The sequence below is a fragment of the Anser brachyrhynchus genome (genome assembly GCF_964034855.1).
Source record: "Anser brachyrhynchus genome assembly, chromosome: 3".
NCBI lineage: Eukaryota > Metazoa > Chordata > Aves > Anseriformes > Anatidae > Anser > Anser brachyrhynchus.
In genome coordinates this window covers 82,239,679-82,528,036 of record NC_137696.1, presented here as the reverse complement: position 1 = coordinate 82,528,036, position 288,358 = coordinate 82,239,679, and the positions used below count along the sequence as shown (strand labels likewise).

Here is a 288,358-nt window from a genome sequence, read left to right as displayed (position 1 = left end):
AGGCAGTAGATAAACCCTGAGACACATTAGCTGAAGATCTGCACCTCAAATGTTCTCTACCTTGCTGTCATGGCTCCCTTTGCACAAAGGACTGCCCATGAATGTGAGCACTGCCAGTTGACCCACATCTTACAATAAATAAAGGCAAAATCATTTAGTCAGTTGTCAATGTTAAGTCTTCTTGATGGCAGAAAATCCCCAAGTACCGTGTCACAGTCATTCAAACACCACAGGATCCCTTGCTTCCCATTGCAATTCAGTGATATGTCCCTCGTGCCTCATACTCCATTCCTCCCTCCCAAACAGCTGGCACCAAAGAGCACTCGGTTCCCACAGGCGGTTGGAGTCACAGGGATTTAAGAGCACAGCACCATTCCTTTGCATCCCTTCAAATCCCAATCCGTGTGTTTTCCAAATACTACCATGTCCCTTTGCTGGGATGAAAGCCAGATACATGCAAGCAGCTGAGATCTACTGCTGTTTCCCTTTTGTCTGTTATTTGCCAAATCTATTAACTGCAATCCCAACCAGGCAGAACTAAACCTGCCCTGAGACAGTGGTGCTGGTTCCAGTAAGTTGAAGACAGTGAATGATATGTTTATATGGACTGTTTTCTTGATCATGGAGCTTAGTTAAACCTGTTGGAGTTTCCCCATTGATACCTGTCTTCCTCCCTGCCTGCTGCTTTCCCTCATTTTGATGCAACAACACACTTTCTATGCCAGCTCCTGGACCTGAAGAACCACAAGGAAACATGGTACCTGACAACAGCATTCAGACAAAGAATTAACCACATTATTAATGAAGTTTATCTTCTCATTAAAGTTTTTCACAAGTGAAAGAAATGTTTTTTATCCATATTTTAGGAAAATAACCAGCATATATTAAGTACAGTGTGAAAAAGGACCATTTGAATACATATTAAAATAGTGCAAGTTACTTTTGTTTCCCCCTCATTTTGGAGTTATTTGCTTTCTAATTAGTCTTCTATGTAATCCCCAGTATTGTCAAAGTTTGTTTTGTTGGTTTTTTCTATGTATCAGATATAGAAATATGTTAAAACGAGAGTTCAAAGGCAGGTTCACAAAAAGAAAATGTAATCAAACATTGAATGAATCAACAATATGAATACTTTAAAGTTTGACTGAGGGTATTTAAGCAACATATTATAAATACATGTGCCATCACATTCAGATCCAGAATGACCAGGCATGATTTCAGTTAATGACTTCAATTTCTTTTGAACCTTGTTCTCTAAAACATATTAAGTGTTACAACTATGTGGTATTCTGTCTTTTCAGAATACAGTCCATGTATTTCATTTTAAGAAATCACATATTAGTATTCCATCAAGCAACATATATCTAAGTTTTTGCAGGTGTTCCAGAATATTTTATGAATGTAATGCAGAATTTCTAGAGGTTTTCAGTGTTGACCTCTTTGTTGTGTGGTTGAAGTCTGCAAATTTTACTGTATGTTCATTGCACACCCAATACACCATAATAGCCAGTGGCAAAATCTAGCATTTAAGAAAAGCTGTAGCGTTATCAGGTAAACAATCTCTCCTCTGCTCTGCTCCCATGCTATTTCATGGTGGAAACCTAAGAGAAAGTTGGCCTTTACAAGCATGAAACAAACGTGGATAAGGCTTATTTGCTCCACAGTATTTTCTTTTCCCTTCTGTAATTCAATTATGATGTTCATAGGGAAATGCTTTTAAATATTAGTGTTCCACAAGGCAAAGCCAAGGCAGATCTCTTTGTAAGAAAAAGCAAATTATTTCCAAGAACTAAACAAAATAAAGATGTTTGGCCAGTGTGCCCTTTGTCCCACCTGATGCTGGCATTTCTGCAGAGTGAAAACAAGAATTTTATTCTGAGCACCCCTGAGGGCTTCTGGGGTTAAGGTTCTGTTTGTTGTATGGAAAATCATCTGATGACACTTCAGTAAAGGGTTGATTAAAACTCAGCTGGGAAAACATTTATTGTTCACCTTGTCCAGAGACAAGAGTCTTGGTTACAGTCTTGGTTCAGACATTGCTCTGTCAAGGATGGCCAGGAGACATGGCAGTTGATGCCCTGGGAGCCTGACACTGAGAAAAGAGGTCTCAGGTGCTTTATCTTGTGCCAATGCAGTTAGTGCTACTCTGCCATTCAAGGATACCTTTTTCTTTTTCCCTTCTTATTCCTCTTAAAAATAATAAAAATGGGATCAAAGCCCAAGTAAATCCAGGAATAACGAACTCTGCTCATTTAGGCATCTGTCTACAGAGGAGAAAGAACTACAATAGGTACTTCTGATTAAATATCTCATCAAGAGAATAGATGTTGTGGGAGACAAGGGATTTCGAAAGAAGAAGAATTCTCAAACACAAAGAACAAAATCAGATCACTTGTCATGAAGACCTAGGCAGACTGTGAGCCCAACGCTACTTCCAGCCCTGGACTTTTCATCTTCTAGGGAATTAACAAGAAGGGTCCATACCCTTTTGTGTCAAAGCAACTTTGTACTCTTGTTCTGCACATTAGCTCTTATGGTGATACAGATGGAGTTGCCTCAAGATAACATCTGATTTGCATTGTACAGTGGTGTCATGGTTGTACGCGTCACACCATTACATATACCATTATATATGTTCAGTATATTGTTTTATAGAAAAAAAATAAAGCAAAGAGAAGAAAAGAAATCAGAAGATAAACAGATTTACACTATGACCTTTACACTATGACCTTTCCTGTATGTTCTTGTCAACAGGTATCACTAATGCATCAATTTAAATACAAATATTTTTGTTATGTATAATAGTTTTGTTATGGGCATACCACTGAGAAAAAGCCATGTCCGTATCACTGGCTCCAAGATTTGGAACATCCAGGGTTCTTTGTTTTTTTCTCTTCCTGTGCTTTATTAACAGATTTTGACTACGATGTCCTCCTTGTATTAAAAAGGAAGCTGTTGTTGAGTGTAATATGTATAATGACACCACTTTCATTGTAATGCAGAATGCATAGCTTCAAGTGTTTGCAACACTTTAGCCAGTTCCTTTCAAATTGAAAACAGACACAGAGCCATTCTGAATGCAACCTGCTAGGTCCAGCCACCAATCTTGTGGCTGACATCTCTACAAACAGCTCAGCATTCGCCAAAGTTGAGGAAACTTCTAACAGAATCGCTCTTCAATGCCTCAAGTTTTAAAGTAATGTACAAATGGTGGTTTCTTTCATAAATCGCATTAAAGCAAAAGATTGGTTTTCCTAGGGAGAGAAGCATGGTCATTTTTCACAAATCGAAAGCATCTGGTCCAAACAGAGCAGTGCATTTAATATATCACTATTTTATTCATGTGATTTGTAAACAGAAAAATATCCTTGGCAATGTCAGTATTTTTTTCTCCTCTTTTGCCCTTTGAAAAGTGCTTATAAATTAAGCTTGCCTCTGCAACTGTGAGCTCAAACTGAAGGGCAGAGACTCTCTGGGGCAATGTGAGGCACACAGTTTTCACACCCAAACCTCAGAAGGGACAGGATGTACAGACTGAACCCCAGGGGATATATTCTGCATCCTCTCGTTCCTGAGGCACAGAGCCTGTTCAGTGAAAGAACAGCTGAGAGCTTTCTCAAGTTAGCATGTTCCTCTCCCTCCTCAACAGGTGACATGGGACAGACAAATCTCCCACCAGAGGTCTACAAAGCAGCACAGTGCCAAATCCATGCAGTACATGCTAGAAGGGTCACGAAAGTAGCCAGATGCCAGGTGTACACTCTGAGCAGAGTCACCATCTATCTGACTGCTTTCCACTTTCCAGAGAACAGTGCCATGTCTCCAGAGAGGAACTTCGTAATGCACAATACAACCTAATAGATGGGGCAGCCTCAGTGAGGAAGTTTCTAGCACACTGTTGCCAGGATCCATTTTCTGTTCATTGTCATTCAATACATTTATGAGTGTTTAGGAAGAAAATATAAATCATTTGCAGTAAAGTTTTCTAGTGATTCAGACTTGTTGAAGTCCTAAATTAATGATAGAGGTAGGTCAGGTGAATAGAGTAAACTAGGTTGTTTGATAAACTAGTCTCATTTGAACATCAGATGTTACTGATATTTCAAAAAATGATGTAATGCATATCAGAACATTTAAGAAAAAAAAAAAAAAAGACTCACTAAATGCAAATCTCTTGGCTTAGACTGTGTTGACCCGAAAATCCTACTTAATACCCATACTATCATGGAATCACAGAATCATAAAGGTTGGAAAAGACCTCCAAGATCACCTGGTCCAACCATCTCCCTACCACTAATATCACCCACTAAACCATGTTCCTATTATATACCATTGCAAATCTCCCAGTCCAGTGTTTTGGCTGAGAAGAGTAGCAAATTTAAAAGGTGAGGAATATCATAGAACCATAGAATCAACAGCTTGGGTTGGAAGGGACTTTAGAGACCACGTAGTCCCTGCCATGGGCAGGGACACCTCCCACCAGACCAGGTTGCCCAAAGCCCCATCCAGCCTGGCCTTGAACACCTCCAGAGATGGAGCATCCACAGCTTCTCTGGGCAACCTGTGCCAGGGTCTCACCACCCTCCTAGAAAAGAATTTCTTCCTTATATCTAATCTAAATCTTCCCTCTTTTAGCTTAAAACCATTTGTCCTTGTCCTTTCACTATCTGCTCATGTAAAAAGTTACTCTCCATCTTTTTTATAAGCCTCCTTTAAGTACTGAAAGACCACAATGAGGTCTCCCCAGAGCCTTCTTTTCTCCAGGCTAAGCTATTGCCAGTTCTCCTTTATAGGAGAGATGCTCCAGCCCTCTGATCGTCTTTGTGGCCCTCTCTTGGATCCACCTTTACAGTGTCTAACACAATATGAAACAGGGAAGTGAACTGCATCAAAACAACACCGCCGAGAACATTACTGGAATATTGTCCCCATTCTTTCAGCCATTTCAAGAAAGATGTAGGGAAAAATGTGAAAATGATTCAGAAACTTATGATTCATCCAGGATTACAGAATATCCTACTCAGTAGTAAGAAATAAGACAACTGAATGTGTTCAGTTTCTTCAAAGAAGGGTGAGGGCAAATTTTTAGAATAGTAGAAAAGTTTCAGTTGGAAGGGACCTTTAGAGACCATCCAGTTCCAAATCCCCAGCCATGGGCAGGGACACCTCCCACCAGACCAGGTTGCCCAAAGCCCCATCCAGCCTGGCCTTGAACACCTCCAGGGATGGGGCATCCACGGCTTCTCTGGGCAACCTCTGCCAGTGCCTCACCATCCTTACTGTAAAAAAATTCTTCCTTGTACCCAATCTAAATCTACCATCTTTCAGTTTAAAACTGTTACCCCTAGTCCTGTCACTACAGGCCTTGATAAAAAGTCTATCTCCATTTTTCTTATAACCCCTCTTTAATTATTGAAAGGCCACAATGAGGTCTCCCCAGATCCTTCTCTTCTCCAGGCTGAACATTGCCAGCTCTCTCAGCCTTTCTTCACAGGTGAGGTGCTCCAGTCCTTTGATCATTTTCATGGCCCTACTTTGGAAACAGTCTAACAGGTCCACAACTTTCTTTCTTCTTATGATGCCTTACAAAGCTCTACCTATTGAAAAGAAGGAAACTTTGCTGGTAGCAGATGGTTTTCTAGTGCAGCAGAAGCATAACAATCAGAACCTGAAAACTTAATCTTCACAAACGCTGATTAGAAAAAAAAGAAAAAAAAAAAAAAGGACATTTCTATAATAGTGCCACTAATTAACTAATTGAACAACTATAAAAGGATGTGGTAAACTGCTGAACGCCGTGCAGTATTTATCTGTTCATTGCAGAAATTACTAATGAATATCTCCAGATAGCCCCATGCAACTATGAGGTTAGACAATCAGACCACTTCCATAAACACATGAATCTCTTGCCTCCTCTTGTTGCCAAAAGAGTCATTTCTCTTTGTGCCACTGTGCATACCTTTGTCTATTAATCTGGGCATTAACAAATGCTATATAAATGCATTGCTGATGGTTTTGTTGATTATTATTTTTTTATTATTGTTTCAATGTCATTGCACTCTGAAGACCCTTTGAAAATATGAGAATATGCCTTTTTGATATTTTAGGAGAAATTGAAGCCAAGGATTTGTTCATGGGGCTTGTGTCTTTCTGAAAGGAAAAATGAATATACTGGATAGAGAATAATCAAATTCTAGAAGATGAATAGTTATTTACCTGGTCAGGTGGGGAAAGAGCTGTATCTCCCTAAGCATACAGATCTCCCCACTCACAGTAGTTGCGCAGGGAAGGCAATTGCACAGAGAGGAAAAAAAAATGAGGGTGTCTCTGTGTAGCTTATGCATGCTGAAGTCATTTGACAAGTGCCTCAGAGAAGCTTAACTTTGCCAGAGTACTGAGGATGTTGGTTTCCTAAATTACAACATTTGGCTGATACAGGGAATGGTTCCTGATGCAGCCCTTTGATCCATTCAGGTGCCTGAACATAAAAATAAACTTTGAAGCTGTCAGTCTTTTAAAGTTAGCCGTGTAGTAACTGAGAGCTTATCCTCCTTGCCCCTCTCCCCTGCTCCTCTCTCCTCTCCTTGCTAAGAACAAGTTGTAAGAGATCGTTGGAGAGAGCCTATCTTTAAATCAGGCTCTGAACTCTCCATATAACCGTGTGTTTGCTGGATTTTATTTTGGTTTGCATTTTCTTTTCCCTCCATAAAATACTCCAGGGATATCAGGTACCCAATCCTCAATGGGTTGGTTGGTACTTGATGTCACTGGTCTCAGAGCTATTCACTGTGAATAATGTTTGGTCCTTTTTTATTTTAATTGCTGGAATGGCTGTGGATATAAGTTGCTCAACACAAAAGGGTGACAAATAATGATGAAAGACACTAGAGTGCTCTCATGTGTAGCTTGGACCAGAAGGAGAAAAGAGATTATTGCAGCTGAACTGGTCACATGGAATTCGCTGGACCTGCCTGCTCCCACCCCCTCCAGCCCCTCGCGGGGAATAGTGCTCTTACAAGCTAAGAAAGACACAGTTGGCACAAAAAAAAAAAAAAAAAAAAAAAATTGATCCCATTAACAATGACCTTTAGAAATTTCAAGGACATAACGCTGCCTTTGTGAAGTGTAAACAGATGCATTGTCAAATAGTTAAAGAGCAGAATTGCTCCTGGATCTGTCATTTACCTCCTCGTGCACTGGAGCTCCAAACTGTAAAGAGCCAGGAGGAAACAGCGGCAGTGTGATTATACAGTTAAAGAGACAAATACTTATGTTGGTCTTCTCAGCGATTGATATTTCTATTATATTTTTAATTAACATTTTAATCCTTTAAAATCATTTTAATCCTCGGGAAGCATGTTACAGAGTGAAATCGTTGCTATGAAAAGTGTCAAACAGATAATAGCTAAAATTAATGGTTTTGTGATATATCAAGTTTTCAAATTGTTCTTTTATTAAAAGAGCCTGACATTTTTCATTACAGCGAGCAGGGCTTTCTGAATAAAAAGTAAGCGTGTATCCCAGATTATAGAAAATTTAACTATTTGCATGATAAAGTCCTTGTCCTGTTTTTTCTCCCATTTGAAACAGCTGCCAATAGACCAGATAAATATCTTTTGTGGTGACAGTGTGGAGCGCAAACCAAGGTGTCCAGGTCTCCTCCTCCCGCTCCTCAGCGGTTTAGCGAGGGCTCCCTGTAGGCTTCGCAGCCCTTTCCCACGCAGGGGTACTCGGTGCCCTTTGCAAGCACAGGGCTGGGCTGAGGGATCCGCTCTGCGCTCATCTCTGCTGATGGTTGCTGCACACTGATGTCAGTGGCTGTTCCCGCTTCTTCTTGGCTCAGAGTGTCATTGGCATTTCTAATTTAAGCAGTTATAGGCAACCTCTGAAAGGCTGTAGCTCATAATAGGATAAATAACTGCACGTGTAATTGTGGAAACACTTCAGTAAGTGGATACTGGCTGCTACAGACCTCATCTTTAGACCTTTCAAAACACACACGCATAGTTCCTTCTTTCCCAGTCAGGCTCTTCCTATATGACATTCCTCAATTGTACACACAGCAATAATACACACACGAGCTTGTATGCATAAACTGTGCATCCCTGGTTACTGGGAGCCATCAGCACCTGTATACACCGATTATAACCCATAAAAAAATGGGATCAGTGTCTCAAACCTGTTATAGCAAATGCTGAAATAAAACAGCTTATCTAAGAATCACTTCAGTGGCTTAGTTAAAATCGCTTCGGTATGTAGTGTTTAGCATGTCACCTTGTTAAGCCACATTCTGGTTCACAGATAACTAAGGTCCTCCCAGTGTGGAAATTTTACGATGTTTTCCTTGGATGCAGTTTCTCTGCGGTTTTTCTTCTTTCCATTTTTTCTTCTTGAAATGGAAAGCAAAACATTTCCTGGGCTAGTAAAAGAATGTTAAAAACAAGAGAATGAGTGATCTCGTTAAAAACTGTTGATTGCCAGCAGATGTGCTACTGGGTATGCGTTGGACAATACAAGGGCTTTTAAAGAATCTGTCTTTTGTGCAGGGAAGGTCTGCGTAATAAGCTGAGTGTAAGGAAACCACAAGTAATAAGCTACCCAATATTTAATGTCTGGGGTCACCAATTAAGGCAATGTAGGAGACTTTACAATGAAACGTTTCCCCAACCCACAACACCTTTGTTTGGGTGTACAAAGCTCAATTAGGTAGTTGAGATAGTAAGACTGTGGAAATGTATTTTGCCAGAAACTTGCATAAATACTTTAAAGCATTGGACTGATACTTCAGAAGATGTGGTTTGTTGTCTGTCTCTGCTAACAACCTGCTGGGAGCCCCTGGACAAATCTCGCATCAAATCTAGCCCATTTTTGCAGTTAAGAGAGAGTTGCGTCCTAAATTTGTCTTTATGTCCATGCTGCCTGAGCTGCGTTGGCCTCCAGATAGTTTTCTGATGATGTCAGAAATCGGGCAAATCACGGGGTTTGACCTCAGAAGCTACATCTGGTTTGGGGTCCCAGTGGCTGAGATGTCCTCTCCCTGGTGGTGCCGCAGGAGCTTGGTGCATGGAAGCACCACCAAGCCCCGGGGTTAGATGGGGAGATGGGGGGCAGGCAGCAAGTCACTTTCCCTACAGGCTCCATGACTCAAGATTTGGGTACCCCCTACCCTTCCAAGGTCAGCACACTGGCCTTGAGGGTAGGCTATAAGATCTGTTTATTTTCCCAGGCTCTTTCCTGCAGTGGGGTTGGAGCCAGGGGGTGAGAATGGCAGGGAGAAGGTAGCATCCTCCAGGGGGCCGTGCACAACCTGCACCCCAGTGTACGAACTATTCAAGGCACTTCCTGTATTAAATGAGAACCACTGATTAATTGAAATCAGGCCACAAAATAAAAAGTGGGATAAATCTTATATTGCGAGTATATTTTTCACCTAGACAGACCCACCATATTCCAAAATGAGAAAATAGCGATGTGTTGGCTTAAAAATATATATACATATATCTATTTTTTCCTCACAAAAAGTTCACATGAGCTGTAAGTTCTGATCCACGTTAATTAAATTTCACTTTTAGGAAACAGTAGTGCAAATTCCCCTTAATCCACAACATCTGACTTAACAGGGAGGGGAAGGAATTTCTTGATTCTCAGCAAAGATCTTCCTTGCATCTGCTGCAGAGCCTTGCCCTTTATTCCCCTGTACAGTGAAAGAAATTCGAGGGGATTGAACACTGAGAATAAAAAAAAAAAAGAAAAAAAAAAAAAAAAAAAAAAGAAAAAGAAAAGGCCGCCTTCTTTGTGTTGTTATCTCTCCCGATGCGTGCTACATGTTCCAGCGAGGAGTACAGGCGCTGAAACCCGGCACAAAAATCAACCCGGGTTTGACGACGCCGTCAGCAAACAGCGCGGCACAAAAGTCCATTGTGCTATGAGATAACCGGGGAGATGAATGGAGCGGGCTGTCACGGAGGTGATTGTGGGGCCAGCCACCATCGGATCACCGCCTGGGCCTGAATTCCTTTATGGTTCATCAGGGCCTGTGGGTACCACAGAAAGTGTCATGATCCTTTTTTTCACCGGGGCCAGATGGTGTCCTTTCTGAGGCCTTCCTAATGCCCGGTTTTCCACATGTAAAACTCCTGGGAAAATGACCTAACTCACAGCTGCTTAGTGAGGCTTGAGCAGATCTTTAGAAAGACTTCTGTCGGAGACAAGGAGGTTGTACCACTGCGGGAGGAAGGGGGAGGCCGCCGCCAGAAACCCACTGACTGCGTTTGATCGGAAATAAAAACCCACAGGGCGAGGAGCGTGCGGGGACGGCCCGGTGGTGGCGGGCTGGCGAGGTCCCTCGCCTCCCCTGCTGCCCCTTCCCCGCAAGCAGGTGGCTTGGATGGACAGGGGAAGGCGGCGTGGTGGCGGTGGGACAGGATGGGATGAAAAACGTGAGGTGGCTGCGTGTGAGGGGCTGGGGCAGCGGGGCCGCCTGGGGAGGCGGCTGGCAGCCAGCAGGGAGGCCCCGGCACGGGCCCCGTGCTGCAGGTGTGGTGGCTGTGAGGCAAGGAGCCTCGACGGCAGGAAATCAGCGCTGGGCCCGGGACTCTTTCCAAGGCACAGAGCTGGAAACCTGCCGTGGGGGTGCTTATTTTCCCCAATCAAGGCATGAGCAATAATTATCTTGATAACTTTTAGCCGCAGTCATTGACCTTTTAGCCCAAGCCGTACATCACTGCGCTGGGAGGTTTTCATTTGCCTGTCTTTGCCAGGGAAATTTTTTTGTTGTGAGTTTATGAAACCATCTGCAAGCCTCCTTTGCAGCTGAAGCACTTTGTTTCTAGTGGTGCATTTGTTTGCTTTGTCGGTGCGTCCAGAAACATTTGGAGAACTGCTCCGCACAACCTACAAGTTCTCCGACAGTATTTTTCACGAGCCCGTATATAAATAGCCCAGGACGAATGCTAACCATGAACTTCATTTCACTTGTTCTGTGACCGTTTTAATCCCAGTACTAAGTATATTCCCCCTCATGTATTTTACATTTTAAAGTGAATGTGGAAGGCTCCAATAGCATTTTTTTTTCCTGGAAATGGTCATCTGAGGAATTAAATAGAGGAACTAATAGAATTAAGATGTTCAGGGGAAACTGGGGGGGAAGAAGGGAGAAGAGGTTCTCATAAAACAAGTTATGTTTTTTCAATTAAAAACTGAAAGTCAGAACTGAAAAAAATGGAAAAAAATCTTTCTGTTCTGATACCTTAGAAATGAAACTTGGTTTCAAATATTTAATTTCTGCAACAAAAATACGTAAAAGATGCTTACTACAACATTTTCCATTTTTAGACTGATAGAGAACGTGCCTATGAATGTTTTTCTGTTTTTCTTTCTAGCTAAAATCTTTTTTTTTTTTTTTTTCCAAGCAGAGTCCCAAACCTCATTATAATTTGTAAGGCAATAGTAGATCTGAGTGCCAAAGAAATACACCATTTGATCTCAGGTAGGTATTGTTCAAAGGTTTCTCTCTGCACTTGTTAGGAATACAACTTAACTTTCTTACAGAACATACATCCAAGGCACAGAAAGACGATACAAAAGAAAACAAGCAGTTTTCCAATCTCGACATCTCAGCTAAAAGAATAAGAAGTGGAAAAGCATGTGTAATGGTGCTCACGGTTGTTATGAGAAGGGCCATTTTTCAGTGCTGTCTGGGTATGATACTTAAATTAAAACAATCCAGCAGTGTTTGGCCATCATAATCCTGGAGCATCTGCCTTTGACCCAAAAACTACTGACATCCATGAGTTTCATTTCTCTTTGGTAACTTGCAGATTATTGATTTTATCGTTTGCCTGACATTTCACAGTGCATTGCCTCACTTACAGAAATGTTCAGCATTTATGCTGTGATGTGAACTGTCATAAAGTGAGGTAACATTCCATAAAATCCTAAGGGGAAAAACACTTTGATGAGATGCAGTCCAACTTGGAAGGACTGTGGTTTTTATCAAGCCGTTCAAGGCTCACTCACCCTGAAAAAACACGTTTCATAAGGGACAAGATAATTTTAAATAAAGACTACTGTTCTGTTCTAAAAGAAAAAGGGAAAGGATGAAATCTTTTCTTGTAACATGAACGAGAGTCATTATCAGGGAATAATGTAAAAGAGGAGTAAAACACACATATATTTGCTTTGCTCTGTTTTCAGAAGAGCAACGCAGTTCAAGAGAAACAGCTTGTGGCTTATATTTTTGATCTGCTAATTCTCCTTTTTGTTTTAAAATGTTTCACTCAGCCAGAATGCCCCCAGAAATCAGGCAGAGGCATCCGGCACGTACTTAGGATCTGTGTCTTGCAACAGAAGGAGCCCGAGAAAGGGAGCCAGCATTTCTCCTGCTGGGTCAGTCACATGCAGTCAGGCTTTTGCATAGAGCTAGCCTTCTGTCTCCTTCCTTTCATGGACAGAGTAACATTTTGTAGTGACACAAAGAAATTCTTCCCTCTCTTGATCATAAAGACCCACAGCACTAGATCCTCTTTATCAACTGCTCTTTTCTTATAGGGTACGATATATTTTATTTACATATGAATTGATTAGTTCATCCTGCAAACCTGGAAAGCTCGGTAGTTCACAAAAACATAAACCATGTTTCAGGAGTAGTCATTGCTGAAACTTGAAGAAAACAGCTATAGCAGTGCTTTGCTTAGCTCTCCATAATCTATGTCCTATCTATTATGCACACTACAGTTGTGCAGGGCTACAGACAGGATGTAATTAGATTTTGTAGGGGGAAAAAAAAAAAAAACTACAATGAATTTATAACTACAGATGAAATCACAGTATTTGGCCACATTAAGTTTCTTTTTGGAAAGATATCCCCATAAAATGTCTGGCTTTTCATTGCCTGTGAAAGTGGATGTGCAATTTGAGAGAGCCTGCAGACACATCATAGTAAGCTTTCAAAATCTCACTTCTGTACCTACAGGTGTGTGTACTGTACCAAAATGCATTTCCTTCCAGACTCTGCTGTCATTCCCATATGCTTCTATTAGCATGGTGCAGCTTACCAACAACTGCCTGGCTTGCTAATGTAGTAGAAACCACAACAAAGATAAATGACAGGGAAATTTTCTGGCTTCATGAGTTTTCTTCCCATTCCAATCAGAGTCTCACAATTTCTCTTGGCCTGGTAACTGAGAACCACCATATGAAATTACTAGGCACAACTGTAAGACAAACAAAAGTACTTCACATATGGCATTACTTGGGATCCTTGCACCATAACTACTCGCTGGAAGGGGGTGTGGAATACAAGCAGGCTCAAACAGCAGTTACACAAGGCCAAGAAAGTCCAGTAGACACCACGCCTGTGCCAGGAAATTCCTAAATTATAGATAGCTGAAAGCTGAGAGACTCTGCCATGGGAAGGGTCAATCTGTGCTGTCCTCCGTATAATCGTTCCCTGCACAGTTGTTACTAGACCCTGTCAGAGACAGGAGCAGAAAGACCTTTGGTCTGACTCAGTACAGCTGTTCTCTTGTTCTTACGTTCTTATTTTATTCCAGCAACAAAGTCTATTTTTATTCTTCTCCCTAGAAATGTGGCCAGCATGCTGGGAATGGTTTTCCTAGGAATCCAGACTGTTATAACCCCATTTGTGACACAGGGATACTTCTTTCTTTTCTTGTTCTGCACAACAAGGCTTTGTCAGAGGCCTGCTCCATATTCCCCAGCTCAAGACCTGAAAACTCATCACAACCAGCAATATATTTATGGGCCTCAGTGGTTATCCAGCAGGCATCAAAATGACATTATTGTCGGCATAAAGCAAATGTGCAAGGGTGCTCTGTGCAGACTTCACCTCTGCCTGGTATTTTCCTTATTGAAGTAAGGGCCCCTTCTGTGTTCGGAAGGGAAGAGATTGATAAATATAGCCTGATGACACTTTCGCAGGCTGGATTGTTTAATAACATGCAGTATTCAACAGATATGTAAAGAGTAAAAATGACTTTCCCCCCTAGAATGTGTCCATCACCACATACCCTACTCTGAGAGTTTTAAAAATGCACTTACTTAATTCACAAGAAAGGCATATCTTAAAATAAACCCCAGTGTGTAGGATTCCTTTCCTTTCTGCTGGCATGGATATCACTGGGACAGAATTGCTGGAAGAAAATATCAGTCTGAAAATCATGGTTAAAATCTTTCATGAATGCATGAATCTGTTGTAGAAATTGAGAAATAACTAACCTTCACATGCTGACACCCCATTCAGTCCCAGAAAAGAGCCAGGATTAAATTCTGTTTCAGTCCCATTTCCCATCTCATATTTACAACAAAAACCCATGTGTTGGGCAGTCCAGAAGCATACCATAGGGTGCTGCTGGTGTGTGCTGGAGGATAGACTAGCTCGGAAAGCTCACCTAACTTTGCTGTTCCTCATGGCTGCATAGGGGCAAGTAGCCTCTGTGCTGTGGCCGGTTTGCAGTTGGACAGCTCAGGAACTGCTGCTCGGTACAATCAGTGACACATCTCCTGCTTGGGCAGATGAGTGGGAATAAGCAGAGAAGCAGCACAGCAAAAACACAAACAGCTGAAGTGGATGGGTTTTGTGTGAATCTAATCTCCATACGAATGATGGCAGTATGACTCCTGCCTAGGTCCAGGCCTGACCTGACGCTAAGACCAGAGCAGCCCCTGCAGCCCTGGACTCGTGAAGGCACAAAGCACATTTCCTTAGCATCTACACGAGTGCTCCTGAGCCACATGTCTCCAGCTCCTGCTGGCATGCCAGTTTAGCATAGATGCATAGTGGCAGCCCTGCAACCTTCCTTCTACCTCCACATGACATATATAAAAAATACAATGCAAACATTGAGAACCTAGGAAGAGTGGTCCTTAGACTCCACAAAAAGTAACACAGCCACCACAAGACCCCTACCCAAACACGTGCACCCTTCAAATCCCAGATTTACTCCAAATATACTGGAAATTGTCCTGAACTAAATCAAAGTAACATAGAATCATCTGTTCGGAAAACACCTTCAGGATCACCAGGTCCAACCTGGCCTACTGAGTCCCATCACTAAACCATGTCCCTTAGTGACACGTCTACATGTCTCTGCAATGAGCAATGAGGTCTCCCTTCAGCCTCCTCTTCTCCAGACTAAACAGCCCCAGTTCCATCAGCTGTTCCTCATAACTCTTGTTTTCTGGTCCCTTCACCAGCTTCATTGTTCTTCATTGCATGCACTCAATATCCTTGTAGTAAGGGGCCCAAAACTGAACACAATATTTGAGGTGCGGTCTCACCAGTGCTGCATACAAGGGGACAATCACTTCACAACATCACTGGCTCAACACTGTCTGCCTCTGAACTTTGCAGAAGCCTGTAGTCAAAATCATCTTTTTGGATCTTTCTGATAACTTGCTGATCTTTTTGATGACTTGTTCCCATGTCCAAACAACATAATTTAGAGAAGCCTGGATTTCTGCGTGAACACTGCCCTTCTTCTCGATAAATCCAGCCTTCTGTACTACATGAATTTACATATTGCTGATGTAAATTATCAACGTCTACCAAATCAGCAAACTGCACTGACTGTTAACTAGAGACAGCAGCAAATCAAGCCTATAGATGCATCTGATTGTGGATCTCAGTCTATTACAGTAGAGGTTATGCACCCCTGCAAAGACTCCTGGCATGGCATTCTACACAAACGAATACCCCTGTTTGGGTGCTAACCTGTCTTCTTGGTACCTCACCTGGGCAGAAAGCTCCTGCCTGGGTTTATAGGAATAAGCAGTTTGATTTGGAATTTCATAACATACTTACATGTCGCTCACATTCTTCCGTTGAGCTAAATTGATCTTTTTTCTTCTCATTTCCTGGGTAGATTGCGTTTGGTCTATGAGTAAACACAGTGTAGCTGCCCCCTTTTCCCAGGCTTTCTAATGAGAATGTGCTGTCTGATCAGGTGCATGCACTCTGCTGTCATTTGCAGCCTGACCTGCAGGTCAGAGGTGATTTGAGCAGGCTCAGGGATGCATACAAATCACATCCTCTTGTCTGTCTGTTTTGTTGACTGGTTCTCCTCAGGGTCATGGCTATCTTAAGTAGCAGCCTGAAGGATAAAGTGCGCCCTGTCTGAGCTGTAAAACTTTGACTTTGGACCAATTGCATCTGACATACAGCAGCAAGAGGTTTGGTTTAGCCTTTGGATTCAGAACAAATCACTGGCTATCAATAGCTGATAGTGACATGCAGTTTACTGAATGTCCGCTTTTCTCTGGCAGCTGTATATTCTTCAGGAGAAACGGATGTGTTTTTAAGTTTCTAAGGTCATGTTTTAAATATGATGTTGCACACAGTCTATTAGAAAGTAAGTGTGGCAAATAAATAAACAGCTAGAAAAATGTTATCTTGTTTTGTGAGCTTGATTTTGCACTCCCAGGTGGTACACAGTATGGGGGGATAGAATAGGTGCAAAATGACATAAGAGTGACCTGCTCATAAAACAGAACGTTTTTAGGATCAGTGCTCTTACTGAAAACTTTGCAAGAATGATATTGTGGAAGAGCCATGCAGAATTATGCACTCTGTCCTCAAACCTGATGTACTGCCAGGAGTTTCTTGTCTGGCGTGTTTGTGCCAGCACAGCAGGCAATGTCCCAGCCCTGAGTTATGGGCACAGGAGTATTGTGCCCTACATACACCACCCCATAATCATAACATTCAACCCAGCAATGATGAGCAAATATTTCAGACCAGACTTGAAGTAGTTGGGCATTTTGCTGTCAATCAAAGGTTTTGATATTTTTTTTTTGGCAATGTTTATGTGACATCAGGTGCTGAACCTGCCACTAGGAAAGCATTTGCTGGCACAGCAAACACAAGCCTACACCAAACCCAACTGAGGGGGCAGTTTTTAAGGCCACCTAGCAGTCATCAAAGAGTTACAGCTCTCCGCTGGCATCAGCCATGGCCTGATTCAAAGCAGTGACCTGGAAGCAAGAGGCTCCGTGTCACCCCCATGGGTTGCCCGCCCCCCTGACACTTCGCTTATTAAAAGACGACTCCACGGTTGTGTCCTTGTGCTTCCGCGGTGTTGTGCTAAAAATCCACTCTGCCTTATATGTACGTAAGTGGATTTTATCCAAAAGGAACACCTTTTTATTGGTTAAAATCCTTTGGTGGCCTCTGTTTATTGCATCCCTTTTAGGAGTCACACTACTTTTGTCAAAATTTTTTTTCTGTTCCATTTTTTTCTGGTCTGCTGTCATGGCACTGCTTCCAAAATTTTGCCAAGTCTGTGCTGCAGAATTATACTGAGGGGTACTTTGTGTTCTCATCATGTTGTGATTCGGTTAAAAAAAAAAAAAAAAAAAAAAAAAAGAGAGTTCATTAACATTATTATTATTAAAGGAGCAAGTGCCACTATAAAACAAGAATAGCTGAAGTGTTGCCTTCAGGAACTATCATGTTATATTTCTTTCTTCATCCATTGATATGGGTTATCCAGGACCTGCAAAGTTTGCATAGAGTGCATATGCAGGGCTCAGAGGGTTGAAAAGAAATAGGCCTGCCAAGCATTTTCCACCAAAGTGGATTTTTTTTCAGTGAAGATACTGCTTGTTTCATTACTTCTTTCCTTTTTTTTCTTTTTCCACAAAAGATTCTCTTCTGTCATAATACAAAATTTTAATTATTGAATTGAAAAATAAAAATTTTCAATTTTCAACCAGATTTATTTGTGTTTTGGGTAAAAAGAAAGGAGGAAAAGACAACTATTTGCAAATAATAACCTCCTTTTACAGATTAGTTATGAAAAAGTTCTATATAGTAGTCTTAAACTATTGTTAAATTATAAAAAATTGTTTGTATAACAAAACTGGTGAAGTCATGCATGACAGGTCTCATCATACTTGAAGGCCTGTCCCAAGATCTTTCAGGTCTTATTGAAATAAACAAAGTGTTCAACATATTGCGGAATTTCAGCCTTAATGATATCAGATCTATGAATCGTGAAATGATGGTACAAGATGAAGAATTGATGGCAGCATAATAGGATATGTTCCTTCCCCAGCAAAATCCGGTGGAGGATTGTAATAGTTCACCAGGGGAAGTAGGGTTAAAAACCTCTGACCCCTGATATCATATAAACATTGCCAAAAAAAATAAAACCCTTGATTGACAGTGAAATGCGTGACTACCTCAAGTCTGGTCTGAAATCTTTGCTAATAATTACTGGGCCGAGTGTTATGAGAAATGGGCAAGAGGGGTATCAGCCACATGAGCGTACATACACAGAGACCTGAGCATCTCTAATAAGAATTGATGTAGTGTGTCATTTCTAATTTAATCAGCAGCATTACATCTTGATAGTAAAACGAGTATCACAAACATTTTCACAGTAAAGATTAACACACACACACACACCAAATATCCGTTGCCTTAAAGTAACGTTCCAGTTGTGACATGAGATGATAAACAGAGGAAATTGCATATTTAAGCTGACACTCGACCCAGAGCTGATTCCACGCTGCATGGCCATTTCTTTGCATATGGCACTTGGTGCTGAGCTTGGATCTGAGGTATTTTGTGAGTGCAGGCATCGTGGTGCAAGACCAAAAATGAGTACCAGCTTCAATCCAAGTTTTGCCCCCCACTATTTTCCACAGACTATCCTATCCCAAAGCACAGGTCTGGATCCAGACCTGAACTTCTTGTAGCCAGCTCCATTCCACACAGACGTCATTTTTTATCTTTTTTTGTTTATAAGTTTTGGGAGCCATCTCCTTTCTCCTTATGGTCCAGGTGTCGCACATGCATTCAGCACCCCAGCACACATCAGCCAGAGCCTGGCATCTCCTGATAATTGAGAGAAACTCCATCAACACCTGTAAGAGAAGATCTGCCCTAGTACAGATGCATAGGAGTTAGCCAACTTAAGCTCAATTTAGAGTTTCACTATAATGGAGGAAAACAGGCCCCTCTAGAGGCAATTCTAACATCGTAGCTGTCTAAAAGACATAAGATGAATGGTTCTATGAAAAGTTGTTCTTTTTTTTTTTTTTTTCTCTCTCTCTATTGAGAAAGACGGGAGTGGTTAGGAAATCTCTGTTCTAGACTTCTGTAGTGAGGTGAGTCGAATCCCACAGCTACTCTGCCCAGGAAACCCAAGCTGCAGAAGAGGCTGTCAGACATGAACTCTCACAACATCTGTGTCAACATCTTTTTAATCAAAACTTTAAGATTTCTTACCAACTCTGTCTGATCTTTTTTTCTCTATTTGTAACAATGCTCAGTTGTGAGAGCTGAAGGAATTAGCAGTAAATGTACTCATGGGAAAAAACACATTATGACAATGAGGCAAAGGTCTCCAGTGTCTGCAGTCCCACAGTGAATATGCATGTTCAGATGTGCATATTAATTGTCATTTTTATCAGTGGCAAGAGGAAAGGAACAAATGGAGCATGGGCATCTGTTTTCAAATGCTTACCCAAGGTGTTGACTCACGTCCATAGGTCACCTGAAAGTAAAATTAGTCCCTGAGGATCCAGGCCAAATGTTCAGGGAAAATATTCTATCTCAACAGTCTTTGGAGCAACTTTTAGTGACTCTGTTTTTTGACTCCATTTCTCCACATATTTTGTTCACAGATGTGAAATAACCTCATACAAATACTGTTTTCAGAGTCTTCTGTCTAATTATGCATCCTACTACTGCTCCATTTTGTTTTTAACCTCTTTCCTCTCATCCACCAAAACAAGAAACATACTTTATATTGCAAGTTTATCTTCTAGATCCATTGGTACCAATCTCATGGCACAATCAGCAATTTTTAAAGCTGTATTATTGTAGATATTATTTCAAAATATCATCCTGAGTTGCTCAGTAGTGATTAAACAAATATGTTAATAAAATGAAAACACCCAATACAAAACAAATCAAATCAAAGTAACAACAACAACAACAAAATGGAATCATAACATCCACATAAGAAAACTGAATCTCTGATAAATGTTAAATTGCAGTATAAAAGAACCTGATGAAAGACTAACATTTTCCATGATGTTCTATAGGTTGTTTTAAAGAAGGTTTTCACCTGCACCTACAGCTTTTTGGATAATGTCATGGCAAAATCCACATGTAATTCACAAAGTGAGGGGTGTTAATTTTTTTCACACATCTTTCGGTTAAAACCTCTTCTGCAATCAATGAGACCTTTGACTTTCTCAAACAGGTTTAGAAATGCTACTTCATATCAGTTTCCATTGTGGTGTATTTCAGGACTGGTAGTTTAACAACTGATCTGCAGGAGAATTACTTATTTCTTTTTTTATTCCTGTGAGGAGCTCTCCAGTCTGACAGGTCCATGAGAAAGTGAACCCAGCAGAAGAGCAGGTGGTCTGCTGCTCCCATGTTATTGCCATTATGTTGCCTTTGTTAAATTACTCCATAAACCTAAGTTTCCTCATTGCCATTTGTTAAATTTGCCCACCTCCAGTCTGTGAGTACAGATAATCAGTCAAACCTTAATTGGGGTGTATTTAGATCAAAGTATGCAGGCAGCGTTTGCTCCCAGTACCTGGGTTGCAAATGAGAGTCACATGAGTGGCTTGCTCTATTGGACGTGCTTTTTGTTTAACCATGATCATTGCTGGCAGGCGGCTTTTTGTGTGAGTGAAAAGCCCCTTAGAATTCCTCTAATTCTGACAAAGAAACTGTCTTTGGGAGGAGAAATTGAGTATTGCCTTCTTGCATCTGAATAGTCTTTCAGCTCTATATTCACAGCAATATACTTAATATCCGCAGACAAGAAACAGAAGGTTTGGACCAATGTGTACTTTTATTTGATCCATTCCTAGCTTCTAAAAACTCTTGGAAGCATGTCCTTTTACTGGTTAAGGAGATATATGTAAGCTATGTCAGTATAGGCAATGATTTCTCTTACAGCAAAAACACTTTGCAGTAAAAATCACGTAGCACTGTGGGTTGTCTTTTTTATTTAAGAAGGAATAAATCAAAACAAGGCTTGGGAAGGGATGAGTGATACAATGACATTGCACTGCTCCTCTGAAAAGGATACAAAATGTTTATGGAAAGAAAGGTATTTTTTACCTTATTTCTGATCTAATTGCTGGTTTAATCAGTTATTTTCAGATGGGTTAATTTACATTTCATGTCTGTTACGGGAAGTTTCTGCAGACTGCACCTGATGCTTCCAGCTTCTTTGACAGCAATGTTTTATAGCATTAACTGCCTAGGCTCTTATTTATCCCTACCATGGTAGCACCCAAAGCCTCTAGCTGAGTCCTGTTATGCTGACAGCTACAGAGAGTAAAAGATGTGCGTTCCCTGAAGAGCTTGCAGTTTAATCTAGGCAGCAAGTAAGACACACTCTACACTAAATTTTGAACTCACCGGCATGTGCAAAAGAGCTACAACTAGCTTTTAGCACTAATGATGGTTGGGCTTCTGTTGACCAGAGGGGACACATGCAGTAGCTAAATTTTAAAGCATCTCGAGCAGCTCCACTCAGTTCAAAGTGAGAAGGACGTTTGCAAAGCTGATGATAAATCTTCCAGGGCAGAAGGTTAGGTTCTGTGACCAGGCCATTGGCTGGTACAGAGGCAAAGCTGTCGTTAAGGACAGAAAGTTGACCTGCTCTTTGGATTTCTCTACATTTGAATGCTTAGTTAACAAAGCACAGATTTAGTATGTTTAAAGAGTCAATGTGAAGAAAATACTGTAAAGTAGGTCTGTTTTCCACAAAATTCCTCACAGACCTTATTCTAAAGGAACTTTGCAAAGAGTAAAGGCCACTTTTGAAGCAGCATAAAGGCTACTTTTGTCAGTGAAATAACTTGCTGGACTTTTTCCCCCCAGATTTGTATAGAGCACTGGTTCACATCAGGGTCTGAAAAAAAATTAGTTTTGATTGTATATACATACATACAAAAGGGTAAACAGTCTGAATAAAGCCTTTAGTACTGGATTAGTGTCTTAGCTCTTTAACCCAAGCCGCAGGTTTGGGATGTCTTTGTTCAGTTAGGTTTTTGGGGCTGACCAAACCGGGTGTGTTTGAGTTTCATTCCTCACCCTTTTGAGGTCTGTAGAACTGATTCCTTGCATTCAATGCCAGCAGTACTGTAAGTGCCCGATGCTTTATTCTCTAAGCTATTCATCCTTTCAACCTTTGGCTTTTTTTCTTTAATCCATCTACCTTGCCGAGTTTTCAAGTCAAGTAAAATGTTAAACATGTGCTTCAAGCAAGAGCAACACAGAAATAACAGAGTACGTGCCAGGAATTTCTGGCCATCTAGTCTATTTGTTCTTTGTGTCTGTGTGTGTACAAATATATATGTGTGCGTGTGTATGTAGTTGCACCACAAAGGACGAATACCAGGAGACAGAAGTCGTGCAAAGCACATGTTCCAAATGATCTTACATAGAAAGAGGTAAAATAAACACATTTTTGCAACTTTTCTCTAATATCAAAAACAAGTAATTGCTCTATATCATGAATATTTTTATGGAGAATTCAAATGCTTAATGCTGCTTGTCTGAAGCCTTGATGACTTTTTTTTTTTTGGCTGCAGGGGACAAGAGGCTTACACACATGCCACTACTTCAAAGATTTGCCTTCTATTAATTTTTTACTTAAGCTTCAGAGTGTTAAATTGTTCAATTTAAGCCGTGAATACATTTTATAAGATCATCCTAGCCCACCATTTTTCCCAAAATAGAGAAGTTTAGGATATTTGGCAGTTTCACCTCCTCACCAACTCCATGCAAAATATATATGAATAATCGCTTTGAACCTCAGCAGCTTGTGATATAGAGAACCACAAGTTCAAGCCTTAGTCTTTCCTTAACGATGGAAATAGAATGTTCTAAAAATAAGTGCTGAATTTGATGATTTAGATAAAAAAACACTCACATCATAAATAGAAATGTGTTGTAACTTTTCCAATTGGAAATTAAAAATAATGGGCTATTTTCCATTTCCTTGTGGGGCTTTCACTAGCTGAATCAATATAATGAAATGTTCTAGTCAGCAAAATAAATCAAGAGCCTTTTACTGTTTTTATCATGCGAGGTTCCCAGCGGGGTGAGGGAGGAGAACAGAGGAGATCGCACGGCATTATGCAACCACCCTGCATCGCGCACGGGTCCGGCTGCTGCCTCCGAGCCAAGTGCCACCTCTGAGCCACTGAAGCTGGGAGATGGAAACATGCTTTGGTCAACAGTGGGGGCACCTTCTCTAATCGGCTGCCTTCTAATGTGGTCATAATCATAAAGAAAAAAATAATGTGATTCATTGATCTCCTGAGCTCTCCCCATGACTCAAAGTCCCTCTGCTCATGCATTCCTGTGGGTGAGAGCCTGCCTGACCCTCTTGCCCACAAAGGCAGCTGAAAGGATTCCCATCTTACCTCTGGGAGAATGCTATCCGTCCAAAATACACAATTAAGCTTCAGCTACCCCTGATAACCTGCTTCAGGTTGGAGCCACAGTGGGAGATGCCACAGCCACCACCCTACCGTGGGGGGTCCCTGCTCCTCACCACCACCCCAGAACTTGGGGCTGTGTGCCTGCAAATGGTGCTTGGTCTGAGGGCCTGGCCACAAGTCATTGCAAAACAACCCCGGCCCACAATTTTACATCATGTTATGGAATTTTTCGTATTCGTGCTTTCAGAGAGAATTTGCACTATTTTAAATGCCTTTACCATCTGGTAAAAGAAGGCACATGGGCAGCTATTAAAGAGCAGAGTTGCAAACACAGTGTAAAGCCACGTTCTTGCTAGCTCCACAGCAACAGTTCCCATTTCATGGGTGTTTCATGCAGCTTTCAGTGAGATTTTCATCTGAAGCCAAAGGAAGTCCCGAGTCAAAAAAATCATCTTCCATAGCTGTTCCAGTTCTTACCAGTTTTCCCCTGTTCTTGGCTGCCAGCTCCACTCCAGGGCAGTATCAGCCACCCTAGAGGAAAGATCTTTGGGGTGCCAGCCATAAACAGGTCCCTGCAAACATATGGAAGTCTGTGCTCTGCCTGCTGAACTAAAGGATTAGGATGAGGAGGAAGAGGCTGGAGCTGTGCAGACTGCTCTCCTATTTCTTTCTATGAACAGATTCATTTGGTGCTTTCAGGCCTGTCCAGCTGGCAGGGACAGTGGGACAGTAGTGCTCCAGACCTAGAGTGACTGGCAGCGGGTGCAGGGCTTGTGGAGGTCTGTGCCCACTTTGCTAGAGCAGTGCATAACATCATCCTGGTGCCCCACAGCACTGCCAGGGGCTCAGCCAGGCTGCCTGGAGGCTTGCCACCCCTGATGGCTGCCTCAGAGCAGGCCACTTCAAAGCTGTTGTAGTGGAGATGTGTGCTGCCATCAAGAAAGTGCTATTACTCTTGCTAATAAGGGTAGGTGATATATAGAAGGCTATCAATGGGCTTAGACTCTTGGATTCCCAACGACTAATGCTACCCAAGGAAATTAAACAACTCAGATGAAAACACACTGGCACTGAAACTTGATTGCCTGAAACATTAAATTGCTAGAAGGGTCCTTGGCACAGCTGTGACCCAGGACAACCAGCACGCTCCCAAGCAATTCCTGGACACGCGACAGAAGTCAGCTCGGTCCAGAGACCATTCCCATTAGCAGCCTGTGTGTACATGGACTCAAGCTGTTCCATGCCAGTTGGCCTCTGGGCCAGAAAAGAGTCTTGGGCGTCTTCACCCTTACAGATGTAGCCAAAGTGTACTGTAGTTATTAATATGTGTATTCTGTGCCCCAGACATCAGATTTTGGACTCCATGAACAGGTAAGAGTATATCTTCATCACGCTGCGAGGCTCATCATAGAAGACTCGCGGATACTCAGATGCTTCACTAGGCTAGAAATCACTTAAGATGTTAGGAAAACAACTAACATCAAGTCAGCCTAAAGAGCCACCTAACCTGTGCTGAACAGCAGCCAGAAGGGGCTGTCCGGAGAGCAGCGTAAAATCAATGTAAAACACCATTATACTCTTCTGAATATCAACAATCAGCAGTTTACGTATTTCTCAAGATTTACAAATACTGTGTTGTCTACTGCAGTGATAAAAGGACATTTTTGCCCGTATTTATGGGTAAAGGTAGTACTGGTCACTGTCTAACCATTCTGGAAGAGCCGGGTTGTGTTCTGTTCCAGAGGCTTTCCTGGGAGGGCAAAGGGGGCCCTCGGTGCATGTTTGGAGCACTTTCGGAGTGACAGTGCAATGTGCAGTAGGAAGATAGACAGGTAAATGGAGGAGGGATGTTTAGCCTGCAGGCTACTAAAAAATATGTGCTCCCCCTGATAGTTGCTGTTTGCTGGTTTGCACACTAGTTGAAAGGATGAAGGGGGAGCTGGTCACCTCCTACTCCTTTTCCCACTTGACAGCTTGTTCAGCCAAATGTTGTACACAGCAACAGAGGAGGCTTCTAGCAAAGGATGAGGAACACATTTTGCTCTTGATTTTGAATAAATAGACACGCGTTTAATGTGTAAGGTACTGGTCATTTTGTGGTGAGGTGCTCTTTCTGTGCAGGGCTCCTTCAAGACTGTTTTTGGAGATCTGTTTTAGTCCATATTCGGATTTTATGGCAGTGAGACCAGATGTTTCAATGAATTGTTCAAGAGCCACACCGTGAATATCAATCCAATGTCAATTAATGTCATTTTAAATATTGACAGCAAGGAGAAAGACTGAGGGCTGTATGTCAGTGCAGTGAACTAAAGTCTTTTTAAAACCTAAAAATAAATGATGCACAGATAAGTTAGTGTCTTCAAGACCACATGAAGCAAATGCAAGTGGGGAAGCTAATGGCTGTTCCCTGCTCAGAGGACAGTAAAAGGGTTTATCTCTATCTGAATGGGAGCGTCCCAGGACTCTCCTTCCTGTCACCTGTTTGCAGAAATAGTGAGTGAGTTGTGCGGCCCAAAATGTGGCAGTGGGACAGGCTGAACACCGCACTACATCCTGAGGCTGAGGCTCGGTCCCCTCCCTGAAAGCCACCAGGACAGCCTGTCTGTCTCTCAGCCATCCGCAGGAGCCCTCTCTACCCCTTCCCTGTGCCTTTCTCTCCCATTTATTGTTCTTCAGAAGATTTTATCCCTCTGCCATTTTACCCTTGTCTTGAGATGTGCGTGAGTTGTCTGAACACGTCCTCTTCTCTCTTGGTTCATTTTTCCTCTGATGCAAACCAGGCACTGGGAGCACCCCAGTCCATCATCACTGCACGGTGTCAGCAGCTGTACTAAAATCCAAGCAGGTTTTCCCCTAAATTTTATCTTGGCTGTGTGGACAGTCCTATGACTTAGAATCAATGATGAAGTTGCAATTTTTCTTACACATGGGAATGCTTGTCCTCAGCTGCAGTGAGCTTGGCTGTAGCAAGATGTAACAGTGGTGTCAAAAACTCACACGTTCTTGAGCTGTCAGAAGAAAGAAATGTATTTGGTGGGGTGAAAGGGGAAAGAGCAGCTTTGGCAACTTTTGAGGGGTAAAAAAAAAAAAAAAAAAAAAAGTGTAATTAAGATTAGGGACTCAGCTAGCTAAAGAGAAGCAGCAGAAGCAGGCCAGTCATTCTTTGTGCATTTTTACAAGTTGAACTTCCTTCAAAGGATTCCCCCAAAAGAGGGAAGGGCTCTGCAGAGAAAGGCAATGAGAAACTAAGAGGATTCACCTTGTTGCTGCTTGCCAGTGCCTCCTCTCTGCTGTGGGAAGAGGACTCAGCGGCGTGCCAAATAAGGGCACACTCTAACGTCTGTTCTCACTTATTAGCAAGCACAGGTCAGCGTAAGATTGGAGAGTAAAAAAAAACTGCATCCTGCAGCAGACCAGGGGGAAGTACCTTAAAATCTCCCTTGAAACCTCTGTTCTGTAAGACTTGGCCCATTTAGCTCATTGCACCACGCATCACCTCGAGGCTGAGGGCACTGATGAAACCAAGAGTCAGGAAAGTGGTTCTGGTCTTTATCTGATGCTGCTGTAGGAGTGGCTGTCCTTAAACCATCTGTCTTGTAACGCACGCTTTACTCCTGGCTTCCCATCCTTACTTTTGATAGTGCCAGATTCACTGGAGAGGGAAAAGAGGGCAATAGCTGCCACGACAACAGTGCAGAGTGGGAAATGCCAAGACCATGTAATTGCAGCATGATTTGTCTTTTTACCTGGACATCTCTTCTTTCCTCTGTAAAATCTAGCATAGAATTAAGCAAGTATGTTATCTCACCATTCCAACTTTTGTCTCTGCCCTTCTTGAAAGAAAGAAATTTGTATTCCTTATTTACCAGAAATTATGTCTTTCACTACTGGTCTTACATTTCCTGTGCCAACCAGTCCAAGCTGAGCTTTGATGAGCTACTGAATCTCCATGCCTCTGCCTGCTGGGTATGGGGCATTTCAGAAAGAAATAAGTTAACCCAAAAGAGATATTAATTGTAGATCAGTGCTGAGGTACCTTCTTTAGTACTGGCCTTTGAGTTTTCTGCCTTAGTTTTCTCATCAGTAAATAATTTTAATATTTAACTCAGCCCTGCTATATTCAGTTTAATTGGCTGATAGTTTTAGCTTAGGAAGTCAAATGCTATGTGAGTTTTGCTTAACTTTGCTTACCATTAATTTAGCTGCTACTTTAATGAATGGCCCTAAGCTTTTTCTTTGAGCAGTATCTATAGCCACAGCTCTGCCAGTCTTGTGGCTGGAAAGGATGTTCATCCGACAGTCCCTATCAGGGCAGGGAAATCTCACAGCATCACCTTCCAGGACAGTCCCTGGCCATACTCCGGCCAGCACAGGATGCTACCAGTGTCAGCAGCTGGAACCTGTCCCCATGCTGGCTCAGGGAAGAAGTCCCATGTAAAAGGAGACAAATGGGAGCTGCAAAGCAGAGAAAGTTTCTTTTTGTTATATCCCTGGTGCCAGTTAGCGCAGGGACTTCAGCGTAATATTATTATAACATTTTTTACAGTAGGAATTATAATTGAAATTTGTTATGTATGAGGATAACTAAAACTCGATCATTTCACACTCTCCAGTCCATGCCTGAGGACATTTTGGGGTAAATAGATTGCTTGGAAACAGCCAGTGACTACAGCTAAAATTACATTTTACCAACTGAGCTGAATGGCTTTTTAATTACAGCACTGATGTCCGCATGCTGTCACCACCATCTAATACTAAGATGGTATTGATTTGATTTTTAACTTTGATGCACCAAGGGAAAAAAATGCAGAGTTGGATTTTTTCTGAAATCCTTTTTACAAAGTAGTAAACATCCCCAAGTCTAAAATGATGGGTTATTTTTTGTCTCTCCTCTACTCTTTGCTTGTGAATGTGTCCACCTTGAAAATTTTTAGTTGTATACAAACATTTTTTGAAATCAAAATTTATAACTAAGCTACTGGTGATCCTCAGAAACAGGGAAATATATGCCGTACATACAAATGTTGTATAAAATAACTAAAACAGCACTAAAATAGCACATATATCAGAAAGCCACAGACATCTGCATAGTCGCTATCTCCTGTGACAATGCAGCCTTACTATTAATTTCTTTCAAAAGCAACTGGAAATGCTTTTAATTCAAGATCTCAAGTGTTTTATGGGAGGGTTAGAGAGGAATGTCACTATTACAGTGTCACCTATGGGAAAACTGAAATGTGAATCAACTGCTCCTTTCAGACAAGAGGAGTGCTCCAAGTGAGAATGAGACAGTACTAATTTTTAGGGATAGATTTTGTACCTTTACTACAGTGGGTCATTGAGTGAAGTGCTTTTCAGGGTGAAGTACACTGGTTCTTTTCTTCATCTAGGGAAAGATTACAAAACCTTGCAGGGGAAACTACCCCTGTCCTGCAGACTGCTGCACACCCAACTTACTTCAGCATGGCTGAGGAGCCAAAGGAAGCATTTTCATGTCTGTATATGAAGTTTGAATAACATTGATCTAGTCAATACACTGCGGGTGTTTTAGAACTGGGGACTGTAGACTTGATCCCAAACCTATGTAATTGGACAAGCACTGTGGAAAAGGTAATCCATGTACTATTCAGGTGTGATACTGGTCTATACAGGTATTCCATAGTCTTAGAGCTGGGAATACATCTTGGAGCTGACAACAGTAGTATCTGAGCTAACAATGAAAATATAAATGAAAGTATATTAACTGCACCCACTGCATAGCCATAAAGGTAAATGTCTGTTGTAGATTAACAAACAGCTTTTCAATGAACACAGGACAATAACTCATTTCAGGGGCTCTGATCTCTGATGAGTTTATGAATGAAAACACAGATCAGTGAGTGAATTATGGGCATGATTCACTCAGCTGTCTGGTAGACTTTTATGGCCTTTCAGTGCCTTCGGTTGCCAGGAGGATGGGATGCTGGACCAGGAGCCCCTTGTTTGAGTTCTGGCTTGGTCAGAGACTCACAGTGTGTCCTTGGGAAATCCATTCTAGTGTTCCCCATATCTCTCCTTCCCATCTGTAAAACAGGGTGGATAATTCGATGTCATTTCTGTGCAGGTCACCTGCACGACAAATTCAGTGATGAAAAGTTCAGAGTTATTGACTGGACCGTGTACCAGGTGGGTTCGGCTTGGTGCCAGTGTTAATCAGACTGAGGACAAACCCAAGCTCTTATGTACCTTTTTGGGCATGGCCACAAAGTGGAGCAGACACAGCAGGTTCCTGCCTCCCCAGCATGCTCAGCAGCCTTGCAGAGCGCAGCCTCACTCTCCGCAGGTCCATAGTGCTACTCAGGCACCCTGATGCTACATGGGCAGACAGCCCTCAGATGAGATTTTTATTTTCTCCCCAATTCATAGACTACTGTGCTATGTTTCCCCTTTTATCTGTGGAAATACTCACATTTACCCCAGCTAATATGCATCTCTATATATCTGCCATTTCCAGCCCAGAAAGCTCAGTCAAATAATCAAGCAAATATGCAAATAGAGGCAAAAGAATAGGGAAGCATAAGAAAATCCAGAGAAAGAAATGGCTGTGGCAATCCATTGTGACACTCCTACCCCTGTGGACTTCAAGAAGAAGGCTTGACAGAGTCAGGAAAGAAGAATAAAATAAAGAATTTGGATTTTTGTGACAAAAACACTTTCAGGTCTTTTGAGGGGCTCGTAATTCCTAGCTTTTTACCACAACCCACAGGGGCTAAGGACTAAATGAGAAAAGCAATGATTCTTTGTGAAAGCACATGACCACCAGATCTGGACATCTCCAGATACTGCAACGCGTGTGACAATAACATGTTTACTGTGATATTCTAGAAAAACACTGCTCGCACAAGCAGAGTAGGCCTTGGGATGTTTATGTTTTTGCTGGAGCTGAAGTCGAGAATAAGGGAGTGGGTAACCCATTCCCTGACAGCTTTCCTATCCTGCTGCTCTTTCAAGTGGAGTTTTGCCCCAGGCTGACTGATCTTGCAAACCCAGTTCTGCTTGAGATAGCTGATTTTATAATGGATATTAACTAAAATTTCACCCTTTAGAAATTTCAGTAAATTCCATTACCTCAGTTAGGACCATTACCAGTGCTTTGTACATGTCATTTTGTAATGTGTATACATATCACTTACCATTTTTTAAAACAAGCTCTTAGCAGCATGTTTTGAGAACTCTGCCATCTTTTAGAGTGCAGGCAAAATAAGATACATGCAGATATGCAGCCACTGAAGGGTTAATGAGCAATGAGGAATTTGTGTATAGCTCATTAATTGTTATATTGCATCCCTTTATCTAAATTGTTAGTGGCCTGCTTAGTCAATTGAAACATATTACTTTGATATTAAAGCTGCAATCAAAATCTTTATTCTTGTGCATGTTCTACTTGAGAATACAAATCCTTCAGAATAGGGCAGTCAGAATTATCTTGAAAAGTATTACAATTCAATAAACCATATGCTCAAAAATACAGGCATCAGGTTCAGCTAACTATCCTGTGCACTAATGCAGTGGTTCTGACTTCCCCAGCTAAACACAGCAATGTGAAATCATGTACAGAAATCCCACCAGGGTCTGGATTCAAATTCTGGCTTCCTGTTCAAGGAAAAGGAGGATGATAACTCCATGCCAGCCCACCACACAAAACCAGTGTCACTGTGGTTTTGTAGCAGAGCCCTGCACTGGGAAAATAATTATTGTGGATTGGTGTAGGGGTACATGGAGGTTTTTATACCGTTACATAAGGCGCAGAGGTTCCCACCTAATTTATGATGCTCTGTGAGGCACTCTTTCTCTAGGTTTCTTCCCTAGGCCACAGAGCAGCGTAAGCAATTGGAAACTCTCCAGACCTTACCAAGAGGCTTAATAGTTGTAACAAAACACCTTTTTCACCTCAGTGGAGACAGAAGCTTCCAGTGAGGACACATTCCCAAAGTAGTCATTTCGGTTACTCCCTACACTGAAATGGGAAGAGCCCCGCTGAGCGTGGCCTGGGCAGGAGCAGCCCAAAGGAGACCCAGGTTACAAGCAGCATGAGTGGAAGACAAAATTGGGAAGGCAGGAGAGAAGAATGGACATAAGGAACACCACCGGTCAGTAGAATTGGTGCCAGCTACCTACCCTGTCCTGTGTAGGAGCTGGGCTCCTGCACTCAAATGTATGCTCTGGCAGTGAAAATATGGAGTCTGCATGGCCGTCTTTCAGATTGAGGTGCACCTAAAGTTTTTATTTATCTAATTAGATAAATTTATTTATCTAATGTTTTTATTACATTTTACGTGGCGTGGGTTCCTGCAGGGGCTGACCCGACACAGCCACCCCCTTCTCTACTTACCCTGCCAATATGCAGCACTCTGTGATCATTGTGCATGTGTGTACACGTGTGGGCATGCATACGTTTGTGTGGAGTGCTGTGTTACTGGGCACCAGTAGCTATACAAATGGAGAAAATGACAGACCGGTGCAGTAGAAAAACACATATATTAATATTCTATTTGTTTCCATCAGAAGAGAAGGATAACTGGAAGTGAAATAGGATTTTCTGATCAGAGCTGTCTTTCTGTTTTTCAAGCCATTCATCACAAAGTGCACAGAAACATACTCCTATACACATTTGTCTCCTTTAGTTGTTTTATGTTTTGTTTTCTTTTGTTTTTCCTGCTAGTGTCGTGACTCAGCTATTATTAAGAAAGATTATTTGGTAGGTAAAGAAACATTTTAAATTATTTTCCTGGTAAAGTTAATTTGTTTACTGGATATCAGTTTAAAAAAATGTTTTCTAAAATGTCTTTTTTACTGTTAAATTTGATGTTATCAACTTAAATGAATCAATCTCCACTGCAATCAAAACAGTGGAGAAAACAAAAGCTTGAGCACTGTTTTAAAACATATGCAAACTAGCAAGCTCAGTAATGAGGAGATGATGCCAGAAATGCCAGGTTATCATCTCTTTACTATGATTCAGCTTAAGGTCGGTGACATTGATATAACTTTGACTTCAAGAGAGGAAATATTTCATAGTAAACAGAGCAAGAATGAATCCCTTTGGAATAGTAAAGGTACAAATTGCTTTAGTTTTCATTTCCGCAGTGCTAAATTTGTATTTCATGTGTGGGATTGTAATTGATGACTGCTTACTTGTCTGGATGAAGAAGGATGAAAAAATTACATTCTGATTGTCAAGGTTGTTTGTGTTAGTGGCTAAAATAGTAGACATCATGCTGAAATCTTCGTAAACAGCACACAGGCATTTCTTTTCTTCTTAAGCAAAACAAAAAACAAAACAAAAAAAAAAAAAGGAGAAAAGAAGCTTCCAAGACAAAATATCCTTGTATCATCTGGTTGACATCTGGGAGTGTAATGTACAAATTTTCCTGGAAATAAGATTTGTATCAGCTAAGCAAACTTCAGTGCACCAACCAAAGCATTAGATCTTCACTAAAGCTTTGAGGGATTTGAGGAGATTTTAACACCAGGTATCCTAATTCCCTTTCTACTGAGGTTCACAGTTAAAACCAAAAAGGTTTCTTCCAAAGTATTTCTCGGTAAATATTTTAAAATCTATAATTATTATTCCCACATGCCAATTTCTCAGCTTTTCCAAAAACTCCCAATTGCCTCTCGTTATCTGAGATAGTTCCACATCTGAATTTCCCCTGATCCCTTACAGACAAGATTATGTCCCAGTTAACAGTGTAATTCATTAACATTCTCTATGTTGTAGAGAAAGCAACAGTGAAACAAAGCCCTCTCTAGTTGATATTATTTTCACATCTTTTGAGGAAGAGGTGGAGTTCTTGCTTTATTTGTCTTTGCTGAGCTTTTATCTTGGTCACTGTTCTCTCATGAGAATTCCAGTGAATTGGAAAAAAAAATACAATTTTCTTTCCCTATATAGCCTACAAGCATGATCCACCTTCTCAGTTTCAACATTATTTTGGACATATTACTTTTTTCTGTATTGTAACAGAGCAAGGGACTAAGACTCAGGATACTTGGATTTTATCCTGTCATTGTCTCAGAATCAGCTTGGGGAAGTGGCTTGCCTCTGGGGGTGAAAGCCATCAAGCCTGTCTAAGACATTGCTGTTGTCAGAGCCTGATGAGTTAATGAAAAGGAAAACACAACATCAAAGTTGGTGGCAAAGGACTCAGATCAGTGACCCAGAGACTTGTTCCAGTTCTGCATTCTTATTTTGTTTATTAACTTTGATTACTGCTAAACCAGGAAAGGAATTTGTATTATATTATTCAAGAACAATTAAATCAGCTTAGATTTGTTTATGGAAGAGTAGAATCCATCTGAAACCTATGTTTCATTTCAGGAAAGAAAATTCATTTCATTTCATTTAAGAAAAAAATGCCAAGTAATTCCTTTAGGGTCAGTTTCCAGAGCCCATAATAAAACACTTGTGATACTTAATGGGAAAATTATATATAATTGGGAAATATTATGTGTAAGTGGAAAACATTTAGAAGAGAAAAGGATCTAGGAAGGATCAGTAACACACCTCTTTTAACACTGAAATGAACCAAATGCACAGTTTCCTAAATTCACTCTTTTCCCTGCAGCTTGTAACCTGTGATATGTAGAGAAGCTATCGTAAAGCTTCTTTTCTCAGCTGACCACGCTGTTTATTCTAATATGGGCAAACTGAGCATTTAAGTCTGAAAGGAGGGGTGATGAGGAGTGGTCTCTTAGTTACGGGCATCCTGATCCTTGGGCACTTTGAGGGTAAACCCATTTTGTTCGGTAGATCCCTGCCCTTCTGTAGATCGTATAAGGTATCTCACTGTTCCTTCAAATAATATCTCAACCTTGACCCAAGAAAGCACTTTTTCATAGAAGAGACTAAACATATGTTTTAAATTGACCACAAGCTCACTCTTTCATTGGATATATGTTTCTGTAGCTTTTAACCAATTGCTTTTGTTTACTGATTAACGTTAATAAAACTCAGCTAGACTCCGTCTTAAGCCATGTTTATGCTTTGAATTTGTTTACAGGCTACACAATTGTCATGGCTCCTATGCCACATGGATGAAATGTGCAAATAAACCATTAACTGCTTTTTCTGTGTTTCTTCATACACTTTTCCACTCAGTTCATTGCCCTCGCAAGATCCGAGAGCTCAATTTGCTGACTGTGTTTTCCTAAGGCTTCATGGTACCATGTAGGCTATGATGCAGACCACCAGAGGCTCTGCATCACACACATGGGTTCCTGAAGCCCTGCTCAAATTGCAAGTCGTGGATCCAGCCCTTTTTCTTTGGTTAGGGTTTGAATGAAAGCTTTTGCCCTTAAGTTGCAAGCCTGCAGAAAACAGCCGTACAGTTTGGCCAGTGCCAGCAGTAGAAGCTTGAACTCTCCTACCTTGTAAGCAGTAGGTTACAGAGTCAGAGAAAACTAGAGGACCACTTCTTATGTTAACTGGGTGGATCACAATTGTTCAGCAGACTGGACACTAGCAGAATTTCTCCAAGCTTTCCTATGTAGTTTTACCTTTAATAAAGGGATGTATTAAAACTATGACCAAGACTCTGTTCCATCACTGCTTAGCAGGGTGCCATCCTCTCTGGTGCTCAGGCAATTGCATGTCCTTGCTCACAAGGCATATGCTTAAGAAATTGTTAGGAAAATACACAGAAGTAGATCTTGCATCCTTCCTGTGACTTTTGTCCTTTGCCTGTCCCAAAAGGACTCCACTTGCTGTAACTAGGAATGGTCTGAACTGATGAGGTTGAAGCCTTTGCAAAACCATTGTATGCCAATATCTACTTCTGGTCAACCAGCAAGTCTGGCTCCAATTATCAGAGGCTGCTGGCTTGTGGTTTTTGTGGATTTTTTGTTTGTTTGTTTGTTTGTTTGTTGTGTTTTGTTTTGTTTTGTTTTTAAGTTGGTTGGTTGGTTGTTGTTGTTGTTTTTGTTTTGTTTTGTTTTGTTTTGTTTTGTTTTATTAAGAAAATAAGTGCAATCCCTCCTCCCTCCCCACCCCCTACCTTCTAGTGGTATCGTAAAATACACCGCTCCAGACTGTGTGCTGTTATAATGTTGTTTCAGCTGATAAGTGTTAGCAAGAAGCCAATACAATAGAGTATGAAGTCAGTGTGAGAGCTCCATCAGTGTAGGTCTTTATTTAGAACAATAAACACTGTAAGATGATATATGCGATCTTTTCCACCAGGAGTGAAGAGGCAATAGATTGAATGCACCAAAAGCTGTTTCAAACCCCTCTGCTGCTATCCAAGAGTTACTTCTTTGTCTGTTTGTATGGTCCAATGAAACTCCATTTTCACTCCTTTCTTTTTTTTTTCCTCCCCTTTTGTACACTTTACTTGCCATTCTAATTAGCTTTCTATTACTACTTTAAGGGGCAAATAGTGATGCCTCTTCTATAGCTCCTGAGAGCTCTTCTGCAGGCAACCATCTATGGGTTTGCTTACAATGTTTGGAAGGAGGGGCTGGAAAGAGAACGGCTTGCCTGGGATGCGAGGGAATGAGCACAAACCTCCCTTCACTACAGATTATTCCTTCTGGAGGCAAGAAAGTTGCTATTTCTCATCTATAAAACAGTAATAACAATGCCCTCTGAATAAGGGTAGTCAGGGAATAAACACATAAAAGATTATCAGATGCTAAAATAATTTAAAAATTGGGTATTCCTGTAAAGAATCTATGCCCGGTTACTCAACACTAGCTGTGTTCCTGTCATTTTGCAATTGTGCCATGAGCACAGACTACGATTACCCATGGCAGCCAAAAGCACACCTGAAAGAGCAAACAGACAAATTATTTTCATGATTCAGAAGAAAGCAAAACCGTCTGGAGGTGGTGGTGGCCTACACAGAGAGACATTGTCCTGTGTCTAAACAAGTTCCAGCTGGTCTTGGACATTATTTGGTTTCCTTTTGGTCTGAGACATTTAAAATTGAAGTTTATTTCCTAGCTGTCAGCATAGTCCTGCTGGACTGTTCAGAAGAAGGGAGATGTCCTTGTTAGGTGACATTTTGCTCTTCCCTTGCTAGTGCTGGCGCACAGAGCAAGCACCTTTCCCTTCATTCCTTGTTGATGTTCCCAGCTGCAATACAGCACTAATATCAGCTGCTCTGCCTTTGCTTCTGGGGTTTTCTCTCTGTTCCTGAATGACCAATGTGCTATCACAGCCATGCTTGATGGCACCTAGTTGACAGTCTCATATATATCTGTACATGTACAGATACCCGTTCACAATGTGTTTTCCACAGCTACCAGCACATAGCTTTGAGTCCGCTGGTGGATACTGTGCAATTTTTTTCCCTTATGAGTTCGCATTACTCTTTTAGACAGTCTAGCAAGGATGTTTGAACTATTCTTAGAGAGGATCTGAAGCAGGCACCCTATAGTGGATGCCTTTATTGCAATCCCTCCGTTATAAACAACCACTGGACATGATCACCTCTGTCTGGGAGGTCATTCCCAATACTCCTGCAAGCTCACCTCTCTGCCCATCTGCCACCACACACCACTGCCAGAATTTCCCCTCCTTGCAGAAACAAGTGTATGACAAGTGTCCCTGTCTGCTACAGCAGGCTCACACTCATTTACCATCATGTCTTCACTGCCTCCTCCTGACATTACGGGGGAGGGGCTTTGTCTCACCTAATTTTAGCTTTCTCAGGGTTTGACTTCTGGACTTCTGGAGGCAGACAGGCATCTCCTAGTGAAGAACCAACCTGACCTCAGAAAAGAATCCCGACATACCTGATTAATTCCTGGTGGAAGCAGAGAGATAAAAAGTTGTGCAGGGTTTGCTACCACCCTTCTTCTCTCTCAGAAAGGAAGAACGGTGGAAGGAAGTTGCCTCAGGTCTTAGGCTCAATCGATAGCAGAGAAGCACTTAGCCTGGAGGAGTGCCTACCTCCCCACCTAGCTCCCGTTCACCAAAGCACATTGCTTCCCAACCCACGGGGTCCAGCTGTGCCTGAATTACAAAACCACCTTCCTCAGGCCTGTGTGGGTAAAAGGGAAATGCAGTACTTAACAAAATGTTTAGATACTCTTTGCAGTCAGTCTATTTTTAATCCTTCTTTCTCCCGCTCTCTCTGTAGTCCCCCTTCCTCATTTTGGTTTATTTCACTGTCGTGTATCGAGTGTTTTTCTTTCCTATGCTTTGATAGTTTTCTTCAACTTTGAAATTCTTTTCTCCTTTGGACAACATTTTAATTTTATATGAAGTGTTTCATAAAAAATAGAGGTAATGGTCAATAAACAAATTGTCAATCATAGCAAAATAAAAATCCTGCAGGGAGGCAGCTCAAAAAGGCACAATAAGGCTTGGGAAAGCTTTCACAGCTCTTTGGACTCACAGCAGCTTCTTCTGCAGTGTGGGACAAGCAGGGCCCAAAGACAAAGCCAAGATAGTCTGAGGACCCGGGTAAGACAAAGTTTTAGGCAGAGGTGGTATCTTTTATTTAATCATGCACAGAAAGAACACGGTCTTTCAGGCACTACTCTTCTCTCATGAATAAAGGCAGGTTTAATGGCACAAGGACTTCATTTTCCCATTGGAATGCAAAGAGGAACTTCCACCAGGCTGGGATGTATAGAAGTTAAATATCTTTGATGCCTTTTCTGCTTTTCTCCAGCATCCAGAAGCTCACTTATATTCACATATATAATTATATTATATTTCCAAAATTAAGCAACATTCCCTAATCTTACTTCTCCATGGAGTCAAAGAGCCCCTAATCCAAGAGATCCTTATAGGATGAGGGCAAAGGCCATAGGTCTTTTCCAGCGACACTGGGCTGCAATAGTGACCTTCGTCCCAAGCCTGAAAGGAGAGTCAGATGCAAGTTTATTTGCACGTCTGAATCTCTTTAAATCCAGTTGGATGTCATCTGCCAAGGCTGATTGTACCAAAGGGGGCAAGTGTGATTGACAGCACTCTTTTGTCCAGAGGCTTCACGTTTTGGCCCTCTAATTAATACATCTTTTTAACCTCAGTGTATGGGCACACCTTTGCAAAGTGTTTGGCAAGTGTGTGAGCCAAAGAAGATGCTGACCTTATCAGTTAGGATGTGAGCTTGCAGTGTGTCAGCTATACTGAAATTACTTCCACACCAAAACCTCCTAAGGTAACTTACTGAGCTCTCAGTCAAGCTACGCAGCATCCCTTGGAGAAGAAACACTTGGCTGGGAGAGCACATTTATAGTCACTGAGAAAAGAGGCACACTGAAAGTCTGCACTCCAGATTCCAAGAGCTTGTCTCTGTGCCTCTACCTTTCCTAAGCTGGCTGCCCAGCTGCATCCAGCTGCTACAATTACAATTGCTGCATTTCAGCCCAAGTTTTCTGAGATCATTTCATTTTGTGATTAGGAGTGCTGCAGAGTACAGCTCAGTGTGTGAAAGAAGGATAGTGAGGATGAAACAGCAAGAAGCTGCAGAAGCATGCCACCTTTTAAATACCTGCACTTTGCAGAGAGGCAGCTGCTGACACCACAAGGCTTCACGCAGCTGCCCTGCTCTGAGCAGGGCAGTGTCTTTCCCCTACACATGAAAATTTGGTAGTTCTCCCAGTACCAATCTCTCAGTTAAAATTTCTTAGCAGCTGTGGGACTATTTGTCAGACATTAGTGGGGTCTGGGCTCTGTGCATCCATAGATGCTCTCATAGGTGACAAAAGCCACTTGCAGCGTTGCTCCTTGCTCACAGCAGAGGAGCAGGAGCAAGGAATTAAGAGAGCTCTTTGCAACCCACCTTGGAGAGAAGAGCAGTGAGTGGGGAAGCGCAGTACTGGCCCAAACTCCCTGCATGGGTCCATGGTGCTTGAAGGGGAATGTGGGTGGGAAGGACAAGGGGTTCCTGGTCCTGGAGCAGCAAGCACACCTCTATCTAGTGATACAGGTGTTGTATATCTAGAACATATGGGATAAGCGCTGCTGGGCTGCTCATGGTTTCTCAGGAGAATCATTTGTCTCAAATGCTGAAGAGCTAATGCCTTCTCTTGTTTCTCTGCTCTATCCCAGCCATACCTCTTTTCATCAGGAAATGTTTTTATGGCCCCACTCTACTAGAAACACCTGCCCCAAGCAACAAAACAAAACAAAAGAAGATCAAGGGAATACCTTAGGCCTGTTGGAAAAAATCAGTAAAGACTAACCCTTAGAAAGTTTCTCTGATGAAAAAAAAAAAGCATATATATATCCTTCTGTAGCATTGCAAAAGTATAAAAAATAAAAATAAAAAAGCTCTGAAGGGCAAAAAAAAGGCTTTCTACCTCCTTCTGGTACATGAAACTCCTCAGCTAGGCTGGTGAAACAGGTGGGCAGAGAAGGTAACTAGTTGAAAAAGTGGAGCCTGTACTTTAATTGAGGAGAGTCAGTGCATGATTAAGAATACATAGCATTTTGGGCCTTGAACATTATTCAGCTGTTATGTGGACAAAAAGGGACATTTCCCAAGGCCAATATTGGATTTTTGCATGAGCTGCATTCCTGCTGAAACCACACTTACTCTGAAGCTACGTGATCCAGCTATTTTTATTTGACTGTAAGGAATTCAGTGCACTCAACAGGGTGTAACATCTGTGACACATCCACATAAGCACTGTTTATTTTTATGAAACAAGACCAATGCTTACAGTTACTGGCTCTTGCTTTGCATCCCCCAAATGGGAATGCAGAAGGAGAATAATTGCACTGCATTTCCAGTGGTTTGTGGAGCAAAATACACAAGGTGGGCATTCTGTAGCACACTGATGATCTTACAGAATTACACATACATGCACAACTAGCGTCAGAAAACTGAAAGCAAAGCATGCTTTGAAAAAAAAAATCACAGTCTTGTTACACAGAATAAATTGCGGAGTGTAGATGTGCAGCTGGATTCAGACTGCTGTCTGGAAGATGGGGAAGAAAACTGTGATTGAGCAGGGCTTGATCCAGGGCTGCTACTGACTCCTCACTTCCCCATCAACTTTGCTGGCTCAGTTTCCTTAGCTGTGAAAGTCACATGAAATAATGTTTATGTGTAGGTGTGCTGTGCCATTGTCTGTGTCTGTGCAAATGCTAACTTAATGGTGGTGAAGCACAACCCAGCTGAATGTGCTACAGCGTGTGCTGTTTGCAGTGGGTCTGCGTGTTATTGGCACTACAGGTAGAAGAGATGGCTGCATAACCTGGTTACAGGAGTGACTGCAGTGACAAATTTATGGCATGGGCAAGTACAATTTTGTGAAGATACCATGTGGTGGGGTAGGGTGAAAAACAAGCATGATATAGTTTGCTCTGCATTTTTAGCTTTATTTTTCCCTTGTACTTTATCTGATTTCCTAGTAAGTGATAGTCTATTGATCCAAATTCACCTCTGATTAAGTCCAGCATCCTGAGGGATGTTCACCCACACATACACCCAGCAAATAACAGCAATGGAGGTGTTGAAAATAGTATGTATTCCTGAGAGTGTACATGTGAATAGGAACACAAGCAGTGCAATGTGAAATACAGTTTCCTGTAGCTGGGACAATTTGGACCCTAAATAAGATGCCATGTTGTGTTCACATATGTCTTCCAAGGAGAAATTTTTGCCCTTTTGTGCAGAACATTATTTTAATACAGTGCACATAAAGAAGTCCTGCAAGCTTTTCCTTCTCAGTTCAAGGAAGCAACCTGCACAGAGCATTTCAGCTGTGGACAACAAGTCCAGATTGCACATCGCAGGGGAAGGTAGGTGAGTGCACGTGCATGCATGTGTGCGCATGTACACCTCCAGACACGTGCTTTTGGCCATGAAACCAGTGATTGGTAGGTATTGAAGTGCAGAGGTAAAAAGGAATGTGTGTATTCTGTAATCCTTAAAAGAGTCTCTTACTAAAATTTCATCTTGTTTGAGCCCTTTCCCCCTCCTTCCATTATTATGGCTGGATTATACCACTGGGCACAACCCCAGACTAGGGGTGGGACGTGTACGAAGTCTGCCAGCAACTAGCAACTCTGCAGTGTCTGTCTGACACGTTTCTCCACTTGCTATTCTTTCTTTTCCATTACAGGCAAGGGGAGGATTTATTCTTCCCATAGATTAATAGCCACACTTCCAGCGCTTGTTTTCAGAGCAAATAGCTGATATTCAAACCATTCCCTATATATCTCTATGACCAACTGATTGATGAGTAAGCCCATACAGCACTCTGGTCAGACCATGTAAATCCTGTCCAGGTCTTTCTCCTCCTCACAGGCGTATGACCCACCTGCAGCCTGGAGTTCTGTGTACCAGCACAGATTCACTGCAGCGAGACGAAACGCCCGGTCAAACCAGGGGAGATGCCGTTCTCTGCAGCTGCATCCTGCGGCATGAAAACTCCCTGCTCTCAAAAAACTTCTCTCCGGAGCGAGTCGAGCGGCTCTGCCGCAGCTCCGGAGCACTTTGGGGACACGGGGGGCCGGCAGCAGCAGCGCGAGTGGAGAGCCCCACAGATCGGTGACAAGATTAAAGGAGCTGCTCTCCCAGCCCTCCCCCCAACGGGTAGCAAAATCAAAGTTAAAAATGTATCTGCGGAAGGGACTGATGAAAGATTAATAATTAATTTTGGAGCAGCGATACAGCATTTTTGAAATGTAAATTTGATGCGCAAAAGTGGCATATTATGATAAGCAAGAGCAACGAGGGAGAGGGAGTACGGGAGGGCCTGTTGCTCAGAGACAGGCTAGTAAGGAGGACTTGCAGCCGTCTTTATTTTCTCTTTTCCCTCCCACCCTCTCTTTATGCAAACTTATTATCTGAACTTAGGAGGTTTTGAAGAAGTTTAAGGGCTGCACATCTGAGGCGCAGATTCTTCAGAGCACATTTCAATCACAGTTTTGCCTTGAAAGCCAAATCTCCAGTTACGTGTTGCCATCCGGTGTCTTCCCATCCTTCCTTTCCTCTGACTGCCCCTTCCACAGCTGCTCTAGCCATTCAGCTATATTTCTGAGCCTGCCCCTTTGCTTCCAATATTTGGATTTAATTTTCTGCCCCTTTCCACCCTACTTCCCTCCCCAACGTCCCTCCTCCTCTGCTCAGCCGCTTTTGAACTGCCTCCTTTTGTGTTCTTCCCAAGCACGGTGCAGGCTCTTTCTCTCTCCCTTTTCTTCCCCCAGCCCTGTTTACATGAGGGCTTTGAGAGCAGCTTCACCATGCGCTCTCATGAGAGTTGTGCAAATTGCACCAGTGCTTCAGTTGGAAGAGACACTCATCTCTGGAGCCCCATGCTGTGCAAGAGTGCATCAAGGCCAAGTAAGCCCCTTGATGCTGCCTCACGCTGTGATCCTCCTTTGCACAGTGTCATGTGTCAGGACAGTTTTCCCACAATGCATTCTTTAGTTCGGTGTCAGGGGAAAAAAAAAAAAAAAAAAAAGAACAAATAATCTGCTGCCGTCACAGGCAAACCCGTTACCTGCAGGGCAGGCAGTGGGGCAAGTCTTCTCGCACTGAATCTCAATCTCTTGCCAAGGTTGGCCTGGGACAGGTATTTGTGAATTCTCCCCCAAGCAGTCTACCCTCTGTCCCTTCAAACTTTTTGCATTACGTGTGCTGTTATTTTACAAATAGTGGGAATTTGGGAAACTCACTAACAAAAAAGCAAATCTCATGTTTTTATTCTCTTACATGGATTCACGTGGCATTTCTATTTATGCATATTGACAGACCTGCACTCTGCAAGTACAATTAATACCATATAAATCATTCATATCCCTGCCCTGTCGTTTATGGGTATATAACATAAACTCCATATCCTTATCTTAATTAAACTGATAGCACACAACAGATACAGCTCCCGTGTGCACCTGAAAACATCGCCAAACAATGCAGGCTCTCACAAGCAAGAGTTTGTACATGGTTTTTATCGCACAGCTAGGAGGACACCTGTACCAGCAGACCATCAGATGGGCAGGCTTGCAATAAGGACCAAAACAGAGGCCTGCTTGGCTCTGCGGTTCAATGGGAAGGTGCTGGCCATGCCACGTGGTTTGGTGGCAGCGGTGCAGGCCACAGCATGATGCTTTGCAGGGGGGGTGTCTAGGGGGACATGCAGGCCAGCAGCAGGGGTGTTAGTGTGGTGCAGGTCATTTCTCTGATCAAATGTTGATGTTTCCCCCTTCCCTACCCCTGTCTGTTCATCAGGGTGTCAGCCATCAGCCCCAGGGCCTCCCTGGGGAGCAAGCTGGTCTGGGGGAAGGAGGAGGAGCACCCTGTCAGTGCAGCTGGATGGGCAGAGGAAAGCCTTTTTGAAGAGATTATTTCTCTAGCTTTGCCTCAGAAAAGCACCGCTACTCAAGAAGAGCACTTAAGCATTTGCTTATGTTTAAGCACATGCTCAAATCCTGTTGACCTAAACAGAAATGAAGCATATGTGTTTAAATGAGCATATGTTTAAGTGCATTCTTCAGACAGGAGAGATGAGGGCAATTAAGCACGTATCTATATGCAAGCTAACTATCTGTCATTTACATTTAGTTGTCGTAATGCATTTTGGACAGCGAATATTTCTGGCAAGGAATTATTTTACTAATCATTTCACAACACTTGAGAGCTTCAACCAAAAGAGAGAATTCCCTGTTCCTTTGAAATAAGGTTTTCTTCCTAAAAATAAATACATAGATACATAAATAAAACCATGGATTTTGTAATCGCGTTTTTTCTTGAGAAGGTAACAAATAGCTCTTGAATGTAATCTCCAGTCTGTGTCCACTCTGGGTCATTTCACCAAAGAGGGACATCTTGCATAGCCGTGAACGGAGACAAAACTGTCATTTATGTCTTGAAATGCAGAATAAACTTTTCCCATCCATTGTTCTCTTGTATATGTGTAAGTGTTGCCGTTAGCGGGCATGATTTGATTTAGACCTTCCACACACTGCAGCTGGTTTAATGGAATGCCATAATAGTGTCACACGGTTATTCTTGAAAAACAGCTACTAAACGTTGGTGTTACTTATTGTAGCAATATTTATGTGAGAATGCTGCAAATACTTGGGAAAAGGTTTTAAAGGTTGAAAGGCGAGTATAGCCATAAATTATGAGTAATGCTGCAGTTGGGAAGTGACATAAAGTTCAATGGCCTCAGCTTTCTGCACTGTGTGCTCATTGTTTTGTGTACTCATGTGACTGCGCCTCAGCCGGGCCGGGGCTGGGGCTGGTCCTTGCTCCGTGGTATTTCAATGGAGGATTGTGGATTTTTTTTTTTTTAAAGCGATTCTCCAGTGTCTATTGTGTAACTTTCTCGTCTCTGCCACAAAAATCAGCCTGAAAGCCAACCTTAGTACGCTGAGTGACTGAAACACATAATGGTGTTCATATTAATGCTGGCTTACAATACTAGCTCACATTTTGTTGCCTGACAGTTCTGAAGGGAGAAACAGAAGGCAAAAAATGCAGTGCCAGCCAGCAAAGCCGATATATTTGTTTAAGGGGTATTTGTAGGGTCTTCAAACCACTTTCTGGAAGCCTTCCACCCAGCAAAACATAGAGAAGCCCAGCCCCAGCCCTGGCAGGTGGAGTAGGACAAGCATCCCGGGACAGGGAGGGAAGGGATGAGATGGAGCTGGGACAAGGGGCCCGGGGGAAGGCTTGCCGAGCCAGGCTGGCTGCTGCTCTCCCCTGCCATGCCCATCGCTATTTGATCTCCAGCTCAGCAGCAGCCTGCTGGCTTCTCGTAGGCAGTTGCCGATGCAAAGCAATCAGCAAAGCCGGGATAACCTCGCTGCTCGCAACAGCCTGAGGCATCTTTTGCCTGTATCTGGGCTAGCACAAGGGAAGCCTGGAATAGATAAGGTCCTGAATGGCAAGATCTCTCCAAAGGGTCCCCAGACACAGTGAGCCACACTCCTACCAACACCCTCCTCAGGCAGCAGAGGGCTTTGCGGTTTATGTAGATTAGACTCATCCCTTTATAAAGCTCATCTTCAAGTGAAATTGCCATTTTTCCGTGTGTTGTGGCATGCAGATGGGCCACTGATCTCCCCCCAAAACATGTGAACCTGCTCTAGGGGGCAAAGGGAGGGGGCAGTTGGCACCACACCAGTGGCTTTGCTTTGTGCCCAAAGTGTCCCAGTGCTGAATGTGAACACACCTCTGCAGTGTGGAGAATGTCATTAGGGGTGGTTAGGCCCCCATCTGTAAAGCCCTTAAAGACCATACCTGCACTCCTCTGTGCCATACTACATCCCCATGCTACCTGCTGTCCTGTGTCCCCACCACCCTCCCTGCTAGCACCTGTCCCTGGCCAGCTCCAGCCAGAACAGGAGGTGCTCGCCGTTCAGCCAGCAGTTATCTCACTGTAGGACCACACCAGGACTCAAGGCACTGTCATGGGAATACTGCTGGTCCTGCAAGTATAACAAGATTTCGAGAAGTGTCCATATCTTTCAGGTGGCCCCATTCTTCCTCCATTTTTCCTCTGCTGCTGGAGTAAGGCTTGCCAGTCTCTGCACCCTGCAGCCTCAGCAGTCCGCTAGTGAGGCTCCCTCTTACCAGGACCACACTGGTAATGTCTTGTCAGGTCCCTGACAGACAGCCCAGTCACCAAAACCTCAGAAATCGTCCCTGAGCAAGTGGGATTGTCTTCTCCTTCCCCCTTTGGCTGGAGAAGCTCATGTTCAGTGAAAGAGGAGGAAAACCTACCAAAGGCTGGACAACCTTGGGTGCTGGGGATCCCTCCACCACAGTGCAAGCCCCTCACCTTGCCAAGGACAAGGGCAGTTTGGGGATGGAGCGCTTTGCCACAGGGACTTACAGCTTCCATCCGTGCCCTCTCTTTCCATGGTATCAGGAGTTTTATGCAGGCACATGTGGATACAGCTGCGTGCATTTGTGCAGTGCTTACAGCACACACCGCTTCTCCTGCACTTATAAAATATCTGTAACATTGTTTTTTCTCTGATTTAAACAGGTTGGTTAATAAATGAGCCAGACAGTAGCAACTATCCTTTCTGCCAGGGCAGGAGGAATGGGAAGTTGTACAGATAAGCTTTTAGCAAAGTTGCAAAATGTCAGTAGCACATAAAACCTAAAGTTACCATAAGCCTATAAAAACTGTGCTAAGTGAACAAGTAAAATCACAGTAATCCTATAATCACATAAAACCTATAATAAATTGCTGTTGTGCAGTAAAAGCTGATTAAAAATCAATTAAAACAGTTCAAGCTAAGGTGTCACCTTAATGCATCACATGGTGTTTACGCTACCCTGACCTGCAAGGAGTCCCTCATTTTCCTTGCCTCTCCATACACAGGCATGGCAAGGAAAGGAAACAACCTCTGCTTACCTGAGCCAGACCTGCCAGTCAATAACTTATGGTGTCCAGAGACAAATAAAATAACAAATAAACAGAGAAAAACACTCTGCCTGGACCTAGGAAACGTGCAGGGCACACTGTGCAGAGCACAGATGTGACACTGGCCATGTGAGATGGCTGCCAACAACACCACCTGCTTTCGGTGCCCTCTCCTCCATAAAACCGCTAGCCCACACAGCCCAGTCTTCTTCCTGGTGGCAGGGGGGCACCTGAAACCCTGCTAGTAAGCAATTTCCGGGTCCCAAATATGAAGGCAAGGGCCATTATCCATTTCTTCAGCCACCCGTTGCAGTGACAGAGTCAGGGCAAGCTCTGCTCACCGTGCAGTGCCACAAAAGCCCCTTTCCTATCTGCAGATCTGGGGGTCCCTGTCCCAGACCTGTGTGACGATACAAATTAACCTCATTATATCATTTTCTCTCTCCCCACCAAGAAGCAGCAGCCGCAGTATTTTATCGTGTCAGTCCAAGTCTTCCGTAAATCAATCACCTACGTCCTGCTGCCGTCTGCATCTCAGGAAAGGCTCCCCATGTGCCACCCAGTGGGATGCTCCGCTATGTAAAAGCTCCTTCACTGTGTCAACATCTCTCTCTTAAAAAAGAAATGGCTCCCACAAGATTTGCACCCTATGCCCAGTCATGACACTGGGCATCAGTGAGAAGACAAGTTTGTGATGCTCACTCTGTGCACAGACCTGTGGTGGGGCTCTCGGGGCATCCTTGCCTGGTCTCCCCATGCCAAGCACCCTCAGAGACAAGTGCTCTCACAGCCTCAGTGTGTCCCTCAGCTGCATGAGACACAGACTCACCTGGTGTGATCCCCACTGCTCCTGTTAGAAACATGTCATAAAGCAGCAACTGGTTTGTGCTTGGAGGCCCCGTGAGACGTGGTGCCATGTGATGCTGGTGACCAGTAATAAGCTGCTTGTCTTTTCATTTCTGATAGCTTTGTTTGCATGCAGCCCCACCAGGAAAAATAAATTTAAAAATAAAAAATAAATTTAAAAAATAAATAAATAAAGTGGTCTAAATTCACCAAATAAACTTTTCTTTCCAGATCCTTTATTCTGTCCTTCCTGCAGTGAGGAGGATATTCAGACAGAGAAGTGAACATGAAATCCGTTCCAGATAGTAACACAGAGTTTCAGAGTTTTGGGGCAAGAAATATCTTTTCAAAAGATGTTGAACTAAGAATGTCTTGGTAATGATAAATGTGGATTTTGAGAAAGTCTGTTCAGCATTTCTAAAGCAAAATGCAGTTTGCAAATCAACTTTGAAATTGACATTCTGAAAAATCTCTGAGACTTAGTTACTGGTCTGATATCTGGCTCTTCAGGAAACTCTGCTGTACATAAATTATTGACAGCAATGCTCTGTGTTAAATATCATTCTGTTGAGAGAACTAGTTTGGTATGCCTTGTCTGGAGAGGGAGAAACAGGGGAAGAAGGCAAGGCTAGGAAAGGAAATATATTTTAGGAATTATTCTGTTATTAATTATTCTAACTTTTATTTTAATCTTTAGCTTTAAATTGGCTTTAAAATGTTATGTAATCAATTTATTTCTGAGTTTTAAGCCATACAGAAAGTTATCAAAGGTATTGATTTTAAAAGAAATTGCAGGTAATTCAGTTGCATAAGGTTGAGACAGAAAAATCCAAATGTCAAGTACAGTTAAAGAAAGATCAAGAAGATGTAAAGCTGTGGGATTTTGTCTTCAAAGCCATGATCTTTTAGACAGACAATTAAAGGAATGGCTGAAAATAATGGTTTGGGATGGTTTTGGAGGCATCCAAAGAAATACCATTAGTAGCTGGCAAACTGTAAAGCCACTATTAAAAATAACCTTGAACTTGGTATGATTTTCATGGAAGATCTGTCCTAAAAAAAGTACTACAGATCTGGCCAGAAAAACTGAAAAATCCTTCTCGTCTGCTTCACTGGGTGTCTACAGGATAACAGCATGCTCTGCCTCAGTGAAAGTTAAAGAGTGATGTCCATAGGGCAAACAGGCATCGAGTTATCTACAAACTCATTGCTTCCAAACCTTTAGGGAGACAAAATCCTTTTGACTTTATTGAATGTGCATTTCTGCCTAATCTCCCACCAGCCTTTTCTTAGCATTACCGGTGGCTGCAGAATTGACCCTGGGCTCGAGCTGAGCTCTCCCCTTGCAGCAAGTTGTGACTTGTGGAAACAAGATGTAACAGCACTTCAGGTACCTGTGTGAACAAAGTGGACATCAGTGCACTGCACCAGAGCATCCTCAAGCCACATGGCATCCAAAACTAATTATTGCCAATCATAATATGCATTTACAGGGTCAGAAGTTAAATTATTTCTATCTCATCATCATTACATTGTAGTCTTCATAACCAATTAGAGCCTCAGAAAAAAAAGGGGTTGGGTTTTTTTTTTTTTGCCTTAAAAAGTAATACTTAGGCTTTACTTCAGCAAACCATCTGAGTTTATTCTTAGCTTTAATTTCAGACCATTCTGCAAGGAACATTACTACAGCTTAACAGCTATGGTGTAATTAAGAAACACATTGGGGACAAGATTCAGACTGCCAGTTTCACTTAGGAAAACTGTAGGCTTGTTACTCTGAGGGAAAAATTAGGAATATTGAAGGAGAGGTTCCTTCTGCCAAACTTTAATTGTCTAAGCATACTCAGTGCATGGCAAGAAGCAGACAGCTCCAGAGAGGAATCCTTGTCACTTAGAGATTCAACTTGGATGAAATAATCAGGGGATCCAAAATCACACTGCCTTGTCTTTAGTGATGCAGAAATGTATGTATCTGAAGAAATCAAATCTTCAGAATCCCTCTCTTCTCCTTTTCTGGTTTATTTCCTCCTCAACTTGTCCACTGGCTTGAAGAGACATTCTGCTGCAAACCAGATTCTTTCAGTCCTCTCTGCTCCCGCACGACACCTCCTTCAGACTATGGTGCCCTGCTGTCTGTGGGGGGAATGGGAGATGCTCAGTCAGTCTTACACCTGTGTTTCCCAGCAGCTCCAGAGAAAACCTTTCTTCTATAACCTGCATGTCCTTTAATTGTGTGACCTTCTGATCAGCCTCACCAGACAAAGCTGATCTGTATGTATCTCACCTTTCTGGACCAGGTAGGAAAAATGGGTTTGTTTTAGGCAGAAGCAGTCTCTTTGTCCTTGTGAGCTGCATTTGAATGCCCCATCAGCAGAAGTTGACAAGATCCTACCATTAACCTTTCTCAGGTGCAAGAGCTTCTGCTGGCCTTTCCTCAGCTTCCTTCAGTAAAGAAGGGGAAAATACCACAGAATTCATCCACGTTCCACATTAAAAATGGATTTCATTGGATAATCCCCAGTGTCAGAAGTATTAAGCTCTCCATAGGCAGAATTCCCAGGAGTGCATGGTACACCAGTTAAACGCATGAAATATTTCTCCCAATGTTTTTTTGTTCATCCCTGGGCATGAAAGTCAATAGCTGAGATACTTGCTTAACCACTTTTTTTGGATGTTAGAATGAAAACCTAGAAGTTCAGTCCTACTAATTTTTCAAATGCCTGCTGAGCCACATGGCAAAATAATGCCTGTAGTTAGGCCAATTCAAAATATAACATAAATTATATTTTTGTAAAACATGCTTACATTTATCAGTTAGTATATGAATACTAGAGTCTTCCCCCAGAAGTTTCCAAACTTTGAAGCAGGTAAGGAATAATGCAGCTCTCCTTTCTATTGTTTTTTTTCTTCCTAGCCCTGCACCCCAACCACATATGAAACATGAAATTTAACATCTTCTGAGCGTTCTCTGGTTTTTGGCCCATCACAGTTACAGGAACACCTGCTCTGGATGACTTTGTGTTCATCCACCATGGGCAGGGCTCCATATTTCTCACTAGTCATCGCTGGTTGCAAATCAGGGGTAGTCAAAAACATGTGAGGCACCAAGGCAAGTTTGGGGAAGGGTTTATACAACCTATAGGCTTTATATCCATTCTATTACTTCCTAAGATATGGTTCCGTGCTTTTTGATGTCTATTTTACATTTTGGAAGTCTATAACATTCTCTAGAGTTCATTACTGTATTAAAACCACAGTTGCATAAGCCCAGTTATGATTCTCAGGCTCCTTAAATACTGTTGCCCATCTTTCAGGTGTATCCTATTTGCAAAAAGGAGACTGTGGGCACAAACCAGGTGCACCTGAAGTTATACAATCTCCAGGGAGCTAAAGATGCATTTATTTGTGTGGCCCCACCTCCCTGGTTTTCCTTTGCTGCTCAGCAATACCCAGCAAGATACAGCAGGAGCAGGAGCAGGTTCCTTCGCTGTGCCCCTCGCTTTTCACTGGTTCGAGCGCTGCTCACTGCAGGTACCAGGTTATCCCAGCCTGTCATTGCTATGCTTTAAATTGTGCTGATGCCTTTTTCTTCTACTGGCTCCCTGCCAAAAGAGCAAAGCTGCATGCTGTGCTGGGTACTGACACTGTAATAGTCACGTATGCAAGCAAAACACTTTCTCTTTTCTCCCTATTTTGATATCCCATTACTGGTGTGGGGGGGCAAACCGCCTTGCCGAGTTTACGTGGGGATTAGCGACAGCCGTGGATCTCAGCAGCAGGCAGCTTCCAGGCAGTATTCCTGTGCAAGGGATGTCTGCCTTTCCAGGAGCTTCTCTGTCACACATCTGTGGCTGAAATGCCACAGAGAAACAAGGCAGTAGGTTCTGGTCAAAACCCAGTCCCTTCAGTCACAATTATCATACCTTTTTTTTTCTTTTTTTTTTTTTTTAATAAAATTCAAACCAACACATTCAGTCTTCGTCCATTTGCTGCTGTCTCAGCTTCATTTTGCTGTGGTCTTCAGTGAAACTTGGCTTTGCTTCCTGGATCTAGGTGAACCTGGTCTACTCTGAAGCCAGTTATCTCTGTAAGAAAAGATTCAATATAAAATCTCTGCCTTTGGCTTTTCTCAGCACTTGCCCTTTCGCTTACAAAGCTTGTTTATGGTGCAAACGATTTACAGAAGTCTGACAGCAGTTCAACAAGGTGAAAAGCAAAAGGCAGAAGAACTCCACATCTTCGTCATGTCACAAACATGATAGAACAACAAAAACAATTCCATTTTCTGCTTTCTCCTTTCAGCAGTGATAAAGACAGATCTCTGAGGAGGTATTACTGTGAAACTAACACTTAAATATGTGCCTTTGAGGCTTTTTTCCATTGTTTTCCCTTTAAAATGAAGTTTAAAAATGCATTGGGGATTCAGCAATATCTATAATTCTGTCTGTAGATTTCTGCCTCTCTACGATTTGCTCTTTTGTGTCTTTTAGTCCAAATCTATTTCTCCCGCAAGCAGGTGCAGCTCTCTCATCTTCCACGAAGCTGCACCTCTACAGCCAGACGTGCCAGCCCATTCCCAACATTTTGGGAACGCATCCCCTGCACTCACCTCCTTCCTTGTGTACCCACAGCTCGGCACCAGGGCCTCTTCCTCTGGCAGTGATCCTGTTTTCTGTGCAAGGAGGTGACCATAAGGTGAGCCCCAGCACCATACGTCAGCACCAAATCTCCTCGGCTCCCACACGGTTCATGTTGACTGGTACCGCCAGGCGCCTGACACAATGGTGTCCCACCACCATGGGGGGAAGAAAACATCTCAGTATTCCTGAATAAGTTTCCTGCAGGTCTGGTAACACCTGCTTGTCAAACAGAAACAGCTGAAGAGAAAGCAGTGTCAAGCCCAGCCAATACAGTGGGATGTCCGCAGCAGGAGGAACAATTTTTTGGATTACCCTGAATACAAATTTTACCCCAATGCCCTAAAGCTCAGCAGTAATTTTGTCCAGAATATGCTAGTGGAAGAGGAAGAAGGAGGGGAAGTGGAAGGGGTATAACAAAGACTGGGCTTTTGCTAACAGGGGGAAGCAGGTGCAAACCGTTCTTCTGGACCATTTTGACCCAACATGACCTCTTGTAAATCTGTATGCCTAATCCCAGCTGAGGGACACAAATGTGTCTCCAGATAAGACCTGAATATACCTCTGAGAAGATACAGGTCTGTGACCTAGGTTTAAATTAAAAGTATATACAATACAACAGGACTGATTAAAATCACTAAGGTGCACTTTCAGCATTGGTCCACAAAGACCAAACCTTGGACTCCACTCATATTTATTCCTCTACTTCATATCAAAACTATATATCAGTGGGTGCCCATCAAACAAAACCCAAAAACTATGTTTGGTATGACTGGCTGTTAGCTGGCATCCCACTCTGTTTATCACCAGAGTCTACTAAGGACTTCCATATGAACAAAGGAGCAAGCCAAGTTTTTGCAGGAATTGTGGAGCTGCTACAGCAGATTCATAAAAGATTAGCTGACAAAGACAACAGAGTACACCAGAGAGGAATACATTTCCGACCATGTCCTCTTTGCTGAACCTTCTTCTTCCCCAGGAAGGGATAAAGGAGATTTTAAAAGATATCCAAAAAAGAAATTTTAAAGTTGATTTACATTTGCAAAGGCATACACTGTCTTTCTCTTGTGTGGGTTAATGATCTTAAATCGTTCTGAAGCTAGATTAATGTCTATAATCTCTTGGTCCAAATGTTATTGTGAGTTATTGATCACAAGCCAAACAAGGACAGCTCCACACAGGATCTAGTCTGAGGATGGTCTTCTGATTTCAGGAGGTACGGCACACTTAAGTGGGCTTGAGATATTAGAAATTGCCCTAGAAAATGTCCCTTGCCATGCAAATCTTTGAAGTCCTTTGGAGTAAAAGGAAACATTTATAAAATGTGGGCAGGCAGATTAATTGATCAAATTATTCTGCTTCCTGTCTCTACTACGGATTTGCTGGAGGATTTGGGCAAAACCCTTCACCAATACTTAGTGCTCCCCACGCCAAAATGAGGCAAATAGGACTTGTCATCTGCAGAGATCTGTTTTAAGACAGGTAAGTGAGGGTAATTCACATAATGTGCTGAAATCCCAAAGGTACAAGGTTAGAAAAGTATTACTGGCTGCCACTGACTTCTTATTCCTGCTCAAAGAAATAGGAGGGCCACATTTTCAAAGGAACCTCAATTCATTTTTCTCTTTGAACAAACCCGGATGTACAGCATCTCTCATTCACGTGGCTTTCCTCACTTGGATTCTGTGTGGGGTTTTTGGGTTTTTTTTTGTTTGTTTGTTTGTTTTGGTTTGGTTTTTTGTTTCTGTTTTTTCCTTGGTGAAATCAAGAGCCTTGCAAATAGATTTGCATTTCACAGCCGCGGCTCACCCCCTTGCAGCAGCTGCATGCCAGCATGGGGGTGGCAGGGAAGCACAGGCGGGGGGCTGCTGCTCCGCACCCCGCTGCGCCCAGCCAGGAGAAAGGGTTTGCTTTTCTCCCTTTTCCTCCTGCCTGAGGAATCCCGGGGGCGGGCTGGGAAAGGAATCCTGGTCACTGCTGGAACGTGGAGGGGGACGGCGCTCATTCATTCACCACCCTCTTGGCAGAGGTAGCTTTTGCTTGTTACTTAACCCGTTGAGCCACACGCTCTTTCTTTGCCTGGATTTCTTGTTCCCTGGTCCTGGTGTCATCTGGAAGCAATATGACATCAAAGTTATCAAAATTGCAACTGGAACACTCTCTTCTACACCAGGCTCATGCATCCTGATTCCTCCAGCTCGTATCCTTTGTGTCCCTGCAGATTGGTGCTGCATAGCCAGGAAATGCTCCTTATAATTCACATGGATGATGCCCCGTGTAAAACAGGACTCAAAGCATTTAGCATAACTCCCAGTGTAACTCTAGCATCAACCCAGCTGACCTGTCAGTGATATCTAGCAACACTCCTGCCTTAGAGCTCTGCAGCAATCAGTAGGAATTTCTGAATCTGGCTGCTTAAGAAAATAATAAGGCTTGCACGGTCATGCTGGCTTTGCACATATTGGTGCATGTGTGTATGAAAGAGAGACAGACATGTTACCTCCCCTCAACCCCACCTTTCTTCTGAACTCATTAGCAATTTCAGATGAACCCAGTAGAAATTCTCAATGTCCAAAGCCATCCTAATTCCTAAATGTTTCTAACAAAAGAGAGGCAAGTGGTGGAGACAGACCTTACCAGTGCCCTAGCTGGGCAGGCAGCTACGGGGTGCACAGCCACCCCAGAGGGAAGACTGCCCCAGCCCCTGCAGAAACTCTGCTCGTTGCTCAAGCCCTAGCAGACACAGCGGGTCCAGCCAGGAGACACAGTGAAATAGAAAATCAATTTTTGCAAATCTCAGAGCTCACAGAGCAACTAATTAGCTTTGCTTGCATTAAGTACCTTTTCTGAAAACCAGAGATGAAAAAAAAAAAGGTGTAAAACCACTTGCTTTGAGGTTGACTGCATCTTGGTACACCTGTTTCAGGACAAATTGGAGCTTTTCTGATTCTATCTGTATTGTTCCCACATTAATTGATTTTTATTGGCAAGACATCAGATTTCTCCCTATCTTGCTATTTTTCCTTAAATCAAAACTCCATCCAATCATTTTGCTTTAAATAAAATGCAATCACAAGTTAGTAGAATTGATTTGTGGATAAGATTGCTAGACAGGGGGAAAGGTGTGGCAATATTTTCCTATGAATCAATTTCTTAGGCAAAATAAAAAAACAATTAAGCAACTAAATCTCTAAACAAAATTTGAAGTCTGGTGTAATTTCTACAGCAGCTGTAAAGTGGCAAAATAGCAATAAGTGATAAGACCTTATATAGCTGCCAAAGTGAATAAATTGTATAGGTGAATATCTTATAGAATGCTGGAGAACCAAGGAACATGTGCAGAAAGCAGACTTGTGACCTCTCCAGATGTTTTAACACTAACGCCTTGCTCCTCCACTGTTTTTGTCGTGTTTGTTTTTTTTTCCTATTTTGCAACAGAAAATCCAGCAATAACTTTTTAATGTGATATTTATAGATGCTCTCTTCCTGCACCAGTGGTGGCATGGAAAGGTTGCAACATGAAAAGATCTTGGTTAAGGGGATATTTCAGCTGTTATCTGTGCATTGCCCTCTTCTGATAGCTGCTAGTTTAAGCTTCACAGGTTATCTGACTCAGAATCAGTATGTTATCCTTTTCACTACTTATACCAGCACATGATCTTATCTGAGCTGCCATTTATACCATCATCAATATCAGCAATGAACTTGATCCACTGTGCTTACTATGGCTCCTGTGTCTTATGGCTCTGAGACTAACATGTTTCTACCGAAATCTTTGTAGAAGCCTTGGTTTCATTATGGATTTGCTGACATCAAAGTCATAGCCAGGATCTTCAGTGACAAGTATGCATTTGGGGATCTAATAGCTGAGAAGTGATGTACAAGATCTCAGTAAGAGTAATACATTGTGCTATCTATCAGTAATCAGATTATTAACCAAATTACCAGAAAGTATGAATTGACTGAATGCTGTGGAATCACTGCAATGGTTGCCACTGCAGCAAACATGAAATCTGGTCCTATGCCTTTCTGTTCTCTACTATCTTTAAACTTTAATTCAAAACTAATAATTGTATAAATCATGATTTTGTTTAAGAGATGTTTGAACTCCTCCATTCTACTGATAAATTGTTAAATTGGATTTATGCACCAAGAAATGTCAAGGAAAGTACTGATTAATGTGACTTCTAGACCAGAAAGGATTTTGATATATTTTCCTTTGACAATCTCAGTGGAAGAAGCTAAGGTATATGTCAAAATGCATCTTTTGCTTTCTTCCATGCTTACTGATTGTTGATAGCAGTATACGTTGCCCCAGCAGCTGCTCTGACCCATAGGACAGGCACAGCTGCTCCTACTGCCCATAGGGCCCCAGTGCTAGGAAGGGTCAGTCCTAGGGAAGGTATGAGGAAGCCTCTCAGAAGCAGTGGATGTTGCCACTTCTCCTCCTTCCAGGTCCCAGGAAAGGCCAAACTTCCTCCACAGGGCTTTTCCTGTGCCTGAAATTTGGCATTTGACTTCCCACCCAACAGCAAAAACACTCTGACCTGGGACTTTCTGCACTGTCCTCCCCAGGCAAGGAGCAGTGGGGAGGTGGGATGAGCTGTGGCCAGTATCACGTACCCCAAGACTAGCTCAGATAGGGTAGGTGGCATTTATTTGCATCATGACCTGCAACTGAGGTGACTGGATGCCGTTATGACAAAAAGCCTGAGAAATGACTTCCAGCTTCTGCCCTCCTAGGGAGTTTCTATTCACATTTGTTTTCCTCTACACCTCAGCCCGGTCATATCCTAGCCACATTTAGTCTTCATTTGCATATCTGAGGAACTCACAGAGCAGATAATCTTCTTTTTTCTCCCTCACTGGAAGCCTAAATTCTTCCTCCAGGCCTTTGCCTCCAGGCACTTCGTACCAGAAAAGCACTTAGTAGAGTTGGTTAGGTAAGGGTCAGTAATTTGGGGCTGTGAATCAGACGCGCATCATACACTCCAGTTCTTGTTGTATGCATTATACACAGCCACAAGGTAGTTTTCATACACCTCACTAGGAAACCATGCCGTGATTACGATGCTGTTGTGTGTTGGTTGTGATGGGCAGCAGAGAAGTCAGTGGAGCCCAAGACCTGAGAGCAGCACAACCCCAGGAGCAGAGCAGTTTGAGCCCACCAGCAGCTGGATGCTGCAGCAAAAGTGGGTGGGTAGGTAGAAGGAGGCAATACATTGACTCAGCCCACTGACTGGACCACAGCTGCTGATGGCAAGGTCCCATAATATAAACTAATAATAAAGCAAGAGCCAGAAGTCAAATAGCCTAGTAAAACTGAAAGTGTTAAAAGGAAAATCTGAGCCAGATAGATTCTTTACAAAAGGGAAGTGAAGCTTATATAAGGCCAGCAGGAAAAAAAAAAAATGTGGATGGCAGAAATATGGAAGGATGAGATGAGACTTGAAAAATACTCAACAAAATCCGTAAAAAGAAAAAAAAAAAAACTTAACTTGCTTAAGCCGAAAAGAAATGTGAATCTGAAACAGAATCACTACATGGATAACACAGCAGCCCTTGGTGAGGAGGAAAACTAAGTATTGTTATACAAATGTTAGGGAGCTACATTATTCAACCTAATTTTTTCTATACTCAGGCAGCTTTTTTCAATCCCATAAATAAATTCAGACTTCCAAAATTGTTTCCTGTACATGGGAGCTGCAGGAAGATCACCCTGGCATGGCCAGCAGCTAAACACCCACTTGGTGTGTGGTCCACCTGTCCACACCACCACATTCCCATCAGGTCTGGAGGTGTAATCGTGCCCTAAATTATTTCTGACATGTTATTAATTTGTTTGCTACTAAATTCAAATGATAATGCCTGTACTGGCTCTGTGTTGCTTTGCTGATGTTTTTTTTCTTGCATTGTATTTATGGGATGGTCAGTGGAATTGTCCTAATTTAACTGCTCTCTGGTGCAGGGAAAGGCACCAGGCACTGTGCAAGTCAGTGGTAATGCTGTCTTTGATGTTAGTGGCTCAGCATTCCACCTTCATGGGATACTCAGACTTCTGTGTTTCCAGAACTGAATACAGGAAAATAAAACAAAAAGAAATGACAATTTTGTTCTATATAGTATAATAGGATGTCAGTGCATCCAAACTATTTGACATTGTCACTTTAAGAAGGCGAAAGACTAGCTAGCCTTCAAGTCCTATTAAGTTGTTTCAAATTGATCAAGAGCTCTTTTCGTTACACAGCAAAACTCCTTTCTGAAACTTCTGCAGAAAATTTCGCTGTCTTCTTCTGTCACCTTTTAATTATTTGTATATCCCATCTCTCTTTTCTGGTCATCTCTGGTCGTACCCTACAGCCTGATCCTGCACAAATCTAGGCGGACGTAATTTGATGTGCTGGAGTCACTCCACTGACATTCTCAGAGCTAAGGGGAGTAAATTAAGTCCATGTAGAAGCATTGTATGATTAAGACCCAAAATACCCCTAAGCACAATCAATGTCTCTGTGAGTGCTGGGTCCTTTTATTTCAACATGAATAATCCTACAGCTTATTTGTAATTTTGCTTTATCTGTTTTGAATTGTGCTGCTATTATTCAGTTATCATAAATAAGTTACCATTGTCTCCCAATCATCTTGAATTATCACCTTCTCTTTCACCTCCCATTCCTAAGACCTTGGAAAAGGATATCAGGGGGGATGAAGGGGAAGATGATCGTGTGCCTGACCATCTAGTCACAAAAAATTTCCCTAAAGTCCAGTTTGATTTCCATAATACTGAGGCTGCATTGTTTTGAATTTTTAATTATTTATTACAGTCATCAGAGTGTGGCAATGTGGCTGACCTATTGCTTTTTAATTATTTTGGTTGCTTTTGATACTATTAACCATGACATTTTGCTGATCCAGCTACATTCGTCTTTTAGTTTTGGCCCTGAGATCATTCAATGTCTGTGTCCATCTCTGTCAACAGAAAGTCGGCTTCTTCTTAAGACTTCTTCTGTCCAGTGGTATCTGTTGGAAAACACAATTTAGTACTCCCCTCCAAATTGTAGGTAGGAATTTGGGTTAGATCCTTGTCTCTCTCCTGGTGCTGCATAGATTTCTGGCTCCAATAAAGCAGTAATATTCTAGGTCTTTTTTAATCTTGCTTCTATGTAAGATGGAACAAGTAATAATTTCAATAAAGGAACATCAGCAAGACAAGTATCTATTAGCAGTCCCATGCTTAGTACAAAATCCCATTATCTTTCCTCCACTTTGGAGGAGGAGAGTTTCTGAAAGCAGGCAGGTTCCCCCATTCCTCCTGGAGGGCTGGATGCCCACCACTTTTTGCTGTCTGTCAATATTTGAGGCATGGGTTGCACTCATGTTCTGCCTGGATTCAAGACCGTTATTAGCCCTTTCTACAGGCACGTGTTAAATTCAATACCCTTTACAGGGGACTTTATTATTCAAGAAGGAAAAAAAAATTAAAAAATAAAAAATAAGAAAATTAAAAAAGAGCTGGGATGAACTGGGCTGTGCTAGTGTGGTAGGAAACTGTTAAAATTCACAGTTCTTTCCATACCCGCCCACTGAAAACCAAAGCCAGAACATGATGCTTCCCACTGGCCTCACGCTCTGCCCCTGGGACTGCATTGCTGAGACTGAGCTCTCGAGGTGTCTCCTCCTCTGTGGTTCACACAGAACCTCTCTCAAAGTCTTCACCTTCCCCTTTATGCTCCCCAAACATGTCCCCAGAGCTGATGCTTCCTCAGTTAGCCATACAGGATGTAGAAACATTGCATACTGGGTTGTAATGAACTGCAAAGCAGGGGGACCCCTCACCTTCACTGTGTGCCATCTTTCCTTTTCTGTCGTTTCCAGAGAAAAACAAGTCACACAGGTGAAAAGTCCAGACTAGGTTTAAAGCAGGTGTCACTGTGTGTTCATTTAAACTTTATCCTTTCAGTTTGCATGGCCTCACAATCTCAGCAAAGAAATTCTGAAGGAAAAATTTGAAAGAGGGAAAGGAGAAGGCCTTGTGGATCATACAGGGAGCCCCAGAAAACACAGATCTCCACAAGGTCTTTGGGGCAGGACCTATTTAAGGACCTATTTAAGGACTTATTTTAAGGACTTATTTAACCAGAAAGCAATGCTTCTCCTCAAGTAACCATAGATAATCATGCCCTAAAAGTGTGTATTTTTTTCTGCCAGAAAACAGACAAGACCAGCTCAGAAGAAAATGCATACACTGCAAACATCTAAAGGGGAGATGACAAGCAGTGTTAATGCCCCCTCTTGAGACATGTTTCTGAGAAGCAATATCTGGGGCAGAAAGCTGTTCTTGGGGGAAAGAAACATTCCTTGATTGTCTTTTTCTGTTATCAGGCAGGAGCCCTTCTGCCACTGATGTGGCCAAGTTCATCCCTGGTAGAGTAAGGTTAGCACAGTGCAATGGATATATTCACTCTGGACTGTCCTGCTCCACTCTTCTCTAAATTTGCCTGATAGAGTGAATATGAACTAACCCTTTTGTCATGCTCTGCAAACTATTAATTAGTATCTTTTAAAGTCATTTAAAAAGTAATGTTCAAAATGTTTTTTGTTGTTGGTTGGTTGATTTGTTTGTTTGTTTGTTTGTTTTTAATCTGATGGAGCCTTCTGATTTATTTATTTATTTTTTGGGGGGGGGGGAACTGCCATTTAGCCTTATGAAGCACCCACTTTAAAGCTAAACACCTGAACAGTTCTCCAGAACTGCCCCAATTTCTCCCTTTCCCTACTGACACTGCCTTAAACCTGTCTGGACCATGGGTTCATGTCACTTAGAAACACTGGCAGGAGATAAGCAGCTTCTCCGGAAAAAAAAATGCTGCTGAGTTGTTTTAAACATTGACAATATTAATGGCTGTGTTATGTTTAAAAATTGATTCCTTTAAGAAAGTAGATAGAGGATGATGTGAGCAGAGCATTTGGTTGCTGAGGCCTCCCTTTGAGCAAGTGAGGGGGTCACATGCATCTGAGGCTGGTTTGTTGGAGCTCCTTACACTGGAAGTACAACAGAATGTAGACTTTGAATTTTCCAACTCCTGAATATTTTTTCATGTCTTATTACCATTGCATTTCAGAACTCCAAGTGCTTGTTCTCCTCTTTGTGGTAAGTACGAATACTAATCCAGAATACTTCGGAGGGGAAGAAAAAGAAACATTTCAACACAGCTCTATCACCATTGTCGCCACCCTCCAAGTGTCTGACGTTCTGCTGAAGAAAGCACATTGAAATGAACCCTTAAACTTAACAACTGTTGAAGAAAAGCAAGACATTAATGATGTCTGACGTGGCTAGAGCAACAATATCACTATCTGCAGCAAAGAATTAGTGAGGTATTGGATGAATCATTATGAAGTGTGTGTTTTGAGCCATTTCCCATTCTTATCTGGTGATTGCTGATAAAACATCAGCATCCGTGATTACCAGAGAAATCTTTACTTGCAAAACCACCTCCACACTACAGAATACCATTATTATTCAATATGATTTAAAATTTGATGAGTAGTCAAGTGTAGAAAACAGGAATGCATTATATCCCACTTGGCTAAAAAGCACAAAATACCAAATTTTGCCTGATAAATGAAGCATGTTCTTAATCTAACAGGATCAAGACGTAGCCTGCTCCAAATGAAAAACTACTGCGGGTTTTATCACTACATAGTGAACTCCAACCTGTTTCACTGGTTTCACCCCCAGTCCCCAAATAGAATCACATGGACCTTAATACATGGACAGATGTCGGTATGTAGTTCCAAGAACATTTTGTCTTTTATCCTGTTATCTAATATAAACTTGTATTAAATATGTCAATCTTTCATAAAGGCATTGGTTCCTTTTTTTGGCTTGCTTTGTCTTTAATAAAAGCTCCTGCACTAAAGCAGGGAAGTGCCTATGGAAATTATAACCTATAAAATATGATTACCAGACAACCTAGTATTGTACCACACTTATCAGATATCCATAAAAAAAAAAAAAAAAAAAAAAAAAAAAGGAGCAGTGTTAACAAAAACACCAAGGCAGAAAAGCCCAGAAGGAAAGAAATGGCAAGGAACTGTTCTGTTCCTTGCTGTCATTACCAGCTCTAAAACAGTTTGCCCATTCAGGGCTTACAAGAAATGTGTAGCACTTGACCCATATAGTTCTTTCCTCAAATCTGTGTGAGCTTACCTGGCATTTTTCTAAATCAGTTTTAAAGTAGAGGTATTTATAAATCTTATTACATCTACTTCTAGAAGGTTAGGGCAGCACACAAATTTTCAGATTGTTAGTGATGAGTCCCTTTTATTACTGAGATTTCCAAACTATGAAAAGATATGATTGAATACTAAAAGTATGCTAAAGTCTTACCAGATTTGTATGATCATTCTCTTACTTTTGGATTGTACTCTTCTAAAATTGCTTTCTGTGCTAGTTCTTTTCAGATTGTGAACAAACAAATTCCCTCGAAAACAATGAAATGGGAATCTGCATAACAGCCAAATGTTAGTTGTTAATATTAATACAGAGGAAGAAAGACAAAGCTATCGAAGATGCTACTGCTAGGTTCCTTGCAGGTGTATTGGCTCACAGGAATTCATGGAAGATGCAAATTCATAACTGTTCCAGTTCTGCTAAAAATACAAAGATTTTATTAAACACCAGGAAAAAACGCAGTCCCAATAAAGCCCTTGGGAATTTTTCCATTGGCTGCACTGCGCCAGGACTTCAAATGGGTATTTAACCTGGCGAAGAAATGAGTAGAGATGATTGCAGGATTTCCTTCTGTTTGAACGTTCTCATTAGATGAGGCCTCAGTGACCTCTGGGTTGATGGGTTGTTCCAATGTTTAATTGCTTTGACCTTCAGGGAGTTTCTTTTCATGTCCAACATAACCTTAGGTTTTTTTTGTTTAATGTGACAAATTACTTCATAAAACCAGCCCTGGATATTTTCATTAATTCTGGACAAATTGTGTTACACATAAAAGATGTCTTTTTCACAGATGCTGTAGCCATGCCAAATGGTCTCATAATTATTCCTTTTTACCTACTTTGGTATATATTGGTGCATATTTAGAATAATTGCTGAGCTTTATAAGAATATATAAATAATGGTATAATTTTAAGAAGAATTCTAAAAATCGTACCACAGAAATACACAATTTTGACCCCCCTCCTCAATAAAGTGAGCCTTTCAGAGGCCACGTTTTCTGAAAACCTTTCACTTCTTCTGAGGAGGGAACACAGCCCTTCCGCATTGATGCTGCAGTGCTGCCTCAGCAGGAACCACAGCGACAATGCTGAAAAGGTCCTGGCTGGCTCAAAACCAACCCTGCCCTCCCAGGAGCTGCATCTTCCATGTCTCTGAGAGCCTGCAGAGAGGCTCCATCCAGGGTGATGGAAGTGCTGGAGGCATCGGCTTCTTTCCACAAAAGTCAGGTATCAATTTGCCTTGGTGCCCTGCGCCAAAGCATCTCAAGAAAAGCATTCTAGAGTCAAAGGACACAAGCTTGTGGATGGTTTTCCCAGTTTCCCTTTTGAAACAAAGGGCATGAAGCTCCACTGTACCTCACAGGGCACACTCCATGTGCCTCCGCTGCATCACCAGGATGGCACTCTGGCCAAGGGGAGCAGGACTTGCCGTAAACACGACAGCCAAATTTCCCCAGACTAGCCTCATCACTGACACAGAGGGGTCTAATGCTAGTCTGTATGTATGGAAATGAGGTGGTTAGCTGTGTGGTTTACACATGCAGATCCCCATTTGCAAATGTCACCTGTGAAAGACAGAGGCCACTCCAGGAAGTACAAAGCTCGGGATTGTTTAGGCAGAATGGAAAATGACACCCCGGCATTTACAATGGGATTTTTATTATCGATGTCACAGATATGATACTTGCTACTGACATGCTTGAATTAGAAGAGACAAAGTAAACTGTTAGAAAGAAGAGGCCATTGAACTAAATACAAGTGTAACCCGCGTGCTTATGTTGCAGCATTCGATTTCCTCTTAAGTCTCAGGAAGAGGGGGGAGAGACAGCAAAGGGTAGACCTGTGTTTCAGCTGAAATCTCTTATGTCTACACAGGAGGGTAGGGCCTCTCCAAAAAAAAAAAAAAATCAGACAAAGAGCCAGGAGCCAGCAGTTAGGAAAGCCTTCACTGAGGAAGAGGAGCTTTGCAATTTCCACCCCAATGCAGATCTCTGCAATGCTCCAAGTGAGAAAAAGTTAAAACTGAAGGAGTTGGAAGCATCCCTAAGGACTGCGCACCTGATGACATGTCGGGGCCGAAAGCCGTGTTTGCTCTGTCCTAACTGTGCTACTTTTGATAGAGGTTTTGGATCTCCAGACTCACAAGAAACCAAGCAAATGATCATCTCCTGCCCCAGAGCCTGGAGCTGGCTGCAAGAACCCTTGAACTCTTTTTTCTAGGAGAGATTTGGATGGAAGCTGAGCTGAGAAACTGGGCAATCCAGGTGGTACTCACATGTCCATGCATTTTCAAGAGGTCTTGGAAAGATGAAGATACTGATGCTATATGGTGAAAATGGGAGAAGGGGAAAGTTTCTGAATGTGTCAGACAGAGAGGAGAAGTGACATTGGTCACTCTAAGCTTCGTAGTAACTGCATATAATAACAACAGTGTTTGGGGGAGGAACAGGTTTCATGCCAACAGGTTCTTTTAAAGAAATAAAAGTATTTTCAAATCATTTCTAGCATTTATTGCAGAAGACGGCATTTGTATTAACTGCATAATTCCCCAGCAAGTTTGGCTCCTGAGGGCTTTTTGTATCATAGCTCAAATCCATGACAGACAGACACACAGATGGGTTATGCGATGTCTTTGAAAGGCAGGATCTCATCCCTCCTTCAGCAAAGCAAAAAGCAGTGCACAAATGGCAAAGTGCAGCTGAGTTATCCACACTAAAGACTCAGCGTCTCAATGCCACTAGGAGAGAGCCTTTCTAAACACTGTGCCGTCAAGAATAGGAGAGAACAGTGAAATAAGCCACTGTGTGATTCAAGTGTCTCTAACCCATCACAGAAACACTCTCCCTTGGCCCCAGGACTGCATTCTTCAGCTCTGTTTGCTGCACCATAAAACACGAGGTCATTTTTATCACAAGCCTTGTGAATAGAGACTGGAACTTTCTACAAGGTCTTCTTTTCTTATCCCCCACTTCTCCCCCCCTTCAAAAACAACTCCCAGCCAGCCAGTACAAGAGGCTTTGCTGTCTGGGAGCTTCCTGCCCATGACACCTATAGCCTTAGAGGGACCTGGCCCCTCCGGGCCCTCGGAGCAATTTGCCAGCTCACCTGGAGGCAACCTGATCTCAGGCAAGGGTCTGCCACCCTGCCTGGTGTCGTTGGGCGGCAGCAGGGGATTTAGAAATGTTAGAGAAGCAGATTCCACTTTCCTCCAAAGCTAAAGTTTTACATTAAGGAGGAGAAAGGAATAATACACTGCAGGCATTTGTAGTAACTAGACGCTGCCCATGAGAACTTGAGCTCCTCAGGAGGAACAGTGACCAACAGGCATGCAGGCAGCATCCTGAGGAAGCGGTGTCCTGTACTCGCAGTATTTTTAAACTAACAAAACAAAACAAAAAAAAAAAAACAAAAAAAAAAACCACACACAAAAAAAAAACACCACAGCTCCTTTCAAATGAAACTCAGTCCTGAAGGAGCCCAAGTTGCAGTACTCGGATCCAGACATCTCCCAATGGTCAATATGGGAATTCTGGAACTGACATTTTCTATTCTTTTGAGCCTGGATTTGGGATTTTCATCTCCTCTCTAAGATGAAAACGAACTGATCTGTCCCTGATAGCCTACTTCTGTGGTTTTGCCTTCAGCAGGTGACACTCCAGACGCACTGTACATGAGTAGTCCATATCCATGAAACGCTAGCCAGCCTATTAGTGGTGCCCAGTCAAGCAGAGTGGAGATTTCTGTGTGCAAATATTTCTCTCACTTCAGCAGGGAAGAAGTGGGGGTCTTTTGGGTGTGCAGGGGCACTCCGGTTAGTCTTCTCAATTATTAGCAAACCACAAGGTTCATTTCTTAGCATCGATGAAGTTTCCACTGAATTGTTATGAATAAAAACATACTTTAGATCGCAAATTCTTCAAGCTGACTGTATGTTTTTAAACAAATACATTTCTTAGTTATTAAAATGCTGTATTTTTACTAAAATTTAGATTTTGTTGACAGTATCTCATTAGTACACACTACTCTGTAACAAATGGAGACCCTTTAGTAAAGCTAAATGAAGACTTGAGGCCAAATGTGATTCACTCTTCCAGGAACTCCCCAAAATTCAGTCCTGCTGGAGCAAGAAGAAAGCCTTACCTAGAGAGCATGCCCCATATGGGATACATTTTGCAAGTCTTGCATACCATTATGAGGACCTAAATTGAGCCCTCCTGCGGTAGCACAGAATAGGAAAACCCAGCATAGGAAAAAAACACATTTAGATTCACCCAGATTTATATCCTTTGATCAAAAGCTGCCCCTTGTGCTTATAAGAATCTCATGTAAATATCTGCAAAGTTACTGCTTTATCTGCTTTCATATTCCTCTGTAGAACAGCCTTTGCCATCTTACCTACAAGAACGGGTTTCTTAGGCTGCTGAAATCATGGCTCATAGTGCTGAATATCAGTATCTCATTATCCTTGTTCTCGTTAGGGGTGGATCTATGCCTTGTTTCAGAGGCTCTGACTGTATTTTATCCCCTATTTATGCAATATCTATAAAGATGGAGTCCTGCTGCATAACTGGTCTCCCATCTACCATGATAATGAAAAGCATTATTTTTATTACCACCACGTTTTACTTAGCTACGTCTTTCAAAGGACACTGCCAAGGTTGGTCCAAAGTTTAAATTTCACAGAAGCAGACTTTTACAAAACATATGCCCGAATAGAAACGTTGCCATTGATTTTTTTTAATTGCAAGTGAAAACAATTGCATTTGATGAAATAACCATTCCCCTGAACTTTCCGCCCTAAACCTGAAAACCTAAAAGTGGAAGTGACTCAAACACAGGCAAATCTGACTTCATTGATTTCTATTGTCCACGGTGAGAAAACACAACCAGTAAACAAAGCAGAAAGAGTGACAAGTAAATTGGATTTTTAAAAATTCTTTCACTTTTAATAACATTAAGGTGGGATTTGTAACACAGGTAAAGGCATTTGTTTGTTTGCAGCATAGGATCTATAAGGCGACAGTGTCCCTTTAAATCCCTTCCCCTTGTAATTTATTTGCTCTAGGAACGATGGCAATGAAGTTAACAGTGGGAATAATTGCAGCTCCTGAAGAAGTTAAATTTGCCACTTGTTCAGAGCTAAAATTTCATTTCCCACTCAGACAGAACTTTTGCTTCCAGGTAATACCTATGCAAGCCCCTTCCCCAAAAGCAGTGTCCAGATGGGCTCTTTCCTAGCCATTTCTCCCTCTATAGGAGGCAGGACAAGTATCCCAAAGGGGTGTTTGTGCACACCCAGACCCTCTGACCAAGGGGAGAAAGTGAAGATGGTGCAGATGGGATTGGGCATAATGCCCTTCTTTCAGCACAACAGGGTTTGGTGTCCAAAAATGTAAGCCTGGAGACACCATTGGCAGCCCCACAGGAGCCATCAGCATTGAAAATTACAGGTTTTACCTCTTTCCACAAGCCAAAGAAAACCCTGTCTGGCTTTTGGTCCGTCTCCACAGGGCTTTTTTCCTCCAGCACGTGATTTAAACCACAAGGGACGGCAGAGGTTGCACTGGATTTGCAGGTGAAGAGGTGAAGATCATGATGTGGCCCTCAACTTCGTCTTGGAAATCTTTGGAAATCCAAAGCTTCTTTGAAAATCTGCCTGGGTTTTTCCACAAAGGAGCCTGAATCAAAACCGAGCAAGGGCAGAGCATCAGGATCTACCTTACCGCGTTGAGGTACATCAGCAATTTCAGGTGATACAAACTGCCTCTGTGTGACGTGAATTGCTCATTTCAAGAGAGCACTCCTGTATCTAACTGCAAGTCTGAATACTGTACAAATTATTTATATTGTTCGGGGCTTTTGTTATACTTTGCATATTATCACATTAAATGATGTTTCTGTGAAAATGTGAGGCTTTTGAGCACCAGAATTGTTCATGTCATAATGCCTGAATAAAGGAAGTGCAGAAATCTGCAAACAGAGGAAAGCAACTGCCTTTGCTTCCATTCATCAGAACGTCTGGATGAAAATCACCTTTCCTGTTTAATGTTTGCCCTCCATATTTTCAAGTGTAAAAATTCAAGAAAAAAAAAAAAAGTGCTGTGTAGCAGCTGGCCCATTTAAGAAGGTGATACATATTATTCAAATGATTACACGAATGGCTAAAGGTGATGCATTATTCCCTATTTTCATTTGTGTAGCATAACTTCAGCATGGTGATGAACTATGTCAACCAGGAACCTTGGCTGCCTTCTGTTGGAGAAAGCCCCTCAAAGATCTTTGATGTGACAATGAAACTGGGAAATATTACTGACTCACAGCCTTTAAGCAATCAAGAAGTGATCAAAGCAGTGACTCAAGAATTCAAGGGAAAAATTACATGCTCAGGGAAATGAGGAAAGCTTATTACCAACTGATATTCAACAGAACAGGCAACTGAAAGTCTAATTTTGTGAAATATGCTTTTAATTGGTATTCACCGAGTTATTGTATATTACTTATTTAAAAAGCAGCCTTTAATTCCAAAAAAAATGAATGGCTCAAAATTCCGGTCATGAAAGTGTGGGGTGGAAATGCTTTGTCCCATTTCAGCTTTGTCCAACTCCTACATAAAATGCAGGTCAGAGAAAGAGGCAGAGGTCTTCAGATTTCACCTCTGTGGCCTAAAGCCTAGGAGATTTGTCCTCTGCTGAAAAGAAAAGTACTGGTGAGGCAGGACTGTGTGAAACACAAAAGGCAAAGCTCTAACCTCAAGCAGAGGCTTACACCAGGAGAAGCTCCAGTGAACCATCCAAAGCCAGAAAGATTTGGACATGCACACTCTCCAGAGAGACTTCTGCAACACACCCTAATGTGTAGCTACTTTAGCATGCTGTCTTTTGTTGTGGTCAAGTCTAATCACCATATTTCCCAGCTGCCCAGCACAGCTGTGGGGTTGGGACTGACCATGGGTGCTCACCATCACTGTCCCCACTGCCCAGGACCCCAGGAGACCCAGAGCTGGTCACGCAGCCCAAAGACCAGCAGCAAGGAGACATGCTATGGGCCTCGGTGCTGCTGTGGCACTGAGCACTCACAGGACAATGTCATGCTCCAGACAGAAGGTTTTCTTCATGGGCATATTACATCTGGGACAGGAGGGGTGGTTTCCTTTCCCACAATAAACACCAGCATATTTTGCCTGTGTTGCAAACAGCAGTTTGTTTGCCTGGTGAGCCGTTCCCTCAGACTAGCTACATACATTTTTCATTCACATTGATGAGAAGACTACTATCAACTCACTGATTTTCTGGCTGTCCACTGACTGCTTGTCAAGCATCACTATATACAAAATACCTTGAATATGCCAATGATCAGGTAAAAATTGAAGCTACTTGTCTTGATGTTACATTCTATTCCCACTTGACTCCATTTTTAAAAAGATCTCAAATGCTGCAAAATGAGAATTGCACATTTTTAGTGAACACTGAGAGGATGATCTATGCTGACAGGCATTCACTTGCTATCTGCCACAGGTAGCCCAGCATTAAGGTATAAAGCTTCAGGGCACTGAAAGGATTTGATCTAATCTTATATTATAAGAAGCATCCAACATTGTACTTTTTTTTTTCCAGCACAGACACTTATGTACAGCCTAAGGGCCCGATCCTGCTCCTCTTGAAATCAGTTGGAGTTTTTGCCTTTGCTTCAGCAGCAGAGGGAGAGGGAACAAGTTGTGTAAGGGTGTTACATGATGGCAATTCCGTCTTCTTAACAAATCACTCTTAACTGGGAGAAAGCAGGCACAACAGAGCTGGAAACACTACCTGCATAGTCAGAGCAACCTGTCTTCCAGCTCTGCTCTGCAGGCTAACGTTGCCCCTGCTGTTCTTCCTTGCCAAAGGTGTGGAGGTGGAAATGTGTTGGCCAGAGATCTGGACCGAGAGGAGAGGTTCTTTCAGGAGAGACAGAGTTGTATGAACATCAAAACATTTGTTTTTTTTTTTATAAGTCATAAAAACAAATGCATTGACTAGAAGGACATTGAGACAGGATGCAAACACTCTCAATAACTAAATGCATTTTGTAAGCAGTTGATGGGTTGCACTTATTGAAGCAAAGCATGAGTACAAAAGCCAATGATTAAGACTTAGGAATACCTTTCATTTTCTTTCCCATCTTTTTGCCAGTAGAATGCATTTATTGTATTCTATCATCACCATTCATTGCAGCACATCAGACTTTAAGCTGAGAAGATATGTACAGATACTGTGCATTTCTACGGAAACTGAGAAATGTGAGGGTTTAGATAAATGCATGTTTTCTCTGTCCGGTCTTTTCTAATATACACATTGGAGCATCCAGACCACAAAACCCTGGGACTGATCCTGCAATGTTCATATTAGTCATTCTTTATTTTACAGGTAATGCAAAGCCTTAGAAACATGGACTGGCCTCCAGCTGGTTGCAAGAAACAGTCAACTATTTTTCCATCAGCTGGAACTATAGGACTGGTGTCAAAATACAGAATTAAAATGAAAGTATTTACCAATATTAAAGACTGCATCAAATGCTTTTAATATATTTTAAAACAGAAACAGAAATTAGTTACATAAGCTTGAAGAAAACAATCCAAAAAAGTCTGTTTTCATATCACATTATTCATGCCCATCTGTAAGAGTGGAGCCTGATCCTGCTAGGTCTTATTCATGTGGGTAATCCCTTTGACCCTAGTCATAAATACATTATTCTAGCTCAGGATAATCTCCAAGCATCAGTCTGAACTGATGCCTGCACTCTTGAACACAAATGCGCATGTTATATTTCTTGAATCTCAGAGCTGTACTAGTAAGCTGGTTGCATTAATATAGTATAATACCGTATTTCATCTTTAAAAATATATATATATTATATATATATATATCCAGGCAAGCCCTATCCCTTCTGACTCTTAAAAAAAAAAAAAAAAATCCAGGTGTTTCAATTTGGAAAGAAACTTTGGATTTGTTGTAGTTCTCTTTCTGTGCACTTTTTTTCCCAAAGGCAGACATTCATACACATATAATTCCCTCTTCTTGTCACTGGGCTTCTGGGTCAGTGAGCATTCCTCTGCTGTAGTGTTTTTCAGATGAAACTCCAAGAGAAACACTGTCCTCAATGATGGGTCGGATACAGCAGAGGAGGATGGGCAAATATTCTAAGATTGGCCTGGATTCTTGCCAGCCGCAGAAGAAAAGAGCCTTTGTGTTTGGACATCTGAAGGCCAGGCATAAACATGTTAGCCGATACTTAACACCCAAAGCCAGAGCCAAAACCGTTAGACACCCTGAATAATCCTTGCTGGGCCTCCTTTGGGCTTCAAACTGCCCATTACAATGGGGCGGCCTCCTCCAATTACCAAATGTGTTTCTTCTAAAAACATCCTTACAGGAACTCCCAAAATAGCAGCGATTAAAAGCAAACAGCCTGTAATTCATTGACATATGCAAACCTTTTAATGTTTTGCTGGAGACAAGTTGCAACTTTTTGTACCTACAAGACTATTTATGCATTTTTAATAATTACCCTTGTATATTATGTGATACAATTCCTTTAGGCATTTAGTTAAGAGAAGCAACAGAATTCACATTCAAAAGAAACTGTTAGTTTTGCTGCAAGAAGCGCAGCTAATTTATGTAGTGAATTTTTTATACATTTTTTTTTTCCCCTGATTTCTCTTCCCTGCTGTCCTCTTCCCCCTTTCTTCTTCACTACATTAAGAAATTCTGATGTGCCTGCAGCAACATCCACTGGTGGGGAGCGTCTGCGGTGATGCCAGCCCGGGCTTCCCGGCACTGGAAGCCAGTAAAGTGCGCTGCTTCAGCAGGACGCGCTCCCTTATAAGCCCCTGTGGGAATTGCCTTACCCTAGGGTCCTCTCTAATCACATACCTTCTGCCAGCTCGCCAAGTCCCTTGTCGCCTGACAGACAGCAATCCCGACTCTGTCGGTGCTGCACAAGGAACAGTGCGAGGAAAACACTCCTGCAGATCAAGAAGAAAGATGCTTTCGCAACCAACACAGTCTTGCGAGCTCTGACTTGTATCTGAGCTCAAATTCCCAGCTTGCTTGCATTTTGGCTAACACTTTGGCTCTGGATTTGGATGAGCGGATCAAAGGGCCAAGCAGGGAAACTGAGGCAGTGGGATGAGCATGGCGTGCATGCGGATCCCACCGGCAGTGCAGACGCACGCAGCTTGGGGAAGTAAAGCCTGAAACTCACAGAGCAACATAGTGACAGGCAGTGCTTGACCTGCCTCAGGGGATAAGAAATAAAGAGTTAATTTCTTCCTTATGAGACGCCAAAGGACCAGATCCCCAGCTGTGTTGCAGCACTGATGATTTCACCCATTTCACCTGCCAAAAACCTGATCCTCCCTCTCTTTTTATAGGAACTACCAAAGCAAGCCAAGCCAAATATTTTGGTGTTATTGCTGCTTGACAATATATTTGAGGTGTGATTTTAAAGGCAGCCACTGAAGATACTACACTTAACGAAAATGCAAAGGAAAAAAAAAATCTCTTATCATCAGCAGGTCACAGTTCTTGCACAACAGCATTTCCCTTTGGCTTCAGCCGGCAGTTTGTCAAAGCAAGGACTTCATTTTCCCATTTTAAATTAGCAGTAGATAATTAGGAACTGCCTACAATTAAATACTGTTGTTAAAAAATAAATAAGTACTGGCACTTCCCTGTTTAGACAGTAAGGAGAAGGCTGTTCATCAAAAAACACAGGACACATGAGAATGTGAATAGCAAAAAGCTCATAACAAAGAAGGATAAACTCTTCTTTGTGTGCTTACTGGATTTATTTATTTCTCTGTAACTGAGAACCTATACAAATAAATGGGATGAAAAGCCCACATATACCCTGATATCAACTGTAATCTGCCATTCTTAAACCAAACCTACCAGAACGCAAAGGAAAGGGGCAAGATTTGCACAATGGGCACACCAAGCCAGCTGTGCTCTCAGCAGAATTGCTTCTCAGCTCCTACAGCTGCAGCAGGACAAGTCTTGCACTGACAAAACCACTTGTCAGGGTCCAACACTATTTCAGCTCATTCCTTGCTCAGCCCTAGACTTCCCTAGAGATCTTCAGTGTATTCTTTTACAGCTACACCTGTGGAGATACCAAGCACTGCATCTCCTGAGCATCCTGCTGCATGCAGGGTGGCTCCTTGACTGCAGAGCATGCCTGCCACCCTCCTGAGTTAGTTTACATATCTGGAGAAGAAATCCCCAGAGAACAGCTGAGCAGGGAACCCCCAGGCCAGTCTCCAGTGCAAGTGGCAGGACTCAGACTCTGCAGGGCCATCGCTCAGTCTGGTGTTGGACTCACCAAGCCTGTCCCACAGGGGACATTTACCCACACAGGTGTGCCCACAGCCTGCTTGCAGCCCTAGCAGTGTTTCGGTACAGCTGCCAGGTGGCTGGCAAATGTAGAAAATCTCCAAATTCCTCCTTAAGAAGTTTTCTAGTTTCTAGGTATGAAAAGGGAACCAACCATAGAATAACCACCTTTCTAAGTGGCCTTGAATCCTTTATGAGAGCCCTCTCCTGCAGCTGGCTACCTGCTCTCATTTCTCCCAGCTCCAAAAAGGACCAAAGAACGTCCCAGCCAGGTCTGCAGATGCTCTCGCTCAGCCTCACAGGAGATGCTTGGGACACTGGCTCCAAGAGCACACAAAGCCACTAAACTGAAAGAAGAATGATTTCTCCCTGACCTCATCTCAGTCCCTTGGGAAAGCTCGTTTCCTCTGACTTCACAGTGGGGGAATGGAAATACAGCATTGTTTCAGTACATCACACATTCAGTGACCCTGCCTGTAGCAAAACTATTTTGGGGAGAAAAAAGACTTCAGGGTAAGTATGGTTTACTAAAATGATAGCAGCAATTCATGTAATAGTAACAATTCAGAGCAGAAGTGCAGGATCATACGTGTTTCTCTCTCTGGCACTTTGGGGAACATCACCAACAGAGGAAATTGTGGAGTGGTATCACTAACACGGCTTTCAAGCCATGATGCTCAAGACCCAGATGCTCAGGGTACTTTGCAGTGCCGTGTCCCCACGCCAGGTGGTTTCTGTGCCACCAGGAAGAACCCACCTCAGCAAGTAGCGCTGGCATGGTCCCAGCAAGCTGATGGCTCACTTTGGTTAACGGCAGCACAGACTCGCTGATAACACCATCCCACCCACCGAAGTGCCATGCTTCTCCAGAAGCCCTTGGAGCTCGGTCACAAGGTGGCTAAAAGGTTTATTTGGGATAGCAACATTTATTTGGATGGCAACTTCCCTGCAAGGTTCACAAGATGGGAGGAGGTAAATATTCTTCGGTTTCTCTGTGTGACAAAACTATTTAGAAGGGATTGCAGCACAATAAAACCAAAAAAGGGAGGAGTGCGCTCCTTTACTTCCTCAGAAAAACAGAGCCACTTCTTGGCAATGTTGTAAGCTGCTCTATAACCTTAGCATTTCCTCTATTGGCCTCCCCAAAAAAAGCACAAGGATACAGACTGGCAGTATCAATCCTGCTGTAACACCTCACTGCAGTTTACATCTTTTCATTTAACCCTCTCTCTTGAGCCAGATTTAAGGCTCTGGTATGCTTCATGCAAACAGCTCTGTGAGGCAAAGCAATGCTGTTAAGGAGTCAGGCAGGAGAGATATCAAATAAACTTTCCATTTTATTTACAGTTCAGGAGCCCTGCAGAATGACACACACTTATGGTTTGGGATCACTAGCAATTATTGTAAAGGTGAAAGCAGATACTGCAAATTTAACAAGCCTTTTGTATGAACTAATTGCATTAGAATACATTAGTAAGGGTGCACATTGTAGGTTTTATGTTTCATTGGAAAGGTCATCCTAGATTCTGGTTGAATAGTGAAAGAGAGGAAACCATATTAGCAGTGTATCCAGCAAGTGTCTCTAGGATGAATTTTCTTCAGATCATTTGCATTATTTGATTGTAGCTGAATAGTTCTGCCTCTGCTAAGCAAGTAGGGGAAGACCTACAGTGACAATAGGGGAAGTTCAAAGTCTTTGAGCCTTATTAGAAGGCTCATTTTCTGCACTCATTTTCATGAGCTCGTTTCCCAGAACTAGGCTAGCAGCTGTATAATCAGGACAGCAACTTGACGTGCCTCCTGTGAAATACTACCCTCTCAGGGAAAGTCTCTGTTAGCGTTCAGGAGGCGAGAGGGCTGCTGCTTCTTCGGAGGTGTGACACCCCGTTGTGCTGTGACACGAAGCCCCGCTTGGTGCTCTGCCAGTCACTGGCACCAGCAGCCTGAGCTGGGGCACATGGGAGGATATGCATCCCCCCATCCCCTCTCTAAGCCAGCTCAGGTGTCTCCTGGGCCCACCCAGGCTCAAAGTTTTGGCTCACATAAAAAAACCCTGTCCCCAGTCAGGCAGGGCTCCTTTCTGCATAGTTACCTGCCAGCACTGCCCTGTCCTATGGCTGAGGCAATGGGACTGAGCATCAGCAAAAGAAGGGCAGAGACTGTGTCCTTCAAGACATTTGGTAGATTTGTGGATCTGATGGTGTAAAATCTTCTGGTTACCCGTCTGCACATCCTCCAGGGTCTCCAGGAGCAGGACTGGCACCCACTAGTTCATTAGTTCTACTAATACGTGGACTTATACCATCCCCGTAGAAAAGCTCACCATACAAAACAAGGACGCTTGCACTGTGTTAGGCTGAGCAGTGCAAGCAGGGCTGGAAGCAGAGCTAAATGGATGTTCCCAATGACCCTCATCTTCCCCAGACCTGTCTCTGGTGTGTAAGAGGCACAGACAATGTGCAGCACCCTCCAGCAAGGTGCAGAGGCATTTACCCTGTCGCCAGCCACCTTTGCCCTGAAAGGATGTGGCTTCTACCCATCTGCCACCCCAAGACGATGTAAAAGAGAGGAGCATATGGCTCTGAGAAAATAAAAGGTCCCAGTATCTCAGCTTGGTGAAGCTATTGACTTCCTGTCTGACCTCCAGCAAGACACGTGCCCTCCATCTGCCCTGCTCAGGCTGGCTGCGAGACAAGCAAAAGTGACTCCACTGCAGAGATGCTGAGTTTGAGTTTAGCTTGTCAAAGCCACAGCAGCTGGTCACCCCTTTGATGCCGACAAGCTGTGCAAAGGCCCACTGCAGCCAGCTCAGAGTGGTCAGGCCTTCCCCTCCCACAAACTCAAACAGCTCCCCAGGCCCATGGACACAAGTAATGCAAAACCGTCCTGCGACTGCTGCAAGGATGAGCTGGGATCCCCTGGGCAATCAATACCACCACCTCCAGAAAACACTCCCCAAACAATAATTTTACCTACCCTACTTTGCAAACATCCTACTTCAAATCTTAGTATCCCGTAATTTGTATACTGAATTCCACAGAGGGAATTTGATGGAGCGTATGCCTCAGCTCCTGTATGTATGTACTATATGCAAAGGACTTGGCGATCTAACTTAACATCTGATAAGCCCTAATAATAGCCATATTTTAAAGCCCATTTTAAATATTTAAGAATATAATATGAAATAAAAATGAAGTGTGAAACATCCGTATTAATAATATTATCATCAGCCATTATTAACCAAAGAGTTGAGTTTTCTTCATAGTTCCAGTCCCATTAATAGCTTTATCCTGACAAATGCACTGAAGTTCTCTATTTTCTTCTGTTAATACTTTGGCGTACTTCATCATTTCTTTTTAGAGGGAACTAAAATCTGAAAATGCTAGAGATAAGACTCAGTGGCCCAGCAGGTCCCACTGGCAAAAATACTCTGAAGCCTTTCCTAGTCCCTTCTTGGTGCCAAGTAATTGGGCCCAGAAAAACCCCATCATTCACCCACTGGGCTCTGGATCTGGTCCTGCTCTCCTTTGTTTTGCTTTTCTGGTGTTACTCTCTCACCTCAGCCATTTCACATCTTTCATTATCCTGGCAGAAAGCTTCTTACCGTTCTGCCACCTTTCCCATTTCCTTCTCCCCCACCGTACACCCACACCCACAAGTTTTCCTTGTCTCCCAAACCCAACTTTCCCGCTAAATTAATAATCACGAAACTAAGATATATCTGGAACTCAAAAAATATTTTTAAGCACTTTCCTCTAAGGTGACTGGTGCCTGCCACCTCCCTCATCCCTTTCTTTCCTTACTGTATCCCTCTTTGATCGTGGTGTTTCTCTCCAGTAGGAAAGGAAGGGGACAGTGCTCCCTACTGCTATAGGTACAAGATGTCGATGAGGAAGGGGGAATTCATACAAGAGGTGCACAGGCGAAATATTAATTATATCAATGTCTTTACACAGCAACAAAGTAAGTACAAAATTTTTAACAATGTGTTTTGAAAGGTCATGAAAATACATTAAAATGCATCAAATCAATAACAAGAATTTCAAACTACTCTCAGAAAACCCTAAGTAGCTACATACACAGATGATAGCCATTTGAAAGAACTTCATACAAAATCATTTTTCACTTCAGTATCCTCTCATGATCTGATGGAAAGATTTTTCTGCTCTGGTAAGAAAATGATTTGTTTGTAATATCGGTCTGATACTATTAGTTATATCGATTCGTATTAGGCTATAGACTGGTGACGTTTTCAAAGCCTCAGCATCGCACAACTGATGAAAAAGTCTCACTAGAGCAAGGTGCAGAGCAGGGTCCCCCAAGTGGTGTATATTTTGCCAGGTTATGCTTATTCGAGTCATGTAATGATTACTATAGATTAACAGTGAGTGTTTATATCGCTTTAAATAGTCTTGATTGAGTGAAATAACTTTACCAATACATCAAAATCTTAAATGTTTCCTTGAAGTATTCTACAGTTCTATTTCTCATACTATCCAGGTATTTTTAGGAATTAAATTTCCAACACCATTCGGTCAAAATCAAAATCAGAATCTCTTTTTATCCTTTTAAAAAGTCTTAGCTGAATCTTCCCAGTGATATCAATAAGCTTTGGGATAGACCATATGGCTCCCACTTAGATTTTAAATTTCATCAAAATGCTGCATCTGGTTTATTTTAATAAATACAATATTCTTTGCTAACACAAACACATTCACCTGGAACATGCTTGCACAGGACATTTCCAGAGGCAGCACATTCATCGTCTCCCTCATATAAAGCAAAAATGCTGTGGTGGGTTTCCACATGCAAAACCTCCCTCACTTTTCCATGATTTCCTACAGTACCAGTACAGAAAATTTGCTCCTTGGGAAGATCTTCCACCCCTCATGCCCCAAAGCATGCACAGACCCCAGGGGCTGTGTGCACTCTGCAGGCGCTCTGAAAAGGTGAATTGCTTTAACCTCGAAATTCATAAACTGAAAAGGCAGCCCAAAGCATACCTGCTTCTTTGAAGTCTTTAGAGACCTGGTTTGTATTTAAAAATAAAAATTTAAAAATTAAAATCTAGAAGATTAACAAATAGAAGCACTATTTAAAGTGATAGATCATGTAAGGTAATCACTCTTTCTGACTGCAAAATAGGATTTCCACAGTTTTTTTTTTTTCCTTTCCTCTCTATCGGACACTGCAGAGTATTAACCGCCATAGTCCTAAATTTAGCCAAACGCTGTGATTATCAGATGTATTCACTTGCAGAATCTTTTGACATTTCTGTGGTTGTCTAGCAGTATATGGTTCAATCATAAAAGGGCAAATGACAGGCGGGTGTAAGAAATGAATTTTCTTCTTACTGACATATCAGGGGAAGGCCCCCTGCTGTAATATGGAAAATCTTTTATGCAAAAGAGCACAGCAACTTACAGTGTGCAATCACTACTCAGACTTTTGCTTTGTTGGTGGTGTTTTTTCCCCCCCAGTTCAGTGAAGGAATGGGAAAAAAAGATGGCCTTAAAATCAAGTTTAAAAGTTCAAAATTGATTTTGGTGTTAGCACATATTTATAGGTTTAAGCATATAAAGATTAAAATGTAATAAAGCTCCCTCTAAGTATAAACATGCCCTCTTTAACTGTGCTGTTTTTCTGGTAATCCTGAGGCCGTTCACACAAATAGTTTTTCACACACAGCTGAAGCAAAGCAAGAGCCAGGGAGGGACGCGGGCTCCAGCGGGAAGCAGTGAGAGCCGTGCCATGCGGTGTGCGCTGGAAAAACAAAGAGCCGGCTGCGCATCGTAGGTATGCAATTAGTATTTAGACTGCTATTTCCGAGTGCAATCTGGACACAAAACTGGATATAGGAAAATCAACCTTCCTGCAGGGTTTAGGTAAAACTGCCTTGGGAGTAAATAAACTCTCCTTTCCTTTCCGCAAAGGCCACTTTACCCCCTTTGGGCGATAAAAGAAGATCTTAAAGAGAGTGCAAATTTAGTGTTTGCCTTTTTAAGGCCCCTGGTGTAAGGTGGCCTCACTGCAAATAAGCATCAGGCCCAGGGAGACTCAGATTATCCACAGTGTCCTGGAACAAAAACCAGAATGGCGTGAGGGTTTATTATTCTCTAGAAGATACACAAAGCCTGCCCTTTAGCTCACACACGCTGCTCTGCTGTTTAGAGACGGCAAGCTGCAGGAATCGAAGCACCTGGAGGTGGCAACACCAGAGCTGAAGACAGCTGCTCATGGCCCCATGTGCTGAGGCTGGCAGTGGGCACAGCCGGGAAATGCCGGGCCCATTTGCCTAAACACAGAGGAATCCGAGAGGTTGTGAAAAAATGGGATCTCCAACAGGACCTCCAGTCCCTGCCCAAATGGGCAATGTTCCTGGTTGGGGAAGCAATGAGAGCAACGGGAGGCGGGAGGCTGGGCCCAGGCGCTGGCTCCTGGGCTGGCAGATGGGCAAGACCTCACCTCCTTCTCTCTCTTGTCAACCCCCGCCCCAAAACTGTTGGAGAAAAAGATGAGATGGGTTGGGAATTCTCAAGCCAGTGACTCTTCAGATAAAGAAAAAAAAAAAAAGGCCAAAACACTAACATAAGCACCCCATTGCAAACCCTCGCAGACATTGCCAGGCCTCAGGCACACACCCTCCTCATGGGGTGGCCTCTCCAACCAGACCACATCTCTCCTGGCATTTCACAGACTCCTGTCCTGGTCACCATGTGTCCACAAAGCAGGGAAATAGAGCATACAAAAGGAAATAGAGGCTCTACACCCCCAAACTGTGCTTCCCATCAGGCACTGGGATGACATTTCCAGACCAAATGTGGGGTTGTTTTCAGCCAAAATTTTTCATTTTTAATGAAAAACTTATATATATGTACTTATTATATGTATACATAAGCTCATCTATTTACACAACAGATTTTTCCAGGAAAAGCATACTTATTTTGCTTCGAAAAATCTGTTTAGTTAAAAATCCACATTTCTATTGAAAAACAAGTCTCTGTGGACAATCTCTTTGAATTACTCACAGAAAACTGAATAAATCCAAACAGCAAGACATAGTATGAAGAAATATTTAGTTTCTTAGGAAAAAAATATGCCCTTCAACTACTGATGGCTAGAATTTAACAGGACTGGTCCCAGAGAGTGCAAATCAGTTATTGATTTCAATGAATCTATGTCAATTTATCCCAGGTGAAGTTCTGGCCCACTAAGCTCAGGGAAACAAAATGTCACCTCTACTTTCCAAACACTCTTTCTCAAATCACATTCCCCTTGTAATAATGTGCAGCGAGTGTTTAGCTCAACATGCCTCTTATAGTTTCTGTTTGGGAGATGATTTTTCTTTTTAATTTCTCTGTCAGGCACACTTATTGAAGCGCACACACTTCAGACAGATGCAACCTGCAAAAATGTTTGAAAGACAGTGATTTATTTATGAAATTCCTGGTTGAGAGGATGAGGTAAGCCACACGAAAATCTTAAAGCTGCTCACTACTGTATATCATACAGGTAATGTATGTAAAACACATGGAGGGAAAGCATTGAGAATATTTGGCACAGCATCCGTGCACGATAGAAATACAGCAGGAGAAAAGTGTCAGTGGGTGGTGAAAAAAGCTATAAGGACAATCTCTGTTTTGCCTCTAAACACACTTTGCGGTCTCAGGGCCAGAATCAATGTTTATCATATGGACTTTATAGAATCGCAAGATCATCTGGTTTGGAAAAGACCTTCAAGATCACCTAATCTAACCATCCACCTGACCTACCAAGTTCCATCACTAAACTGTGTCCCTTAGTGCCATGTCCACACATCTCTTAAATATGCCCAGGGATGGGGACACCACCACTTTCCTGAGCAGCCAGTTCCAATGCTTGACCACCCTCCCTGTGAAGAAATTCTTTCTAACATCCAATATAAATCTCCCCTGGTGCAACTTGAGACCATTAAACTTATGTCTAGTTTTTAGTCTTGTGTGTTTCATAGTACATAGTCAACACAGCAATCAAAACTGAGGATCCATGGTGGGAGCAGAGTATAAATACACCAAAAGGCCCTGCATTGAAGCATTGTGCCCCTAGCTAATGCTTGTAAATTCCAAACTCATTTGCTTAAAGTAATAGATGTTTTAACTTGCAGGTTACTCCCACCCAAGTGGGCACACTGAAGGACGATGGCCATCAACATTCCCACTTGAATGAACAGGGGACACAGATATTTGGCTGTGCAGGTTCAACGGCCATCTGTGCCACTACCCTCACTCTCTGAGTGGCTGCTGGGTGGGAGGGGCTACCCATAGGCTCTAACAGATGATACTGAATCAGCTAGGGATGTATTTAATAGTGTTTGAAAGGCACATCCAAATAAAAGAGATATTGAGAATATTCATGGGTCTTGCACCTAGCCTTCAGTGGGTGGCAATTTTTGCAGACTTTTCAGCTGAAATGGCACTAGAATGGATTGTAGAGGCAAGATGGTAACATATGAATGAGCTCATTCAGAAAAGAAAGCACAAGTACAAGGACAGGACCATGAGACTGCAGATGCTGGCAAAGCAGGAATCACTGCAGTAAGGTACAACAGTAATCAGGGAAAGACTGGAGCTGCTCTATATCTTTACTGGAAGAGAGGAGAGCTGCATTCAACAGGCTGGAGAGCAGGGCTTCAGCAGTTATTCAAGGTGCAAGGAGAAAGTGAGAGACAAGATATGAATGACCAGCCAGAAAGATGATCCTAGCCCGGGGTATCTGGGAACATTACCAAAGGCAGAGGTCACCATTACCACACAAGAGGAAAAGCTATTTCCACCTAAAAATGAGGTTCTGCTCCAACATCGTAGCACAGAAAGCAACACCAATGCCAAGGGGTACCAGTGCCTGTAAGGGGCCCAGCTCCAGGATAAAGCAGGGTTAGGAATGCATTTAAGGGGAAGTAGAGACAAATGACCAAATAAATTGCATAACACTGGAAGAGATGAGCCCTTGTGTCCACCAGTCCTCCTCCAAACCCTTCTGCCCTCCAAAAGGAAGCATAGTGACCTAGGAGGATGCCAGTAGCCCCCCACCAGTGAAATGGGTTAGAAAAGGAATCCTCACCTGCAGTGTAGGAGTTGTTCCTGAAAGCTTTCCACTTAGGAAATAAAGTTTTGGGGTAGTTAAACCAAACTTGTTTTGTCTTCTCTTTCTTCCTGTGTGGTGGGGATGCTGGGTGGAGAGTAAGGACAGGAGATGCCAGGAGTTGACAATCACTATGTGGATGTACACAGGAAAAGACAGCGTTAGTCGAGATGGGAGATGAGAGGAGTTTTGCAAGCTGTTGGAGAGACCCCCAAGCTGGGGGGACAAAGGGATGGAAAGGAGCTGAGGGAAGGCATGAAGGGTTATCGGGTGTAAGAATAGCATCCCAGTACAGTTTCACTGAGAATAAAGGCTTCAGAGCCATCACTTTGAACCCACATGTCCACCCTCTACTAGTAAAACCATTAGATAGACAAGAATTAAGAGGAGAGAAATCACTCGTCTGCAAACCGCTTGCTGAAGACATGACATTCCTGAAGAAAAACATACACAAGGGTAAGCAGCTTACAAGAGCAAGCTATCTCGCCCGGCTCACCCCCCACGAACACTATTAAATCCGTGAGAATCAGAACAAGAAAATTGTCAGGGAGAGGCTGCGATTAGCCAGGGTCTCAGCTAGAAAAATAGTTTATGAATTGTCATAAAAATTTAAAGCTCAACTTCATGTTAGCTGCTGCAGTGTCTCTGCTCCCACCTACAGTACAGTTCGTTTCCCTCCGTCTTCATCACTGACTGTGCCAGTACAAGGGGGAAATCTTCTGAATGTTTCCCCAAAATTAAATGCTGAAATGGCATATCATTATTTTGATATTCAAATCTATTATTAATAAGCTATACACTACAAAAAGATTCTGAACATGAGTGATACGTCTCGTAATTCTGACCTATTAACAGAAGTACATAAGTCTCCCTGGACCAAAAAAATAGTTGTTAAAAAAAAGATGAATCACTTACTCAAATCAAAATAACATGACAGTTCCATGAAAGATTTCAAAATAAAAGTTAATAAGTTAATGGATTCATTTTATTGCTCCTAAGACACAAACAGACAATGCAGAACAGTCAGTCATCTTCTTATTAAATAATATGAATCAACTGCTCCATCATGTTTGTGTTAAGCAAGTGGTAATAATATGCTTCCTGATGGTAGTAGTGCATGAGGAGTGCCAGCAAGCGCTCAGGGCCCTGCTTCAGGGCAAGGCCAAAGCACGTTCTTAATTGCCTTTGGAGTCAATGAGCCCACGCTTACAGTTTGGTCCATACTTGAGTATTATCCTGAAGAGAGGGGCAGAAGTATTTCCTCAGCAGAGAGCCACCGTTTAAGCCGTCAAAACCTTGCCATTTTACAACTGCTTTCAATCGTCATAGTTTGGGTGGGCCTTATCTCGTCACACAACCTCTCATCCAGCACGACAGACCCCACGTCACCTCTCCTGAGCCCTTCTCCCAGGAGAGGCTGTGCTGCCCTCCAGAGATACCTAACAGCTGGTAGGGGAGCCCAGGCGAGCAGCTTAACCCATCCCCATCACTTCTACGTGGTGAAAATTTAGAAAATGAAAGAAACACCATGCTCAACCTGCAGCGGAGGGAAATGTTCCTGGAAACTTTGATAAAAACGCTGGGTTTTGCGGTGTGAGGAGATTAAAAATAAAATGACATTTCCTTGATATAAAAATAAGTCTTCTGGCTTCTTTCAAGTGCTGTAGCCCAGGAATGTTCTGGAGGAGAGAGCGAAGACTCAGGAGGAAGATTGCCTTTGGGGAGTGGTGGAGCAGCCTTCCCCAGCCCTGTGGAAATCCCATTCAGTTTGGCTGCATTGTGTGGGCTCTGTCATCAAAGCCTTCATGCACACAGGAGTTTTTAAAAAGAACGTGGGGTAACAAAAATCTTCCAGTTGAAAGTGGACTGCCTTGTGCAGGCATGAGGAATTTCCTGACCTGCTCAGAATAGTTATGTGTGTGTTTTTTTAATGTAGAAATCAGGTAATGAAAGGATAGTAAACAAACTACTTGTGGCTACTGCCATTTAAACATGAAAGGGGCATGTGAAAAGGCATTGATTTCAGCCATGCTAGGCTGAAGGGTAAGGACTATTCACACACGTAAAGGTTTGGAGGACTGAGCTGCCTCAACAAAAGCCTGGGACACCTTTTTCAAGAGTACCTAAGTCTGATTTTCAAAAGGACCTTCCCCTCTTAAGTCACCGGGGACGTATCTACCCCTTCCAGCAGGGCAGGTCACACCAGCCTCAGTTAATAGAGGGGCTTTGCCTGTACTGGCAGAGGGAGATGTGAGGGAGAAATGTGCTGGTAGGGCTGTAGCCAAAGCAGGACCTCTGCAAACTGCTGGTGCGGATCCGTCTGCACAAGTGTGGGTATACCATCCCACATTTCTCATTCCCTCAGGCTCTTTCAAAACTGTTACCATAAGCCTACAGCAGGCTTTCAGCAGAGATCTCTGAGGCTTTGAGCAGTTTCTAACTGTATTTATGTGCTTTATCCCTTGAGTAGGATAAACAGGTTAGCAATTAACTCTAGCTTCCTGACCTCTAGCTGGATAACCAGATCTCTAATTATATTTTCAGTGGCAGTGAGTCTCCAGAGTTGTGCAACACTATCAGAAAGTTTCCACTCCCGAGTAGAACCTGCAGCTCTGTGCAAATTGGCAGCCAAGAAGGTATTGGCAAAACGGGAAGCCAATTTTTCCTCGGCCAGGTACTTCTGCCTCCTCAGCACTTCCAGCCATCCTACTCCGCTGCTTGAAAAATACTTACCCTGATAGGTCGTGGCTGGTACTCCAGCTGGTTCACATTGAAAAGCAAAAGGATTCGGAGAAGAATTTTTTTCAAAAATCCGCTTTATTTAATAGGAGACCTGTATCAGGAAATATTCACAGGACTCAAAAAACTGGCTATTAGTGACAAGGCCCATGTCCATCATAGGTTGTTTTCAAATGGTTTCTCAATAGAGCATTGTGCTGGGAGATGGCATGGTTTTATTTCTTGATACAGTTACAGAATTATTGCTCATGAAAAAGAAAAACAACTTGTAGTGTACCACTAGCCATAGGTGCATAACTGACCTTCAGAAAGGTGAGATACTTGGAGGGACAACTCTGAAACTGGCAGAACATATCTCAAAACAGAGTATCTGCATGGCCTAATGCCAGAAGCTAACAGTGACAAAGCAGAGCAATTTGGAAAATCAGCTTGCTGTCATCCTGTATGCATGTAACTCTTGAAATAAAACAGTGATCTAATACAAAGGAAGTATATGGATTTAGTCTGACAGCAATGCCAAACATCCATTCTAAGTAAGTGCCACACGTATCCTCTTTTTAAAAGGGGGGAAATGCGCAGCAAATTAGCTGTGTCCGCATATGCAGAATGAGTGGTCTTTGCACTGATTTTTCTGTGTGGTTTCCCACTATCTGTACAGAAAATGCTTGTCTACATTTGACCCCACTTCTTAACTCATTACCCGTATGGATGATGCTTTTTGAAGACAGATGTAGAACTGTTCAAGATTTGCATCAAAGCAGGAGAAAACTAGACTACTTCCTCCTTTCTTCTTCCTTACAATAGAGATTAGGCTTCTCTGCTTCAAGCAAATTGGTTTGGAGAGCTGCACTGAGCAACCCTGCCATCAGGACAAATGGGTGTTCAAACACTGGTAGATTCCTTCTCAAGAGACCAGAAACTAAAATAAGATGTGTGCACCATGAGATAATATCCTACAAAAACAAAGGTCAATAGAAGAAAATATTGTTCATACTTCACCTGGAAAATTAATTATACAGGTTTTAGAGGACAGTGGCAAAGTAATTTTAGAAGTCTGGTTTTGTTTCCTTCAATGGAAAAGAAATGGTGGCAGAGGTGAATGGTTTAGTCCCTGCTTAGATCTTTGCTTCTTGGTGGCTTCCTTGCTTCTCACACCTTACCACAAATTATGTGCATCAGGGGTCAGTGCATTACACATGCAGACAAGTTCTTATTTTACCTGCTGTAATGCTGTCACTCCACCAAACCATGTATAACTAAAAAATTTGTTGGATTGGTTGCAAAGCAGTAAGTGACAGCCCACAGCACATTTCAAATGGCCCATTATGGGTTCCAGATGTCTTTGTATTTCTGGCTATTTCACTTTCCAGGTTACCTCTTTACCAGATGAAGGCATGCAAAGGAGACTACAAAATGCAGCAACATGTCATGGAGAGAGCAAAAGCAAACATACACCTGAGACTATTAAGGAGGAGGAGGAGACCAAAGAGGAGTAGAAGTAGCAGTGTCATCCCATCTACATTATCATGATATTTCATGCTCCCCACTCATTCCTTGCTGGACCTGTTTCATCTACACCATGTTAAAGCTGGGAGCCAAGACTCCAAAATTCACAGGCAACATTTTCCAAAGCAGTCAATCCTAACAGTATAATTTGTCCACAGATGTTCCTATCAGGAAGAGTATCAATAAGATTATAGAGAAATCTCGTCCAGCTATTATATTTATGAAAAGAAAGGGGAAGTAGAAGAGGGAACAAATGGCTAGCCAAATTTATTATAAAAGACAAGATAAAAGCCAAATTGAACAGGGCAAAGACAGAACTAAAACTGAAAGGAAGATACTCATGACAAAGTTTAACCATGAATGGAAGGTAACCTCTGTCCTGGTTAGAGTCCCCACAAAGGTTACTCATGGCAAGGGCTCTGGAGAAGGGATGCCAAGAGAGCCATAGCTGCTGGAAATACAGATTTTCTGTATTCATACAAAAAGATCCCAGTATGATTTAGGTATGGAAAACAGGTGGACCTGTTCAAAGAGAGGTATGCCTGAAGCAATACATAGGAAAAGAGGAAAAGAGAGAAGAAGGTCAACTGAAATCTTAATTCATCTTATCTTTTAGAGCAGCTGAATAAATTATTTTTCGTTGAACATTCTGGGACGATATCTTAAGGAAGGGTCTTAAGGGTCCAAATAAACTGTGTAGAAGATATCGCTGGGAGTCTGCATTTGATACAGCTTAGCAAGGAATGAAATATGCTGGGTGAGGGCAGACTTAGCAGAAGGACAAAAGCACTTATGAACTTTATGTCCATTCCTGCCTTGAGCATCCAAACAGTGCAATGCCTGCTTGGCTTGAATTGAACAGCTGGAGCCATGCAACTGCACAGCTGGAGCCATGCAATGGCACAGCTGCCATCACATCCATCAAGGAAAAGGAAAACCAGAAAGAGACCATGCAGACAGAGACAGCCCACACAGGGAACGAGAGCACAGGAACAAAATTGCTGTAGAGCATTGATTCAGGGCACAGACCACCCTGAGCACTCTAAATAAAGATTTAAAAGAAAAAAATATATACTATACTGTATAATTTATACCTCAGAGAACAAAAAGATGGGGATGATTCTGTTCTTCAGATGCCTGAAAGGCGCCAGATCAATCAAGAACAAATAAGTAGGCGGGCTATTCTATGCTGAGCTGATGGGTAATGTGCAAAAAGAGCTGTTTCATGATCGAGTCAACCCAGTAAGAGTGTTATCATACTTTCTAACCTGCTTCTAGGCTAAAAAAAAAAAAAAAAAAAAAAAAAAAGACCAGACGTCTCTCCTGCTTCTGAAATTTCTGCCCTGTTTTCTTGCTTGGCAGGGGTTAGGCAGGCACTTATTCTCTACTAGCTTCTGCCACTCCACAACCAACAGCAAATACTTTTTCTGTTGTAAAGCGTAGGCAGGGGTTCCAGTGGTTGCCATTGAATAGCCAGCAGTAATAGCATGTGCTCTCCAAAAAGCCTCATCTTTTCCCTGTCCCTAGAAAGGAAAATAATTGAAAATGGAAGGGTTGGCTTTTTAATGGCAAGTGATACATAAAAGCCAATATTCAGATAGTCTGAAAATTAGTACCTACCTGTTGGGCAGTTTTAGAGACTCTTTCCCCCTTTCCAATATGAGCATTAAATGTTTTCACAATCTCCCCAACAAATCTCCTAGAAAACTAAAAGTGATCTACACCCTGATTAAAGCTAGCAATGAAAAGCAGCACTCATCTATTGACATGATCCAAAGACACCATCACACATAATCGCACTTTTAATGTATAATAAAACAATACTTCACGCATTTATGGAGTGGAATAAAACCAATCTATTACTGGTGCCTTTTAGTTTGGTTTAGTTTTCTCCAGAACTGATGACTTAATAACAGAGCCCTCCTCTCAGAAAGCATACAGGTCTGAATTAGAAGTGTGAAACTGGATTTATGAAATAACCTTGGCAGTAAATAATAGCACACCTCAAACCAGGATTCATCACACACCTGTGTGGTGGGGAATAGACGTCAGCTTCATCACCCATGGAGTATCAATCACTCCCAGGATGCAAATTCAGTGAGATACAGAAAGATTACTTTGCATAACCTATGGAAAGTAGTTGAATCGATGTAATAAAAGCTTCAGCGCAGCATTGTACAGCCTGTGAGTGTCCTTAAGAACAAGCTTTTTTCATCATTTTACGTATGAACAGGAGCATGGCAAGTAGATGGATGTACTAGCTCGTAGCTGTGGACACGGTAAGCTTTATTCAAAGATTTATTCCAAGGTTTCAGTCATAAGTGTTGACTCTTCTGGTCAGAAGGAGAAGCCTGCCCTTCCTTGAAGTCAGCAGCAACAACCCCAGCCCAGCTTCTTCCCGGCAGCCTCTGCCACTCCTGCATGGCACCCAGGGGTGGCTCAGCCAATAGGACACCCAGCCTGGCCGCGTGTGTCCGTGTCCCAGTCTCATGACGATGCTTTGGAAGCGGCCCCCAGGGATGGAGAGCCCTTCGTGGTTGCTCAGCCTGAACGTCCCCTGATTTGACATGGTCCGTGGGGCCAGCAGAACGATAATCGGGCATTGTATTGTGTAAGGCAAACCTTGCAGCCAGAGGTAGACAGACTGCTTTATTTTTCCTCCACTGGATAATACCACACTTCATTCCTATTTACTGTACGTATAGCCCTCTATTTACTCCATTATTTAGTAAAACTGTGTATCACGGTAAAGGCCCCGTATCATGCATATTACAAGTGATTTCTGACACCAGGATGCCTTAGAAAAACAGATGCATATAAAATGCTTAGGGAAAAAAATAAAGATCTCTTTTTCATTCTTATGTGTTTTACAGCCATCAAAGAAGTATAAACACATATACATAAAAACATAAATCTTAAAGCTTATTTTATATGCTTTTTATATATTAAACACAACTGTTTACCTTCAGTTTCTTATTTTATTCCTTTTGAAAACAGATTAATATAAAAAAGTTTTAAAATGAGGCATTTCACTGCTACTTCTTTGCCATTGCACTATTTATTACTGCTTTGAGACTGCAGAAAAGAAAAAGGATGCAAATGGCACTTTATTCCATAAGTCTTTGGGTCAAAGTCAGCTACCTACCATGCTGATCAGATTTCCTTTTTTTAATTTTGGCAAGGGATAGATATAACCCATCCTCATATTAGATTTAGGAATATAATCCTTGTTATCTCAGCACATCTACACCTGTCAGCATACAGCTTTCAATTTTTCTTTTCTTGTCATTTCTTTTTTTTTTTTTTTTTTTTTTTCAGATTCATGCATACAATCCCCACCTTAACTGATGTATAAAACATCAGGGTAAAAGACTGTAAACTTGTTTTGCCTGCATAAGCATTTTAAAGTGAACTGTTTTTTCTTTTATGGGGGTATCCTTTTACTAAAAGAAAAAACGTCGGGAACAGTTAAAATGTTATGCTTAACACTGACTTACTATTTAGCTTTTTATAGCTGCAAATCCCAAACAGCGTGCTGAGGAATTACTGGAGGGGAACAAGCGCCCTTCCAGTGTGCGGGAGAAATCAGAGCCGGGCAGCAGCTCTGCAGAGGGGCGCGAGGCCAGGCAGCCCCCAAGATCTGGGTCCGACAGTCACATCCAGAGCTAATTGAAGTCGCTGCCAGGCGCAGTACAACACACCCCTAGGTCTCAATTCAGCAAAAACTTCCAGGCGTGCTTAATTCAGGGCACATCGGATCACCAGCGTTATGCACCTGCTGGAAATTAGGCACATATCTAAATCTTTACAGGAGCGTCGCTTTCGCTTCTATTACATTTTCATTTGCGCAGGGGGCTGGAGGAGGATGTGCAGGCTGCACTACGAAGCACAATGGGAACGTTCACAAAAATTTTCGTTCCTCCACAATAATTCTTTTTTTTTTTTTCTGTCTTACATAGAATGGTCATTTAATGTTTGTTTCTAGATAATTAATTTTGGAAGTGCTCTTCATCAAAACTGAACAGACCGCCACATGTTCTGCAGGTACTGCAGGAACCCGGGTGGCCTGTGAGTTATGTTGTGTGAGGAAGGAGGTAGAGGGGTTCCAGGTAGGGTGGGGACAATGCAGTTTTGTAAGATTATTTTTAAAGTGTAAATCCACCGACATACCTATTTTTCCTCAGTGCAGCAATGGCTCATCTCTATTTAAGAATTAGTAGATGCAGAACAGTCTGATCAATATTCAGTGTGCAACCAAGACCTGCCTTTCTGCCTTTTCTGTGCCCTCACTAGAAATTATTAAGCATATAAGGCAAGGGAAAAAAAAAAGTCTCTGTTCCCAGGACTTACTCTCATTCTACCCACCTTGGATTGTCATTTTGGAGCTTGATTGAAATGGGACTGAGGAGCAGGAGGGATAAAACAGTCAAACCTTCTCTGTACCCACGGACTGCTTGGGTCATCGGAAGCTTCTCCAGACTGTTCTGGCAGCCTCATGTCTCGGAGGGCCAGAAAGATCAAGGTGAGCTCCTGTGGTCAGGGAACAACTGAATGTTAACTGGTGTCTGTGGCTCTCCTACGCTTGGAAGTTTGGGGGCATCCAGCGAGGACAACTCAACGCTGCATTGCACGGCGCTGTTCTGTCTTCTACTCCAAGAAGAAGTACAAAGGTGATCCTTCTTCCACTTCCAGACAAAAAAAAAAAAAAAAAAAAAAAAGTTATTCACTATTGCTATACACAATTAAAACCTTTTAAAAAACGTTTGGCCATTTAATCAAACTTTTCACAAGTGGTCACTCAACTTCAGCTGCCCAATATTAGTCAGCTGGGGCCAGGCATGTGATCACACAAGCACATTTTAACTTATACACACAAGAGGAGAAACTTGATTATGGCACGGTGTAACTTTTGAGGGCTCAATTATTCAAACTTTGTAAGTCTCATACAGATAAAATTCAGGAGAAAGAAAAGTTTAATATTTATTTTAAAATAAATGTATTATTGGGTGGGAGAACCAGGTGCTTCACTCACAGTTAGCTCTGTTGCACTACTTGCTTCTACTAATGGCACCTAGTGGCAGTAATAGGCTGGTATATTTTAAGCAGTGCTTGCCAGAGGCATATGTGAATACACATGTGGCTTGTGGGTTATTTGCAAGTAAGAACACCAGTGCTGAAAGGTGGCACCCGTGGATCCTACCCTGGATCCTCCAAGGGGGCCACGAGCCCTTTGGCCTCACTCCATCCCCTTTCAGCCTCATGCTGTGCCCTACATCAGGCTCTGACACTTTTCTTGTCCTCATAACCTTACCCAGTTCCTATTCTACTTTCTCCTCTTTTGCCTCACCTGAAATCTGCCTTCATCTTTCCATATTTTTGGTAGTTTTCCCCTCTTCATATTCCCATAGAATATGGAGACAATATCCCATAGAATGAAATATGTAAGACCACAAGAGAGTGATCCTTATGGGCAGTTCCCTTCCGTAGAAACACAGAAATATAAAGTTAGCACAAAGAAACGTTGCAGGGAAATCCTCCCCCAGCCCACTGGCTTGGGATCTCTTTCTCCATCCGTGATCTAGTCTTGAACTGCCGAAGGGACAGGCTGAAGCACATTAATTGCATATTGAGTCTGTAAGGACTGTGTCTGAAAAGACTAAACAAGCAACTGTAAACTAACATTTTCAAAAATATTAGAATTTTGTTTAGGGCACCACCCTGCCCTGCAAAATTCTGAGTTTCCAGAAGAATTCTGAGTTTACCAGAGAATGCAGTGCTAGATCTTCCCTAAGAAATAACTGCAACTTTTAGGACACTCAAATATATAATTTTTCCTTAATTTAATTCACTGAAAGGATTGAACCACCAAATGGAGTGCTTCCATGATAGTTTGCTTTGAGAAAGAGACTAGCAGGGAGAAAAAAAAGAAAAAGAAAAAAAAAAAAAAAAGAAAAGAAAAACTCTTTCATTGCTGAAAGTCTGGCAAAGCTTTAAACAATACTGCCAGTCCCAATCATTAAGAAACTACAAATCAGTCCATGCACAAAAAGCCTCATAGATTAGCTATAAAACCACGATTTTTCAAATAACAGTGAAAGGGGGTGCCTGCTTTTGCTTTTTGAGGTGGTTTAGGTTTCTCTTTGCATCTTTCCTTGCAAACTTTGCAACTTTGCAAACTTCATAAGCTTTTCCTTTGCAATGAAAGATGGGCTGCTTATATATTTTTGCTTGTCTCCTGGATCTTGATCTAGACGAAAACATCAAGCACTGAAACAGTCAAATCAAGACAGATGGCAAAACTATATAAGCAGGAGGAAGCAGGATCCTATGATGAAAAACTTCAAGGAATTTATCTATAGGTGATAGCACCAGCGTGTCTTTCATGCTCCTGGTATCTCTTACAATAAAACTCCAGCCAATGAATCTAGGCTCCGTGGTTAGTTATGTGCACCTTTCCTCTGCTTCTGATAAGATTTCATGGCAAGACGAAGCATGTGATTTAGGAATACCAGAACTCAGGATAGCAAGAAAAAAGCTCTGCTTCTTACCCTGATCTACCTCCTCCATTGAAGCTTGTCTATTTTCGTACCTAAAGCTGCGGTAAGGATCGTGGTGGCAGCTGTGGCCATGGGACACCCGGTGTTATTGCAGCTCAGAAGTGGGGAGCTGGAGATGATCCCCTCCCCATGCCTTCATTCACAGCAAAATTACTCAGGGCAGGAGGGAGCAAGGAGGAGCTGAAGAGCGTTTTCCTATCACCTGCCCATGAATTAATGCTGAATCCGGCTGAGCTTGGATGCTCTTCGGCCAGGCCAGCACCTGAATTGCCCTCGGTGGAAGGGGGACTGCAGACAGACGTCTCCTGTGTGCGCCCATCTCCGTTCCCACTCTCCTGCTCGCAGGGGCTGTCACGCTAATTGTTACAGGCACTTTTGCCTGCTGACTCTCTCTGCAGAACGTGAACCTCTGCGCAAGATAATATGTGCTGACTTGATATCCAGAGGAGCTGCTGAGAGAAAAAAGAAGCACAAAAGGCAATTAGACAGAGGCTTGTTCCTCTACCCCTATATTCCAGCAGCCTCCTGAGGAGTTTCTTGAATACTTAGCTTCCAGACCAACTTCTCAATGGCACACCAGCTTTGGAAACTGCAATGCAGGCATCCTCCTAACAGATCCGAAACTTCCCGGGGCAAACGTCGTGTGGAACTGATAGCACCGCCAGCGAGATACGGGCCGGTGGGCCGATAATAATAAGCCCAGCTTATATGGGCATGGAGATGGAAAGAGAGATGCAAAAAGTACAGGGCAAGAATGCCAAATCTTCTTTTTTAAAAGAGGGGGAAGGTTTCAAAGCAAGTATCAGGCACCTGTTGTTACGTGCTAAAGGGGAAATCTTTCCACTGGATCCACAGGGCAGGTCTGAGATAAGCAGGTGGAATGATAAGTTATCTCTGTTGCGATTCAGGAAATATAGATGCTTCAGATGCTAATGGCGTGTCAGCAGGGAAACAGACACGCTGCGGACTCGGGTTAAGTAATCCTAGGAAGGTTTCATGGATGTATTCATGGATAACATTTGCGGAGAAGGTGACTCCCTACCTCGCTTCTGGCTGCCCAGAGGAGCTGCTTATAGCCAAAAATACGCCTGGGGAAGTCAAGCAGCAAGGTGGTGCCGGGTGGGGAGTGAAGACCAGGTGTGACAGCCCCCAGCCAGCATGGGCACACACAGCCTGGGCAGGATGGCACCGTGCTCACCCACCTGCACCGACCGCAGCACCACAGCTCAACCCGGCCCCATGCAGCACCCTGCTCCAGGAGGCAAATTGGGAAGGACGAGGGGTCACCCGTGCACCCCACTGCTCCGGGCTGGGTGGGCTGCAGCTAGAGCATGCCTGGCAGGCACTTGTCCAATCTATTTTCAAAATCCTCCCACTGCCACTCCAGGCAATCTATTCTTGTGCTTTCTAACTGAAAAGTTAGAAAGCTGTTCTTAATGTCTAATCTAAATCATAAGTCAACTTTAAAAATGACAAGCATGGTTAAAAGTTTCAAGATTTTTCCTAATAATAAATGTGGTTTTCATTTTATTTCTCTGTTGGTTGCTGCACATTTAGGGTACCTTCAAATCGCTTTTTAAAGCATCCCTCTAGAATCATGATGTATAGAAACCATATTTTTTATTTCTCACAAGAGCTGAGATTGTCATTTAATTACATAAATCCAGGAGTAGGAGATTTTAGGAGAAAAAAAAAATTGTGATAAAGTCCTGTGAGAGATGCCAACACTTAATTTAGCTGTAAAAGGCTTTTTTTTCTTTTTCTTTTTTTTTTTTTTTATCTGTATGCCTCACAGACCCATTGCCCAAAAATGTTCTGAAGTGACAGCAATGTCAAGCAGGAAAGACATCTCACCCATAACTAGTACAGAAAAAATATCTCAGGTGTGGGAGAGACGTATTCCTATGTATATGCATACATATTCCTTCATTTACTTCTCATCAAAACCCACTTTAACTATCCCAATCGTCTGAACATTGCCTTTCATTAGACATTTTGCAGGATCCCATTGAAATAAGTTAATGGCAATGGAGGTAGGTACTTTCTTCCTGCCTCACCAAAGATGAACAGGTAGAAAGCTGTAACTTTATTCTGGTGCTGGGACTCCAAAGTAACCATGCTTGCTTCTGCTTCCAGCCTTGCAAAGAGCAGAACATGGGAGAGCCCCTGACGCAAATGCAGAAACACAACAAAACACAAACAGGAGCTCTGATCTTCTAGGCAAACAGAAACGAAGAAAAACCATACTGCCTCAAATTTCTGCATGCATGTGGTTAGCACTGAATTGGCTCTGGAGAGACCGCATTCAAAATTTAGATCCACAAAGCCTGTTGTTTTTCACAGGCAATGACTGGCTTTTTAACTAGGGCGTCACGTTAATTGTGCTTAACTTGAACAGCCACTGCGTAGTCAGAGATACTTACCCCAGGCACTTCGCTCGGGGTAGGAGATGTGGTCCTGACCTTCCTGCCTGCCTGCTGGCTGCAAAACTACCTGGGGAGGGGAGGGGAGGGGAGGGGAGGGGAGGGGAGGGGAGGGGAGGGGAGGGGAGGGGAGGGGAGGGGAGGGGAGGGGAGGGGAGGGGAGGGGAGGGAAGGGAAGGGAAGGGAAGGGAAGGGAAGGGAAGGGAAGGGAAGGGAAGGGAAGGGAAGGGAAGGGAAGGGAAGGGAAGGGAAGGGAAGGGAAGGGAAGGGAAGGGAAGGGAAGGGAAGGGAAGGGAAGGGAAGGGAAGGGAAGGGAAGGGAAGGGAAGGGAAGGGAAGGGAAGGGAAGGGAAGGGAAGGGAAGGGAAGGGAAGGGAAGGGAAGGGAAGGGAAGGGAAGGGAAGGGAAGGGAAGGGAAGGGAAGGGAAGGGAAGGGAAGGGAAGGGAAGGGAAGGGAAGGGAAGGGAAGGGAAGGGAAGGGAAGGGAAGGGAAGGGAAGGGAAGGGAAGGGAAGGGAAGGGAAGGGAAGGGAAGGGAAGGGAAGGGAAGGGAAGGGAAGGGAAGGGAAGACGTTTGATTAAAATCAAAGAGCACTAGCTATGTGGTTTTTTTTTTCTTTTGTAGTCTGGCGAAAGACAATAAGAATGTCCCAGTGCAAGGTCCAGGAGAGCTACCTTTCTAGAAGTGGAACAGCCATTCATATTCATTGTGTTCACAATGTGCTTACAATCCAAAGGCATATAATTTCCAAATGGCCTCAATTTACACCCTCACTGTGTCTACAGGACATATGGTATCCAGCTGAAGACCCCAGCTATGCCTGATGAGCTAGTCTGCTGCTGCAGTCAGCCAAGCACCGTCACCATGATATCTTCTCAGTCTGAAAGCAGTCCCTCTCACTCCGTTTTTCACTCCTTGGACTCCACCACTCTGCTCCACCATAGATCAAAACTCTGCCCACGTCTGCTTTCCTACCATTTCCCAGTCCTATCAAATTGGTGTAACAGCTTTTCTTTAAATCAAGGATCTCTGATGCCATGCCCTTTGTTCTCATTGCTGGAATTCTGGTTGACAACAGGAAATCTTGGCCTACAATCTAACAACATTATAACCAAGAATTTTTAACTGGGAGTATCGGTGTGTACAAGAGGCAGCTCCACCATTCCCACCTAAAATGAACAGGGCACATCCAGATAGGAGGCAAAGAAGTGTGATGTCTTTACTTCTTCACCTTAAAACCAAAACAAGTGGATTTCAAAATTTATTTATTTTCCGGCAGCAGTGGACATGGACCTCTTCCAAAATAATGTATAAAGAGTGGTTGTTGAGCAGATTTTTTTAAATAAATTTATTAGATAAATATGTAAGTTTAGTGTAAAAGATGACTGTAAGAAAAAGGAAGAAATAAAATAACAGAGGAGGAGCACAAGATCACAGAATCACAGAATCACAGAATCGTCTAGGTTGGAAGAGACCTCCAAGATCATCTAGTCCAACCTCTGTCCTAACACTAACAAGACCTCCACTAAACCATATCGCTAAGCTCTACATCTAAACGTCTTTTAAAGACCTCCAGGGATGTCGACTCAACCACCTCCCTAGGCAGTCCATTCCAATGCCTCACAACCCTTTCAGTAAAGAAGTTCTTCCTAACATCCAACCTAAACCTCCCCTGGCACAACTTTAGCCCATTCCCCCTCGTCCTGTCACCAGGCACGTAGGAGAACAGACCAACCCCCACCTCACTACAGCCTCCTTTAAGGTATCTATAGAGAGCGATAAGGTCTCCCCTGAGCCTCCTCCTCTCCAGACTGAACAATCCCAGCTCCCTCAGCCGCTCCTCGTAAGACTTGTTCTCCAGACCCCTCACCAGCTTGGTCGCCCTTCTCTGGACTCTCTCAAGCACCTCCATGTCCTTCTTGTAGCGAGGGGCCCAAAACTGAACACAGCACTTGAGGTACGGCCTCACCAGAGCCGAGTACAGGGGCACAATCACTTCCCTAGACCTGCTGGCCACACTGCTTCTTATGCAGGCCAGGATGCTGTTGGCCTTCTTGGCCACCTGGGCACACTGCTGGCTCATATTCAGCCGACTATCAACCAATACTCCCAGGTCCCTCTCGGCCAGGCAGCTTTCCAGCCACTCATCTCCCAGCCTGTAGCTCTGCTTGGGGTTGTTGCGCCCCAGGTGCAGGACCCGGCACTTGGCCTTGTTGAACTTCATACAGTTGACCTCAGCCCATCGGTCCAGCCTATTCAGATCCTCCTGCAGAGCCTTCCTGCCCTCGAGCAGATCGACACACGCACCTAACTTGGTGTCATCTGCAAACTTACTGAGGGTGCACTCGATCCCCTCCCTGCAAGATGTTGTGCAGGAAACATCTGGGGGCTGGCAGAACCCAGTAAAGCCCTGAGTTACCTCTGAGCAGCCCAGCCTAACCATGATGCACCAGTCCACAGGGTGCAAACCAGCACTGCCAGGACTCTGGAGCAAAGGGCTGGCTCAAGGACCCTCTTGGCTGCATGAAGACCTTCCCGTCCTAGAGGATACCGAGTCACTGTGGAGCCAGGGCAGGGAAAGTAGACCGACACAGGGTGCCCCGGGACTGTCTGTGCCAAATGCAAAAGCTACTGTCAGCTCAGAAGAGCCTTTACTGACACACCAAAGGTAAAAATGGTGCTTTGCCAACCACCCTCACCACACATCCCCAAACGTGCCATATGGCCACAAGTACTACGAATGAGTCTGCCGCTCCTCGGGTTCTGGTGTGAATTGACAATGAGTCTAACATATAAATTACATCGTCTTTTAACTTTTTGTGATGTATAGCATTGGACAGCTTTGTCTGGGACAATCCATCATGGACTGGTCCTGTTGACATTTTGGATTCTCTCTTATGACCTTGTCCTTTCAGCACAGGCATAATTGCGCTTATGATAATTTTATTCCCAGTTAGGCAGCTATTTTGCACACCTTTGAGTTACAGAATAACTAAGAAGCCAGTCCCCTGCACGGCTGCTGAAGCAAGGCACCTTGAACCAATTTATGCTGAGGCGCAGTCAGTCCAGCGGTACAGCAGCAAATGGAAGTGGGCAAACTCGTCTCGCTCAATGCACGTAGGTGGGTTACCTCTGCTTAGTTGTGCTTGCAAATCACTATACCACAGGTGCAATCTCAGCTGGGGGCTCCCTGCTGAGGAAACACCAGCCATATGTTTGCGCAGCAGATGACAGGGGGGTCTGCACAACCAAGCCCTCACCACGTGAAGGGGCTAGCAGGCAAAGGAGAGGGGTCCAGGCTCATTCCCTCGACCTAGTTCACATGCAAAGAGCCTCCCATTCCACTCAGGGAGCATTAGGTTCAGGAATCATCGCTAATTTGCCTGTATATACGTACCATCGTGGTGTTTAGGGATTTTTTTTTTAAGATACGTAGCACTAGCAATTATCTAAGGTGATGGGCACATCTTTTTTCTTGAAGAATTGACTGTTCAGTGTCACTTTAGCAGGAATATACAATTATTATGGTACATGAATTATTTGAGCTGTTCCCTATGAAGACTGATTGCCTTTCACAGGCTGTGTGTGGGAGAGGCATAGCAATCCCTGCTATTCCAGAGTCAGCACCCCCAGACAGCCAAGTGCAGCTGCAGAAGTGCAACTATCAGTTCGTCCGTAGCAGCACGAGCCAAAGCCTCTGCCCATCCTGCTCTCCAAACAAGAGAGTGATTTAGCTTGTTTAAAACCATTGGGTTAAGAAGAATGGGAGAAAGTGTTCAGGCCTCTAAATATTTAAATTTACCCTTAAACTCCAAGCCATATATCGCAACAGTGAGGAGAAGGGGGCATCCCACTACATCCGCGTCTGCAATTTCAGGGAAGAAGCAGTTATGTCACCTGTAGCTGCCTGTTAATACAAAAATATTAGACTCTTAAGTTACTGTAACGAGTAGGCTATGACACTCCCAGTGCAATGACCAGGGAACGAGACAAGTGCAGGTGCGTTTCAGCTGAAGAGCACAGCTTCACAACATCACTCTGCCCTCTTCTATGCATTTTCCAGGCCCTTCAGTTTGGCCACTGAAGGCAATGGGAGGAGATGGTGGAAGGGACATAAATTTGACCAGGGATGAAAGTGACCTGCTACAGGAGCAGCTACTGCCAAGCTTGAAGGAGTGGCAAGCAGGGGAGATGAGGGTTTATTTTCCTCTTGCCACAACATGCTTTTGTACTTTTTCTGGATCTGCTTCCTTTACACGTGTTTTGAAGCTGCTTCTGGGAGGAGGTGGTTGTTTCTGGTGTGTGGATGCGATGCTGGAGATGCTGCTCAAGCCCACAGACTTCTTGCGTGCTGCTAACTCCTGCTGCCCTTGGCGCTCTTGCCCGCTGTCAGCCAGACTTTATTTGCCATCAAATTTAGCATGAAGTGTATCTGCCGTTTACCAGGAAGACTCACTCTCCTGAGAACAGTAGCACGTTTTTAGCCCCGGCCTGGTGAAGGAGGAGGGATTGGGTGCATGGCCTAAAGCTTCGTGCCTGAAGGAGAGAGAGGTGCTTCTGCAGCTCGGGGGCAGCACAGGAACAAGGCCATGTCCCCTTATCTCCTCCACTGCTTCCTCCTCACCTACCCGCTTTCTGGAAGCTGTAACTTAACTTAGCATTGGATGTTATTTGGTATTTGGTATCAAAACAGTCCAGAGAGTGAGCGAGAGACGCTAGCAGACAAGGCAGGGGCATTTTAGACAAATGCTGAAGCTCGTGGAGGAGCGGCAACGCAGCGCCAACGTCAACCGAGTTTCAGTTGAGTTGAAAAAGCAACTACGTAGTACCACGACACGAAGGAGAACGAGGTAACGTTTTACGATGCCACGACTCCCCTTCCTCCCTGTTCCTTCCAGCTGGGGAGGGGGCTGCGGTGCCCCCTGCCTCCACCCGTCACGCAGGTGGGCACGGGGAAACCCACGGGCTCCGACAGCCCACCCTTGGCTCTGCCCGTCCCCTGCCTCCCCCGGCAGCCCCCCGGTAAGGGCTCTCCTCTGTCGGTCACAGGAGCTTTCCTGAAGCCCCCGGTACAACGCCCCGCTGCCGCCGCCCTCTCCCACGCACCCCCCGCGGCTCCCCCCCACTCTCACTTCTCTCTCTCTCTCCCTCCCGTTTGTTTATTTATTTATTTCTCTATTTCTCTCCCTGCCGAAGCGGCAGCCACGCCGGGTTAAAGCCCTGAAACCCGAAGCCCTGAAACCGAGCCGCGTGTCCCCGCCGCTCCCACCCGTGTCCGGCCCCGGCCGCCGTCGGGGGGCCCCGACGGACGCCGGCTGCGCTCCGGCCGCCCAGGCGCGACGGTGACGGCCGAGCCCAGGGAGACCAGGAGCAGGGGACGGGGCCAGGGGTATCCCAGGGATTTCCTCCCCTCCCCGGGGAGCCGCTGAGGCTGCCCTTCGCGAGAGAGGCGAAGAAACGCGGATCCGCCTCGCCCGCGCCGAGGGATGCTCGCCCCGTCCACCCGCGGCAGCTCCTGCGTGGGAGCCTCAACCCGGGTCCGAGCATCCCCTCGGCGCCCCCCCCAAATCCCCCTGATCCCCCCCTGACCCCCCCCGAGCCCCCCCCGAGCCCGAGGCAGGGTCGCCCCCAGCCCCGGGGAGCCCCGGGCTCCGGAGCCCAAACGGCCCCGGCCGCCCCGTTCTGCATTTTAATACCGAAATCTGGAAGTGGAAATTGTTTGATGTATGAGGAGACGTTATCTAATTAGGGCGTAAGAAATTTAATCTTTCCAGCAGGCAGGTCATATAATTAATGTTAATTTAACGCTCAAATTCTCAGTCATTAATTTTTATTCTCTTAAATGTAGTTTGGCAGGGCCCCCTGATCCATGGCAATGGATTTTACTGGATGTAAGAGCACACTTGGTCTTTGGAGTGAATTACTGCAGCCCTTCCTATCCCAATAACAAGATCACATCATGTATGCATTATTAAGCCATGTAATTGAATGGTCCATAGTTTGCATATCAGACTATTAAAATAATGTGTTTTGCTTTTCTTCCAACACGTAATGTTAAAGCCTTTGCGAATATTTGGTGATTCTGATAATTATCACCAAATTACTACAAATGTTCTCTTCATTAACGTGATTTCTTTCAAGCATTTTTAAAAATGTGAATAATGCATTAAGTGGTGGCTTGTAAAGTGTTTTTTTTTTTAAATAAAACTTGTCAACCGCAATTCGAAAATGAGACCGAAAGAAAAAGGGAAAGAAAAAAAAAAAAAGAAAGAAAATTAACAATTGAACGGGAAGAGAACAGTTGTGCTATATGATTGGAAAGGACGACTTTTATTTTTCCCTATTTCAGATAAGTGACTGTACACCTTTAAAGTTTCACTCCATCGGGAGCAAAAGTGCATGCAATCTAAAGAACTGCCGATTGCAGACGATACAGAACAGATGGAGGAACAAAGTTGGAGCTTTTCCTTTTGCAGGGAATAGATGGGGACAGAGGCAGACAGACAGAGAGATTGATTTGAAAAGATACTGACCTCTCTCCTTCAGCTGCAATTTAACTTGTCCTGAAAAAAAAAAAAAAAAAAAAAAGGAAAAAAACAAGTGAAATCTGCGTCCTCCCCTCCTCCCCGCCCTGCCTGCCTCCTTCCCCCCGCCCCAAGTGCGCGCTGTCATTTGAACAAACTGCGGCGCCGATCTCGGAAGGTGAATAATTCCCAATTAACTAAGTAACTAACTTTCTTCTTGCCATCTTGAGTCACTCACTTAACTAAATCTTAAGCCTCCGAGACCCTTCATTATCGCCTTCCCCCCGCCGCACTGTTTTCAAAGTTCAATAGCGAGGCAACAAAAAAAAAAGAAAAAAAAAAAGAAAGGAAAAAACACTGCTGCAAAATAAGAGTCTCTCTCCGAATTTAAGAGCCGTTCATTTGCATCGGGACAAGCCAGCCCCCCTTCTGCAGATTATTTAGGCACCAAAAAAAATAAAAAAGGGGAAAAAAAAAGAAAAAAAAAAAAAAGACCACAAAGGCCCCCCAGCAGCTGGTGTCGGGAGCAGTGCCACGGATGCTCTGCGGGGCGTGAAGCAGGGCCGGGCTGCGGGAGCCGGGGCGCCCCGCAGCGCTGCGGGACGGCTGCGGGACGGCTGCGGGGCGGGCAGGAGCGGGTCCCCGCCGGGCCAGCCCCGGCCGCGCTCTTATTTTGGTTGGGAGCGGGCGGCGCGGCCCCGGCTGGAGCGCGGAGGGAGGCGAACTGTGCTCCTCTGTTCGGTTTCGGGTTGGTCGGGCTTTTTTTTTTCTTTTTTTTTTTTTTTGAATTTTTTTCCTCCCCCCCCTCCTCTCTCTCTCCTCACTATAGCAACCAACGCCAGGCTGGCAAAAATGCACCCTCTGTGGACAATGGCCCGGCCTTCCTGCTCGCCTCGCTCCTCTTCTTCCTCCCCGAGCCAAAGAAACTTTCCAGACCCCCCCCCCCCCAGGCCCCTCCTGCATCTCCCCCGGGGCAGGCTCTGAGAGCAGCCTCACCGGCACCGGGCCGGGCCCGGGGGGAGGCAGCGGGGTGTCCCCAGCCGGGCTGCGGGTGCTTTGGGGGGCTGCCCCCGTTGCACCGGGCTGAGGATGCTCTGGGGCGCTGCTGCGGCCCTGGGTCCTCCCGGGGAGCCCCCAGCCGTGTCCCGTGCTGGGTGGAGAGGAAAAGCCCGGTGGCACCCCCAGGCTGGGCATCCCTTCGGCCTGGAGGCGAGCACGGCGCTGGAGAGCCCGGGGGGGTGTTTGGGGAGGGAGAGGAGCCACCTTCCTCCTGCCGCCAGCCCAGAGCGCCCCAAAGCCGGAGGGGGCCGGAGGGGTCCAGAGGGCCGTGCCCCCGGGCGCTTCGGCTGAGCCCTTCCCGGGGCGCTGCTCGCCTCCACCGGCGGCGATCGCTGCAGGAAGGAAGAAAACAACCGTTAGCTGCATCACACAGGGATGGAGAGCTTGCTCTCTCCTTTATTTTTATTTTGTATATGTTGTCCCGCACAGCTCCCCGTTGCAGGCTTTGGGAAGTGCCCGCTGAAATCCCCTTTGCCTGCCGCAGGGGCTCGGCCGCCTCCCCCTGCTCCCCTCCACCTGCTCCTGGGCCAGCAGAAACGCCCCAAAAGCCCCGTCGTGGGGCGCTCCTTTACCGGCCGGGGAAAGTAAAAGGCAAACTCCAATCGCGCCCGGGTCTGGCTCCGAGGATTCAATAAACAAGCCGCATTAACTCCAGCCAGAATTTATCTCGTGGACTGATGGAATTTGTCTTTCTTTTTTTTTTTTTTCCTCCTGCTTCTTCTGCTTCTTTTCCCCCCCAAGGCCTCATATTCTCCACTCAAAATTTCGCAGCCTTCCTTTGATAAATTACTCAAAGTAATCCCTGCACCAGCCAAGTCTGACTGGTTGACGTTGTGTTAGAAGTCTTCATAGCGGTGTCTGTCTATAAAATATTCACTTGCGGACTACAAAGGGTGGATCATTTTTAATGACAAGATTCAGAACTGGAGGATGAAGGGAAAAGATTAATATCCGTGAATTCAAATAATTTAATTTCAAATGCCGAACTTAGAGCATTATACCCTACCAGTTTAAACAGCGATGCAGATAAAATAGAAGAGTCTCGGGTGAATGAAGTGGCCGGAAGAATAGAGATGCGGGGAATGCTGGAAATGAACCCTCGTGCAAACTTTGCGGGAACTTTTTCTTTTTCTTTTTTTTTCTTTTTCTTTTTTTTTTTTAAATTCCACACCTTTCTATCTTCTGGGATAATCGGTATTCTAGCGGGGCAAAAATACAGATGATATTCCGTATGTGTGCGTGCGGATATATATATATGTATACATACGTATGTGCGGGGAGATTTTCCTCCGTCTCGAGATAGGTGGGGAAATCTATTTGGACGGCGGATTTTAATTTCAATGGGTAATGTGAGCTCGTGCAATCAAAGTTATCAATTTCTGTCCTTTTTGTTTAGATTTCTTAGTTAAATGTGTTTGTTATATCTACCCCGAGGAGAAGCAACTTGAAAGTGTAGCTTTTGAGTCATCTTATAAATACATCCCTGAGGCTGCGGTTCTTGCAGCTTTAAGCAGTTTTCATTAAAGCAGCCAGCTGCCTCTTTGTGTAGATTGGATTTTTTTTTTTTTAAAGCAATCACTTGTGAAGCCCCGGCCTCAGTTTTGTCTCTCCGCAGGCCCTTAAAGTTGAAGTTTCATTCATGCCTTGGGTCTCGCCTCCGAATCAGCCTCCTCGGAGCAGCGCTGGCGAGAGCCACACGAGAAGTGCGGGCTTGAATACTTCACAGGGAAAGGTTAAAAAGGAAGCAGAGATCAAAACAACCCCATCTCACAAAAGGTGCATTAAACGCGCCCCGGCAATGAGCACGGAGCTGCCGAGCCGGCCTTCGCAGGCAGCGCCTGGGAGCCTCGCGTTGGCTGCGCCCGGCCGTTCTCCCGGAGAGGCTCGGGCGGTTTTTTTTTCTCCCCCCCTTTTTTTTTTTTTTCCTCTCCTCGTCGCTTTTGCCCCCGGGGGGGTCGCCGGGGACCCCCGAGAGGTGCTCGCGGCCCCGTGCCGCGGAGCGAGGCTGCCGGAGGAGGAGGAGCGGCGCGGCGGCGAAGGAGATATCAAGGAGGGCTGTCAGTTCAAAGCTTGCGGGGCCGTTTGAAAAACCTTCCTCCCGTCAAAGTACAGCAGCCCGGGTGTTTGAACAGCTGCTTTGAACGGCGAGCGAGGGGCTGAGCCGAACCGCAACACCGCAGCGCCCGCCCGAGACGCCGCGCCGCCTCCGGCCCGCTTTTGTGCGGGAGGAGAAAAGGGGCATACAGCCTCGGGGCACCGCGGGTCCCGCGGGTCAGCCCCGCGCGGCGGGCGGGGGGCGCACGGCTGCCTCCCTCACACCCCCGGCGCCCGGCGGGCCCCGCGGCCGAGCCTGCGGCCGGCACCGGGACGGGACCGGGACCGGCACCGGGACCGGGGACGGGGACGGGGAATGGGGACCGGGACCGGGGGCTCGCTCCCCTCGCTCCGCCTCGCCAGGGGCTCCCCGCGCCGGGCCGAGCAACAGGAGCCGTTAACGGGCGGGCCCCGGGGCGGGGCGGGGCGGGGCGGGGGCGCGGAGCTCCTCACCCCTCACCCCCCCCCGGGCCCGGGCCCGGCCCCGCCGCCGCCCCCGTTCCCCCTCAGAGCCGGGCGGCGGGGGGCGGGCGGGGGGCGGGCGGGGGGCGGGCCCTCTCGGCGCGGCTCGCCCAATGGGCTTGCGCGGCGGCGGCGGTTGCCAGGGGCGCCCGCGTCCGTCAGGCGCCGCGCGTCCAATGGGCGGCGGCGGCGGGGCGGGGCGGCCGCGCGTGCCTTCGCAGTGGGCCCCGCCGCCGCGCGGGCCGGGGGGGCGCGGGCGCCGCGCGGCGCCCGAGGCGCAAAAGTAGCTGTCAAATGCGCGGCGCCTTTCCCCGGCGCGCTCAGTGCGGCGCGGCGAGTCATGGCGACCGCAGCCTCCAACCACTACAGCCTGCTCGCCTCCGGCTCGCCCATGGTGCACGCCGAGCCGCCCGGCGGCATGCAGCCCGGCGGCGGCTACCGCGACGCGGGCGCGCTGGTGCAGGCGGACTACGCGCTGCAGAGCAACGGGCACCCGCTGAGCCACGCTCACCAGTGGATCGCCGCGCTGTCCCACGGCGGCCCCGGCGGGCCCGGCGGCGGGGGAGGCGGCGGCGGCGGCGGCGGCGGCGGCGGAGGCGGCGGCGGCGGCGGCGAGGCGCCGTGGGCGGCGGGCGCGCTGGGCCAGCCCGACATCAAGCCGGCCGTGGTGCAGCCGGGCGGGCGCGGCGACGAGCTGCCGCCGCCGCCGCAGCACCCGCCGCCGGGCCGGGCGCCGCACCTGGTGCACCACGGCGGCGGCGGCGGAGGCGGCGGCGGGCACCACGCGGCGGCCGCGGCGGCGGCGGCGGCGGCGGCGGCGGCGGCGGCGGCGTGGCGAGCGGGCGGCGCGGCGCACCTGCCGCCCGGCATGGCCGCGGCCAACGGCGGGCAGGCGGCGGGGCTGCTGTACTCGCAGCCGCCCGGCTTCACCGTCAACGGCATGCTGGGCGCCGCGCAGCCCGCCCTGCACCACCACGGCCTCCGCGACGCGCACGACGAGCCGCCCGGCCCCCCCGGGCCGCCCCCCGGGCCCCCCGGGCCGCCGCACCACGGCGCCGAGCACGGCGGGCCGCCGCCGCCGCCGCCTCACGGCCCGCACCCGGGAGCGGCCGGGCCGCCGCCGCCGCCGCCCTCCGCCGCGCCCCCCGGGGCGCCGCACCACGAGGCGCACTCGGACGAGGACACGCCGACGTCGGACGACCTGGAGCAGTTCGCCAAGCAGTTCAAGCAGCGGCGGATAAAGCTGGGATTTACCCAAGCGGACGTGGGGCTGGCGCTGGGCACCCTCTACGGCAACGTCTTCTCGCAGACCACCATCTGCCGCTTCGAGGCCCTGCAGCTGAGCTTCAAGAACATGTGCAAGCTGAAGCCTTTGTTGAACAAGTGGTTGGAGGAGGCGGACTCCTCCTCGGGCAGCCCCACCAGCATAGACAAGATCGCGGCGCAGGGCCGCAAGCGGAAAAAGCGCACCTCCATCGAGGTGAGCGTCAAGGGCGCGCTGGAGAGCCACTTCCTCAAGTGCCCCAAGCCCTCGGCCCAGGAGATCACCTCGCTGGCGGACAGCCTACAGCTGGAGAAGGAGGTGGTGAGAGTGTGGTTTTGTAACAGGAGACAGAAAGAGAAGCGCATGACGCCCCCGGGAGGGACGCTGCCGGGCGCCGAGGACGTGTACGGGGCCAGCAGGGACACGCCGCCGCACCACGGGGTGCAGACCCCCGTGCAGTGAACTCGCGGCGGGGGCGCCCGGCCCCGCCTGCTCCTCCTCCTCCTCCTCTCCTCCTCTTCCTCCTCCTCCTCCTCTTCCTCTCCTCCTCCTCTTCATCCTCCCCCCCGACTTTCGGTGATCGTCCTCCTTATCTTATTATTATTTTTTTTTTTTTAATTTTCTCCCGTCTTTCAAAAAAAAAAAAAAGAAAAACCGCGCAAAAAAAAAAATTAAGAAAAAAAAATAACAAAACGAAACAAAACAAAAAAAATAAGCGAGAGAGAAAGAGAGAGAGAGAGAGAGAGAGAGAGAATCAAAGCAGACAAAGCACCTGCACCGGACTGTCCCTTAGACGGCAGCAGGTGCGGGGCGGTATTTTGACCTTCCCGTGCGCTGCAGCGCAGTGAGTATCGCGCCCAGGCCGGCAGGGCAGGGGCGAGCAGGGGGCTCCGCTCCGCGCCGGCCCAAAAATTTGCGCCCTGCCCTGGCCCTGGGGGTGGCGAGGACGGGGATGGGGTGGGGGGGACGCGGGGGTGGGGGAGTGGGGGGCGCTGCCTCCTCGCGGGCCCCCCGGAGCACCCCCCCCCCCCCCGGCCCCAAAAGGAAGGTGGCATCGCGGACCGTCGCTCGGGGTTGGCACATGCTGCTGTGTTTATTTTCTGTGTATCCCCCGTAGGAATGAGTATGTGAAAAGGAAGAGAAAAGCGAAGCTATCCCTTTTGATGTAGGCAGTATTTAACCGTACCGATTTGCACTGCAAGGAAATCGAAGTTTACATAAACAGATTCATTTTGTTTTCTTCCTTTCCCACCTTAGTTTTGAAAATGACTTGCATTTTCCACGGTGAGCGTTAGTCGACCAGTGACCGGTCCACGATATGTTACTGTGTTCTAGCCTTTGCTTTATGTGTATATGTGAACTTTTTGTTATAAACGAGTCTTCTTAAATATGTGTAATGCTTATTTTCTCCTTTTGCTGCAGCAGGAAGAGCGCATATATCTGTATGTATGCCTACGTACGCACGCCTGCCTGTACGTACATGCAGACACATATATGTATAGTATATAATATATATAATATATATATATATATATCTGCGCACCGCCAGCTTCCTCTCTCCAGGGGCTTGGCTCTCCCAAACGCTCGCTCAGAGGCGACTTGGGAGAAGGGAGAAGGGAGGGAGCCGACAAAGTAAACTTCATTTTCAGGCAGTGTTTGCGGGGGTCGAGGCGCAGTGGAGGGGCGGGGGGGGGGGGAGAGCTGCTCGGCCCTCCCAGCTTGTTGCGGCAGGGGCGAGCAGGGCCCATTGTGGAGGAGCTCCGGGAGGTGAAACCACACAGTTCATTTCCAGAGTTTTCCCGGAGAAAGTGGCGCTCCCTGGAGAGGGAAGGGGGGGGGGGGGTCCTTTAGGCCTCTCCCGGTGGCAGCGTGCCGCCAGCCCCCCAAACCTGCCGCCGCGATGGGGGTGCGGTGCCGGGGGGGGGCACACGCAGCGTGCTTGGGTCCCACCCGCGTGGGAACACGGCCCTGTCCCCACGGCCCCTCGCCCGTCTTTTTGCTGCGCTGCCCCTTCTCTATTTTTCTGTTCGTCCCCAGCCCCCCCCCCTCACCTCCACCACCGCCACCTCCTCCGGTCCGGGTTGCGGAGTAATTTATTGGACGAAAAGACGAGTTTAACTCGGGCAGCCTTGTGTCTTTCACTGGGGAATGAAGTGAAGTGGAAAGAAATGCCATTTTCAATTCGTCTTCCCCCCACCCTTCCCACCCACCCACCCCCCCCCCCCCCCGTTAACAGTTTTAAAGTGCATTTCGTGGCATTGCCCTGATGGGAAACGGTTAACTTTCCAAAAAGGAAAAAGGAAAAAAAAAGGAAAAAAAAAAAGAAAAAAGAGAGGGAGAGAGAGAGGGGGAAACCCACGGGGAAAGCAAAACAAAACAAACAAAACAAAAAGCTCTGAAGAGAAGCATAGGAGCGGGAACTCGGAGCAGCGTATGTATGTGTGCGCGTGTGCCTCTGTGTTTATGTACTTATGCACACGCACAGCCATACATATACATTAGAGGAACTTTAAACTATGATAGTTATAAATTCATAAAGGGATCATTTAGTCAGCACGAATGGGTGCTATATAGGCAAAACATTTTTATAAGCTAAAAGTTTACTTAGGTGAGTGTTGGACAATTATGGAGAAAAAACAAGGAAGCGTTCTCTTGCAGAGAATCATATAAATATTGCATTCAGTAGCTAAGGCTTTAGGCTACGTTTCTCATTGTCTTTTAAAGCGCCTGTGACATTTGGTTTTCTTTCTTTCTTTCTTTCTTTCTTTCTTTCTTTCTTTCTTTCTTTCTTTCTTTCTTTCTTTCTTTCTTTCTTTCTTTCTTTCTTTCTTTCTTTCTTTTCTTCTTGGTAAGACAGATGATGATTTCTGAGAGGCACATGCAGTAGCCTTTTTCCTAGTTTTCCAACAACTGTTACAAAGATACGGGCACCGAGCTTTTCTCTTTTCTTTTCTTTCCTTTTTTTTTTTTTTTGGGTGTATTGAGCTGCTTGTTATTTAAAGTGTTGAGGACTAGCGCCTAGTGAAGTGAATCAGATCAGGGCAGATCCAGTGGTAAAGGGAGGAAATGAACTTTCAGACGCTTATTAATATGTGTGTAAGGTCAGAAAACGGAGTCTAGAGGAGGTTTGAGAAAAGCCTCAAACTCCAAATAGGTTTACTAAAAAAAAAAAAAAAAAAAAAAGTTACCACGCAAACCTTACCACTATGTATATATGTTTAATATTTGTCCTTTGAAATGCAGAAATAGTTTCAATGTTTTCTTTGTCTATTTTTCTTTTCCTTTTTTTTTCTTTTTTTCTTTTTTTTAAATGCTACCCAGGGAAATATTTTCATATCATTTTTAAGTGGCCTGCCTCAATGTATATTTATTTCTTTCAAAGCAAACAGGTTCTGGAAACTGTTTTTCTGTAGCTTTAAATGAGTAGGTGAACAAAATCTATATGGGATGTAATTTTTTTTGGTTCAGTCTCTTTAAAAAAATACTTTGTTTTGGTACATTTGGATGTGCTTGTGGGGAAAAATAAAAACGCAGAGATCCTTATATATTTATGTTAAAGTAATATTTTATTATCTACATAAAACAGAAATGCACAATACCTTCATAGTTTGTTCTAATTATTGAAATATCTTTATTTTATTTTTAAAGATAGCACAGATTTGCATAGCTCTTAAAATTTGGAGGGAGAACGCCCCAGTACTTATACACTGAGCTGAGTTCTGTGTAAAGCGCCGCCGTTCCTTTATATCTCATGGAATTTTGGAATAAATTTTATGCCTATACCGAGAGGTTCCGCGTCCCTGACTTCCCGGGCTTTGACGGAGGGCAGCGGGGGCTGTGCTCGCGGCGTGTCCCCGCGGATGGCCGCAGCAGCGGGGCTCCAAGCGTTTGGTTTTTGGGGGCGCGCAGGGGGGCCCTGCCCCTGCCGCCGGCACCGAGACCCGCTCCGCAGCTCGGTCGCAGCCCCGCGCTGTGCCTGGAGGCTCGGCCCAGCAGAGAGCCCGCTCTCCTCTGCTCCTTGCCTTTTGACAGTTTAAGATCGGGCTCCTAAAAAATAATAATGGAAAAAAAAAAATTACAAAAGAGGGGAAGAAAAGAGGGGAAAGGCGGAGCTTCCCTACGGGGGAGCGCTGTCCAAAGCCGGGGAGCGGGGCCGGCGGCCCAGGCTGCGGCGGGCGGGCGGTGCTGTGGCTGTACCTAGGGATAGCTGTGCCGCCGGGCCGTGCCTTGCCGAGCCATGCCGAGCCATACCGAGCCGGGCCGGGCCGGGCCGGGCCGTGCAGGGCCGGCTGCGAGCGGCCGGAGCCGGGCGTTGCGCCGCGGGGGTGCCGGCGTCGGGGCGGGCGCGCCGGGGAGCGGAGCGGGGAGAGTCGGGGTGCGGAGAGTCGCTCGGTGTGTGGAGGACGGTGTCCCGCTGCCCCCTCCCCGGCGGTTTCCGCGATAGTTTCGAGGCTTATTAGATTTAATCATCTTTCCTAACTCCTAGTCAATATCACGCTCGTCCCGAACAGATTCAGCTAAATGATCTTATCAATAGTTTCGAGGAGAAGTGACAGAAAGAAGAAGTGTTTTGCGACCGCAGACGTGCTGACGGGTAAAATGTTTAAGCTGGCTATGGATTTGAAGCCCTCGGTCAATATCCCGCCGGATTGCCTGCGGAACGCGAGCAGCCTCTGCCCTCTGCAGGACACTTCGGGGGGCCCGGAGGGAGCCTTGCGCCTGTGACAGCAGGGCCCTGCTGGCTGCGAGCAGGGGCTGGCCGGGACGGGAAGAGCCTCTCCCGGTGGGATAGCCCCTTGCCGTGAGCCGGGGGCAGGCCCGAGGCCGCGGGGATGGGCGCCGGGGTGGCCGCGGGGCAGCGCCCGCAGGGATGCTCCTGCCCCGGGGAGCGGAGGGCAGCGGCTGGCTCGTGTGTGCTGCCCGGGAGGGGAGGCCGGCCGGGCTGTGCGTGTGTATGCGGGAGACGCTTTTGTCTCCTCTCTTTGTATTTTTTTTTTCCCTTCTTTCTAAGAGAAAGGGGGGGGGTGGAAAAAAATGGAGCGGCCGCGGGGCGCACTTTCTGCAGGTGGATGTCGGGGTGCGCGGCAGCGAGCGGGGCTCGGGCACGGCCGCTCCTCCCAGCAGAGCCTCCCTTCCTTCTGCAGCTCCGCTGCCGACAACAAAAGCGCGGCGCCCTCGGCTCGCTCCCTCCGACGGCGGCCGAAGCCGGGAGGCGGCTGCGTGTCCCCAGGGCCGTGCATCGCGGCTCCGGCTCTGCTGAGCAGAGCGGGGCCGGGGGGGGCTGGACATAGCCAATTACGACCCCCTTCCCCCCCCCCCCCCCCCCCAAAGGCTGCTGTCTCCCCCGGTTAAACTTTGCAGAGCCCCGACGGTGAAAAAGCGGCCCCGGTCGCCCCCCGCCGCCTTTTCCTCGCCCTCGGGTTTTGCTGGAGGATGCTCAGGGGCCGGGTGCCCCCCCCGGCTCTCGGCCTGGGATGGGGCCTGGCTGCTCCCGCAGCCTCCATCCCCAGCCCGTCGCCGTCCCCATCCCTCCTCCGGCCCCCCGTGTGGGGCGCGAAGCCCCCCGAGGTCTGCCCGAGCCACGTCGGTGGGGCTGCTGCGGCTCTTTGTTCTGGTGCTGGCTGAGCGGGGCTGCTCCTCCTGCGGGAGGGAGGAGAGGAAAGGAGAGGAGCAAGACCCCCAGGGGGAGAGGAGGTCGGGAGGGGGGCTTTCACCCGAGGCTTTTGGTCCCCACGCGTGAGAAAGGGCGGCGGGAGCGAAGGGAGGAAAGTTGTCGGAAAGCTGGGCTCTGCCGTGCCCTCCCCGCCGTCGGGGGCTGCTTGTTTAGCCTGTATTTCGGGAGGGGATGGGGGGGTGACTCCGGGGGTGTTGGTGCCTCTCCGGCCTTAATCCGCAAAGGGAATTGGGTTTTTGGGGAGCTGCGGGCGCTCACCCGGTGCCTTGCGGCGAGGTTTTGCCGTCGGGGCTGCGGTGCTCCTCAAAGGGCGGCTGGAAGCCTGCCCCGGCCGTAGGCGCTCGGCTGCACTTCCAAGGGCACGGACCTTTTGGGGGAAACGAGTTAGAGCCTAAAACAAGCGCGCTTCGGCGGAGCGGCTGAAATAAACCCGAGAACTTCCCCAGGGCGCCTTCCCTGCGGGGTGCGGGACAAGCACGGGGCCGCCCGGCCGTGCGCGGCTTCCCACGCTCCCAGCCTTGTCCCCGGCCCCAAAAAGGGCCCTGTCCGGGGGCAGCCCCGCTCCCCCCCCCAGTACAGCCCCGGCCCGCAGCCGGGCCCGGGTCCCCCGCAGCGCCCCACGGCCGGGGCCGGATCCTGCCCCATCTCCCAGCGGGTCGGGGCAGCGTGAACAGGGCCCCGGGCCGGATCGCTCCTCGCCCGGACTTTCTCTTCCTCTTCCTCCTCTTCCTCCTCTTCCTCCTCTTCCTCCGGGCACGAAGATGCGGGCGGAGGGGCCGCTTTTTTTTCCACCCCCCCCTTTTACCCCTGCCCGGCCGTCTGGAGCCGTCCCGGGAGCTGTAAGAGGCTCTCGTCTAAAAGTTCGGGGCTGTTTTCAGCCCGCCCGCCTCATTCATTAATTCCCTTTTCCCTCCTTGATTCATTCATGTCTGCAGTCATTCATTGCCAAGTCCATGGAGGCATCAGCTCCTTGGTCAGTAGGGGAGACGCACAAACAAGGATGGTGCTATTTATTTCCCTCTGCCTGTGGATTTCCAAGACATTCAAGCAGGCACAATCATTAAACTAATTTGTATTTGATTGTTTGGGCGGACGGGGGTGAATTTTATTGCACTAAGCATTCAAGCACGCACGCATCGCTGATTACCAGTATACATTAAATAAAGTTGTTTGTACACATTGTCTTACCACATATAGGCAGTCTTATTATTCTAATTACTCTAATTAGTGCATTGAAATGTTTTCTACTTGATTTGAGGAGACAGTGATTAGTTCTATTACTTCTTTTAACTCTTATTTCATGGAAAACTGTTGATGCATGTTCCAATTACCTTATTTTTCTCTTTAATATCGTGCGGGCCAAAAATATGATGAAATAATAGCGTTGGCGGGCAGAAACTTTCATCTATTTTCCCCATTAAAAGAGCTTCCATTTTTTATAGTTTCCCCAGCAGATATGCGCATATATTTTATTTTTTTATTTATTTTTTTTTCCCAGGCGATGGCAAATAATTATTTCTAGCCAAAGCAGCGCGTTTCTTCTTCACATTTTCTTCTGTTAATGCTCGGACACGTTCTGCTTGGAGCATCCCCTTTTTACTTTCCTTTTTTTATTATTATTATTTTTTTTCTCTCCAAAAAGGGAGTCGTAGGTATATTTCGCGCGAGCCCTCTTTCATAAAATTTAAATTAATGCCGCTATTAATTGATAAGATCAGTTCCTCAAACACGTTCCTTCGGTAGGGAATTGTAATTAAAGCCTTAATCCCGTTTGAGACTTCTCCTTTCCCAAACCCCTTCTGGAGGGGTTTTCGTTGCCGTGCCCGGTGCCGGTCCCGGAGCGGCCGGACCCCGGCGGGGCGGGGAGGTCACCCGGTTATCGGGGCAAGCGTCGGCACTATTGGGCCAATAGAGGTTTTGTGTCGGGTTTTGGTGTGTGTGCGCGCGCGGTTTTGCCTTTTGTGTCGATGTGCGAGGCACTTAAAACGAGACGGGTACAAAGCCGGCGGTGGGGCCGGAATCTCGCCTCCCTCTCACGTTACAGCCGGGGAGAGCGGCTGCCGCTCGGTCATACAGACGCTGCTTTTGTTGTTGCTGCCTCCCCCTCCCCTTCCCGCTGTTTTGTTAAATAAATACGAAGGGGTGGGAAAAAAAATTACGAAAAAAAAAAAAAAGCAAGGGGAAAAAAAAAAAAAGAAAAGTCCCGTAAAATTCTTAGAAGTCCAGGTCTGGAGGGAAATCTATGGAGTTACATAGGTAAATACTCGGCCTAGGCTGCTTATACTTTTAATATTTAACCTGGGATTACCCGGGATCTGAAGACGTGCTCCTAACCTTTGCCAATTGCCTATGCAGAAGAAATCCCGCAAGATGCACAAAGGGGAGAGGCGGCTGCCAATTGCCGCTGCCGAGCGGCTCCGAGCCGCTGCCGCTGCCGGAGCCCCCCCGGCCCTGCGCAGCCCGGCACCGGCACCGGGACCCAAAACGGGACCGGGACCGGTTTTTGGGGTCGGGACCGGGGTCATGCTGGCGCGGCCTCGGGGCCGCCTTTGTCGGGGTCCGGGGCGGGTGGGGGCTCGGCGGGGGCTCCCCCTGCCCCGCAGCTCGCCCCCCCGGACCCCGTTTTCCCCGCATTGCCCGGGGGTCCCGGCGGGGGGGTGCCGGTGTTGCGGGGCGGGGGTGCGTGCGGGGTGAAGTCTCCCGGCTCTTCCCCTTCCTGCAGAGCCCCGCCGCGCATGGGGCGGGCCGGGCAGGAGCCGTGCATTGCCCCGATCGTGTGCAGCCCCCCGCAGCCCCCCGCAGCCCCCCGCAGCCCCCAGCCCCGTCCCGGTCCCGGTCCCGGTCCCCGCGGGGGCAGCGCCCGGAGCCGGGCGTGGAGCTCGGGCTCCCCCCAGCGGCCGCCGGGAGCCCCGGGCCGGGGTCGGGGGTCGGGGGTCGGGGGGTGTGGGCGCCCTGTGCCCCCCCCCGCTGCCTCTCCCCCCCTGCCCGGCTCGGCCCCGGGTGCCCCCCGTGAGGAGCAGGGGGCCGGGGCCCGCCGGAGGGGTGCTGGGGGCGGGTGAGCGACATGTCGCGATAGCAGAGCATCCCGCTGGCTCGGCAAGCAAAAGGAGCTGAGACAAACCAGACCAACGCCAGCAAAGATTTAAGTTTCGGAGGACAGAGGCCGTCACGCCACGGGCAGCGAGCACTGCGGCACCGAGCAGGCGTGGGGAAATGGCCCGTCTTCCTGCTGAGCACCAGCCGAGGACCCGTCGGGAGGAGAGGAGCAAGGCCCCGTGCCCACGGCTGCACCAGAGGAGGTAAGAGGCAGCTGCAGCCCCCGAGAGCTCGGCCCGAGCCGTCCCGGCTGCAGGGAGCCCAGCCCAGGGCAGGCGGAAAGCCGGAGAAGCTGCCTTTGTTCCGGGGACCCTTTGGGAACTGGAAGATAAGCGAGGCTTGGGTTGCTTGTCCATGGGTTTGGGGAACTGGATAACGCCATCCTCTCGTGCACCAGTTTCACTGAGCACCCTCGGCGCCTAACTCCCATCCCAAACCCGGCAGCGATAAATCAGGGCAGAATCGGGGTGCTCACCTCGAGCAGCCCCTCATTAAAATCCCAAATGCCTGTCCTTTAGCCGCAGGCACCCCCACACCACGGGCTGGGACACTTTGAGCTACGTCCCACGGCGAGGGGTCAGATCTCACTTCTCTCCCAGCCAAGCTTCCCGCCTGCCCCAGCCCCATAACACCTGCATGTCTCTGCGGGGTTGTCCTGGGCCAGTACCTGTCAGAAGCCAGAGTCAGAGCACCTGGAGAAAATGTGAAATAATTCTCTTTCGCAGAGGTAGTTTGTCAGCTTACGCTCTGGCTTAGCAAAGCAGGCATCTGCCTACATCCCGCCAGCTACCTGAGCAATCACAGTGAGCTAACGAACTGCAAAATTACAGCGAGATTTAGCAAAGCACTTCTCTGCAGCTTCCGTGCTCGGAGCCCTGACCTGGGGCTGGGACTGCTGCTCCACCGAGTGCCCCTGGTTTGCAGGTGCTCAGCACCAACGTGCGGGTCCCAAACACCCAGCCTGAGCACCCTGCCAGGGACTACCGCATGCAGGGAGAAGTGCTTGCACTTAGGTGTCCCAGATGCTTTCTGTTGGAGACGGGAAGTGTTCAGGTGATGAAGCAGCTCAGTGGAATTGCTTGGAGGCAGTGCAGGCAGCGGCTGGGACAGCAGTGAACGTCGTAAAACATGAGTAACAGTCCCACCCCGGAATCCCAACCTGCCCACCCATACAGAGGAGTATCCCTAGCAGACATGGCCCGTTTTCTCATTTCTGTTAGCAGTTTCAAGACAAAATCTAGCGTTTATTGACTAAAAGGCACGGCCTTTCTGCCTTTGTGAGACATGCTGCTGGTCTGCGAGGGTGAGGCCGCAACAGGTACTGACCACCTGGGAGACTGGAGGATGCAAGGAGGAGCTGGAGTCCCCTTACTCTCCCAAATTTAAACCCACCATCCACGGGAGACCTCTGGGAAAAATAAATAAATAAATAAATGTTTTTATGAGACAGTGTTGTTCTGAAGAGAAAAAAAAATATGCCAAGGAGCGAGGTAGTACACTGGCTTTCTTGCAATGGGCAGAGTGCACATTTTCACTCAGTCTCTTACAGCGTTGAAGGAAAGAAGTGCTTTTATCAATGACATGGCATTCAGCAATTTTAGATGGCAAATCGGGGTAACACGGGAGGGACGGGATGACATTTGCCACAGGTCAGCGTTGTGCTCACGGACAGGACGTTACTGGTGCGCGGCTCCACTCTGGAGCCATGGTCTGATGCTGCCGCTCCAAGGGCCAGTGCTCAGGCTCAGTTCCTGCCAGCCGAAAGACACAAAAAATGCCTAAGGGAAACGAAAAAGGTGGGTTGTCATCCCCACCCCCTGCAACCGACCCCTTGTTACCGGTGACAGGCAGCCCCTGGTCGTTAGCTGTAGATCATTAATCCCGATCTATGGCTTCTTTCTGAAGATGTGCCATCTTGGGCAGTGGAGATGCAGATGTGAGAGCCTCTGCACCTTCTGGAGAGCAGCAGAACACCAGTGGATCAATACCTTAACTTGAAAGCTGCTGTCATTCTCTGAAGAGACTGAATTATTTAAAAGTAAAAAAATAAAAAATAAAATAATAATCAGAGCTGCACTGTAGATCTCTAGGTTGGATCAGTACCCACTCTATCTTGCTCTTTGAAATCCCGTCTTTTAGCTAATTCAAAGATAAGTATTGAGTCTTGCGTAACCCTCCAGCTCTGCGCGGATGTCATTAGTATGCAAGGCAGTCAGCGATCACAGAGGTGGAAAGGGAATTGCGAGTTTAGTCACTTGTCCCGCGGTCAGTCGGCAGGCACTGCACGGCCAGCAGCGCAGCCCAGGGCTTCCACCTCACGCCTCTGCACCCACCCACTGACGTTAGCCCTCACCCACCGCCTGGAAACGAGCGCCTCGTGCTCAGCACGAGGCGGTGGCTGCAGACCTTAAAGAAAAGGTGTACAGAAAAGAAAAGTTGCTCCGAATCACCCTACCAGGTCCACTGTATGGAAAAAAAAAATTACAAATACTGAAAATAGCGTGCCATCGCCCTCAGTGAACCTCCGTTGGGGCAGGTAATTTTGCAGGCAAACACCTTGCAATTCCTACACAGAAGTGATTGCAGAAATGCGATGAAAACGTCCAGACAGATATTGTATGTATACTAAGTTCTCTGAAGTTCATCTCACAACACTATTGTGTCAGATATTTTCAAAGTGCCCAGTGAAGCAGTTTAGCACTGACTCTTTGCTGTAGTCAGAAACAGCGGCTTCCAGCAAGAGATCCCCAAGAGCAGGTGTTGGAAAGCGATAGCAGACACCAGACTAAACCATTTTCAACAGCATCTTGAAGCAAGAATGAGAATTGCTCACATCAATCACACCTTCTTAGATGTAACACCACTTTCTTTTTATTCCTATTCCAGTTTTCATTAGCTCAGAGCTGCCTTTGATAATTTGTAGCGACTGTTAATAAGACTAATTTAGGCAAGGTGCTCTCCATCCTTCTATGCAAGGCCTCCCGTGTCAAAATAACACCTGCCCAAGTTGTTATGTTTACTATCGGATACAAGTATCAGAAACAAGAACCTAAGTGATTTAAACTTAAATCACATCTTTCTATTGCAGTCGGTGTAATTTTTGGACTATTTAATGTCTATCTTTTTTTTTTTTTTTTTGTCTGTAGTGGACTTTGGTTGAAGCCCGTGAACAAAGCTAATTCTAAACACGATTTATCCTTCTTACTAAGGAACCACACAGACCATCAGTGGTCCCAAACAGGACTTGGAGACCTGGAAATGTTTAGGTATGCCGTTTCTTTTTCAGGTGGAGAGCACCTCCTGAGCCTGCTCAGGCACACCTAAACACGGGTGCTTCTCTTTCCTCCCAGCACTTCAACACCGTGGGGTACCCCGCACCATGTTACCTCAATATGACCGAAGAAAGAGGTCTGCAAATCCTTGCTATGGCTCCTGAGATTTTTTTTAAAGAAAAATACCCCCCCCAGTGAAATATAATAATATGTATGAAGGAGAGGGATACATCCTTGTTGCAAAAATGCGGTTGCAATTGTTTTAGCTCCCGCAGAAATCTGGCAGCTCGAAACTGCAAGGCCACTGTGTCAGAGCATTTTGATTTCTACCTCTTCAAGACCACGATGGGAAACGTTACATTAAAATCTGCTTATCATAACAAATGTCTGCGTTGTATGTGACAACACTTGATACTACCAGAGAATAAACATTTGCAGCATGCATGGTATCAGACCTACATTGTTTTAGTTATATTCAATTAAGATTGCCAATTGCATCTTAAGGTAGCAGAGACGCAGTGACACTTTTTGAACATTTTCACAGAACATTAAACATTCCTCAGTCCCTGCGGACTGATAACATGTAAAACTATGTAAGTATTGAGAACATGTAATTGCTTTCGCTTCCCCAAATAATAATGCACTTCTGCCAAACAATGATGTGATAAAGCGTATTACAGCCTCTCAGGCATTAAAACCTGGAAATCCTGAAATATTTTAAAATCTGGATTTACCTTTTTTTTTTTTTTTAAACAGTTTGCATTAACAGAAGTGCCACACAGAAATGAAAAGCCACCTGATATGCCGACTTGTATGTGTGCGAGCTATCAAAACTGCAGAAGCAGCACTGAGAAACTGGCATCTGCCAAAAACGGGACAGACAGACACCAAGTCTGAAACTGTACTTTGCCTGTGTCAGAAGTCAGCTGTGCTTTGTCCACAATGCACAGAACTAGGGTCCAGCTTCGTCCTTTCTCTTCTCAGTAATCAGAAGCTACAGCAGCTGAATGCTGGTGCTCAAAGACAGTTTCGGCACGTCTGAGGCGCTGCTGGCCTGAGGCAAAGTTGTGATACAAAAGCACACAAGTGAAGCTGGACGCTTCTGCAGGTGCTGGAGATTAAAAGGAGCCTTAAGTAAAGTTTCCTTAGAGACACAAGAACACAACTCAAAGCGTAGTATTTGTTTTAGCAGTTTTTGCTGGAGAATTGCCTTGAACAATTAAGTGGGCAAATCCAGCCGAACACCCTTAATATAAACTTTGTCTAGAAGAAAATGGTCACTGATTAGACCAACACCAATTTGGTAAGTAATTCTAGATCAGTAAACAAACTTTCTAGACAAATAATGAGAATAAATAAATAAATAAATAAAAAAGGAGGACAAAATCTACCCTAGCAGTTACCTCCAGTTCAGTACTCAGTTGTTCTGGACAAACCGAGAACCTGTCACCTTCTGCTTCCCATTTGCAAACCTACAGAAGTCTGTGAAAGCTTTGCTGAACTATCATCATCTTTTTGGAGTTCCACAGCACTTAGACACAAGTACATAACTACCTAACTACCCAACTAAAAGTATTAAAAATACTTTATGGTAATACCATTTGTGTTTGAGTAGGAAATTATTCTTGAAAGAAATTCAACTTTTTTTTTTTTCTTGGAGGCCTCTTTTGGTACATTGTAATCTCCGTATTTTGCTTTATATCCCATCTGTCTATATCTGTCTGTTGCCTCTTGCTCTGTACCTAAATCAGAAGCTGTTTCAGGCAGCGAAACGTTTACTGTTTGTTTAAAGGACCGAGATCTATATGCTTTAATAGGGCTACAATAATCTAAAAATTAAAGAATAATACACTTTAAAAAAATCTCACAACTTTGTACCTAAAAACATTCAGGAATAATATTTCAAAACGATCAAGGATCAAAATATGTTCAACCTGTTCTTCTAATGCATCATATTTTGTGATTTCACCATTTTTTTCTTTTAAATGAGTGCACAAAAGGCCAATGAATGTAAACAAAATTTTATTTTTTGTCTTATTTATTCATTATTTTATGTACACTTGGTATGTGGCAACACAGTCAAGGGGATACAAATTAAGTTTGCAAAGCAAGATAAATACTATAGGTTGGATATATATTCACATTTCTGTCACACAACACATTTCTGTCATCTCGGAATTAGCAGACACTGACAACGCAGCGAGGACATTGATTCCAACTTCTTTACACTGGCAGTGACAGAATAAAACTGCACAACACTGTTATGACATTTTAAATGATGCAGCATATCAGAATAAAGCAGGCCTAATTTACTAAATAGGACTAATCAGTGTGTAAATTGTAATTCAATTTTTAAAATAAAAAGAAACCATCTTTGAACAAGTAATATAAGGCATTAGACTTCTCCATAATAAATTCAATCACTTATAAATACAGAGCTAACTTCTCTGTTTTGTGTAGGTGTGCAGGTAAAACCCCTTCGCCACGTGACACCTTATGTCACAAATACATGTCAAGTGGTATGTGCAAAGGTATTCAAACAAGGAGGAGCCAGGGGGCTGAGCCTGAGCTGTGCCTGCATACGCACAGAGACCTTTGGGTTTTACATAGAGAAGGTGCCGTGGTCAAATCTCTACAAAAATTATACATTAATAACATACCTTCAGTTCACTATTGGTCAAGCAGAATACTGAGAGGAGAAAAAACGTCGTTTTGAAATGTAATCAAGTAAAATAAAAAAGCCTCAGAGGAGAATACTAAGAGGAAATATAGAGATCACTCCGGGGTAAACACTGCTAGTACAAACTAACAGGGGCACAAGGCGAAAAATGGGGTGAATGTTGGGTGTGTACGACTTATGGAATGACAGCACAGAGAACAAATTTGGTATCTAACAGTGTACATCCAGACACAGCTCTGGGAATACTCGCTATGCTCAGGACTGCAGCTGTGCAAAATAAGTGGATGTTACCTTCGTGGCTCCACAGCCCCTGAGCTCAACATCGGGAAACAGCCATGAAAAAAGCATCCATGTACTGCTCCCCCCACCTCCTGCTTTTGGTGTTGCGAACCAGTCTTCCACATGCCTTCAATATGTCCTCACTAGCTTTCGTAAACTAAACTTTCCAGTGTCTGCTTCTCAAGAGACCTTAGCTAGGAGCATTACTGAAGCCGAGTAGGACGTGCGTATGTTCTCATAGGCTGACAGAGGCATTAGGGCTTGAACCACCGTTATGAGGGAAAAGCAAACAACCTCGGTTTGGACGCAGTAGTGAGAGGAAGTATGTAAAATTATGGAGTTTTAAAACACAACCAAAAGTGGCTATCCTCATTTATGCTAATTCAAAACAAGACATTTGCACAACCAACATGCTCTAACCTTCTTCTTGTAATACACTCACTGAAGTTTATTGCCTGTTCCCTTCTGCTCATTTTAATACCCAAGTTGGGAGGCCAAAAGGCTTTAAACACTTAAATAGGAGAAAACAAAAGTCTTTTTAGTTTAAGCCAAGACATTTTGTAGGAAGGCATCATATACAGTTCAATCAACAAGCAAGGAAAGCTGTGGCCTTTGGTGGAAGCAAGAGAAGCTAGGGAGCTAACAAGAAGCATCAAGGGATAAGCAGCTTCTATCCAGAGCAAAGGGATCTGAGACTAATTTCCTGACTTTTGTACCTACCCTAGATATTTAAAATTAGATGATACAAATATCCTCCAACTTTAGAAAATGTACTTAGAGGCAATTATCCCTTTTCCTTCTGATTTGTAATTAAAAAAGAAAAAAAGAAGAAAAAACGTAACTTGCTTGTGGTGCTTTGGTGCTTGCAGATACTGTCCAGGACTGTTCCCTCTATTGCTGCTCTTCTACCTATTAAATAAATTAGTCCCTTTAAAAGGTAACACAGTAGCAGCTTGTTGTTTGTCAAACTCCCCTTGTGGCAGCAGAAAATGGAGAAAAATATTAAGTCAAACACCGTGCAAGTATTTTGTTGCTGGTTACTTGAGCGGCAACAAGGAGAGAAATCCTTTTTAAATAAATTCAGGTGCCGTGTTTGGGTATTTAAGTTTGAAGGCCTGGAAATGCCATTCCTTCTCACTCACACAAATAAACGTGGGCAGTAAATGTCCCCAGGCAATTCACACACACCACTTGTGGAGATCAGGCCAGCCTCAACACACCCCAGCTGTACTATAAGCCTGTTGAGAAGACAAATGCAAAAAGCCACAAGATGCTAAAGAGTTGTAGTGGTTTTATGCTCACTAGGAAGAACTAGAATGAGACCATCAAATCAATTTCACTAAGATGGCTCAAGGGACAGCTGGTAATTAGGACTTGTCTGTAAGTGAAAGTTAAATCTGGAAGTGCAAGGTCCCCTTGCAAACACACTAATTCCTGAATTTAAATTCATTTTTGGTAACGATTCCAAAATAACTCCAAGCATAGACTAGCCATTAGTTTCCAAACCACAACCAAACAGCTATTTATTAATTTCCCTCTGTTCAATGCAGAGTAGCGTGTATCGTGCAGAAGTCTTTGGTGCAGCCATGAGGAAAGTAAGTCTAAGTAGACCAATGTTCAGTAGAGGGAACCCATCTCCTGAGAGTGAGCAGAGGACCGGACTGACAGTAAAAACTGTCCTTAGCCAACAGCTCTTGACAATGGTACGATGGTAAATAATCACATAAGGGATGGTAAGTTCATCACATCATACACAGTACCTCCCTGAAACGCTCTGACAGTTCAGTGTTTCATAAACTGTCCTCTTTTTCATCTGCATTCGAATTTTCATGGTTTGACACTACAAATAGTTAATCACCATACTCAGTTTACAACAGAGTAAGCAGGAAAAAAAAATGGCACTCAAGACATGGTGATCCCAATTTAGTATTTCCCAAAGTAGTATAGTTTCTAAACAGAAGCTAGCCTAAGTTTTGCCATTACCCCAAAATAGAGACATTTATCTTAGTCCTTGGTGTAACTTTCAGACTTTAGAGTCAGAATAATACTATAAAAAAGTTGGGTGCTTTTTTGTTCTTTTGTGCTTACCAAAAATTTTTGTTACATTTACACTTTTCCACTAATGTAAACCAAAATATTACATCTCTTAAAAAAAAAAAAAAAGAAAAAAAAGATTTTTGCGCCTACTTGTGACATTACAATTTTTTTTGAGGTACTTGTGTGGCCAGCAGGACTAAGGAAGTGATTGTCCTCCTGTACTCAGCTCTGGTGAGTACTCACGCCTTGAGTAAAGCTTTCAGTCTTGGGCCCCTTACAACAAGAAGGACATCCAGGTGCTGGAGTGTCCAAAGAAGAGCAACAAAGCTGGTAAAGGGTCTAGAGAACAAGTCCTGTGAGGAGCATCTGAGGGAGCTGGGGTTGTTTGTTCTGGAGAAAAGGAGGCTTGGGTGGTGCCTTATCGCTCTCTACAACTACATGAAAGGAGGCTGTAGCAAGGTTGGGACTGGGCTCTTCTCCCAAGCCCCAAGTGATAAGACAAGAGGAAATGGTCTTAAGTTGCACGAGGATTGCACTTAGGTTGGATATTAGGAAAAAAATTCTTCACTGAAAGGGGTGTGAAGTACTGGATTACAGGCTGCCCAGGGAAGTGGTTGAATCACCATCCCTGGAGGTCTTCAAAAAATGCGTAGATGTAGTGCTTAATGACATGGTTTAATGGTGGATTGGGTAGTGCTAGATTAAAGGTTGGACTAGATGACCTCAGAGGTCTTTTCCAATCTAAATGCGTCTATGATTCTGTGATTTCTTCCTTTCCCTCCCTTCCACCACTTCCACCAATCAGTACCCTGACACAAACAGAACAACCAGAGTGCATGTCTCAGATTACGAAGTCACTGAGGGGGCTGAGGAAGGAAGGGACCTCTGGAGGCCATCAGGTCCAACCCCTGCTCAAGCAGGGCCATCTACTTGCCCAGGGCCAGGTAGCTTAAGATCTCTGAAGAGGGAGACTCCACAACTGCTCTGTGCTAGCGCTCAGTCAATAGAGTCAGCAGTAGCTCCTGTTGCTTAGACAGAACCTCTTGTGGGCCTGTTTGTGCCCACTGCCTCTTGTCCTGGCACTGGGCAGCACTGTAAAGAGCCTAGCTCCCTTGACTTATTACCCTCCATCGGGTTTTCCTACCACCCAAGCCTTCTCTTCTCCAGAGCCTCCTTTTTGTTTTTACCTCAATAGTACAGTTTGTATGGCCTCAGAAAGGACAAACTGCAAAAAACCTAAGCAACTAAATCTTGCATGCGCCTGTATGTGCATGTGCCTTTAAAAAAATAATGCAGGTGGGCAGTGGTAGGTGAAGAAAATATTTTTATGTAGTTCATAAAAAAGAAACAAAACTGTAAGAGACATTAGGAACTACTGCACAAGCATGTATATAAAACTGTAATATCAGTGTCTTAATGCTGAATCTTGACTTAGAAATGTAAGTATGTGACATTTTACAGGAAACTAAATTTCTGGGAAAGGTAACTGCTGATCTAGAACAATGAATGCACCTTCTTCATGTCCGTAAATAGGTCTGGCCACCTTTCCATGAATTTTCATACCAACTGTCTCAAAAGTCCCATTTGCTTCTTTTTCTCAACTTTCTTGGTATTTGGTATTTATTATCCAAGGAAAAGTTTTTTTTTTTAATTTATATTATTTGCTTGTTTTTAGAAAAAGGGAATCAAACATGCAAGAGAAAAACTTCATTCTTCACAAAGGATCCTTTCCAACTTAGGATGTCATATGACAGCCATCATTCTTAAATCAAATCAAGCTAGAGCTACACAACTCAAAAATAACAATACTTTATCCATCAGCTAAGAAGATAAATACCACCACTGTCTGCTATTACTGAGGCTGAATCTTCTTAAAAAGAGACATCTTGCCAAGGCCCTTCTTTGAAGATCATGAGGCCCTTCACACACAAGACTCATGACTCGACCCTTCCTGATGTCAGCTATCACAACTTGTCCCATGCGTGGTAGTATTTAATTAAAAGCCCTTCTTGGACTTCATTGTCAAGTAAGAAATCTGAAATCACAGAAATTAACATCTCAGTGAAAGACAAACTTTTATTTTGGAAAAATGTTGACCATGTCTAACAGCATGTACAAATGCATTAAACCAGGAATCTTTCGCTTAGTAATATCAAAAGCTACAATTTACGGAATCATTGCAAGAGAGTAATAATGAACATGTAAATCAATACATAAAGCCACCCCCAAGCTCCATATAATAAAATGCTACATTTTATCTAGTTTTTGTAAATTTAGTAGTCCTGCAGATGCAATATGGGAAACATATCCCATAAGATGCAATAAGTACACACAGTAAGAACCAGGACTGAACACACAATTTTTTCAAATGCACAGTGGGTAACATTGCTGATGACAGGAGAACAGTTAAAGTAGTCATAGGTTTAATTATAGCAATATGAAAGATTATCAAAATAAATGCAATACATTAATTCTCTTTTCCAGTTAATTTCATGCATTCACAGAACCATACATATAGCCAGTTAGGTACATGAAATTTTAAAATAGAGAAAGGGGATGCATTTCAATTTAACAAAAAAAGACACACTACAGGCATTGGCAAGGGACTCAGGGCAGAAGCAGATCCTGGAATTAAAAAATTATATATTTTTTAAGTTGTCAACATCTCTGATTTAATTCTTTCTGGATAGATTTTAGAAGGTTTTGACATTTGGGGATGGATGTCGTTCCAGTCTTGTTTTTTGCTATTCCAAGGCAGGTAGTACAACACTGGATGGAATTAATCTCCGTTTGGTATTCTAAAGAGAAGTATCTAACCCGAGCTAAAAATCACAGCTTCTGCAGTCTCCACAGGGGCTCTCCAGAAAATCATTCATTCTACTTTCCTTAAATATCTATCTTAGGAGAAGATTAATAGCTCTCTAGAGGTGCCCGGATTCCTCCCGTAAACCAAATGTCTCTCAGACAGCAAGCACTCAGCGAGATGAATTCCACTCAGTGTTCCATGATTGCTGGACATCTTACATCTGGAAAAGTTGGCGTGATAGCCATAAGGAAAGAATTGGGCAATAAATAGAATGGGTTTCCCGTTTTTTTGTTTGTTTGTTTTTGGTTTTGTTGTTGTTTTTTTTTGGTCTGAAATTTGGATATCTAAGTACTTGGGTATTAAAAGGTTCAAACTGCTATGTGAACTGTTCTTCTAAAGTCAAGCTCAGTAATGTACTTAATTGAGTGCATAATTTAAACAAAAGCAGCCCATCCATGTCCAGAGAGCTATCAAGTCTAGTCAGACAATTTGGGATTATGAATACAAGTACGTATGCTATTGAATTAAAACCTTTGAGAGTTGGGAAGATGTTTTAACTGCTAAAATTTTCCTATTAACTTTTTAAATGACCAGAAGAATGAATGACATATCTCCCTACGTGACAGCCCATGCCAACTTCATACATATAGTACAGAAATCCCCCTTAAGTAGAAGAACAGGAGAACTTCAGAACAAGACACTTTTTTCCCCCCCCAGGCATTTTAGCAATGTAATTTATTTATTTATTTTTTTAACATGTCACCAAAGCACATCTATTACCATGCTTCAGAAAGATAGATGAGATCAAAGGACAAGATAAGAAAAATAGAATATCCTTAAAAGCAGGATTTAGATAATGTAACAGAGGGATGGTCGACTGTTGGAGAACATGACCCAATTCCAGAATAATTAAATTCCTCTGACCAATTTGGCATCATTCATTTTGGATTAAGTGAAATTAGAACAAGTTTCCCTCTATATGACTGCTTCACATGGAGAGAGTCCACAGTAGTTACCGGACTTTGCATTCGCACTCTACCATACCCTGTAATATCTTTCATGTGTAGACAAACAAAAGGCACTGTGGCAAAGCAACACAGGAAATACCGGGCACCTAATGGCCAGGCTTTTCCTGTTGCACAGATGGAGAGGGACTCAGTTTCTGTGTACAGTAAAACAATGTTTTAAAAACACAACTGCTACAAAACATCTTTGCTATTATGATTACTTCACAAAAGTAACTGATACATGAAAACCTTTGAGATTTATACATAGAATGTATATATACACACACAACGTGTATATACATACATATATGTATAAATGGTATATATGCACATCTAAGTATAAAATAACTAAAAACACAGTGACCTATTCTTGCTTCATTGTGACATATAAGCAAGGTCTAAAACTATGTTATTTTCTTTTCTTAGAAATATCAGAAATGTAAAATCTGGTCTTTCCTCGCTTTGCTGGAAGACTTCTTGCCTGTATAAAGCCATAGCTAAAAGAGCTCTTAACTCACTGATTGAAGGTTAAGGTGTACAACTATAGATGAAAGTATTCCCCAATTATTTCTCAGCTATTTGACTTTATTACATTATCAATAGCTAAGTTTTAAATGGTCCAAATAAAGAACAGACTTCACTTTATCTTTCAAGATAAAATACAACATTTCTGACAAAACCAACTTCAAAAAGAAGGCACAACATAAAGAAAAAAAAAGTATGAAAAAAAATGTCAATTTAATGTCCTTTATACTACCTAAAATGCAATAGAGAACAAAATCCTTTACACATACATGATTACAAGAACACTTAACTTGATTCGCTGATGCTGTAGTAGTGACACTCTACTATTTACCTAGTTTACCAGTATGAAGGCACAACGGATATAATTTCATCCACATCCTATTCTATTTACATTGGAAAACAAGGAAGATCTCTAAGAAAAAAAGGAGATAAACACAGATGCACCCTGAGAAGTAAAATTTCTCAACAAAAACATTTGTTTTAAAATACTGTTCTTTGTAAACTCCTGTTATCTGAACCTGTGTTTTCCTACAATGCTTAATATTCAGTTACAATGAAAAATATTACTTGTAGATAAAAAAACATTAAAAGTTAAGTTCCCAGAAAAATAAATCAACCCAAACCTGATTGAAACAAATGAAGTCTCAACACAGAATCATGCCAAAGCTGACATCTGTCAGTGGGGAAAAAAATATCTGAATTTAAAGATCTCTAACAATGTCCAGTTTAATAAAAAATGGAATGGCATAATATACCTGGAAATCCCATAGTGCCATCTGTGTAGAGGAAAAAAATAAAATCAAAAAGCCAACTGTGTATGCCCATCTTCAGATCTGGAATTCCCAAAAGATTCTGTAAAACTAAAAAAAATCAGAAAAAAAGGTCTTTTTATAAAATCAGATAGATGTTTTGTAGCTGTTTCATGACATGGTTTATAAAGTATTGGCACCAGCACAAAGAGTTCATAGTGTTCATTCAGGAGTCAGAGATTGTCAAATCTATAACATTTCGTAGCAGTCCTCTTTGCCAGGGATGTTCAGTGCAATAACGCATTTCTGCCAGACAAAATATTTTCCCTCTTCTTCCAGTAGGTAATAAGTGCCGTCGTGACAGTAATAGTGGAGCCAATATCAAATGACAGGCTGTACTTCATGGTCCATATTCATCAACAATAGCTAGAAAAGGTAAAACACTAAACTCTCTCTGTACACAGCAACATACTCTAGCCATGGCATTAAAGAAGAAAGAAAACCTTCATCCAAGTAAGTACAAAAAGGAGGAATCTTTATAATTTGTCCATCAACACAGTTTTCCTTCTCCAGCAGCTAAACAGTATTAAAGAGAGTGCAACAGTACTTGGAGCTATCACCTCTTGGAAAAAAAACAAAAAAACAAATACCTTATATTAGTTAAGTCACTAAATCATATTTGCCTTTGTTTCAAAACCACTGTATTTTCATTGCTGTTTTACTGAACAAAGATGCTTGTTCTTATACTTGATAGCAGATTTGATTCCAGCGCAAGAGACAGTTGCTAACACATTATCTCAAGTATTATTGTTTTTTTTTTTTAAATGGTACTTGACATGATAAACAGATGTATCACAAACCAACAGTCTTCACCATGACAGAAATTTGAAAAGAAAATTGCTGTGGAGTTTTCTACACACCATCAGTTATGATACTAAGTACCTGGCTCAAACTTTATATCCAATACCAAGAAGCAGCTGGCAATTTTCTCTCTCGTTTCTGCTATAAGTTCAGGTGGAAGGTTCTTGCTTTTATCTGTTGTGTCGCTTAGGCTGGACTGTAAAACATCACTACATCTATTTCAGATGGAGGAAGGGAGAAAAATGTATCAGATACAGTTCATTGCCAAAAAAAAGGAAGAAGACAAAGTGTCTCTTCAATCCATTCTTACAGAAGAATGTTAAGCAGTTTTTCAAATAAAAAAATTCTAGGCCTGATCATAAGATCTCACACTGCAGAACAAACTAAAATGCTACAGTATGTGTGTATGTATATCTGTAAACATTTATATATACATACACACACATACATATAAATACATAAAAGGAAGCACCCATCTTTTTCTTACTGCTAAATATTCAACATTTTCTTTTGTCCAGATATTAACATAGTCTACTGTCTATAACGCCCTATAAAGGAATATTTAAGATGTTTTTCATTTTCTTGTCATTAAAACCACACATATGGCAAGTATTTAAAAACATGCAGTGCCACAAGTTAACAGAATAAACAATTATTAGGTACAATATCAACTCTAAGAAATGCATAATATACTTAAATGTATTTTACCCATTTGTGCAGATAATTAATACTCTCCACTATTTCATAGGGAATTTATACTCTTCTTAAAAAAGTCAGCACAAATTCACAGGAAATAACTGTCAAACGAATTCCATAGCAGCATATGTAGTGAGTCACTGGGTGAAACTCTTTTTTATGAACACGTTAGGAAAGTTGGCATTCAGTTCTAGGACAACTCTATTATCAATCTGTGAACAGAAGGACACATCGAGTAAAGAAAGATCTTTACAAGACTCCAGCAATTTTCTTAAAGATGCAGGGCTTACCATCCTTGTCCCTGTTTGAAAACAAAAAAGAACAAATAGCAAAGTTAGTATCTTTTTTTTTAAAGCTGCTAATACTTCATCATCAAAAAATTTAAACAAACATTATGCTATACAAGAATTTTTTTCCCAATTAGATTTCAAATGAAAAACTTCTCAGAAAAAACCTTTGCAGATTTTTTTTCCCCCAACTCAGCTGCTTAAGTCCACTACTTTCTCCTTAGGAGAAATATTGCAACTTCAAGAGCAATTCCTAACTACAGAAGCTGACCAAAAGTACCCAAAGCCACAAGATCCAGGATCTAGATGCTAGGCTTTGGCCGCAAGCAAAATTGTATGCTACATTGATGTCCTTGATTCATCATCAACTGCTCATGATTCTTCTGGTGATTCCAATGACTGTCACAGTACACACTGTTATTGGCTATTCCCATTATAAATAAATCAGCAAGGCTTCTAGGACTCTAGATTGAGTATTATACCCAGAAGCATGCAAGAGCAATTCAAGTACTATCAGTCTTTCCTGTACATAGGATAACTGTAACAGAAAACACACTATTTACCCCACTAAAAACACGACCATAGTGACCAACTATTAAGTTTCACGTTGGGTCAGGTCAAGCATCGGATTCAGTCAGAAATAAAAAAATATAGAAAAACACATCCATAAGCATGGATCTACTGCAGTTGATGGAAATCTAGTCAGCATAGTCAATGTAGCACATGATTCAGTTGACTGGAGTATGACTCAGTTGCCTGAAGTGAAATGCCTGGTGCCACCTGGGATTCCTTAGACCATGCAGGACATCCACACAGAGCTGGCAGACAAGCCACAGGACTGACAGGAGATCCACACCTCACTGGAACAGCTGACAGCCAGGCAGGTTACTCTGGGCAAGTAAATCAAGCCCAGATGTCTACGGTGGGCTACATCGCTCATCAAGGTCATCCAACATGACTGTAGACATCTATTGGTAGATAAGTCAATTTACACACAGCTCTGTCTTGAACTGAATTTCACCCCAAAAAGCTATCTAGTCTAGTATCTTGTCTTTGGCAGGGCCAATAATGCTTACAGCAGAACCAACAAAAATAGTGAACGGCTACTTTAAAAATCCGTTGCATCTGGTAGATACTCTCGACTGACAGAAATTATTGATTTAGAGATTTCTGAAGCTACCTTTCATGAATGCTACTACTACTTTTCTGAACTCATGTATATTTATGGCCCCTCTGCTAGTTCTACAGTTTAACCGTATTTGGTGTTCAAAAAGGAAGTCAGCTTTAAACCCACCGTGTATGAATTACAATAATTAAGGGGCAATGAAATAAAGAAGCAGTGAGAGCATTCCCATTTCACTTTTTCTAAGTCTTTCATAAGCTTGATGGAACTGTTTTCCTTTTCCTTCATTATCAGCTTATTAAGTATCATAGCATCATTTTGCAAATCTTCGGTCTCAAATCTTCAGCTTTAGATTATTCTACCCTGTATGCCTGCGCATTATCGGCAAGCTCTGGTACAGCGTTATTCATCCCTTTGCCTGAACTACTCAAACAGATCAGAGATCAGACAACACCTACCATAGTACAGACCCTGGGTGAACACAGTAGTGATTGAACTTCAATGTGCAAAAAGACAAAGCATCCTTAGCCTCTGTTGTCCGTCTCTGAAGCACCTACTCTAAGAGGGAAGACTGCTAAGTTTAAAAACCAAACAAACTTGGTAAAGGTTTTTGAAAGTCCAATCCTATATGGACTGGATCAGCGTTCACTACAAACTCCAAGGAATTCTAGGTTTGCAAGACATAACCACACTTATAGGGATGGAACTCTTTCAAAATATCGTAACATTCCTCATGGCCACTGATTCTCTTCAGTATAGCTGGTTGCAACCAGCTTACACAAAAGATAAACCTACTGTTTTGTAGCTTCTAACCTACGCAAAAGATAGTGCCACGTTTGTAAACCTTCACTCCTCTAGTGAAGAGGCTGATTAATGTGACAAATCACGCACCATAAGAAAGATCTCAACAGTCTTGTATTTGAGCTCATTTAGAACTGCTGCATAAATACCATTTAGTCCTAACAATTTATTATTGGTCGATGTATTGATTTGTTCAAAAGCTTCCTCTATTGGCATTCCAATTTAAGACGGTTTTCCAGGCTAATCTCCTGGAAAGAATGAGTCTGATGGCAGCCTACTTGATCCCCCTTGCAGCAACTGGAGGCAACAACAGTTTTCCTGGAAAGGCCTTCTCCTGAGTGGCCAGATCAAATCTTGATCATCTACCAGTCTCCGTAATTTTCCTGTAAACTTTTTGTAACACACGTGAAATGCATTTTCAGCATTTATCTTTAGCCATCGGTTCCTTAATACCTCATTTCTGCCTTACTGTGATGTTGTTTTACTCCCTAGAATTCATTTTCCTGTTTTCCTTCTCTGAACAGGCCTCATTTCCAGAAAGATGCCTCATTTTTTAAGTGATCTCCTGTACTCCTCTGCATAAACAAGGGGGTGTCTAATTGTGCTTTTCACTTCTTCTATGATAGGTTCTCAGATTAGATGTTTTGGGACATCATTTGATGTTACCTGTAAACAGGCTTTGCTATCATGCCCCCGTACTTTACCTCACCTACACAGAGGTAATCAAAACTTATTATCATAATTTTTAACTCCCTTGTCATTACACCATCTGTCACCACAATGGTCAACTGGTTGATGTAACAATCCCTATTGCCAACACAAATTCTGTGATATGCTTTAGTTACATATTTACTTGACCATAATTTTACAATTTTACCACAGTACCACGGCCCTATCAGAAGGATCTGCTCTAACATTCCAACTGAAACTAAGAGCATTATGCTACTCATCTTTCCACCAAGCCTTAAAATTGATACTGCAATTATCTGAACTTTGACAGCTGTCCTGTGGTTTCATTTAAGACCAAGACTTTTTAATGTATTTGTAACTGAAATAGGTCATCTTAAATTACATGCTTTACTGCACCTCTTCCTTTTTTCCTCCTCAGACTTAAAATTTTGTGTTAGGAAAGACCTTTCCCAAAGCTAAAAAGGCCAATCCGGTTGGTGTTTGTATATTCACACCACAGGATTAGCAAACATCATCCACAGTATTACTCTGATTATACAATGTACAATTAATGATGCATACATTTCTCTAAAGCACATCCAAAAGCATTGCAGAAGTGTGAATAATATGGCACATTTTTTTGTCTTTCAAAAATTGCCAACATACCATGCTAGTTACCTACATAACACTTTCTGGTTTAGTTTGGAGGCTTTTGGACCTTTGCTATTTACTAAAATATTTTCTACATGGACTAATTGCCCATTTCTCAAAGTAAATACATAACCAGTGTATTAAAATCCACTATTGGGTTTTGTTGTTCAGTTTACTTTCAAGAAAAAAGTTTTCTGGTATCCTCTTCATTAAAGGCACTGACTAATGATTTGTTTGCTAGAGCAGTTATATTTATTAGCTGTGAATTATTTAGTTTATCATATATAAGGTCCTCAAATTCTAGAGCTGTTAAGGAGACTTGTGTATAACAGCTATAGAAGTACCACCTTTGGAAACTGTCAGAGTCCCAGTTTCTAGGGCAAAGGGTACTGCTACACAAATTATAATTAAGAAGAATATTTAAGTAAAAAAAAAGTGCCTTGAGTAATTTTATTTAAAAATACACTCATAATAAGTTTTCAATAGGGTACACATGAAAAAAACAACTTCCAACTGTTACTGAAAAAGAACACGTTTCTTGGCTAAAGAAGTATAGATCTTGAAAATAACTATCACTATTCCCCCAAACACTTACTTTTCCTTTTCTCACCTAGACCAGACAGACTAGCCTTTTATTCTTTACTTTTTATTCAATTTATTGCAAACCATTTGAATTCTAAACTTCAACATACTGCACATTTTCATGTTTGAATTGACTAACTATGTGTTGATGCTCTCAAGAGAAAGCTGAAGATTTTGACAGCTGGCAAGGGGGCAGTTGGGTTTTCTGTTGCTCAGGAAGGTGTGGGAGGTGTTGGTATGTAGATAGGAGTACATAAATTCTGCAGTAACAAGGGTGTCTACTTTTTATTACTCTTTTTGTGCAGGACAGACAGTTAAGACTTCTGGGGAGCAAGGTTAGTATGACTTATTCTCCATCCTTGACAGCAGCCAGTAGCCCCACAGCAACATAACTAACTGAGCAGCTAATACAGCATACAATAAAAGCTTTTGGCATTGCCAGTTCTGGTTGTCTCCTGTCTTGTCATGAGATTTCCACTTCAAGATCTATAGCACTGGATGACATACTGCATCACTACAAAGCTGTCAGATGGTCATAGCTGGAACATTCTACTGCTGGGTGGACATCCTCAAGCAAAAAAAAAATAGGGGAATATTTCCTGTATAACCCACTGTGTCAGTCTGTGAAAAAGATATGGGCATCAAAGGAAATGATATTTGTAAGCAGACAGTTCAGTATGTAATGGGTAAAAAACCCTCAGAACTTAAAAACTGAAGAAGCACACCCTCATGTACTTAGTGACACACTTATATCATACTTGCCCTTCCAAGCTGTACTATAAATACTGCAGATATGGATCCAAACCATGATTTTTAACAGAAGTTTACTTTCTCAAGTATGCTTTACACACCATTTAAACCCAGCTACCCATCAAATAACACTTCATACAGGCCAATAATTTTATGCAGCCCTCAGAAACTGGCAAATTGCATCTTCTATGAAGTCCACTGATTCAGGAACAAGGGAATTACCAAGCAATATTGGAAGACTAAGGAAAGGACAGATGGTTAGCAAGCTGCAGGACCTGCCGCCTGAAAACAGCATCCAGTGCACATACAACATTGATTTTGTAATACCACAATGTAAGATATACAGTTCAACAAACTTTCTTTCAGAGCCTTAGATTTTCTTCAGTCCTGAAAATATTGTGGTTGTAAATATTGCGTAACTGAAACAAGAAGTTTTCCCTGCCAAGTTTGCAAGTTCTACCAACTGCAGAGAAATACCAACAAAGTATCGTCTGTGATGGTGACTATACTACTGGGTAAGGCATTTTGATCCTTACTTAGGTAAGTCCCTGTTTTACACAGTGTTATTGAGAAAAAAATAAGCTCCCTCACCACATGCACTGACAACCTAGCAGCAATAGTTCTATGCCCTTCACAATGCAGGTATGAGCCAGCCATTTCTTTACTTGGGAATGACAAAGGATATAAAAGAGTACCTCGCGTTCTTTCACATCATAGAGAAGACCTGCTGTTCAAGGTTAGTCTTGCAAAGTTGAGAACTGACCTCAGGCTTCTAACAGCTTAAGACCTGTTGTCACACTTCTTTAAAAGGACAAAATCATACGAAGCATTTATATAGCTTATAGTAGAAGTCTCATCTGACATCAGCAGCCAAAAGTTAGAGCATGGAGATTTATTTTCTCAGTACTCCTGCACTTTAAGAGGCTAGGTTTTGGGTTCAGACAGAGACTTCTGCATTTGTATTTGAACACCTGGCAATTCTACTTCCAGATGACCCAAGCAAGGTTGTGATTCTACTTGACAACTCCTTTGAACCACAGACTGTAGTGGGTCCCATATTCAAAGACATAAAGATGGTTTCCTTACTGTTGCCAAAATAGCTGGGTCACTCCACACATACTGTATCACCTTGTACTGACTTATTTATAGCAGAAGACAGTCTTTTTCCTCTACTAAGTACTGCTATAAAGGAAGAAAGTTCTGGGAATGGATATTGAGGTTTTTGGTAACGTTGTAGATAATTCAACTGGATGTCCTCTGGAAAGCACCCTTCTTAACCATGCCTGATAAGACTGTGTGTTAACTACAAATCCACTTGACTCAGTAAATACTGTTAAACACTCAGGGAATGGAACAAAATTCCTCTTCCATGTTCACACATTTTTCTGCAAAAACATCAACGAGACATTAAACTGAATTCAAATGTGAATTCAAATGTTAAAGGAGAAGTGTGGCAACAAACCTCCAGTACTGGCAAAGAAGCAGCAGAACTAGCAGACTATCTGCAGGCTTAACACAACTGAGCTATTCATTCCGCAGCCTCTGGTGTAGTGAAAAGGTCAGACTGATTTGTGGGCAGACAACACCATTGTAACAGAAATGCATGTAAGTGGGTGGTCAGGAGAACATACATGTTTTTGAAAGACTGTATTCACTACGCCTTCTGGAAACTTTTTGTGTCTGACTAGGGAAAGGTACCCTTGATAATCTAGCTACAAAGTAGATTCCCTTAAATACAAGCAAAAACACATTGCCACCTGCAAACCTATGCATTAAGCCAGAACAATATACACCAGGTGGAGTTAAGTTTTTATCTGTTCATTCTCCTTTGCCTTCTCCTTGTCTGTTGTTCGGAAGGTGAGTCTCTCATTTAGAGATAAGTAAAATTGCATTTCATGGTAAGAGTGTTTACTATCTATATTGTGGAGACAATATGAAGCCATTTGGTATTTTACTTTTTTTAAATGAGAACCAATGATAGTCTTAAACTTGCTTGAAACATTGAGTAGAGGGCTCTGTTTCTCCACAGCATCACTCTCAACCTAAACATAATACCTCCACATTACAATTATTATTAAAAATATGCAGTGTGGTTACTTTCTTCCCTTTAATATTTTACATCTTTGTTTTTCAACTAACCCTGTGAAAGTAAGTCAGTAAAAGGCTGAATAAATTTTCTTACACCAAGTCAAAGCTACCAGTGCTGTCCTACAGTATTTTAAAAGAAAACCTCACATTCCACCATAGAAAGAATAAATTCAGTATCATGAAAAAAATATAATTCTCAAAGTCCTTACTCAGGAATCCCAAGAATATTTACCTTGGATTTCCCAAAATACTTTTAGCTATAGAATCTGCAGAGAATTAGAAATTTAAGATTCACTGCGTTTTTTGCAGCTCATCACTTCTTTCCCACCCTAGAGAAAAGTCCATTTTAAGTTTTGTTATTAATTACTTTTTTGCTCTTCAATGAGACAAACTCACTCACTGGTAAAAAGTGACAAATACTCTTAACACTGCTCAGTATATCTGTATTATGCAAAAGCAAAAATCTGTTTATTAGTCACAGACTCCCACTATAAATATACTTTGTCACACTTCACAGGAATAAAATAAAACAACAAAAGCAGAAACAAGAAGAAATTGAATCTTCCGAGAGTCAAAAGTCAAAAGATCTCAGTTAAATATACTGGTGATCATGAAATTAAAAGTTGTTGGAAAAAGTCCACAAAATTTTCAGTGTAAGCAATTAATGCTAAACAATCAAATTACACAGTTGGTATAAATCCGTTGTATTTTGTGTCAGAAGCTCACTGCAGTAATACTTCCATCCCTTTATTTTCATATGATAAGCTATATTTTTAAGAAAGATTTATTTTAAAATGTCTTGACAGCAGTTTTATCATATGGACTCCTTTTTAACTGTAAGGCTTTTGAGACACAGTGAAATGTATACCAATATTCCTACATTTTCTTACCTAGTATATCTAGCTGCCGTAAATGAGTACAGTTAGCTGCAAGCTCTTCAATGTCTGTGTCACACACGGACCTGTTGGCCGTAAGAAAGAGCTTTTGTAAGTTCGGGAGTTTACGTGCAAGGTTTGCGAAACAGCCTGTACTGCTCTGTAATGTAGGGCACCAGCCAAGATCAAGTTCTTCCAAAAGCTGGCAGCCTGAAGCCAGTTCTGCTATTCCATTTTCAGTTATGTTTTTACATCTCCACAGATCCAGACTGCGAAGCTTTTTACATTTTGCTCCCATCATGCTTGCTATAAGATCATAGTCTTCAATCTGCAAGGAAAACAAACACTTTGTCATATATACCATCCTTCCAGACATACATAGGTGTTTCAGGATTTGCTTGCTAACACACCTACAGATCTGTCTTAAGCATTTGTCATTTCTAAAGAGCTCAGAAAATTATTCATTGTACAGTGAGGTCTACTTTTACAGACAACAAAAATAAGTTTTCTATCAACCCCCAGACATACATGCTTTTAAATTCACTTGGTATTAAGGAACAGTGAAATGCAATTTGAAGTTCACTTCCTTTGAAAACACACACTTTTTTTCCTTTAAAAGGTGATTAAAATTGTCTTTATGACCATAGGCACTGCAACCATAAGTACACATGCATTAAAGAAGTCTACTTCCATTCTAGGTCGATCATTTGCTGCAGCTCCTTATGAAAAAAAAAATGTCCCATTCTACAGGCAGAAGGAATGAAATCCACTATTGAAAAACAGTAAGACTAGGACTGTTGGAAAAATGTAGTCACGCTGCCTTACTCCTCTGTCCATGAGTCGGAGTATGGAAGGGTGAACCAATTCTGCTTTGTCATTTGCTTCTCAACTACAAGGAAGGTCCACAAAGTTTCCCTGATGGGTTATCAGCTGTGCTTATCACAGAGACAGCAGCAAGTTAAATTCCACTGCATACAATTCTGGCGTGCACATGCGATACAGCTCAGATGACTTCCCTACAGTAATTGCTATATTCTTTCTTAAAAGAAAGGTATGCACCCACCCAAGTCTATAACTCAAATGACTTCTGTTGAAATCATTTCTTGTGTTTGTAACTGTAGTGTCACACACCAGAGTTGACCTGTCAGAAACGATGATTTAGTCTGAATGTAAAAGATAACTTCATTATTGGTTTTGGAAAGAAAAAGTATATGTAAGTGTATATAAAAAATGCCCCAAAGTTTAGAAAGAGGCTGAAGAACAATGGAAAAAAACTACAAGCTAGACTTTAGGCCTACTAAATTGACACAATCTTTAGATATACAACTAAGTCATATTCATCTTGGACCTTTCAAAAGTTTGAAATGTGACATAACATCAGCCCAGCATTTAACCCGTCTTTGTGAAGCATAAACCCAGGCCGAGTTTCAAAGCCAGTGTGCACACACATACACACCCACAGAGAGGTCTAACTACTCACCATGACACAGCTGCCCAGACTGAGGTGCTGAAGCTCTGAGCAGAAGTTCAGGATACTGAGCAGGGCTGTTTGCTGCCGCAGGGGAGCACATCAGAAGGAAATATGGAAAGCGAAACAAAGAGAAGAGGTCAATTAGGCATTAAAGGCTGTCACTGCATTTCCTGAAATACAGCTCAAAACTCCGTTACAGACACCACAAATGCCACTTAATGAGTCCCTAGGTACTCTACCCATTGATTGCCTTAAAGTAATGGTAATCATTACAAACCTTTACGCGAGTCACTTTGGATGTGGTTTTGCATTGCCCTGAAGATACCTATACACCCCTGACCTATCCGTTCATTTCCCACAGGGAAGCTGCTGAAGAAGCGTGGCAAGTTCAAATAACAGGCGAGGCCAGACCAAAACCAGAGAGGGCTGGTGACATGCCAGCAGAACAGCAGAGCCTCTGACATTCGCTGATGGGCCACAGCCTGATGGAACTGCCAATAGAGCTGCGCAGCACCAGGACGGAGCTGGTGACTTTAATGTCAAAGGAGTCTCCGTGCTGACAAGGAGGCTGACAACCATTGAGCACCTGTCACTAGCAGCACGCAGGCTGAAACAGATATAATGTGTACTTCGCAGTCATGTTTCTGCCATTTAACGTGACCATTCTTTTCAGAAAGTAGTGCACATTACTCAGCCTGAAATTATACTGGAATGCCAGATGCATCTTACAAAACATTAAATATGTGGCTATTCTGTTCCATGACAAGAGAAACTTCACAGTTTTTTATTTGTGTTTCTGAGATAGAGAAAAGACTCCTCTGCATTGTCTGTAGCCATATTTTGTTTTTTAGTTTGAAATATACTCCAGTGCAAAAAAGAATACAGCCTGGGATTCAAATCACAAATAACTATGCATCATACTTGAAACATTCACTTGGTTAAGATTTTGTAAGCTTGAGAACTGCAACAAGTTTCACAACACATCAGTGATTAAAGTCTGTGGATACTTTCAGGATATACAACAGTTCTTCACAGGAAAAAAAACAACAACAGTATACAAGGGACAAAATAACTGCTAATAAGCAGAATTCCTACAGGAACACTAGTCAACAATATTTGTACACATGTGTAATATAGCTTATATTTATATTTAAGTCTGCTTGTTTTCAGAAATTTTACAGTAAAACACTTTACTTAGTTCTCCGAGTTGTTATACTGTAATGAAACTCGGCAGGAATGGGACCTTTTGTCACGGCACCATGAAGAACTATCTGATGTCTTGCACTGAAAGGCTGGCAGACACAGAGCAGGGACACGGTTTGGAGTACTCCTGGAGATCGTTTCAGACATCTAATTTCGGCATCTCCAGGGACCAATTAGAAACACCCAACACTTAACTTGTATGGAACCTCAGCTTCCAGCTTGGCCTTCTGAGATTTCATTTCCCAAAGGCAGCTTAAAAGTAGAGGGTATGAATAAGCTTTCCTCACAAATATCTTTGCAGAGGTCTTACAAACCATTGTCTGCCTGCTCGCTCGACTTTCATTTGTTTTTAAAGAAAAAGGTAGACCAGGGAATTAAACATAAAAGTCATTATAAGAGAGAGAACACTTTAAAGCTAGAAAATGTGTAAATATCCAATACACTTTAACTAAAGTACTTATTAAGCAAGTGCTTTATTTGGAGCATTAAACCTGAATAAATGAGTAACTCCAATAGGAGGAGACATATCCTTTACCTCTGCGAAAGCTATCAGCTTTAGAACCGACTCAGATGCCCAAATTGAAAACGAAATCCCCACACCCCTCTCTACAAACCTGAAGTATCAGAGCTAAATAAATCAGTCTGACTGCACACTCAATTCTAGACAGGACTTCTGCAGGAATTCTGGTGACTCCACAGAAAAACTGAATACCTTGATGCATTCCACATTTTTCAGCAACGGTTTCCAGAGCAGAATTTAAACATTGGCCTGAAAGGATAGGAAGCAGCAATACCTTTCCTTAACTGATACAAACAGCTCAGAAGTGAAGAGACACTCTGAGCAGTCTGTAGGATGTAAGATCAGCTCCATAATTCCCCTCCTTCAGAGAAGGGTGAAATAAATAGGAAGACTGATATTCATAGTTGTCTTGATTAGACAACTGACCTGATGTGTTAACTTGAACAGGAATTTGGTGTCTCTCAGAATACTTTTTTAGTCCCTCTAGTATGAGAGGGTTCTTCCGGTACACATCGAGTTCACATCTGCAGATGTCTTTTCACAACCTATAATACCTAAAAGCATTATTTTTTATAGAGTTATTTAAAATAAACAAAGAGACCAGTATTTAAACAAGCACTAGAGATGTGGGCAATAAGAAGGAAGCTTGGTGGAATACCATGGCATACTGCCACACAGCATGCCAAGTCTAGTCGAAGAGTAAACAACTATTTACTCCATGTTACCTATACTGAGTACATTAATTCCTCTTCTGGGATGCACACGTGCCCCCACACAAGAAATCAGACTTTCTTCAGAAGCCACGTCTATTCTTTTGTAACTGAGGTGTTTTTTGCATATGTCAAGAAAAAAAAACCACCTTTCTTTGAGTATGCCTAGCCAAGATGCAATTGAGAATCCAGATGGTAAAGGACATCAAAATAAGGAGAGAATGGCAACTCCCAGAATCCACAAGCACTGCATATAAGACAACTACCACGGTAATAACCTGTGCCCGTTTCAAGCCACCTGTCCATACAATTCATCTCTCCAATTTGCCTTCAATACAAGCTGAGTGATAACACTTATACATACACAAAGGAGAAGTGCAAGGCAATCATCTGACCTGGACGCTGCAAGGCAGGCCAAACCCCAGATGTCAGAGTGCTTTCTGTAAGGAACAAAGAGGCACCTAAACTCTGGATCAGCAAGCTTCAACTGGAGAGAATCCAGTTTCACTTTCTCAGCCAAGCACTGGCAGTCAAATCAAGGAGTCCCCATGTAACACTTAAGCCTCCCAAATATACATGTCTTGGCTACTAGGCTTGAGAATGAAGTTTTCCTGTAGGGAAGGTAAGGCTTGGCTTTGTACCTGCTCCCCTTCTTGCACACTCAAACTGTGGAAAGAAGAGCATGAACATTTGAAAAAGCTAAGGGTTACTTTTTCTTTCTGGAGTAATTTTCATCCTAGCCTCAGCGGTACAAATTTCTTCTACCATACAAGCCAAAGCAGTTACTACTGAATACATGAAAAAATGGCGCAAACAGCGGGAAGAGGGGCTCAAAGCAGACGCAGTATGATGATGACCTATCCTATCATCCATTCCCAGGAATGGAGGTGTTTTCAGATGCTGGAAACATACACAGCTGAGACTGCATGAGTTGCTTTACGAGAGAAGACTGACATCAAGCTGCACAGAAGGATACAATACTGCTGCTAACACAGACTTACAGAACAGATTACAGAAATATTTTAGGGTATGACAGTTGGTTCTAAACCCCAGAAAAATGGAAGCAGACTGCCTGAAGTCTCTAAACTCTTTAAGAACAAACATCTGTCAGAAAGGACATCAACAGAACTCATAATGCCTTGGACAAGAGGAGAGAGGCGATTTCCTTTTGAAATCTTAACTTATTCCATGTGAGAAAGGTGAGAGTTCTGCCCAAACGTGAAGTCTTTCACTTTGTAATACAGGCTAGCCTGGAAGACGTTTGTGTGATACGTATACATCAATTAGATAGCTGACAATGGATTAACTTGCATCCTGGTTGTCTTTGTAAAGACTTCAGACATCACATGTATGTTCCGACCTGCAAGTTGGTTTGAACAAACAACCCATCAATGGAGAAAGTGAATACTGGTGTCAGAGTAATACACTTGGCAAGACTGAATCCTGCGTGAACTTTTTCAGCATTTTTTGCATCCATGATCCTGCCAGAAGTGAAAATTATTTCTTGTGTCAGTATGATAAGGAAAGCATCCAACAGAGAGCTTGAATTTAATATCCTTCCAAACTGAACCCTCCACCCCTTCTGTCCGTGGTAACTTGGCTCAGCTGTGAAAGACGCATGTCAAGTATCAGACCATTTACTCATTGCAATTTCATTGACAAGTAGTCCAAGACAAAAGAAATACATAAGATTTTTAAAAATACAAGTGATGGATATCATAGAATGGCTGTACTGTAACAAAAAGTCTGAAGACAAGTATAATACATTGTGCTTCTGGAAGGTTAAAATAAGAACTACAGAAATCAACCAAGTTTTACTTTTAAGTAAAGTCTGCACCTTTTTATAAACTCTTTGGAAAAAAAGTCTTAGGCTACTTTTAAAAATATTAGGTATTTTTTGTGAAGGGAGTAAAAAAATAGACTGTTTCACCACAGCCTGCTCAAAAGAACTGCATCTGACATAGGTTGGGAACTCTTGCAGTCCCTCAATGCAACAATTTAAAAGCTTAAATCTTTTACAGGAATTTTATTCTCCTGCAATTTTTTCCTTTTTTTTTTTCAATGAAGTGAATGATGACAGAAAGAAACCCCAAGCTCTGATTGAAGACCGCATCCTCCATTCTTTAAATTAAGTTTCCCTTGCTTCCTATATTTTTAATCACTGAATTACTGATTCTCCAGCTAACTACCAGTCCGAGAAAAATTTCAAATTAGGCAAGACATTTTTAACATTAAAAATTCAGCTTGGGGTAGAAAAAAAGACTAATCACACCCCTCCATAATCGCATTGTATGAAAGGACAAAGTTGTATTATTTTTTCCTTATTGTTCCCAAGTGATATCTCATCTCCAGCACTCCCTGCCCCATGCCCCCAACCCTGATGTCTTCACTTACGTTCCAATAGTTATATAACATTAGTTGCAGGCAGATATCAGATAACATGCCTATAGTTGCAAGCTCACCACAACAAGAATATTGCATTTTTCCACAATACCATAGAATTAATATAACAGCATTCCTAAAGACCACAATTTCTTCTCTCATATTTCAGTTACTTATCTCTCCTTTAAAAATGGATCTTGAAGAGTCTTTGCAGTGAGTTGCCTTTGCATATAAGTTTATGAGGTTGTTATATTTAATAACAGGTTCTATCGCAGTATTTTCCTATGTTTCTAGGTAGCATTTTAACATAAATCAGTAGAATATGAGGAAAATACTGTTCAAAACATTTGCTTTTAGGGTAAAATCAGCGTCTTTAGGACTATATTAACCAGTTGTACTGGCTAACATTTAGACAACTTTATTCTGCAAACAGTCACTTTTTTATAGTGAAACAGAAAATCATCAAAAGATTTCTTCAGGTAACTAGTAAAGAATTACGGAACCTCAAATACCCAGTACCCAAGCAACAGCTGTAACGTGCTGTTCGTGTACAGTTGAAATTCACATTTCTCAACACATTTAGCTGAGAAAGTTGATACAGCAATTAGATGTTTACTATAGGACATCAGACAGTATACATGGGATACTAAGCAGTTATATTTTGGAAGGCTATTTATCTGAGAACTCCTGACAACATTATTCTATTTAATAAGAATTAATAACCTGAGTGAAAATCCAAGACAGAAAAACCAACCCTTCCTGAATGAGGAGGGTAAGTGTGTCAAGTGGATGAGGAAGAGGTAACTCTGCAGAGTACTCTTAAGCATTGTGTCTTCCTAATAAAAATCAGAGTCAACGTTTTGTTCCTTGAAATTTTAGGATCTGAGAAAGATGGAAAGGAGAACTGGAGACCTACAGACTAAGGTGAGGCCAATGAAATCTACCATGTCTCTCAGCCCTTCAGTTGCATCCACATTCTCAGAAGTCAATCCTTCAAAATATTCTCAGAACTGCACAAGAAGGTTCCTTTAGTCATGATCTAGGCAGGAGCTTTCCTCGTGTTCCCCAAAGGTTTAAATTTACATATATACACCACCCCAAACCTCAAGAAAAGCAACAAAAATAAGACATATTGCTTTATTACCAACCAAATTTACCTGTTTCATCTACAAGAATAAACACCCAACATTACCTTTTAATGTGAACATCCTCAGTGCCTCTTTCTGAACAGTTACATTTCCATCATTGTCACTGTCCTCAGATTACAAAAGTCAAACTATTCATAGGTGAAGGACAGAAAAACAGGATAAGGAAGATGGCTGTTAGAGTAAAGCATCGGACCTCAAGCAACGGCTAGACAACGCATGGTGCAGCATCTGGAAGGCCTCTCTCCTCCCATGGGACCAGTGCTCTCGCACACAGCTGGCAGGTGGAGCTTTCCTGCCATCAGGGGCTGTCCTCAGAAAGCCAAAGGCTTCACGTTTCGGTGCTTGATGTTTTAAAATTTCAAAGTTCTGAGAATAAAAACCTCAGAGCTAAGGAAACTAAGAAAATCCTTTGTAAGCTCTGCTGGGAATGCAGTCCTATGGTGCACCCTATGCAGAGCCCAAAGGCAGAGAAGGAGAGCGCTCTACCTGGGGGCAGCCCGAAGGCCGGGCTGGCAGCGTGCATCTCCTCCATCCCACTGCTGTGGAAATGAACAGCTCCTGCCGCTGGGATAACGACCTGACACGGACAGGACCGGTAACTCTCCTCCTAAAAGGAACGTCCTGAACTACCCTCCTTCATATGGCAGCTTTCTCTCCCTACTACAAGCTGTCATATACAGCTCTTGCCAAAACATTTCAGAAAATGAACATGATTACTTCTAACTGCAGCAAAAACTAATCAAGACACTTAATGAAATGTTAACTCAGTTTTGGGACTTCCAGAAACATCTTAGTGAATAGCAACTGCTCTGCGTTCCTGCATAAAGTGGAGAGAAATAATCTCCATGGCAGCATATCACTGAGTCCACATTTTAAACTACAGCTACTACTACACGTGACTACAGTATCTTTGGAATAGCAATTGATTTCCGTATGTGAAACTGGATTAAAGGCAATTCTAATAAGACTCCTCACAAGAAAAACAAAAACAAAGATCCCACAAGAGGGAATGAAAGGTTCAGAGAGACAATGTGTGTGTTCATAACCACATGCCAGGCATTGGTTTAACCAGTTAAGAAAATAAAAAGAATAATTAGACAGTTACACAGTGTTAGCTTTGGTTTTCAGGAAGTTTTTACACCTGAAACCTTTTTTTATTTTACACCTTCCCAGAAAGCACTCATTTTCAGACAACTATTATGATTTTGTGTTCTATGGATAAACCTGAGCATCTTCTTTTTGACAGAAATAACAAATCTTGGGATAGTACATGAACATTCAAGAGCACACTAAAGACAACATACTGTTTCTCTAAATAAAACTGGATCTAGAGGCCTAATGAAACTATTCAAGTTGTTCACTTTCTTTTGGTTTCATCTATTTTCACCTTCCTATATGTTGCTTTTCAGTTACTCATGCTACAAGGTGAAAATAGCAAGGAGCCATAGCCAAATCAGAATGAAACGATGGCCAGATTTGTTTTAGGGAACTGAATGGCTTAAGCATAAGCTAACTTGTCTCATTTCATGAGAAAGCAAGTAGAAAAGGTCACCTCCTCCTTTCCAAGGTAGTTCCTCTGGCCTTTGGGAAGAACAAGACACTCATATAGTCCCAAAACAGAGATAGTACACTAAAGTCCCTAGTCATTTAGCTCATAAAAACACTTGAAACTCTTAAGCAACCTTTCCTTGGCAATCCTTTTTTTTTTTCCAGAGAAAAAAGTAGAACTTTATAACTAACTGACCTTCCTGAAGCACAGAAAAGCTTGTATTAAGGTACAGTACTGCAAGAAGACTACCTATGTAGAGTACCCTATACTCTATATATACCACACATACTAGAGAATCTCAAAGTCTTCAGTATGTGTATCTTCATACCACAGGCAAAGTGAGAAAGCACTATTACAGAAATTTTAAAGATGGGAATCGTGAGGCATAAAGAAACTGTGCATCCTGCAACGGGCTGTTACCCCAGTCACGGATCAGGAGACCAAAGCTCATGTATTAAGTCCTCAGCTAGTGCCATCAGCACCAAGTCACCGAACCACAGTATGCTGAATGTTGGAAGGGATTTCTGGTGACCCAGATCAGATAGCCTCTCCAGACAGACTGAAAAAGTTGGCTTCTACACTTGCTGACAGTCCCTTCAAGGCCTTCTCAACTGATGTCTGCAGAAGGAGATAACCACCCAGCCCACCTCTTATCACCACAATCATTGGTGTACTAGTATCTTCTGGACAGAGACACCAACAGACAATTTCCATTTATTCAAAAACATTTTCCTCTACAGTATAAGCTGGCATTAGAACTGAAAGCCTCAAGCATCCATCAGCTATCTCCTTGGAAGACACAGCACAGAGAAGAACATAAGAAGAGTGAGAACTGGAAAACATTTGTTAAAAATCAGCTTAGGGCAGCTGTCCTACCCCTCCGTCTTTTTTTTTTTTTTTTTTTTTTTTAAGACTACACTGTGCTTGAACTACCGGACTGTTTTTGAGATCATGAAGTAACTGGTCAGCGACACAATTTGTCTCCAAAACTTTGGTGGTTTTTAAACAGACGTAATATGAACACCGTATGAGCATCAGTTAAGAGAGGAGAGGGAGTACATGGAAATGAAATTGGAATTAATCTTATTGTTGCGTTCAGATAAAGCCTTTCAAAAGTCAAACCACTTGTCTCCTCGGAAATAAGCATAACATTATTTGCAAGATAGGATTCGGGATGTACAGGGGCATCTTTCTGTTCTCTACAGCTATTTGGCAGTGCCAGGGACACAGTAACACTGCAATTACTGAATTAGGTCAGTGAAAGTAATAGTCTCTGTAGCTGATTCAATTACTGTATTTTGATTGCTTCATTTGGTCAAATTATGCCCTCACTTATGTCTGCAGATGCATCTTACACCTTCATTCTTCCCTCTCACCCTTCACTTTACAGACTCAAATGAATTCAGCCCTATGAGCTTGTCATGGGATCAGCAGGTATCATTAAGGCCCTGCATCGCCTGACCATTTGTCACTGGCTCAACCTCCTTCTGAGAACCTACTTGTTAGCTAAAGGCTTTCTCTATTTTTCACCATTTGTTTGCAACTCTTAATCCTAAAGATTTGTGCCCAAGCCAATGAAGTTTTATCCATGCTGAAAAGCCTCAGACAATACCTCTATAAAGCACAGCATCACCCATAACAGGTTACTTCTGAAAAGTCTGTAGAATGAATTTATGGCAGCATTAACTCTCTCATTGCTCATGACATAAGAAAATAAGGGCTGTTACATCTACTGCTAAGATTCTTACTTATCTTCTTGGTATCTAAAATCCTCCAGTGCTAAGTTTCCAAACAGATGCTCAAGTTCCAAATTTGCTCTTGGTCAGAGATATCAGTAATATAACTTGTAAATAAAACACGTGCTTTAAAATGCGTACAAAACAAAGTTTTGTCCAATATAATTTGATTTTAATTCAGTTCATTTCTTACGTCAATTATAATAAAAAATTTTAAAAGTTTTCTTCACACATTATAAAGAATGCGCAATAAGATTGTATATTACATGTGTAATAGATTAAAATTTACAGTCAGCAATAAGGAGACTCACGTTTTTCTGCTGTAATTGTGGTTTTGGTCTCTTTAAAATACAATTTTGGCAGCATTGTCTATACGGATGGAATACTTCAAGCATTAAATCAAGATAACATTCATACTCAAACCACGAAGACGTGCATTGCCCATTACTATATACAATAATACCATCTTTGTTCATTGTGTTTGTTAAATGTATCAATGCCAACAAGTGCTTAAATTATGCTGTATGTTCTTAATGAATAAACATTAAGGAGTCGTGTATCAGCAAATACCAAAACCACCAGCACAAAAATCTCACAAGTATAATAGCGGTCTTGAGCTAGCAGGACTTGGATTTACAAAGCGTTGGGATTAGTTTCTCAAAGCAAGTTACAAGTTATTTCAAGCAGATACGGAATTGAATTAGAATCACTGAAAACTTCAGCTGTTTTAGTAGGGAGGAGCATGGTGATGTAAGATTTTTTTCTTGTAAGGCCCAAAACAAGTTACTGAAAGTCACTGAACACTCCTTGCAACAGAAAGGGTAGAATACTTCAAGGGTGCTGGAAGCTTCACACTTTAGAAGTTTGAAACTAACTTTGTACACAGAAACTTGCACCCAGTAACTCAGGAAATAACATTGTATATGGCCTTAATCAAGAATCAGCAGGGTTAGGACCAAAGATCATAAACTCTTCAAGACGGTACAGCTGTCTTCCAAAATATTAACACAGTACTTTTCAGGTTAGAGACAGTAAGTAGACCACAATTGCCCATTTTGCTGAAAGCATACAGTTAACATTTGGAGCTTTGATTACAGAGACAATGGGAATATGCTTTTAAAAGACAAAACCTATTCAAAGAAAACAGCTAAGACAACAAGAAACTGTCATAAGAATTGTTCAGGTGATTACATAATATTGTCAATATTGTTTTCCTCAAAATCTGTTTTTCTACTCCTGATACGTAAAAATCAATCATTAATTTTTCTGCAGAGTATCTTCTGAGAACTTATACAAGAGTGTCATAATTATATAAACAGAAAAGTATGACAAATGCCTTAAGTGTCAATGTTCAAAGATATTTTTCCTTTTTCTCATTAAAAAAGGAAAAGGAAATAGAAAGCAAGATGTAGTTTGATTAAGGAGATCCTACACCTGGACAGGAACATGGGAGTTTGTCTATACTTGAAAAAATACCATTTCTTTTATGTTAATGTTCATGATGTACTTTTTATAAAGCATCATGCAGGAACACAAACAGCTTCATGACTACACTGACAAGGATGGAATATTCATTATATTCCATATGTTATTTAATCACACGCCTAAATTCACAACTAGAAGCACAAGTTGTACTATTTATGCAGATGTGCTCTAGCACAGTACTGCATTTTACACCGAGACTGATGACTACAGAGAATGCCCCTTTTTCACTGGCATCACAAATAACATGGAGAGGGATGCTTCATTAAAAATCAATTAAAGCTTTAATTCCTATTTTTTCTTTTCTTTTTCTCTTTATTATTGCCATTTTTGGCACACAAAAATACAATCACTTCCATTAAATAATTCAACTTGTGTGTTGATCAGCTACGACAATAAATTTGTCAGACTAATAACAACCTCAAAAGGTATCCCTCTTCCCATTTCATCTCATTTCACTATGTTTCAATTTCAGTAACTGACTTTTTGTGCATCTTACTGCACAATTAGAGAAAATTTTGATCCCTCATTGGACACCTCATTTCAGTCAACCTTTTACCTACCTTTTTCTCTCTCCATATTAATTCCCTCTTCACATTTTCAAACATATCACCCCAATTCTATATCAAGGAGATTAATTACAAGATTACAATCCCTTCAGATTAACAAGTATCACAAAAGCATCCTATCCAAATTGTCTACCTATCTCTCTAAAAATTTATCTTCCTTGGTTAGCTTTTGTTTATATTTACGTAAAAAAAAAAAAATCAAAGCACTACCCTGAGTAAGTTTCATTACAAATGAGTTTTCTTGTCAGCTACAAGCAGATTCATGTAAATACACACATGAAAGACAAATGAATCTTCACAATTTAAAGTTTTCAAAGTCAGGAAATCTTTACCATCTACATCCAATCCAATTTCAAATTCTTCTCAGCAAAGCAATAGCTGAGAAATGAAAGTTACCAAGCATTTTCAGAATATAGTACAGCTGCTGCACTATTACAAATGTGATTTTTTTTAAAGTTACCTGAGTAAAATCAAGACAATTGTATAATTTTGTTTCTACTGTTGATTGAATAATCTTTACCTTCAATACAATAATCTCAGATCGTTGAAGATGATCTTTTTTCTCTGATAGACGAAAGTACTTTTCAGACTCTCAGATCTGAAAAAGCTGTGTGAATTATCTTTATTACAGAGCTCCCACACAAAGTGATGTAAGGAGATTTATCCGAGACTTACAGAGAGACTAGAGAGCTAGAAACAGAATAGATACACCCAGAGTAGAGCAATTCAGAGTTCTATTCATAAGGCACTTAAAAGTAGGGCTCACCAATTTTTAGCTAGAATTAAACAATAATAATTATGTAAGATTTCAATACATGGAACAAATATTAAAGTAACAAGTTATTGAGGGACATTGGCTTCATAGTAATTGCCTACGTACCCCAAAGCAAATGCCAACAATTCAAGGTAGCTGACCCTCTAACTACCTTGCATTAACCACATCACCACTGCAGACAGCTGTCTAGACCTTGGATGTAAAAGTACATACAGTTTATCAAAAAAAAAAAAAACCAACAAAAAGCAACTAACCTTGTAACCTATGTTAACCTGTTAACCACTTATAAGTGAAGCAAAATAAACTGTAACTTCACATACCCCCCTAGAGATCCTGAAAATGAGGCATGACCTATAGTTCAGCTCCAGTTCTGTTGCACTAAGTTGAATACCCCAACACAACCCACTGTCAAAACCTCAATTTTGTGTAATGAAAACATAAACAGAAGTAATAAACACAAGTTAACTCTTCCGAAAAACCTTTAACCCAGAACCTGCAGAGATGCATTTTTTTTTTTTCCCCTCACGTTGGAGCTCTGCTAAGCAGCAGTTTTTGCAGCAAAAAAAACCCCACAATGAGTATGAGAGCTTCCATGTAGTAGTAAGGTTGTAGTACATGAGTAATGCTGCTAGTGAGAAGTAATGGAATTGGTTTGGATCCCAATTGCTGAATTTAGTAGGTTACAACATTCATTGAATTGAGCAAACTACAACAGTGTTTACAATTAACATGTACAACATTCCATCCTAGACAGGGAACATGCTGCAAATGATTATAATGCTGATTTGGGAAGTTGAGTAATTATGTAAGGAAGTAATTTTTAAACTGTACTTGGAAAGTATTCTAAAGAGTGTGTTCCGTGTCACAAATACTGCTAATATACAAAGACAGTAGGAATCTAGCAAGCAGCTAGCTGTTCTAAAGCAGAGGATGTTGATAATTACTGTAAGTTACATTACAATGTAACATAAGTTACATGACAATTTCCCCAATTATATTGCCAAATACAGTCTGTGTGGAGCACACTTCAAAGAACCAGAAAAACCTTCACATTTATGATTTTACTACCTTGCTTCAGACAGCCAGTGAAAAGTCACTCATGCTGATTTTTTGGTTTGTTAAATCCATTAGTTATTTAAAAAAAATACTTAGGTCTTTGAGTCTATTTTTTTTTTTAATTTACCTTTGAATTCACATACAAAATTCTAGTTCATGTCTTCAGCAATGAAAAAGTAATAATTTTACCAGGACTAAAAAGACTTATCAAAAAGTTAAAAAATACTTGTTCCTACCTCCACTTTTGTTCGGTAAAGAATAAGACGCTTTAGGCTGCCCACTTTGGCTATGTGGTTGAAAGCCTGAGGTGGTATTTTATCACATGATGAGAGATTTAATTCCTGAAGATTTGGACACATTTCAGTAATGACTTCCAAACATGTTTCATTCAGGAAATGGCCACAAGACAACTCAAGACGAACGAGTTCAGAGCCACAGACTTTTAAGAACCTGCAATAAATCACATTAAGTAAAAAAATAAATGTGCTTTGTAATGAAAGTCTTTGAATACTGTCAAAACCTTAAGCACAAAAAAACAGGAAATACTTTCTTCAGCATTAAGAATCGTACAGACCACAGCAATTATGCCACATCAATTACTTAACAGAAAACATGATTAGGTTAAAGTAAATTAATCGTAACCACTCTGAAGAAGTTACTCGTTAATCAAATTTGTACAAACTCAGAAGACCAAATTAATGAACTGAGTTAGAGATCAATATTCAAAAACTGAAGGTGGTCTGACAGTCAAGGCTGTTTCATCAACGTTAACGTATGCATCCTAGACATTATACTTTTTGACCACATACAGAAACAGAAGGCTATATAATGCTATACATGACAGAAGGACACTGATGTCACTATATCAGCCTTAAAGAAGCAATTGTACCTTGAAAACAAGTTGCAAAAGCATCATTTCAAGGGGAGAAAATAAGTTTGTTTAGGGAGGCATTTGTCAGTGACACTAAAGAATAATGAAGGACTTGATATCTCTTTGAAGATCCAAGCTTTCAAACCTTCCCTTTTCCTTATTTTTCACTACTCACTCAAATCATACTTGCCATTTGTCATCACCCTTCCTGATTCCTTTCATCTTGCACATTACCCAGCTCCTGGGCCTTACTTTCATTATGCAAATCCTCTGCAACAAGGAGGGGAAAGTAGGTTCCGGGGGAATCCTCCAGCCCTGGAAGTTTCTGAGAGTCACCTGAGACCTTGACCGACCTGATCTAGTGCTGGGGACAGCAGCGCTTCAGGTGGGAGCTTGGAGAAGGCAACCTTCAGAAGTCCCCAGTACCCATGAGCTTACGCAAACAGAAACAAAGAGAGAGACTGAGGAAAGGCAGAACCCCCAAACCCATGGGGGTTTTCCTAAGTATGTCCTTCAAATCGATTCTTCCACTATTTTTAGTGCAACTCTGCAGTCTCTCTTCAGAATCCATTTTAGCTTGTAAAAATCGGAGTTTATCAAACACCAAGCACCTGTTTGTTGTTTTCATACCAGATACAGCAAATTCACCTGTAAGCTAGACTGGTGGGCTCTTACAGGAATGTCACAGCTAAAGTGACACGACAGTTCATAACAATTAACACCAGAAATCTAAACGTTAGACTGCTATTTTAGACCAGCAACAGAGTTCAACACAGTTGTGGAAAAACACAGGATGGAAATTCCCTGGAACTCAGAGTACAGACATATGGATTCATTGCTGATTGCCAATTAGCCGATTCTTCTCTTTAATGAGTGCTTTAACAACACATTCACACAGCTTCTTTCATCAACAAATTATCAGGTTTGTTTGAATGGTGATATTTTCCATAAAACCTTGTCAATTGCCATTTATTATACCTCTACCTTCTAATTTGCTAACAGATAAATATTTTATGAACTATTTCATCGCAATAATGGATGTTAGGTTAACTGCCATATAATTTGACAGGGCTTGGCCATTATAAATATTGGTACAGATCAACACTTCTGTCCTCCTATCACTATTAAAAGTTAACATTACCAGGTCAGAGAAACACAATATTAACCTCCTACACTTGGAAAAGAGCTCAAAGCTCACCAGCTAGAAGAGTTATCTTCGTAACATTTAATTTCATTACACTTAAAACACACAGACAGAGCAAACAGAGCAATAGCAATGAGCTCACCACTTGTTCTTCACGGCTTTACTGCCTTTTTGGAAAAGGTTCTTCAGGAGATATTAAATAGAAAGAAAGGCAAGGGCAATAAGGGACACGCAGCAGGGTACATGAACAAAATGACAGGCACGAAGTGAAGCAATGAACAGAAATGGGAGGATAAACTTGAGGAAGTCACCAACCAGAACAAGACAGAGCACATTAGTCAGAACTACACAGTTTGTTAGCACTTCATAGGCTGCTTGGGGCAGAGGTTTTTGCTAACTTCTTTCCCTGCAGAACTCCAAAGCCATATGGCAACATGGGCTTTCAGGCTTCCCAACAAAAGTGGCATTGCCTTCATACTTCTCAGACTTAACCGATATTGGACACCTGGCTGTGACTTCGCTCATTTGAAAACAGCCAACCCCAACAAAAGTACCTTCTATCCAAAGCAATACTTCTTCACATACCTCTCCCTTTACTCACTGAAGATTGACTGGATCCTATTTATAACATCTCCTCTTTTCTGCATAGTCATCCATCCCTTTAGTCTTCCTTTTCCTAACAATGCTTTATATATGCAATTTCTACAGTGATTTCCTTTCATTCCCTTCATGTTTGTTATGAAATATGATCAGTTAAACAACCAAGTAGAATCTGAACACGTACTTTAATTTTGCTAGGCACTGGAACAGAATCATAATAAAAACATTAGGACTGATATGACTAGAGAACAAATGGGAAAACACAGGTATAGAAGTACCACAAAAAAACAACAGAAAATACAAGAGTCAGAAGAACAGCATGCGTTGGTGGAAGCCAGAGTAGCAGGCCACTGAGATCCTCGAAGATATGGATGTGCAGTTACTCAGGACACGCAGATTAGGAGACAAAGGACAGAGGCACAGGACAGGAAGACGACATTCTGGACAAACTGCTTGGGACACATCTCTGTTGTCCCGGTGTATGTGAGTATGTATACATGAAAGTAAGACTTTGTTGTTGTTGTGTTTTTTTTTTTAAATGAAGTCACCTTCCCTTCCTCTAAACTATTATAATCATTAAAATGTTGTTTTCAAATCCAACATGTATTAAACTTTGTCATCAGATCTTAGAACACTGCATTCAAGTAGGGAGCTTATTAAGTATCTGATCTTGTGCTTTCCTGAACACAAATTAAGTTACTTCAATAAAAGCATGCAAAATAAACAGTATTTAATCTTTGTTTCAGTTACAGCAACCCTAGGGTTTACTAAGACTGTCAAAATTAAAAAACAGGTTGGAGTTTTAAAATGAGAATCCCTGTCAAGCCGTACAATACTCCTATCTTCCGTGACTATTAGACGCATGTTGCAGAAACTTATCTAACCTTCCTGCTAGTTTGATTCATAGCAAACCATCACCAAGTTAAATGCTGCCAAAGCACACCTGTAATAAACATCAACTAAAGACTTCAAATTTTAATGACAACACAATTGTTAAAGAAATATTTCTGGATGTGCTTGAAATGTCAACATTGCATCAAAAAAATGCAAGTTAAGTTCTATGAATTCATTTTCACAGTATAAAACGTTAGAAGCAAATAAAAATCCTACCACCTTACATTTTTCAAGCAAAACAGCTTAAATAAGCCACATTACAAAAGATATACAGAAACCTGCACACAGAACTCTGTTTTTAAAGCTGCCACCACCATTTAGGTGCATCTATTTTGCATATATATATATATCATTATAATGCATATTATATATATTGCATATATATATATATATGCATATAATGCATATATATATCATTAGGTGCATCATCTAAACGCCTGAGCATCTATTCAGCATCTTCGTATTTACTACCTCCAATTAACTCACTCCACTTCTCCTATACAGGTCTTGTCCTACCATGCTGATATTCCCATTGCATTGACAAGTTCACCACACCTCTAATGCCATGAGAAACAGTGTTGATTATGTAGTGCCTTCTGTGAAATCTTCGTTTATTCCCTGTCACTTTGCATTCCTGACACTTGATACTGCTCAAATATTCATTTGTCTTTTACTTCTCTGTATACTTTTAGTTCACTCTAAATCATAAAGTTCAGTTAATTTATATTATATGTTGATCTGAAAAAATTATGATAGTCATTTTTAGCCCTAAGGAATAGATGTTTTCAATAAGTAAAAATACCTTCAGCTTTGCCTCAGGATGTTCATATGCCTGAAGCATTCTATCTTCTCATGATAACACAATATTTGTTTCAGTCATTTCTTAAATTACTCTTTAAAAAGTTTCTACTTTAATATATTTTTGCAAGAGAAAAAATGATTTTTCTTTTTACAGTTATTTGTGTGTCACTTTAAAAGATGTAAGTACGAATTACCTCTTTTAGGTTTCAGAAAAAAACAAATATAAACATTTTGGAAGATATTTTCCAAAATAAATCTCAAGGAAGAGTATCATTTAAACAAGCATCTGCTAGCAGGAATTATAAGCTAAACAGTATAGTTGTGAGAATTAATCTAACTCCACTGGTTTTCAATTCAACAGTGACCATTTTAACACTAAGTGCAGAGAAAAAAGTGCAAAAATATATAAAACAAAATAAAAAGAGGTTCTGCAAAAGTCAAATGCCTGTTATCTATTGAAGATAAGTTACTCTGGTTTTAGCATTTTCCTGATTTTATATTGTAGCAATTTATAGTGTGTGTGAAGTTATTTATAAATTTAATTTAGAAAATAACTTCCACCCCCCCCCTTCTCCTCAAATGGAGGAATATAGGCTGGCCTTAAAAATAACATAATGGAGCTCTTCAAAACAACTTCTACGTCTCCATTTGAGTGGCTTGACAGCCATTCATGGTTGTTTATACAGCAGCTTATCACAAAATGGATAAACTTGAAGTATTGGAACAAGCAATTTAGGCTAGTTTGAACTCAACCTCAAGTTATGAAACAACTTTTTATCAAGTAAATCCAAAATAAAAGACACAGCTTGTTACTCCACAGGACACCTCGCTGCCTTACTGAAAATTTCCTTTGCAGAAAGAGAGATGAACATCAATACCAGGTTCAATACCAAGTAAGAGCCAAAAAGGATGAAGAGAATCCAGCCAACTGATTCAGAAACATTCATGCAGTAGGCAGCAAGAGAAGATTTTACACTAATAAATGTAGTCATACATGTCCTCTAATATTACACGTAGAGACAAATATATAAATATTTCATTTCTGAAAAGGACAATTACAATCTGAAAATGTGAGCAAGTTTTTTGGAAGACGTAAGCAGTTAACTGATAAAACAAACAACAGTCTCCCCAGACAACTCTCCAAACTCAGGCCACATGAGAAATGTCTAAAAGTCCAAGAGGAAAAACTGTGGTAAGTCATGACTAACATGTCCTGGATCCTGCAATACCCACATAATGGTGATATAATTATTTTAGAACAGCTGACTTCAAGTCAGGGCTGCTATTACATCAGCAGTGAAGTTAAAAAAAAAAACACACGAATTAGTTAAAAGGTATTTTAAACTAACTGGAAGCCAGATATGCCAGAATTGTAAAATTTGTAGTTCTCTGATTTTGGACATTCATTTCTTTTAATACCGCACAAAGTTTTTAACGGCACTGCACATTTAAAAAAGTAATTAAAATGGTCACACTAAGTTTTCAAAAACACATTTAATAGCTACACATCAGAAAGCAAACACTTCATGACATCAAGTTCTCAATTAAGTTTACATATTTATTTTCTGCATAATGTATCTAATATGAAATCCAAATTTAGGAGAATTAGCAGAAACATTTGTATCCCGTTCAATTAATTGATGTTTATCTCCTTTTTTCTACCAACAAGCACAAAAGACCATAGCATAGGGCTCCTGGATTATACTGTAAGCTCTAGAAAAAGGAAATGACAAAGTATTTCTTCAAATCGTTTTACTACCCCAGGGAAGGCACCCAGGCACCAAAGGAAAGACAACATTTGAATACTTTTTAGCCTTTTCATTCAAAAAAGAAAGAAAAGCTAAGAATTTATGGTTTAGATATATTAAACATTTCTGGTTTTTAATCGGTCAAGTTCACCTGCCATTGCTGATTAACTTAGTTGAAGCAGCAATTTCTGTATAAATGAAATGCGTTGATAGATGCTGCTTAACTGATGCAAACAACCAAAAGAGCAAGAAATTATATGTTAAGGAAGCAGAGAACACAGCCATTATACAGAGAAGAATCCCTGCGTATTTGCTGCTTTAATAACCTACAGCATAGTCATATTTCCAACTCAGTGTGAAGATGTACTTGCAAACCCCCTGTTTCCCAACAGGACTAGTGTTTTAAATCATTTTTATGAAAATATTTGCATTTACATTGCACTCCAGTGATTACTTAGGACCCATACCTTGTAAGCATGCACTGTAATCTGTTTATTACTGCAGCCATTCTAATACAGTCCTACTGATGACTCAATCTGTATGTGGAACAACTGCAAAGGTTTTCTTTCTAAGATGGACTTTCTGCAGCTAAGCTGTCATGGAGTCTTTCAGAATTCCAGAAGAAAGCAAAACACTGCTCCCCCTGGAAGATGCCTCTCAGTCACAGGCAGTTTGAAGCATGCAAACTATATGCTGAAACAACTTCTGCTTCCATATCTAGTACCTCTTAATGTTTTAGCTGTTTGGTTTTTTTGTTTGTTTTTGTTTTTCTCTACATAACAACAGTTATAAGCTTTACAGTAAATCAAAGACATTTCTTGTCTTTTAATAAGGTTTCAATCATTTTTCAATCACTTAGTGACAAACCTGTGCAGCAACTCCACAATGAGAGCTTGTCAAAATACTTCGTACATTTAGCACTGACCTGCTAAATCCAGAAACAGAAATGGCTCCCCTGTTTCCAGTCCAAGATAAATTCAGCCACTGGATGAGAGTGCAGCGAGACTGTAGGTATTCCAGAGAGGTGTCATTAATCCTCGCCCAGTAAGGTTGTAAACTGAGATGAATGTACTGCAGAGGATCACAGCAATGTTGATACAGTAGCTTACAAGTCTGTGCTAGTCTACACAGGTCTGGTACTGTAAGGTGACTCAAAATCAACTGGATGAGCTATATTAAAAACAGGAAAAAAAAGTCAGATGGTCATATAGCACTTGAAATGCTAAGGCAAAACTGCAATGGAATAAAAAAAGTGTTCTAACTTCAAACAAAAGGATTCTTTTTATTTTTTATTTTTTACTTAAAAAGTAACTTCTCAAATAAATCATTGATTAGCTATTAAATAGGATTGTACTGCCTTCTCAATTTGACAACATATTAAACAAGAAAGGAAAAAGCAGATCAGCATATGAAAGTGACAGGAAGCTTTCAAATTAGAAGTTTTTTTTACCCATGCTAATTTAAACAGTGATATATATGTAAACACTATGTTTACATCTTTCCCTTCACAATGTCTGCACTTCCATTGATCAGAACACTGAATTGGCATCCTCTTTCTTCTCTGGATTCAGCTTTAAGATGGTAGCATATCTGCAGAGTACATGAAAAATCATACCATGTCCCAGTTTCCCCACAACTTGAATCAATTTAAGATTTATTCCTCTGCTCTAAAAAAAAAAAAAAAGTGTTTTGATTTCTACCTTAAATTTTCTCCCATCCGTGCTGGACTATGCAACTAGATAAAAATTTCAACACATTCAGATCTTCCTTTATGAAGTAATCTCTTTCTTGCTGTAATATTTTGAGAGCATTTCTGTTCTATGCCAGAGTCGAATCTGAAATGCAAAACCCCTTTTTACCTTTATCAAATTGAATCATCTCAGCTTCAGAATAACCACCAGCCCTTCTCACTAGCTCCGCTATATACATTTTTTAATGAGTTATCTCACACTTGGAAAAGAAGAAATATCCTGTCTCCTATCACGCTCTGGTTTTCCTTCTAGAGAAAGATTAACAAATACAGAAACACACACAAATACTCACTTTTGAAAATAACAAAATCCTGCAACAAAAAAAAAAACACCCTCCCGTAGCTTAGATACCTGAGAGAAGAAACCTGAAAAATGAAATCTGAAAAGTAATGTTTACTTTACTGTGGCTGCCTTTAACAGCTGTAAGCACCTGCACTCAAGTTGTGTAATTAGAAGTGAACAAGCACTTTCAAGCAGAGTAGGGAAAAAAACTCTGAAATGAAATCAGTGAATCAACATAAACAAAAAAAATAAACTGAGGAGAGTCCTCAGTGGCCCTTTCAAAATGCCATAATGTTTCATTTTAATTTGTTTAAATAAGACAAAACCACCAAAAATTGTAATAAATTGCCTGACATAAAACCAAAGTGAAGCCTTTTTCCAAGCAGACTGTACTTCTACAGTACCAGTTTATGCAGCTAGCTTCCACCTTCCCTCTTCCCCTCTACTTTTGGAAGAGAAAAAAAATAAGTAAACAATTCAATTTCCTGAAAAGTGAAAAGTGTTACTTCCTACTCAGCTCCAGATTTAGTATTTGGATATCAAACACTCCACAGATCTACATGCTCTTCAGAAATTTAACATAAAATCCAATGCCAAAACATTGTGCTTGCATATACTCAAGTTTGTCTCAAGCTTGATTTCAAGACTTTCCTCTTCCCTTCTCTTCTCCTCCATCTTCCTTGCCCATAAAAACACTCCTGGCTTTTTACCTCTGCCTCAGCTTGATACTGTGAATCAGAGCAGACATTTCAATGTAATAGCAATGAACTGCATATACACATCACAGTTAACAAATTATAATCAAAGTTTGCTCCCAACTGACATTTAGGTTGTCAGCATTTCAATAGGAGACGCATCAAACTAGGAGCTAATGTAGATATGATCCTACGTTGATATTTTGATTTTTCCTTTGCTTGGACTTTTGCTTTGCCTCAGCTTAAAACACAAACACTGTTTTGGCTTTGCAGTAGGATATACCTAAACACATACACATTTGTCTAAGATCACCTATTAGCTTTAAACAATTTTCAATATTCTGAAAGACACTTTCCAACTGTTTTGCAATCTTTCAGATATTCTGCATTCTGTAAGCCAACTAAGTATTTTGTATTTTCTCCCTCAGATTCGTCCAGTATTTATTAGGTTTTCTAAAACAAACAGCTCAGCAATGAAGGCTGCACAGTTAGCTAAATTTATGTCTACAACTAATGTGGTGTAATAAATGTCTCATACAAAGCAACACAAATTGTGTTCAACAGAAAATAAAGTTACTTTGTGATTTCTGAGCAGTAAAGATAATGGTGAATAAAACTATAAATGCCTCACCAGTGTTCCTTAACACTAACTGATGACTATAATGAGTACTTTATAACATAGAGGACATTGCAACCCTACCCTACCCAAGATGAAATATCTAGAATGAAAAAAATGAAATATCACTATGAAAATGAAGTATTTTTTCTTGCTTTTGATTAAACAAATATAACAGGTTCCAAAACTACAGGCTAATAACCATTAATCGCTATTAGTCTGGACTCTGTCAGAAATGCACTATTTAAGTAGGTATATCCTAGCATAAAGTACAACTTGATACCATTGTGAGTATGCGACGTGATGTGCTGTACTGTGTTATGCTGTGGTCACGGTGATTCTAAGAACACCACAAAACTATCTGCTTTGAAAATTGATCTCACAACATTACTTCCTGCAAACAACTGTTTTTACTCTGTACTTATGAAAAATTACTACAACTATTGCTTCACTTTTTTATAAATCGTTCAGTCAAAACAATGATCACTGAAAAACAGAGGGGAAAAAATATAGCTAATTTAACACTGATTGCCTTTGATAGATCAAAAATCAAAATAATAAGAAGTACTTTCTCGCATTTCCAGGAGAAACACTGCACATACCCAGTTTTAGAGATCTGATGAGATCAACAGATGTTGGAGATAATATCTAGAAACTGGAGGCTTCCAAATCACTATTTGCTGAGTTGTGGAGAATTACAATGTACAAATTCAGAGCACTATCTGCACACCAAAAGGATCCTGAGTCTTATCTGATCTGCCTTTTTTTTTTTAATCATCACCACAGTCCTTCATTGCGACACCTTAAACATTTACATACATTTTGAATTATAAATTCAAAAATACAACATCTTTGAAAAACAAAACAAATCTCACCTACTGCATCGAAGTTTGCTTGTAAGCTCAGACAGGATCCCCATCACACGCTTCAATGCACAGGATAAAAATTAACCAGGGCTGCAGCTTCTAGTACTACTTACCAACCAGGAAAATTTTTTTTTTTTTAAAATATGAACTGTAGCAAGCAATAATCACTTCAATCCAATAATATACTTTCTTTGGCTATAGTATGATAATGTAGAACTTGATGTGGTCAGAAGACAGCCCTCTAATACTAGTCAAACCTAACATTTCTGTGCTTTCTATCAATTTCCTCCCTCAATCCTTCTATTTGAGCCCTTCCAATATGAAAATATGTTAGCCTAAACAAACTAATTCAGAAAGACTCAAATTACTTGTAATTTTTTGTTCTGCAACTAGAGCTGCCACAGCTTAGGCTCTAAATAATTAGAACTGCTATTATGACATGCTTAGATAAAGGATGAAGGGTACATGCACAAAAAGGAAAAGAAAGAAGGCAGGAAGTAGATAATAAACATTCTGTGGCTTTTGGTATTCCTCAGCAGAGTTTAAAAAAAACGTAGTCCCTAGTTCCACGATCCCATAGCTTACACCAGCAAATGCATACACACTTAATAGCTTATGTGAATACATGAAGAGAGGACCTTGCAACTCTTTTGCAACATTCCATTTAAGTCTCCCTTTTCTTCATCCTACCCACATAAAACGCTTCAGTGGAATGGGCTTTACAGCACAACAGCACAGGCTCTGATCTTCTCAGCAATGAAAGGCTGTGAAGGTTTTAACCCCCTTCTTGATTCCAAGAACAGAAAAGCATCATACTGACCACCTGCACAAATTATCAAGCCTCCAGGAAGGCTAGGGCTGTAGAGCTGTCTTCTCCATGTGCCGCTGCTCAGAGCCTTGTCTGCTACGGCAACTGGCAGTACATTAGCCACTGACCGAAGGGAACCTTGTGCCACATGGTTATCAGCCATTAAAGCAGCTTTTAAGACCTTGCGTGATTCTCAATCCAAAGAGAGGCATAAAATGTTACCAATTATCTAAAAGCCTACAAATATTTGTTCTGGAAAAATGCAAGAATTGTGTGATAAAAATGCTCCTTTTTATTGCTTCAGTTCTTCTAAGCATCACTTCAGGGATGTATGTCTTACATTTAAGACCAATTTTCCTGGAATGTAAGTGCCAAATCCACATCTAGTGGTAAAACTCACTTCCCCAGTAGACAAAAACAGCTCATAAATCTTTTAGGCAGATTCAGGAAAAACTGGCTTCAAGGAATGATGAAAACATCACTTATACCTTTTGGTATTGAAAATTTATATCAAAAATATATTTTGGACTGCAGCATGCAGGATTTCTCCTGCCTTTCCTCCAGAGGACAGAAGTTCTTGGTACCTGAGTATCTTAGTGAGTCTCACACTGCACAACAGGTATGCTGTGGCAGGTATTTCTCCAATTTCTTGAAGGCTTGGTTCAGGCCTTCAGGTCTCAAGCATGCCTGCAAAGATGACTAAAACTAAGGCCTTACCCATTCCACTTTACAAGCAATGCAAGTTGATCAAAGATAATGAGGAGAAAGACAGACAGGAAGAGGCTCCTAGAAAATCCTTACTCAAATTTAAGATAATTTTGGAGAACAGATGATGAGAGCACAAGTACTCCACAGCTACTAAGGATCTGTCAACACTGCCCATGAGCACGGAAGGAATATTCTTTCAACCAGCTCATCACTTTCTTCTAAGGAATTCTACACCCCAGGAGGTGAGCATTATTCTCTTGTTGGCAGAAGCTAACTGGACTATAACAACGTTTTTAGAGCTCACACTGCAGCAATCAATCCTGAAGAGCAACATAGATTATGCTTTCATAGACTACAGAATTTTCAGAAAGACACTGAAGGCAAAACGAGGACTGGAAGAACTGTCGTCTACTTCAAGATTAGCATAGAAGACCATTCGGCTTACATATTTCGTGAATTATGTTGGGTAGAATGAAGAAGCCTGAAACAGTCAGCTCAAATAAGAAACAGCCATGTATGAATACTAAGGACAGTTGCACATTCATAATCAGCATGAGCCTACGAGAAGAAAATTTTTTCATGTAATGTGTCATAATCAAAATTGGAAGGAGTTGGTGGTTTCCTTACTTCATTACAGAATTCAAACACTTCCAGAAAAATCTGACACTTGTCATTCTTGAAGACAGCATGCAGAGTACTGCTCCCATATCAGATGAGATAAAACACTGTCATACTACAAAGCACAACATTTTTGTTGTTTCAATACCCAAGCATTCCATCTGGATCAAGAAAGCAGAAGACTGGGACTGCTGCTGTCACAAAACCAGTCCAGAAATACTCCTTTGTAGTTTTCTGATAAGTATTCTAGCCATTCAGGTTCTTTAAATCAAAGCAGAATAAAAAAAATGTGCTTGGTATTGATAGACCATATAAATGCATTCATGAAACCTAACATGTTAAAAAATTGATTAAAAAAGGTAGCTGGTACACAAAAAGGAAAGCAGAAAAGCACAATAGGGCACATGGAGGCAGGAGTTCAAAGGAGTAACAGGACTACACATTATAATTACATATACTATAATCTTGATAATCTGTATAATTGTGCAGAACAAAAGTAAGATTAATCTTGGATAGGCCTCTGATAGGCAGCTATATTACAAAGCAGTTTATCCAGTCTTTTCAAACAAGACTGCCCAGATTTGAATCAAGTTTTCCCTACAATTAATGTTGTTTGAATGACAAACAAAGATTTCAAACACATTTACACATTTTAAGATGTTCTAGACTCAACTACGCCCTTGCATATGCAGAAAACTACTTTCTTTACTCCAATACAAGCAGCAACAGTGAAATATATTTACTATATGGATTCTGTGGAGGAAGAAAACACTAGTGCTAAATCACGATGAGGATGGTATCCTCATCTGTTATTCCACTGTAGCAACAACAAATAAGCCCTCAAGAACTGAAAGAAGCTTTTAAAAGAAGATAAACACACAGAAGATAGAGAGAATCATCATATTCTTGTCCTCTTTCCAAGCAGAAGAAAAGTCCTGCAGGTTACTAGAGCACACAGGCACCCAACATGGCCTTCACGTGCTGAGCTAGGGAGCTTAGAAACAAAAGACATAATGAAAACAAAATACTGTTGTGTTAGATCACATATTTCTGAAAATGCCCTGCAATCAGTGACAGTATCTCTCACCACCCTCCTTCGCTTTCACAAGTGAAACTGATTCAAGCCAAAAGCACCGTGAGCAGTGAGCATTTGATATATTACCTCAGAAAACAAAAACTGGCTTCTTTTGCCAGACTGCAGCAGCTTAAAGGGTAGGAACAGGTCCTGAGGTCTGACCAGCAAGTAAAGACTCCTCTCCACTACATGCAAACCCAGTTTATTTCTGAAGAGGTGAAGGTGATCATCTCTCCCTTCCTGCTCTATGATACCAGTCTCCGTGAACGTCTACGCTCCAGTAAGAGTTTCCAGGTCAGCACACAATATTCAGCAATCGTATTTCCAGCAGTTCCAGGTTTTTGTAAGAGATCAGGAAAAGAAACTTTAAACCAATAAAAGGTTTGGAAGCAAAAATAATTTATACATTCTTTTTCCATTTTTCCCTATAACATCATTGTCAAATATAAGGACTAAAAATTACTTGTGTCTGTACTACTGGAAAACTAGTGGAAGATTCTAAATTCAAGAGCTAGAAGTTTAAGGCTAGAATAACTGGCAAAAAAAAAAAAAAGTACATCGGTGGAGGGATTCCTGAGAAGTAAATGTGGTAACAATGCATACACCAGCAAACTGACTTGTTAATATCCACCCACAGAAGTAGACAGACTATCATAACTCAGGCATAACTATACTGTAACCGCAGGAGACTCACAAAAGAATGCAAGGAACTGTAACCGAAAAAAATAACATTCTTGGTCAGTACACTGCATACGGCACTTTTGCACTCAATTATTAAAAAACTGTATTGGAGTATAAACATGCTTTTCTCACCTCATAAGGCAGCTTGTCAAAATACCCATTAGTCGGCCATTCCCTGAGGGTAACAATGCTGAACTGTTTGTTAAGAGTGTCCATTCCACAGCCATACTTCTCTTCATCCTCATCTTCATCAATATCATTCATATCAATCATGGAAGTCTTCAGTGAAAGCACAGGTTTCTCTTTCACGCCGTGTAGTACTACTGCATCTAATTCAGTGTAATAGTCCAGAAGAGAACTGTTCACTTCCACTCGAATTAAGTTTGTGGGGAAGTTTATTTGTTTGATACAAGGTGTGAATTGCCGAGCCTGGGGACCATTCACTTTTGTAGGTGCCTCGGACCAAAGGATTTCCCATCTGTGGGAAAAAAAAATTGGGCACAAGTACGGGATTAAGATAAGTGTAACTAAACCAATTTCTGAACACAGAAGAGTGCTTTTGTCAGAAGTATTCAGAAAGCAAGAAACATGGTTGAAAGGCAAGTGAAAATTGTTACATTTTTCCCTAGCCTTGGTAAATATCCAAAGAATGAATTTACCAGGTCACACTACTTCATAACCGTGGCATATTTTCTCTGTATTGCTAATTAACAAAACAAATGGTACATTCATTGCCATGCACTTGTGTTAGACTACTGTTATACACACGTTCCAACATTTCACAGGTAAGGTTATTGCAACAAATGGACTGAAGATGTCTTGACAATGATCGTATTTTAGTACGCAGGGAACAGTCTTGTCAAGCAACTCAAATACAGTCAGCCAACCTCACAAGGTTTTCACAAAAACACAAAAGGGAAAAAAAAACCACAGCTCTCATTCATTCACATCAAAGAAGTCCAAATTGCAGCATTAACAAATCCTTTTTAAAAAAAATCACCCGTCCTTTATCTAACCAGGTAAGTAAAATACCATTTTTAGAAGCATTTCATTGTCAAATTATCTTATTAGTACAATGTTACGGTTAAATATCAGAGAAAATAGGATCTTCAGATCATCTTTAAAAGGGCCTTTTGAAAAGAATATTAAAATTTCGAAACCGATAAACTAAAATATTTTTATGTTCTTTGTTCCAGTGACAGAAGAAGGTTCAGTGCATGCACAGAGCTTCCAAACATACATCCTCACTTGTACACACAGACCTCAAATCTCTTCCAGTAACTGACAGCGAACCCTGCTGCCAACTGAGTAATCTGGAGAATCAAGTCTTATATTCATTAGGTCTTGAGTGCTCCCAAGCTTGTCAAAAGGCCTGAAAACAGAAACATGCTCTTTATATGTGCATCGGTCCTCATCCAGTGAGTGGATTTTAGAGGTCCTTCAGTCACTGATACCCATCTTTTCCTCCCCTCTTCCTCATCCTCAAGTTCAGCTGATTAGCAAAGAAGGAAGCCTCCAGCAGCCACTGGCCCTTTGACATTACACTTAAAGCAATCTCCGAACCCTCCCTGTGCAAAACCCAGACACTTCCCTATCTCTTCCACCTTTTCATATCAGCCTGGTCCCAGCTTCAAATATGCGTCTCAGACTGTCTTATCCCACAGGTCTCAGAGACGCTGGGTCTGCTTCCTAGTACCTCAGCACCTCTGCTCCCCGTAACAGATGCCACTACTCTGAGCTTGCAAGTGCTGTTCAACACTAACATGTACTGCAGAACACACAGGAAAAACCAAACATGCTTTGCTTTCCAGATCCGAATGCCTAAACTCTGGCCATCATAACAGAAAGTAAAACATATAAAAGGACTTCCATTAAACATAACACAGTATAAATAAGCCTTAGAAGCTTGATATTTGCTCACATTTCAAGGATAGGAAAATTATTCCATATTGGCTGAAACTTCCATTTCACAATGGATGTTTTCAGGTAAGCACAGACAAATTTTCCTATCCTACATCATGCCACTCTCCATGAATACCTTACAGAAGAATAGGAGGCCTGAAGAAGTCTTCTGTCAAAGGAAAAAAAAATACAATGAACTAAAACCAAACATGCAGGATTGGAGAACATATGGAACGTCAGCAAGTACCAACACACTAGAGTGGACACCTCTGCCATAAGGTTAAGAGTTTCTTTTTTTTTTTTCCTGAAACTTACACTACGAATGAAAATTTCATTAGTTTAGGAGATGAATGTCAACTCATGGAAAAATACAACAGATCTAGTCCCACTGTCACACCCTCTTCCATAGGTCGATGCCCTAAGCAAATACCTAATGTTGGCATTGCACATGACCTTTCTTGAACACACCCAGATCACCACCTGATATTTTTCTTAGACACTTTCATATACCCACTCAAACCATCCTGAGGGAAACTCAGGACTGTATTTTCATTAATTAACACACACTGTACCATCAACTTTTAACTGAACATGTCTTAGTTACTGACTTCTCCTTTGGTGCCCTGGAGAAAGGATTAACTAGCAGCAGCACTGGAAAAAAAAATGCATCTGCAGGCCTACATTCATCAAATTGCAAAGCAACAACCTCCTTCAGCAAGTACTGCCTTCAGCTCCCAGCCTTTGTAATAAACTAGAGAACAGTAAATGAAAGACATAGCAGCACTTTTCACAGTCTTGTGAAACTCCATGTTACAAACCAAGTGCTGGTGAACAACAAGGCCAGTGACTATTTTCCACTGTCCTCGTCATACTGCTTTTTTCATCAACAGCCTACAAATCATTCTCTGAAGGAGTCAGCCGCTGGTTTAACTGGAAAGCCTCAAGTCCACAAAGTTGCTTCTGACATTATTCTCTCCCTTGGTGGCACCACACAAAAAAACAGGCCATAGTAATTGCTCTTGGGTTGGTATATTCTTCCCTAGTGTAAGCAATCTCTTAATACATCCGCTGCTGCAACTGGAAGTGGTCTCTTCCGCTAGAATCTATGTATCAATGTACCTTGACACTGAACAGGCTATATGCAACCTAAATGGGAGAAAAGCCTCTATACTTGGAAATGGATGAAAAAAATATTTCCAAGAGGCTTCAGTAAGAACTGCATTTCTGCTGTTCTGGAGTGTTTTTCATTAAAACCATCCGCTTCAAAACCCTTTGGAAGAAAGGCATTTTGACAGCCAAGTTCTGGTCTGAGGATGTGTATCTTATTATCTTCACTAATAAGGCTGCCTGCATTTGTTCCAAACTTAAGATCCTCCAGAATCTATTTAACCCAAGACAAAAAGAAATTGAATCCCAACAAATACTGCTTTTTTATTTTTTGTTGCTGTTTGAAAGCTTTTATGCAGAAAGGCAATAGCTATGATTATGTCTGAGTAGAACTACTTACTTCCCAAGAAAATATATAAGAAAGATCCTTTGGAAAAGTGGCTCCTAGGACAAATAAATCAGATTCTTCTCCTGTGAGACAAGATTAAACTGTCTGCAATCTACTGAGAAGACTTCTTGCATTATAAAATTGAGATTGGGGTAGAAAGTAAAGAAAGCAGTACATGATCCTGAAGCACAAAAAATAAATGTCCTTTCCCAAGAAATTCACAATTGAGTTGGCTACTGACCGTCACTTACCTGTGACGGTCATCTGGACAAGAGAAGGACCTGTTTTCCCTGAAGATGTTAAAACAAGTTATAAGTAAGGATGCAAACGGCTAGAACTTAAGTTGGGTGTTAGACATAGGTGAGATACAGCCCTGAAGGTCCCTTACCACACTCTAATGTGTTGATAGTATTAGCAGTGTTTTGGGTGCATTCCTCCAAGGTTCACAGGGAACAAAAGGTAGAGCAGGAATAAGCATCCAAATGCCACTGTCTACAAGACAGAGACCCGTAAGACCACACTACATTTCCAGTTTTACTCCCTTTATCAGAATGGGAGACTTATTTATTTGTTTAATCAAAGACGTCTGCCAGCAAAGAAATCTGCAACATTCCCATCTGGATTTGGCTTTCAGAGACAGAGCCTATTGCCTATATACAATGAAATTCCTAAAGGAAGGAGAAGAAGCCCTTTACTTCATCCCTCTTCCTTAGCTTTCTCTTCTGGTTGCAGTGGCTTTACAGGCTTCAAGGCCTTCAGAAAGAGGCCTCACATGCAGCTAACACAGCTAAGCCTGAAAATACTGAGCCAGGCTGTTCGTCTACAAAATCAAACTTGGAATTTTGTTCAAAAGAGCATCTAGCAATATTCTAAACAACATGAAAAAAATAAGTTAAAAAGACGTAAATGGCAAGACTACAGAAGGCAGAATGGTGCCACTGGTAGTTCTGGAACTGCTCCCAGCCAGTAAAATAATTATCGTCTCACCTTTGAGAAACAACCTATTTAGGATCTGTAGAAAACAAGCCGGGGGAGGGGAGGTGGTTCAAAACAAGCAAACAACAACAACAAAAAAACACAAAATATCCCAATCTACTAAAGAAGCAATCATTCCATAACAGTAAAGACATACTGTGAAACATCACCCCAAGTACTGCCACACATCCCAGATGAGTTAGGAAACTGTTTTTGGAGCTTTTATAAAAACACATGAATGTGGTGTCACTATAAGGTACACAAGATAAGAGAAACTGTCAAATTAAGTTAAAAAAAGACCGTGACAGAAGAACAGGGACCATTTTTTCTTTTATATTCCAAATTTAAAAATCAAAGTTATTTTTGTAAAAGGAAAAAGTTGAAAAACTTTAGAAAAAAATTACTTCTGACTTGAAAGCTCCCATTTAAACGCACACAAGCTCTTACTGCCTGACAGCAGCTAACAAAGTGTTAGGAGCATCAGAGCGTTTCAAAAGGGTTGATACTGAAGAAGCCGTTAGGGAATTGTCATGAATAAACCTTCTGGGTGGATGAGGAAGAAAAAGAAAAAAAAAAGAAGAAAACACTGCCCTCATCACAGAAGCTAGTTAAATCCTATCCATCAGTCTAATACACTATGAGAAACAAAACATGAGGTCTCCTCCTTGGCTGGGCCCAGCTCACGCCACTATCAGCTGCGGTGCCCCCAGTACAGCTGCGTGGAGCTGCCTCTTCTGCAGGCTGAAGAGGGACCCACCACCTTTGCTACCAAGCCCAGACCAAACATTTGCACGTATTGCAGTACAAAACCTACATGCTCGCATCAGCATAATCATGTAGTGTCATCTAACAAAAAAAGAGGGATTTCTTCACTACAATATTCCCTTAATCTCACTTCAGTAATTTTTGCTTGGATTTTCTGCACTCAGCTAATTCGTTTAAGAAATTTGCACATGGATACTAACATATGGTTGTATATAGTTTTAAGAAATTACCAAAATTAAAAATACTTCTCACCAGCAAAAGTATGAGTAGCACTAATGAAAAGCACAAAAACGTCTCCGTGTGTAAAGATGCATGCTTCTCTGATATTTATGATTTTTAAAAGTTGTTTTATGCAGAGGTGAGTGATATAATGTTTTCTGTTTTTAAAGCAGCACAAGATGACAGAGAATACTCAATTCACTGGAAACTGTGGTTAAACTACCATGAAAAAACTCAAATTAGCTGAGGAGTTTAAGCATTAGTTAGGCAGAATTGCATTCCAACCTGAAAAATAATTTAATGCTTTCTCCCACTCAATGAAGAGCTGATCCCACCTGTAAAAAAGACTTGAAAAAAAGCTGTGATTGACAGAAATATCCAATTCACCACCACCAGAGGAACCCCACTAAAGACCCTTTTCTGAACACATGCATAAGTCATTTTTGGCGCGACTGAAGTACAGAACAAGCAACAGAGCAACCTGCAGGCCAACTATGTGGGCTATAGGCATTTTCCTACAAGGATATATAAAATACCTCTTAAGCAAGAACTGTGGTACACCAAGCCATCACAGAGCCTCTTGCGGGTTAGGAGCTTTTGCACACAGCAAAGTCTTGCATGCGCTGATGTTTTAAATACTGCGCAAAAAACACATCCAGCTGGCATAGTATAATCCACTAACCAGAACGTTTTCACTAAACATAACATTTAAAGAAGTCTCAGACTTCTTCCTCTCACAACAGGCTTGACTCCAGAATTTGGCCTCCTTTTTATTTCAAAGTACAAGCTGGTAAAAAGGACCTCTTCTAATAACCTGCCCTTTCTGCGGTGGTGTTCAGAAAGAAACAGACCAAGAGCCAGCAAATAAAAACCTGTAAATGCTGGTTGGTTTTAGGTAATCAGGTGATTTAAAAGCATCACAACAGTCAGAAAGAGGAACACAAGGCTCTAAAAGCCCTCCGAGTAACTGAGGCATAGCCTCCTAAGGAAAGGAAATGGTGTGGTAGTTCAAGTTCAACACGTCTGTCAAGCACTGAATCACCTGAGATTATCAACAGCATTCCTACTTCCAGGAATTTATTCTTAGTTGACATCTCAGATTTTTTTGGAAGGGAAAACGGGAAATTAAGCAGAAGAGAGGTCAGGTTCTTGTAACTCTTCATATTCCCCCCATAGGTGAGCAAAAGGAAGGAGAGAAAATACTGCATACATCATGTGGAGAAAGGGTTACCTCCCGCTACAGATAAGACACATTTGTATCTTTCAGAAGTAGGAGACAAAGGAAAGGTGCATCTGCAAACAGCCAACTCCTACTGAGGAAAAGTACAAATCCCTCTAGCATTCTCTAGCAGCAAGACCAGAAGTTACTGAAAATGTAGAACGGATAACTGGTTCCAACGCTCGCTGAGACTGCTAGCCTTCTAAACAAAAATAACACTAACCTAGGTAAGCAGAACAGAAAATACTTCTGTCTACAAAGAAAAGCAGGGTCCTACAGAGTTTCCATCTGTTCTTATGAAAAAGGGGAAGTCTGGGCTCTCAGTCTAACCACATTTCAAGAGGATAAAGAACATCCTAAAGTTTTTTTAATGAGTATTTTCTCTTCTTTTAGCTCTCTGAACATTTTTCTTTATTTCTAGTGCACCTTACTAAACAGCTCCTTCATTTAACATTTCTTAAGCTTTTTTTTTTTTTGAAAACTTATTGGTCTTTACTCGAAATTGGGAAAAGTTATTTGTGTTTTATGAACCAACAACTACATAGGCATTTTTTAAGACGGCATGGGCTTATTTTTCAGAATTATATCCTTGCACTGCACTGCAGCATACTATCTTCTTATGTTATGAAGTTACAGAAATAATCTCTACATAAATCTGCACTATATTATCAAACAAGTAAAATTAAAGTTCACAGAACAACTGACCAAAAGTCATTTCACATTAGGTTCTAAGTTCAGAAGTCTTAAAAGCTACCTTCACCCACACAATCCTATAAATAACTTCTGTATTAGCGCCAAACGCATTCCTACTTCCTAACATAGGCCTATCGTTATTAGCTCGACCTATCGCTGCTCCTCGAATCCCGACGTTTACTTTAGAGCTACACAGTATCTATTCATTAGAGAGCTGTAAAACAAACTTACTAAACAGTAGATGTCACAACCACACAAAACAGATTCATTGAGAATTCTTAATACATACAAAACACCTGATTTTCTAATGTTTACAAGAAAACATTAACTGTCTAGTATGCCGAAGTGTGCCTTAGGCATACTTTGATTGCATATACCGATAGCTAATGTTTTTTCCCCAACTCTGTGCTTTCACGGGTTCTCTTTCTGTTTCTATTTCCACACCTCCTCAGGATGAGCTTCCTACCTCGCTTACAGCATTTTTCTTCATCCTTTTACTATTCTCCAGGTCCCCCTCTTTCCTGATCCCTCGCCCCCTAACCAGAATGTGATCAGGAGTTCTTACTATCAGAAAAAACAACAGGACCAAGTGGGCTGCTTTTCGCCTGTGGAGCAAATAAAAAAAAAATAAAAATCAAGTGCTACTCACACTCTTTGATTCAACCAAAAATAAAGATCAGACAAATGGCATCACCTTTTGTCTGACCATTCTCTACTTCTGGTTTTGGCTTCATTTCCAAATGGATAAGTATAGTGCCCAATTCTAATATAGATATATACACACACAACGTAGAGCACGCAGAGAGAAGTTCATGGCTACTTGAGACAGGACGATAGTGCAGCCACAAATCCTCAGTCTTCTGGACAATTTTCCTTTCTTATTGGAGAAAGAACTCAGAACTGCCATTTCACAAATGATTTTGGATATACATAATTACTGCTCATAAGAATTCCAACACAAAAAAAACCCTCTCCTTACTCAAATTAAATCTGATATAAGGATCTGCATTAATTCATGCTACAAGAAGAAAAATCCACATCTCTTCAAAACATGTCACCACATTATTAAATTCACACAGAAATAAAGAAAACGTTAGTGGGTCAAAATGAAATAGAGAAATACTAAGAAGCAAAGTTTGCTAAACAGCATTATTTGTAGTATTTAACATTTTAGAGAACAGAGGAGTGTTCTAAAGTACACAGAAAAGGAAAATTTACCTTACTTCAGCTGGGGGGTTTTGTGAGTAAGGATTTGCAGAGCAAGCCAGTATCCGAACTACAGCTCCAGGATGATACGTTTCCAGAATGTGCACTGCGGTGGGATAAACTTGCTCCTCAAAAGCGAGTTCCACATAGTCCTGGCTGCAGAAGGAGGTGGGCGTCCTCTTGAAGGGCAGTCGAGCACTAGGACAGTGATCCCACCAGGTCCCGTAAGTTCGAAACACAGCCGTCTGAGTAAAGTCACCGGAGCTAGGGTACACGTTTGGTATACCTGCTAAATTCCACATGGTATATGACATGCTGTTTTCACTACCATAATGGGAGCTGAAATCCAACACTTCTTTGGCATACTGAACTATTTCAACATTGATAGGTAAGGCCCGGGTGTTCGATTCAATAGCCCTCCGGCTGTTCATCTCTCCTCTCGTAGCTGTCCTAGCTCGGCGCCGAAGGCACATATAGTAAAACATGCTCAGGACTGTTAACATGGGAAACACTGGTGACATCTAGATACGACTTACGAAGCTGCAAAAGGTCAGGAGTCCTTTATAAGGTGCATTAACTGCTTGTGGTGTTTTGCAAAACTGCTGACGAAACAGAATGAATAAACAGAGTGAGCAGATGAAATATATCTTAAAACACAAACTTTACTCTTTTGAATATCCTCTTAAACAATGTACTGCTACTAAAACATTAATAAACTATCACATTTTATGACAATTATTTATTTGTAGGCTACTAAGCATGGCTTCCCATTTATTGAATTTAAAAGAGAATACTATGAAGAAATGTTAACCAAAACTAACCCTCAAGTAACAGTAAGACTAATAGTTAAAATAAGCATTGTTTTCTGGGACTTATTGAAAACAAAAAACATCTTGTACTGACTCATGAAAATAAGTATAAAATGACATCTAGCCCTTGCAGTAAACAACTGTTGCAGAGTTTGTGATTAACTACAGTTAATTGTAATGATGATAATCTGCAGTATACTTTTAAAACAATTAAAAGGAAAGTTCTAAAGAAAGTACTCGGATACGTGGACAGGCTGCAGCAATACACAGCTCAACAAAACCTACGTCACTTCACTGCTTGTATTCTGCAGCAAGACTGCTCCCAGTAACCAAATTATTTCATTTAAAGCTAGCTCAAGTATTATCTAGACTATAAGGTCGTCTGGAGAGCAAATACACTCTTCAAAGACAGCTTATGTAGGAAGTTGGACAGCTACTCCAGTGAACTGTTTCCTCTAATTTGTTCCCATACTTTGTGAATGGCTTTTAGAGTGAAACAAAAGAGCTTTGGGCATTAATCTAAACCAAAAAAAAAAAAAATCCCACAGTCTTCCCCATACCAGTGCACTAGCCTGAATGGTTTCACAAAAATATTGTCATTACCCTTTGAAGTTGTCCATGACAGCATTAACCAATGATTGAAGGGTCACCAGCCTCCTGAAGGATGCTCACAATTCATTAACAGTATCATCTTCCTTTAAGCCACACAACAAAGTAAGTCTTCAGAAGAGTCCTGGCATCAGAAGCAGAAGTCCCCGTAGAAAGCATTTTAATTCTGGTAAGAGAAAAATATTTTAATTTATGTAACAATTCAGTTATACACAAAATGTACCAGATCTGCACAGCCATCCACCCTGAAAAAAATCAGCACAAAATGTACTAATAATTAAAGACATCAACCTGTTTTACATGGCCTAGATTGAATCACAAGTAAAAGACAAACCAGCAGGTTTAACTACTAGAAAAAGGCAAACTATATATGAGCCTCTTTACTAAAGTTTTCTATTTACAATGGTAAAGAAATATTTATAGCTGAACATTTTTTTCAGGACACAGAAGTGCTGTATCATATTCCCTGCTAATAGAGATCCTCTTACATACGCTTGTCCCATATTTAGCAGCCACTCCATACCTGCGTGATGCAAACAGTCAGATTTACCCACACACAGCAGAACCGGGACCGCGTTCTCTGATTTCTGCTGGCGGTACACGACGCACCCGGGCAGTAACACAGCACTCCAGAATCATCCCCTCCAGTACGCCGACTGTTTCTCTGCTGGCCTCCAGATTAGCTTGTTTGCCAGCTCTACTAGGATAAACAGGGAGCGGCGCCTGTAACCTGTTACAGGCCAGAACAGGGATGACGAAGCATATCTCAGAATAGAATAAACACGTCTCCAACAGCCCTTACTGGAGCTGCCGGTTAGTTTACACTAACCAGCATACACTTACATACCACAGTGCGTATCCTGTGGTAACCACTGAGCCATCAGCAATGACTCTCTAATAGCAGAAGATGCATCAAACAGCAATTAACACGATGCCTCTCATTGCCTGGGAGACAAACCACCTTATTTACCATTCGAAATGGGTACACGTCGGGCCGTACCTTGCAGATCTTTTGAAAGCACAAGTTTAAACTATGATAAATAAATAAGCAAGATGGAGAGGAATCAGAGTGGCATTTGTATGCCTAAACATAAGTCCACTGTGCATATTTCTTGGGTAACTTGCTTGTTTCCCATACTCACAAAACACACATACAAACCGCTCTCGCCGTTTGAACGCTGTCAACACGGCGCATGCAGTAACAGATAAGGCAGGCTGCACTATGCCGTCCTCTTACTCATGACAGCGAGAAAGTTTCCTAATGAAGTGTTCACTTCTCACTTTCTTGCCTCCTCTATTATTAGCTTTTTGTTTAGTTCCTGTCCTTCATTCAGTTTCACATGTTGACATAGCTGTCAGCAACATGAATTGCTCCTGACATTCAGTGCAGGAGGAAATGCGTAAGATGGTATTCGGGATTCATTTTAAGCTCTGCTGGAATGCCAAAACCAAGTAATGTCACATTTCCCCCAAACACCCTGTTGAACCATCTTTTAGAAAAGGCACTGGGAAAATAGCAGCAAATTCCCCAACCTCTTCCTCTAAAAGAACAATTAAAACAATAACAAAAATAATAGGTCCCCTGCCCACGGCAGAGGGGTTGGAATTAGATGATCTTCAAGGTCCCTTCCAACTCAAATAATTCTATAATAATAATAAAAAAGATGTTTTCAGCACAGAGCTGCCATAAGATGTAAGTGAAGATTACAAATACCTTCCTCTTCTGCTTTTCCCCCCTCTTAAATGAGATCTCTTTGTAAAGTGTGCGAGCAGACATTAAACTTCAGCAAGTTTCCTGCCGTCAAGCCCTGGCATCACATGTAGCCCAGTGCAGCCACAAGCCCAAAACTCAAAGCTGCACTGATTCAGACTGTTTGGAGCCCACTCCACGCGACTCAGGGCTTTACAGAGCTCAGCTTCCAGAGCCACTCGGCTGGGCTGCATCATGAGCGGGCGTGAATCGCCGACCTCACATACCACTTGTGCCCTACGTAACTTCACACCTGCACTGAAGACTCGGAACTTGCTCCGAGCCCTGCCCAGTGCTCTCAGAGCCCAGCTTACTAGGAGCAGCACCAAGTGAGCCACACTCTTGTCACCCCAACTCAGAGCAGGGTGACCGCCCGCTGGCTCGAGGCGACTGAGGAGCCAGACGCCAGGTCTGACACAATGAGTAAATGCCAACCACGTGCCAAGTTCCCCATGATCAGGAGCAACACTTAGGTTGGGTCATTCCTCCCCACCAACCTGAATGATTTCCATCAAGTTCTTATCAGACTTACAACCTTGAGACAGACACGGCTTTGTCAATCTTGGCTGTCATCAGCCAACGGGCTCAAGTTGAGAAGTGGGAACAAACAGGGAAGAACATACAGCTGTCATAAAAACATGTCAGTCTGAACAATACAAGTGGAGGAAAATTACTTGTAAAGAGTTAAAAGTTAACATAGGATTTAGTAGCTTATAAAAGCAGGAAAGAAGGATGAATAAGCGTTAGGACTGCAATACAAACAGAAACCCTTTTTTCTGGCATTTTAGAAGAAGCATTAACACTTGTGTGGAGTTAAAAGGCCAATGAAAAACCACTGAAGAGTTTGAAAGACTTACACTAAATATAGATCAGTAGGGCTAGATGATGTAGAGATTTGTTCAGGAACTACCACAGGTCAACGTGACTTCCACTTAAAGGGATCCAACTTTGCAAATGTAAAGATGCAGACTCAGGCCTATGCAAAGCATCAAGATAAACACCTCTGGAGCAATGCAAAGCTTACATGGAAAACTTTTTCTTTCTTTCTTCAAACTGATTGATTATTTTTTAAGAAACCCATTTGGGCCTATGCAGCTATACCTTCCAATCTGTAGCACTCCTGTTGCATATTATTCATTCTTTTGTACAGACATAATTATGACAAACTGAAGCTTAATAAAGGTTTCTTTTAAATGTATCACATTAATAAAGGTTTCTTTTAAACGTACCTTATTATCCTCCTCCAAAGCAGCAGCATACTATTTTATTTTTTTTTTGCTTTCTTTCATATCATATACTTTTTCAAGATACAATTACACAGGCGGGCATGGTGCTACTGCACGATGGACCACCAGCAGCCGGATGAGCAGCTCAGTACCCTGAACCAGCTCAGCTTGGCACGCTGCCGCTTTGGGTGAAGCCAGTACTGGCTCAGAGCTACTTTCTTTCAAAACACATCACAATCCATGTGTTTTATTGGCACTTACAACCTCTCCTATCCAGATCATTACTTAATTGACAACCGTTTCAACGACGTGAGGAAACTTCCTTCTTCTACATGACGAACTCTTCCTCCCGTCTTGCTACACATGCAGAAAGCCTTCTGAGACTGTAATTCACTATTTCCTTTCTTCAAACACTCCTTGATAAAGGAACATGTCTTATGGCTTCTCTACATATTTCATTGGAACAGGCAGTAACTAAACAAAAGTATTCAAGAGCCCTAGATCTCTCTGGACTACTTTACAACTTTTTGCAGGGTGTTTATGTACATAAATCCATTGTCCAGCTTCCAAGTAACCCATCCTGTTCAGCATTATTGTACTTATTTAGTTTGGTTATTTTTGCAAATTCAACTTCCCAGCATTCGGTTTTCTCCCGTAAGTGCAGAAACAGGGCACACGAGCAATACGTAGTTACTCACCAATCAGAATGCTACAAAAACGTGGGAAATACACAGAAAAATAGCGAGGGTTGGAGGGGCTGCTGAGTGAAGGATGAGTGTAAGAGACATAACAAGTAACATATTATACATAAGAATAAAAAAATGAAGATGGCATATTTCATCCCTGAGCCATCCCTACCAATATACATGTTAGAGAAGAGTTCGTACTGTTTCAAGAGAAGCAAATGCTGTATCTAAAAGTCACACATGCAACAGGTTTGAGTTTTAAAGCCAGAGAAGTAGCAGCTCCTCTTTACACCAGCTCTGCAAACCCCATGCTTGGGAGTACCACGTAGAGTTTCCTTTCATGTGACTATAAAAGAAACAGCAACATTGATAAGTTGCAAAAAACAAAATTTATAGATTATGTTATCTCTGAAGAAAGATTAATGCAATTAATAAATGTGTCTCAGGCAAAAGACTGTCAATGGGAAATAGGTTAATTATCCTTACATGTTAATGCACCGAAGGAATACTGGAACCTTACATTAGAGGCCAAAACAGTATTTTTACCACATTAGCATCTCTCGCTGTTAATTTTGTAGACTATGCCAATGTCTACACTCAGCTTGTTGAAGTGAGGAGCTAGTATCAGTTAAAAATGAATAAGCTCTTATGGTGCTTAGGCCCCACTTGCCGTGCTTCTTCGTGGGACATGTTCTGGCTGTGAGACAGAGCCATTTCACAAGGGGGAAACTTCTAAACCTGCACCTTGGGACGCCATGGGATGTTAAGCAATTCAAACTATTTAAAGCCTTGTTTGTCTTGTTGTCATGAGCACCAAAGCCTCCCAAATCCACGCTTTTCAAACGACTTCAGTGGCCGCCTCTGCCTTGCAGCGAGGCCCAGACCTGACGCGGCGGCTTTGCACCCAGGTTCCAGGCAGACCACCGTCAGCTGGGCACCGGCGGGGCGGTCAGGGTGCCCACCGCCTCCTGGAGCTGGCCCACGGCGCCGTGCCCCACCGCGTGCAAGCCGCCAGGCAAGGCTTTACCAACGCAGCTCCTACGCGCGGCGCGAAGCCGCAGCGCTGTGCCACCCCGTTTATGAACGCCTGCCCCTCCGGCCACGCCGCAGCCCTCCTCTTCTTGCAGGAAATAAGAAATAAAAACAACCCCGGACCAGCCCCGCCGCCTCCCTTAGGCGTAACCGGGCACAAGCCCGGCGCCCCGCCCGGGCAGCGCCCCCCCGACAGGCGCTCAGGGAGCACCCCAGGGCGCCCCCCTCCTGCCCCTGCCCCTGCCCCTGCCCCCTCCAGCCGCCCCCCGGAGCCCCGCGGGCACGCAGCAGGAGCCGAGCCCGCCCCCCGCCTGCCCCTCCCGGCCGCAGACGCGAGGCGCCAGCCCGGGGAACCACCGAGCCGCGGCCCCAGCAGCCGCCCCCCGCCCCGCACCGGCCCCGTACCGCTGCGCAGGGCGAAGCCGCCGCCGCCGCCGCCGGAAGCCCCGCACGGCCGCGGAGGGCGGGCCGCCGGGAGGGGAGGGGCGGGGCCGCCGGCTGCGCCTGCCCGCGCCGTTACGGCCGTTAACGGGCGGGGCGCTGAGGGGAGCGGCGGGATTCCCCCTGCTCCTTGTTCCCCCGCCAAGGGTTTGTCGCAGGCGGCCTGCCAGCGCGGTCCCGGCCCGGTGGGGCGCTTCCCGCGGTGCTCTGCGTGCCGTCAGGGCTCGCCCCGGTTTTAATTGATGTTAACGAGCGCGAGCTCCAGCGGGTTGCGGCGCCTCTCGGGTGCCCGGCTGGCGTGGTGCGAAATGAGCGTCACGGTCGGCTTCCGTGCTCGCTCGTTTGATACGCATGCCCAGGCGTTCGTGCTTTCTGACTCAATGCTGTTCCCTTCTCAGGTCCTGTGGTGATTACCCAAACCGCCGTCGGTCCCCCTAGGCTCCTCAGTCCCCAGCGCCGCTCCGCTTTACGTGGTACCGGGGAAAACGCGTGGTAAGGGTGTGCCTCGCCACAAGGAACCTCCTCGGCACCCCTCATTTAATCTTCTACAAACAGCGACTGACAGAAACCTGCAAAACCTTAGAAGCACGTTTTCTTAATTTTCTGCCGGTCCTTAAGCAGTACTACTTTAAGCTACAGGAACATTAACAGTACGACGTCAAACTTACGCAAGTGTCACCTAAAGTCATGTCAGTGTGTGCACTGCCCTGATACGTTTCACGGCAGGAAATATTGTTGCTGACTTTGACCAGGTGTTCAGAAAACTCTAAAAATACAAAAAAAAAAAAAGGATTTAAAATGTTTGCTGTCTAAGGTACTTTATATATAATGCTTTAACACAAGTTCTATAACCGTACAAAAATTTCCACATCTAGAAATCTAGGATAGAAGGCTTCCCTGCTGCTAACTGGCAAACAGGCCTCCGCACAACCCTGCTTTCCACAGACAGACCTGCCAGGGTGACTCGTGTATAGGCCTCTCATACACCCATCTGTACGTGTGTGCACATGCAAATACATAAATACATATGTTGCATGCGTAAGATGCCACTGTACCATATACGCTCATTTTAAAATAACATCATAACCCCAACTTTTAGGGCATTTCTTCTGTGGAAGAGAAGGGCATGCTGTTCAGGTTCTAGGGCACAATTTATCTGATCCATTCGAGACTTCTACTTTGGCACAAAATGTGTCACCAAGGAACAGGAGCCTAAAAGTCTCAATTCCTGGCTATAATGAAAAAGCAGACAACTAGTTCAAATATCTGGTCAAAGGTCTATGTTTGGCCAAATCGTTCATACCCAGTGATTATTTTAAGGCTGCAGTGATACTGAGTTCTCTGTTAGTGCAGAAGATAGAAGAATATGAAAATTTTTTTCTCAGTCCACTCATCCACTCATCCGAGATCCAGCTCACATCCTCACAGCTGAAAGATTCATCTTGTTCATCCTAGGCAGATACATCTTATTTAAATTTAGCTTTCTGAAAGTTACATGTTTGATCTGGTCTGCTAGGCACATTCTGTGATCCATGGGGAGACAGCGATACCTCCAAGTGTTTCAGCCTATTCCGTTCGCTCCTACAATAGATGCCTAGGAGATAGGGAAGATACCACCACCTTTGGGAGCTGCAAGCACTTAGGGCAGACCATCCCAGGCTTTCAGACAGCAAATAGGACGTGCTGTTTGTGAACACACAGTTACGAGGCAAGACCGATTACAGAACCAACTTCACTGATATTCACAAAGGTTGCCGAAGGGCAGGTAATGTTTTGAAACTAAATGGAGGCTGGTGTTTATTAGAGGGAACAAACAATATTGGGTGACAGGGTCCTTTTTGTCTATGTTGCTGTCTCAAATTCTAGCTATCACCCAAGACAAGTGACTAGGTCTTGGGTCACAGTCAGATACTTCAATTAAATTGTCACCGTGAGCCACCATTGTGATGACTGCTAAATATCCAGGGTAAAAATCTCCATAGGACAGGAGGTGGAGATCCCATGAGGTCAGCAGTGTGCGGCAGTTGAACCTGCAAGGTTCTTTTATGTTCTACACCCACAGAAGATGCCCAGATCCACTTTTCTAGGTAAGGTGGTCTTCGCAAATGCACATATAACATCGGGATTTGTAGTGAGAATGAAGAATCTGCTTATTAAACAATGAAGCTTACCTGATTGTGGGCTAAAGAGTCACAATACGGGTCTTCCTGAAAACAGGGTAACACAGGTAACCCTGAAGTTTGCCAAAAAGGAGGCCCGTGTTGCAATTTCTAACATACCAGTTGAGAAAACATTTATAAATCAATTGTGCAAAAAATACCTGACTTATAAATCACCAGTTTCTGCTTTCAGCCGGAAACTGATCTGAATTTTGTTATCCCGTTGCAAAGCTTTGTATTTTAAGTGTTAAACCAAACCCTGAAAATAATGAAATCATTTTAATCAGTGGGTTATTTTTAATAGAACAGACTTAGCCAAGCGTTAACTGCTAAGCTGCACTGAGCGCTTATGCGCTGCACTGTTACCATTGGTGTGAGTTGTTCTCTCTGGCTTCCTCTGCATCCCAGGATATTAACCACCATGGGAAACAACTCGCTGTCTCTTGGACCAGCATTACTGGTTTTTGATTTGTGAAATTACATATATTCTTTGAAATGGAAGAGAAAGTATTCTAAGTCAATGAGACTCTTCACTCAGTAAATTTAAATATGTTTGTAGATGTTGTCATGAGCCAGGCCTAACAAGGCCTTGCTTTCAGTGTCAGCTTAAACTGAAGAGAGAAAGTATTCCCTTCAATTCCTCTGGTGTTTGATTGTTGGTTTGTTGGGTTTTTTTTCAGATGAAATTTTTTATTCCCTGTATTTTACTTTTTCCCATGTCACAATATTTTGCACAGCATCCTCTGCTATGCTCTCTGACAACAGCAAATGGTATAGTTAATCATATTTGGTGCATTTTATCTTCCTTTTTTTTCCTGTATTTTTATTAAATGATGAAGAGAATAAAATGCCACAGTACAAGTGTGTGCTTAATTGTTATACACAATAAACTGCTGCAGTATTTCATCTAACTGTCTCTCTGCTGCTTTGGCACTGGTTCTTGGTAGATCACAGACTGTAGGCAATGTACTCACTGGGGCAAGGGCAATGTCTTGCTATGTCTTCTGTGAAGTATGTGAATGCATATTAGCAAATTATTTAATAAAAACAGTTTTAGCTTTTGAATAGCTAAAGACTACAGTTCTTATGGAAGCACTCTGCGTGGTATGTAATTAAACTTTAAGGAAAAAGCAGAAAGAATGAGAAGGAAATAATTTATCAAAATACAGTATTACTTGGACTTATCATGGTTAAAAATCTTTCTTTATTATCTTTTTGCAGAAGTATACTCATGAGCAGTAATCCTAAAGCTTGGAAACGATGTGTTAACTAAAATCTTCGTGGGGTTTTTAATGAGGATTAGGGAATCTGAGATAATAAAAACTACTGTGTACAAGGAGGTTGTTGTGTGAGAACCTTCAGACAAGTTTTAAATCAGTACCCTTTGTCAGCAGCAGTAGGATCCAGTAAGGATAATATGCTAATTTTTAACCAGCAATAGGCTTCATATAGGGATCTAAAGAGACAGAGATAGATACAATCTTATTAAGCTTTTGTGTTGACACTGCACAGCTTGTTACCGCATTCAACTGAAATTTAAGAGTGGGAATGTAAAACCTGTATAACATTTTAGTAAGATATACAGTAACACTGAAACCTGCATAACAATTGAAAGAATAAGTAGGAAATTCCCTTAGCCCTTGGGCTACCGCCGTTTTTCTGTTCCAGCAGACAAGTAAATGCTCTAGGTGTCTATGCCATAAAAACTTTCCCAGAGGCAATTCTGGCAAAGCACCTACATTCTTCAAACCAGACCCGTTGCTTTAACCTTCTGAATGTCACATTTCTAAAGCAAAGTGCTTCTGCTGCACCACCGGCTGCTTCTAGTCTCGAGGCTTTCCTTACAGCCTGCTAGGAGTGCAGGAGAGTATCACAGGAATGTATGCTCAAGGAACGGGGACAATTGATTCTCTCTTCATTACAACTGGAGAGCTGCAAGGTACATATGAAAAAGGTTGCTGTAATTTCATGATGAAAGGAATGTTCTTATAATTAGTGGGACTCTGTATTTTATCGAGCTTATGATATTGATCGGTAGTGATTGTTAATCAGCTCAAGTCTCCTTTGTCACTCCAGTACTTTTTCTTTGTAAATACATCAGCCATTTCATATTTTCTTGCATAATGGCTGCGTGAGCCTGACTGGCATCAAGGAGCAGATGACTGGTAGTTTTGAAATAGAAGTATGTAATGGCCACACTGTGCGTGTTTTTAGAACAAAAGCCAAGGGAATATATATACAGCTGCAGTGCAGTACTTCAGTGCTTGCAGATCTGAGCCATATTGATTTCAGTAGAGATATGTCATTTAGCCTCACAAAAAGACATTGTTAGCCTCTCATCAAGCATCACATAACTATTTTAAACCCTTTATAATATGTTCATGTGACCAGAGACATTTTTATAGGTCAGTTGTGTTCCATGGCTACAAAGCTGTCTGTGGCTCATCCAACTGCTGCCACATTTCACAATGGCATGATCAGTCAAAGCAGAGTTCAGCAGAGCTGAAGACTTACAGAAGCTAAACAGTAAGCTGATTCCACCCAAGGGTTAGAAACCTGGAAAACTATGAAAAGTACTGTGAAGTTCATATCACTGCTCCAGTCAGATCAATGGGAGCATTGTTACCAATGTCAATGAATGGAGAATTGTTGGTGCTTTGCAACCGATGTCTTAGGCTTCCAACACGAAGGATCAGATGTGCTAAAGTTTTCTTTCAGAAATAATGTGTGCATCCACTACATGCAGAAAAGCTGCTTTCAGCCATATAAACACGCTAACAGTAAAGCTATGTCCTTATCTAGGACCTTTCTCCACTGCTAAAGATGTCACACAAGTATAAAACCAAAAGTAATATATGAAAAGACTGTATAAGAAAATTTACCCGCAAAAAAATTAAGGAGGCTTTACTGCTGGCTCAGTTTTATTAAAAATAACAAATAAAAAATAGAGGGAAAATACACAAAACACATTGCAAAGCTTATTTTGTGATGGAACTATTCAGAATATGTATTAGAATTCAGCATCTTATTTTATCGCCTTGTTCTAAGGCAAAATGATTCCTGAAATTCAGCAAAGGAAAGGCTGGGAGCTCTAGTCTAAACACAGTTTACAAGCCCTGAGAAGTTATGGGAAATCTACCACAACTTGGGCAGTTAATGACCTAATGACCTCGTGGTTAATCTAATGAGTCCTCTTCAGCAAGCAAGGGCACAAAAAAAGGAACATATCTTCTCAAAGAGATAAGGTCTATTCATCAGCAGAAGTTCAGTCCTCCCAGAATGGAGGATAAATGGCTTCAGGTCATCTGGCCCAGTTTGTCACTGAAGTATTTTTCCAGAATAGAGAGCAAACTAGAAGAATGAATTGAGAAAGGGGACTCGCATTGCTAGGGTGGGTGCGTATAACTGGCGAGAAGTCCCTAGTTTTGTTCTTTCTGCTTTTTTTTCCAGCAGATAACGTGCAAGAAAAGAGGCTGACACTTCCCTAAATATATAAGCTTGTAGCAGCCAGTTTCAGGAAAGATTTAATGAGTTTCTGCTTCTAATGAAAAGGTTGTAGCCACCTCCTCTTCCCTTCAACGGCAACGGCTACAAGTCACACTGTGCATGCATGCTTGTAATATGCCTATGCACACACACGCACGCAGTTGCAGGAAATACTTTCAATTTGTTTAATTTGTGAATGCCCCACAAGTTACCACCATGGTGCAAATACAAAATAATACAGCTAGTTGTCTGACCCAAACACTCTATTTAGGAATGAATTTACTATAGCAATAGAAACAACTGGACTGTCATTTGTGCGTTAAGAATGGATACCACTTTGGTATTCAAACAGACAGAACACAGAAGCAAGAATCTGAATTTTTTCTTTCTTATCTACTAATTACATGGGAATTTTCTACCTTAATGAACTGAGGTCTCTATTGCCATCTTACAGCTAGTCGTAAACAAAGTAACTGATGGTTAAAAGTAGTTCTCCAGCCCTTGTGTCTTAGTTTATCTAGCTAGCTGCCTTCTGTTATGTATGTTTAGAGCTTTTTAAATCATCACATTTTCTTGCAGGAATTTGGCTGGTTTCCATAGCTGATGAAGTAGGTTTGTCATCTAGGTGATATTTATAGAGAGAGGGTGAATAAGCAGCAATATCAAGCAACATAATGTTCTATTTGTATATAGGGAAATCGTATAGGACAGAACATCTACATATAAGTTCTTTGTGCAGCATTGCTAGGGAGAAATTCAGGGAAGTGGAAGGAAATGCTAGCTGATCCCAAACAAGAAAAAATAGGCATCATTTTAAATTAATTCCTTTTCCGGCCCCACACATCATTGTCACTTTGGAAAGAGGGTTCATAGCATAATGGGTGGCAGCAGTTCCGAGCTAAAACATTATCAGTGCTGTGAAACTTTAAACACACAGATGTGTTCATAGTTAAGTATGACAGAGTCGCACACTGCTAAGCCAGCATGGTCTGTGATTTTATCAGCTGTGGATTGATTCCTGGTATGTTAATGAAGACCTACGTATAGTTTTCTTGATTAATTTAAGGCTTAGAACTTGTTACTTTAGTACTAAACAAGATTTAGGCTTTTGAGCTGTTGCATCTGATACGTCAATTATTCATCCTGGGAATTAATGTACAATTAGCATGAATTCCTGCTCACATGGAAATAGATGGTTATGTTAATTTGGATGCAGTTGCAGAAAGAGTTCTGAATAATGAAAAGACTGGCATTAATATCTTTGTATTGGATACAGATCAGACTGAGTAAGAAACCATTTTTTTTCATGTAAAACTGTCTTCACAGTTTGTTTTATTTGTTCCTTTCTCCCTTCAGGTTCAGGCTATTCAGCACATCTGCCAATGATTTCCCATAATTAGGACAGTTAAATATTTTTTGACTACAAATATATATAAATGTTTGGCCTACTTCCGTACTGATTTATACACTTCTGACTGAGGGTAAGTCCTTTGAAGTGACTGGAACTACCCCATTATGAAGGCACTTCAGGAAGATCGTAGGTAGGTCAGTTCTTCCTGGAGCTTTTTCCTCCAATATGTCATGCCTGAGATTTGCCAGTGAGTTACTGGTACTGTAATTAATTAGTTCATCCAAAAACAAGGTAACAAGGTGCCGTTGCTAAGAGCACTGGAATGTCTTTTCATGGCAGAGCTGTTTCATTCTTAGCTTTTAAATGCAGTAAATTCACCAGAAGTGCAGGCTTCAGTTCAGCTGGTTTTTTGTCAATTGATTTCTCTGCTTCCTGGCACCAAACGCTTTCCTTGCTGTTTGGAGGACATAGCTAGGGATCATCAGTCCAAGCCTGAAGCTGCAGTGACATCTGCAGTTCCTGTATGAGTTAGGGAGGCTTGCGATGCACAGAAAGCTGCTTATGTCTGTGCAGCCCTCTCACCTCCACGCAGGGAACACCGAGTTACTTAGAATTAACTGCTGAAACGAAACAGTGTTTTGCTGCCTCCTGATAGCTTCCAGCATGCATTCATGAAAGACATTCAGCATTGCTAGTGAGATTTTTCCCTCTCCTCATATAATCAATCCTTCGGACTGTTGTCCTGTCCCTGGCTTTCTGGCGATCACTTATTCTGGGCACATACTTAGTCCTGAAGGTGCCATTGTTATTGACTGAATGTACTAACTGCTTGAGAAAATGTTGATTACTTCACATTCCTGAAAATTAATCCTGAAACCTTCCTGAACTATATTAGTCAACTCCTTTAACTTTTCCTGCACTGGAGAAGGTGGAGGCCAGCAATGTCACCGAAGAGCAGGTGCTCCTCCCTGCCTCATGAGCACCTTGCCTTTCTTCTTCGGTAGCAAAATCACAGAACCAAGAGCACTATTTGTAGCTTTTACAGGGCTGCAGTGCCCTGTCCCACCTCTGCAGCTAACCATTCGTCTGCCTCTTGCACCGTGGTGAATCAGCCCCTGGTAACAGCACCCTCAAGACGTGCAGAGGCAACGGCTTTGGAATGAGGCAGCAGGTCTGAAGGAGGTTGGTGGCCACCAGAATGGTGGGCCGATGGGAGCACTTAAACACGCCGTCTTCTGGGAGACAGAGGAAGGAATTAGGAACGTGAGGGTGATAAAAAGGGAAAGTGGGGGCAACAGAGGGAGGAGAAGCCAGAACTCCCATAAATAAAGAGCTGGCTGGATCCCAGGCCAGAAGGGTAATCTCAAAATGCCTATAAAGAGGATGCTGGTAACAAATGACTTTTTATAGGTGTATTCAGACTACATTAGGAACAGAATGCAAGGGGGCGATTAGATGCAATAAAAGAAGCTAAGCTAGAAAAAAAATGGGGATATTTTCTTCCCTGTATTTGCAATAATTACCTTCTGACAGTCACTTTTGGGTGAAGTAACAGAATCAAATACTAGTGTTGGATTATTTTGTGATCATCAAGGATGTTTGTAGTCCTCTGTCCTAATGTATATCTCACCAGATGTCCTTGTGGTTCCGGGATATCTGTAGAGATTTTTCCTTCCATATACAAGGCAGAACAGCACAGCTGGCTTAGGATATTACTCTGAAGTGCTAGGCCAGCCTGCCTCCACATACTGAATACTGGAATTAGGAATCTTTAATTCAGGTTGGAATGGAAAATCCTGTACTTCTAATGACAATAGCAATAGTTATGATGACGAGAAGTGCTTTTTTTATTACATTAACAGGTAGGGACCTGTAAGTGCTGCTAGCAGAGGTGTGCAGTGCAAGTAAGTGCTGTGGTGATCCATTTTCAGCACGTAGGAAATGTCTCTGTACAGAGTCCTAGCATGTTGTAGTGGCCATGCACACATGTGGCGATCAGATGCTGGAGGTAGTAACACCTGTGTCTGCTGCTGCCAGCTAAGTGACCTAAAGTATCTATCACATATATGTACGCAGATGTTCTCCCATCACAAAGGAGGATTAATAGTGCTACTTCACAGAGCTAATGAGAAAATGGATCAGTTAATGTTTGATTCACAAGAGCCATAAAGCATTATATAGACATTGTTTGTTTTTAATTTGTTGCTCTATCATGCTAGCTAATAAGCAGTATTATTCATATTCATACTATTATTAAAATCACATTATATTTCTGAGATAACCCAAAGCATCTTTCTGGTATGTTTTTTCTTGCTTCTTTTCCGCTTAGTATTTCTCTGCCAGGCTACCTGATGTGCTGAATCTCAGTTCTGCAGTGTGCTTATGTTAGAAGATATAGGATCCAGGTAGGATCTGGTTTTGTTTGTTTCTTTGTCTGTTTCTTCCAGAAACTCATGATTCAAGAGGTTTATTCTCCTCTTACAACATCTAATGATCTCTATTTTTTCCTCAGCTTCAGGATTTCATTGTTGAGAACATTTACTGTTCTGGATGAAAAAATCTTAAAGGACCTGACTCAAAGTTTGTCCTCCCACTGCTATAAAGCTGAAAGAGATCATTCCCAAATAATAAAACCCTACATTCAGATTTCAATAGAGCATGCATGCTTTTTCCATCTGGTCCTTGTACCAACTAACAGAGGTGAAAAGACATCATCAGCAAATGATGTGAAACACATCATTTAGTCACATGTAATTTCTTTTCTGTTTAATACCAGAGGACATAAGATTTTGTAAATATTTCTATGGGGTCTTAGAGCCATCTATATAATAATAGAATCATATTCAGTAATGGCAGATCACCAACACAAAAGCCTGTGCATGTTAAAATGAAATGTAGCAACAAATGTACACTACTAATGCAAATAAACATTCTGTTTTGTGTACTTATTTGCTTCTTCTTCTTGTTTTTACTTTTGTCAGTAAGATTTCTGTTCATCAAAGCTCACATATTCCTCAAACAAGGCAGGCTATAGCCCATCCTGGTACAAGCATAAATGTCCTGGCAATGTAGTTTGAGTTGAGACAGATCCTGTTTAGAGCTCTTCAAACTGCTGTTGTATTTCCTTTAGGGGAAAAAAAAAAAAAAACTCTTTTATTTCCTTCTGTTTTATGCCACTTAGCCTTCCCAATGTGAGCTACTTTCTTATGATAGCAGTTCTTTTGAAGCCTCCATTAAAAGCATCTTTCTACAGTGCTGTGTGAGTCTTTCCAGTCCACCCAGTTAGAGAGTTTCTTTTTACTTGTAACATCCCATCTGGATGCAGAGCCTTCTGAAAAATCAGTTCTCACTCTTTCAAGGGTTAAATTTCTACTAACAAATATGGACTATTTGATATGAAAACCATTATTGTTTGATATGTCAAATAAAACATTTGTCAATCAAAAGTCTTTAAGCACTGGGCTATGTGACATTTACTCTTTTATAAACCGACAAAGTCCCTGGCGGCATGCCTTTCTTCCTCTCATTTAAATAGTGGTAGGAGAACAAATCACACTTCAGGGCAAGTTGATAACTGCCAGTCACGATTTCTGCCTTGTTTACTATAATGAGGAGGGTAATAAATGCATCTGACCATTTCAGCTGGCATTTGCATAGATGAATGATTTGTCCAGTCAGTCGCTCTCCAGTGATTTGGGCCTTTTTGTCAGCACAAAGAGCATTCAGTCTCCCTGGAATTTACAGCAGCCAAGCTCTCATTAGCAAACATCCTTTACCATGAATGATTCAAATAATTACCACTGAAATAATAAACTGTTTCACAAAAACATTTTATTTGATGGCTCCAAACATCAACTTTTCTGAATTGTTGACATTCAAATAAGCCAGAGAGCTTTATTGTTAGGCAACAATGATCCCCTTGTAAAAGGGTGGGCATTGTTTTACCTCCAGTAGACCTTTAAACTTGGCCAGATATCAAATGTGTCCCTCAAACAGCTAGCCAACGTGCTGGGTAATCGGAGGGCACGTACCAGATGGAGCTATAGTAAAACTGTATGTTCAGACTCCCAACTAATTTTCACTACATTTACTTACGATATTGCAAGCATAAAACTCCAGACTAATTAGCAGCAAGATATCTATTTGCATCTACAGGAATTGTATAATTATTAAATGCTTCTGCTTACACTGAACTCTCAGTTCTGAGTTCTCTTCTGTAATGATATTCTATGTGTATAATTAAGTGTTATTTGATATAGTTTTGGAGTTCAATCAAATGAGCAAGCAACAATTATATCCTATTATGATCTCCTCTAGTGCCTGGCAGTAGGAATGATGTCACTGTGTTTCCAAACCCATAGCACGAGGCAAAAGGTATTTCCTGCCATCACTCTGCTTTAGTCTTTCTACCATGCCTAATTAGAAAAGTTTTATTATTTAATTTAGAGCAGGGCTATTTACTCTGAGTGTTCGTAGGCTGCAGGAATGTATTCAGTTTTCATTGCAGCATTGTTTGTATGGGTATGTGTGTGAAATTATTATCTTAATATCAGCCGAACAGGATTCAATTGCACATTTTATGCTGCTTTTAACTGCAAGGAGACAAAACACAACCACAGAAGGGGGAAATATTTCACTTATCCTAGCACATTCTTCACTGCATGATTTCACTTTCATATTGAGGTAGGGTAGGTAACAATAACCTCAAACAGCCTAATACCTAAACAACCTAATACCTAAAACCTTGATGTTTGGAAATAGAATAACTGAGCCCTGATTTTCATTTATAGACCCTTTATACCCCTCTGGCAAGATGAATTCCTTATGCTACCAATGCGAGGTAGAAAGCTCTTAAAATATATGAAAGTCAAGCCAGTAAAATTAAATACATTAAAACACATGACTGTTGTTTACAAGCTATAAAGTATACTCCTTAAAATATGAAGCCTGATAATTGTTCTGAGCCAGGAAGGCAAATATTTAGAACTCAGCTTTTCATACCTAGGTATTTGCAATAGGAGGCACAAATTCTACCTCATTTTTATTCAACCAGAGATAATTGCCCATTACAACACCCAAATTTGGGACTATATATCCTATTTAAGTGCCAAGCTTTGTGAACTGAGTCCAGGCAAACAAAGTTCATTAGATAAATTGCACACTTTTTTTTAGCTTTCCAAGTTTGTCCGCTGGCATTTCTTCCTCACCCAGCTAACACTTTTCAAGTCTGGCCCAGTACAGTGTTATTTTTATTTCCTCCTGCTGTTTCTTTAATGTGTAGTCAGTACCTAGATGAAATAGACTATTTCGCATTTTTATTTTTGCCTTCTCAAGGAAAGAAATTAAGAAATCCATTGTAATTCATTTTTGGCAGATACATTTTGAAAATTTCTAATCCGATTTGGTGTTGACAGAGCTAAGGAACAAACAATTATTTGGATCCATGTACAGATGGCCAGGTGCAAAGAATGTTTTCTACACGGTAGTCCCACATTCTGGCAGACTGAAAGAAGCTAGTTATCTTGCAATGAAGAGCAGTAAAAGCTCAGTTAAAAGAAATACTGCTTTCCAGAGCAGATCATTTTATGTGTCAGCAGGAGGAGAACCTGCACACTAACACTAAATTCAGAGTTTGCTCTCTGTAGTCTTCTGCATTAAGTAGATCATACTGTTGCCACGTAGCCAGCATGCCACAGATGACTGTGCTGTTTCTGCCACTGGCAAGATAGACTTTAGAGCTTACTTCCTTAATGAATTATTGAATCTTGAACTGTATACATCTTAGACATCACCTCAGTTTCGACAAAGATTAAAAATGGCTAGTTTCAATGAGAACAAAACAAATCAGTATATAAACCAGGATTTGGAATGGTATTTGGCTCCAGATACAGATGCATGTTTTTAGATGTCTCCATAGCAGGCAGGTAAGCTCTTGTCTCAGTGAATAGACACCCTGTCAATGCTGTTGGTAGACCATGGAGAATGAACGCAGGTCTCCACTGACTGTAGAGAGCAGATGTCCACAGATTACAAAGGAACCTTACGTACATTGATGACCTGTAGAAATCTCCTAAGACTCAGTTTTGTTATCTAAATATAAACACTTGGTGTTGAGATGTTCTGTGGTATATAAGACGTTATCGCATGTGGCAGATGTGTCCTGGCACCTATGAGCAACTTACATTCCTCTGGTTCAGCAGCTGGAGGCTTAGTGCAAGCAAGATGCCACCGAGTGCCCATGTCACTTAGCTTTGTGAGCTGAGTGCCAAACCTAAATAAAGGTATTTTGGTATGGATCTAGATCCTTCCTCAGGTGTCCAAACCCAGAAATGTTGAAAATCCCAGCTTCACCAAAACCTGGGCACCCTGGGCAGAGCTCGTTTTAGATGTAAGCAGAGTAGGTGTCTGCCTAATGCAGCATGCTGCTGCTGGCTGGAACAGAGCGTGATAAGGACCATGCACATATAGCTCAGCCTCTTGGGCATCTAGCACCTTCCTTGCATCTTCCCACTCATCCTTTTCTCCTGCTGGGACAAGGAGCAGGAAAACAGTAGCATTTTTACTGTGCTGATCAGGACAACAGTGCTGACACTCCCTCTCCTAGCTGTAGTGGCTGTGAAGATGAGGACCCCAACCAAAGAGACAGGATCCCTGGAGGACCCATCATTCAGGAAAGAGGAAACCCCTTGTGTTTTGGAGAGAGAAATTTGCAGAGCCCCACACGGGGACCCACTCAGCAGGGCACCACACCACTGCAGTCTTTCATCCTGCTCCTTTCCTAGCAGCAAATGCAGCCAACAGTTTCAGATCACATTTTGTGTGTGATCAGTTCCTAATCACCAGGATGAAACCTTCAAAATATTTTCCTTTTCCTGTATCTGATTTCCAGAGGCAGAGAGATAAAACTTCTTATTCATATAGCAATTTTGCTTTCTTTTGTTCTGACTGGGTAGGTGCAAAAAGGCAGGTATTTGTGATATTACCTCTACCTTGCAACAGAATGTGAGTTGTGGTCCCAGAACAAGAGCTATTTACAGAAAGACGTTTTATTTTATTCATCCATCTCATTGTGATTGTAAAATACAGCAGTAATCCATTGGTAAAATATTTTTAAAATTCCTTAGGAATGTTTTTCTTTATAATTGGGAGACTTCAAGCATTATTTATGATTGCTCTGCAACAGATAAACGTGGAAACACTATGTAAACCTAGTGAAATGAGTAAATCGGGCCAGTAGTAGTAGTAAAAGTGCCATCTGCAAGTACCAGTATGGTGGATTATAAGAAGTTGCTTTAGATCACCTTCTGCTCCTTACTCTAAATAGTGACAAGAAAAGCCCTATTAACACTCACAGAACAGAAAACTGCAACTTTTTTTTTTTTTTTTTCCTTAGCCAATGCTCTGGCAAGGTTTTTACCAGTAGATTTAAAATTCTAAACTCAAATGTGTTTTGTTTTCAGTTATAGTATCTATAACAAAACAGTTAATTAAAAATAGGCTTGCAAAGTACCCCAAAACCACCATGCCGGAACTGTTGTTTTCAGAGTTTAATTTAGACTCTCACATCACATTGCAGCGAAGCAGCAATGATATGCAGCCTGTAATTTTATCACAAGCAGATTTCAAATCAGGCTCTGTCCCATGTGGAAGTGGTTATTCAGAAGCTGTGAAGTGTTATAGAACAAACTACCCCGAAATTCTTTTGTATGACTTCTTGAAGGGAAGAAATATCAATATATGTTAAGCAATTTTCTATCCTCTTAATTCAGTGGGGCGATTCTTCCTGAAGATCATACAATATAATTACATCTGATTATTATGGCAAAAGTAAACACTTCATGAGGATTACCACATAGGTTAATATCCCTGATTTCTGGCCAACACCCCAGCTAATTTTCAGTGATATCCACAGTAAGTTGTGGATTTATTCTGGCATACGTAGTTTATACTGCAGCAAACACTTGAAGGACTTAAGGTATAAGCTGTTGCAGAGAATGTGAAGAATTTTAAGGTAATGCAACTCGAATTATGCTTAAAGTAATCCATTGTATTACATCTTGTTACATGATGATTGGACTTGATGATCTTACAGGTCTTTTCCAACCTAAATGATTCTGTAATTCTATGACCTTACTTTATGTCTAGCTATTTCTAATGAATGTTCAAATTAGTTTAGCCTCTTCCTGACCACTCTGGTTTTACTCTAGCAATATATTTAGTAACAGTCAGAGTTATGAGTACATGAGGTGACTCTCAGTTTTTTGAGGCCACTGTCTCCACGACCTCTTTGGAAAAGCTTCAGCTGAAGAACAGAGGGGGAAAAAAAAAATGATTTCACAAATGATGTGTTCACAACCAGAGGCAAATGCTGAGTTTGCCATCTTTACATAAGTAAACATCAGGATTTTAAGACCTGGGAAACAATATGATTTTAAAAACTTGCTTTCTCTTCTACCCTGAGTAAGTCACAAATGACCATTTATGAAGTCTTTCTTCAAACCACATGAGACTGAAGTCTGTGTTCTTTCTGTATGCTGATTTACTGTTTAAGATCTTAAAAAAAAAAAAGAAAAAAAGGCAAAAAAAGCTCAACAAGCCCTGAAAAATAAATAAATCCCAGCTATTGAATTCCCTTGTAAGTCATGTCCTCTGAAGAGATCTGTCTGACTCCTCCAGAAGTGAGTCATTTGGCTTGAAACCTTTTTGTCGGTGAGCCAGATACTGGTTCCTGCCTTCTCTTCTTTTATATTCCTCTCACAGAGTAAAAAAGCCTGTAACGATCTCTGGCAATTCCCCAGGTACAGAGGGTCGATCAGCCCCGTGCCACAGGGCAGGTGCCCTCAGGGGCCCCGCCAAGCACGCTGTATCTCCCTGCCTCCTCACAGCCCGCACCTGGGATGGATGCTAAGCCAGGTCAGGAGCTGGCAAGCACCCTCCGGTGCTGCAGCCTCAACATTTCCTACGTTTACACGGCTCTTATGCCTATTCCGTACAGCCTCAGTTACACCAATGTAGCCAAGGGAGGGAGATGGTGGATCATGGGTGGGAGAAAAGGTATTTGAAGTGCAAAGTGTGCACAGCGGTTTAGACCAGAAACGGTGTGCGAGGTTGTCAAAGCAGAACAGCAGGGAGTGGAGGAGCCCTGGTGAGCCACAGATCATCCAGAATTAAGAAGGTGACAAAATCAAAATACTGTTTATTTTCTTTCCAGTCTAGCACTCGATAGTTTCTGATCAACTTCCACAGCTTTTAACCTGACTCTGGAGTCGGAACTGCACTGGAAATCAAGAGATATTAGGCCTGATCCTTAACAGTGCAAAAACAAGCTTTTTCTTGAAGCCTTTTCTTCTCCTCCCTGTGAGCACCTACACTGTAACATCTATAAGCCTGGCCTCATTGTGCAGGAGACAGCAAGGAGTTAAACTGTACTAGATGAAACTGCACAGAAAGGATACAACTCCTACATATCCCAAACTTTCAGATGCCGGGCATATTTTCTCGAATGAAAGGCCTTTTGGTTACTTCTCACTGGAGGGAAAAATGCTTTTCAGGAGAATCAAAATCAACAAAGAGATTACAGATAGCAAATGTAACACAGCACATATTATAAGGGACAAGTACATTAAAGATGGATGGCTAATTAAGGAAATTATTGAGAATGCCTTGAAACAGGATTCCTATACACATTACCAACGAGCCCTCCACTGCATCCTTCAAAAGCATCACATTTAGGAGGAGTGCAGGAAAATCTTGTTATTTCCTACTAAAACTGAACTATCAAAAACTGGCTACATTTTTGTTATTTAGTAAGCTTAGAGCAGTGCTTAGAGTTTCTAGCTGGGATCATGGCAATGTTAATCTAGATGCTTAAAAGCTGTTGTTAAAGACAGCTCCTGACTCTGATCTCAGAGAGGACGGCAGAAGGAGCTGTTCCTTCCATTTTGCAGACATTAAGAGGACACACCTGTGCCAGGGACTGGACCAAGTACCACAGGTCAGCTCAGGCTCTGCAGTGGCTAGGGCCAGCGCTCTCCAGTTCATCCACACTACACCAGTCTCAGTGCTGGGTCTCTTCTGGGCCAAGTGGTGCCTTTGTAGACTTTAGATGTAGTTATGAATCCCTCCTTCAGTCTGATCTGCTGGTATAATAGGAAACGTGTGCTGCGACTTCCCAGAGCAATGTTTTTATCAAACTTGTGGCTCCACGTTGCATGTTGTGGGAGGTGAGAAGTGGGTGAGTTAGTGCTGGGAAGCTGTGCAGGGCAGAGGAAGCCAACCTAATGCTGTCTCCTTCATGCTGTCTTTGAGGAAATGAGCTCAACGTGGAAGGTACCCATGCCTTGTCTTTGAACGAGCTGTCTGCTGGGATCCAAACCCAAGCCAGGAGTGGAAAAGCAACTACGAGGGTGATAACTGGCGGTCCAGAGTGGAAGCTTCTTCTTTGGTCTTCATTCATTTAGTAGTATAGATGTGCATGAGTTGCTGGGGTAAGGCAGAAACTCCAGCTGCATAACCTGAGCCTCAGCACTGTCACTCAACCACTGGATAATCTCTTCCTCGCTGTGAAAAACACACATTTTATGTATATATATATATATGACTGTTTCAATTTCTTGTTTAGTGATTATTGCTCACAGAGGAGTAAACTTTTCCCCCCTTGCTGCTCTCACCACTTTCAACTGCCCATTTCTGTCTTCCAGAGTTTCGGCAGAAAATCCATGCATGGAACATCGAGTCCCATTTGCCATATGCCAGGTGTGATTTAACCACAAAAAAAAAGCAACATGCTAGCCTTTCCCAGACAAAAGAGGCAGGAACAAGGGGCCTTGTGAGGATATTCCAAGTAGATGACTGATTATTCGTCATAAATTCTGAGAAATGCAAACATATGCTCCTGAGGAGTATATGCTGTAGAAAAGAGCAAAATGCTATTATCAGAATCTAATGCACTCTGAGTATCAGCTAACATTTCTGCTTACAGAATAACTTTGGGAATGGAAACTGGTGTGGGTTTATATCTGATTCTAGCTGTTTTGATTCTAAAGAATATAAGGGCAATCTAGCCCAATACCCTGTTTTCAGCAGCATCCAAGGGCAGATGTCTACAGAAAAGTAAGAGAATAGGGAAAGCACATAGTGATATTTCCCCCAAACACTCTCCTAGCAACCACAAATTTGCATCTCAGGGTCTTTCTGAACCAGAGGTGGTGTTTTGTTTTTAACAGCCCTTGGTGGATTTCTCCTCCATGGGTGACTCCAAAGTAGAAGCAAGACACAGTCACAGACACCACGTGTACCTGTCTGAATGCTGGATGGAAGCAATAGTGTGAAAATGTCAAGAAAAAAAGCTAAGCTATTTTTTTCTTTTCTATGTATAATGCACTTTTTTCATGCTGACAGTATCACAGTGCGTACTCACCTGAAATGTTAAGTGTATGTTTTGTTGATCTCCGTAGTCTGGACACCCCAGAGAAGTCAGGCTCTACTGGTCTGAATTGCCAGAGCCTTCATGAGGTCAACGAGCTTCCCCACTTACACCACCAGAAGATTTGGCTCACCACAGCTTCCTCTGCTTGAGAGTCTCTTGATAAACAAGGCTGTAAAGAAATATTGCATGTATTCTTTGGTTGCAGATATAAATGATGGAGGTTTCTGAAGAGAACTTGATCAAAAAAAAGTGTCAAAGGAAAAGAACTACATGCTCAGTGTTGCATTTAAAGAAGTTAAACAGTATCTTGGATAGCCTTGTATGATGTTAGACAGTACAATTTCATTCTGTTTAAAAGTTTGCTATCCAGCTTTATCAGGCTACATGAAATTTCAGTATGGTATTTTAAAATCTATCTAAACCAGCAAAAGCACAGATATGTACAGCACCATGAATATAAATAAAAGCCATTTAAAGTATATCTAAGTGAGCCATCCAGGAACAGTCTGATCATGGGGGAGAAAAACAGATTGTCTGAATTTGTCTATATCCGTGTCCCTCTGTGCAAATATCTGTCTGTGCATACTCATAAATATTTCATCTGTATCTAGTTTGAATTTGGATTCAGCTCCTAACCTAGATAGGCAGGGTTCACAAATTGCCTGCTCAGTGATCTTGCTTTGTTTTGTAAGTAGGTAAGGATGTGACTCTCAAAACCAATATAGGAGCAAAAAAAAAATCAAAGAAAAACAAAAACAAAAACAAAAACAAAAACTGAATGACAATAATTTCAGTTGTGAATAGTCAAACACCCAAGCTTCTTGCTGCAAGGTACATTACGAAAGGTAGTCAATTCACTGCTCAATTTTATATTAGAAGGACTGAAATGAGGGCCTGGTTTCTAAATAGCTATTTCTATTGACCTTTGCAGAAGACCATTCAGGGCACTTGGTTATAAAGCTGCCAAGCACCTCCCATAGCATATTTGTTCTGTGCTTGGGAAGACTTTTCCTAAATCAGGAGTAGTGTTCATAAGGTATTTTTACCCCCAGATAGGTGTGCTACTTTAAATACCTACAAATTAAGAACACCACAGATGTTTTTATATTTTCTTCTCTAAAACAAGTTTTCATCAGTATGAAATAAGAGAGAAAGAACTCTGATCACATATCCTTAGCTCATCTTTTCTGTAAGTGTTCTTTTTTAAGATATTACCTGGTGCAACATGCATGTTCAAGGACCAGGATCCAGGAAACGTAATGCTTTTGCATATGAAAATATTTCTATGGTGAAAACTGCTGTTTTTCTGTGTCTTGTCGATTGACTGTTTTAGGCTAAGAAGAGAGAGAGATTTGAAATTCTTTCTAGAAAGTAGCTTCTCAGGTAGGTATTAGATTCTGAAGGTAAGAATTTGGCGATGGCTGTCTCCTCCAACTTAATTACAGCACACTGATGCAATGTGTGCAAACCAAAGCAAAACCTTGCGCCCCTGCAGAGCTGGCCCGCCTCTGACCAAGGCAGAGCCTGTGAGCTGCCATGCTGCTGCCCGGGCTGGTTGCCTCCACAAGAGAAAAAGGGACCAAGTGGGGATGAGAACGTGGTTTTCCAGCTCACCAGTGACTTATGCCATTGCTTCAGAAGAAATTGGAGCTTCAAGGCTCAACACGGGATGATAATGTTGCAATGATAACAGGCAATTGCTTCTCCTTCTCCCTCTATCCTTGTCTGTGAAGTTAGAATGAGACTGTCTGAACATCAGCGTAACACAAACAATAATCATGCTTACGTGCTTTCCTATTTCCCCAATAATATGATCCACTTGAGAAGTTGGAGCCACTCAGGCTGTGGATTTTGCTTAGTTTCTTAGGAAAGGGAATGTGATGCACAAAGGCTACCTGGAAGAAGGAATATAGATTCCTTCTTGTTGACTTAAAGGGAAATCCTGGTAATTTTGATCCTCATTAAAAAGCTTTTCCTGAAGACTTCAGCAGATGTTTTATTTATGTATCACCTGGAAGCATAACGGTAAGGAAAAATATCAATATCTGAAAAAACACTTAATTTTGTCCTCTTAGAGCTTCACTCAGAAAAGCATTTCAAAAAAAATTAAGCAGCTGTCTATTTTATAGACCAATTTTTTTAATGAACTCTTTTTTTTTTCCTCTTACACTTCAGAAGTCGAAAAACAGACTGTGTGAAATGTACCTCCTGTTACACAGCATTACCAAACCTTGAGTAGATGGAAAGGCAGCATGCATGGGTAGCCTCAGCACAGAGAAAGCCAGGCAAATGCACCTACAACACAAATTTCACATTTGGGTCCCGAATCGGCAAAGTCCCTAAAACATGAGCATAATATTAAGGATACGAATGGTCCCACTGAAGCCAGTGGAATTATGTTCTCTCCAGTTATGCGCCTTATTCCGAGGCACATGTGCACAAACAAAGCTATATAAACCCCCATCGATCTTCCAAATAGCTCCAGCTGACAGATGCTGAATGTGGCCAAGCACGCCCAATGCCGTTCTGGCTTCTGCCGGCATTATTGCCCCCGTCACCCCCGCACGAGGCCAGGGGAGCACTGGCAGCTGCTCTGAGGGGCCAAAGGAGACAATAATGAACAGGATGCAAGCGGGCAGAGGGGCAATGCGGAGCTGTAAGGAGCAAGGGAGGGAGACATGTTGGCTGCAATAAATCCCCTCACTGGAGCCATAAAACTTGGATTTTCCCTTTAATAGGGCTCTCAGTTCCTCTGTAATGTGATCTGGAAAAAAAAATATATAGCATTAGAGATGAAGGAAAAACAGCTTCTTGAAGATCTAAGCTGATTAAAACTAATTTGACTAGACTGTTTCTTCATCAAGACAAAGCTCTCTTAAACCCACGAGAGAATGTTGACTCCAGTATTCTGCTACTTTTCAACATCTATGCTCTCTGCCTGAGCTCACACTTGTACACCAGGAGAGGAGGACTGGAACAAAGATCTATCATGTTAATCTGTGAGGAGATCCTTGCTGTGGGGTTGTAATTCACCGCAGCGTGGAGCATTTATGCAGGTACCTCTAGCATCCCTGTCCCCTTAGGGACGAGTTAGATAGGGCTGCCAGGGCCTCTGCACTCTGACTAAATTTACTCTTAAGATAGTATATATATCTCTTGAACGTATGGAGTAAAGAAACTCTAGCTTTGCCATGTTAGCCTTGTTTTCAAGGAAATTAGGTCTATGTTGTTATGCTCTGTCTTTATGTGTGCATCCACATCCTCTCCCCACCCTGCAGCATCATCTTAAATTCGTAAACCTTTGGCCAATTTCAACCAAATTTGACAGAGGGGTTATAGGCCCAAAGGTACAAGTTCTTACAAGTTCTGTGAAAACAGGCAGCTGCCCAGAGAGGAGAAACCCAGTTAGTATCCACCTGAAATAAAGGCAGGCATGTGTGTTCACCCCTTCCTCGCCACGGGAGAATCCACGTAGCAGAGGGAGGTTCAGGGTGCCCAGCTGCAGCCGAGGCTCACCTGGAGCAAGCCCCTTAGCAGATGGTGGAGAGTCCAGCCAGGAGACACCAACCCGTCCGTGGGAAGCCAGGATGCCTTGTGACACCCGTCACGGAGCGTCGTGCTTCCAAAAAGGAGAGCAAAGCACCAGTCAGGAGGTAATGATACCTGTTAATTGTTTATTTTTATGCTCAGACAGTAGAGTTTTAGCACTCGTTACAGCTGTAATTTTTCTAATGTAGGTCCTGGGATCCAGTGCTGGTTGCAAAGAGCCTGACGGTGTTATTCCGCCTGCCCACCGCACATCCGGGGGGAAGATAAAAGCAAGCACATTCTGCAAATCAGGCTGGTTCAGTTCCAGTGCTGAATGTGGACCTGCCTGAGCGCAAGTGGAGCTGTCAGCTTGTACAGGCTTCACTGTCAAGGGCTGTGTCATCTGTCAGTGTCGGTTCCAGCTCAGTGTACCACATAGAGGCGATGCACTGGTGCCTCCCAATTGATAACACGCTGCCAGAAGCATGTTACTTTCTCATCTGTCTTCTTGTAGCTGTCAAAACTGGAATCCATTAATTAGTTTGTTCTTGTGAATTTTAGTTGTTCTGAAGACATGTAAATTTCCAAGACAAAAAAAAAAACAACAACAACAACAACAGAAAAAAAAAACACCATGAAAGTGCCAGTAGGGGTTCACAAATCCTAAGTGGCAGTTATTATGAGCAGTAAGTGCTGGCTACAAGAGCTCAGTCTAAGTGAGTATAATGATGTGGCTAGTTTCACCACATTGCTTTTAATGAGACTGAGCTGCTTACAGGAGGCGAGATGCAGTGACAGCTAAGGAAAGGGGAGAAAACACAGCACCAACTAGAGGAGTCAGCTGGGTCAAGAGGGCTGTGCTTCTTGTTGTTTGGCTGTGTTTTTTGTTGTTTGTTTGTTTGTTTGTTTCTATTTTACACATTACTTACCAAGAGTGGAAGAAAAGTTCAGCTGAGCTTTATTTCCCTGTATTTTGCATCACATGAAAGAAATACTATGATTTTAAAAGGAGTTTTTGCCAGCTTTGTGGGTTTAAGGTGAGATTCCTCTCACTCTGTGAATGGACTGTGCTATCTTTAAGCAGAACAGTGGTTCCACTGAAATTTCAAATATTAAATAGGTATATTTATTTATATCATATCACATCCACTCCCTCACTTTCTGAGGGTGCCAGCTAGAAGACTTAGGGTAAAAATTTCAGAAGCATCCCAAGTGATCCTTCAAAAGTGAGTAAGAGATTCAAGAGGCTGCACTGAATTGAGAATCAGTGGGACCTTGGTACAAATAAGCTAGTGCAGAAATCCCTGAAATGGCAGATCCTGAGCACTGTCTTGAAAACAATATCAGGAATCAGGTATCAGATGTGATTTTTAACTCCTCTACAGCCCTGCAGCCAGAATGAGGAACAGGCAGCCTGATGTGGATCATGGAATCATAGATTCGTAGAATAATAGAATCATGGAATGGTTCGGGTTGGAAGGGACGTTACAATCCATCCAGTTCCAAGCCCCCAGCCATGGGCAGGGACACCTCTCACCAGACCAGGTTGCCCAAAGCCCCATCCAGCCTTGCCTTGAACACCTCCAGGGATGGGGCATCCACGGCTTCTGTGGGCAACTTGTGCCAGGGCCTCACCACCCTCTGAGTGAAGAATTTATTCCGAGTATCTAACCTAAATCTCCCCTCTTTTAGTTTAAAATTGTTACCCCTTGACCTATCACCACACCCCCTGACAAAGAGTCCCTCCCAGCTTTCCTGTAGCCCCCTTTAGGTACTGGAAGGCTGTTATAAGGTCTCCCCAGAGCCTTCTCTTCTCTAGGCTGAACAATCCCAACTCCCTCAGCCTATGCCCACCGCACAGGTGCTCCAGTCCTCTGATCACACTTGTGGTTTTCCTCTGGACTCAATCCAACAGGTCCATGTCCTTATATCGGGAGCCCCAGAGCTGAACGCAGTGTTCTAGGAGGGGGCAGCCGCATCAGGACTGGTTCAGCTGTCAGGATCCTCAGCACCATCACCAGCCTGTGCTCTTGTGCACTCTCTAAGCTCAGCCTTGGCCCAAGTTCCACAATCACTTTCAAAAATGGGAATTAAGCTCATGCATCACTCATTATTTCTGAAGTTCCCATCCTAAGGAATCCGATACACAATTTTAACTAACTTTAACATGGCTGCCTCACTTCCTACAAAACCTTATACAACGGTATATATTCCCCTGTAGGAAGCCGTGTACTAAAAGCTTTGGTACAGTAATATTCCATCTACTGGAAGGGCAATTTCCTAATGCCCTGGCTAGACATGATTTGTTTCCACATTTTCTTTAAAGAAATGTTAGAATATTTCCCTAGAATTCATTCTCGTAATAGCTGCTTCTGTCTGGAAAATCAAGATATCTCCTCCTTTTTGTCCCGAGTTATGCCAACCAAGGACATATAAATATATTAATCCAATGTAAAAGGTGGAACTATATATTAACAGATAAGACAAACCTGCTTCCAGGAAATCAGATCCTTTCTTTGCTTTTGCACTGGTTACAGAAAAGGAAATGAAGCCAAAATTTGCAATTCAACAAGGTGACTTCAGTGTCAATAATGTACCTTTCATCAACGCTTTATGGCCATTGTGCTTGGATATCTTCATTTGCATGCATTTACCTCATGTGGCAATGCACAGTTTTGTAGGTATGCTTACTTTTTTCCTTTTTTTTTCCTTTTTTTTTTTTTAATGTCCATTGAAAATTTGGCCCAGAATCAGCTGTTTAATCGTTTAAGTTCATTCACTCACACGGGTAATCCATGGAAGAACAAGCATTTTAAATGTTCCTCAGAGAAATAAATAGCTGCTTTATGTGTGTTTTGGGTATTTTAGGCACTCACATAAAGGAAAATAAATACATTTTATGATCACTGGTTATATGCTTGTAATAACCCATTCCTGAAGTCCTGAAATCTCAAAGCCCAGCATCAGTATTTCCATGCTATGTGCTTTACACACTTTGAGCCCTCTCAGCTCAAACCATCTGCTTTCTGGTGTTTCAAAGCCACCCAAATCCTGCCAGAACAACAGTTTACACACACAGTCAGACCCGGGGCTCAAAGAAGGGTGCTAAAGTACAAATATTCACACAAAAGAGCACATGGAGGGAAAGATCAGCCAGCTGTAGCCTCTCCTTGGTCCAGACCTTGGGTTGTGCAGTCAGGCTGTCACTGCTGGTCTTCTCATCACCAGTAGCCCAGGAAGACAAGGGAAGTGCCCACCTGCCTGTTCCCAGCATCTCAGCCCTTTCAGGCTATTTGTAGGCTTGGCATGAGACCCTTAGAGGCAGCAAACACCAGGCAGCAGCCTCCTGGATGCTTCATCTAAATTTTTCTGCACTGCAGCGAAGATGTGAAGCCTCCACATTGTATATGCTTGTAAAAATATGCAACACGATATCCCTGATATCCTTGATACCCCATGATATCCTTGTCTTTAAATTGGAAAGACATGGATTTGATGGATGGACCACTCATTGAGTAAGGAATTGGCTCTCAAAGAGTTGTGGTCAATGGCTCAAAGTCCAAATGGAGATGAAAGTCCAATGGAGTAACGAGTGGTGTTCCTCAGGGGTTGGTATTGGGACTGGTGCTGTTCAACATCTTTGTAGGTGACATGGACAGTGGGATCAAGTGCATTCTTAGCAAGTTTGCTGATGACACCAAGCTGCGCGGTGCAGTTGACACACTGGAGGGAAGGGATGCCATCCGGAGGGACCTGGACAGGCTTGAGAAGTAGGCTTGTGTGAACCTCGTGAGGTTCAACAAGGCCAAGTGCAAGGTCCTGCACCTGGGCCGGGGCAATCCCAAGCACAAATGCAGGCTGGTGGAAAATGGATTGCGAGCAGCCCTGAGGAGAAGAACCTGGGGGTGTTGTTTAGTGAGAAGCTCAACATGAGCTGACAATGTGCGCTTGCAGCCAAGAAAGCCAACTGTATCCTGGGTTACACCAAAAGCAGCGTGGCCAGCAGGATGAGGAAGGTGATTTCCCCCTCTGCTCTGCTCTCGTGAGACCCCACCTGGAGCACTGCATTCAGCTCTGGGGCCCCCAGCACAAAAAAGACATGGATGTATTAGAGCAAGTCCAGAGGAGGGACATGAGGATGATCAGAAGACTGGAGCACCTCTCCTATGAAGACAGGCTGCACAAGGATGATCAGAGGACTGGAGCACCTCTCCTATGAAGACAGACTGAGGGAGCTGTGGTTGTTCAACCTGGAGAACCTGGGGAGACCTCATTGTGGCCTTTCAGTGCCTAAAGGGGGCCTACAGGAAAGATGGGGAGGGACTCTGTGTCAGGGGTTGTAGTGACAGGACAAGAGGTAACAGTTTTAAACTAAAAGAGGGAAGATTTAGATTAGAGGTTAGGAAGAAATTCTTCCCTCAGAGGGTGGTGACACACTGGCACAGTGTCCTGGTTCCAGTTAGGACAGAGTTAATTTTTCCTCATAGTAGCTGGTAGGGTGCTATGTTTTGGATTAGGATGAGAAGAGTGCTGATAACATGCTGATGTTTTAAGTGTTGCAGAGCAGTGTTTACACCAGGCCAAGGACTTTTCGGCTTCTCGCTCTGTCCTGCCAGCGAGCAGGCTGGGGGTGCAGCAGGAGCTGGGAGAGGACAGACCCAGGACAGCTGACCCAAACTGGCCAAAGGGGTATTCCATACCATCTGACGTCATGCTAAACAATGTATAGGGGTGGCTGGCCGGGGTGGGGGGCCGGCTGCTCGGGGATAGGCTGGGCATCAGTCAGCGGGTGGTGAGCAATTGCATTGTGCATCACTTGTTTTCTTACACATTATTATTATTAATACTATTATCATTATCACTATTATTATTATTATTGTTATTATTATATTCCTGTCTTAATAAACTGTCTTTATCTCAACTCACCGGCTTCACTTTCCCGTTTCTCTCCCCCATCCCAGAGAGGGAGGGGGGAGGGTGAGCGAACGGCTGTGTGGTGTTTAGCTGCCAGCCGGGTTAAACCACAACACACAGGTTGCCCAGAGAAGCTGTGGATGCCCCATCCCTGGAGGTGTTCCAAGGCCAGGCTGGATGGGGCCTTGGGCAACCTGGGCTGGTGGGAGGTGTCCCTGCCCATGGCGGGGGGGTTGGAATTAGATGGTCTTTAAGGTCCTTTACAACCCAACCCACTCTATGATTCTATGATCATCTACTGTGTATACTTGACTTATTTTGGCAATCTTATCTCTCAATTAGTATCAAACAGAGCCATTTGAATACATTTGTTGGTGATGATGCACTTGAAATCACAAGTGATTCATGGACAGGCTTTTCCTGATGTTAATAGCACAACAGGACTTTCTGGAGAGGGAAGAGGCACAGGTGCTCATGAGGAGTGGTTGGCTGACCCCTGGTGAGCAGCAGCATCTAGCTGGGCACTCTAATGGGAGCCCCTGGTGCCAGCAGGGACCGAGCCAAGAGGTCGTCTTCACATCCCTCAAGCACAAGGTGGGCATGAGAGCAAGCTGTCCTACCATGCCCCTGCAAGGAGAATCACATTTGGAGTGACTTTGGCTCTCATCTAGACATCAATCTAAATAAGGTCTCTTGAATTTTGTGGGCTGGACAGTCATTATTTACAACATAAGCATCCTTTCATCCCATTAGTGGCCACTCACATCTCCACCTCTGTGAGGAGGGAGGAGGACCAAGTAGCACACCCCCGGCACGGAGAGCAAACCGGGTTTGGTTTTCTGTCCCAAGGTGCCTGGTTTTAGCTCAGGATACTTAGGCAATGCAACCTGACTGACCATGCTGACCTAGTGCTAGGCTACAGGCTGCCACAGCCAAAACAGGGACATGAAAGCTGTGTCCCCATGGACATCCTAGAGCTCCCAATAGGTCTTGTGAACATCCTGGAGTCTTCTTTGTTCAGAGCGAGTGTCAAACTTTACCTCCCTGTGCAATGGCAGATTGTAGAGAAAAACATGCTGGAAAAGTCCTCCTCAGTTGGATTTGTCCCCAGGCCGGTCCACACTGTGGAAATGGTAGCACATACAGCAAGATTAGAGATGATCCCTTCATGGTCAAGTAGTGGTGCATAGGCCAATAACATAACAATGTGTTTTATTGTAGAAGGAGGAAACTAAATAGCTCTAAAACAGCCCACCTTGCTCCCCCCAAGTATACAGGTGAATATGCTCCCAGTTCTAAGTTTATAATAAAGTCCTTCAGAAGATTTGCCTATGAATACATAAAGAAAGCTTCTGCTTTCTTCAGTGGATGGAATTCATACTTTTATTCACACTTTTTTCTTACTGACCTTCTGCCATAGGAGCAATTTGCTTAGTCCACTCCAGGTGATTTTGCATGATTTGCAAATCTAATTTTTATCTCCATGTCTCACATTTGAAAATCTTTTGCCACCATATTAATTTAACATTTTTATCTTTTACCCACCAAGACAGCTCATTGTGACCTTTAAATTCACTTACAAAGGATAACCCATTGGTTAATCTGGACCAATTGGCCTCGGCTACACACTTGGTGACAAACCATTATTTCTACCCCAGTTCTTTAATTGGCCAGAATGCTTTTTTATCAGATATATTAGCTGTCAGAAGTGCCTGCTAGCCTTTGCATACTTCCTGGATACTGTCCAGGTCATTAAAGCAACTTCTTCTGTTCAAGTCGGGAATATTTATCCTGCGCCAAAATCCTAACTTTCTCCCTGCTTTTAATTAATTAAAGCCTGAAGAATGCTGGGTGGGTCACTCTACAGGTGAGTCTTTTCAAATGGAAAAACTGATATGAAATCTTTCATGCTTCTTTTTCCTTTTACTCATTCAGCAGTTTTGCTTCACAAATCACAATTTTATACTCTTTAACTAGACTATTTACTGTTTCATGGGCATGGAGGAAGAACAGTAGCTGAAGGGGCTGTAACTCCAGCATACGATGGAGAGAGCAGCCAGACCTCTCTCTCCATAGTCATTTCCCCCCTCTCTCCAGGAATGCAGCCTCACCAGGACTGCATCCTCTGAGGATCAGGGCCAGCTTTAGAGAAAAATAACCTCCCACAACTGTGGCTAGAGCTCCCATGAACTTCTGCAGATCTGTCGGCAGAGAACGTCCAGGCAGTTAAATCCCACCTCACTTGCTGTGGCGTAACAACTGGTACACATCTTCAGGGTGCTTACACACCACCTGTACTACTGCATGCATGACCCACATCCCTTTCTGTATTTAATATCTGACAGAAATGCTGGTAACATCAACAGTCCTTCATCCCTTGCACTTGCAGAGTAGTAACATCAAGATTTTGACTGCCTTGGTGCATAAATATTCTATTCACCAGCCAAGGCCTGGCTAAATATGTTTTTACAATGAAAAATGTATTTATTATTTTACATCACTGTGTTTATTGCCATTCATACCCTGTATTCTCCATCAGTGACGCAGAACATAATCAAAAGGGATTTCTTGAAAGGGTACGTGGTAAGAGTGTTAATTTATTTATATCTATGTAGTAAAGTATTGTTCATTAAAGACATGTTTGTGTAATATCGCTTGATATCTCCTTTATGCCACTCTTCAGCATAAAATTCCAAAGTCATCCTACAGTAAAAATAGATTGACAGCCTCTGAAATGTATCTTCAATTTACTACAGCTTTGTCAGTATTATGTGAATTTGAAAACAGGCTTATCTCAATGAAAATATACAACGTTGCAAATATTTTTTGCAGCTTTATGTTTTCCAGCTTTAATATTGAGTCTATGAAGTGTAAGACTAATGTGTAAAGGTATGCCAAATTATGTTATTTGAATGGCAAACAATGCAAAATTAAATTAACACTTCTGTACTTGCTAATTTTTGGGGGGCACCCCGTGCCCCCCACCTTCTGCTTATGAAACAGAACCAACGTATTTTTAAAGTAACTCTTTGTTGGATTCCTGTTCCCTGCATGTTCCTTTTCATATATGATCTATTTGCTATCTAGGAGATTTGAAGGATCTTTGAATAGTTTAAGAACATTTCTGGGAAAGCAATGTTCCTGCTTTATTGAGATCAGGGATCAAACTTCATTATTGTCTGGATTCTACCCACACAAAAAAAATAATCTGTTTTTCATACATCCAAACACTACCCTGTATCTCTTCACAATCTGAGCTAATTGAAATGCAAACCAAAAACTCTTAGGAGAAGTCATAGGAGCGGCATGACCTGAATGAGGCAGCAGGGCTCTGCTGAACGTGCTCCCTGTCGAAGCCTCTAGTATCACCTCTCAGCAAGCCCTTAAATCTTCAGTATACGGTATGTTTAAAAGCTGTGTAAATACGGCTTTCACACCTCCATTTATCTTTGTCGTCATGCTGCCAAACGGCGCTGGGAGCCGCGGCAGGGCTGAGCAGGCAGCACGCACACGAGCACATCTGCCAGCAGCCTGATTGAAACGTTCACAAGGTGAGCATCAGCCTCCCCGATGCAAAGCCACTCCTTCAGCTCAAAAATTCAGTTTCAACCCAATTGCTGCTCAAACCAGCAGCTCATAGGCTGCTCAAACTTTTAAGCCTGCTGTATTTTCACAGACTGAGATCTCATGTTTTGCAGGAGGTCAGAAGTCGCATAGATCCCATTTGGGTCGGGGCCCTTTACTTGCATTTGTTCCCAAAGAACAATTTTGCAGCAGTTCCAAAGAAACCATAGCCTAGCCATGTGTTGTTTTTTTTTTTTTTCTTTCCCATATGTTATGGCAATTATAAGTCTCTCAAAATTGCCTTTCATTTTGGCAGCTCCTTGTCTAAAGCTGGTGCAGACATTTTTTCCTGAAGATGTGGATTATGATGTCTGTTATATTTTCTTCTTTTGTTGGTGGATAGACAAACTACTTGTTACACAGTCATGGAATAAGAATGTTGCAAAGGTGGGGAAATCAGACCTTAAAAAATAGGTTGTGCAACAGCTGAGTTGGTATGAAAAACCTCAATTTGAACTCCTTGTAATTATCTGCATTAGGCATTACTTACATAGCTGTTATTTTTTGCCACAAGAATGAGGCCTACAACCAGCAAGAAGATTTTGCAATAAGCCAAGTGTCCAACAACCTGTGGACAACAACCTCCAGTCTCTGGAGGCCTCTTCTGCCATAGGGGTAGGAGGTAATGATGAGTCAGTGGATCTGCAGAAGAAAGGAGATGGTTTCCAGGCTGTGGTAGTCTTTTCAGTCCTCTCTGGTGCCACTAATGTTTCAAAAAGTAAGACTGTATTTGGAGCATTGAGATATTCCCATGGGGAGCACCTTGCAAGCCATGAGAAAATCAGAAAATCTGCTTTTGGACCAGAATTTGGACAACATATAGAAAACACAAAAATATAGAAAATAAAACATACCAAACAAGGAAAATAAATCTGCACATAGTTGATGAAATAGTTGTTCTTCTCACAATTTGGTAGGTACACCAAGTGGGCAAGGGAAAATCAAGTTTGTCTGGGTATTATCTAAGATTTAAATTTGTAACTTAATGTTCCCTCATATATTCTCTTTGGAAGTAAAATATGTACAACATGAACACACTAGCTCAATGGCACCTAAGATCCAAATAGGGAATGAATAAAAAAGATAATGAAGAAGTCACGAAGAGAAATTCCCAATGTACTGTCAACATACTTAATCATTCAGTTTAAGAAAACTAACTCTTATATCAGAGGCCACGTATTAATTGCAGCTTTAACAGACTGATACATAAGAATATTCAGAATAGCTGAAAAAAAATAAAAATAAAAATCTCATAGGGAAGTCATGCATCCTGCCAAGTATGAAGGCACTACTCCAAAGCATCTCTATGAGAGAGCTCCTCAAACAGATGAATTTTTTAACATAGGAAAACATCCATTCTATTAACCTCCTCTCAGAATTAGCTGAGCCGTTTTTAACTGGATTCCTTCAACTCACCCATCCTGAAATAAGCTGCCAAATGAAAAATTTCAGCTCGCATCCTCTGTCAGCTGAACCCCCAGAGGATCAGCCATCCCCAGGAGCAGCCGGCAGTGCTCCTGCAGCCAGGGCTGCTCCGCTCGGGGGCTGGCCTCGGCAGCAGCAGCCCACACACCCCAGGTCAGTGCCAGGGGGAACACTCAAAATGACAATTTTAGCCCCAAATATGGAATTCAGGTTTTGGCTCAGAACTCATTATTCATTATTTCCACTGCAAAAGCTGATCAGAAATTGAATTGAGAAGACTCTCATAGGCAATTATAAACTATCTTCTAAATTATCTGCTTGCAAAGGAGGGGAATAAATCTCCTTCAGTGAAAGAGAGATAAAACCAGGGTTAATTTTTTGCCAGCTGGGTCCACAATCGTTTACTCTTCCTCTTGTCAGCTGAGCTGCCGTGCTATTTGTAATTCCCCTACCTCAGGACATGGATGTGAGGTACGGGCGCTCCAGCACCGTGGTGGATACAGAACTGGCTCTGGTGAAACCAGCACCAGGGGCAGGAGTGACAGCGGTGTCCATCAGTCCACAGTCTCCTCTTGGTTTGTTTGGCTGCTTTTTGAACCCGTTCAGCCTACAAATTCTTTTGGACATCGGACTGCAGCCGATCATCTGCCACTTGGACCTGGGAACAGTCAGTGGGATTTTACTGAGACCTGACATAAGTATCACATAAATCAGGTGCAAAACATTGGCTTTGCCAAGAAAACAGCTTTAAAAGCTAGCATGAGGTTTGGGGGGATGCAACTTGGGGACAATCTTTGTCCATTCCTCTGTTTGTCATTTCTGATCTTTATTAATATTCATTCCAAGCCAGCTCAGGGGGAAATTACTATGCGTTTGCTCTAAATCGGTCAAAACTCCTGAACCAGCCATATGGTGCGAATCCCTGTTTGTCTGGTAGCACGGAGTACATCTTTCGCAGCCCTGATGCACACACAAAACTGTCTGCTTTCACTGATTCATAGCAGTGTTGTAAATATAACTGAACTTGTGAACGAAACAAGGTGTTAATTGATGGTGTACATATTCGCCCTCATAAACGTCTGCTCCTAAACTACATTCCCCGGTTTCTAAGGAAACCCTTATTCCTCAAAACTGCAGGGATCCTTACTCACAATGCAGTTTAAATTCTTAATCATCTAAAGCACTTTTCGCTGCGAGGGGAAAGGTGTAGATACAGCCCATCTGCATGTTCAACAGTTGCCTTGAACTCAGAGGACGGAAAGATTTCTGTCAGCGCTGACTGTAGGAAACCATCAATTCACACATTACGTGCAATGTGATACTGCAGTTTCAACTCCAGCTCCCAACTTCCTTAATTAAGGCTGTGCTAGACGTGCCAGGAGAATGGGTCTGTGTGTCTGATCACGTGCAGGGAGTCAGAAACATTTCCTGTGGCTGCCTCAGTCGACATGCCGGTTTGTTTTATAATGCTACCCATGAAGGAGAGGCCATCGCCAACAACCCTTGTGCCTTGTCTTCAGCTTTGCTCACCTGCCACATCCCATGAGCCAGGCTACAGCAGAGCTACAAACCATGGCCAAGGAGCCAAGGCTGGTGCATCAATGGATGGTAGGTCTTCATAGGCTCGCTGAATGCTTGGGGTTGGAAGGTACCTCATCGAAAAGGCCCAACCTGGACAAATTTTGTAGGATACCTCGGCTGATGAGCATGCGAGCCGTGTGCCTGCTGCCTTGTGCTCCTGCAGCATGGTTACCTGCCCCTCCCTGCTCTCTTCGCATCCTTCCAGCTGCTTGCACATGTACTGATCCCTTCCCGTAGCAGGGGTTTTCTTTCATTACTGAAAAGGCAGACTTGTAGGGCCAAATTCTGGCCTTGTCAATGCCCTTAAGCCCCCACAATGTGAGCAGAGCCCGCAGGCCCTCACAGCACTCTGCGGCTCCATGGCCTGATCCCCTGGGCCCTGTGTTTCCGAGCCTCAGACTCCAGCTGGCATTGCTTCATCATTCACATCCATTGCTACTCCTGCCCAGTGCACTTTTAGATTAAAAAGGCAATAGGTGGCACGCTATTTTTTCTGGGATTATGTTTTTTCCCCCTGAGGGAAAAGAGAATTGCCCAGACTGTATCATAAAATCTGAGTCGCTGCCGAGAGGGCTGCAATGCCGTGTGGATAAAGCTGCCCGATTGCAGGTGGCCAACTTGTTGTTGCTGCTATCGAATAACTCTCCATCAGCCCTGTCTTTCAGCCTCCCCACTCAACAACTGCCTTGGTAGAAATTACTGAACACATTTTCGCTGCCATAAAAATTGGCCAGAGCTATATTTCCAGATTCCAAGAAAGCTTTTGACAGCCAACCATGATACTTTATGTAATAAGTTGTCAGCATACTGTGTATCACCTAACGCTGTCACTTGGCTTAGGTCAAAGCTGTCAAATTGCCAACAAAATATTGTTACTAGGAGCACTAAATCTTCTTTTCAGACTAGTTCTGTTGGGGTCCGTCAGATGTAGTCCTTGGTCTGTTATTGTTTATGCTGTGTATAAATGACCTACCACGTGAATATGCATGAAAAACAGAACTTACATATATGTTCACAACATTGCCAAGAGATGCTGCAGTCGGATTTAAGAAAGATCTGTAAACTGGTAGTGGAGGACTGCTCATGGTCTGCTCATGCTTTTAAAAGCATGCATAAAAAATGTTTCAGATCAAAGTCCGAACTTTGAGCCCCTCCGTTATACTGTCAGGTTACATTTACGTTGTACATTAAATTCACATCTGCATTATAGGTTTGACCCTGATGTTCAGGCTGTAGAAGCCCCAGGTGCACCATCAGACAATGGTGTGGCCCCAGGGTGGGGGCCACGAGATGAGACGTGAGAGAGACGCCTGAGTGCAGGATGTGGGAGCTGCCCCTACCCGGGGTCAAGAAACCAACAGAGCCTGTCTCTGGGGACTTCTCCTCCTTCCCTTCCTTCTTTCTCGGCTGTGGTGTACCTCTTGCTGAGATCACCCTAGATCTGGGAATGGAGGGGAGGAGAAGGGAGACCCCATCAAGAGGAAGAGATCTCAGTGGAGGGGGTGAGACCACAAACCCTGAGCTGTGGTGCCATGCTCACAGTGCAAATCTGGCTTCGGCATACAGAAACAACATTGTCCCCGTTGTATAAAAAGACTTAAAGGAAAAAAGCAAAGCATCGTATTCTCTTTTTGCAAATATCCCTAACCAGCCTTTTGAAAACAGAGCCTTCCTGCAGCACTCCACACAAACAAGTAGGCTCAGAAGCACTGAGGTGTTTTAAGGATGCACACACGTCCATCATAGCCAGTACACCCCACAAGGAGTGCAAAACAGCACGACACTGCCGTGTCATCAGCCTGACAGTTGGTGCAGGGAGGTTACTACTGGCACCCGTGTGATTTCTGCTTGACCCCTGAAACTCTGACTGTCTGCTTCTCGTCTCATGTACACTGGCACTGAAGCTTTACACTGATCAAACTTATTTACTCCTAATTCAAGTAATTCTCCTCTAAACTGGAGCGAGCTGAGTCAGGCTGTTGGATAAAGTCCAGCAGTGAGAAATTCTTACATACGATAATGACATGTCCTACAGGAACAGGAGACAGCAAGCCAGACAGTAATTCAGGCTGGGAGTTTCCAAAGTGACCAATGAGTTGAAGCTCCTTAGGTTCTGGATGCCTGACATAAGGCTCCAAAAAGGCTCTCAGTTTTCATAAAGCTGAGCATTAGCACTGTCTGAAAATAGTATTCAAGACACCAAAGTTCAGACTGATCTGAAAAAAAAAAAATGAAAGAAAGAAAAAGAAAAAGAAAAAGAAAAAGAAAAAGAAAAAGAAAAAGAAAAAGAAAAAGAAAAAGAAAAAGAAAAAGAAAAAGAAAAAGAAAAAAAGAAAAAGAAAAAGAAAAAGAAAAAGAAAAAGAAAAAGAAAAAGAAAAAGAAAAAGAAAAAGAAAAAGAAAAAGAAAAAGAAAAAGAAAAAGAAAAAGAAAAAGAAAAAGAAAAAGAAAAAGAAAAAGAAAAAGAAAAAGAAAAAGAAAAAGAAAAAGAAAAAGAAAAAGAAAAAGAAAAAGAAAAAGAAAAAGAAAAGAAAAAGAAAAAGAAAAAGAAAAAGAAAAAGAAAAAGAAAAAGAAAAAGAAAAAGAAACCTCATATCCCTTTTTGCCCTTTAAAATAAAGCAACTATTAGGACCATTTACAGGGCTGTATGTTTAGGCTTTTATTGCTTTGTTTGATGACTTGATTGAGCTAGCAGCAAAGGCTCTACCAACTCTGCACTATTGATTATGTGGTCAATAACTGGATACAATTATTATGCCAAAATACACTTTTGTATTAACACTGATGTAAATGCGTTTCAAAATATGAAAAAGCAATGGATGCGCTGTGACTCAGAGCAGAGAATCAAAGTCACAGCATGGGATGGCAATAAAGAAAAGAACACAGTAATGAGGAGAAAAGCCTAAGAGAGAAAAAGAGGCAGCACTTGACAGACTCCTTGCAAGTTGGAAAACAAGCAGTTCTGAGAGCCGCATCATTAGCGAAGCCTAGTTTACTATGAAACTGTGCCCTATATTCCCATTCCCCTCCTCCTCTGCCTGCTTGCGACAACCCCAGATCCTCGCCGTGTTCCCTACAGCCTCAGCACCCTCCCATGGCATCACCTGGCCCCTTCGTCCCCTCACTGCCCACCCTGGTGCTGTCACCTCCCCGCCATGTCCCCAGCGTGGCCAGCGAGCAGCCCCAGCTGGGCCAGCTGATGACCAAACACCACATGCAATGGCTGCTGCTGGGCAATCTTCATTGGATTAAGAAATAAATATTAGGAATGGGATGGGTGAAAGCTCAGGTGGTCCAGGGTTAAGTCTTTTTTTTTTCTGGGGAAACTAGAGATTTGAATAAGAACTCCTGTCCTGTACCTCCTTTTCCAAAAAAAAAAAAAAAAAAAAAAAAAAAAGAGCTGCAACAAACAGCTCTGACGAAAGGTCTGAGCTACAGCATCTTTCAAATGCTTGTTTTCCCTTTAAAGAAATTTTCAGGTTAGCCCATTCTGGCACAAATAGGTTGCTTTTGCCTGTGCATAAATCAACTTCAACAACTAAAACCCAGCCTCAGTTTCCTTCAGGCACTGATAATGCAGTGGAAGAAGTAATGCTGCCCTCTGTGAAAACTTCAGTGCTGTGCATCGCTCTGCCCAAGCCCTGGGTAGCAGCAGGGCTCCTTACTTCAGCTGTGACTTACGGAGCCCTGCAGGGTCTGGGGACGGCGGTGGCAGACACCTCGCAATAACCCACCAGCACAGTTCGGAGCAACCCGGGATTTGGGCTGAACTGCTTCATGCCGGAATGAAAAGCCTAGTTTAGGGACCAGAATTAAATTTCAGCTGCCTTCCTTACCCTTTTGCTCAACCTTTGAACCTTTGATTTTGCAACATTAATAATCTAAGAGAATTCCCATGGAATTTTTTTTATTCCTTTAAAACGGCAGAAATAGACCCTTTCTGCCACGTGAGCACCAGGACATCTCAGGGTGTTCAGGAGGTACAATCCTCAGTCAAAATTTCTGCTTAGTTTTGTGTAAAATTTCCTGAGTTATGCGGTTCAGACTTTGACACAGGCAGTGACATGCTTCTTTCTGGCAGCGTAGTGGAAAGCTTTCCACACAATTCCAGTGACCACTGAGAAAGGCATACTACGATTTACATGCTTCTACACCAGACATTCCCGCAGGACCACTAGGCTGTGATCACATCCCGTTACTATTAAACACAGTGAGCATGCAAAAAAGGACTTTTTTTTTAAAAGCCTTATCCTTTTTTTTCAAATCACAGCTCATTTCCACCAGCTCACAGGTAGCACATTTTGCTCTCCTGCACATTCCCTTTCTCAAAAATGTCCAGTTACTAGGATTTACAAGTTTAGTCTCATTTTAAAAAGTGGAGTTTTTCTTTTCTTATTCTTAAAAAATGCCTAAGCCAACTCATTTTCCAAATAAATAGATAAAATAATTGCTTATCAACTTGTGAAAACACTGAAAAAAAGGAGGAGGTAAAGGGTAATGAAATTAGAAGCAGCTGAAAAGGTGGACATGGCCATTCAGCTTTAACTATTGACATCACACGGAGTTTTACTTATGAACGTCTCCAAGACATACATGTATCGCACATTTGGGGTAATGGCAGCCATACGGTGGAAGGTGGAAATGTGATGAAAGTTCTGGAACAATGACATGACTGAACCATGGATGTGTAGCTGACCACCTCACTGACTTCCTGACCATCCATCCACCTCTGCTGGAGCTCCTGAGGTGTTCCAAATCCCTAAACAGATTAAGGAGCACACGCTATTTTCTTCCAAACCAACCTACTAGAGCATTTCTTTTCTCCTTCTCTCTTTTGTACTTCCTGCTCAAGGATCAGGACAGATGCTTTATATCACTGGGAACTCTGGAAACCTCTCCATCGCAAAGATGCAGAGGTTTCCAGAGTTGCAGGGGAGGCTAGAAGCCTAGAAGGAATGTAAGAGAATGGACTGTCAGTGCAGCAGAATTTCATGTGCTGAAAATCTGTTGTAGGCCATTTTAAGCGGCTTTTATGGTTTCTTCTGAATTGTGCAGCCATACTATTTCCTTCTTGGCTAAAATATGGTTTAAGCTTATGGATCCAAGTTGCAGTTTAACAGTTCCTTCAACATCAGAAATATTTATCTGACTTCTATCTCCCAATGTCATAAAAGTTCAAATATAGCTGCAGCAATATTTTAAGGCAGAAAACTGAGTTAAAATTTTGAGGCCAACAGGTCAAATATTCTATCATTAAGAGAGAGAGAGAGAGAAAGTTGAGCATCTATTCCTCAAAAGATATTCAGAAGACCACCAGATCTCATGAAGGAGCTTGCTCTTCAGAAGATGTGTGTTCTAAAAATGCAAAAGAAGAATATTAATCAAAGTAAAGTCAATTCATTTCCTTCCTCCCCTCCCCACTTTTAAAGAAAATAAAATATGGAAATAGGAATTGAAGAGTGTGTCTGTGAGACACTGGAAGATGCTACCCAAGGGTGTTCGCTGTAGAGAGGAGGATAGCTGTATTAAAATGAATAATTTTGTGGGGAAAGGATAGAGAGTTGTTGCTGTAAGAAAAAAATCTTTTTGATTGACGTGAGAAATTGCTGCCACATGAAACAGTTCATCTTCTTTGAAGGGCCCTTTTGTCAGCGAGGTCAGGTCAAAGAGGTTTGAAAGGTCCTCATCAAAGGAAGTTGCCTTCCTAGGCCCGGTGCATTCCCTCGCTGGAGTAGTCCTCGCTTCAGGAACCGCACGGAGGTGTGGGGAGCAGGGGGACGGCGGCTGCATAGCTAAGCAACCGCGGCCGGCTGAGCCGTGAATCAACACTGGCACCTGCTGTGGGCAGGATAAAGGAAAAAAAAAAAAAGAAAAGAAAAGAAAAAGAAAAAAAGAAAATCCTTTCCACCCTTTTCCTGTCCCAGTGCTGTTCCTTGTGCCTCGGGCACCTTGGCTCACCTGGGAGTGGGAAGTCCGGGTTTCCCCTTGGCAAAGGAGCACTGTCCCCAGGAAAGCATGGCACCTCCTTGCGATGGGAAGGAGCCCAAAACACATTGTGACCCCCTCACCCTGCTGTCACAGGCAGACTTCGTAGGTGTCCCCACCACCCCACGTGGTGATGGAGATACTGGGACGGCCGCACCAAGCACCTGGGCATGGCTTTGTGCCCTGCTAGCAGGCGTGCTTCCAGCTGGCCGTGCACAGCTTTGCGCTGGGCTCGGATAAGCCCAGCGAGCGCCGGGGCCAGGGCAGGAGCTCACAGTTTGGAGCACAACTGGCCTTCGTGGCAGTCGCAGCATCCTCCCTTCTCCCATCACGGGGATACCCTACATGCCGCAGGAGCATCCTGCTCCCTGCCTGCTCCATTTCCAGAGCTGCCCGCTCTGGTGGGACCTGGCATTTCCCCTGAGAAACAGGGGACTGGAATTAACATCTTATTGAGATGAAAGAAGCAGCTCACTCCTCTCTCTCGGCTATGTGCGAAGCCCCGCACCGGTAAAGGTCAGTTCATCTTTTGCAGGGTAATTTTCTAGGAAGGCTAGAAAATTTGGGGGCTTCTGTTTGTTCTGCGAAAGAGAGCTGACCTTCTGATATAACCGTGTGACTCGAGGCTCCGCTTCCTCAGGCATAAATTTCTGACACTTAGTGTCTTAAAGCCTCCCTCGGCTGATTGCAGACGGGTTTAACCATCCCTCACTCAGCCACTTCTCGAGCTATGTGAAAAATCACCGCTGCTGATTAGGGCAGGGCTTTCCTTCCTGATTGCATTGCCCTGTTTACTGTCATTGAATTTTTGAATCAGGAGGACGTTTTGTTTGTTTCTCAGATTTTAATTATTGTATGACTTTCCCCTTCTTTATTAAACTGCTTTTCCAGAGGTAATTGCGGAATTTATATATTCATGGAAACCCAGCACACATGTACGATAATAGCACAATTTGGTATTTATGAAGCGCCACTTTTCTATAAAGGTAGGATTTCAGTTAATTATCACCAGGCTGTTTATTAACACTTGGAAATGGAAAGATAATGAATGGGCACATCGCTTATTCATTAAAATTCTGCTGATGAGTTGCCCCATTCATAAATTAGCCTTGCATTTAGCTTCGGCAGAGTACTGTGAATGCTGGCAGGGTGTGAAGGTCAGCTACACTTTAACCCACGGCTTTCTGCAAACAGCAAGCGCGTCACCTCACGCTGCTGCGATCACACTAACTCTTGTCAGCTGAACAGAGCAAGGGATGCAGCTGCAGAGTGCTGATATTCCGCAGGTAACTCTTCCCCTCTGAAGCAGCGCATCTGTCTCTATCAGAAGGTGAGGATCGATGCACCAGGTTGCGACGCTGCTCCTGTGGCTGTCCCCGTGTGCCTGCTGAAATCAATGCCCTTCCCTCCCGCGGCCAAAGCACAAGCCCCTCTCAGGAAAGGTGCTGCCTTGCTGCTGTACCTCCTCCTGTGAGAGGAGAGGGGCAGAAGGGTCCTGGGCTGGGTGGGACGGGCTGGTCAGAGGGCACCTTTTCACAGGCATTTGCTATTTGGTGCAGTCTTGAGAAGATGCTAAATGGGAATGAGATCTAACAGAGACTTTTTCCCGAATTGCTACAGTCATTAAAATTATCAAGAACTTTCTCACACAATAATGCTAGCCACAAGATCCACTCAAAAATGCCTATTTCCTCCTGCCCATCACCAGCTTCCTGCAGCAGCTCAGGCTGGGCGAGGGGCAGCATGGAAGGAAAGATGGGGTGGTCTGAACATGAAGCCAAGGGCAAGACAGATTTTCTGAAAAATGGATCTACAGTGACCTTGGAGGGGACCAATATCCCCCAAGTGTCTGTGCTGCATGAATAAAAGTCGTTCAGAGATTGCTCTAGACTACTGATCTCAGTTTGCTAAGACTACACATTGGCATGTTTTTTCCAGTGGCATGTCTGAAAACAGGAATGCAAGAATCAAATTTAATTTTTTTTAGCTGTCTTTAAAATTGCATAAAGTTTTGCTTCAAGTGTCACTGTTGGAGCTGTACTATTATGCTAACAATCCAGGCTACCTGCTGAATGCAACGGGCTAAAGGCTCCATTTGGGGATTTTGCCTACTGTGAGCAGTTTTTAGCTTCTTTTAAAATAAAATACTGTTCTCAAGTGCCCACCTTGCAAAGTCCCTTTCATATATTTTAAATAAAATATGTTTAGAGAAATTATCTCTGCGTCCATGTATGTTGCTTATAAAGTTAAAGAAAAGTATTTCTGCATTTTTTTCCCTTTAATTTAAAACTAAAATGCAAACCCCACCACACTTTTACCTAGTTTAAAATGTGCTACATTCTTCTAAGTATCTTCATGAGATAACTAACTATGTTTTAAGATATGTGGCAGATAAAATGGCTGGCAAGGACAAATTAAGGTTAGCATTCAACTCTTTCTTTTGAAGTACAACTTCTTTTCTTGCAAAAGTACAGCATCAATTCCTGCAAAGCACTTCTTTTGTTATTGATTTGAGAGATATAATATATAAAGCTGCTGCTTGTACCACTCTACAATAATTAAAAGTACTTCATCATGCAGCTATGAGATTTATTTTAAATGCACAAAATATGTTCCTTATTGTGATTCACAGGAATTTACTGGTCTAATTTCTTTAGAGACCAGCAGGAATATATATTGACTCTGGTTTATTTATAAACCCGCTATTTAAATTACCAAGTTATTTACACCGTTATTGTCTCCATCATTTAGTCACTATTTGCAAAGATTTCACATTGCTCTTAATTTGGCACTCCTGAGTGCTAATAGTACTTATGGAGGAGGGTTATTTAGAACAGATCCACGCATGCCATGCTCATATGAGCGCTCCCTGCGCTGGCACAGATAGCCTTGTTCTCCCAAACACCTCCCTTGCAAGGGGAGATCTTGCAGGACTGGGCCCTGCTGTTAATTACCATCACCATACAGGCAAGTAATAAGGCATTATGGTGAGGATTTGGATTAAAGAATCTCTAGGGTGTATATTTATAACGTTGCATGGTTGTGAGTCGGTCTGTTGAGGAGAGGGAGAAGAGGGAGCACCAGCAGAGGGACGTGGTGGCCCAGAAGACCTCTGAGAGCCCGACTCTTCCAGGGTTGTGTGGGAGAGGGAACGGGCACTCAGCTGGCCCTGTTTTGCCCTAGTCCACCAGCAATGAGTGGAAAATCACAAGACTCTGAAACTGCTGCAAGAGTAGCAGAGGAAAACACTTATTAAAGGAATATTTCATTCCCGAGGCTAAGGACATTACCTATTCCTTATTTTCCTTTCTAACAGCACTTTTTTTTCCGAGCCTCGAGCACGCAGTACACTACTGACTGTCACAGCGCTGCCTCTGCCTTTCGTCTTTTCTTTTCTGCCTCGAAACCCGTGTGTGGAGAGCTGAGAACAACAGCAGCTCCTTGCCACGTGGCCTCCCCACCGCAGCCAGGCCTCCCTCGGAGGGCCTCCCAGAGTGCCTCCAGCCAAGCACGGCATGATGGAGAGACGTGGGGACAGGGGATGGGGACGTGCCCCCAGCAGCCGGCCAGCCCAGCGCAGCAGCAGACCCGGCTGACACGGCGCTGAGAGCCTGACAAAAGGGGCTGCAGCTCGAGTGTTTGCATGGGCCTCCGCTTTCAGCTGGGTGCTGGGCGATTGATTGTGCGCTGGGGTCGTGCTTCAGCTCAGGCTGACCTCTGCACCGAGCGAGTCGGAGATGCCTACAGCTACACAGCTCGCTCTTCTTCAACAACAGAAAATGAACAGATTCAAAGCACCCAAGGGAAAAAAAAATAATCAGAGGGGTTTGCTGACCCTGAGATTTGCTTTCTTCTAGATGCTTCCAGGTGAGGCCGGCTGTCTGGCTGCAGGACAAGCACAGAGGATGCTCTGCCAGCCACATGCCAGCAGCCCATGGGCTGAGGGCACAAGCAAGGTTATCCACATGTCGCCTCAAAAACAGGGCTCGTGTGATGGCCAGCCAAGAGTGCATGGCCAGTATGGGGCCTGCCACCACGTCTTGTGCCGCAATGGAGGTGAAAAATGCAATAACAAAACCCAAGATTGCTGTCCTCACTCCAAGGAGATGATTGCTTCTTTCCGGAGAAGCGGATCACCAAAATGGATGCTGCCTTACATTTCTGTGTGGCCCACCCAACATAAGGAATAAATCCCTTCTGTTAAACAGTGCGGGCAGATTCGGATGACATTTTGGAATAAGTGGAATGGTTTTTCAGTGGGCTTTGGATCATAGCACTGGAGTTTTATATCTATAATAGTTGTAAGGGAACTGAAAAAGTTTCGGAGGTATGGGTATATTCCCAAGCCAAAATATGCTGATCCAGAAATTTTACATCACTCTACTTTCTCTCAAGACATCAAAAATGCCATGAATTATGTATCCAACCTTGAAATGTTGTTAAAAATATAATAGAAATTCACATATTGTGCATATTTAAGCTTTTTCAATGCTCATACTTCACTAGTTTTGAGCCAGATTTCTTCTCCTCCATGACATTTGTCCACACTGAGAACCAAGTCCAAAATGTGCTTAAAGGCAATTGAAAGTTGTTTGGAAATCTCTGATTTACAGCACTGACTTACTTTGTAAGCTGCCAAAAAATCTGAACAGTTTAAAAACACCGGGCACCTCATTTACAGTTTTTCTCAGGAGTCATTCCTTTTATTTCTTGGGAGCCTTAATGTTCTTACAGGTTTTATTTAATTTTCACATAATGTATTTCAAGATCATTTTCATGGAGTGCCCTTAATAGATACTGTTTTAATTCCCAGCATACAGATCTACATAGTTATTTATTGTTAATGTTTCCTCTTGGACTGAAACCAAGAAACTGAAGAACTTGGCTCCAGAACATGGCAGACACATAGAGGGAATGCTCTGACAAGTGAATTTGGGATTTAATTGGCTTGTACCACTAGATGCTGGGTTTTAAATGTATTGACAGCAAAGGACTGAAAGAGAAGGCTTCAGCGGTACAAACATTAATATGCTGATAAAACTGAGTGAAATGGGTAAGAACCTTTTCTTCTTCCCATTGTTATCAAGCATCTGGCCACCCGAAAAACAACAGAGAATCAGTTCTTCAGAAAATCTTCATATGATGTAAAGGAACTACATCAAGTATTTTCAAGTCAAGACAGGTGTTCCATTTTAAATCTTCTCTGCATGCTCACCACCACCTTTGCAGAGGAAAAACAGCTAGTACAGCAAGCATTAGGACTGCATCTGGCAGCGAAACAGAATCTGCAATCCATAACAACTTATCTTTGCTTTAACCCACATGGCCAGTAGATACAGGCATTCATTCACAGGTGGGACAGAGGACAATCTCTCTCCATTTCCTGAACCCCAGCGTTCTTGGAAATATTAAAACAAAACAAAACAAACTAACAAGCTCTGACATTTAAAAAAAAAATCTGTGTTTGAAATACCTGCAGTAGTCAAAGATCCCTGCATTCTTCCACCTTCCTTTTAAAGGAAGAAGGAGAAATGAACATATATATATATATATTCTGATTTTTAAAACTATAAAAAAAAGAGACCTTGTGCCATGTGTCATACTGCAAAAGAGTTCATTGACACAGGTGTTGAAATCCTAACCTTTCCTGCTCCAAACCATATTACTCAAAGGGGAGGATGGAGGAAGCAGGAGAAGGGCTGGAGACTGGGGGAACAGGCTGCCGTATGTAATCAATTTATGCACAGTAGATGAAATTAAAATATACACTTTTCTGACATTAAGTGCTAATTCTTCAGGTCTTAATTGAGGCAGGGGTGGATTTGCTTGATTAAAGACAGTAAAGCCCAAATCAGTGGAGACTTCTGCTTAAAAGGAGCATACATGTTATGGTCTGGAAGGGAACCTGAGGACTGGGAAATTAAATGGACTGCTTATTTCTTGGAGGAGATAAGCTTATTCCTACTTGGATGTATTTAATTATAATCAAACACATTTTCTCGGAAACTCTAAGTTTCGGTAACCTTTCACAGTGAACCAATATCTACCTGCCTGTTCAAAGGCATTGAATTTGTGTTATTGTGCAGCAGAAGGAAACGCCACAAAGCTCTCCCACATTCAGCAGATGAGTTAGTTGCTCTCCCCATTCTAAATAAAATTGATGTGCAACATTTCTGAGAAGAATGTTTCATGTCACTGGGATTAGTATGGGTATACACAGCAGATTTTCTTTATCAGAGATGAGGCAGCTCAGAAAGCAGCTTTTATTTCTGCTACAGAGAATGCTTACCAGCCTGCTATAAAAGAACACATGAATTCACTTACATATGTTGCTAGCAGCATCCTGACTACCTCACAGAGCTGTTCATTATTGTTTTATTGTTTTCTTAGCCCTTCTTCTGGATGGCCATACCAATGATGAAGCCTGTAGCTATTGTGAAACATCGCAGCTGCACAAGGAGTTCAGCTGTGACTACACACAAGGTTAGAGCTGGCTAGAGCTGGAGACCTCTGGTTTGGTGGTGAGCCAGGTGAGTGAGGAGGGCACCAGCATGTGGTGCTTTTTTGTCATGCTGGCATTGCCCAGTACAGCAGACGGATCAATCCTTGAGCAGAGACGCTTTCAATAAATCCTGGTGCTGGCCTGGGAGTCAGTGAGGTGCACAGAACTCCTGTTATGCTGAAACTTTAGGATTATATGAGAGGGGATCACAGTACATTTTTTCATCTGTCTGAAATTTCATATCCATCACCCTACATGTCAATGCAATTAATGAAAATCTGTTTCTGAAAAGACTTACCATTGGCTTTCATGAATATGTAATATTTGCAGAAATCTGGGTCCATAAAATCACTTTCTGGGTCACTACTTACCTGCCCAATGCATCACACTTAAGATCCTGATGCTGCCTGGGGACAAACTTCTTTGTGCACAGTAAATGCGCAAGCACACGGGGAGGTGCAAGGCTCCCAGCCCCTCTCACACCAACAACCCCACATCCCCAGTGGTCAGGGGAAGTGTGCTCCATTGGTGCCTCGCTGAGGCAGTGGGAACTGCTGAGGCAGTGAGCAGCAGCACTGGTCCAGGCTTCAGGCTTTGTAACAAAGACACCTTCCCATGAAACAGAAGTGAATTTATTTCAGGCAGAGTCCTAAATAGCCTTTAGATAATAAAGTCATGTCATGCCAGGGACAGATTTGAACTGTTAACCCACCTAGAAAAAGGCTTTATATCATGTATTTTTTCCCTTAGCAAGTAAGTCACCTACAGCCCAAATGCTGGTCCTTGGATTTAAAAATATTTCACTGCATATTCATAATCTGCTTTTTGTATATTTATGCTTCTAATATTTGTAAATTCTTATTATGCATCCCTCTCCCACTCTTAATCATCACCTACCAAAGATAACTAGTTATCTTTCGCCTTGTAAATGAATTCACTCCATGCCCCTAATTATTTTTGTAGGTCTCGTTTCTCCTGTAAGACAGAATCTTATGATTAAGGAAGTGCCTTAAATGAATTCATTTTTTTTCCTGAATTATATCTGTATCAAAATCCTTCTGAGAGGGTCCAAGACTTTCTTTTTGTTTAATAAGGTGCTGCTCTTTCAAATTCTTGAAAAGGATTTTTTTCTTTTCAAATTCTGTAGAATTTTTTTTCTCAATTTCATAGGTAATTAGCCTTTTGCCATTGCTGATAGTTCTGTTTAGTTACTTCTTGTTTTGTTTAGTTTTTTTTTTCTGCTCTTCAAAATATTTGTATTTTTCATTACCATAAATTCTTTTTCCAAGTTAAATATGTTATAATATTTCCCCGATTAGGGAAATACTTACTTGTGCAGTTTGCGGATTTTTGTTGGGATTCTTTAGGCATCTGTGTCAGATGGAGAAAACCCTCCATCTGGAAGGTGGAATTTGTTCACCTCCTCTTTTGCATCTTGATGAGTTAAAATTTGCACAGGTGACAAAAAGCCCCTTGTACCTGGCTCACCTTCAGGCCCCTCTGATGGCTGGTTTGGGGAAGGGTTGGATGACACAAACAATCCCCAGGTCTCTGGTAACAGAGCACACTCCCTGGAAACATGGCGTTTGACTCACTGTATGTACGACAAATACAACTCACAAGAAATATGACATTCTTCTGTCAGAACAGACTTTGTAACTTAGGACTTTTCAGAAAGCTGGTTGTTGCTTTCTACCCTTTCTGGTAGTCTTTAGGTGAATACATATACTAGAATATAAGAAACAACTGGCTGTAGAGACCTATTAATAACCAGAACTCAAAAGTACTTAATCTATCTCCAACAAGGCATTTCTGGTCATGCTGCATATCACTAAAGAGTACTCTGATTATTTAAAGCACTTAGGTTAAAAAAAAAAAAATCCTTTGTTTTTTTACAGAAGTGAGAAAGCAGTGTGCTGCAGTTAGTTCTGCTAACCTACAAAGCCAATGCACAAAGGCATGGGATGTAATACCTGCGGGGAACTGACACAACTTTTTGGACATGTTTAACGTCCTCTGAAGGTTTTCACTGTGACAATCCTTGGGCTAGGACAGTTGCAGACCCTCATGTGCATGTGTTCTCCTGCACAGCCCATGCACTTGGGTGCTGAACAAGCAATCTGCGACACTTTTGAAGGAAAGCTGGGCTGCCCCTCATCATACAACCAGGCTGGGTTTTTGCTGTCCCACATGGGCAAAATATTGCCTTTCCAAAACCAGGGGCCTCACTTCACTACTTATTGCTGTACATCCCAGTCTTCTTCGAAGAAGCAACACGACATGTTTTGCAATTACTTTATAGATCCACTAGCTACAGTCCCATTTCCATGCATTGCACCCCATTTGTCACTTAAATGGAAGGCCCTAAGGAGACCACAGGCCTGAGGAACAACTGGCATTCAAAAGCAAATGTGCGATCAGATAAAGACCAAAGGAAAAGGGATGCAGGAAATACAAAAATAGACTGCAGTAGGGAAAAGATAGAAAGATAAAAGCTCAGGACAAGTGAGAAACATAGGCAAGGTACTTGATTTCATGTTTGAAATTATAGAGAGTTTTAAAGCTATTCGTTTGTGGTTTATATGGATAATTACTGGCAACTGCATGAGAAATATTTACAGGAATTTGGATGCTCTACTGTTACAGTAATATGAAAAAGCATTGATCCAAACCTGTTATCCTGCTTCAATACTTTTGATCCAAACCTTCTACATCAAATCAGCCAGGAAATTTGAATTGTGATAGGGTCAATTATATCCGTCAGCTCTTGCTTTGGCTTCTGCAGGGGACTTCATTCAAGAATCGTTGCCTACATGAAAGGCAAGACCAGTCCTGTGGTACCTTTTTGATTATTTATTTGTTGAAAATCATCCTTATTCCACTGGGTCTATTGCACCCCTACATTCAAGTCTGTAATACTTTTTTCTTGTAAGCATGTAAGGAAAGATTATGACTCAGTCAAAATATTTACCTTTCCAAACCTTTTTATGGTTGATTTCCTCCTCAGTAGAGCAGTTTCTGGAAAAGGCAAACAGAACCCCATCAACATTTTTAAATAAGTAAAAGCCAAAACATATTAAGCTTTTGGATAAATCATGGTAACACTGTCTATTCTTCGGTGCCAAGGTAACAGCAGAAAATACTGACATCTGAAATGCAAATGTCATGTTCCCTAATGCTTACTAAGGAGCATGTTCTTTTATACGCTTAAAATGCTATTCAAGGAATTTAAGCCACCTGAATACATGCCATGTAGGTTCTTCCAAGAGCAAATTGTTACCCTTGTGTACGTATGTCTGAAGCTAGTCAACAAGTTAACTAAAAGCCAGACTTTTTATTTAAAGTTGTTCATTGCTATTGTCCAGAAAGGAAAGTAACTGGTAAACCACTAAAGCCCATGCAATCACCTCCAAATCAAAGAAGAAAATAGTTAGAAGAAAATAAACCTTTATGCAATGAGCTAAAAGAGAGGCATGTATTAAAAGGTGTTCATCAAGAAATAAAAAACAAACAAACCAAAAAAATGACTCCTTCGTATTTGGATGGTTCCCACTTGGCTGCATGCACGTTTTGCAGCACAGGCTAGTAAGCAGGTCTTATGGAGCCTGCAATCAGAGGTGATGGCAAAATAGTGTAGGCAAGGCAAGGAGGAATTACCAAGGAGTCCATAGCAAGGGATGTTATAGACGAAAGAGGATTTAATTAGCCAGAGTTTTAACTGGATGGAGAAGAGAAGAAGAAATGGGTAATGAAGGAGGTATTAAGCCATATTAGTGACAAAACCTTGATCCTCAGGGTGAGAAAATATAAGAAGGGAGAGATTAGGTGGAGTGTTCAACAGAAAGAAATGAGGAAGAAAACAAGGCAATGATGATTACTGAATTTACTCAAAATACTTGCAAACATGCAATTTCAACCAATCCTGCATTTGCTATGGTTAGATGAGCTGACATACAAATTTCATCCCTGATAGCTATCTGTGACACACCAGAACTAAAGCAAGCATTTTCCGGAGAGCCTGATATTCCCCACACTCAATTTATATGGATTAGATGAAATTTCCTGTTTCTTTTCAGCAATTTTGGCAGACCGCTGTACATTACCAAGGGTTGCCATTATCTTCCTCTGAACACTGCCAAAATGGTTTGTAATTTCATCCCAGTATTACCAAAGAAACCTGTAATCTCTAGCTACATTATTTTAAATAATACAGCTCAGCAATCACATCAACAATCAGAATCCTCACAAATGAGGAAGATTTTACCTGGAAGAAAACAAGAATATTTATTTGTGATCACTTGCTTTTGGCATAAAATAGCCCATACACCTTAAGAGTGTAAACAACGAGTGTGATCACAACTCTCTTCTTGTCTACAGAGGAAATGCATCAGATAAATATATATATATATATTTAAATGGTAATTCTTTTTGGTAATACTGGTGTGACTGGAAGTGCATTCAGCATAGGCATTATGCTGCAAACTATCATTACGCACTCTGCACTGGACTAATGTCAAAATTCCTCCTGATAGATGTGCAGTTAGGTAGATATTTACTAGATTTAATCTAGTTTACTAGCAAAGGTTGGGAATGCAACCAATTTTATCAGCATTTCAAAATAACATTATTGACTGACACTAGTTTTAGCAGAAAACCACACAACCCAGTTATTTTTACGTTTCCGTAAATGTATACTTTTAAACAAAGATTTGTGGTTTTCATTGCAAAATAGTATAGTTATTTGCATGGGGGGGGGGGAGGGGAGTGGGGAGTTGGGGTGTTCTAAATAGGCAAAGAATAAAATGACAAACAATGTAGGAATTAGATAATGGTCTGTCAGTATTAGATACTCAAGTTGAGGAATTCTATAGTGGCCTTATCAGATGAGAACATTTTAACATCAACGGAAAAACAATACTGTGAAACAATAAATAAGGCTGAACTCTTATTTCATAACATGACATAACGAGCTCTGTGAACTAATGAATCCTAAATCAATTTGGGGCCAGTCATATTTTCACTGACACAGAGAATTCCTGCCTTTGGATGTGTGTGTGTGTGTGCCTACCTCATTATAAAGCATGCTCATTATTTCTGCTGGCCACTGTAATGATGGAACCACTTCAGCATTTCAATACAGTCACCAAGAACACTCATTCAGGAAGCTGGAGGGAGGTTTTTTATAGACTCTCGTATTCCTCTTACTAGAATCTTACCCATACAAATACGTATTTCACTTGCCTTTCACCTACCTAATGCTAGAGTGATGGTTCAGTTTCCACAGGTGACTGCAGGGATGAGGAATATTTTTTCCTTTCCTTAGTGTTCAGTTCAGTTTCTGGCAGGCTTTTTCCACTTCACTGAGAATTGTGCTGGACTGGTCATAGCTGGAGATGAAACATTGCTCCATATTGCACCCATGGTCCTAATGCTTTGTTGCACCATGACAGACTGGCAGGGACTCTAGAAGAGTGAGCCCACTTGCCCATGGCATATAAGAGCAATCCACATCTTAGAGCTGATGAAGAACTTGCACATAGCTTCCTCACTGCTGCAGGGACTCCAGGTACTGGCTGTGCCTTTCGCTGTGGCTGCTCTCTTCTTGTGGCATTGTGCAGCTTTCTTGACTCTGGTGTTAAATTGTCTGAAAGGGCTTAGTGACTGGCAGCTCTTGGGGAATGTGAATTGGGTGCTTGATTCACCCTTGTTCTCAGACGTAAATCCATTGTGTGGCTGCTTCGTGGTGGGCACGAGCTTGTTAACCTGTATGGCCTTCTCCAGTCCATGTCTGCAGACATGGGAACACAAGAGAGTTGTCTGCAAACTCAAGACAGTATTGTTGAAAGAATCCCAAGTCTGGGAGTTTGGAAAATCTCAGGCGTTTTCTTCATAAGGTGCTTTGGGATCTGCAGGGATGGAAAACCTTACACAACAATGAGGTATTGTTTAGCAAACTTTCCTCACCAGTCTTCTCTGGGTATGAGAAAAGGTAATGCAGGTCAGTTAATGAGTTGCAAGGAATGCAGTGGTACTTATAACGAGATATACACACTCAGGCTGGATTCCTGTGATTGCTCCCCTCTACCCAAGGCATTTTATAAAATATGGTAATTAACGCAGTGCCTTTAGACAGTCTAAATTTATAGCGATTTATATGTTCGGGGGTGCTGGTAAAAGGCCAATGCTGGCATTTCTTTAACTAATAATTATTGTGTTTTATTGTTGTGGTTCTCTAACACATTAACGAGCAAGGACCTGGCTTTATTAGAATTCAATTGCCCCCCCGTTCCATGCATATTTATTATGTGAGAGAATAGGATTCTCTTCCTCTAGCCTTCACTAATTTAAAAGAAGATATCCTCAATGAAATGTATTCAAATATTTTGACATTTTGCTTCACCTCACTTACAGAGCAGAAATTGTTTCTGACAGTTATTATACAGTGCGGGAATCCTGCTGTTTCACTCTGCTGAAGCGCAGGTTGAAAAGACACAGCGATTGCATTTTGTTCAAAGAGCGATTCTCTGGCCCAGAAATAGCAACTCTGTCAGCTGTGATTCACTGGAAGTTTAGATAATATCCGTTCTGTACCTCTCCACCAAGAACATGGATTTTTTTCTTCTTCTTCTTAAAACAGAAGAAAATGAATCAAAGTGTGGGAAATTTAGTGCCTCCAACTACGGGATATGAAGTGGAGGAGAGTTTTGATCTCAAAATATAAGTGGAGACTGAGAGAAATGGGAGTGAGGGAAGTTAACTGCAAATTTTTTCCTTCTTTCAGACACTTTCAGTCCTATCTTTTACTGTATTCTAAACAGACCAATTTGTAAGACAAAGTTACAGAGGTAAAAAAAAAATATAAATACCTCAACATTTCCAAAGATTTAAAACGACTGAAAAAATTGTAGGCAACACCTGCCGGACCTTTCTTTAATGTCATGCTTTCAGGCACGCTACACGTATGGCGACATCTGTTTTGATATAATAATACCTATATATGGAGCACAACCACAGATTTCTCAGCAACTGCCCCCAAAGTTTCTTCCAACATGAAAACTTCAGAGATTTTTTTCCTGCTTTTTGATTCTTTTTCAGTGCTGTCTCAATTATATATAGGTTCAAAATTAAACCTTGTCTTTAAACCTATATAACCAACTCTAAGTGAAGTTATGGAAGGCTGTGGAAGCATATTTAACTCTTTAGCCCAAATGCCCTTGCTTTTAGATCAAATTTTAAGTTTTGCAATGGTTGTTTATTCAACGGCAAATGGAGGAGCACCTGGAAAATCTAATGCAAGAGGAGGAGGGAAGAATACAAGGAAAAAGCTGCAAAAGGATGGTGTGCTACTTCATTCGCTGTTCATATTATGCAGATCCTATATCAGAGTCAAGGTTTCTCTTTTCAGAATAAGAAAGAAGAAGCAGAATGTGCAGTGAAAAGAAATCACAACAGCAGTATTTAATACAGTTCCTTAAGACTTCAGAAACCGAATTTCTGTCAAAACCAAAGAATATCACAGAAGGGGGTAGCAGGCAATCATAAAGGGTCTATTCTCGTAAAAGGGGACTGTTCAGCTGTAATCTCTATTAACTCTCCTGTCATATCATGGGAGAATCTACCTATTAAATTGATGAGAAAATAATGAATACAGTATCTGGGAAAAACACGTTGTTCAAAGTGATTCCCAACTTTTCCATGAAAAATAAATAAATAAACCTGACACAGACAGATGTTATTAACTGCAGTGAAATAATGAGAATGGCTTGTGTGGAAGGACAGGGGGAAGTGTGGCTGTAACACACCAAACCCAGCCCTGGGTCCATTTCTTCTAGCTGATTCTCATTCAAGCTGTACCTCACTTCCATGTGAGCTATTCGAATTCAAGCGCAGAAGGATGGCAGCATGCGGCCCTTCTCATTCTGGAGATGCAAGTCTGGATTGTCAAAGGCAATAACCAGCACAGCGCACCAGCTCTGATTGGATCCTGGTCTATTAAGGCAAGTGAGTGGAAGCTTTAAATCAGGTTTTGTTTTGTGCCACTTCACTGGGAAGTGGAGTAAATAGGACGTGTGTGAAGAGCTCCCCAGAAGGCTCTGAGAAGAGCGCCCCGGTACAACTGTTTTCTGTTTGCCACTCAGGCAAGAGGCACTCTGTTACAAGATTTCATGGTGATGGGGTGACTATAGCAGGAGCCCTGCCAAAGCAATTGTCTGCTAATGAATGACGCCGTGGTTTCAAGTGCCGGCGTGGCTGGATGTCAGGAGCATCTGTCCTCCAGCTGCCGGGGCTGCATCCAGCCTCTCTCCTGGCACAGAAGGCATGGTGCCCCCATCAGCTACCTCCACAGCCCATGTTAGAGCCCATCAGCTACCTCTCCAGCCCAAAAAAGGGGGCTTGCCCATAGTCCTGCTGAACCCCAGCTCCTGGCCCCCTCCAGCCATCACAGAGCAATCTCCTTGAGCGCTTCCTCCCTCAGAAACATTCCTCTCACGCGCAGCAAATAACAGTGTGCCAGAGCTTGAAATAAACTGGTTGATCTTAATTGAACACACTGCTCCTGGGACCTTTGCTTCCAAGTCATTTTCCTAGAGAACCGTACCTTGTGCGTGGCAAAGTCTCTGAGGAAATGGCTGCTGGCAGAACAGGATGTCTTCTGGAAATATGGTTTGCCTAATTTCAGACTCCAAGAAAACTTGTCTTGCCTTTGATCACCCTATTTATGTGAAATGTCAGGTGGTATTTGTGTAACTATATGTTCCAGCTTGTGCACTGGATGATACAATTTAAATGGGTGACTACATCCTCACACCTGTTCTGCTTTTAAATAAAATAGATTCATGGGAAGTTCCTGTTTATTAATGGGATGAATTGTGGACCCTAACCAAGGGAAGAGAGATTTTAGAAGTAAACATTAAATGCACTCATGTTCTTCTCTCAGACTGCATTTTCAGCAACGAAAGAGCAGAAATCACTACGCCTGCTTCCCACATGTGCTAACATCATCATGACTTTTCAGGTTCTCATGTGACATGCAACCAGATGTGCCAGGACTGTCATTATAACAAAGGCTGATTATCCTCCCTGACATCATTTTCCCACCTATATTCATCCCAATATGTTTATTTTCCACCAAACACAAACTAATATAGTTTTGTTTTTTTTTTTAATATAAATGACAGGCTGTTTTGTCGAAGGCTGTCCATGAACTCTGATGAGACTTGGGACTTGGCATTGCAGGAGGCACAGGTGCAGTAGGTGCTTGGAAAAGACGCTTTGAACATTGATATCCAGAGTAAAATCCTGAGCCACAAAGTCGGTGAAGAAGTATTTCACTCCTTGATTTGCTCAGACAAGATTTCAAGACTCTAAATTGCCATTTGATATTAAGGTTAACTAAAAGGTATTTCAAAGAGTATAGTTATCGAAGAGTATAATTGTCAGATCAGTTTTGAGGACTAATACATATACGAGTCTATTAGCTGGCAGTCTTGCTTCTTGAATTTAGGGTTTGCTTGATCTTTACCAACAAAAGTTTGTTGCAATATGAAGAGAACCGCATGTGGTTGGAAATTCAGGTCACAGTCCTATACGAGCGCTGGGGCTTGGCTTGCAGTCCTCCCCATGCTCTCTGCAGGCATCTGCAACACACAGAAATGCTGTCCTGTTCCCACCTCACATCCTCTTCACTTTACCTAATAAAGTTGTGTTATAGGAGTTTGAGTACTACAACCCTAATAAAGGGTGTTCTGTGGGAAATTCTTATAGAAAGTAGATGTTTTAGCTAAATTCCAAACACTACCTTAATTTTTGTTACCAAGTAGCAAATGAAGAAAACAATGATGAGAAGAAACTCTTATTTAAGCTTTTTTTTTTTTTAATCCAGTATTTTTGATACAAAAAGTGAACACAGGTAAAAATTGAAATATACAGAAAATCTCTCCAGAAGACTCTGGTTGGATTTGTTGAATGAGCACTGACAGTAAATACACTCTGTACATTTAAAATGTAGGGCACAGATATTCTTGTAAATACTGTGCTTAATTTTAAAAACATAAATGTGTTGAAAAATGGTATTTAAGCAGCATTCAAAGGACACTTTTTATGGCAATTTGGACAACACTCATTTGACAGAAATCTACTAAATATGAAAAAAAGAAGAAAAAAAGAAAAAAAAAGAAAGAAATGGACCTTGAAAGAGGGGAGAAAAGTTGTGACACTGTTTCATTTCCCAAAGCCACCTTAGCTGCTTTGGAAACCCAAAAACCTCTCAGACCTCCCCGCATGATCCTATTACCCCAGGGACAGGTCTGATGCAGGAGAAATAAGGAGGACTCTGAGACCTGGCCTGTCACCGCTGGGTTGATGCTGCGTGGAAGGAGAGGATGCACTTGGGGTGCTTCCAGCTCTCCCTCAGGCACTGCCTCTTGCTCCCTGGGTTTCAGCTGGTCCCTTTGGGCTCCCCGTATTGCCCGTGGAGAGCATGAAGCTCCAGGGAGCACGCACATTACCAGTGTGCCCATCTCAGGAGAGATCAATCCCACCATGAAAGGCTTGGCATGACATAAGGGTCATTGGCTGTGAGAGCTTCAAGAAAAGCACAGTACCTACGAACAGTGTCAATCATCAAGCAAACAAGTAATTAACCAACCCTGTGCGCTCCCTGGACTCAGCCCCATTATTGGTTATGGCACCATCTTGTTTTTCGCAGTTCCTTCTCCTTTGTGCACTCCAGACACTTTCTTCCTGTCGTCCCACTGAGCTTGGGACTGACACAAGCAGTAAGCTCAATGGCTTGCAGGTAGGGTTGAATGAGAGGTGGCCACACATCTAGATCTCTTTAGGTCAAGAAAATAGGCAGCTAAGATTTGTTTGATACCAGCACAATGGTGGTATTATAACAAAGACTGATTATTCAGAACAAAAGATCAGTTCTTATAAATGCAAGCTATTAGGCTCCAGAACAAAAGTGGATGGAAGCAGAAGAATAAAAAACAGGGGCATGTTAAGAAATAGACTTTTCCAAGCCCAAATAAGCAGAACCAGCAGACAGCTTCTCCAGCTGATGCTCTCTGTGGTCCCTAGCATTAACTGCAGCAGAGGCAGTGTGCATTGTGGCACTAGCACGTAATGGCCACCAGGACCTCTCTGCTCACCTGAGACATTGCTGCCAAGAGAAAATGTGTGCAGCGACTGAGCTGAGGTCCCTGTGTCTGGTCACTTGACTCAGCATGGCAATGTCATATATAAAAGCTTAGGAGAGTGGAAACAGAGTAACATAGGTGGCGATCATAAGTCATAATATTTGTACATTCTCTTCTGCTGATTTTAAAAAGATCTTCATTTCTAATACCCATTCAGGCTGCAGGAAGGTTTCTAGCCAGTTTCTCCCAACCATCTGTTTCCACAGCTGACCTTCAATGGCAGGAGCACCAGTGGGTTATGCAATTCCTCCTTAAACCTCAAGTTTTGCTGCAGATATTACAGATCTGATTTCTCCATAAATTACATTACTGACGGTCTCACAGTTCCAGGCTTGTGATTGTTCGGGTACAACCTTTTCCATTCATATTAATTGGCACTGGGTTTATTTAAACCTGTTATGATAGGTCTCAGAGATGACTTCTATTTTGTAAACCATTGGGTAGTAAAAGCAACTCAATGTATCAGAGAATTCCACTACCTAATTACAAAATCTGCATATTTTCTCCTATAAGCAGAGCAAAATTCAACCCAGTTCAGTTCTACTCTCTCTTACTTACTTTGTAAGTTAGAACTATGGCTTTTTCTCATTTTAATTGCTCAGAGGGGAATTAAATCCCTCCCAATATCTTCACCAGCTGTTTCCCTAAGAGATCTATCTGGGTATTTATATGGTCCCAATCATCACAGCCTTTCTGCTAATCCCAAAGACTATATTCATAGATTTCTGCTCACAAAATCCCTACGGGACAGGGTAACACCGTTATCTCCACTGTACAAACAACGCACAGACACACAGAGAGATGAAGGGTTCCCAGCTGGCAAAGAAGGGCCAGAACCCCCTGGGATTTAGGCACTGAAAGCATGGCACCCCGGTGGCCTTCCCAACCACAAAACTCTGCAATGTGGGTGCTCAGCTCATGTGAAAAGCAGACTGGAGAAACCCTGTAGCAAAACTGCAGGGACCTCACTGGAGGCACCTGGGGGCTAAGGAAGCTGTCCTTGGCCCACTGGGACAGGCCTCCTCAATTGCTGAGCAAAGACGAGCAGCATTGCAAAGGGTGGGTCATTTTTCCTTGCCTGGAAGAACAGGTGGGATGGATCTTTCTGTGAGACACACAGCAAGCAGAGATGCCTCATGGAGACCAGAAGTCATTGCGTAGATGGACTGCATCAGGGAGGTGAACTTCATCTGGGGTTAATACACCCCTTCACAGATTGGGCCCTGTGATTATCTGGGGTCACACATGAACTCTGGAAATCTGGCAAGGCACCAAACTCAGATCTCCTAATCGATGCCCAGTTTCCTAATGGCTGAACAGTCTGTGTTTCCAATTTCAGGCTCCGGATTAATATAATGTCGGAGCATCAGTTGCAGCTCTTCTTAATGGAATAGCACTTAGGGCAAAATTGATGTCTCTTTAAGAGCAAGTCAGTCCAGAAAGAACATGTTTCTGCCAGATCTTGGGCATGTTCTTGGAAAGCAGTGCATGCACTGGGCATCATAACCGGAGAACAGCCAAAGTCATTGTCACAAATGCTGGCTCAATTAATATTTCTTCTCAGAAGTACTCAAAACCAGAGTTTTGCCTGTGTAAGGGGACAAGGACTTGGACCAAAAATAACAAAAAAAGAAAACCAACTTCCCTTTATATCTCACTTTCAAAAGACATTTTCCCCAGAGTAATAAAACAGGCCTCACCATTTTGCCAAATACACTGTTCTCCCTTTAGATGATGGGGAAGTACCAGCACACGAGGTGAGCTTTCCACCTGAGGTGTGGAGGGGAATTTGTGGAGGTTGGGGAGGGACTCCAGACATCTACAGAATGGTAGCTACCTGAATAAAAGCACGCTGATAGAAAGATAAGTCAGCAGTAAGATTGTAAATGAAAATCTAATGCACACAAAGCAGCTCTTGGATTTCTTCAGTGAAGGGTTCAAATATTTTTTGGTTGTGCCTACATTAGCCAGCAGCGCAGGCCAGGGTGAAAACCTGCAGGCAGTAGAGAGCAATTCTAGTCTGGAGAATCTGATGTTGATCCCATAGATATTTCTTTAGCTTAGACTGTTCCAAGTGTGGCCCCATGGGATGAATGCCCACGTGGCATGTGGCCATGAGTGCCATGTGGCTGGGACACACTCCTGGAGCACATCTTCCAGTTTAGCTTCATTTAAAAGTTCATGGGAGCAGAGGCTTCTCCACAATGCAGCAAAAGCATAGCATGGAGGGAAGGTTTGTTTCAAAGGCATACACCTGATCCAAACTGCAATGCTAAAGCACATACACTATTAATGACCATTTAATGCCTGGCTGTACTCTGTTGTTGCTATTTGTTCTCAACTTGCCTAAAGGCAGAAGCTGTTTGCAGACTAGAGGAGTCTCGTGGTTCATAACTCTGCAATAGTTGCTTTGTCTTAAGAGTTTGGGACAATGCTCTCCTACCGATTAGTGAGCTCAGAAGTCCTTCAGTGCTACATTCCTCAGGTATTTAAAACATCGTCTTTTCAGTCTTGTAGAGCATTAATTCTGTATGGCACATGTCCCTGCACCTGTTTTACCTTTGATCTTGAGGAACCATTCAAAGCAGAGATTGGTATTTAAATGCAATGCCCTTATTAGTTCACTCTTGATCATCTTCCAAATGGAACATGTCACAGTCTTTCAGACCAAATGTTGGGATGCCAGTGGTGTGGATATGGACAAAAGCATACTATGATCTGAAGATGTGAGAAAATACCATGACCTTGATTTGAACACAGGCACCTTAGGTGACAGACCAATGCTAAAGGGCAGCCAGATCTCACATTGTCATTTCAAAGTGTGCATTCCGTGTAACTTTTTAGAAAACAAGATGAAATATAATTCTTTAGCTTCAAAGGGTTCTTTCTGAAAGTTGTAATATTTCAACAAAAGATGACAACGTGCCACCACAGAATAACTTGTGAATGCAAATACTGCTCACCTCATTGTTCCTGGTTTTCTTCAGAAGCCATACATCTTACTTTTCTAAAAAATGTAGGCTGGAGAACTAATAGAATTTAAAAGAACTTCCTTTCAATGTGAAGAGTTGTAAGAGTGTTAGTTCTCCAAGTCTTTAAGGAAATCCAATTATAAACCTCTTTATATTCATGCACCTTACCAAAAGAGGAACTTTTTTCTCCGTTGGTGTCATTTTCTCAGCGGGGAACTCCACTGTGACATTGTCTCAGTGCCTTTTTCATCAGAAGACAACCGCCATCAAATCCCAGGAGACCAGGGTGGGGCCCAGCCGCGCTGCCCCTGCCAGCATCACTTTATAAGAGGGGTTTAATGTTCAGAAGCATTCTCCAAGGCCAGTGGCTTGACATTTTTAAACGTGTATTATACTGATAAATATTAAGTCTAAAGGTAATTGTTCATATACTGGACTGTGAACCTCTGAGTAAAAATCTTTAACTTCCCCTCTATTTACAGCAGTATATAATCACAGTCAATTATTATTATTCTGTCCTAAACAGTCTAAAACAGGGCATCTTTGACAGGCTTTTAATCAAATAATATAGTCACACCGATAATTTGTGATATAATACTTACAGTTTTACAAGGAATCTTGGGATATCTTAAGTTGCAAAAGATCACAACGCTAATAGAAGGAGTATTATTCCTGCTGTATGTTAATTAGTTTTATAAGAAGGACTCTTAAGATTGACAAGTAATCAGAACACTTTCTATTTAATAATGTCCTATCTGCTTTGCCAATTGCATTTGCTGCAATATTTCTGATAAGAGCAATCCCCTACTGAGAGGTGCAAGTGATGTGATCTTAAATACCACTTTTCTTTATTAATAAGGGTTTTGTCATTTAAGTTTCCAGAAAAGATGGTAGAAGCACACGAAGTCCTAGATACCCTTCATGCCACTGAAACGGCGTCCTGGGGCTCCAGCCATGCCAGCTGGCTCCCAGTGCAAAGGCTCCCCCTAACATTAGGGGAAACTGAGCCAGGGGGAACACACAGACAGATGTCATAGATGGCAGGGGACCTGAATCGTTGAATTGGCATGAGAAAGATGAACCTATACTAGCATTTTTAATTCAGATTCAGAGCGCAGTTTCCTCCCCTCTGCCCTCACCCACAGAGCTCTGGCCCACAACACCACTGCGCATGGCTAGTGGGGGTCTGCTTAGCAGGAGGTGCTCTGGATGAACACAGTTCATCTTAGAGTCAAGGAAAAGAGTCATCGAAAGGTTTGGGTTGGAAGGGACCTTACTGATCATCCAGTTCCACCCCACTGCCATGGGCAGGGACACCTCCCACCAGACCAGGTTGCCCAAAGCCCCATCCAGCCTGGCCTTGAGCACCTCCAGGGATGGGGCATCCACAGCTTCTCTGGGCAACCTGTGCCAGTGCCTCACCACCCTCTAAGTAAATAATTTCTTCCTTATATCTAATCTAAACCTACCCTTTTTTAGTTTAAAGCCATTCCCTGTTTCCTATCACTGCACTCCCTGACACAGAGTCCCTCCCCAGCTTTCCTGTAGGCCCCCTTAGGCACTGGAAGGCCTCAATGAGTTCTCCCCGGAGCCTTCTCTTCTCCAGGCTGAACAATCCCAACTCCATCAGCCTGCCTTCATAGGAGAGGTGCTCCAGCCCCTTGATCATCTTCGTGGCCCTCCTGCTCTAACAGGTCCGTGTCCATGTCTTTCTTGTGCTGGGATTCTCCAGTGTATTAGACTTTCATCCACAGTATCAGACCAAAAAAAAAAAAAAAAAGCTTCAAATGTGTGTAGGGTGAGTGAAAGGTTTTGGAATCAACTGTGTCACTTCTCTTATTTTGCTCCCATATATCTGCGTTGGCTGCTGATACAAACACAGCCAAAGAGGATGAACTGGGATGAAGTCTGTGACCACTGATACAGTCATCAGCTCCACAAGCATCATGTTCTCTATAAACCTCAGAAATGTGCAAAATGTTTCCTCTATGGCTGTTTCATAAAAAGCATCTTGACAACCTAGGGCAGTTCCATCAGATGACTTTTGTGCTTTTCATAGGTTCACTGAGTCAATATTCTGCTTCCACGCATTTAGAAAATAAATGCCCATCATGCCACCACTGTACACTTTAGCCACAGATAGTGTGCTGTTACTATTAGAGATTTCCTTTTAAAAAATTAAAGACAATTTCTAAGGGTTCTCTAAAGTCTACAGTCAATAATACTAAAGTTTAAGGCTTTTTATGTCAATATGCCAGTGAGACACTGCATGTGGCTGAGGAAGAAGAAGGGAGAACACCGCACTCAAGTGATGGGAAGAAAGTGGAAGTGTCTAAAGTTCTCTTCTGGAGGAGCTGGAGGCATAGGTGGCTTCCATCCCCTCCAGCTGCCAGCAGCATCAGGGTGGCCGGGAGCAGTGGGAAGCCTTGTGGGCAGCCTCTGGAGCTGGGCTCCCCAGGTCCAACTAGCAAACGCACACTCCATAATGATGTTTTGCATGTTACATTTCCAGAGCGCCAGGCAAACAATAGCTAATTATAATCCATACAAAAGGATTATACTTTTGGCAGCTTGTGGTAAAGCCTGTTAGGTAATTGCTTGGGGGGGTTAGAAATCTAATACTTTGTTGCTAAATCGTCTTATAAAAATCTTTGTGCTTGGACAGGGGAGGTTCGTAGGAAGGACTGAGCCCCGTTTGCCACTTTGCTGCGGATACAGTCTCAGCACAATTGCCTGCAGAGTCAGTCAGCTATCACTGGCCCGTGGCTGGAAAGAGCACTCATGGCCTCCATAGCTGGTGGGAAATAGGAGCCCTCCTCTGTGCAGCTCTGCAGACATGCACAGCTCTTCTCTACAAACACCCTAGGAAGTGCGTAGGGCTGGGAACTGACCAAGAGCACTGATGGCAGCTTTGGATCTAGCCCATAGTCTGTAGGCCTGCATAGTAAAGCACTATTCTTGAAAACAAAGTAAATGCTGCAAAGTTGAGGAAAAGAGGCACAGAGGCCTCCGCTAAAGACCAGGTACTGCTTTTTAAATCTCTTAATTATATACACAGTAATTAGGATGGGAAGAGTGAGTACAGAGGAAGCATCTTCGAACTCACACAACAAACTACTCTCAAGGAGTGAGCAGAGGGAAGCACTCAGCAGTGATACCATGACATTTCTGATAGCCCCCATGAAAAGCACAGCAGCCCTAATGCGTGATGGCAGTGACTGCCTTCTCCAAGGGCAATTCCTTTGGGCCCTGCATTAAGAAGCATCTGCAGCTGCCTGCAGCTCCACAGCCCTGCCACACACGGATGCAGGGGGACCATGGCTGCGGCATGGGTCCTGAGCAGGAGGGTGGGTAGGATAGGAAAGGGGGGAGCAAGGAGCTGCAGGAGCAGCAAACCTGATACCATAGGAAACAGCAGTCCCTGCGTGGCACTGGGTCAACGGGTACTGCAAAAACAGGCAAATCGGGCTAGAGAAATCAATATAAATGCCCACTTTGCTGCAGGAGCCAACTGAAGTGTAGCCAATAAGTTTAATGGATGTTTTCACTTCTGAAGATGAAATGCTTTATTGAAAGCAGTTTTGTGGCAGATACATTTTTGCAATCAATATCTAGCACTGGCAGAAACTGCTTGTACAGAAAATACTGAAAAGCTTTCCGTGCCACCTACTTTACTCAACGAAATAAGACATATCCCCTGCTTTCAAAGTATTTTGTCTGTCCAGTCCTAACCGTTCTGGGCTTCTGTTTCAGCGGGACCCGCTGGCCTGGCACCACGGGCGTGCAAAAGGAGCCCTTGGGGAGGGTGAGCGATGCTCGCAGCGCCGGGCAGAGGCTGCTGTGCTCGGGGGGAAGGGCAGGTGGCTCTCAGACAGAGCAGGGACCCCACCTGCCGAGGAAAGGCAGCAAGAGCCTCGCCAGGATAGCGGGCACCAGCCGAGCACGGACACCTCCGTGCTTTCACGGACCTCGCAGATTTCTCTTCCAAGTGCCATCACAGCCGAGGCAAATCTTTGCTTGTACAGAACGCAGGAGCTCATCTTCTGCCTCAGACCGAAGGACCCTTGGGCTCTCTGTATCATCCCTCAGCACTGACCCGGACTAAAGCCTAGCAAAAGATTAACAAAAGAACTGGCATGACGCCCTGCCCCGACAATTTTCTATTCCATTCACCTCATTTTCCACGTGTCCTACACCTGCCTATTCCAGCTATTACCATGTCCATGTGGAGGAAGGGGTTGTACGGGAAACTGTTTCAGGAGAACAGCTAAGCAAGCTCCTGCAATATAACCTCTCTGCCTTGGTCATCCTAGTGGCCAGCACTGTCTCTGAGGAGTCATCATCACTGTATTGCACTAAATTCAGAACATGTTAAAAAAAAAAAGGATTGGCATGGAGAAAATTTTGTTCAGCCAGCCAGCCAGCCTTCCTGCCCATACCCTTGCACATTTTGAATAATGTCCAAATGTTAGAGATTGATTTCGATTTTTAAAATTACTGTGTGTGGCTTTGGCTTACCATGAAGATGTCTTGTGGAGGAGAGGTCCCATGAATGTGACCTGAGCTTAGAATGACTTCACTGGTTTGGTTCCCCTTATCTTGCATCCGCACAATGAGTACAAAACCTTAAAAGCTGAATACTTCATCTTGCAAATGAACAGTGCACATGCTTCTGCTTTGTTTAAAGTTTGGTACAGTTTTAAATGGTATGCTTTTCCCTGCGAATGCTGTGGCCAAATCTGGCTCGCTGGTGCAAGTCTGGAGTAACCCCACAACCTAGGAGCAGAGTCCTGCCTGCAGCATTTTCAGTGAGTAGCAGTTTTGCTGTGCTATTTTATGTGGTGTATTTGCAGAGTAATCTTAACAGGTCAATGCTAGGGTTAACTAGTTAAAGGGAAATACATCAACACCTCGTCATGCACTTGCTTTCTCGGGAATATGGTTATCTATCAATTAAATGGCAGAGGAAACACCAAACCCAAAAGGTCTTGGTGCTTCTATTTAAAACTACTCAGGTTCTACATCTCTTTCCAAGTGTGTCTCACTCATGCAGTAGCACTAATAATGAGAAAATTGTGACTGCTACCAAGTACCACTCAAATCTCATTTAACAGGAAAAAAAAATCCAGCGGAATAGCAGGTTGGCTATGGTTTGTGAGCACCCACAGGATGCAGGGAGAAGTCCAAGTATATTTTCGCATAACCCATTGATTGGCTGCCCTTGCTCACTCATTGCTTCCCGGCAAAGGGTAGTCAATCAGCTCTTAAATGCTGGAAACACTCAGAACAGCCTGTGCATTTTTGTCCTTTCCTTTGCAAGCCAGGAGCAAAGGGGTGAGTGCCCAGACTGCCCTCCGAGCGCTGTGCCAGCCTGGGGGCGATGCCTCTGCCAGCTCCAATGCTGCTCCTGAAATATCCCCAGGTCCTGCTGCCCCCAGCCAGAGACACCATTCACCTGTTCCTTTTCACCCCCTGTGTCACCACTGAACCTACCTCGTCCCACCCATGGCTCGCTGCTAGCCATCACCCAGGTCAGGCTATGGGAATGTCCCTGGTCCCAAAATGAGGTCAGTGTCATTAGCCTCTGCTCACCGTGCTAGCTAAGGTAGACACCTAACCAAGGCTGGAAGCCCTTGGAGCTACAAACATGCATATGACTGCAACTGTGCAGAGATTGGTCCCAGTTACAAGTCACATTGCATTCTCCTGTCAGCACTGCTAGCACGAGGTGGCCAGCCCAGCTGCCCACGGGATGGTTTCTCTCCACACTCTTATTGGCAAAGCCCTCACTGACTCCATGTGAGAGCTGCTCAGACTCAAGGTCTCCGGTGCATATGTTTTATGCTCTCTTACAAGGAGGCAGGGCTGTTTTTTATGGTCCCATGCCATTTTCCATATGTTTAAAGACAATTTCCATTTGGCAGCCAAGGTAACCTTAATTGTGGTTGTTGGCATTCACTGCATGAGTTCATCAGCTATGAGGACGTCAGGTTAACAGAAGCACTGCAGTGGATTAAAGTTTTCCCTGATACATTAACTTGTAAAATTGCATAACAAAACACGGTGTTTAGCAATGTCAGGACATGATTCTGCCTCATCTACCATTTGTGAGCACACTCTTTTGTTTGTTTGTTTGTTTGTTTGTTTATATTTTCATTAAAAAGTGGTTTAATTGCCCAACCGCCAAGTATTCCTATTATTTTCCTATAAAATTTTATTTGCGTTTTATTATTTTAGAAGATGGAGGCTTCTCTATAGCTGATCCCTTAAACAGCAATACCTGGATCTTTTTCCATGAATTGATGCCCTTTTCCCTTTGATGCTCAGCTTTTCTCTAAGAAAAGCACACCTCTGAAGTACACGTGCCACTGGAACGTCCACTGCTAGTAAGCTCAGCAGTCAGGCGTGAGCATTGGCTATGGGAGGCTCCATGCATAGTTCTGGTCTTCAGCAAGCCATCTTTAAGTGCCCAGTCCTATGCATGAGGTATCTCACTGCAGCAGTATAGTGGCAGGAGCTGAGCCCCTTTCCCTTTTCCAACATTAACATCTGAGCCCCGTAACTTGGTGTCTACATCCAAGGGTAAGAGCACATCGGGAAGTAAGAGCATGGTGTGAACCACAGTGCTACACTGCTACTGGTATCACCCCCCTGCTGCTTGCTCAGAGCACATTATGGGTGCCCTTTTGGGCCAGGCCAGCTTATGACTGCTTTATCTAAACATTAAACAGTCATTATTGCAGGAAGATTGTTTCTCATAGATAAGGACAACTGTAGCAGTCTGATTATCCTGGCAGAACTGGGAAATTCTCCCATGTAGATAAAAACCCAACAAGAAAATGAAAATATAAACTACCCCTAAGCAGAAAATAAAGGTGACCATCTATTTTCATTGCCAAAGTTATGATAAATGTTATGAGACACTGGCTTTTGGAAGTTAATATCAGGCAACTCTAACGGTCATCTTTCCTCTTTGTTTTTCAAAAAGTTATTGTCCTAAAATGGCATTTCTTGCTTTTGGCTTTCTTCCGAATTTTTTCCTCTCATGTGGTCTTGTTCATATTATTAGTTACTTCTCTTTGCCTATTCATTTTGCATTAGTACTATCAGCAGCAGTTCTGCACAGTGAATGATAAAGATCTCAGTGCAATGCACAGTGCTTTCACCCATCTGTAACATCAACAGTAAAAAAAAAAAAAAAAAAGCAGTTTGGACAAGGATGGAGAAGGATGCTGGTTATGGAAAAATACACTGCACCTCTGGAAACTCCTTTATATTTATAGAGCACTTATAGAAAAGCTGTGGTTGAGTCAGTGAGTGAGGAAAAGAAAAAAAATGATGTAAAGGATTTAAGAAGAAATTGTCTGGATGCTTTTTCTTGTTACAATTAAAACAAAACAAAAAAAAAAAGTATGAGGATAAATCACCACTTTAGAAACAGAAAACAGTAAAAATACATGTGACAAAATGTCCTGCTTCAAATTTTCAGGATAACTTTTCCCTATGACCAGGACAGCAGTTCCAAGTGTGTTATCAATCCTATTTCAACAAAAATAGAGGACACCCCCCCCCCCCAAAAAAAAAAAAAAACGCCCCTTAAAAGCCCTCATATGGAAATAGTAAATCAAAAGAGCTTTCCGGAATGCTTTTTGCCAAGAGCCATCACATTAATTCTTAAATCACATCTCTTCATTGAGACTCTTCCCTCAGAAAAAAAAGAAATCTGTGACCAAAAAGCTCCACAAAAGACAAACCTCTAGTGAATGGCTGCACTTTTAATAACTGAGAAGAACAAGGAACAGAGACTGAATTAAATCACGAGCAAAATTTTGAAGTCTACAGCATGAACCCAAGAATGGATTTAAAAGACACCAGTCATGAGGCCTGCACAGAAAACCACAAAAGATTTTAAAACATGAAGTTGAAACAAGTCTAAATTTATCAGACAGGCTCAATATCTACTATAAACTGGTAATAAAATGGGAAGATTATGCACACTATTCTTCCTAGCACAAAAACATGAATTCATAAAAGAAAGGAGAGGAGGTGCAAAAAATAATTTGAAAAAAAAAATGACCTGAAAATAATAATTTTGACCTGCAAAATGTAATTTCAGTTCAAACAGAATTACATGGCATTCCTACTGCTGTGACCAGTCTGGGACTTTCTATAGGGTACTGACACAAGAAGGCCCTCTCATTCTTCTTGGCCTGGATCCTAGTTTTTAATGTGCAAGATGTAGGACTTTTAACAGAAACTGGAAAAGCTAAGGTCGATATTGCTTTTTCTTTTTAACACTTGCATTTCTTTAGAGGGGACTCAGAGATTCATAGAATCATAGAATCGCAGAATGGGTTGGGTTGGAAGGGACCTTAATGATATCTAATTCCAACCCCCCCCGCCATGGGCAGGGACACCTCCCACCAGACCAGGTTGCCCAAAGCCCCATCCAGCCTGGCCTTGGACACCTCCAGGGATGGCGCATCCACAGCTTCTCTGGGCAGCCTGTGCCAGTGCCTCACCACCCTCTGAATAAAAAATTTCTTCTGAATATCTAGTCTAAATTTACCCTTTTTTAGTTTAATCTACCTTCTTTTAGTTTAAGATTTAGGATGCAGGAGGTCTTCTCCATTTCCCTTGAGTGGTCCTGCCGCCAGACAGCCCAGCTCTTAGCACAGAGCACTGTGCACTCCACAGCATTTGGTGGCACCAGCACCTGGGTGACCTGCAAGTCCTCTGGGCAAGGGAGGGCCAGACACGCCCGGGAGCTGGGTTCACACAGCTCCACCAAGGCTTTTTACACTTTATTGCAAGTACTGTCGGGAAAAGTCAGATTGAAGCCCAGATTACAAAGTGAATTTACAGATAACTAGTGCAAAATTCCACTTCATTCAATGAGCTGTGCTGAGCTAAATGCCTACAGAAAGCACATTCCAGCCTCACCCAACAAAACACCCTAATTCTAGCCAGAAACAGGCTTCAAATATTTGCTTTTGGCAAGTGTTTGGAGCAGTGGCCTTGCTGCATGAGAAGTCCCATCAGCAGGCAGAAGAAGCACCACGTGAATATTGTGCCTAACTGCAAGCAAACAAGCACCAATGAAGCCAGAGAATAAAAGAAAAGAAAATATAGTGAAAATTAAAATATGGTGAAACACATCATCTAGCCTTGATCGATGGAACTGGAAGATGTCTCAGCAACAGACTAGAGAGGCTCAGACAGATATAGCAAGTGGTGCTTGTCTACTGATATTTTAAATGTTAGGGATTACAGGGCAGAAATTAAAACAGATGTAGGTCATTTGTAGCCTGAAAAACAACAACAACAACAAAGCATGCTTCATATGAAATGATGTGTTGAATGGTGCAGGTGGAGTCAGATTTACCACCATGAGGAAGGGCATTGCCTGCCCCCTGGGGGGCTCCCTCTGGGAAATAGCAGAAGGGTCCTCAGGTGACAGAAATCAGGGGAGGGGGGGCACCAAGAACATCCTCGCTGCCTCCATCACCTCCTTCTGCAGAACTGACCCTTCACACCGGACAACATCTTGCTGGAAACATACTTAGGGTCAAATCCTGCTCCCAGACTCCCAAGGCAACAACACAATAATACTTCAAGCCTGTTGGAAAATGTTTTCTGTTTGTTTCTCTACAATATCTTCCAGCATCCAGGTGGAGCATGTTGGGGCCACAAGTTTGAGGGAGAACCTGTGTTTGAGGGAGAACCAAGCAGAAAGTACGAAAATGGTCAGGCATCCCAGAAGAAAAAGGCTGAAGCCTGGAAAAGTCCTTCTTTACACTTGTTTTTAATGAGGGAGAGCCACAACCCACCACTCCCTGTCTTTCAGCTAGCTTCCAGGAACTGGAGGTGGGAAAGCAGAGGTGAGGGGAGAAATGAGGGTGCACAGGCTGTGAGGTGGGAGCAGTCTGGTCCCTGCTGGGGTTGTGAGGAAATGTTTCTCCACAAGCAGAGGGTGCCGTGCCTTGGGCACTCCCCACACTTAGCTGAGGAATGTTTTCGTTTCATGTGCGTTGCCCTAGCTCAGTCATTTTATCTTGTGAGGCTTCACAAGTATTTATTTTATTTCTTTTTTAAGTGGCTTGAAATCTGGCAACAAAGGTAAAAGGAAAACAGAACAAATTGTCGCTGCCACCCACGCGTGAGAGGCGCTGGGACTGCTTCCCCTCGGCAGGGCCCAGCTTCATTCATGGTGAGCGAACCGCACAGGCAACGGATTAAAAACAAGCCATCGGATCTTCAGGTGTTTACCGAGCTCTCTCAAATCTCAAGGATCTTCCTGATGGCTGAGGCATGCAAGGAAAAAAATCCTTGCTTGACAGGCAGCTTCAAGAGGGAGGCAGGCTCAGGGACACCTCCCCTGCCACCGCACCCTCCCCAGTATGCGAGGAAGGAGCTAGCTGGTATTTCCCTGACCTCTGCCTTGTCTGCAGCGGGAAGTGCCATCCTCTTGCCAAGCAAGGTGCAAAATGAAGACCCAAGATCCTGGCCCGTGATATACAGGGGGGCACAGAGAAAACAAACAGAGAATACCTAGGCAGGGACTCATTTTCTTCCTCGCACTCTGTTAAAGTGACACAATCTGCATCCAGTTGTCCTAGCTGCTGATGATGGAGATGCCTCAACTCCTCCAAGGATGTTATCCCATAGCATCAGTCTGTCCTCTCCAAAACAAGCTGCATCCATGAGCAATGCTCTGCAGACGCAGCAGGAAAGCCACGCTGGGCCAGGCAGGGCAGTGGCTCTCTCACACTGTGACGGTGGCAAAACCTGGTGCTGAATTATTGGCATCGAACACCAAAGCCATAGCTGTACCCATCAAAGCCAGGCAGAAATTGTCAATGCAGCGCTGCCACCTCTTGGCTTCATCTGTATCACCGAGGCCTTAATCCTGGAAACTGTTTACCCCAAGACCCAGGTGGGCCTGCCTTTGGTATGGGCCCTGGAGGTGATGTTAGGAGGTGATGTTTCCACATGCTCTGTTTCCTAGTAACTTCTAACCCCCTTGGCCAGAGAAGCAAGATTTCACGAGGCTAAAGTATTCCTACAGGTTTTGTAAAAATTAATGGTGGGGCAAGGACAAGTGATGCAAATGTCTGGTGTGCACAGCATGGGCTCCATGGTCAGACTTCGCCTGGTCTTGGATGCCCATGGGTGCGCATGTACCCACTGTCAGTCCCAGCCCCAGCACTATCAATAGCCAGGCATTGAGGTCTCTTAAGCCAACTTCATTATTTTGGGCACACCATTTGTAACTTCTGAACACTTGACATCAAGCCAGACAGTTGCAGGACTGTCAGTGTATGTGCCACCTTTTGGCTACCTCCTTCAGATGTTTTTCAACCCACTAGCCATGCTGTAGAAATGGTTTGTTGGTCTAGCCAGGTGCTTTGCTGCAAGGGCTTCCCAATGAGATGCTGTCCTTGAAAGTTAAGGGGAGCAGATGGCAACCTGCAGGACTGGGCTCAGAAATGTTTTCTGGCCCCTTTGGTCAACAACTTTGCTGCAGCTATGCATGGTGCTAATCTCAAAGACTTTAAATAAGAGGAACCCAGACCTGTCCCAATGTATTGGGCTTACATGGCAAGGTTCTGTTAGCAGGGGGGCTGCAGGGGTGGCCTCTGTGAGCAGAGCCCAGCAGCTGCCCCAGGTCAGAGCAGAGCCAGCTCCAGTTGGCTCCAAAGGGACCTGCTGCTGGCCAGAGCCAAGCCAGGGAGAGATGCTGGTTGGGCCTCTGGGAGAGCAGATTGAAGAAAGAGGAAAAGAAACTGCAGCACAACAGCAGCTGGGAGAGAGGAGTGAGCACCAGCCCTGCAGCCCCCAAGGTCAGTGCAGCAGGAGGGCAGGAGGTGCTCCAGGCACGCAGCAGCAGTTCCCCTGCGGCCTGTGGAGTGGCCCCTGGTGGAGCAGGCTGTCCCCCTGCAGCCCACGGGTCCCACACGGAGCAGATCTCCACGCTGCAGCCCGTGGAGGAGCCCCCGGTGGAGCAGGTGGATGTGGCCTGGAGGAGGCTGCGGCCCATGGAGAGCCCCCGCAGGAGCAGGCCCCGGGCCGGAGCTGCAGCCCGTGGAGAGGAGCCCACGCAGGAGCAGGGGGTCTGGGGGGAGCTGCCGCCCGTGGGGGACCCGTGCTGGAGCAGTTTGCTCCTGGGGGATGGACCCCGTGGTACGGAGCCATGTGGGAGCAGTTCTTGAAGAGCTGCTGCCTGTGGGCAGCCCCCGCAGGCTCAGTTCGGGCAGGACGGCATCCCGTGGGAGGGACCCCACGGGGAGCAGGGGCAGAGAGTGGCCGTGAAGGAGCAGCGGAGATGAAGCGTTAGGGACTGACCACAGGACCCATTCCCTGTTCCCCTGTGCTGCTTGGAGGGAGGAGGTGGAAGAGTGTGGATAGGGGGGAAGGTGTTTTTAGTTTGCTTATGGTTTCTTACTCTTGTAGTCTGCTAGTGATGGGCAATAAATTTCATTAATCTCCCTGTGCTGAGTCTGTTTTACCCATGGCAATAATTGTCGAGTGATCTCTCTGTCCTTATCTCAACCCTTGAGCCCTTTCCATCATATTTTCTCCCCCTTTCCCTTTGAGAAGGGGGAGTGAGAGGGCAGTTGTGGTGGAGTTCAGCTGTGTATCAGGGTGAAACCCTTTCAAAATAAGTAAACCAAGAATATACGATTAGTTTGTCACATGGCAAACCTCTCTCTTCCAGCTGCACAGTGAGACAAACCTGCACAAAGGATGGCTGGCCAGAAAGATGCTCTCCTGGTGTTGTCTCTTTCCTTTTGCCCATGAGTAGAAGCAAGCATACTCTAGGCTATTGGGAGACAAGATCCCTTGTGGTGAAACCTGGGGAGGCCCACAGCCATGTGTAGCTCCATCACCGGATGCCAAGACAGCCTCCACCACTTTCTGAGCCTCAGTAAAAGCAGAACACAAAGCTAGAGCTCTCCCCTCTCCCTATTGACCTATTGACATCACTTGTTTGCTTTCCCTTCCCCCAAGCTCTTAAATGTGAGGCAAGTGGCAACGATAAAAAGCAGAAATGCTCATATAACATTTTCCCATTTGTTTCTACCTGAGAACAGTTTACAGTAAAAATAGTGACAGTTAAGGGGAAAAAAATAAATAAATATAAACAAATATGCACACATACGTATATATTCAGCAAAATAGCAATACAGCAGGTGTACTGGGATTAAAAAAAGAATACACAGCTCTGTCTTTCTAACCTGAGTGCATCCCCACACCCTGGGTGCTCACAAAGGGCATGTACTCCCAGCCTCTGCCTGGGTGCATGACTGCTGCCTCGGCACGCTGCAGAGTGTGCACCCAAGGGGATGTGCCACCATGGGACCCCGGCTCACGCCAGGACCTCCGCCTTGCTCCTTCCATAGCTGCCAAGCCAGGGAAGCGTTGCCTCAGATCAAAATGGAATACATTTCATAGCACATGTACATCTATCCGCCATTCCCACCAGGCACAATTTTCATAGCACTGCCATAAGCTATTGAGGGTCGTTTTACCTTCCTGTAATCACTTCTGACGCTTTTTTTCAACAACATAAAGATCATGAAGATAGCTGGGAGTGGGTGGTATTCCTGTTTTTAAGCTGAACAGAGGAAAAAGATGGTTATTTATTCTAGATTTCTTGTCTCAGGTGGCACTGGTTGTTTTACTGTATTGTTTTCTCTGACAAGTTATTTTGAATAAACAGAGCTGTTCTTTCTGTTGTTTAGGGTGGCACTTGCTACATCCTCGACTTACAGCCTCCTTAGGCTCCTTTGATGTCCCTGGTGGTTGTTTCTCAGCTCCCTCTTCCTTTCGAGATACCTCTGGGTCCTTGTTTCATTATGTTGAGTCACGCATAAGACAGACTGATGTGCTGGTGGTGTGATGATGAGACTGGTACCGAGTCTGCTCTGTCTGTAGTAGTTTATTATTGCTGCCAGTGAAAAAGAAATCTAAACCTGGCAGCTCAGCCTGCTGTGAATCAATATTTTACAGGTAGTGTACTTTGAAGAGATGACACGAAGACAGACTTGAAGGAGGGAGGTGGGGGGGAGGGGAAGAAAGAGAGAAAGAGGAGAATTTACCTTGACATCCGCTGACACACTTTTCCACCAAAAGTGAGGGAAAACAAGCACTGCTGGTGCTGAGGCTCTGTCACACAACAGGACTCTTTGCAGCAACCTTTGCAGCAGCTGCTTGTCCTTGCTGGCCTTCCCTGCTATCGCTCTGCCACAAAGGGGATAAAGCTCAGCAGTGATAAAGTGATAGCACGCAAAGTGAACCGCACTTTTTTATCAATACCGAGTCGGAGAGCAGAGTAGTGCCACCTCAGGGGGACACCTCAGAGCCCCTGCATCAAGGACCAGGAGGGAGGGGACCATCCCTGATGTGCCAGCCCATGTCTTTTTCTCCTACTTTCTTCAGGCTCTTGGCAAAATTTGATTTTATTTTCTCCTCTTTGGGCTCATCTGATGAAGCAATTTTTAGTTCTTTGTCACTGTACAATAGACAAGCTTTCTAAGGTGCCATATGGTAATAAAGCCTTTCATTACACTATGCTGGCCACCCATTTACTTTCTGGTGAAAATCAAGATATCGGTTACAATCTGCTGAGGCCCGAATGGCCCGACTCCAGATTATCTGTGAAATGATCTCTCCCTGCCCGCCTCGTCTTTACATCTGCTTTTAAATAGGACACTTCACCTGCTTAGCTCAAAGGCAGAGCTGGCAGCAGCCCACCACAGCATGCCCTACAGCTCTGCAGCTCCCTGCCCCTCAGAAGAAGTTTGGATCATTTCTAAAAGTGTAAGACAAGGGCTTCTCTCTCCATCCCTTCGCTATTATAACACGCACAGCATATATCCTGGTGGCAGGCATCTGGTGCACGACCAGCTGCGTGCCCCAGTCTGCAGGGTTTGCTGTCGGAGGGCTGCAAAACCCCATGAGGACCCCAGGACCTGTGCCTTATCGAAACCTGGTGAGGTGCAATATCTTAGTGCCCATGAGGACCCCAGGACATGTGCCTTATCGAAACCTGGTGAGGTGCAATATCTTAGTGATGGATGCGTCTTGTAAATGCATATGGGGATGTCAGCCTTGCATTGAAATTAATACAGTGGCTAACATTACAAAACGGCTTGTATTTTGTAGGATTTAGATCGACCTCTGAATGGAAGGGGAAGTGAAGAGGCTTCACCTCGATATTTATCAGCACAGGGCCAATAAATTCCAAAATTTTGACTAGTACACCAACACTTACTATGTTTTATGTTGAAATCTGAATAAAGTAAAGCTTTCAAGAAGAAACTAGGATCATATTTCTCCACCTGTGCAGAGTGATGCCCAAAATGAGAAACATAGCTAAAAGATTTAGTGCAGCAAGAAATCCCTAGTGACAGAAACATAACTTTGTAAAGATTAAGAAGTTTGCCCAGAGTTTTACCAAAAAAAAAAAAAAGACAAAAGGTCAAACCTTAAGTTCACACTTTCCTCCAGGAGTTTAGAAATCCTGCATTCTTACTTTGAGGTAACATCAATTGAAATGAAAACAATAACAGTTAATTAGTTACCAACTAACCTGATTTTTAAAGTTGGTTGTTAGCCTCAGAAAGTCAGTAGGACTAAGTCAGACTGTGTGGAGGAGGTCAGGAGTGGTGGAGACACCATGACGTCTTTCTGGACATGAAGACTGACCTGTAGTTTGCAAGAGATTTCAATAGTGGGTGGCTGTGTGTCCACCTTGCTCACAAGCCAGCTGAAAAGTCTGTGCATTTCAGGGAACCCATCAGACACAGCCATCAGATCTCTAGTTCTAATACCCTCATCATAAAAATGTGTATAGCATAATGCCTAATGGTTCAAAGACACAGTGTGATGATAATTATTAGCAATAGCACATGAACTCTACAAAGTAATTTTGGTCAGGTATAAAAGGATTATTTGATTTGATCATAGAGAGTTACAAACCAAATTACTTCTGATACAAGAGATGTTATTAGTGATCCCCGTGGCCTCCCTGACTCATTTAAAAATTATTTTGCAAATTTGAATAATGGAAAGTGAAACAATATAGATTTCTACCTCCCTTTCCCAAACTGTATAGATGAAAAGACCCTTAATCCACATGTGTGTACCCAGAATAATGACTGATCCAGGCTTACTTTTAAGTCTGCGCTTGCTGATGAGGTTGATAATGAGCTGACATGAATTAAAGTAAATAAAACTCAGGAGACCTATAACCTGGAACCTCTGTGTCTTGGAATTGAGGTCTTGATAATTGCTTAACTTACAGCACCGTATCATTTTAAATGTTGAATTACAAACAATTTGGGAGGATGCTACGCCGTATCCATGACATAATGGATGTGAAGTCCTACATGCACAAACGAACGCATCCCCGCTGGAGGGTGGTCCAACTCGATTCCTTAAATACCAACACGCTGCTTTTTGGAGCTCACACCTCTGGGCCCTCTCTGGCAGCAGCCCCTTCATCCCGCTGCCCAGCCTTGCAAAGAATTGTGCCCTATGCACGGGCAGCACCCGCTCCCTGCTGCCAGCCCGTAAAGCTGCGGGCAGCCCCAGCCCCGCTCGCCCATTGCACAGCCGGGGAGGGGACGCCGAGCAGGGCTTTGGCCCCAGACACCTGATGCTGGAAAACAAACTGAGTTCACCGGCGTGCCAGTGACCCTCAGGAGGAGCAGAGGCAGCTTCCTTTCAGTTCTTCGGGGTCATCATTAATAACAGATGGAATAAATCTAGGGCCGAGGCGGTGCTGCTCACCAGCAGATCCCAGGCAGGCTTAATACCACATGGATGAACACGGTGTGTCGTGAACTGCTGCCCTTGTCCATGGGGTGGGCTTAACCAGCACATTTTCCTTTGTGCTTGAGCTTTTCATTGCTGGGGCTCTGAAATCAAGTTGCCCACCTTGCTTGACACACAAACCATAACCCACCCTGTTTTTTAATCTTTTAATAGAGTGAAAACACCTTGTGCATCTGCAACCTCTGCCTTTTCCTCTGCCCTTTCCTGGGTGTCCCCTTTTACAGGCTTCTGGGTCTCACCTCAGCAAACCTTGTGACCTTCTGACTCCATGTAAGTGACAGCAGCTCTTTTCTGTGCGACAAAACCTTGGGTTTCAGAGCTGAAGCACACCGCTCACAGGTGCTCTTAGCTAACCGTTGATCAGTTGTTTTTCCATTATCATTATTTGTTTACCTAGTGTGAAAACCTAGTATCTCAGTACAATTAGCTGGCGTACATTGGATACTTAATATGTGCTGCTCATAAATCATTGAGGAGAAAGTCTTTCTCTTCAGCCCAGCCTGCTGAAATGACGGCTGCTTTTAGAGGTTACCTTTGGATGTTTGGTACGGTTTTATAATTAAATCTCAATTGTGGGAGTCAAATGTTATATACTGAACTATGAAGAATGGATGAGAATTAATTTACAAGCTAGTAGGAGGGATCTGTTCTTTAGCCAAAGTTTCTGCTTTTTCTTAATATTTCTCTATTTTTTTCCTGTGTTCCCAGTACTGTAGTCAAATTCTAGTTTCCTGGTATTTTGTGTGCAATATTTTGGGCTAGAAGAGTTGGCCCCCCTGTTTCCTTCCACTCTTTCTAAATATTTCTAACCAAGAGTTGCAGTCATAACCTCCCTGAAACACCTTGAGTTAAGAATAACAGCCTGGATAAGGCCCTAAGCCTATAATCATAGCCTAATTTTAGTGCTATATACATAGCATTCCCTCACTAAAACCGATGATACCTTTGGTGTAAAGAGAAAAATAGACACACCGTGAGGGATACACCAGGAAGCTCCACCTCACCTCACGTGTCCATGTGAAGCAAGAGGAGGAGATGTTCCTTTTAGCCTCACTCCCCTGGGCTAGTTTGTTGGAGAGGATTTTTTTGCTCTTGCTCTGTACAACCTTTGTGGGTTTTAAGAAAAGGTTTAGTTACATGCAATTTCATCTGTAAAATCAAAGGGTATTTGCTGGGAACAGAAAAGTTACATCTTTATGAGTAAAATTGTTATGTTATGTGATTTAGCTTTCACACTGAGAGAAACAACTATTTAAAAACAAGAGCCAGAATAATTGCATTTCACAAGGGTAATGTTATATTACACTGATGTCTGCAGTTTGCATCACCGCTATACTTAACTCTACCCTTCTCTGTAGCTGTAAACATATCAACATCTCTCTTCAACTGCAAAATGCTAAATAGGAAGAGTGCTTTGGATTTTGAAAGGAACCAACTTTTAATGAGCTAGGACAGTTTTTAACTGGCTGGGGCTCTGCGTGTCTCCAAGATGAGGTACAGAAACCATTCTCATTCACTTGCCTGCATTCACAAAATGTGAACAGACGGTTTCTTTTCGATAGACTGGTGACTGCTCACAAGGTTGGCACCTTTTGTGCAGCATAATAGGAAACGCATCTGCAATGCCCTTCTCAAATACAGCGAAGGCAGCTGTTAGAATTACACTTTTCCTGCTTTAAAGCCATTGACTGGTTGCAAGGCTTACAAATATTGTTATAGAGTAATCTTACCCAATTCCTGCTTCCAAACAAACAAACTCAACAAAAAGCCATGTCCAGGCACTCTGCCAATGCATCTGAACAAGAGCCCCGGCTGCAGTGAAGCGCAGTGATATGACACTAGCACAGCCATTACAGTCCGAGTACCAGCTATTTTTCAACCCCTCTGAAATCAGATTTCTGTTAAACAAAAAGTGACAATCTGATACACACGGAGTTGGAACATGATCCTTCCCTTTCCCCACATGAGCGGCTAGCCCCGAATTTTGCTGCAGGAGCAGGACTGGGTGTGAGGATGGGTGTTGCTCTGCATATTACTTCCCATATATCCATTTATAACATTTATAGTAGCCAGGACAGTAGTCAGGCAATGAATTAACATAACAGCTTGTAAAACTGTTATGAAATCTGATTTTATATACAAAAATCTATCTGAGATCAAAGATGCAGCATCAAGTCCTATGAGGCTGCCAGCTGGAAACCCAGTTGATAAAGGGCAGGAAAAAAAAAACAGACAGCAATACTGCATTTAAAGAGAAACTCAGCATCCAAGTGAGCCAAGCAGGTATAAACTCCCTTGCTGCGAACCGCAGATCTAATCTAATCTGTCTACCCATTTATAGCATACCGCACTTGCAGCATTTAAGCACCTTACAAAGATAATCACAGCCATAAAATAGGCACATGCATGTGGTCTGTTAATCCACACCGTCCCCATCTCCTTTCATTCCAGCGCCAGAATACCTGCGATAATATATGTACGCCATCAGGACACAAGGCTATATGCGGGCATTTTGGAGCAGAGGATGCCTTCCTGCTATGATGAAAGTGAGAAATATCTACATTAATTTTATATTTATGTGTGCTTCTGCTCTGCTGTTTGCTATCTGGTTTCAAAGCATTCGCTGCTATCAGAGTTCACCACACGTTGTAGGAAAGCATGAGGTGGCTTTGGAGAGCTCGGTGGCCGATATTCACCCCAGAACCCCAGCACTGAGGCTTAGAGGGTTGGTCCTGACCAAACTGGGCACTACAACCCCTATCTTGAGGCAGGGCTGCGTCCCTCCAGTTGGGCAGCCTCAGAAAAATGATTAGGCAGGGAGAGACGTGGTGCTGGGAAAAGCAATCCCAGCTCCCAAAAATGGACCCATCAGTAATAAATTGGGCCGGCTCACATCTCAAGTGAAACATCCAATGGCAAGTGAGGCACAAGCAACACAAGTTGGGTTTTTACGCTGACTGCTATATGTGGCTGCTACATACAAAATAAATATTTTTTTATTTGGGTCGCTGTATTTGATTCTGGGCGCTCCTTTGCAGGGGTATGGTGGACTCAACGAAGCAGCCCATGTGCAACCAGCATTGTGTCAGGGCTCCCCGGCGGAGGATGCAGGCTGTCATGGGCAGGTCGAACAAAGAGCTCACGAGAGGCTGGTGGAGGGTCAGGGCACAGCTCACTCTCTAATGCTGGCTCCTTTCTTATCATCGCCTCGTTTCCTGTATTTCATCGCCTTAGCTTTGTAGAGGGGCAATCCATTATTTTCCCCACCATCTCTTCAGTAAGGATTGCAGCTATTTATCTGCACTAGAAAGATGTAGAGCTGTGTATGTCTGTCATTCAAAGGCAAAGAAAATGCCCTCTGTATCTCCAGCGTACAGTATTCTTAGCTGGAAGTCATATCTCCCCAGAGGAAGACCCACCCATATAAAAGAATATTGAAGGCGAGCGAGCGGACAATACTCAGATGGGTATCCCACATCACCTGCCGAGAGATGAGACGCAGTCTGTCAGGAGTCAAATTGTTTTCCTGTTCAAATCGATGGTAAAAGCTGCGGTGAGTCAGAAAGAATCACCACTGTACATACCACTAGGCAAAAAAGACTTCCCGCCATGAACAGGAAAAGAAGAAAAAAGGTAAGAGGGTAAACAAGCACATACTAAACTCCCAACACCGAGGCGTTGAGGGTAGGAGGCACATTTTCTAACAGGGGAATAAATTCCCCGTGGGTCCCGAGGAGAAGCCCCATCCTCCCGTCGCAGGAGCGGTGCTGAGCCCGGCCGGCAGGGCAGTGAGGGGTGCTCGGGGTGCCCAGCTCGCCTGAGGCAGCGGGCCCTGAGGAAGCCAACGCTGCCTGTCCAAAAACCAGGTGGCGGGGTGGAGGAAAGCGCTCACCCTGCTCAGCCCGCCTGGCGAGTCACTCTGACACTACCTGCACGGGCAGTGAAGTTTTTGGGTGCAGCCAGGCCCGCTGCGAGCTGCAGGCAGCAGCCGGGGCCCTGACCGCGCCGACCTGCCTGCAGCAGCCAAAAATGAGGTCCCCCACAAAAAAATGAGAAGCCAGAAGGTTAGGAAAGGCCTGGCCAAAATGAGCCCCTCAGCATCACCGAGGGGCCCAGACCCCCACACGCTCTGCTCCTCGCTCAGTGCCCAGGCCCCTGGGGTTCGCTTTGCCATCGGCCTGCAGTACGGCCATGGCACACCCTCTTCTCCCCGGGATGCCTGGTTTGTCACAGGGGTGGTGGTGGAACCGGCAGCACCCAGTCTGCAGTATAACGGCTTTAAAAGAACGTTTAAATCACTTGTACCAAAGCAAGTACACGAGATACAGGTAAGATACACGGCTATGGTACCCCAGATATCAGTTTTCCATAGCACTGTTTGTTCCTCATTAGTAAACATTTTCTTTAAATTATCTTGGATACTCATTAAATATTATCAGCTACTTAGAACCAAAGGATAATTATGAGTTTAATGAAGCGTGTACCAGCTTGCTGAAGTCTAACGTTTGTTTCTCTGCTGGGACTCCATTTTACTTTGCACTTATCCTTCAGCAAAGCTACTCTACAAAGTCACTTTGGCAATAAGAAGTATTTAATTAGATTAATGAATTTTTATCACCTCTCCTAGGGATTAGGCTTGTTAAATCCTGGCGACCAAAGAACAACAGATTTTTTATTACTAAATGTTTAGGGATGCATTGGTTGTGTTGCCGTGGCAGTCCTCATAAGTCAGGCTGCTTTGGGCAGTTCTACCTTGTATATCCCTTGGTAGGAGAGGGATATTTGGCAGGGACAACCTGTGCCTTCAGTTAAATCACAGAAATCAAAATGCAAATGAGGGCATGCGTACTCCAGACAGGGTTTACAGCAGCTGACTTTATTTCAAAGTTTCCTAACCAGCTCTGTGGGAGGATTAATGAAACCGCTAGTCACCAGGTCCTTTGTTGTTGGGGTTTTTGTTGTTGTTGTTATTGGGTTTTGTGTTTTTTTGTGTTGTTTTTTTTTTTTTTTAGAGGAGGTCTAACAGTCTGCATTAGGCTTGGCTCACTAGCTGAAGAGCACAGCTACTGTCTGAACTAAGGAAATTGTTATCGTATTTGCTCTTTGGGTGGCTGTTTGTCACAGTCACAGCCCAGGGCACTTGCTTCAGATGCTGCAGGAGGAGCACAGCCCCTACATCCTGAGGCTTTTCCGGCTAAAGAAGTCACGGTGTCAGGTTTTCACATCACAGGATGACACAACACACATTTCCTGGGGAATACATGACAGCAACGAGCAGGTGAGCTCCTGAGATGCAACAAGGCAAAATGCTTTGGGGCCCACTCACAAAGGATATTGACGCACCTCACATCCCAACCACACGTACAGCAGTTGCACTTCCAAAGCACAGCTGCACTTGTACGAAGATGAAGCGGAGCAACCTCACCACGTAATAACCCGGCTGCTGGACTGGGACAGCTGTGTCCTCCTCAAGACAGACGGATATTTGGCAGGGTTGGTTGTGAGTCTCTGAAGCAGGTGTTGCTGTTCACAGATAGATTCTGGGGGTGATTTGTGTGGTTCATGTCACCCCAACCTTGTGCCCATGGCGCACAAGCGATGGTTACTGCTGTTGTTCATGGGAGGCATCCATGGAGGTGACTTGCAAAATCTGAAAAAATGTAAATAGTGGTAAGCAGCCTGAGAAACAGAAACTGTAGGGCCAACGTATTTTCTGCTCCTGAATCACCAGGGTGCTTTGGAAAATCTCTACCTTAACGACCTGCCAGACTTAAAGGACAAATCTCGTACAAGTACTGGGACCAGAACCACAGAGGTCCTGCCCTAGCTGTAGCAGGGATGCGCCTATAGCTATTTTCACTCTGGACGTGCCACTTAATACTGTGTTTCTTCACCCAGCACAGCCCAAAACCTACCTGCAAAAGGTGAAGTAGCATCAGGTTTTCCCTCCTAAGCCAAACCCTGCAGATGCTGAAGATAGACCCACTGGCAGCTTCAGAGACCCTGCAAGAAGGAGGGATACCAGCAGCAGCCGAAGAGCTGCAATAACATCAATTTTAAATGATGGCTGTAAAGCAATAGGGAAAGGAACACACAGCATTGATGCAAACAGATGACTTTGTCAAGAGCCATGCCCGTGTGCCACATGGCGCAGCTTTGCACAGGCCTGGTGCAGGGGAGGCTGTGCAGAGTTTTGCACATGTGATATTGCAGGCCTGCAGCCGAGCACATCAGAGCTGTGCAGGGTCACCAGCACGCTGCACATACAAGGTAGGCTCTGGCAATTTCCTGGGTGTCTGGATGCGACCGCGCAGCTGTCAGCCCCTCCATCCGCAGCGCGGCTGCATCCCGCCTTGCCCACTAATGTATGCATATTTTTGCGCCCATCTGTCTTCAATAATCTGTCCCCCAGGAGGAAGAAGGAATAATTAAGCTGTTTGCTAAGGGAAGAGGATGTTTCTGACCAGTGAAAGTAGCTCAACCACTTGGCTCACCCCACAGAAAACACGCACCCGTTGACCACTGATGCTGTAAGCACACAGCATTTTGAACTTATTAACGAAGGTAACTCTGTGCTAGTGATGCTAGAAGAGGAATAGAGGACTAGGCAGCCACACTAGAGTTTATCTGTATTCTGCAGAGTGTGTCTGAGTAATAAAGTCACCTTCCTCAGAAACCTTTGCCCAAGAGTGAACTTGATTCTCCACAGCATGTTTAAGAGTCCTGTAGCACCTGCATGAATAATGCCTTGTAGGACATGCTCACTGAACTTCCCGGGATGCTGGATCCAAAGGTGAAAGAAAAGAGGATGAGAAGTGGAGTGAATGGAGGAAAGATAAAGAGAAAAGCACAATAGGAGGGAAAAAGTGAAGCTGTAAATGAAACATGGATTATAAAGCAAGTGAAAAAAAAGGCAAAAGTAGCATAGTGAAAGTATGTGCATTAGCTCGTATATTTAACACTGAAAATCCCAAGAAAATACAATAGGATTCCTTCTCTGAAAAGTCTGTCTTGAAGTCTATTGAAAGAAGCACATTAAAATCCAATATGGATGGTGTCACAGCAAGCAGAGGGGAGGAGAAACATGAAGGAGGAGGTGGGTGATTAGGACCCCGTCTACCTCTCAGCTGTGGCAGGATGTGTTTTCGCAACACATCAGCTGCTTAAATCACCTGATCTTCTTATTGTCTGCTAGAGCACATTAAATATTGTCTAACAGAGCACATTTACAGTCTCAGATTGCACCAGGGGAGGTTTAGGTTGCATATTAGGAGGAATTTCTTCACGGAAAGGGTGGTCAAGCATGGGAACAGGCTGACCAGGAAAGTGAAGGAGTCCCCATCCCTGGAGGTACATAAGGGACATGGATGTGGCACTAAGGGACATGGTTTAATGGTGGGACTCAATTGGTCAGGTTAGTGGTTGAACTTGGTGATTTTGAGGGGTTTTTCCTACATAACATAGGTGTATATAATATATATGAGGTTGTTTGAAACACAATTTATCTACCTGCCTTTAAAAATTCGTCACAGCTAATAAATACTTATACTTACTTATGAAGCACGAGATAGGACCAGAACCCTCATTTTATTCTGTGTCTGCAGAGTGATAAGCATTAAGGGGTCTGCAGGTCTTTGCTGCAGACCCATACTGCAGCTTATATATAGCAGCTTAAATAACAGTAATTAGTGCATGGTCACTTAACATGCCTGCCAGTGAGGGTGTTTCAGGGTAATCAGGTGACATTTATTTACCTTTAATTCCAAGCCAGTTTGACACAGAGTATTCAAACTCTCCAGAAACGTTCTCTGCTCCTGTCAAAGTGAACGTCGCACTTCTCAGGCCAAAGGCAGTTTCCTAACCATCGTTACAGGGGACCTAATAATGGTATCTAATTGCAACTTTAATGATGCTGCCATGATTACACAAGAATATTTTGTCCTTCCTAGCAGGCTGCAGTTTGCATTATAATTACTTCAGAAAAAATAAACGCAATTTACCAAGCGATCCTCAGGAATACTGCATGGCACTGCTGCGGAGCACATATGCCAGCTCAAACCATGTGTTTGAGGGCACTCAGCGATTTTGTCCTGCTCCATGAGGCAGGCTCCGTGCTGCATGGGGTACTTCACTTCGGGGTGCGGCAGGAGTTAGAAGAGGCCACACTGTGCAAACCTTACCGCCTTCTGAAAAGTCTTTGACAAATATGTGCAGCTTAACTCAATATCGCCAGCCTCCGTTTCAGCAGTGAAATAGTCCCAAGTTAACCACCCTCCTTGTTAGTCTGCAAGTGCAAAGATAGAGGCATGATGGATACGTCTTCACAGAACCACAGGATCACAAAGGGTTTAGGTGGGAAGAGACCTTAAAGACCACCCAGTTCCAATGGCCAGGAGCTCATTGTTCAATCAAGCAGGCCTCCTGGTGTTTTTGCCCGACTTCCTTGCCGTTGGGATGCATCGCTCCTGAGCTTGGAGGAGGTGATCCTTGAATTTTGGGTCAGCTTTTTGGGCCCCTCTTTCCTCCAGGGCTTTGTCCCATGGTACCCTACCAAGCAGATCCCTGAAGAGGCCAAAATCTGCTCTCCCGATGTCCAGGGCAGCGAGCTTTCTGAGCTCCCTCCTCGCTGCCCTCTGAAACCAAAACCGCACCAGTTCCCAGTCACTGCAGCCAAGGCTGCCCTTGAGTTTCACACCCCCACCAGCCCCTCCTTGTTGGTGAGAACAAGGTCCGGCACAGCACCTCTTCTCGTTGGCTCCTCTATCACATGGAGAAGTAAATTGTCATCAGTGCATTCCAGGAAGCTCCTGGACTGCCTGTGCCCTGCTGTGCTGTCCCTCCAGCAGATATTGGGGTGGCTGAATGAGAACCAGGGCTTGCGAACGTGAGGCTGCTTCTACGTATAGAGGGCCTCATCTACTTGGTCTTCCTGATCAGATGGTCTGTAGCAGACTCCCTCTGTAATGTCCCCTGCCCTTGCCCTCCCTCGATCCAGACTCATAAGCTCTCTGTCAGCTCCTCACCCATCCCCAGGCAGAGCTCCATGCATTACAGCTGCTCACTGACATAGAGGGTGATGTTCCCCCTTGGTCTCCCCTGCCTGTCCTTCCTAAAGAGCCTGTATCCTTCCACTGCAACACTTACCTTCCTTTGTGCTGCTCTTCTGGTGCTCTCCTGCTGACCCATGACACTTCTCCAGGCTCTGGGGTCTATCACTGATGCTGGTGTCAAACCAGGAGGAGCCAGGTTTTTTAGTTTAAAACTATTCCCCCTTGTCCTTTCACTCCACTCCCTAACACAGAGTCCCTCCCAGCTTTCCTGTAGGCCCTCTTTAGATACTGGAAGGCTACTATAAGGTCTCCCCAGAGCCTTCTCTTCTCCAGGCTGAACAACCCCAACTCACTCAGCTTGTCTTCATGGGAGTGGTACTCCAGTCCAATACTACCCCAGTGCTCTAGTCTTAATACAATTTTTGTTGTTGTGTGTAGGTTTTAATTTAATTTTGCCCTATATGGCATTCACTTTATCTGTTGTGATTAAACTAATCCTGCAAGGGACTCAGTAAAGGTGTCTGAAGGTGCCCCAGGGGGTGCCCCGGGGTGTGGATCCACACGGACAACCCCTGCTACCCAGCCACCGTCAGACCCGCCAGGGAATGTGATAAGAGGGAGAGCAGCACCTCTGCCGCTTGGCGTTGGGAGGGATTTAAAAACTAAGAGAAAATGAAGGTAAAGCTATAATCTAATTTTGAAAAAAATGAGGATTAAAGGTTCCATTACTCATGCTGTTTCCACTGTACATATAGAGGTAACAATATGTGATTTTGCTGGATAAAAATACAGGCGCCATGCAAAGCTGGCATGGTGCATGTAAATCCCCACTGTGTTTGTAATGAGTGAAGGTTAGGCTCATGCAGATATGTGACTGTAAGCCGTTTTCGTATTTGAGCAGGCATAATAGGAAGAGATTGTCCCTGGACTCACTGGCAAGTCCGGATATTCTCCGCCGCGTTACAACAACAACAACAACAAACTCGCTGGGAGGGCGGCGTGGCTCCGCGACGTGTCTCCCCGCTTATCGCCTCCTAATGCACAAATTGGGTGCCAGCGGGTGGGCTCCCCGCCTGGGGTGCTCCAGGCTTTCTCTCCCGTGAGGCTGCTTTAATTTCAGATATTTGGTAAGCGTCTGTTTTTGCAGGGCTAGGGAGCGTGGAGAAAAAGATGGTAGATGATAATTTCTCAGTAGTCAGAGAGGACACCCCAGGGCAAGGCTGTCTGCCCTGGTGGGCTTGTGGGTTAAGCCAGAGGATGGCACGGCCAGTGACACTGGTATGTAGGGGGAGGACTTCCCTGCTGAGCCAGCAGGTCACTTCACACATGGACAAGGAGTTCACCAAGCGTCCGTGCAGGTTGGTGCAAAAGGAGTAGGTGGAGGTAGCAGCAGTGAGCTAGCTTGGTGAAGGATGCATGGGAGAAGCAGGAGGAAAAGCTGCTGGAGGTTACCTGCTGCACAGGCGCAAATTCTTTGTCACCACTGAGGAGGAAAGTGTGTTTTGGGCACCGTAAGCACAGCCACAGAGAGCTGCAAGAGAAGTGTGGAATGGAGCACAGGCACGGAGAGGCAGAGAAGAAGCAAGATGGTGAGAAAAGGGAGCGCAGCAGGTGGCCTTGCAGCGGAAACAGAAAGCAAGAGCCATGGGTGGCGGGATGTGGGAAACGAGCCCCGGTGCCGGGAGCCTCCATGTGCGCTGGGGAGAGGCCTGCAGGAGCTCCCGGGGGGCGAGGAGCCACGCGGCGCCACGGTCTCGTCTGTCGCGTGTTCCTTCCTGTGTCACCCGGGGACTCGCATGCGGAGGTTACGGGAATTAATTGCATTTTTACATTTCGCTCCCCCTCCCCGCCTCGCCCCCCCCCACCACCCACACCCACAGATGTCTCTCGGTGTTCGTGTAGCGCTGACTTTTCATTACGGTTAGCAGCAGTCTCTTGTCTCAAACCATCACATCTGCTGCACTAAGATTTTCCCGTTTTGTGCATTCCTTAATCCCCTGGGCAGATAAAGAAGTTGTAATTTCCCAGAAGAAAAGGCTGTTTTTTGGGGAGACGTTGTCAGTGTGCCTCTATATTGCACCACCAAGAACCTCCTGAGATTTCTGCGGCTGAGCAGACCTGGCTAAATAAACTCTGGACTTGAAGTCTGGCTTTTCCGCTGTTGGGATTTTCTCACCTCTGCATCCCAGTGCATTCAGGGACTAACCAGGGACACAGTCACTGGTAATGGACAGAAAATGGCTGGTGGGCAGGGACCCAAGAAGTTGAATCAGAAGGACCAGGGATGAACCCGTGTAGGTCCCAGGTGCTGGGATGAAGTGGACCCACAGTAGTGTTTTATTGCCCTGTAACAAACCATTCACCGTGCAAAGAAAAATCATATCGATAATGTATCCCTAACCTGAGGACAAAGCCTATCCAAAACTAGTAGCCATTTATTTCTGTAAATGTACCTATTATTTATTGAATACATTAGCATGTTGAATGCTGTATGGAGAGACACCATACTCGTTCCCCAGAGGTTATCAGCTAAATTATAAATACATTACAGTACCAGAAGGGCTAACAAAACCAGCTCATGCCCTGGTCCCCTGCTGCAGCACTTCGCCCTGCGCTGCTGCCGCTGCCACGCCGGCTTTCCCGCGGCACAGGGACAGCACCGGGGGACATCAGCGTACCCGGGCCACCCCGGGGAGCCTGCAGGGGAGGTGGGATTTCACTCAGGCACCGCTGCAGCGTCCCTCACTGTCTCACCCTCTGCAGTGCGAGGGGTCAGGATGTGCTCATCACCCACCCCCAGGGAGACGCATGGCACACCGGGGACTTAAACGGTGGCACCCCCTGTACGGTACCACCCTCCCTGTTCTGTGCGGTTCTCTCATCTGTGTCAGAAACTGAGACCCACTAAAACTATTTGCCAATGTCACGGATGTCAAAAAATGCCAATTCTAGCAGTTTTTTCCCTGTAATAAAAAATTCCAAGGAATGAGCAATATCTTTGTAAACAAGGATCTTTGGATCCCCTTTGTTTAATCTCTCCTGAGTCATGAACACTCCATCTTTTTTGAAAGCTACTATATCTGAAAAACTCTTCTGTTGGTGTTTTTTCTTTTATCTTTCTTTATTGATTAATAAAAGCTGAGACATCCACATTAGTATAGCACAAATGTTTGGGCTCTGAAAATCTACATTTTTTAACACTTGATGGACAATGTGAAGTGTTCGACACCAATTTAAAATTATTAGTAATAATAAATCAAAACTTTGCATTTTAATAAATTAATTTGAGATGTCCAAGCTGACAGCTACCTTCCATTTACCAAACAAGTAAATGCTGCCTTTAAAACCATTGTATTCTTTCTCAGCATCTTTGTAAGCTATTTTCAGCTAGTTCTTGCAAACATTTAAGATTTTAAGTGTTTTTCTCCACTTTCCTGCTGCTAAATGAACTAGCACAGATTATTTTATGCCATTTAAATGGTGCTTAGAGCAGACAGGCAAAGCATAAGTCATCTATAGTGCTTTTGCCCAACTCTGATCATCATATTTTCCCTTTAGTGGACAGAGATTTTGCTTCCACTCTTCTGAGGGAAAGACTGTGGAGCCATCTCAGGGCTTGGTAGCCATCAGAGATGTCACACAAGGGCGTGTTCATGAATGGCTCTGGCAGAGTTAAATGCAATAAATCAGTGTTAAAGGGTAGGCAGCCATGAGAAACCTTTCCATCATTTTTTCCATACCATGGGATTTGAGTTTTCTCTGTTTGACCAATTATTTAATGAGATTCTTTTCTTTTTGTGTAGCCACCTGACGTGATAAGAGATCTTTACCTCTGGGTCACACATTCAAAGGTAGCCCGGGTGTCTTTTCAACAACCGTCGTAAAATCATCCAGCAATTTTAGCACCCTCTTCATCTTCACAGAATATTTAATCTAATGGTTGAAATTCCCACCAGACAGAGCAATGAAAGACTGGGAAGGTAGTGAAGGAGTCCTCTAACCGAGAACAGAAAGCCATGCATTTCAGTGACCACGGGGGGAAGGATTTCTGCAGCTGCAAGGCACAGCCTGCCCGTGTCATGCTTTCTGCCTGTCCTGCCTCAGAACGGGCTGAGAGAGCTGCCTTTAACCCTGCTCCAGGCATACCGGACCAGGCTGCAGGCTGCGCTGCTGTGGGAAAATGGAGAATTCTTCTGCCAGCACAGCGCCTGTTGTGGGGAGATACAAAAGATAGCCATCTCCGAGCCTGTCAGTCTGGCAAGCAGCATTAACGATAAATTCAGAAAACATCACATTTTAAACAAATGGTTTTGGTGCCTTCCTCCAGTTCCCAAGCGAAACGACCTAATGTTTTCTAAACACCAATTTTTTAATAAGGAATAATCCGTGGTGCCAGGACAAAGCCGCTTCAGACTCATGCATTTTTGCTGCATATACTGTGAAGCCTGTGAAGATTTATGCAGTGATCAACTGCTTCAGCATCCTGAATCATTCCAGAGACAGATTGTCTGTAAATAGGAGACCTTGAGGGAGCAGAAAATGTAAGTAGGAAAGCACAGTCCCTCTAACAAGTAAAAACCCTTAAAACAGGGGATATCTTCAGTACTCAAAAACATTTAAAAGAAAAGCTGACAGCTTTCCTTAAAAAGACACTGATGATGCAAGGCAAGTGAGAGGAAAAGAAGCTGCCGTACAAAGCCAGCTGTGACAAACCTCTGCGGCACGGAGGGGCTCAGGCCGCCGAGAGGAGCCTTCACCCTCCTGCTCTTCCTCACAGTGTGTGGGGCAGCAGGTGGGCAGTACGGTCCCTGCAAGGGCAGGGCAACGACTTTGCACTGACATTTTGCCACACACGTTTGCCTCCTCCTTCAAACACAACCTCCTTCGGGGAGCTCAGACCTCCTCAGAGGTGCAGGAGCAAGCAGTGGCTGTGGGAGAAGCCCCACTGCATCCCAACACCTGAGACTTCAGGTGGCAGGCAGGGACATAGCCAAAACGACAACCTGCCTGGCGACTCACCCAACAGATGCTTTGGGGACAGCTCTCCGTTTTTAAGAACAGCGGCAGTGCCCTGTCACACTCGGTCAGGTCACAGGGGAGGACAAGGTCTGGAGGTGGCACCGTGGCTCATGAGCCGCAGAGCAATGCCCTGCTCTCCCCCAGCCTTGCATGGGGCACAAGCACGAGGTGCTGCAGACTTGGTGTTTCAATACCTATTCCTAGGTAGGTTGAGCTTACTTGAAGGAATTGGCTCCAGGCAGGTGGAGAAGAGTCTAAAATATTACTTCATCACCCAGAAGGTTTTTAAAGCAAGAAGCCGTGTCCTTGTAACTATGCCTAACGTGGGCATCAAAAGTATGTAGCGGGGCCTCAGCACAGTCAAGAAGGAGACATTTAACCTCATGGAATTTATGCCTACCACATGCAGATGTCTTCTCCCTTTGGCCACCTGGACCTACAAGTGTCTCTAAGCCACGCATCCAAGAGGCAGGAAAGTATATTGTACCAGAAATGCAGCTAGCAGAAACTTGCAGGGAAGTATTAGCTAAAGTAGGCTACCTCCTCCTTTAACTTCTGCCTTTCCCAGGCCGTGTAGGTATGTCTACTACCTATTGTGTGCGGTAAACATAAGCAGTGAATCTAGTTTGCACCAGTTCCCTGGCACCAAAAGCTGACCCACTGTCTTTACAAAGACAGAATTTATAAAGCCTGCATTGCAGTTCAGCCTTGAGTTTGGGCTGACATTTGTCTCCTTCCCCAAATGAGTTGCCTGGTTACATTTCAAGCAGACTTCTGAAAGTATACAAATGTACTTCTTCTAAAACTGATAATCATCTTCAAGGGGGGAAGGATTATATCCTGTTTTTGCTGATGTGAAGGGCCCCAGGCACCCTGATTTAAAAAATGATCTGACAAGAAGCGAAGACTCAAATGCTCCTTGACACATATACATCTGACACCTCAGATAATCAGCATAGTTTCGTGGAATTAGCTGAAACTCCATCCTCACCCCCCACCTCACACTTGTCAGCTCACAGCAGAAAACATGCTGAATAACAGTGCATCGCACCACGGCTCTGCTTTTATTATATTTTCAGTCCAGGAGGAAAAAAAATCTTTTTTCTTACTGTTTCCTTTCTGTCAACAGAGCTATTCTTCCCTTGATGCCATATCAAATGTTTAAAAACTTTCCACTGTTAAGTTTTAAAAGCAGTACATGAACCGAGGAAAAGAAAAAAATGGAAAAAGAGAAGAGAAAATGGAGGTTCCTGAGCTCAGCTTTCCTATAAAGAAGCCCAACCAGGACCTCTCTACTCGAGCTAGAAGCCCCAGCCTGCCTTCCCTTCCCAGTGGTTTTAGCTGCATCTGCATAGCGTGGGTGGGAGTAAATGGCAAGGGAGAAATTTTGCCCATCTTTCTCAAACGATCTGTATCTAGCTGTGTAAGACTTTGCTCTTGAAAAGAATCTATAGGGTGTGTAAGTAAGTCATGTGAAAGCACATAGATTTGGAAAAGGAACTTTTCATGGCATAGCAGAATGCTCCCCTCTTTACCTGAAGTATTTTTGCAACACCTACATTTACAAGAGTCCTTCTTTTTTCTCTTCCTCTTTGATCTATCCCATTCCTTTGATGCAAGTGATCAATTCCTGTCTCTTTTCTCCCAAGACTTTCAGAGAGCCTGTGCCCTACTCTCATGACTTCAGCCTGTATCCCCCACGTTTGGTGGTTGTCTTCCTCCATCCTCCCGCTACTTCTCCCACTGGCCAAATTTCCCAACATCTTTTTCCATAGCTGTCTCCTTGCTCCTTGACAGCATTATCCTTAGGTATCCTCTCAAGTGACATCCATAGACAAATGACCTATAAACATTTGTCTATGATTGACCTATCTTACTGCCCAGATCTGCTTGGTTTCTGAGCAATGTGCCAGCTATGATTTTGTTATTTGTACTTTTAAATCTCTAAAGAGCTTGACTGGAAATTGATGCAGGGGCTGTTTTGGGGGGGCAGACCAGGAGGTGAAAGGGGATCTCTGTATGGTCTGACCCCGAGGGCTTTGTTTTCATTCTTTCATCTCCTTTTCAAATACTGCACTGCAAAACCTGAATTTCTTCACCTTTCCTGGCCCTGCTGTTGTTTTTGTTTGTTTGTTTGTTTGTTTGTTTTTTCTGATGACCAGTATTGCTTCCTGTAGCCTTACATCAATCTGCACCTCTGTGCCTCCTACCCCTTGTTCTACACACTGCGGTTTGGGGTAGGAACTCTGTTCTTCTTTGGTGCTTTTGTAGCCCTGGAGCAGCCATGTTCCAGCCATGCCTGGGCCTCCCAGCCACTCAGACCAGGGCAATCAAGTACTGCAGATGAAGGGTTTGGATTTCAAGATGTATTTTCTAAGACAGTTTTTCATCAAGCAGCATTCTGACAGTAACCTCTGAAGGGTGAAATCTTTTCCCAGGTGGTGATTACCTCTCATTTCACTGAAAGTAGCTTTTCTATTGGCCTTCCAAGTTCTCACCTGGAACTGAATCAAACCCCATTTCTTTCTCCAACTTTGCTTTAGCTCACAGAAATTTCAATTTGGGAATAAGTTAGCATCTCCTTAATAAGACTGGAAGACTTTCAGCCCATGTTACACTTTGCTTATCTGAGGTCTCCGAGCAACCATGGTTTCCATCAGCTTCAAATGTGGATTTTCAGCAACTTTGGAGAAAAGTAGGTCACCAAATTCAATAAATTTCATTTGAAAAACTGACATAAAACTGTTCTCTTTAAAAATTCCCAGTAGTTCTTGCTTCTAGCAGGCTAGATATACTTGAAAGAGTGGTCTCTTCCCCCACGTCTTAGAGTTGCAGGTGCCAACAAACACCAAAAAGTTCAAATAACTGGGACAAGGAGGACAATGGGGGCTTGATGCATTTGCAGGTTTGGCAAGGAAAGTGAAAAAAATACAGCACTAAAAGGACACAAAATGCATGGTGAGTAGATAAGATACCTCACCAGCTTTAAGCAGCCATAGATAAAGGGTTTGCAATCTAGCCTCATTATAGTCATGTTGGGAGTATCTGGTAAAAGCACTGGTGTCCAGTTATACACATTACCTCAGAAGTGTTGCTATTAATGCTGTTAAGGCCTGGGTTTATTATGCTGAGCAAAAGTAGCAGCTGTGATAGCTAAGACTGCAAACACTGCCCATTTCAACCCTTTGTTTTATCACTTCTCACCATTATTTTTCAGACATTGTTTTCTGTTCTTGGTTCCATGCCCATACTGGACACAAAAACAAAGTGTTTCAGTCAGCCCATTACAGTAATCATCAAGCATAAGAGGGTTAATTTCAATAATGGGATATAAAATATATCTGTAAATGATGCAGCTGTCTTCAATATTTTTAATCTATGTGCTTAAATATATTAATCTATGTGTAATTTTGTGTGTTTGCACATAATTGTCCATCTATTTTACGGACTGTCTTGGGCTTTTTTCTGTTGCAAAGTATCTCTACTTCATGGCATTTGAAATCACCCAGCGTTTTACAGTAAAGAGAAGGCATGGACACAGAAAATTTTATAAATAACAAATCCAGAAAATAATTGCAGCCGCAGCCCCCTCCAGGGCTTATTAACAGGTTCCCTGTTTGCTCGTGTAGGTAAAAGGCTCCACCCATGGATAAAGCCGGTTTCTTTGTGCAGGGCGATCCTGCACCAACCGGGGGCAGAGCTGCCTGAGCAGCATGCAATGCACCACACAGAAACATCCTCAGTCGTGTAGGATTTATACTGTGATCGATGGCTTTGGCATCCTGAATGACTCTGGAGACAGTTTGTTAAGAAGGGGCCTTAGGGAGCAGAAAACAAGAGCGGGGAGTAGACTCACGGTTAAAAGAAGAATTGGCACAAGGCTGCATATAGGTGAAAATTCAGATTCCCTTTTGAATTTCCTAAAAGCTGGAGGCATCTGAATCCAGGGTTTTGCTCTGGGCCCAGAACTGATGCATAAGTAAATCAGGCTCCTCTATGAAATCTCTCTAAATCTGCAAGGCACCATCAATCAAAAGGTGCAATCAGCTTTCCCCTGCTCCAGTCCCTGCAGAGCTATTCCTGGCATGCTGCTGGAGGAAAGCGAGGGCAGAGAGATGCGCTTTGTCACTCCAAACGTGGTCACAGTGCTCCCGCACGAGGAGAGCAGCCAAGATCCCCTGCCTGCAAGCCGAGTTTCACAATGTGTCATCACCGCCTCTGCCAGGGTGTCTGGGACTGTCGGGTCAGCGTCTGGTCTGCGCTCACCCACAGATATTTCTACCTCATTTGACTGTCAAAGTTTCCTTGTTGTTTCTGGAAGAGCATTACCAGACATGCCCTAAAGTTTCATGAGGGAGCTACAGACCGGATCCTGCTTCCCCTTTCGCCTCGGTTCAGCTCCTGGGTGCATTAGAGGCCACGTGCATGCAGGGCAGGACGATGCGGATGGGAGCCCTGTCCCCCAGGCACCGCGGGGATGGGACGCGCAGTGCTCCCTCTCACACATGTCTCAGCCAAGCAGGACTTGGGCTTTTTGCACTAAATCCATCCCCTCGGTCCTCCCAGGCATGTCGCAGAATTTTATGTCAAGGTTTCCCACACTAACGCTAACCCTCAACCCACACATCAGTGCCTGTCTCCCTGCTGGCATGGCTCGGAATATATACAGCCGAACGAAGCCTTTCAGCAAAGAGTACTGCAGTGAAGGCAGATTGACCTCAGAAATTTGCTTCCTTTTTTCCTTTTTTCTTTTTTTTTTTTTATGCAAAAACTTGCATAAGGGTTACTGCATATTTTGCAATGCCAAGACGCGTATCGTTCACATCCACACATATAGAGGTTACACGAGTGTCACCAGGAGAACGTATCCCTTCAAGAATTGTCCTAATTAGTGACTTTAGCGTTCTTTTAATTACACTCCTTAACACACATCTCAGAATTACAGAGGTGGATGTAATTTAATTAGCCAAAAAAAAAATAATACACATTTATATTCCCTTAAAATATAGGTTACAGCTAAGACGTGACGGGGTGACACAGGTTGCACCTGGGAAGCAGGTCTGTGTGCCTCCACCTGGGGGCACGCTCAGATCCCACCCGGGCACAGGAGCATGAAGGAGGCTGGAGGCTGACAGCTGCTCGTTAGGGTCTGCTGGGGTCCCAGCCCAGCTCCCGGCCGACAGGTGGCCACATGGCAAACGAAACTGCTCACAATTAGCACTAATTGACACTCCTGTGGCCCGTCTCCAAAGAGGGGTCAGGGAGCGGGTAGGCCTGAAGGATGAGCCTATGCTGGCAGCCAGGGGCTGGGGAAGGTGCCCTGCCACCAGCAGCACCACCGCCACGCCTGAGCACAAAACTCATCACCAACATTTTGACGGTCCTGGCTCTGCCCGGAGCGCCTCAGCCTGGCCTCTTTCATACCCACCTCTGGGAATTTGCCCCCACCCTCCCCACACCAGCTTTCCGGGGAGCAGATGCAAGAATCTGAGTTTGCTACCATCACCCACCTTTAGCTCTTTTTTTTTTTTTTCATTTAGAAACATTTCCACATTAAAAATGTGCAGTAAACTGACCAGCTGCCACCCCTTGATGCTTAATCCTCTCTAATCTGGTCTGGGAGTGCTGAAATGTACAACTTTCGTTTATTATGCAGCTTCCAAAAATAATTGAATGTAGCAAGTAAAAAGGGCAGCAAGTGTGGAGGAAAGGAAATGAAGCCCCCGGCTATTTATTTATTATTTGCTAAGGGCTTGCACAGCACGCTCAGTGCACTGAGGTGACGTTCACCCCCTCAGAGGGCACATACGCTACTCCAGCCATGGGCTGAGAAATGCCCAGATCTGACACGGACCCTCTCCACCCAGCAAAGAGATAGCCCATGCCCCATAGCCCTTGCAATCTAACAGCAAACAGCACGGTCCACAGGGACAGAATTAATTGGGAGTTTGGCTTTTATACCAGTTGGCTTGATTGACTTCATCTGTGGCCTCACAAAAGCAGTAAGTCTTTCAGAGGGGCTCCCTATAAATTTATGGCTCACGAGGCAGGAAAAAAATCTCATGTAAATTATACCCTTTGAAAATGATCATGAGGTATCTAGATGGCCCAGGGGACTGGGAAGGAAGCCTGAAGTTTCATCTCTGGCTCATTTAGCATAGGTAAGTAGCAATAACTCATTGTTATTCTCTTAAAGTCATGTAAAAGCTGAGGAAAAACAAGTTGGTTTATCGGTCTGCTTATGCCATGGCCAACACCACAACGCCCAAATACCTTACTGTCTCCAGCCAGACAACTGCAAGCAATTTTCCACATTAAAAACAGTGGGTCTTAGGTCTTACTGGGTAGCCACAGAGACAGAGCAGCCCTTTCATTTCTTCACAGATGGTCTCTCCTCCTTCTGTTGAGAATCCACAGTCAAATTTAGATATTTTCTTGAAATTACAATCAGGAAGCCCTGCTGTATGAGGAGTGATTGAAGGCGGGCTCCACATTATTCCACGTTGAGCCTTGATTCATCTGGAGCCACAGAAATGGTCCTGCCTTCAACAACCTCCATGGCTCCATGTTTGGATTTTAATCCAAACATCTAGTGTTACCTTTTCTCATGGTGCCAACAGCCTTTTCCCCAGCATACAGCACTTCTTTGTGGCAGAAATAATGCAGAATAAGCCTTGCCCTTCAGAGAAAGGACTTCTGTCAGGATGTGACTGTCTAATTTGTATAGAGGAGAGTTCCTGGCTAAGGCACCTACGGAAAGTGAAGCATTCAATAAAATTTAGCTCAAAAAATTATTTTCCAGTCAGCTATACCCCCTTATGTCTCAGCCCTGATAAACATTGAGTCTCTGCTTTTACTTGGCCTGTAATGGGCAAAAGCTTACAAAAAGCCCTGCTGGTCAGGGTCCTCTCTGTCATCTGCAAACCATCTAACAAAGTCATCAGTTCCTAACAAAGCGCAATACTAAAAGCATATTGTTTCACACATGCTACTTATCATTTTCCACTTTGAAACAAGCAGCTACAAGCTCTTCTGGAGAGGCATTTTATTTCTAGCAAAGACAATCAACTTGGAAAAAGTGACTGATTGCTATAGTGCTAGTTTGCATTTCATGTCACCTTGCTTTCAAGATCTCATTAATTACATTATATTAATTAATTAATCCTGATAGCACACCTGTTGTTAAGAATTATCCGTACTTTATAGTTAGACACCAGAAGAGAGCTATTAAAAAGTCCACTTAGGGTTTCTACTGAAGCTGGTGACTCTAGTCCAGTTTTACGCTGCGCTTACATTAGATCCGGCCAAGTACATGCCCTCCCTTTCCCCTTTCCAGTTGTACCTGGGACTGCCCAGCTTTCAGAAACAAGGACTGGAAGGATGGAATCCTCATGGAGCATAAATGAGCTGGACTCTGATGAGGCTGCATGTCTGCCACAAACTTACCGCAAGAAGACGAAGAAGCCATGGTTGTACAGGAGGGCAGTTTTGCTCCCAGGCACAGAGTGGCACCACAGCCACCCTTCGAGCTGATGAAGGCACACATGGCCATGTCCAGGTCCCTGTCTGGCGAGATGAGCTACAGATATCCTTGTAACTCCCTCCAGGGAGAGGCAAGCTTTCTCCAGTCGTGGTACATTGGATAGCCAGCCACGTCCAGGTGACTCCAAAAGCTCCTTTGGCTATGGCCCACCTTAACCTCATACTCTGTCCCCAAGCAGGGGGCAGGCCACACAAACCCTTTGTGTAGCTTCCTCACAGACAAATTGACCGAGGAAATCCAAGACCCCTTCTTATCAGGCAGGGCACTGGAGGGTGTCCTCACCTCTCACGAACCTCAAACATCCTAGTTTTGCCCCTTTGTTTATTTCCCCCTGCATCTCTCTTCTTTGTGAGGAGGGTTTGGGCCGTTTGGGGTATTTCTGTTGCCTGGGTGGCTCCCTTGACAGGACAGAAGGCCAGGAGGTGTAGGCTGGGCATGAATTTCCCATGTGGCTCTCTCCCCGTCCTCTCCAGCAGCATTTTAGAGTCGCTCCAGTAATGGAAGCTGGAGTACTTCTGAGAGAGTTAATTTGTGAAAAGAAACTGCATTGATTCGAGGTTGGTGTGGTAATAATTCTGCCATTCAGCTTCAGCTCTGCACAATCACGGTTCATTTTTAGTCTCCCAACAATAAATAAAGATAAAATGAGCATTGGCTTAAACAACGTTTAGCAGGCGCGAGTTCCCAAAGAGCGGCATGAAAGCAGGATCCATTGCTGCATTTCCTTGTGAGAATCAATATGAAATGCTGAATGAGTTAAGAAAAGCACAGCATAAAAATAAAGATTACTGCTAGAACAGGGGGCTCTTTACACCGTATTGCTGTATATCTGCGATCCTTTTGTGTCTCTCTTTATCCTACCCTGGAATGAAATTAGCTTTCAGTCTTCTCTTTTTTTTCCTAAAAAAAGGGAGAGAGAGAGAGAGAGGGAAAGAAAAAAAAAATTTGATCTTATTTAAATCAGCCCCTTAGCAGGTTGGCTGAATTCTTGAAAGCCTAACGCAGCCTGCAGATGTCTGCCTGTGCAGCCACATGGCAGAACCAGGCTTCGGGGTCCCCAGAGCCTCGCGCGGGACTGGGAACTTCTTGGTGCCGGTTCCAGAAATCCATATCCCTTTCCAGTTCATTACAAACGCCTATTGTTTGCCATATTTATCTGCCATCACTGCTGTTTGTTAGCAAATGGAAAAAGAAATGCCAGGACTAAATTTCAGCCTGCCCTTAGAATAGTGGAGAGGGGCTACAGGAATTGAATGACAGATGGTCTTTGAATGATATACAGAACCTCTGCCCCTGGGCCTGCTTTGGAGGAGCTGTTTTGGATTGTTGCTCAGAAGAGTGGGAGGTTGTTGTGTGATATGTGATTATTCCATAATAATTTTAATTATTTTGCCTGTTTTCAAACAATAGTCTCAGCCTTTTTTAATTTTTACACTCACTGAGTTGTGACACGAGTATTCTTCCCTCTGTGTTAGCAGGGATTAAAATCAAACCCTGTATCCCTTCCCATTTTTCAAATAATCCATGTTTAAATAAATTACCTCAGTCTGGAAAAGTGAGTTACAGGGCATTCTCCTGACATGCACAGCGCAGAGAAAGACGGAGGGCTGGGGAGCGGGGGCTGGGGGTGGGGAAGGCTTTATTGTGTTTTGCAGGATGAGATTGTCACCGTAACAAGTTTCGCAAAGAGGCTGCTCTTTAACTCTTCTTCCTCGGCGCGGAGAGCACAGCTCTGGGAGCCTCATTTACATGCATATGGGTATCTGATTGGATCTGTTCAAAGGTACAGTAGGAGTCAGTCAGATTGCATATGATGTGCATATAAATGAAGTTCCCAAAGTGGGGTGTGATGCTTCATGAGAGACAGGGAAAATATGCTGTCTCTGCTTCATCCAAAGCCCAATGGAAACTTGGGGATTTTTTTTCGTTGGCTTGAGATAAGCAAGAGTGCAAGCAAAAAAAAAAATATATATGTACATATATATATGTGTGTGTGCATGTGTATATTTCCCCCCTCCCCTTCTTCTGAATTTACATTTCGGACCAAAGGCAGTGCCTTGATGAAACCCCAGAAGCCGAGCTAGCCCAGCACCACAGGAGCACGCTGGCTGGATGGAAGGGTGGCCATGCACATCCCTTTGCATGCAGCAAAGCCACGGGGCTGAACCCCTTTGCAGTGCGTGCCCATCCTGTGAGGCATCCTGCATCCCTCCAGGGACCCCTCCGGACCAGGAGGTGCTGGGATGCTGCGGCTGCTGAGGACATAAGGATGGGTACTTTCTCCAACCAATTTGGTAGAAATGTGGAAAAACAGAACCACCTTGGCTGTTCAAAGGATGAAGGCAAAGCTCACCCAGTGCAAGCTATAGGCAGAGGGGTCCTGCCCCTCATCCAGGGGGATGCGCTCTGCGGTTTTATTGTAATCCAACCCCAGGCTGTTTCTCTGCAGAGAGGTGCCTCCCACGGGTAATGCCTGGTTGAAATTCCACATGCTCCCTTCCCATCCGTGCGAGATCCCAGGCAGCGTGCCCTGCCTCCCGGTACGGGCAGGGGATGCAGCCGCTCCCTGAAGGACGCTCCCGTGCTGCAGACACCACACCGAGTAAGCCCTGATCTGCTGCCGGGAATAAAAATGCTCTCTCTGTATTCCTGCCTCCGTGGCATTACAGGGAGACCAGAAGAAATGGTTTAGACAGCGATGAGGGTGGCAAACATCAAGGGTCCCTTGAAGCTAGATGCTGTGGTTTCAAAACCTTACAGCCACAGTGTGCATCTCTAAGAGAAATGTTTCCAAAGCAATCTCAAAAAATGAACTTAAAAGCTGTGTCTTTTTCTTTTTTTAACCTGCCAAGGCATGTATTCTGGTCCGGGTGTTTCTCATAAAACATTAGATGGTATCAAACACTTCAAGCCATCATTAAAAGGAGTTTACTGTACAGCTTTAGGGATACTACCAGACATAAAAGGAGCCTGGCAGAACACTGAGCGCAGGTGAATGCAGCAGAAAGAGATTCCCAGTTCTGCGGCTTAAAAAATATTTGTTTCTGTAACTTTGGGCTACCTCCTATTTGCGGCTCAGAATCCAAACAGCTTTGCTTTGCCTTTGCTTTAAAGAACCTATGGCAAATGGAGCACGTGTCAGGTCTTACTAGCAGGGCAGAAATGGGGAGTTTGTGGGGAACTAGGACCAAGGGTCCCTGTCACCAGAGAGGGATGGCAGGCAGGAGCCCATTTCAATTTTTATCAACAATCCAGATGATAAAATGAAATCTTGTAAAACTCATTGATGACACGAAGATTGGTGGAGTGGTAAACAAGGAGAGCAGCTTATTGTTACAGAGTGACATGAATTGCCTGGATGAATGGCTGCAAGCCAGCAAAATGCATTTTGAGGTAGCTGAATGCTGCACTCTCCCTGTATTCAGGCAATACACTGGGGAATGGAGACCATACTCCTCCCGGGACAACGGCGCCTCAGAAAAGGATTTAGAGCCACTGAAGAGGAGTGCCTCACAGCAGCAGTACTGCAAAGGAGCGCAGTGTGGTCTTTGGATGTGCGAGGGGGAATATGGCCCTTATGTGTGTAAGAGTCCTCCATGGTGCCTCACTGGCTTGCCAAAATCCCCTGTCGGTTTGCCACTGAATAATCTGATATCAGAGGAAGCAATACACAGGGCAGAGGGCCTCACTCCTGAATTTGCTTTAAGATGGGTTTCTATCTCTTTTTTATTATTATTATTTACTTGCTTATTTATCGGTGTTCCAGTAGTCTCTTGCTCTCTGTTTTATGTGAAACAAGCAAATAGTAAAAGACCTGTACCTACAGAATGGGCAAGGCAAGCACAGCAGCGCACCCTCCTCTGCTCAGTGCTGGCATCCAGGTCAGGGCTCACGGTATGAAAAGCTGGCCTGCTTCAACCAGGGGACGGGGCTAAGTGATCTCCAGGGGTCCCTTTAAGCCTGAATTATTCCATGATTCCATCGTGATACAGTGTGAACAGTGAAGATCAAATCGCAGATTTTTGCCTCCAGACCTTGCAGGACAGTGCTGTCCATCACCCTTGCAAGATGTTGAAGCTCCCAGCTGGACAGCAACTCTTGGCACTGAAGGACTGCAATTGATACATGTGGTACATGGAGTAGCACGTAAAGAAAACCTGTGACTTTGCCCAACTGGTATTATGTTATATGCCCCTTTAGACTTTTAGAAGAAAAAAATAACCCTGGGAATTAATTGTCATCCTTCATTCACTATTTAAACCTTCAGAGAAAGCTTTGCAAATAGTTGTGTACAGTATTCCTTATAAACAAACAAAAAAATGTTAAGCCATAAGACACATATATGATATGTATCACATCACTTCCTTGAAATGTCAAAAAATGAGAGAATATAAAGTGAGAATAAGTGGTTGCTTACAGTCAAATATAATGTCAAAGTTTCAGATAGTTAAATACACATCTAGCTGCTAGCATTAATAATAGCAACAATAATCACATTTACTTAGCAGATTTTTACCAGTCCATCATATCTAAAGCCTATATTTCAGTGCTGTGTAATGCTAATCCAAATTGTTTAAATGCCTGCTACCCTTCAAAGTATAATCCATCAGCAACTATGAGAAAAATAAGAATCACTATACAGTGGTGCTATTAATTAGCCCTTATGGATAAAATGCTTCAATTTCACTAAGTTATCACCCTGTAGCACCACTGCTCAGTAACCTTCCAGTATCTTTCATCCCCCAAATAAGATGAATCACATAATTTTTTGCAGATTTCTGCTAACATAGTTCCAGGCATCGTATACATAACGTTGTTCCTGAGAGCCGGTGATTGAGAAAGAGCAAAATGTGTGTCCTGAGGGTTTCCACTGAAGGACTCAAATGGAATAGAAAGTCAGAGGTCCAGAGAGGTCTCACGGTAAGGATTGCTTGCCATGCCTTTGAGCAGAGCCCTAACCTGCAAAAGAAGCAGAATATTGGATTTAGGCTTTTTTCTTTTTAAGAAGACCAATCCACTTGAATTTTGTCAGACTCTGGTTTTGAAACAATTTATTCTGGGTACCATACCTGCAGATTTAACTTCTTACTTGCAATAGTTGTATTAAACTTCAGTGACATTTCACTGAGAGGCCAGGGAAAACCAGTGTTACTCAGGCCATACTCCAGACTTGATCCCGCATGCTGTGCTCCCTCAAGTCAGCAGGGAGGTGGCTTGTGCCAGGACTCCTGGAAAAGGTCCTCAGTGGAATTAATCAGCATTATATTTGCTAATATTTAATGCAAGCAATTGGCATGTTTCCTTGTAAAGCAACTCAGAAACCAGCTGCAAAGAAATGGTGCTCCTGGCAGCACTTTACTCTTTCTCATTCAGGACTGGTGATGTGGGAACATAGAGAGTACTAGCAAATGAGAAGGGTATTTCCTAGAGCTGTCCCAGGCAGACTTCTTCTCTCCTTCTATCAGATCCCATCATCCCAGCTCTTGATTTCCTTGACAAGCCCAGCCAGAAAGAACTGGTAGTGCAAGAAAATATATTCTCACTGAATGCTGAACACCTGGATTTTGGGGGGAAGCACTCCCCACCACAGACAAGGGAGCAGGATTTAACTGCAGGATCTAGGGTCCAACTTCTGCTTCCAGCAGAACCTTTTTCTTCAGTTTTTGCTGTTCCAGATATAACTGCTAAGAAGAGCTATATTTCACAAGTATTTGCAAACACATGCATACACATATACACACGGAGATGGAAAAAATGTACAACCAGCTGGATTTAATAGACTGTGTGTTCTTCATTTATGAAAATGTGCCCAGTCTGTAATTTAAGAATAAGCTTATTAATCAGTATGAACATTGAAATAAAACAGTCAGTTGGTACAAAAGGGTACTCAGCAATTCCAGGAAGGTACAAAATAAATGAAAACAGCCATTTAATGCTTGCAAAGTACAGTATATATCCAGTTAATCAATGCAAGAATACAAAGGATATGTTTAAAATGCAGGTTTTGTTATTAAAAGGTACAAAAGGCTAACTCTGAATACATATGACTCACCTCCACTAGAAGCAGAAATGGTCAGAAATTTTATTGCTTAGGAAGAGGTTGTTTTGACTGCAAATAACTGCAGGTGAAACCATAGCTTGTTCAGTCAAATTTCATTTTAAAAAAATCAGCATTTTTATGTAAGAATGTAATTTGGAATATAAAAATTGTGGTTTGTGTTTATTGGAATTTCATTTAAATACAAATATTTACTTACTGTATTGCATATTTACATGGTCAGAACATGAATGCATATTTTAATTATTCTCTTAATGGCAAATTGACATTTTAAAATGTCACATAGGAGAAAAAATTAAAAAGGCTACTTTAATACAATAAACATATGATGTGTGACTGAGAACAGGTACTTTCAATTTTCTTCTGTTAGCCTAGAAATACTTAACTAAGCTATTTCTGGGTTTAATAGAACAGTTTAAAACTCTTTTATAATAATGCAAGCAGAGGATAGTTTGATCCAGCAAGAGAAGTTTCAAGCCCAGCTAAGCAGCAAAAACTAACTATTTTTATTAAAATGTTACAACTTCATTCAATTCACATTTTGGTGTGCTATCCATTAACTAAAGCAAAAAGTATAAAAAAAAATCAGGAATCTAAATTTCAAAATGAAAGTGCAAAAAAATTGCAACAGATCCTTGATACTATTCCTGTTCCATGGAGAAATTCAAAATGCTTGAAATTGGTATAAAACAGGTAGTGCAGTGTTTTTAAATTTAAATTTAAATAAAATTTAAATTGTTTTTTACTCTTAGCATATTCATTTATCACATTGTGAATGGAAGAAGATG

General features: G+C 43.1%; 3 protein-coding genes and 2 long non-coding RNA genes across 17 annotated transcripts; 3 read left to right on the top strand and 2 right to left on the bottom strand.

The window, feature by feature from the left end:
• Nucleotides 1-48,284: 48,284 nt before the first annotated feature.
• LOC308192389 (uncharacterized protein) lies at nt 48,285-106,337 on the bottom strand. Of its 7 annotated transcripts, XM_080585950.1 has the most exons (5): nt 102,968-106,337; nt 102,739-102,768; nt 96,207-96,276; nt 91,592-91,911; nt 66,721-68,170 (listed from the first exon to the last, which is right to left on the bottom strand). In XM_080585950.1, the coding sequence occupies exon 1, from the start codon at nt 104,152-104,154 to the stop codon at nt 103,117-103,119; it is 1,038 nt and encodes a 345-aa protein (XP_080442076.1). In that variant the 5' UTR covers nt 104,155-106,337; the 3' UTR covers nt 66,721-68,170; nt 91,592-91,911; nt 96,207-96,276; nt 102,739-102,768; nt 102,968-103,116. The 7 variants fall into 7 exon arrangements, 6 of the variants coding, with proteins under 6 accessions (XP_080442071.1, XP_080442076.1, XP_080442072.1 ...); XM_080585945.1 differs by lacking the exons at nt 66,721-68,170; nt 91,592-91,911; nt 96,207-96,276 and adding exons at nt 48,285-49,755; nt 51,546-51,707; nt 52,232-52,395 and having other exon boundaries at nt 102,739-106,337; XM_080585946.1 differs by lacking the exon at nt 66,721-68,170 and having other exon boundaries at nt 85,928-91,911.
• A 241-nt stretch (nt 106,338-106,578) lies between these two features.
• Nucleotides 106,579-112,631, top strand: POU3F2 (POU class 3 homeobox 2). The gene has a single exon (XM_080584823.1). It carries the CDS (start codon nt 106,685-106,687, stop codon nt 108,068-108,070), a length of 1,386 nt encoding a protein of 461 aa, XP_080440949.1. The 5' UTR covers nt 106,579-106,684; the 3' UTR covers nt 108,071-112,631.
• A 3,590-nt stretch (nt 112,632-116,221) lies between these two features.
• On the top strand, nt 116,222-130,431 carry LOC308191909. Its single transcript, XR_013948383.1, has 2 exons — nt 116,222-116,581; nt 119,525-130,431. It is a non-coding gene; the product is annotated as an uncharacterized lncRNA (long non-coding RNA).
• FBXL4 (F-box and leucine rich repeat protein 4) lies at nt 129,179-183,030 on the bottom strand. Of its 7 annotated transcripts, none has more exons than XR_013948380.1 (10): nt 182,867-183,030; nt 177,762-177,933; nt 176,362-176,951; nt 168,008-168,353; nt 160,701-160,945; nt 153,954-154,167; nt 140,597-140,668; nt 139,132-139,444; nt 131,303-131,591; nt 129,179-130,809 (listed from the first exon to the last, which is right to left on the bottom strand). XR_013948380.1 is itself a non-coding variant. In XM_080584822.1 (9 exons), the coding sequence occupies exons 3-8, from the start codon at nt 176,868-176,870 to the stop codon at nt 139,118-139,120; spliced, it is 1,713 nt and encodes a 570-aa protein (XP_080440948.1). In that variant the 5' UTR covers nt 176,871-176,951; nt 177,762-177,933; nt 182,867-183,030; the 3' UTR covers nt 129,179-131,491; nt 139,110-139,117. The 7 variants fall into 7 exon arrangements, 4 of the variants coding, with proteins under 4 accessions (XP_080440948.1, XP_080440946.1, XP_080440947.1 ...); XR_013948381.1 differs by having other exon boundaries at nt 131,303-131,502; XR_013948382.1 differs by having other exon boundaries at nt 176,362-176,948.
• A 3,265-nt stretch (nt 183,031-186,295) lies between these two features.
• On the top strand, nt 186,296-193,080 carry LOC308191910. Its single transcript, XR_013948384.1, has 3 exons — nt 186,296-187,000; nt 192,228-192,303; nt 192,411-193,080. It is a non-coding gene; the product is annotated as an uncharacterized lncRNA (long non-coding RNA).
• The last annotated feature ends 95,278 nt before the right edge of the window (nt 193,081-288,358 follow it).

Bases quoted from the DNA above. Each gene is read 5' to 3' on its own strand.
- LOC308192389 (XM_080585945.1), bottom strand. From the start codon at position 104,154: ATGCAGCTAACGGTTGTTTTCTTCCTTCCTGCAGCGATCGCCGCCGGT.
- POU3F2 (XM_080584823.1), top strand. From the start codon at position 106,685: ATGGCGACCGCAGCCTCCAACCACTACAGCCTGCTCGCCTCCGGCTCG.
- FBXL4 (XM_080584820.1), bottom strand. From the start codon at position 176,870: ATGTCACCAGTGTTTCCCATGTTAACAGTCCTGAGCATGTTTTACTAT. The intron at 160,946-168,007 runs GTGAGAAAAGCA...TTTTTAATATAG, and splicing joins TTGACAAGCTGCCTTATGAG to CTCATCCAGTTGATTTTGAG. The intron at 154,168-160,700 runs GTCAGTGCTAAA...GATTTATTGCAG, and splicing joins TCTGTTTCTGGATTTAGCAG to GTTCTTAAAAGTCTGTGGCT.